This window comes from Heloderma suspectum, chromosome 4 (genome assembly GCF_057233095.1).
Source record: "Heloderma suspectum isolate Gila_16-S chromosome 4, 16-S_ref, whole genome shotgun sequence".
Taxonomy (NCBI): Eukaryota; Metazoa; Chordata; class Lepidosauria; order Squamata; family Helodermatidae; genus Heloderma; species Heloderma suspectum.
Window position 1 is genome coordinate 265579143 of NC_139461.1, and position 288358 is coordinate 265867500.

Here is a 288358-nt window from a genome sequence, read left to right on the forward strand (position 1 = left end):
AGCTTGATGTGTTTATAATCCTATAGTGACGATGGTTTACCTACAGCTGAATTTTCTACCAGTCCTCTGTTACACTGGCAGGTATTCAAACTGCCTCACAAGCCACATGAAATCTCCTTCACACTGAGCTTTTATCCTGCAATTGAGATGGCTCCTTCACGGACGTTTGTGGGCTCTTTACATGACACTGTGATCATTGAAGGCATCTCCTGCACTAAATGCTCTTTCTTCCATTTTTAAATAGATCGCAGATAATGAGCTATCAAATTACCCTGTTGTGTTCTGCTTGAGTTCCCTCCATGAAAAGAGGTGAAAAGAGTAAAAGCGGCAAGAAGAGGAGCTAGATCAATGAAAGATAATGGAAGGCTCAGATATGGGGAGAAGGCGGGGGGGGAGGACGCACGTGAAAAAGGGAGTCGTTGTGATCCTGCATTTAAAACAGAAGCAGAAAGCCCCGTTTTAAATGCAGGATTTTGGGGGAACACTACACCTCAAGTTTATTGTGCATTCATGGTTGCTCACTCACTGAATTGTGCGGGTCCATTACATGACGTTGTTGTTGTCCAGTCATTATTCCACTATTTCCTCCCACCTATCCCGTGTTTTCCTCAAACGGAAAAAAATGGGCATTTTTCCAGATATGCACAAATGGAGCGTCATGTCCTCCCCGTGGATTTCTCCCCTAGTGTGAATGAAGCGCTGAGTGTGGTTGTTGGGGGCGTGGTCATGATATCGAAGGTCTGAGGGGCGTTCAGCCTTCCTGCGCCATTTTGGCTCCTCACCATTTTCAGCCTGCCTGTTCAAAACAGAGCGGCAGAGCATGGTGGCAGAGGGCTGCTGCAACTGCTGCTGCATTTGTCCAAAGCAGCAGGGACTGGCCAAAAGCATGGAAGTGGGCGGAGGGGCCCGGGGAGATCGGGGGGGGGCTGCCCGCATGACAGTCCCCATCCGCCACTAATGTGCAAGGGGAGGGAAAGGGGCAGGAGCCCAGGAGCAAGTATCGCTGAACCTGGAGCAAGTGTAATGCCTCTTCACGGAAACATAACGCTATGGGAATGGCCATCTACAGAGAAGGAAGCCCGTGTAAAGGGAATCAGTTGTGATCCTGCATTTACAACGGAAGCGGAAAGCCCTGTTTTAAATGCAGGATTTTAGGCTGGTGTAGAAATGGTCTTCGTCTGGTGTAGAGATGCCCCTAATGCTGCTTGTTAATCTACCTTGTGACATATGAGAGCATGCACTAACCTGATGCTCAGATGTCTAATATATAAAAGGTAAAGGTGTCCCCAACCAGTCGTGTCCGACTCTAGGGTGCGGTGCTCATCCCTGTTTCTAAGCCGAAGAGCCAGCGCTGTCCAAAGACGCTTCCGTGGTCATGTGGCCGGCATGACTGAACACCGAGGTGCACGGAACGCTGTTGCCTTTCCCGCCGAGGCGGTACCTATTTATCTACTTGCAATTTCTTGCTTTCGAACTGCTAGGTTGGCAGGAGCTGGGACTGAAGACGGGAGCTCACTCCGTCACGCAGCACTCGGGTCTCGAACTGCTGTCCTGCCGACCTTCCGGTCTGCAGTTCAGCGTCTTAACCACTAAGCCACCGCGGCCCTATATCTAATATATATGGATCCATTATTTGCCAGCTTTTAATTCCATCTCAAGACAGTCAGTGGCGGAGGAAAGAGGAAGTTTGCAGCCATGCCTGCCTGCCAGAATGGGTCCAGAGGTAGTCTAGGCAGTAGCAAGAATCACTCGATCCCACTGATGCTGTCCCTGTTAAGCCAGAGTCTGTTCCCAATGCGCTAGCATGGCGATTGGAGCTGGGGTCAGGGGTTGGCATAATCAGAAACCTGCTGAGAGCCATGCCTCAGCAGGTGTGGGGTCGGTGTCCCACCCTGCCATGTGCCTATGTTCCCCGCCCGTTGGCAGAAAGTAGGTGGGTAATGGCAAGGAGAGAGTCAAGGGGGAGACCTGGAGCCTCACTCTGTTCTACAAATGATTGGGGGATGTTGTCCGAAGTTAATGTCAAGTGTGGTAAGGGGTTTTTACCTCGCCAAATTGGTGGAGGAGAGCATGGGCATCAGATGCACATTGTAGCGCAGCCTATATCAGCCTTCCCCAAACTGGTGCCCCCCAGCATGCTGGGAGTTGTAGTTCAACACATTTGGAGGGTGCCAGGTTGAGGAAGGCTGTTTTAATGTTCCTAGAAGGCACCTAAATAAATCTTGATCAATTCTAATTCTCTTATTGATGTTTGGTGTGTGAATGTACACATGGACAGGCATTGCTGAGATCCTCAGAGACCTGGAGTACTTCCAATGCAGACCCCCCGAGGCCCAAAGACAAACTCTGCTTCTTGTGGTTTCCTCAAAAGCTTGCATTTGTTTGGATTTTTTTTAAAAAAGATGGGACTCATCTCTGCCCTGTGGCGAGTGTTCATCCTTGATAGTGAGCTGCCGCCAGTGAGGTCCCTCCAGCCACACTCCCTCTTTTAACACAAAAATGTCAGCCCATGACGGATTGGAACACGTTCGCCTCTTGCACAGACAGTGTTGCCTTTGTGCTGTTGCCATCAGTGGACATCCATCATGGGCTAACCTGACAGCCGGCAGCAGAGCTCTAATCCCGTGGGCCAGTTTGGAATGATGCAGCCACAGAAGCCGCCTCCACCCAGCAGCCTCGTCCTCACGCTGAGGAAGAAGGAAAGAGCTCTCACCCATACGCAGCTCATGAGTTACAGCGTAGGGAAGCTTCACTGGTCCCTCGGCCCTGCTCAGTGCAATCCCTTCCAGACAATATGCGATGATAAGGGCTGGCTAGACTACACCCACAAATGCCTCTTCCCTCTCCCTGGCGGTAAAAATACAACCATAATACATTAAATAACTAGCATTTTGCTTCACTTTCAGCTGCCTGAGAGGGCCACCCCACACTGCCAAATGGTAGGGCAGTTGCTCTGCCCTGTTGCTCTCTATTGTACTTGCCTGTACCATTTTGAATTAGTCATGTAGCAGCAAACCTCCATAGGGGAAATTGTTGCATCATGTAATGTTCAAATAATTTGTTCTTGAAAATCCAAGTAGCTTGTGTAGTCCATACCTGCCCTGATGAGCTCTTCTCTTCTGAGCTTCTTAGCATTCAAGTTAGCAGTATTTAATAAAATGAAAACTAACCTTTCCACAGTAGGACTTACTCTGTGTAAGCATGTATAGCAGGGGTGGGCAACTTGTGACCTTCCAGATGTTTTGGCCTACAACTCCCAACAGCCCTAGCCAACCAATTGTGAGGGATGATGGGAGTTATAGGCTAAAGCATCTGGAAAGCCACAAGCAGCCCACACCTGATGTATAGGATTCCACTTTAAGCCTGCAATCCTAAACACACATGGAGCATTTCCACACAGGGCTGTTAATCCACTGTATCTACTTTTGATGTTGTCACGGAACTGAGATCCCTTTCCTGTTTGTCCACTATATAACCACTAAGTGGCACTGTGGTACAGCAGAACAGTGCAAATATACAAGTGAAAAAAAGCTGTTTCTTTCACTTTCATAATTAAATGCCGCATTTTCCCTGCTCTAAAAAAACTCATAGAAAGTGCTCAATAGACACAGAAGTGAAACTGGAGGGGAATGACAAGCACACAACCTAGTGTAGAAAAGTCCATGGCGGGGCAGGGGTAAAACCCATCTGACATAATGAGACTCATTTCCAATTAAGCATGCATAGGATTACACTGCAAGCTAACCTTGGCTTCTGATTTTACATATTTATATATATTAAAATATTTATCTCCTGCTATCCCACACCAAAGCACACTGAGGTGGTTTATGCTTCAGTAAGAAGAGCAATATCAAAAACATAAATTACTCAAATCACCATAAAACAGCATCAGATGTAAAACATAACAGGTCTGCAGCAGAAAAAAAACATAAATCTCAGCAGCAAAGGGGCCCCCAGTGCTCTCTGAAATAAAAACTTTTCAACTTGCGGCAAGAAAGCTAGCAGCAAGAGAGCAGATCATACTTCTTAAGGGAAGGAATGCCCAACCTTTGGCCTCACCATGGCCTGTTCTTTCTGCAAAAGCACATTGAGTAGATGCTGGCCATGCTTGCTGGGGATGATGGGAGTTGTAGTCCAACATATCTGGCGGTCACTAGGTTGAGGAAAGTTGCCATAGAATCTCATCAATAATTTTCAAAAGAAAGATGGAATTCATTCATAAAAAAAAGTGTTCAGCATCAGCAAATCCTGTACCAAGCCCAGAAAATGCTTAAAAGAGACTGAGAATCTCTGAAATAAGTACTTGTTTATGTGAGAGCCACAAAATCGCCAAGGTTATGTATCTTTTAATGAGCTACAGAAAGAGAGTCCTAAGTGACTTCATGAAGTGGGCAGTAGTCCACAAAAGCTCATGTCTCAATACATCTATGAGTGGACCCCTCTGAGGAAGCTATTCCAAATTTTGGGCGCCAACACCAAGAAGGCCCCATCTCTGCTGTACATCAAACAAAGTGGGTGGAAGGGCGCAGATTTAGGGCCAAATCACACATTACGTCAGATGCATAGTTAGTTGCGGGACTCCTCTTTGTGTTTGTGCTGACAGCCTGCATACATAGCCCTCTGGACTGTAATAAACCTTCGGTGAAAAGCTGGGCAAGTTTTCAAATTCCACAGAGCATTCCTTTTTGACATTTGCCATTCTTTGGGGGCAACATAACAAAGAGGATTTATACCAATCTTCAAACTTGATGAGATTTTAAACTCCTTGATGAATTGTTCTCAACCATAACTTGCTCTCCCTGGTTGGTTTCTGTTGTTGTTGTTGTCATTTTGGGGCAAGGTGATTGAGCGGGTGGTGGCAATGCAGTTCAAGGCACACTTGGAAGAAGCCGATTATCTAGATCCATTTCAATCGGGCTTCAGACCTGGGCATGGGACAGAAACGGCCTTCATCACCTTGGTGGATGATATGAAGAGGGGCAAATGCTCCTTCCTTGTTCTCCTCGACCTCTAAGCGGCTTTTGATACCATTGACCACGGTATCCTCCTGGACCAACTGGAGGGGTTGGGCATTGGAGACACCATATTACAGAGTTCTGGTTCTTCCTCTCTGGCAGTTACCAAAGTGTAGCACTAGGAGAGGAAGTTTCGGACCCGTGGCCGCTCACTTGTGGGGTGCCACAGGGCTCCATCCTCTCCCTGATGCTATTTAACATCTATGTGAAGCCGCTGGGGGCTATCATCAGGAGGTTTGGGGTGTGGTGTCATCAACATGCAGATGACACGCAGCTCTTCCTCTCATTCAAATCTTCACCAAGGTTGGCCGTAGAATCCCTGTCCCAGTGTTTGGCTGGATGGGGAGGAATAAGATGAAGCTGAACCCTGACAAGACCAAGGTACTTTTGGTGGGAGGAGGTTGGGGGATGTTGACCTGGTGCTGAATGGGCTACCCTTGAAAGACCAGGTCCACAGCCTGGGGGTCATTTTGGACTCTCAGCTGTCCATGGAGGCTCAGATGTCAGCTGTGAGCCAGACAGCGCTGTACCAACTCCATCTGATACGGCGGCTGCGCCCCTACCTTCCCGACCGTCTGCTCCCATCGGTAGTACATGCCCTGGTCTCCTCTCATTTAGACTACTGTAATGCGCTCTACGTGGGGTTACCCTTGAAGACGGTTCAGAAGCTGCAGCTGGTACAGAACGCAGCGGCTTGCCTGATAAAAGGCAGCTGCCAGCAAGATCACATCATTCCAGCGCTGAAGGAGTTGCACTGGTTACCAGTTGTTTTCCAGGCCAAATTCAAGGTGTTGGTTTTGACCTTTAAAACCCTATATGGTTCCATCCCAGCCTATCTTAAGGAGCGCCTCCAGCAACACCAGACAGGCCGCTTAACAAGATCAGCCTTGGATGGCCTTCTCTCTGTCCCCTCAGTCAGGACAGCTAGACTGGTGAGGACAAGGGAGAGGGCCTTCTCTGTGGTGGCCCCCACTCTGTGGAACTCCCTCCCTAGGGAACTCCGCCATGCCCCCTTTTTAATGAGCTTCCACCACGCATTAAAAACGTGGTTGTTCAGGCAGGCATTTGGGGTGGGTTAGGGTATTTTGAGAAATATGTTTCAAAGTAGAATTTTATTGTTTTAAAACTGTTTGTATTGCTGTACATCGCCCAGAGTGGCCAGGTGATCAGCCAGATGGGCGATTAAGAAATTCAATACATAAAATAAATTGTCATATTTGTAAATGGAGCTTCTCAAGGATGTGTCTGCACTTGCCAATTTCTGCAGATTGGGGCCACTTGGGACACATTCCAGTGCTGAGCTCACCCAAGGGATAGGCCTGCATGCCAGGCATGTATGCAAATTGCATGGCCCCGTTTTTAAAACAGGAACCATTTGTCCCATTGCCATCCCTTCCTGTTTGTCTGAAGCAGAATTGGGGGAGTGCCACTGTGCACAGGTGTTTGCTAAGTTTTCACAAAAATGAAGAGACCTGGGGCTGAGACACTGTGCTTCATTAGCCTCCCTGGGCACTTTGTGAGGAAGGGCAGGATAGAAATCAAATCAAATCAAATCAAATCAAATAAATAAATAAATAAATAAATGTAGATTAACACAGCTAGTGCTCAAATTATGGCAGAATATGGTGGGGGGGAATTAATGAAACCAACAAGCATCACCCCCTGACTCATCCAACTATTGACAAATCATGCTCCCCATAGGCTTCTAAAACAGTAGCTAAGGGGATAGACTCCTTTCCTCCACCCCATAATTCGACCACTAGAATTGCAATAAACAAACTTTTCCACTCTCCATTTTATATGATTTTCCAGATAGCGGATATGGGTCCTGAGTAACGCCAAAACACAAAAAATAACCTTCTTTTGGATCTTATGTACAATTCAAGGTGTGCTATTTAACCCAACTGTACATACAGCCAGGGCCAGAAATATTGGAACAGGGATAACTGTTTTGGCAGTTGGCCTCTGTACACCACCACATTGAAGTTGGAAGGAAACACACCCAGATGGGAGCAAAGTCAGGACTTTCAGCTGTAATTCAAGGGCTTTGACAAAACTGGGGCGCTAACCATTCAGGAAGTACAGCCAGTGGCATATACACACATCCATCATTGCTGGCTCATAAATAATGGAACGAATGGCTGACAAGCAGCTGCATGACCAGGTGTGGCCTGTTTCCTGGGTATCCCATGACCAATCAAGCAGATAAAAGGCCTGGAGGTGGTTCTGAGTGTTACATTTGCATTTGGTAGCTGTTCATTGGAACTCCCAACATGAGGTCGAAAGAGGTGCCCATGCGAGTGAAGGAGGCCATCATTAGGCTGAGGAAACAAAATAAACCCATCAGAGAGACAGCAAAAACAGTGGGAGTGGCCAATACAACAGTTTGGAACATCCTAACAAAGCAGGCATTAACTGGCAAGCTCAGCAACAGCAAAAGGCCTAGAAGACCATGGAAGACAACTAAAGTGGATGACCACAGAATTCTGCTCCTGGTGAAGAGGAACCCTTTCACAACATCTAGCCAGGTCAAGAATGCTCTTGAGGAGGTAGGCATGTCATTGTCAACATCTACAGTCAAGAGACGGCTTTATGAATGTAAATACAGAGGCTTCACAACAAGATGCAAACCACTGGTAATGCTCAAGAACAGAAAAGCCAGATTAGCCTTTGCCAGCAAACACCTAAAAGAGCCTGCCCAGTTCTGGAATAAGAGTCTTTGGACTGATGAAACCAAGATTAATTTGTACCAGAATGATGGGAAGAGAAAAGTCTGGAGAAGGAAAGGAACAGCTCATGATCCAAAGCATACCACATCATCTGTCAAACATGGTGGAAGCAGTGTTATGGCATGAGCAAGTATGGCTGCCAATGGAACTGGGTCACTGGTGTTTACTGATGACCTGACTGCTGATAAAAGCAGCAGGATGAATTCTGAAGTGTATAGGGCTATACTTTCTGCTCAGATTCAGCCGAATGCTGCCAAACTGATAGGACGCCGCTTCATATTGCAGATGGATAATGACCCAAAACATACAGCAAAAGCTACCCAAGAGTTTCTCAAGGCAAAGAAGTGGGATGTTCTTCACTGGCCAAGTCAGTCACCTGATCTCCACCCAATAGAGCATGCTTTTCGCTTACTGAAGACAAGACTGAAGGCAGAAAGACCCACAAACAAGCAGCAGCTGAAGGCAGCTGCAGCGAAGGGCTGGCAAAGCATCTCGAGGGAGGAAACTCAGCATTGGTCATGTCCATGGGTTCGAGACTTTAGGCAGTCATTGACTGCAAAGGATTTTCAACCAGGTATTAAAGGCGATCCTTCAGTTTGAAATTATGCTGGTTTGTTCCATTACTTATGAGCCATGAACGATAGGTGTGTGTGTAGCCACTGGCTGTCCTTCCTGAATGGTTAGTGCCCCACTTTTGTCAAACCCCTTGAATTACAGCTGAAAGTCCTGACCTCGCTCCCATCTGGGTGTGTTTCCTTTCAACTTCAATGTGGTGGTGTACAGAGGCCAACTGCCCAAACAGTTATCCTTGTTCCAATATTTCTGGCCCTGACTGTATTTTGTACATGTGACAAAGCTTTATCTATAAGCCAATTTTAGAAGCAGATTTATCATCACACACTATAGATACACACCTGAAACCACTCCCTGTGGAATAGTTCCACTGACTTTAGTAGACCTACACAAGAGTTTTGAGTTCTTCCAACCCAGACTGTGGTGCTTGCAGTGGAAGCTGGTAGCTCTGATGTCAGTGGGGCGGTGAATCCAGGTTTTGGTCAGAACTCTAAAGGAGCTATCCAAGGTGCTTCAGCTTGGTTCTGATTGAAACACAGAGCAGATGCATCACCCCATTGACATTGGAGCCAGCAGCCTCCACTGGATGCTTGGACTCTATTCAAAACTTGTATTGCCCTTTCAGTCACCTTGACTGTCTGCCTTGAGATATCAGGTTGTGATGCTCTCTCAGCAGACAAAGGATTTGAGTTTGGAGATTGGGTTACAAAGGCCCTGGGCTAGACAAAGGATTTACATCCATTCTGCAACTAAACTTGAGATTAAACATATTCTTCATATATTGGGTGATACGTGGCTCAACAACACTACAAGCGAGAAGGATCTTGGAATTGTTGTAGATCACACGCTGAATATGAGCTAACAATGTGATGTGGCTGCAAAAAAGGCAAATGCTATTTGGGGCTGCATTAATAGAAGCATAGCTTCCAAATCCCGGGAAGTACTGGTTCCCCTCTACTCAGTACTGGTTAGGCCTTATCTGGAGTACTGTGTCCAGTTCTGGGCACCACATTTTAAGAAGGATGCAGACAAACTGGAGAGGGTTCAGAGGAGGGCAACCAAGATGATCAGGGGACTTTCTTCATAGGGAACAAAGCCCTATGAAGAAAGACTGAAAGAACTGGGCATGTTTAGCCTTGAGAAGAGAAGACTGAGGGGAGATAGGATAGTGCTCTTCAAGTACTTGAAAGGTTGTCACAGAGAGGAAGGCCAGCATCTCTTCTCGATCATGCCAGAGTGCAGGACATGGAATAATGGGCTCAAGTGACAGGAAGCCAGATTCTGGCTGAACATCAGGAAAAACTTCCTGACTGTTAGAGCAATACGACAATGGAACCAATTACCTAGGGAGGTAGTGGGCTCTCCCACACTGGAGGCATTCAAGATGAGGCTGGACAGCCATCTGTCAGGGATGCTCTGACTTGGATTCCTGCATTAAGCAGGGGGTTGGACTTGATGGCCTTGTAGGCCCTTTCCAAACCTACTATTCTATGATTCAGTCCACTGTGATACACAATCCGACTAAGTGGCAGAGACCAGATAGATGCCCCAGTTACATCCTGGAATGGCAAAATGATTGGCAGGCAGAGTAGCCAAAGGGCTTTGGGAGACAATGGAGTAACTCCAAGGTTATGATTCAGATAGGATGATCCAAATGGTGTTTCTTTAATGGGAGGCTGTGATCTGGTTCAGATGATAATCTAAATAATGGTTTAGATTATTAGTTGCAGCATGCCTTGGGCATTGTCGATGAGAGGAGGAGAGTGAAAGCTACTGCTTTCACTTTAAAAACAAACCACAGTTCCACCTTGCATCCAAATTTGGGGAACTATGGTTTGCCCTAACAGCAGTTAGTTAAAACAAACCAGAATCAAATTCAGATCCTGGTTTGTTTTTTAATTGGGTGCAACACAGTCCCCTGTGTTGAGGTGCAATGTGGAATTGTGATTTATGCAGATACTTTCACTTTTCTTCATGCACACACAAAGGAGAGGAGAGGAGGAGTGTGTGAGCCCAAGGCTTGTGATGTCTCACTCCTGATAAACTAAACTACAGTTTAGATCAGCCTTCACCAATCTAGTGCCCTCCAGGTGTCTTTGGACTACAACTCCCATCTCCAGCAAGCATGGCCAGCACTGGGGATGATGAAAGCTGTAGTTCAACACATCTGAAGGGCACCAGGGTTGGGGAAGGCTGGTTTAAATAATTGTCTGAACCAGGCCTGTGTGTTGTGGCAGTATCAGGGGACAGCAAAAGTTATTCAGTTACACACACAAGATGATGTACTACCAGAGTGGACGGGGCTCTTGCATTTTAAGTAACTGTGTAGAAGAGGGGATTTTGATAGGTTGCTCCCCTTCTCACCCTGCAGCACTACAGCATAAGCTGCACTTGCTGAAACTCCGTCTTCTACACAACTATTAGAAGGTGCTGATGCTCTGTCCTCTATTGCGCCTGCTACCAAACATGACCATGTGATATAGTCAGAACACTGACCCAGTCGCATGTAATGGCCAATTCCTGCATTACACAACCGGGTTGTTATTGTGAGGTCCAAACCCAAAAACTCTGGGTTATTTATGGGTCAAAGAACCCAGAGTTAACCCAACTACAGACCTTATTGGTAACTGTTGGGTTAACTAAACAATCCAGAGTTCCAGGTTCAAATGTCACTGAGGACTATTTATGTATTTATACCTCAACTTTCTACCCAAAAATGGCACTCAGGGCAGTTTACAGAACCAGTTAAAAATTGATTAAAACAAAACATTAAAATGCAGTAAAAACATGACAATTAGAGAAAGATATCATTATAAACAGCACCCAACCCACCAGACTCACTTTTAGTTAAAGGTCTTCCTAAATAAAGCAGCCTTCGCCTGCTGGCAGAAGGATATCAAGGAGGGAGCAAACCTCCCTTGGAAGGGAGTTCCTTAGCCTGTGAGTGGCCATCGAAAAGGCCCTCTCTCAAATCACCACCAAATGTGCGTCTGAAGCGGCGCTCTCAAAAGAAGGGCCTCTCCAGAAGATCTTAGCAACTGGGCGGGCTCGTATGGGAGAAGGCAGTCCTCCTAGAATAGGAAGGCTAGAATAATGCACGCTTGCAACTGATCAGGGGTGGCACATTACTTTTCCTGAGTTCAGTGAGTGAGCAACATCTCAGGGTAAAAAGCACAGATGTAAAAAATCTTCCTAGGGGCCATCTACACGGCACTGCTTTCAACCTTCACTCCGTCATAACTGCGCAGCATTGCAGCTGTGAATTAGCTTCTGCTGTGGTACACGCACGATTTACTGCAGACTTCTCCAACGGGAAAATCTGCTGTGCCCTAACACATAGCCATTGAAGCAAAGTAAACTGCGGTAGTCGCACTGCTTTTTTTTTTTACCATTATATTTAAATGCACACTTGCACAGACACGTGAGGGTAGGGGTGTGACGCTTCGGGTTTTAGTGGCTGTTTTTTTATTTTAGGGGTTCTTTTGTGTCTGTCTGTTCCTCGTTAGGGAAAATGTGGGTGGTCTCCTTCTTCGTTACCATGCCAACTATTTGGTAGATCTCCAGCCCAAGACTCTCGCAATGGTTCACACACACCAAAGTGTGTGCCCATGAGAGGTACATGCCTACCCATCATTCCAAAATGGTGGCTGGAGTGAAGTTGGTGCCAAATGTTCTGCTCCCCCCCCCAGACACACACACACACACACACACACACACACACACACACGGCCCATGGCCACTGACTCCAAAACAGCCATTGCGAAGATACGAAGCTGCAAAGATGTGCGAATATGTTTAGGGATATACGAAAGTCACCTACCTTTCCGCGGATTATGTTCATGGGGGGGGGAGGCATTCCATCCCTCCCCCCAGAATCCTCAACCGAGGGGGAGGCGATCCGTTCCTCTCCCCCGGAATCCTCGACGGCCGGCTGTGCTCCGCGGCGGCTCCACAGAGCAGCGAGCCAGGCCCAGGCCAGAGCCGTCCGCAGCCGGATTTCCGGCCGCGGAGGGCTCTGGGTAAAACAAAAAACAAAAAAACCCCGCATACGCAAATGGAGGCGGCTACAGCCGCCACCATTTGCGTTCCTTATTTTTCACCATCTTAGTTTACATAAATATTTACGTAGACTTTATTTACGTAGGCTAAAACAGCGAATCAAAAAGGGACGCAAATAGCGTCCGCTACGCTATTTGCGTTCCCCTTTATTTTCGCCGTAATAGTCTACGTAAATATTTACGTATACTAAGATGGCGAAAAATAAGGAAAGCAAATGGCGGTGGCCATAGCTGCCACCATTTGTGTACGCATTTTTTTTTTAACCCAGCCGTGATAGGCTACGTAAATCTTTACATAGCCTATCATGTCTCTGTAAAAAAAAAAAGACAAGAGTGCAAATGGCGGCGGCAGCAGCTGGTCGGAAGACCAGCCACTGCAGCCGCAGCCGCCGCCGCCAAAGCCGCCACCGGAGCCACCGCCCGGAACATCCGCCCCAGGTAAGTCTCATCCCGGGGTGGATCCGCGGGGGGGTGGCAGGCCGTTCCACCACAGATTTTGGGGGGCCGAACGCACTGGCATTTGGCCTCACCGAGATCTGTGGCGGAATTCTCTGACAACCCTATATGTGGTTGAAGAAATGAGTGTGCTTCTCCGTGCCTCTGTAACTGCGTAGCTGTGAAGGAACGGGGAGGAATGAAGGGGTGTCACGGGGTGACACAAGCACTAGGCAAGCCTATCACATGCCCACCACAGAATGCAAAGACAGTTGGGGAAGGGACAGACAGCTCACAACCACAGGAAAACCACAGCAAACCGAAAACATCGCAGCAAAATGCCTTTGGAAATCTCATGTAGATGGGACCCTAGGTTGAATACAGCCAAAATGTTGGATGAGGGAGACTAATACATTCCCAAACCCATGATATTTGTGCTCTGTTTAAAATTAAACATAAAATGCTGGTCTTGTCTGGCAGCTCAGTTATGAACTTCCCCAGAAAAGCCCCAGAGCTCACTGATGAATCATAGGCTGGTTTGACTTCTAACTGTGCAGGGGCAAACTTGAAACATGCTAGAAATTTGCCCAAAGTTCCTCCCCATTGAGCTTGTGGTCTGAGAAATGTGAATAAAATAGAAAGTCCCTCCTATTGGGAGGGGGATTTTGAAAGGGGAAATATTGTCACCTTTTTTGCTGACATTCTTTCCATTGACCGGTCCCTTAGATGGTATTTGCCCTGGAGGAAGGGTGTACCCAGATGGGGTGGAGAGTTGAATGGTAGATTCTTACAGCCCCATCTTGTGCATGTTGACTCAGGCTTAAGTACCACTGAGCCCAATGGAACTTACTTCCCAGTAAGCAATTTCCATAATCCCTGACCATAGGTCATGCTGGTTGGGGCTTATGTGCATTGTTGTCCAAAGCATCTTGGAGGGCGCCCAGTTGCCTATGCCTGGATACAAATCCCTGCTCAGCCAGGAAGCTCACAGAGCTGCTTAGGCTCTTCCTTGCTTCTTCTGCCTCCACTTTCCTGTCTTTCACGAGCGTGTCAGAATTGTTTGAATCCGCACATCTCCTCTGCACTCCCACTGCTCTGCTTTCGTGGCTTGACAGCCGATGTTGGGTGTCCAGCCGCAAGACCTCGGAGTGCGGGGAGGGGCGGCCAGATGACACATAGGTAGTGTCATACCAGCACTTCTGACCTCCCCGCCCTGCCCCACCCCCAGGAACACCCCGTTTTCTCCTCTCCAAGCACTGAGCACAGGGCTGATCCATGCTGCCTACGCGGTGGCGTGGGAGGGGGTGCAGGTTGATTCTCAGGGAACTGACCTTGGAGCACGGGCTCCGCAGCCCGTTCCCAGGAACTGACCAATCCTATGGCTGTCCAGCCAGTGACTAGCAGCTATAGGATTGTGCCCTTGGTGAATGACAGAGCAAGTAAGGCTGAGTGCAGATAAAAAAAAAAATAAGAGAGAGCAGCAGGGGCCTTGGAGTATAGCCTGTCAACACTTTGCACCTGTACAGCAGACTGAGCTGAAACACAGGTCACCTAGTCACAGTCTTCCTCACTATGGCGGTGAGATGTATTGTATTTCTATTTGTTATAGTTATCATTACTAAAGTTGCATCTATACATCTAAATTAGCATATGCAAATGTCATGCCAATTGGCACTCTCCTGCGGGGGTGATGCATTTCTTCCCCCTTTTGGCAAAGCGGCAGTAGCCACCCTACCCCAAGGCAGAAGACAAAGTGTTGGAAGAGGGATGGCTCTTCCAGTCAGGAGAACAACCAGGCCTGCCTTTGTGTCTGTGCTTGCATTGCTCCTTTCCAGAAAGGCTGGGGAGGGCTTGGGGCTGGCTGGGAGCAGTAACTGAAAGGAGCAGATGAGACAGGAATGCCGCAGAGAGCTGCCAGCTTAGGGAGCCGACCGATCATCAATATCATTGTAGGAAAGCAAGTGAAAATAAATCCAATGGGGCCGTTGTTTGAGAGGCGGCTGGGTTTCTCTGGAGCACATGCCAGCTCCTTCATCCACTCCCCCCCTTAGCCATAGCACTGCCCCAAGCAGCAGGCTAATCCCCACAGGGAGAGTACATGAAATCAGATGGACAAGTTTTGATGCGAAGCAGCAGCTTAGGGGCAAGCTCAGGTTTCCTGGAGGTTGGCTATATTTATCTCTGTGATTTAATGCCCGCACGAGGTTTAAATGCCACCAAGCAGTTGGTGTGAGGGGCCGGCGTTTCACTCCCCAGCACAGGCTCTGCCTTGCCAGACGCTCACCATGGAACTCCTAGAGACCAACCCATACTTTTTCACAGACCAGCGCTTTTACGATGGAGAGAACTACCTGAGCCCACGCTTGCACGGCTACGAGCAGGCGGCCTACCAAGACCGGGCGGCCATGAGCCTGTGCCCCGAGGGCAGGGCTGGGGTAGAGGAGAAGGCCTCAGCCCTGCCAGACCACAGTCCTGGCCAGTGTCTGCCCTGGGCATGCAAAGTATGCAAGGGGAAGAGCGTCTCCATCGACAGGCGTCGTGCCGCCACCCTGAGGGAAAAGCGCCGGCTGAAGAAAGTAAATGAGGCCTTTGAAGCTCTGAAGCGGAGCACTTTACTGAACCCAAACCAGCGGCTTCCCAAGGTGGAGATCCTGCGCAGTGCCATCCAATATATTGAACGCTTACAAGCTCTGCTCAGTACCCTCAATCAACAGGAGCGGGACCAGCGGGAACTGCGCTACTGTAACACCAGCAGCCAGCCTGTGGTAAGTGCCAGGGAGGGGGTAGAAGCGGACAGTGTCCGTGTTGCTACACAGCACACACACCAAGCAAACACAAGAGCCAAAAGCTGCTGCACTAGCCCCCTCTTCCTAAGTGAGTAGTTTGGCCCATGGACATCCAAGATGTTCCAAAGTGGCAAGCAGGTCGTGAATGCCAATTTTTCTAGCTTCAGCTATTAGCTCCCACATCATACCTATCTTGCACAGTAGCCTTCCCCAAAGCTGCAGCTCTATATGCCCAGGGTATAGGATGCACTATGTTTCTCAATTTATTCTGACCACTGATACAAATTAAGGCATCCTGAGCACTTTCAGAGAAGTCAGTGTGGGCTGGAAGATTATTTCCTTGCCACATAATGAGAAGAGAAAGTGATTTTAGCATAATTTGGCCATATACATGATTTTATAGCAGCCTTTCCCCAACCTGGAAACCTCTAGTTGTGCTGACCTACAACTCCCATCATCCCCTGCCAGTGGGGATGATGGGAGTTGCACTACAACACTTGAGGTCACCAGGTTGGGGAAAGGCTGTTCTATCCTCTCAACACGTGTCGTTAGTTACTCGCTATATGTTGCATTTCTGCACTGCTTTTTTTCCATAAATGCTGTTGTGCCCATCCTGGTACCTCACTTGTAAATCCATTGAGCACATAAAGTACCACTCACCTATTGAAAAGAGTGCAGTAGAATTGTGGTAATCAAAGCCTGACAGAGAGGTTTTTCAATATGGGCATGAAGCAGGATAATGACGGGCACAACCCTTATAACCGAAGTGTCCAGTGAACAGAATTCTATTTAACAGGTGGCTCTTCAGAAGCAAGTTCTAGCACAAGTGCCAATGAGAAAGGATGGGTGGAGGGAAACTGGAAGCTGGACACCTGTTGAGTTCAAATGGGCAACTGGATGTCTCCATTTAAAGATTCACAAGGGCATCTAGGTACAAACCTGGACCTTCAGTCCTAAGGGACCAAACAATGAATTAAAGATGAACAAATATGTGAAAAGCCTTCTGGGCACTTCCTATCAGGACTTGCCCAGCAGCTCCAGAGCTCCGCTGTTCAGAATATCTGTCCTGAAATACATTGATCTTGCTATACATTTTGTGATCTTCTTAGCAATAAAATATTTGGAAGACCACAGAAAGGAAAGGAAACCGGAAAAGCAAACTCTTATAAGATTGTTCTTGCAGCCTTGTGCAAACAATTTCACATTAGCTGCTGTCTGAAACTAGAAGATAAGCTTCAGAGCTAGCAGCTGCTTATTCTTCTTATCCTCTTCTCTTCCATTGCCCTGTTCTGTTTCATTGTTGTTCCACTGCAGTATCAAGTGCTTTGGTGTTGTATGATTTTTGATCTATTAAAAATGGGTTTTGGAAGGAGGTATTTTGATATATCTGACAGTTTTGATTAAACATCAGAATTAAGCCTTTTATTTTTCTAGGGAATTTCCCATTTTTGCATTTTGCATGGTCAGTTTTTAGCACAAAAACTGTTACTTAGTTGCATGCAGATCGTAGTTGCACTTCTATTTACCAGCACTGGATGGAGTCATTTCATTCCATACTTGGGAAATTCTCCACATGATAATGCATCCATTCTTATTCTGGACCAACACAGGGAATGTGGTGGCAGACGTATCACAGGCACCAACGAGCTATTGTGTGGGATATTTTGTGATAAATGACATGACTCCCCTTCCTGTACCTGTCCCACTTTGTAAACTTGCTCTCTGGTTCTATTGGAGCAGGTTAAGCACAGCCTGTGCATTCCCAGGAGGGTGGCCACTTATGAATCGTGAAAGAGAGCAACTCCATCATCCCCAAAGAGGACAGTCATTTCTAGGACATTTGCATATGCTAATTTATAGGTATAGATGCAAATTTAGAAATAATTATTGTAACGAGAAATACAGTACATCTCACCACAGCGTGGAAGACTGTGGCCAGGTGACCTGTGTGCCTGCCTGTTCAGTCAGATGTTCAGGTGCTAACTGTTGATGGTCAACAGGTCTTATAGTTCATTTTTTTAAAAACCAGAATTGGACCAAACAGTCCTTCAAATAAATGACACCTTCAAATAGAGGATGGTCCTCTGGCAGCCCTTCAAATAGAGGACCATCCTCTGTAAAAGAGGACACCCGGCCATGCTGAAGCACTCATCCAGCATTAGTAGTTCTTTTCAACTTCAAAGAGCAGCATGCCTCCCCTTCCTCTTTTCTACCTTATCATTTCAGAAGTCTTTACTTTTTGTAGGCTGTGTGCTCCCATACTACATAAAGCCAGCTCTGGAATGCTCATCCAGCCTGATATTAAAAAAGAGAGAGTTATGAACAGCTGCAAGCTATATTCTCATTCTCTCTGTCATTCACTCACTCACACACACACCATGGCTATGCATTATGCACACACACACTGTCACTGAGTGAGGATAGGCTCCTGCACTACTGGCCCTGGATTTACGTTTGCAGGACTTCAATTCTAACATACATTTAGAACACTTTTTCCTGGTTGACAAGAACAAAACAGATCAAGCTAGAAGAGAAAGCCTCACCTGTCTCTGAGTTGTGGACCCCTTTGGATTCAATACAGTAGTAACTCCTTCAAAGATGTCCAACCAAATCAAACCATACATTAAAATACCTGGTTATATGTGCACATTGGTGAAGCAATTGCACAGCCACACATACATACACACACTACCCTGTGCTCAGAATCAGCCTAGCTACATTCAGCTCATGTCACTACAAGCCCAGGGTCACATGAACCAGCCTGTAGTTCCTATCAATCTTGTACCCCCTTATCAGTGGTGTAATGGAGCCAGGCCTCACAGGGACACAGCACCAGCCCTTTTTTATTAGCAGGGATGCTGACATCATTTGCCGCCCCCATCAGACTCCCCTCTTCCCTCTGAGCTTAGCTGCAATCCTCATAGTAGCAAGGAGGAGGGGATGACCTTGCCAGCAACAATATATTGTTCTTTATTGTAACGCAAAGTATTTTGGGGTGGCTTCATCTTGAATGGATAATTACGACCCATTAGCTTTACAAAAGACCCATCCCTGGTGGAGACAAAACTCCTAAATTGGTTTGTTGATATGGATCAACACAGCTGCTTGCAATGTTGGACTGTCCTTGGGAGCGTGGTTATTGGGACTGTCATGATTCAAAATTTACCACTACACCATTGCTCCTAATGAACTACAGTCACTTCTCTACCAAGAGTTGCCTGGCTCACGCAATGATGCTTCCAACCCCAGTTCAGCCTTACCCTGTGCAGGACACAACCATGTCAAGTACTCAAGCCCCCGGTACACATCAACCCCCTCTCCCAGGTTATGCTGGGCTTCAGATCATCGTCCTTCTGTTCCCTCTTGAAGTCCAAGCTGCATTATGACAGAATTACAGTATATATTCTGCTTAACCTACTCCAACAGCACCACCTGCTAGGAAGGAACACAAACAGATGCGTGGCAACTTGTTCTCGGATTCCCCCACCCAATCCAAAACCCAGTCGATGCTCTTTACAGTGTGGTCTCACACTGCCTTTGGGTCATCTTCTTGTCAGTATTTTCCTTAAGGGTCATCTGAAATATCTGTACAGGTGAGACCACATTCTTTGCAAACAATATAATTTCCAGGAGGAGGAAGAGGGGATGCTAGAAAAAAGGACTCGCTTGAGCCAGTGAAGCAGAGAATGTGAGGGTGCAGTCATAGCGGGGAGCCTGAAGATAGCCAGTCCTAAAGGACCCCCCTTTCTGATTCTAGGTGGCCAGCAACCATGGAGCCAGCAGCACCTCATGCAGCCCAGAATGGAGCACCCAGCTAGAGTTCAGCACTCATCCTGGAGGTAAGCAGAAAAACCCAGCAACAACATTGAGTCCCCTCCAGGAACTCAGGTATCTAATCCAATTGCTCTTTGGAGGTCAAGGTCCATCCCATCACCAGCCAGCATCATCACTCCCAATAACTCCTCCTAATCTCTTCTGCTCCCCTCCATCTTGCAAGCATCTGCATGTTCCTGTTGCTTGCTCCCATGGAAAGGCCATGCCCAGTGATGAAGCTTCTGGACTTCATAAGAGCCATGCTGAATCCGACCAAGGGTCCATCTCATCCAGCATTCTGTTCACACAGTGGCCAACCAGGTGCCTGTGGGAGACCCACAAGCAGGATATGAGTGCAACAGCACCCTCCTGCTCGTGTTCCCCAGCAACTGGTTGGGAGGCATACTGCCTTTGATACTGGAGGCAATATATAGCCATCAGGACTAGTAGCCATTGTATCCTCCTTATCATGGAAGACAAGCCTAACTGGGAAGCAACTGCAAGCCTGGTGAAAGCAGACCTGGACTCTAGAAGGCTACTTCCAGCCACAGGACAGAGATAGTAGCCTATTGTCCACTTTTCTAAAATAGAAAACTTAGAGATCTTCCTGAGGATTAGACCTGTGCAACCAGCTCCCTAAAGAGCAACTCCATGTACAGTCCTATATATGCCTACCCAGAAGTAACTCCCACTGAACTTGAACTCAATGGGACTTACTCCCAGCTATGGTGGTATAGGATTGCAGACTAAATGTCATCATTCAGATTCTAAAAGGACTTAAACATAAACCAACTCATTGTTTATTTATTATTACACTTCTATCCTGCCTTTTTCCTCTTGCAAGGAACCCAGGGCAGCTCACATGGTCTCCTCCTCCTCCATTTTATCCTCACAACAACCCTGGGAGGTAGATTAGGCTGAGAGTCAGTGATTGGCCCAAAGTTGCCCAGTGAGCTTCATGACTGAGTGAATCCATATCTCCGAAGTCCCACTCCAACACTCTAACAGCTACATCACACTGTCTTTCTTGTGTAGTTTTCAAGTAAAATAGTTTTATTTCAATTTATTTAGTTTCTGGTACATGGTGAATGTAAATAAGAACTGATTTAACAAGATAATGCATACCTTTACAAGTCAAACCAGCAGAGAATTTCATAGGAACCCTCCAGTAAGTTATACCACTAGCCTTAACAACTATTAATTGGGCCCCAAGTCCCATCACACAGTCATTGCTGCCAATACAATTACCCTTCATGAGTGGTCCAACACCATTACACTCACTCCCATGTCTCCATTTGAACCTGGCTGTTTGGTTTAAAACCAAAGAGGGTTACTCTGCTCCAGATATCATCTACTAGGGTGCCCATGGGTCCGCCATTTGAAGGCGTCCTTTATTTGAACTCGGGGAACAACTCCTAGTTACCAGAAGGAACCTTGGTTTCCTGCTTTCGTCTTACTTCAGAGCACCAAGCAGCCTGTTTGCCAGTGGTTTGGTGAGGTTCCATGTGCTCTGGGTTCCTGGCTGTGTCCTACTTACTTTACAAAGGACAGTCTCCTTGTTGAAGGGCTGTCAGAGGACACTCCTCTTTCTGAAGGAATCCTCTGTTTGAAGGGCTGTCCAGTCCAAGTCCAGTTTAAACATAAAGAATCATGACAATGGACAGCAGGCAGGAGCCATCAACAGCGTCTGGACAGCAGCCTCAGCAGGCATACAGGTCACCTGGTCACAGTCTTTCCCACTATAGTGAGATGCGTTTCTATTTAAATTATAGTAGTTCTTTCTAAATGTACCTTTATCCATCTAAACCAGCAGACAAATTTATGTAAATCTGCATCCTCTTCTGCCCTCTTCTTTGGTTTTTATGGCCACCTTGTCACCTACCCTGACTCATGCAACTGATTGGGAGGACAAAAAGCCTCTTAACGCTGAAGTGCTAATATAGTAGCCAGTCTGTGATGATGCACTCTCAAGTCTAAAAATTACAGGTAAGAAGGAAAGGTTCCTCCATTACGTTTCCTGCCAATTAGAAAAAAACAAAACAAAATCGAGGGATAGCTCACTTATATAGAACCTATTGTGAGGCAGGGGGAGAGGTCTTGGCTTTAAAAGGCCAGCTTGGGTCATGGCACCCCAACTTTGGAATGCTCTCCCCGGTGCAGAGTCTGAAATTTTGTTCAACACCAAGTGAAGACCTCTTTATTCGGCCAAGCCTCTTAAGCGTGTCCAGATTTTAGTGATATTTTATCTGACTTTTAATATCATGGATCCTTTGTTTTAAAATAACGCAAGCCACTTTGGGAGGCTTTGTCTGAAGAAGAGAAAAATGATATATAAGGGTGTTTAGATAGAAAAAAGTCCAAAACTCACAGCATGCTGACTGGGAGATGCTGGGAGTTGTACGACTTTTTCTGTCTAACCATGCATAAGATTGCACCCTTAATGGCGTAAATAAAGCATCATTGTTAAAGGGTTTCTTTCCACGTGGTCTGCCCAGCCAACCATGATTAATGTTTGCCTGTATGTACAACCACTGAAACAGTGTTAATTTTAACCTATCCACTGGTATGCCTATTCTTTAATCATACATACAAGGTCTGATGCCCATATTTTTAGAGATGCAAAAAATGGAGGAACATATAGACAAGACCTTCAACAACCTAGAGCTGGAAAACAAATATTGCTGGGAGAGACCACCAGTACAAACGTACTCTGTTTATTGAACAGATGACTATACTAAATATGTGATTTAAAAAATCAGAATAAAGAGGATATCTGGTTAGGAAGATCCAAGGTTATGCTTGGCTGGAACCTATCAGTATTTCTTATTTATTTAATATATTGTTACATTTGTATCCTGCCCTTTCTCCCAAGGAGCCCAAGGTGGCTTACATGGTCCGCCTCCTCTCCATTTTATCCTCTCACGTTAGGCTGGAAGGCAGTGACTGACCCCACATCACCCCGTGGAGTACATGGCTTAGTGGGGACTTGACCCAGGGTCTCCCCCAGTCCCAGTCCAACATTCTAAGTAGTACACCACACTGGCTCTCACATTCAAATCAATAACACACATTTTACTAGTGAGGGTGATCCAATGAGGGACAGAAGATGGGTGGACTCCTTCTTTCTTGTTGTTGTTCAGTCGTTCAGTCGTGTCCGACTCTTCGTGACCCCGTGGACCACAGCACGCCAGGCCTTCCTGTCCTCCGCTCTCTCCCGGAGCGTGGACTCCTTCCTTACTGTCCTCAAATACAGAACAGGTGGTAACATAAACGATTTCTGAGCCAAACAGATTTTTAACAGCCCTGATCATGTAACAGTTGGGGGAAATGTATCCACTCAGCCCATACAGGAGGACACACTAAGTAAGTTCAGAGGTATGTCAGACATTACATTCTGCTCATTCTTTCCTATTCAGCAGCTCTCAGGTGGAGCACGGGACAGAACTTACTATCCCCCCCCTGCCCTGACTTTGCAGATATTTTTGGAGCCCATCTTTCTCATTTATTATTAATAAAATATCCCATGCATTCCATTCCAAAGAACCTTCAAGGGGGCTACCATTTGTAGCAATACAAAAATTCATGGACACTAAAAATATAATAAAGCTATGCAAAAGTATCAACATACCCTTGAGTAGTACAATAAGACATATTAAAATCATAGCAAAATCATTTTTTAAAAAATCAATAGTGAATGCCAAAAAAGAAAGTGTTGTTTATCCAAGCAGCAGAATGCTATCAAGGAGGGGGCCATCGGGCCCTCTTGGGGTAAGGAATTCCAGAGCCTGGGCATAACAGAGAAAGCTTTTTTTTCACTATCCACTCCTGCCAGCAGTGGGATGCGGAGCTGGGCTTCTTCTCCCAGGATTGGAGTGGATGGGCAGGCTTGCACAGGGCAGTGGTCTATAAGGCAACCTTTATGTACTCTGTCTTGCAAATAGCATTATCTATTATTTTATCTGTGGCAGTGTGAGAATGCTGGGGGAACAAGAAGCAGGTATGGCAGAGGGGAACAGATAACAGCCAAGAGTAGTTTAGTTCATTCTGCATAAACAGTCTATCTTGATGATGTAATGTTTCATCCTAATTTATCTGCCAATGACAAAACTGAAAATGAAATATCTATTTTAAAGGGTTGCGAATCTCCCTGTTTGTAACCATTACTACTTTTATTAACTATTATTCATTTAACAGGGCTGTAAAATAAACCCAATGTTTAAGGACAGAGGATCTTCTCCACATATTAAATGCGTTAACATTGAAGGGGAAATTTTATTTAAAATACCATTTTCAAAATGTCTAAGGTCTTTTACAGTATAAAGCAATTGTTAATAAGCAGTGTTCTTATGTATGCATGTTCAGATTCTCAACCGTACTCAATATCCCCGAAGAATCCAATATAGTACTTCAGGTTACTACCACCACTGTGCAAATGGAGACGAGCCCTCTGCAACTAAACTTCAGAGGAAATAAGTATGATCGGGAACAGAATCCTTCATGCAAAAAAATTGGCAGTAGCCTCAAAGGATTACTGGGAATAGAGAATGAGGTGGAGGTCTTTTAGCCATTAAGGGTGCAATCCTATGCATGTTTAACCAGAAGAAGTCCTACAATTCCCAGCATTCCTCAGCCAGCCTTGGGGTTGTAGGACCTTTTTCAGTGTAAACATGCATAGGATTGTGCCCTAAGTACCATTAATACGTCGGCATGAAGGAGGTGGTAGGACACCTTTCAGACAGACAAGCACTAAGCTAGATTCCAGCCACAAGCAGTTTGTGACTTCTTGTTCAGCAGCAACTGGAATCCCAGAGAAAGCCACTGGCTTAAGGTCTCTCCCTTGTTCTCCACAGATCATTTGCTGAGTGACGATTCTTCTGAAGACCGCAATCTTCACTCTCTGTCTTCAATTGTGGACAGTATCGCTGTGGAGGATGTGGCTGTTGCGTTCCAAGAGGAGAGGGCTCAGAACTGAGGATGCAGAAAACAATGTCCATCTCGCTGTCTTTTTTGAAGTCATCGCCATCAGATTGTAGGGTAGAAGCCACATGATACTAGGACTTTACAATTAGGAAATGTTTTTCTCCTCACTAACTCTGGATGATGTTCCAAATGGAGAAACATTCTCCTTCCCAACTAACAGTGGATGAGGTTTTATTTCCCAAGCCAATCATAGACTTTAACAAGTGAAGTCACTTCTCCAGTTCCATATGCCTGAAAAGTGGTTCTGCTGCCCCCACCCCCATCCTCTACATCAGAAGCAACCTAATGAGAAAGATGCCTAATAATTATTATTTAAATACCTGCCTGGTTTCCAGAAAGGTAGAGTATTGTGAATTCATTGACAACTTATGGATCTCATCTCCTCTGGAAATTGGCTGATCAAAGCATTCGATGTATTATTGGGAACACTAATTAAGGGTGGGAGGTGATACCACTTCTGTGTGTTAAGGAAGGATTCCATTGTGGCTTTCTGTTTTCTTCCCTGTTTTTAGAAAGTTTGTTTCCTTTGGGGGCCAATGGTATTATTATTTTTATTTTTTGTGGGTGTGTGCAAGTGTGTGTATTTTTTTTAAGATGCTATCCGACCAACTTCTTTTGGTAGTTTGCAATTTCCAGGCACAGAAGCCATATAAAAGGCTGCCACTGAAGTCTTTTCTACTGTGTGGAGTTGACATTTTTGTATTTTTGCTAACTTATTGTGAGATTTTTAAAATAAAATAACATAAATGCATTATTTTGTTTGAATTTATTTTGAGATGGCATGAAAAAGAGTTTTGAATTCAGTACTTTGAAAGTACTGAATTGGAATCACTCCTGAGGAAGAATTTTAATCCTCAAAATGGGCATACATTGTCTTCAGGACAAACCCTTTGAGGTCTCCTCCCTTTTCATTCCAACATTTGGCACTTCCCCTTCTTTCCTCTGACAAAACAAAGCAAGGCAAAGTATGACAGGTAGCATCAAAGGGGCAATGTAGATGTATTCTTAAGTCTCAAATACCCAGCCTGACATCAATTACTATCATAGACCCAGGGATGTGCAATAAACTGCTCAAGATCATAACCAGATACTAGAAAGAAGCAAGGCCAAAGCAATCAGGAGGCACACACAAAGCAGGGATCCATGCAGAAATAAGCTATCAGAATTCTGGGGAACAGCTGCCCTAGTCTGTTGTGTATATTGCTCGGGGATCCATGCAAGATCAGCATAATGTGTGTGGCTTGGGAAATTTGATGAATCAGCATATTTGAGATCCCAAAACTTTCTGTACAGACATGCCCTTGAAACACAAGGCAGGACGCCCAATGTGGGTGTTTTTGTGTGTAAGATGTATTTTCTCTGGGCCCCTGTTGGCAGAGTAACAGGTTGCTAAAGGACAATGTTCAGAAGTAATGGGGCTGATCTAGAGGCCAGCATGAGGCAAGGTATCAAGTCATCACACACACATTCATCCTGCTGGGGTACTCCTAGCTAAATGGAGATGAAAGCTGTACGCATCATTCAGATAGGTGGGTGGTACAGCCTCTGTGCTTCTACCCAGCTCTCCCTCCCAGCTAAGAGCAGCTGAATGGGGCTAAAACATTTCAGTTAGCCACTAGAAGGATGTAAGAAGAGCTGTGCTGGATCTGACCAAAGGCCTATCTAGGCCAGCATTCTGCTAATGCAGTGGCCAGCCAGATGCCTCTGGGAATGATGCAAGTGACTAGTGGGCCAATTAGCCATGATCTGCAGGCAAGATGTAGATCACACACCTCCAGTCACCCCAGACATTAGAACCTATCAAAGGGCTGTTCCAAATTATGACCATGTGGCTCAAAGCTAGTTGTGGTTGAGCAGAGAGAATCTGTATCAATGCAGAAGAGAATTATGAATCAATCAGCCTTGCTTTAAAATCTGGTTTATTGGAACACACGTACACCCATTCCTGGCCTGCTTGCAGGGTTTGGAATCCATGCAGTACCAATATGACAAAAGAAAGAGGTTATTGATATAAAGGGATCACTCTTTAAATTAAAAAAATATTTAATACTGTATTAGGCAAGTCGTACACCAAAAAGACATTGCAACTGTACAGTCTCTTGGATATTGCACTTCCAAACAGCACGGTATGAATATAGGGCATTCCAGCCACCAAGAAATACCACGTCAGTAATAGGGGGGGCCACACAAGGCAAAAGGCAGCATGAGGAGACAAACAGATCCTACCCTAGAAGGAGAGAAACAGTCACAGCTAGGAATCTTTTAGATCACAGGCTACCTGTAAATGCAAAGAGAAGAAAGGGGAATTTTTAAGTTTGTCTACAAGGGAAAGATAGGTATTTACTGTGTACCCAACAGAGATGTGTGGGGATACCCCTTGTATTCCCAATATCCAATTTCATTTCATACATGGACCTGGGACCTGGAAGACATACAAACTCCCTTGGCAGCTAATCTCTCTCTCCTTCCTACCCCGCCCTCTTTCCAGCCCTGGCCCTTTCTGATCTGAGGACCAATACTGTCCATGAGTAGAAGCTCCTCATTACCTGGGGCATGGTGGGAAGCCCCAGCAGAAGCCTGTTGTGCCTGAGGGAGAGTTCTGACCTGGGCATTCCCATATTCTCATTGCCTCATCTCCTTGGCGATTGTCTCATTGAGTCCAAGTTGTACGGTGAGAACATTAGCCACTGCTGCTCTCAGGCATATTGGTAAAATGAAGCACATGGTGCAGGAACTGCTGCAGACCAGCATTAAGATGCCTTCAACGTCTTACCAGACCTACATCAACATCACCGCATCACACACAGGACAGACTTGGGGATAGAGAAGCCTGTTCTCTCTCTCTCAGTGAGAGCGTATCTAAAGCCAAGGGAAGGGGGAGGTATAAATGGGAAGCCACAGATATAATTGGGGTTTAAGGACACCAAACAGGAGACCAGGGGGGGTTGTGTACAAGCAGGAGGAAGAGTGTCCTTTTGGCCAAGTGGCCTGAAATGGTTGGCCTGTAGCTTCTGTTCTTTGGAGCTGAGGAGCAAGCATAGTCCCATCTCTGGCCTACTCCCGGAAAGCAGCCAGTGTATAACCATATAAGTAGTGGGAATGTGCTGCAAAACAAACAAACAAACAGGTAGAGAGGCTACATTAAACATGAGAGGATATTGTGCCATGGCAAATCTGCTCTGCACCTGTCCTTTCATTCTCATCTGCCAATCTAACTCTGCTCTACTACAGCAGCTGCGATTGTCCAGGCATGAGCCTGCAAAACATGATAGATATGCTGTTACAATACTGCCTGCTTCACTGACTAGGCAGGGGCAACTGTATCTGGCAACAAAGAGAGGCAAGAGAATGTCTGTAGCATTTCAAATGAGTATTAGGAAGGACTGAGTCAGCTTTTCACTCCTCTATTCACCAGGGCCAGCTCCAAAGGGTGGCAAGATCAGGCATCCAGCAGGGCCCCAACACCAGCAAAGGGCCCACTGCTCCAACAACTGCCATTCTCACTGCGCACGAAGGCAGAGAAAATACGAGAGAATCCTCAGTTTGTACACAGCCCCCCTCTGTCAGGTTAGGAGATCCCACTAGGTTGCTTTGCCCAAAAGCCCCTAGAATCCTGGAGCTGGCACAGTGTCTGCTAGTCACCAGTCTTCAGCAAAAGAGTCAGAGTCCATATTGATCAGCATAGAGGTGGCAGAAGGAGTGCCAGACACAAGTGCAGCAATGGCTGATTCATGGGTTTTGACCCCAGAACCCCCAATAAACAAGGCCAAGTCTGTTCTTGTCACTGGAAGCTTCAGTGGTGATATTGCCTTCGGGAGGAAGCGATAAAGTCTGCTATCTTTATCGAACAGCTGTTATGTGCATTTCCATAGATGCCTCCCCAGCCCCTATTCAGCACATTCCTCCTCCCTCCTCCTCTTTGTTACTAAGACCCATTAAGATTTCTTCAACACTTCAGACACTTGCATCTCTTGGCTAGTGAGCTCACACCCCATAACCAGACTGACTAGTATCTTACTGTGCAGAGAAGAGATTCTGTAATAATCTGGAAAAGGAAAAAGTGCCCAAGTGGCTCAACCAGTGTAGGAATTGCTCTGCCAGTGAATGGGCCCTGATTGCAAACACCTAAGTTAAACCCCTCTTGGAGGACAGGTGTCTGTTTGTTTTAATGAAGCTTCTTTTGAAAGAATGTCTTGATGACCAAGCTGAATACTTTGGCCTAGATCAGGGATGGACAAGTTGTAGCCATCCAGATGTTTTGGCCTACAACTTCCATCAGCCCTAGCCAACATAGCCAATAGTGAGGGCTGATGGGACTTGTAGGCCAAAACATCTGGACAGCCAAAAGTTGCCCATCCCTGGCCTAGACAGCTGATGTATGTGCTAGACTGCTCTTTTTTGTATATAGCCAAGATCCAAGATGATCTGTCATACATCATCAGACTCTTACCATTAGCTCATTTATACCATTTTTATCCTTCCCTTCTTCCAAGAAGCTCAGAATGGCATTTTAGCTTCACAGTATACCTGTAAAATAGATTAGCCTGAGGGAGAGTGACTTGCCCACAGTTATTCAGAGAGTTTCGCAGCTGAGCAGGAATCTGAAGGCAGGTTTGCCCAACACTCTCATTGCTGCACCACACTATCTATAGCTCTTCACTGGCTCAAACACATTTGAAGTGAATCTCCAACATGATGTTATCCTTTCACACTGAATGGAAGACATTTGGAGCTGGAACTGGGGGTGGGGTCAGTTACTTTGTCTACTTGCTGTTCCTGCCTTACTCTATTGTCTAAATATTGGATAACAAGATTTCTGGAAGAAAGTGTGCCTGTGCATTACTCTGTAGATGAGAGAAAGAGGCCACTGAAGGAGGACTAGATGTTCAGTTTATGTTGAAGAATTATATGCTGGAAGTCACTGCTGTGCTGACATCTGTTCCTGCACAGTGATGGTGTAACGGTAGATTTTGAAGCACAGGAGCTCATAATGACATCCCCCATCGCCACGCCCCCAAGGAAAGTCCAAAAATGCAGGCAGCTGTGTTGATCCATCATTATATATAATTATATCTCATCTCTCACAAACAGATGAGATAAAACACCCAACATACATAACATAACATTGATCAACCAAGATGGCAAAGGGTGGAGCTGTGGTTAGCATGTTGGACTTTGGCTGGGGAGATGTGGATTCATGTCCCTGACCAACTATGAAGTTTAATGGGTGACCCTGGTCCAGTTACTGTCTGAGCTTAGCCTACCTCATGGGGCTATGATGAGGATAAAGTGGGGGCAACCCACACCCATGTATGCCATCCTGCGCTCCATGGAGGAAGGGTGGGATACAAACGTGAACAACATTAAAGCACCATGTAGTGTGCAGCCTGCCATTTCAGATGCTTGTGAGGCTCATTTTGTAGGGCAATTGTGTTTTTCTAATGTATTTCATGTAAAGAACAGCCACCTTTGCTTCTTTTAAAAAAGCACAGGAAAGGCTCTTGTCAGATAAATGAATGAATGCAGCACACAGCAGATGGAGTAGAGTATAGACTCAAGGTGGGGGAAGAGGGAAATTCAGACAGGGATCCTTGGAAACAGAACAGGGGCACTGCAGGCAAGTCCCTGTTTTAATCTGTGCAATGTTGGAAGTTATGACATTCTATGTCTGACAGAATAGGCCATGCTGGAAACCCTCTCCACTGTACCCTTTAGCAGCAACTCTCCTCTCCACTCTCCCACCTCCACCCCTCTTTCTGGTTCATTATCTAGCCTGAGGAATCATTCTGTGGAATCTGAAAGGTAGATGGAAGTTCAAAGTTAGTGGAAGGAATAGGGCAATAAATACAAAGAAACAAGAAAAACACTCCCAACACACGCAAACTACAGTCTCTATACATTGCTACTGATGCCTGTTGTGTTCCTGTTACATAATATGACAGGTAACATAGAAAATACTGGAAACTGGGGAAAATGAGGATGAGGGGAAATGGAAACATGTTAAAGCGCAGCCTGGGAAAAAGCCTAGCAGTTTCAGGCCAATCTGGGAGTGCCCTGAACAATGCAACTCTAACACAAGAGATCGTAACAACTGGGTTACAATCAGAAAGCATGAACGAAGGGTGTGCGCATGCAGAGCAAAACAGCTCCAAAAAGTGAGCCAAGAGACAGGTCAAAATTGCATGTATGTGTGTGGTTCAGGAATTAAGTTGTTGAGGAAATTCTAGAATACATTTTCTCCACCATTTTACATATGGGAAACACTGGGACAAGTCCCAAAGGCAGTCTGTAAATCCAAACTCCCCTTTATCACTTCCCCTTTTACACCAGCAGCACACACCAGAGGAAACACATAAATGCACATAGAAACTCTCATTCACACATGATGGCAGAAAAGAGACACAGACTCGCTGCCTCATTCAGGGCATGAGAGGGAGAGACTTGAAGGCACGAAGAGAGAGAGAGACAGAGAGAGTGGAGGTATAATGATATTGCCACCCACCGTCCTACTTTGGGGAAGGAATTGGGCTCAACATAACAAGAGAAAGGAAAAGAGAGGGAGCCTCATCCTACCTTCCCCACCACCACCTTGGAGAGGTAGGGAAATAAGAGCAGGGGATGCAAAGGGAAAGAGAGGCGGGGCAGAGATTGGACTCTACATGCGCGCACGCACCCACACACACACACATCCCTACACCTGTTTGGTCTCAGCTGGCTGCCCATCCTCTTCCTTCCTCTGTCTACACTAGAACCACAGCCAGAACAAATGGAGCTGGCTGAGAGAGCTGGGGAGCTGGAGGGTAAAGTCCCTGTTAAGGTGGGGCCTTTCTCTCTTCCATGTGCTGCCTGCCTGTTGATAAGCTTATTTGGCCCACAGAGGCTAGGTAAGTACCACCCTCAACAGTGAGGGGCAGTGACTCCTCCTGAGTATCTGGGGGATCTGGCAGATGACATCATTACTTCAGTTCTCAAAAAAGTGCCAGTGCTCTCCTGCCTCCACTACACTGCTGCTACAAAGACAGAGCTAATCACAATGGTATCCAAGGCCACATTTTTAAAGAGTTTGGGGTTTTATTATTGTTGAGACTAGGGTTGCTGATGGAATAAAACTGGTTCCCACCAGTCACACGACAACTGTGCTGAATCCTCTGGTCTGATATGGGCTAGAGGAAATAGTGGGATCAATGTGTGTGCTGCAGTTCACATGGGAATCCAGCACAGCCCCCCTTGCGATTTCCTTTGTCCTTATAGTGGTTCCCATAATTCTAGCATATAGGGCTGAACTAGTGCTGCAGGACACTTCCCTGCCAATTAACCAATACAGACAACAAGAGTTGTGTTTAGAAGCATGAAAGAGAAGTCTGTATAGCAAGAGATTTCTGATTTCATTCATTAGTTTCTGGAAGTTCTGTTGACTATTGGGATTGTAGCTGCTCTGTCCTAATTTCTAAACTTACCTGGGGCCTGGACCAAGTCCCATTGGAAACTGAATCTCAGCAGGAGTATGTGCGAACTGTGGATGGCTCCAGTCTTTGGGACCCAGATGCACCAACTGCAAACCATTCAGCAACAACACACAAAAGCATGCAATTAGTAAGGTCACGGCTCTCATGCAAAGCACATAATTAAACCCTGGTTGCTTGTTGACTGCCTAGCTTGGCTTATTATGGACATCAGGATTTAGATGCTTTTCCTTGAGCAATTACAATATTTTAGTTAATGTTTAAATACCTACTATCCAATGCAGTTAAACAGAATGCTAGCATCAGAGATATATGGCTTCAGAGTGCAATAACAGAGGAAAATTTCAGACCAGTCAATGACCACATAGATGAAGTCTAAAGGAGTGAGAGGATAGCATTCATGGACTTGAGCTGGCGTGAGGGGAGTTGCTAAGCTTTGTGAGGATGGGAGATTCCATCCCCTGGAATCGTTAAAATGATTGTGAACCCGTATATTTATAACATGTCCTGTTTGCAAGGGCACAAGTCAGAGCCTTTCTTCCAGATTTCTTAGAAACGAACCAACAGATACAAGATAGTTTGCTCCTTTGTGAACCGCCCAGAGAGCTTCGGCTATTGGGCAGTATAGAAATGAAATAAATAAATAAATACAATTTATCTTTTCCTAACTCCAGCCCCGGGCTAAGGAACTAAGCAAATCCCCTGCACGGAATTAAGACATGGATTATCTCAACAGGAAGAACAAACGTAACGTTAACTGCTCTCAGAACCTTCCTGTCCATATTAAAAAGTCTTCGAGACCAGCAGCAAGCGCAGGGGGACAAGAACCAAAAGGAAGGCCTGTGTGTTTCTAGGCAAGAGATCCATGCAAGAGGTCTGTATAATAGTTGTGACGCAACTCAAGACTGCAGAGCGCTGGGCTTCATATTAGCAGAGAGCACACACCATGCAGCATCCAGACACTTGATGGTGTGGGATGCTCTTATTCATCTCTCATGAATAAGAGCTGATAAAAGTTGGACCTTACCTTCTGGTGGCATCTTCTTCGGTGGTGCTGAAGGAGGGGGCAGAGGCACCAAGGAGGTGACTCGGAACCCTGCTGGGAGCGTCTCTGCTGACCCACTGAGCATGTTGATGCTATGAAATTCTCGGGGGCGGAAACGCTTTCTCCAGGAGGGGGTTCGCCGAAAGGTCTTGTCATCACCCTGTAAGGAAAGGGATGATTGTACCACATACCAAACGGAGCGATCAGGTAGGCCTACACCATAGGGAGGAAAAGCAGGAAGCTCTGCCATTTGTAAAATAGGAAAGGGCCTCAAGCAGGCCTCTTGTTCTACTAGAGAGTCAAGAAAGTCTGTGACACAACAACAAGATTATTTAGTTTACTGTATGTGGCTGAACTGGGAGGTTTTGAGTAGGACTGAACCAAAATCCAAGATTTCTGAGATTATTTCTCTCTTACTCCCCTAGAAAAAGGAAGGGCACATCACATGATTTTTTCCAAGTTCTCTCCACATATTTTTGTGGTGGCTGCCATCTCTCTCTCTCTCTCTCTCTCTCTCACACACACACACACACACACACACACACACAGTGCCCTGGAATTAATCTAGCTTTGTGGCATTGCGGAGGATATAGAATGGTGGCCAGGCTGCCAACCGTTGCGGCAAACAACAAACAAACAAAGAACACACAAGCTGTGAGACTGCCACTGCTAATTATGAGGCCCACCAAAGACATGGTTGGAGAATTTCTCCTCCCAGTAGAAACATTCGGTGAAATGGTCCTCCAATGTTCTCTGCCCACAAATAGGGTGGAGAATTTCAAGAGGCCAGTCAAGCAGCGCTCTAGAAGCAAGTGTATGGTAGGGTGAAAAGGATGAGGCTCTTACTGCAAAGAGGCCAGTGCAGTGAGAACATGCTCAGTCCTTCACAATATTTTATAACATACATATATGAAAAGCTCTATGGAGGAAATATCAGGCTCTTGTGTGCTGGGACAAGCTATTAGGACTTTCTCTCCCCCACCCCCTGCACCTCTGCCCTGACTGGCAGGAAGAGAAGTTGGGTGCCTCAAAACTGGGCTAGAAGATAGTAGAACCTTCTAGGAAGAATCAAGGAGAAGCAGCCATCTAAGAGGTGCAATGGGAAGACTGCAGCCAAACTCCTTTATGTTAAAAAAAAAATCAAGGGGAACCCCTTGTAAAAAAAAAAAACTGACAAAATCATCAAGAAGATTCTTTCTTCCATTAAACATATTGTTTCATTCCCCTTTGCTAGATTTCCCCCTACACACATTGTGCTAGATTCTAAAACCAAATGGCTTCTCTATTGAGAAGAAACAGCCCACTATGAGAGCCTGCAATCCTTCCAACGTGAACTGCCTGTTCAAAATAGTTGTTTTGCAGCTGCGAGTCTATTTCATGCCTGCCAGAACCCTATCCAGGTAGGCAGTCATTGGTCTTGTAACAAGATGTTTGGAAAATCCCATCAAGCTGCTAAAATCATGATATGCATCTTAAAATGATAAATCCTAGTAACTTTGTAAGAGTCAACATTAATCTGCTCTCAGAGGTAATAATAACGTTATAGGGATGGGCAGAGAGTTGTAGATATCCAATTAAAGAAGAGGGAGGAAAATCTATTCTAGTGTGACCGCACTCTGGAGAAATTGTAAAGTCCCATATATTAAAAGTGTATCCATGAGATCCAAACATTACACTGGAAATAATCCTGGCTCCAAGGTGCCATACCACTTTTTTGTTTCAGTAGTTGTTACTTGCTCACTGGCTCTCTGCTGGTCAAGAAAGTAAGTGGTAGCAATGATGAGAAAGAAGATGGGGAACAATAGCAGCTGGTGACAATGGTGAGGAGATAGACTCATTGAGGGAGGGGGGTCATTGAGGGTGTCTTGCCCAAGCGCTCTCCAAAATCATAAAATCATAGAATCATAGAATAGTAGGATTGGAAGGGGCCTACAAGGCCATCGAGTCCAACCCCCTGCTCAGTGCAGGAATCCAAGTCAGAGCATCCCTGACAGATGGCTGTCCAGCCTCGTCTTGAATGCCTCCAGTGTGGGAGAGTCTACAAATCTGGAGCTAGCACTGGCTCTGTTATGTATCTACCTTATAAGAATGTAAGAAAAGGCCTGCTGGATCAGACCAAAGACCTATCTAATCCAGCATTCTGTTCTCAAGGTGACAAACCCTCCTACTCATGTTCCCCAGCAACTGGCATGCATACTACATCTGATACTGGAGGTAATATGTAGCCATCATGACTAGCTGCCATTGATAGCCTTATACTCCATGAATGTGTCTAATCCCCTTTTAAAGCCATTCAAGTTAACGGCCACCACTACATTTTCTGGTAGCAAAGTTTAACTATGCCCTATGTGAGTACTTCCTTTTATCTGTCCTTAATCTCCTACCGTTTAGCTTCATTGGATAACCCTGGGTTCTAGTACTATGAGAAAAATTTCTCCCTATCCACTTTTTCCACACCATGCATATTTTTATACAGCTCTATCATACTCCACCTATTGCTAAGCTAAAGAGCCCCAAATGTTATAACCTTTCCCCATTGGGAACTTGCTCCAGCCCCTTGATAATTTTGGTTGCCTTTTCCTACACCTTTTCCAGCTCTACAATATCCTTTTGAGGTGTGACGATCAGAACTGTACACGGCATTCTAAGTATGGTTGCACAGAAACCTGTATAATTGGTTTCAACTGCTGTTCTTGCTTTCCCCACCAGTCATCTTCTGCTGCTTCTCTTTTTAATAATGATGCTTTTGGTTTTTTTAATTGTAATGTTGTAACTTTGTGAGTATTTATGGTATTTTATTTTTTCACTTTTGCTAGATGCTTATAATATAGCTAACCTAGTATAAATACAATTTAAAAACCAATAAATATTCAATTAAAACCCGAACAATTCCCCACCTCTCTTCCTGTTGTATGACTAAGATAATACTCCATGAGTGAATATTAGAGAAATCTAGGAAATGGGGGATCCTTATTCAGAGCAAAAAGTTTGAACTGGATCATCTCTGAGATTGCCTGAAAGAGCTGTGGTGCATGGGCCTTAACATCTTCCAAAGTAGATGAATATAGGCCTCTGAGATATGGAATCAGAGATGTAACCCATGTCAGACAAAAGTTGAGGAACAAAATGTCAGTGCTGAGCCTTAGGGAGTCACTAGGTTAGTAACTAGGCTTTGAAGACACAATAGAGATTGCTGTTGTCCAAGCAGACTCCTTCCCTGACCTTGAAGCTTTTATATTCATTCTAGGCCTGGGGATGCCAATGGGCAGCTTGGGTGGGTAGAATTGCCCTGGACCTTAAGATCACTTCATAATGAACTGTCCAATCTGCAGCTCCAATGGTTCATCATACACAGAGAAATCCAAGTCATCCTGAGTAAAATTTTGGAGAGGACCTGGATTTTCGGGGGGGGGGGGCAAAGGTAGCCATGTCGACCATAAGAATATTTCCAAAATCCATACTGCGGTAACACCTTTATTGGGATTCTACAATCTATGAGGATTTTATACCACCAGAAGCTGGGACTTTATTCTCTGAGGGTTCAACTCCTGCAATTACTAGGTAATGCTAACCAAATTGACTTCAACTGACTTTTATTACCTAGAACAGCATCTAAATTTTCTCCTGCTTTGTTAACATAAAGACTGCCTAATTTCTCTCCATGATCCAATGGCAAAAGGAGCTTGTGTGCTTTGGTCAGGATGGGAAACACTTCCTCTCCCCACCCTCTATTTTTTTCTTGAAATTATAACAAGAACAAAACACACTAACAGAAAAGGGGGGGGGACAAGAACATTCCCCCCCTTCCCACCCCCTACGCCTCATTTACAGGACATTCCTGGAAGCAGGAACTTCCTGTAACCATCACATGATCTGCTGAGCATAATGTGAATACCTGCAGACTCCTCCTCCCGCACTACACCTTGGGACTAGTCTGAACTTGTAGACACTGGCTGTGTTTCCATGATCACAGGAGAAATAAGCCACAGTGGCTTATTTCCTCTCCCTGCACATGCCTGTCATGTGCCATGGGGGGGGGGGATTAGCATAATTATCCCTGGCAGCAGGGTCTGTTTTGTTGTCCAGACCCAGGGAGGGTGACTTGTTGCTGTAGGTAACACAAGCCACGTAGAACCCATGGCCTGCTGTTCTGTGTTGCTTGTTATCCATAGCAACAAACCACCCTGTCCAGGTTCACATGACACAACAGGCCATGCTGCCAGGGATAATTACTCTGATCCCCCCAGCACGTGACTGGCATGCAAGTGGAGGGGAAATAGGCCATGGTGGCTTATTTCCCCTCCGTGATCATGCAAATCAGGTCAATGTGATTTCACCAGCTAGTCACTTTTTTCACTCCCCTCCCCGCCTTTGATGACATGTTGCTTGATGAAGAGATTTGGGGATCTCGAAAGCTTGCACAATTTTTTTTAGTGATCTTTTTATTGGCCTAATAAAGGTATTATAGCAACATGGATTTTGGATTCTCAGGTGACATTAATCCCCAGTATCAAGTTTATTAATTATGGAGCCTTTAGAATAATGGAGCTTTTAGAAAATCTGGACAATGTGTTACATGATAGAAATATTTCCCAAATCAGAAGAAGTGACAGAAGCTCTCTTATTTTTCTTTAAGTCTTGTGGTACAGACCTGTGGAGTAGAGGAGCAGCAAGAACTATTCAGTGCCAACAGAGTGTCTTAGGGAGGCCCCGGGAGTGTTGAGCAGAGAACAGGCTTAAAACACTGAACTAAATGGGCTCAAACAAGGGTTATATTCTTCCAAAGTAGCACTTGCATCTGTATATTCAGATGAGAGGGAATATCTCTCTTGATTCCTATCCCGCTGCATAGTGGCTGCACCTATGAAGAGAAAGAGCTCAAAATTTCATCACTCTGTGTTCTGCTTATTGTCTGAGGCAGGTACCAGTGCCTCTCTGGCTCATGCATTTGCCGTGACAATTGGAAAAGTCTGAATGCTGAGCATCTAGCATCAGTAATGCACCAGGGTTTTGCTGCTGACAGGATTGCCAGACTGATAACTCCATCTAAGATAGCTGGAATTGGGTGGGTGGAGAGGTCTATGCCGATCAAAGGATATGGGGATCTCTCCCCTTCCCCTCATTCTTCATTTTTACATGCTTATTTCCAACTGTCTATTATCCATCACTGTAACACACCGGGATCCAGTGTAGTGTAGCAGATTAGGCACTGAACTTGGGTTACCCAGACATGGGTTCAAATTCCTGCTCAGCCATGAAAAATCACTGAGTAACTTTAGGCCAATCCTATTCTGCCCATCTAATCTATCCCACAGAGTTTGTTGCAAAGAGAAAATGGGGTAATTCCCATATAGACTATCCCAAGTAGAGATGTGAAAGCCCAGGAAAAAAAACATAAAAATTAGGGGGGGGGGAATCGGTTTTCCCATTTTTTCCCAAGGATCGTTTTTGTTTTTTTCCCAAAAAATCAGAAAAATTGAATAGCTTTGGATTATGAAATATTTTCTTTTAGAATTTAAGGTGTAGTATCTATATATTGTTACTCAGCCTTTACTCCCCCAAAAATGTTTTCTAAAAACTATGTAATAAGAACACTTTTAAAGAAAGACTAGAGGTGTAAAATATCTGGAAATAATGAAGCCATGGGGAAAATATATATTTTTAATCCTCTCTGTAAGGTTCCCAGCATAGATAGTTCTTTCATTTCTTATTAAGAGTATTGATTGAAAGAATATTTTACTGATAGACATTTATGCTCAATTTCCCATCATGTGAGTAGATGCATTCTCCTCACCATTGTGCATTCTTGACAGATTGGGTTTTGTTCTATAAAGTCCTCTGTTTCTGATGCTGTAGCAGTTATTTAATATCGTTCTAATGTATTTGGAAAATAATTACAAATTTACTGAGTTTACTTAAAAGTGTTTAAATATAATTATAATTTTATGAGTAAACTAAGTCATGCATAAAATAACTTTAGAACAGAAAAGCTGCTCTTTGTTCCTAAAACAGCCCTCCCCAACCTGGTGCCTTCTGATGGTTTGGACTACAGTGACCAGCATTCCTGACCACTGGCCATGCTACCTGAGGCTGATAAGAGTTGAAGTCCAAAATACCTGGAGAGCACCAGGTTGGGGAAGCCTGTCTTAAAGCAACAAAGTGGCTTTAGATCTGTAAAGAGCACTAAAAATATAAGTATTATTTTTCATTTTTTCCAAAAATTTCCAATTTTCTTCCCCCCCCATCTTTTTCCACAGCCTCAAAATTTATGTAAATTTTACATCTCTAACCCTGAGTCCCTGGTTTGTTTATTTAAAAGACTTGTACACTGCCCCTTCAGTGACGCTTCCAAGGTGGATTAGAAAAACAAAATAAAATATAGGATTAAAATATTTAAAATAATATTAAAATGTCTGGGAAAATATACATGTTTTCACCTGGCACTGAAAAACAATTAACATTGGTGCCAGACAAACTTCAGGTTGGGATTCATGTATGTCATACAAGCACATGTCCTCCTTTTCTGGGCTAGGGGTGCGTTTGCCTATTTTTCGACAGCCAGTCAGAGCACCTGCTTCCATTCCTGAAGGGGAGGTTATGTTGTCTGCACAGTTACGCACCAGTAACTGTGGCATACATACCAGTACTGCAACTTCCAAGAGATCTCTGTGCTTACCTGTACATCACTTAGCACCTTCCCCCATCTCAAAAGATTTGATGCCACAGAATGCGTTGATAGAACCCTCTCTATATAACGGAAAGCTGGACATGCAAGCTCCTTTGTCCCATCCTCTCCTAGATCATTTTGCTTCCTATCCTCTGTTCTGCTTCACAGCTGCCATGTTTTTTTCAATCTTGTGCAGGAAATACACACATGGCCTGCTACCATAAGGCTGAGTGAAGCGACACACCTTAAGTAGCAAGTTGTAGGGTTTTGTTAAAGGGCAATGAACATTTACTTCATTATGTTTCTTACTACCATGTGTGTGTGTTTATATTTTATCTCTCAGACACCAAAATGCCATGGGCTATCTCTGGAAATGTGTTATGTATACCATCATGTCTGAAAATGGCATGGCTATTTATTTTGCTTGAATTACGTACTTTTGGAAGCTGACCTGGGCACCAGTTTCCAAACATGTGTAACTGTGACAAATTAAGATATTGTTTTTAATTGCTGTATGTGTTTGTTTTTCCCATGTGTGAAATAGCCCTAAGACTAGGCCTCCAGCATTTCCTCACTGTGGTTTGCTCTTTGGCATTAGTGTGGGATTTGATACATCTTCATGACATGTTTGTGCCCCTTTGTGTTTTTGGCATGACAATTTGGCACGACAATATGGGTACTCTAAAAGTATCAGCTATGAGATTACCTCCTTGGGGACATTTCTTATGGATACTCTATGTGATCATTTTAGTGGCAGGATGACTCCACGTAAGAAAGTAGAAGAACATGCTGATATAACCTTTGCTCAACAGGTGGTTTCATGCACTTAGTGTTTCTACTGTAATCTTGATAAATGGCTTTTATGTCACTTAGGGCTCTTCAATTCCATGATTCTGGTTGTAAAAAGTCAAGGGGAAGCTTTGCATGTGCCCTCACTGTTCCAAAATTGCAGCTTTTGTTATGTGTGATGATGATCATGGCTGCTTTTCGGTACCATGTTACTTTAAATATGTTATGAGAAAAAAGGTCTTTGAACTTGAACTTATTTGAATGGTAGGAGAGTACAGTCTTTCAACATGGTAAATCCGTGTGCAAACCTACATTAATAAATCCTCAATACGTTTCTAGGAATGCATCAAATGAAAACCAACTTGTTTTTACTTGATACACTTCCCAAAATGCAGCAGATTGCTGGTGCAATCCTCACCTCATCCTTCGCTCTGTCCCTGACTAATGCTTTCTCACAAATGGGTCATGTCGCACATTATACTGAGGGGCAAACTCTCTCAGGCTTATACTCAACAAGGAGCTGTGGCCAACCACAGTTCCCTGACAAGTGCACCCACGCTTTTCTCCCTGAAATTGCTTCTCTCTACCCATTTTCCTCTTGTTGGGGCTCTGTGATGAGAAATAACCCCTCCCAACAGAAAAATAGCCAGAGGAAAGCTCTTTCAGGGGAGGATGGGAAAAGGGCTCCACTCTCCCTCTGACCTGCCCTTGCAGTGCTTTAAGTTCCCCCACTCCACCCTCTGCCTTATAAGGATTCGCCATGACCTGTGTTGGGTTGGGCTATTGTCAGATATAGTTTGGCACTAGGATTGTTGAGAGGAGTTAGCATCTTCTATAGTTGCCAGGGACTAAACATTCAAGAAGGCACTCTGTCTCCTCCTCTCACAATCCCTCCCTCCACTAGGTTCCACAAGACGTGAGTTGATATGAACATATTAGGTGCATTACAAATGCTCAGACAGAATTGGCATCTATATCAAGACATTCCCAGATTCCCAAGTTTAAAGAAACCGTTCAATATATTTCCAGTCCAGTGTTTATATTTATTGACTGACTAATACAGGCAACTTTGGTACAGCAAGCAGTGTGACACTGATTCACAAAGCATACAGAAGGTTATACTCCACAGAGCAGTTTGCCTGTGGAAACTTGCTTCTGTTACAATAGTAGGATATCATACTGTTGACAAGGAGAGCAGCTCCACACCTCATGGAATTTGGTTTACAGAAGTAAGAAGAAAAGGAGGTCCCAGTTGAAGGCAGGAGTGTTTCCAACATCGCTGGTCTTCAGAGCTTTGTCCAGAGGAGTTTGAAAAATATATGGTTCCTAATACTTCTTAGGGAGTAGATTCCATAGCCCACAGACCGAGGTTTTGTCTACAGACAGACTTGCACCATTTTGACTAGTGGGATGAATTTAAATTTTTGTAAAGCCATGTGGCTGCTCAGATTTTAGTTTAGTCCTGTTCAACTGAAAGAGATCTACAGCTTAACCAAAATAGGGACATCCACACAGGGATGTTATATTAATACTGTATTTCCTAAAGACCAGCAGGTTTGTGGGAGCTAATGCCCAGGTGTATGATGACAAGCAGAATTCCCTTGCAGATTAAAAAGAAAAGCAGACAGTATAGGTTCTGCTAACACATCGATCCTTCCTCCCACAAGAAATGAGGGGGCGGCCTCAGTGCCCATTCTTCCCACCACACTGTTTCATAATGGGGGCCCATGCCTGCTTGCAACCTGGAATCTCCCTAGCTTAGCATACCCACTTCCACTTTTCCTGCACAGAATTTGAGTGCTACGGCATTCCTTCACAGAAGATAATTGCAATGCCAGATCCTATTTCCACTACTCCATTTGCTTCATCAGTTTCTTAGCCAATAGTATGAGCTCCAAATCTCTCAAATTCCCAGCATGATTTAGTCAGAGCATAGTACTTTGTACTCACATCATCAAGCCTCCTATCAGTACCCAAGGCAAGCAGATTGTTGAATTCTCTCTCCATCACCTGTCGTGCCTGGAAACATCAAATAAGCCAACAGTACTTGTCTACCAAAAGGAAACAACTGATGTGAATACTATACTAACACAGCCACCAAACTACTAGTCAGAGGAAATCATCAAGCTGCTTTATCACTATGGAACAACAAAGCGACTTTATATCCCCTTCTAAATCAGGTTGTTAGAATCCCTGATCTGTAGTAACTCAGATGTAGATTTGTACTTGTACATGCAGTTTATTCCAGTGTATGACTCAAACAGTGCAGCATATAAGCCAACTTATTGCATCTGATTCTACCCGCCACCCAGTAAGACTCCCACCTGGCGCTCATTGGTGGATGTCAGGGTTCTAGTAAAAAAACCCCCAACCAATTAGATCTCACAAGCCCAAAGCCTGCCCATACTTGGCCTAGGCCAAGTCACTTGTCTCCCCCTAGTTCAGCATTCTGTTCCTTACAGTGGCCAGACAAATGCCACTGAAAAGCTTATAAGCAGGGCATGAATGCAACAGTGTTCTGGTATTCTGCCTGAGAAACTGGAGGTTCCATTTAGCTATCATGACAGACAGGGAAACCTTCCATCGATGGGGCTGGGGACAGGGCTTGAGGAGGGGCCCTCCGCAGGCCAGATGGAGAGCCTTCGCAGGCCAGATTAAGCCTGCAGGTCAGAGGTTTTCCATCCCTGTTTTAGAGATACCAGCTGGCATTAATAAAAACACATCCAAGTTGATAGGAACTATGCCAGTTTTCAAAACACAGTGGTTTAAACTAACATATTCTTGATTTTTAAATTTCTTTCATGTTCTCAGAACATTAGAACATAAGAAGAGCTATGCTGGATCATACCAAGGGTCCATCTAGTCCAGCATTCTGTTCATACAGTGGCTGCCTAGATGCCCATGGAATACACACAAGCAGAACATGCGTGCAACAATACCCTCCCACCCATGTTGCCCAGCAACTGGGGTACATAGGCATACTGCCTCTGATACTGGAAGTAGCATATAGCCATCAGAACTACTAGCTATTGATAGGCCTCTCCTCCAGGAATTTATCTAACCCCCTTATAAAGTTATCCAAATTGGTGGCATCACTACATCTTGTGGTAGTGAATTCCATAATTTAACTATGCACTGTGTGGAGATATCTGTCTGAATCTCCCACCAATCAGTTTAATGAGATGACCCCGGGTTCTAGTAATATGAGAAATTCCATTACTGTCACATACCAAGACTCAGCCATCTTTAGACAAAAATATACAAACTTCATCTTGAAAACATCAGTGTAAACATTTCTTCCTACCTGAGTGTTCTGAGTGGGTATTTGTAACACAAGTGCCAGACTACTATAATCAAAATTTTCATCCAAAGCTATGAGTGCTCCATGGACTCCACTCTCAATGATGTTGTTGGCATATTCTCTAAGCCCAATGGATTGAATCCAGTGAATTACTTGATCATTGGTCCAGACCAAGACATCTAGAAGACAATGAAGTCACACATTAAGAATAAACACTGAGAATACTGAAGTCCCCATATTTATTATTTTATTTATTTATTGAATTTCTTAATCGCCCATCTGGCTGGTCACCCGGCCACTCTGGGTGATGTACAGCAATACAACAGTTTTAAAACAATAAAATTCTACTTTAAAACATCATATTTCTAAAAATACCCTAACCCACCTCAAATGCCTGCCTGAACAATCACGTTTTAATGCGTGGTGGAAGCTCATTAAAGGGGGGGCATGGCAGAGTTCCCTAGGGAGAGAGTTCCACAGAGTGGGGGCCACCACAGAGAAGGCCTAAGGCCATAAGCTGCCTAAGACAAAAAAAAAAGCATTTTGATGGATATATTGTCTAAAAGTCCACAATACAAGCAACAAGGGTAAGAAATGATAGTCCACCTTGTGTAAACAGTTCATACGGTTTTATTTTCCTGGGAAAATAAACTCCATTGCCCAAAGTCTAGCAGTCTCAGTACATGCTAATATGAATCATACAGCAACCACAGGATGATCAAATCTCTAGAGCTGATGAGAGCAAGGAGAAAGAAAGTGGAAAGCAGAACACAGAAGGGTAGTGCTCCAAACATGTAGTCAAGGTGAACCAATTGATAAATTCATTGAAATTATGAAGAATACAGCAAAAACAAATACAATAAAACTCAATAAAGAGGATGAATTATATGAAATGACAGAAGAAAGAGCCATACTATCAGTGGAATCAAGAAAATACAACAGAAGACATAACAACACAACTAAGACCAGTTATAACATGTCATAATGCCTTGGCAAATAAAAATCTTCACCTGGCACAGATAAGACATCAAAGCTGGTGCCAGGCAAGCTTCTCTGGGGAGGGTATACCATATGTGGAACACCACAACTGAGAAAACCCTCTCCCATGTCACTACCAGCTTAATTTCAGATGGAGGGAAGACAAAGAGGAAGGCTTCTGGTGAAGAACAAAACGTTCAGGTAGGCTCTTGTGGTAAAAGGCACCCCTGTTAGATGGCTAGGTTCCAAGCTGTTCTTTATAGGCAACAACTCAAACTATGAATTGTGCTTTTTATATTCTTCAGTTATGCCCATCCTTCAATACCCTAAAAAGTCACTAATATGGAGATTATAGTAGTATCAACATTTACATGACTTACTAAGATATAAATTATTAACTAGGGTATTGGTCCTAGACAGTGTGGGGGGCATAGGATAGTTCAATTTCCTGGCTCTGAGGTCAGTGACAGGGCTCCCCGCCCAGTCCCCTGCCCCCTTGTAGCAGGTGTGGAGAGAGCTGCAACGGCAACCTCTCCGTGCTCAGAAAAGGAGATGGGGAAAAGGGGCGTCCTGGGGGCAGAGAAGGGAGGAGACAGGGGTGGCTGTAATGCAACATATCCTATGGCTGCTCCAGCCTCCTTCCCTCTCCCTCCAAAGCGCTGCTGCAAGACGAGCAAAATTGCCCTTCTAGCAGAAATGCAGGGTGGCTGGAGCACAGAGGCGAAGATCACCTCCGCTGTCCTCCTTCCCTGCATTGGATACTTGGCAGCCTCTGAGTTCAGAGGCTGCCGATAATCCACATAGGATTGCACCCTAAAAATATTTAACTGGTTGATAACCCTAACAAAAATGGCTACTGTTCTATTTCCTCAAAAACCTAACTCAGCTGGGTTTGGGGGAAGGAACTATCAACCTTAAGGTCAACTCTTTGGTGAAGGAGACTTTGGAGGTTTTCTGAACCCCAAGATACCAATCTTCAAGCAAAAGCCAGAATTCCCTGCAGGTACAAGTGAGCATGATATGACAAACAAGGCAGACATTTGGGAGAATGATGGAGGAAGCAGTTAATCCAGGAAATAAGATACCTGCTGAAAAGTCAATGACTGAAAAGCCTCATAAAGCCTTTCCCAACTTGGTGCCCTCCAAATGGGTTGGCCTAAAGCTCTCATCATTCCCAGCCAGCATGGCCAACGCATCTGTAGTCCAACACATCTGCAGAGCACCAGATTGGGGAAAGCTGCTCTAGAAGTAAGGGAGGTAGATGAGATACCAAGATCCTTGTTATGTAACTGGCAAATACTGACTTGTAAACAGCATCAACCAGACTTCATGGTCCGGGAAGGAAAATGGCATCAAGAGCTTAGTTTCATGGACTGGTTCTTTTGTAGCTTACCATAAGCAGATCTCTGTATTATTACTTGCCTTTGATTTCATGCTGGCTTTCTTCCCGCCTCCTCTCCAGCTCTTTTCTATCATAGTTCAGTCTCTTCAGGCACATAATACCATACTGCAGGCTTGTTCTGTAACAATACAATACAGCACTTACTACAAGCCATTTCAGATCAAAACTCCTCTCAGCATTTGAAACACGACTTGAGCAATGCACTGTAACAATCTCAGAACACTGTATAATTACACAACCCAAAATAAGTTTCTGTTCTCCTAATCACTTGTGCCGAGAGGAAAATCTCTTCAAACCAATTTCCCAATTACCTCCAGTTCCAAGACTGTTGATTTTATTTTGTAACATACAGTACAGTTTGTATTGCAAAAGATAGTTCTGCACTGGCTGGTAGTCAACCTGAGTCCAATTCATCCCTCTTTGGCCTCGGTACACTATAATCTGGAATTTCTAGTACTTATGGAAAACACTGCAAATCAACCCCAATTCTAACAACATGCACCAAGCTTGTCATCAGTGTCCAAAAGAAGAACCCAGCTAGAGGAATTTAAGTGAGATCAATTCAGATTGGGGAGAAAAACCACAGAAAAAGGGGTGTATGAAGCAGCTCTAAGTTGGTTGCAAGGGGGCTTCTGCTCCACTGAGATGAAAGAATGCTACAAATGTCCTAAGGAAATTTGTTCACCGATGGAAACTGTCCACCATCTTCAGGTGCACTCGAAGGTCTTTCTTAGTCAAATGATCCAACATCCGTGCATCCACAAGGCACTCCATGAAGTAGCTGCGATATTGTGGGAGACCTAGACTAGGAAGCCATTCATTCCCTATCCATTCATGGTTCATGTCTCCATAAGCCAGTGTCTGTGAAAGTAAAAATAATAATGTAAAAGAAGCATTGATGGAATCCTATCTGGATGTCTCAGAAACAGAATTTAGAATATTTTAGTAAAGGTGTGGGAGTCTCATGTCTTAGATATAGAAAACACCCTATTATTACCACTAATGATATATACTACCATGTGCAGTAATCATATCACAGTGATACAATGGAGGTAGTATTCTAATGCAGATATTCAATGATCATTTACATGGGTTGGTCCCACTGAAACCAACAACTGTAAGATCTGAGTTATAGTTTGGAAAGTATTTTTCAACTATATGATATAATTGCCAGTTTATGTCAAAATAACAACCCACAAACCTGTTCTCTTCAGTGTTATACAACACTCCATAGTGTGTGTGTGTGTATATTGTAACAAGATAGCTTGTAGAAAGTCTACACGGTAGCTCTTTACTGATATGACAACCACAAAAATGGGCACTTCTGAGCCTTGAAATTTAGAAGTGTTCATTCTCACATTGCTGGTGAATGTAACACTGGCTGCTTGCCTGGATCAAGCATTATCATTTTAAGTACAGCATATTTTGGAAACCTTAATTACGAATAAAATAGAGAGCATTTGTGCTCCATTTTCAGTCCCTTGGGCTGAATACCACACAGTTTTACAAGGAATAATGCTGAAAATTATTGTGTAGGGATCCTTTCATTTCAGTTCATTTGGAGGTAACGGCCAGTGGAACTTACAGTGGAGTCTGTTATACATGCTAAGCACTGCAGTAACGGGTTTAAAATACGCCATGGAGTTCTCATGGAAGGGCTTGGGTACAAAAGTCTTGGTAACTACCCTTGTAGAATCTAGCGCTACCCTGCATCTGCTTTTAGATTTTCCAGTGGCAGAGAATTACTATTTGAAAAGAAAGGAAGCAGTGATCCCGAGTCATACATGCCAGGATTTTATTAAGCCTGCCTTTTAATGGCCAAATAGGGGAAACATATGAAAGGGAAGGTTAAAGAACAGGGCCACAGGTATTTGCTCCCTGTGCATAGGAACAAAGAAGTTTTAGAGGCGTGTAAAATCTTGCTGGGAATGAACAGTGCTAAAATTAAAGTGAGAAACAGCAGCAAATCAATAGAGAAGCTTCGTATGTTACAGTCCTTATGGAACTAGGTGAGGGTTTTTTTAAATGTCTGGGGAGCAAGAAATTAGATATCTCCTTACTAGTACTATTTTTCCTATTTGGAGATAACAGTAAGTTATTAATAACCAGAGAGAAATGAAAAGAAGGTTTAAGAGCATTCTGCATCTGTTTTCATTGATTACCCAGTGATAAATGTTCAGGAACTAGCTTAGAGAAACAAGTGCTCAAAAAAGCAAGGTGATATAATCAGATTCTGAATTTAGTTTTTCTGAGTTCTGCCCACTCACATAGCTTTGTGCACCCAAGTATAGCGAACAAAACATAAGATAATGCAGGAGTCTCACCTGTGCCCAACTGCCCTCCTCAGTGTCCTAAATGTAACAATGCAGCATGTCAACAAAACAACAGGCAAAGTGAGTTATCACCACACAGGGTCTGACAATGTTTCATATACAAGCAGAGACCTTGCATGTAGTCAAACAAAATAATCAGGATACTCTTATGCAGAGACTGCACACAATTGCACAGGCATAAGGATGATTTTATTCTGAGGCTCCCATCCTATACCATTTCTACTTCAGAGGATCTCACTGTGGGTTAGTCTTTTGAGCTTCTCAACAATGAGCAGAAAAAGTCTAGACCACATATGACAGCATCACATGTGAGGTGACAAAAGGAAAGAGGCATATTCAAAACAGACAGATAAGCAGCAGATGCTGCATTGATGGAAGGTAGCAGGTGAAGCTCCCTGGAGATTTGACAATTTCTATCCCTAAATGAGAAACAAAATGGGCAGTGTGAATTTAGTGTTCTTACATTTGGCTTTGCTCAATATGCCAATTGCCACATGGTATATATCTGTTTGTTTGTTTATCTGATAAACTAATGTGTACCCAGCCCTGTCAACTACTAGGGTTCCCAGGGTAGCAAATACAAAACAAGACTATGTTGCAAACATGTGCCAATGAACAACTGCTAGTTGCCTAAGAGTGTGTTCACCATACAAACAGATAAATAGCAAATTGCCATGATCCATCAGACAGGTGAATATATTTTTCACTCTTATCCCAACCCAGGCACAGGCTAAGGAATTTTGACCTTAGTATACAACATATTCGCCTCTCCTTAAATATGAGAAAGAAACCTGCCAACTGACTTGCACTAGTCCCAAATCACAAATGCCAGTTGGGCAAATTGTACATCTGCCAGCCACCCAGTACTTGTTAGATATTAAGAGAGAGCCTTATCCAGAACAAGTCAGTTTTCTGAATAAAGTCGGTCATTTTTATCTGATGGAAAGGGACACAATTGTGTGTATGTGTTTTTAGTCCATAGCTTTACAATGAGAATTCCCAAGGTGGCTTGCAACAATTGTTAAGGCTCCTCAACAACACTAACAGCGCCTCAAACAAAAAGAATTTATTTGTACCACACAAGTCAATCACCAGGCCAAAGTTAAACCAGCCTCTCATCATGGGTAACCTATATTGCAAATATATACAGTGCTTAACACAGTGTATTCTGGAAAAGTCCTTATCTTTTGACCCAATGCAAAATCATTTCCCTGCCAGTTCTGACGAGGGTGAGCTGGCAGGGTCCTCAGACATGGAGGCACACATTACGCAAGGGAAAAGATTACACAGAAAAGACTTGCCGTTTTGGTTGAAGGTGCCATAGTTTCCATCTCCTCATGTGTAACCCAGACATTTCCAGATGACTAGGGCGAAAATATGAAGCAGATGAACAGGACAGGAAGGAAGTGACAGTAAAACATTTCAACCTGACAGCCATTTGAAATTAAGTCACTGCTGATCTGTGGATGGACATAGTTTTCCATGGGTGTGGAAATGACAATGATGCTATGAAAAGTCATGCTCAGTTTACACTAAAGAAAAATTGTATATTACGTTTCTTCAGAAAAAAAGTGAGGCTTTTGAAGTACCATTTTTCCAGATGGTAGACATGGACTGCCTTTGGTACCAAGCCTTTGGTGGAGGTTGTCAAGAATGAGGGTAGTAGAGGCTGAAGCCATGAGGGCCGATTTGGTTGTCACATAAGAAGTAGCCACCTGGAAGCTGATTGTTTTTTGGCCGTTTCTCAGCCCAGCAGCTCAAGGCCAGACTCTGCTCCGGCTAATTGGGAAAGTGATAATAGCCATGTCTGGTGGGAAGATTAAGCCTCCTTGGAGGGTAGAGTGGATTGTCCTGGGACTGGACTATGATTGGGTGTTTCAAATCTGCCTTGAGTTGCTAGGGCTGGACCATAAATAGGGGGGCAAAGAAGGGGTGGGTGTCTCTTCTTTTGCCCTGATGGTACTAGGGTATGTTGCCATTCAGTGGCTATCCTGAGAGGCCCATACTTTGGTATGTATAGAATAGACTAGCTAGCTTTATTATTTTGCTCCTGGGAGTATGTGCCCTGGTGAGTGGCATTTCTGGCTTTTGAGTATTGTAACTTGCTTGTAATTTCCTGTACAACCTACCACCCCTCCCCTTTCTCTTCCTCTTTGTTCCTTTTCCCTAATAAACTTTTATCCAACTCCCAGTTGGTGTGGTGCATCCTGTATAACTTCAGTGCTAAATACAGTGTCTATTGGCCTGGGAGGGAGGCTACTGAGTAATCTTGGGAAGACTTGTGGCCGAGTTGGGCTTGGCCTACCTTGCAAGGCTGTTGGGGTGAGTCCAACAGTCCTTCATAGAGGTGATGGAAGATCCTTTAGAATTTATCATATTAAGAGGCCTGCAATTGTAGGCTGTTTGTTTCCTTGGTGCCTCATTTTTTAGCCTACTGCCTGCTCTGTCCTATGTCCTTCAACCCCCCGGCCTGCCCCACATTCCTGCCTTATCCTGTTGTGGCCCCTGCTCCTTCAGAACAAGGAGAGAGAAAAAGATATTCATACATATTTTTCCATATATTTCTGCCTGCTGATACCTCCCACACAGCAAGCAGGGAACACAAAGCAAGCATGTTTCTGGGAGAATCAAGTATTTTTCAAAGAGAGCTAACCCAGCTAGTGTCCTGGGTATACGTTACTTCCAGTGATACAGAGAAAGCCTGATGTTAGCACTGCTACCAGACAGAGGTACACTTAGCACCTTACATAAGACTGCTCTACAGTGCCTACTCGTGACTACAATAGTGGGGGAAAGATGTAGCAGCCTTGAGCCATTTCACAAGGACATTGTGAAGGAAAGGCCATAGGCACTCACTACAACAGAGCAAACAAGCATGCTAAAATAACTAAGCTACTACTGAGGCAAAGGCTACTGGCCCTCACAATGGTGAAGTAAGGGCTTAGCTTTCTTGGATGCATTTAATAGCTTCTTCCCCTGAGGCATATGACTTATCACACATGAGGACCACAATGCTGATCAGAATGTTATATGCTGGCTAGAACCTGCAACTCTACGTTTCACTGAAAGGCTCTGGATTTGGGTTTCAGCCCTTCAGGTTGCATGTGACGCGAGCAACAGCAGCTTCCTAGCATTAAAGAGGGAAAGGCAACTGGTTTGTTAATCTCAAGAATCAAACATGAAGCACTTACTGTTCTTGAGGTTGGCGGAGCTGAAGGGCTTGTTAGTGACACCATTTCTTGAATTGCCAAACGCAGTTTTAATCGGTGAAGAGCATTACTAATGCCAATCTCCCTCTGTATCTCTGTATCTGACAAAGCAGACATGATGGCACCACTCTTCACATTGGCTCTGCAGGCGGCAACGTACCACGCAGGCATGCCCACCCAAAGCTACAACACAGAAGACCACAGATGAATTTGCATTTACATCTCCAGATACTCAAGCTTTCACACAGAACTCATGTTGTCTATAGTCTCAGGTAAGAGAGAAAAATTGGCTCAAGCCATAATAATTTTATTGTTAAAATGCTCCCAGGCCTTTTGTTATGCAGTGTATAGATGAGTATTGCTAGGGAGCAATGGGAGTGGTTTCCCACTACCATGACAAAAGCCTTGATCAAACATTGGTACCTTAATACATGTTAAAAGAGTTAACAGCAAATTGGGAAGGAGGTAACAGCACAGGGGAAGGGAGAGGAGACCTTTGCTGCAAAAGATAAAAGGCTTTCCCCTCCATCTCTATAACTGCAGCTTCTTTCTGTAGGCCAATGGAAATAAAGTGATAAAATTGACTAGACCAAATAGTAAGCCATTTCTGGTCTAGCCAATTTCACAGACACACTTTTCAGTTTAGCTTTTCCTGTTTTAAAATACTAAGTGAGTGCATGTGGATACACACCTATCTTTTCATCTACTAAAACAAATAAACAAAACTTTAAAAACAATTCAAAACTGCAGGCAATGGAGGAGGGCATTATTTATCATGGGCATTACCCAATAGATGTCCCATGGCTACTACATCAGAACATACACAATCTATTCAGGATTTTCCAGAGTTTACTGAAATACGACTTTAAAACCCCTGCAAAAGCATATTGATCAAGACCAAGGCAACTCACAAGAATGTATGTGTATCACAGGCAATGATGGCTCTACAGTATTATCTCAGAAAAGCTGTACTTTGAACACAGTCTTAATAGAGTCCTGTGGCATGGCAGTATTACATTGTTCACTGATTTTGAAGAACAAATGAGATTAAGGCTGCAATCTTATACCGACTTACCTGGGAGAAAGCCCTATTGAGCTCAACAGGACTTACTTCTGAGTACAAATGTATAGGGATTGTGCAGCAAATCTAATTAATTTTTCTCGGTGGTACACCTGTTGGAACTGAGGGGGGCAAATATTACAACAACAACAACGAAGTTGAGTAATTGGGAGGTGGAAAATGCAATATGATTATTGAAGATGAGGTATAGATGGGAAATTGGGCAAGTGGCTGTGATTTGTCCTCTTGTGCAAAACTGGAAGAAGTCTGCTTTAAATTAACAGTACAATATTCTACTTAGATACTTAGCTCCAAAGATATGTTAAACTAGATGCACAATATTGAAGAAGATGCAAGAAGCAATTTCCATATGTTGTGTATATACCTTGGTTGTTTGAAAACAATATTGAGGTAAATAATTGGAATAACTGAGCAAATCCTGTTAGATTTTCAATGAATTCTGAAGAGTTAACAGCAAATTGGAAAGGAAGTAATAGCATGTCATTGGCAAAGCCCTTCATCTCTGCCCATCAATGAATGGTACAACAAAAATCCAGGAAATCACAAAAATTATGAAATTTACAAGATGTACCAGATTATAAGGCACTGAAAACTCTGAACTGGATTCATTGTACAAATCCTTTGAATTTTCATAATAATGATGTTGTACAAATTTTTCTGTGCTTTAAGATGGCTATTTTTTGTGGCATAAGGAATGTGTTATAGTGAGTTATTTTTGGTATGTTCTTCCTTTGTGCAAGATAGAAATGCTGGGAAAATGTTATATCTATATATAAAGGTTTTACATTTATTTTATATTTATATTTTCAGCATTTCATTTAAACATATTAAAAACTGGCTTTAATTATATACACATTTTTATACATATTTGTCTCCAGACACTCCAAAGTGCTGTACAAATATATCAACAAGGGACTCAACAACATGCACTATGGATGATATAAACTTGTTCTTTATTCTTCTCATTAGTACATTTTAAGCCACATGATGGAAATTCTTGTTCAGTATTGAACATTTGCCATATATTTCAAAATGTAACTCTGAATGGAATAGGGAGACCCAAACGTTCATGTAAATATTTTGTCTGAAACTGGCCAAAATGTCTCCCATTCCCCCTACTCACTTTTGCTGCTGTTCTGGAAACTTATCCCCATGATTTGGGGACCATGCCTGTAGTCAGCATAATGAATTTGCAAAACCACACAGTAAAACGATCTGGCTATGTCATAATGTCACAAAGCCAATTCAGAGTGAGGCAGTGCTTCTTGCTCTAATTTTGAATGAGTAAACATTTTCACCCCTCTTCACAATACTTATCCAAATGTTCCTACATTGGGCTCCACCCTAGATATGAAAGATCTACGGGGAAAGATGGTCAACTAAGAGATGAGGTCACCTGGTAGATACCATTAATCATCTGAAGATCCTGAGGCGGACTTACCTCTAGCCAGGAGACTACAGTTGGGCCATCCCACTGAGCAAAAGGAATGCCCCTTCTTCGAGCATCTTCCAAAAGCTCATGCCTGGAAGGAGAAGCAGTAAGCAGTAATATAACAACTTCCTTGCTAGCTGTACAATCCTACTGAGTTCACAGCTAGTAGTGTAGTATATTTCCAGCCCCATTTGCAAAAAAAGAAAAAGAAAGAAGAGGAAAAAATAAATTGAGGAAAATTTAAACGTTTTGCACACAGCAACATAGGCATAGCAAGCTATCCCACATCACAGTGTGGGTCATGATATTGTGCTATAGGTAATATTTTGGATCTAGTGCGCTTGTCAGCAACTAATTTTTAACAAGGGCCATATTTTGAACTGAGCAAGGGTGGGATAGCCAGCAACATTGATGTCACCTATTCCCACATAAGCCGAGGTTCAGGTAAAGGATTCTTTAACCCCTTTCCAATATGAACACTAGCATTGGCAAAGTCCTTTCTTTAGGAACTTGAAATGCTCAATCCATTTGTGCCTTAGTTTGCAACAGGAATGAACAGCTAAGGTGCATAAAGGCAAAATCACCCTCCACTGCTGTTCATACTGGGGAGAAGGGGGTTAAATAAATCTTTTTTTGTGTCTCAGCTTTGGACAAGGGAGCTCAGGGACAAGATAAAGTGGAAATGGAAAGGGAGTCATTAGGATCAGGCCTATGCTGAGGGTCTGATCATGAGAAGCCTCTGAATATCAGATAGTCTAATGTGAGTATACTGCTTGAGGGGAAAACTCCAGGTTTCTAAACACCTGAAAAGGCTCTTAGAGACTTACTCAAAGAGGCGTGTCTTGACTACCTGCACAGGTAGTGATGGTTAAGACTATTCCTAAGAAATTGTTCTAGTCCTTTTTGAACAGTTTTACTGTGGAGATAGAATGTTACTGAAAAGGTGGGATTTTGAAGCTTTGGAAATTCTTCTCTCTCTTCCTCAGGATGTTCTACTCAAGCTACCACCCTATGAGTATCCCAGCTCTCTAGTCTGTACAACAGTGGTCTTTAACATGGTAAGCCTGATGGCAGGGCCTGTCTCTTTTTTATTGTTGTGAGATGCTTTGGAAGACAATAACTATCTGAAAAGTGGGGTAAAAATCCAGTTAATTAATTAATTAATTAATTAATAATAAATGGATCTCTAATTGCTCTGGAGCTCCTCAGCAGCTTATCAGAGATTCCATGATGAGAATATGAGCAACAGATGAGTTCTATCAAAGATATTTTAAAATTCTTCCCCTGCAATGCGTAGCTGCCAGAAATGAATGGGCAAATTCTAGAGCACTCTTAAGATCATATGGGGAGATAGTTCCAATAGGCGAGACTCTGTGCTCCATATGAACTGAGGATTTGCCCTAGAATACTTGCCAGAATCTTCTACAACCTGCAGAGATTCTGTACTAATGTAGTCAAAACAATGTTCCCCAAGGGAATGAAGTTTAAACATGTCTGTAAGGAATACTGAAGTAGGTATGCTCACTTTTTTTTGAGGCGTCGGTCTTTCTCTGCTTGAGCTCCTAGCTTACCGAGACCAAGAGAATCCTGTATATTGATCTCTGAATCTGTCAGTATAACTGGGAAACACAAGACATAGAGAATTAAGATGAGAGGCCTCTGGGGACCCATAAAAGCTAGGGCCACATAAAAGAAATCTCAAAAACTGAAAATAATCCAATTTATCTACCCAGCATATATTTTGCATCAGATTTTCACAGTTGCTGCATTCCCCTTGATAGCAAGGACTTTAAGTCTCAGAAGCAGGTGAAGCCTACATAGCCTAATACAGTACTGAATATCTGATATTTCAGGGTTTGGAGAATGACAGTTCAGTAGAGAATGCTATAAGAAATTTTCATTCTTTTTAGAGTACTACAGCACTATGTAATCCTACAAATATTTACACTAACCCTTCAATATTGTATATAATACCAAATTTATTTATTTAATTAATGTAGTTATTTATTGCATTTATATCCTGCCTTTTTTCCTCTGTCAAGGAACCCAAGGCAGCTTACATTCATCATCCTCTCCATTTTATCCTCACAGCAACAACCCTGTGAGGTAGGTTGGGCTAAGAGTCTGTGACTGACCCAAAGTCACCCAGTGACTTCCATGGCCAAGGGGGGACTAGAACCTGGATCTTCTGGCTCCCAGTCCAACACTCTCACCACTACACCACACTGGCTCTCAATTTATCCCACAGAATGTCCAGTTTCTTCATGGACCTCAACCACTACCCTTCTACTGATGGTTGCACTTTAACCACTGTCCCTTCCCAGCTAAGCTTCCTACCATCCCAGACCTGTTTCTCTTATCCCACTCCCCAGAATCCCACCACCACCACCACCACACTTTTGGGTCTTCCTATAGCTTCCACTGGGTTATTATTGTCAGGATCCAGACTTATGGCCCCACACCTTCCCTGCATCACTACTGCCCATGTAGACTGTCACCAACCACATCCCCTCCTACCTGACCCACTCATTCTCAGATGGGCATCATATGAAAGTAGCTCCTATGATAGGATGCCATATTTAGCCAATTAAAAAAAAACTACATGCAAAAATAATTTAAAAAATTATCACAGAGGCAGCCTCCCTAATGGCTTTTTTCCTAAATGTGCTGTCTTCTTCAGACAATTCAAAGCGTCCATGCTAAATCCTTTTTCTTCAGTTGCTAGGATCATGCCACCCCTAGGTTTCAGCATTTGCTTCTTGTGACTTTGCACATCTTCAGACTTCCAGTTCTTCCTTTCAAGACTTTCACTCCTCCACCTCTGATCCCATCCCCTCTCTCTTGCTCATTCTGCTCCACACAATGGTATCTGCCACCAGTCCAATTTAGGGACATGAATTGGTAGGTTGTAATTATAAATGAGATTAGACATGCACTGGATGCTCTTCTGACTCTTTCCTGAAGATGCAGTGTCAGTGCAAGACAAAAGGGACCTACTTTTACTGTTTCTGACACTTTACTTTTGGACTAAAGAGCTGAATGAAAGAGCATGCTGATCAGATTCATCTTTTGGCTGGTTCTTCTGCTTCTGTCATTATGTCTTCAGCTATATTGTTCCCTATGCCTCAACTAGTTTAATCATCAAGCTATTTTCTTTATCCTTGGCTCCTCATTTCCATTAAATCCTTCCTCAGCATCTACTTAGGCTGCAATCCTACACACTGTTGGGCTGCTGAAATCTCACTGATGTCAATGTGATATGAGCAGCCTAAATTCTGCTGGACTGTAGTGTTTCATTTGGGGGCCTTCTGTGACCTCAATAACTATTCTGTGCTATCTGCTCCCCATCCTTTCTCATAATTGTCACTAATTCACGAATCTCTGTCCCCTCCTTTCCCCTTTGTAGTATGTTACTTATAATAAACCCTTGTATGGGCACTATATAAACATGTTCAACTATTGTACCAAAAGAGAAAGATGATCTAAATATTCCAAAAACTGAGGGAAACTAATCTAACTGGCATCTTGAGTGCTGATCTTATCACTTCCTTCATCTATATTTTTCCATTCTATTAAGGGTGTTTAGAGAGAGCTCTCTACCCAAAATGGTCACCTGCCCAAGGAACCCATTGAAGAGTAGCCTTCTCTTAGAGGGGATGAAAAGAGTCAAAGACCTTGCCCAGTAGCGCCTTCTCTGCTCAGCTGGATCAAGCGTCCTTTCTCTTTCTTTCCAAACAAGCGCCCAATAGAGGATTTGATGCCTTTCCTCTTGGAGCCTTTGTGCAGAGAATCCTGGCTGCTGTTGCTGCTGCTAGGGTTACTTGCTTGGTCCTCCAAAGAACTAAAGGATGTTAAACAAAGGGCAAGAGGTTTAGACTGTCATCATCTACAATAAAGTGAGGGTGCCTTTCCCCTCTGGTAGTCATCCCCATCTCTGCTTTTCACCAAAACATTCCTAGCACTTCCCACAGTGGACCTATCCAGTCACTCCCTGTTTGGGAGGGAGGGCCACAGCCAGTGCCAACATTGTGCCAAACAACTGGGCAGTCAAAACGGACACATTTCCAGACATCTTCCTATCATTTGATGGGCACTTTACTGATTTGTTCCAACATTCCTATCATGCATCATCAGTCCTTTACTCCACAAAGGAACGGTCAGATCCTTTGTTGAAGAACAGCTTCTGTAGAAGAACTATTGCCACCTATAGCCTCTGGAGTTAGAATGAAACATATGCATGGTCAGGTTTCTAACAGTACACATTTAGTTCCAGTTTCTCTCCCAGTCCTCAGAGTGGTGAGCAAAATCAGCATTAGGCACATTCTCCAGGAAAGGTTTGTAGGCATTGATCATATGTACATGGTTCTACAACCCCCCTTCCCATGCTTCACTCTCTCATTCCAATTGGGAAAGGTCTGGGAACACTTTACTATAACATCTGACCCACCTGTTCACCTAGTGAAGTTGGGTATATCTGCCCCTCTACAGTAGGCAAAGCCCATCCTCTCATCCCTTGCCAGCCCCCTATACCTCTTGCCTTCCTCCTGACTCAGAGCAGGATGTCCAAACTTCTCCAGCCGCAGGGTCCTGGGTGAGGAAGGAGGAGAAGTCTCACATTTTATGGTGGTTTTATCTTCTCGACTCTCATCTCGACCAGCTGGTGACTGAACAGATAAGGTGAGGTCAGCGTGCAGATCCCTGTCCAAACACCTCCCTCCCATCTCTAGCACACTCACCATAGGCATAGCTCACCTGCCAGTTCAATTAAAGGAGAAGGTGGAACAGGGTCACATGCATTCAGAGTGTCACGGGGACTGCTGCTCACTGCATGCCCTAATCCAAAGGCCTGGATGACTGAGTGACAATTATCAGTGTCATTTGGAGTGATGGAGCCCTAATGGGAGGGAATGGAGCCCAATAACAGCAGGAAGGAGGAGACATGTTGCGACCCACCAGCAACAAGTAGTCATGAGGAGAGCAGCCTCTACCTTCCCAAGGCCCATGCTCACATATACAGAGCCACCTTTTGAGTCTGACTATTCAAACTGCACAGATTTCTGAAGACAGGTAAAGAAAGTGTTGGCATCATTTAGATGAGCATCTAACATATTTCCATCTGCTATTATCGGGTCTGAAGTAGCTTCCCACTGTTATAAGGGTCATCCTTGAAGTACCATCCATCCATAATATGTTCTCCACTCTCTGGGTTGAGGGCAGGCAATTTCCTGCCTAAGCCAGGGAACTAGGTCCCAATCAGCGCAATCCAAACGTTGATAGGATGGTGACCATGTACCCTGCTTAAGCCTCCTTTGAAGCAGGAATTGAAGAGGCAGGCTTAAAGAACACTGCATGCGTAAGTCAAGGTGAGAGAAAGTAGCCAACAGAAGCTGAGCATGTGTTGAAATAATATCTTGTTCTCCCAGAGCCTGGTCTGGAGCAAAGCCACCTCAGTTACTGTCTTGTAGAAATAGCTAGCATCTTAAGATTTCCACTTCTGCCCTGATAAACTATCACCAAGAAGTCAATGAGAAACTGTTTTGGCTTCACCTACTGTACAAAGCATTCTCTCTCAAGCAAACAGAATTTGACACTGCAAGCAAGGTTCTCTAAGCACCCAAGCGGAGAGAGAGCAAACATGCTTCCATAAAGGCCATAAGACATGGACATGGAGGAGGAGGAGGAGATACTACTGTTGAAACAGGAATTGTGTCCAAACTCATTTACACTGAGCAAATCACAGGCAGGCATTGGGGCTGAATGCAAAGACAGACAAAAACAAAGAAGCAGGCAGAAGCATGCAGGGGATGGCAGGGGTTCGTTGCACACTACCATAGCCAGCCAGACTGCAGTTATGCTATTAACTGTAGAGAGCGGATGTTGAATGCAAAATTGATAGTTGCTTCTCAAGCCAGGCCAAAAATCCTCCCCCCTTTCCAATTTCACAACCAACTTCACTCCTCCACAAAAGTGTATATGGGATTTTTCAGATGCTTTAGGGAGGGGCAGCATCAAAATTCTAAGATGCTTTTGGGAGTGGGGGTTTCATTTACCTTAGTGATATACAAGGTGACTGAGAGTTTCAGTGTTTTTAAAGGCTTCATTGCTGCCACTCATAGCAGTCAATAAAGCTCTCTGTGCAGCTTCCATCCCATCCCCTTTTCCTGGGGGCTGGGCCAGACAAAAGCTCACATAGCATCCTTCCTAAAGTCATTCTTCTGGCCCAGCCCCCAGAAAATGTTACTAGGATGGATGTTGCACAGAGAGCCTTGCCATCTGCTAGAAGCAGCCATGAATAGGCATTAAAAATATTAAAAAGGGAGGAAAGGAACCCTCAACCACCTCATATAACACTAAAGCCAACCACAACCCTCCCTCCTGAAAATGACCTAGAATTTCATCACACCCAATCTTGGGGGGGTCTTTTTTGCCCTTGTCCCCCCACCTTCCACCCACCCACACACCCCAAATTGCCAAAAGAAGCTGGGACAAAACATTTGACCCAGCTCTAGCTTCTCCAGAATCCTAAAGCTGTGTATGAAGAAAAATTTTGCAAAGGGAGCATCTCCTCCCCATAAGTGCATCTACAGGTTATGTCACAAACCTACACCAATAGTGGGATAACTGGTCAACAAAATGGATGGGGTGAGAGCCACATTGTGGGGAGCAACCCCTTTTTAAAAACTGAAAAACTGGTTGTGCATGCAAAACTGCACATCCTATGAAGGAACAAATATTTGGGCTGTGTTGTTGTTTTTTAAAAGTAGTTTACACCGTGTGGAATTAAAGCAGTATTTCTTGGTTCCCTATTTTTTAAAGGGCTACATAAGTAGCCCTTTTAAAAACAATGCTCAGACAATGCATTGGGGAAGTCCTCACCTGGGAAGAACTGACTTTGTGTCTGACAGACCAAACACTGAAGGCAGGAGAGGGAAGGAGAAAGGCAAGGGAACTAAAGTCAGAAGTAAATCATATTATGCCTTTGGGAAAAGGGATGGGAGGCTGGAATTGTAGCTGCTACCTTGGGACTTACTACTGAGACATCACTGCCTGTGCTCAGGCTCCAGAAGGAAACAGAAGAATACAGCACCAGCCCCTGCAACAGGCATGGTACAGATACTAAAGGCCAGAATTTCTGCCTTTGTCTTTTCAACTTTTCACGTGCTGCACTTTAGGTCTCAGATTCTTATCTTCTAGCTCAGACAATGGATGTCTGGGACTTGAGCTGGAGATCACACTTTCCAGGTCTAGGTTTGGGAATGGACACACACAGTTACAGCCTAAACCTGACATTATCCAATCAGGTGCTCATGACAGTCACACAGCCAGCTTATGCACGGCCATTTCAATAGCGCTGTCTAAAGGATGATCTGAATTTAATCACTGAGTACTGGGAAAGCAGCAGTGAAGGCAGACCTGGTGGGGAATCATTTGTATCCACTGGAACGAAAGGACTACAAGGTCTCCATCTCTCACAAAAGTTGCTGTCTGTATACAGTCCAGGAATTGCAACATTTTCTAGTCTATTGAAATTTAAACATTATTTGTGTTCAGCAGTCGAGGTGTGGCATTTCAACACTCCGTATTTTTCCTGACCTCATGTTTATTGCCCTCCAGAGTCCCAGCCTCACCTCCCAGATCCTGCCTTTCACCCCCACCCCCACTCTCATATTTTACACCTGCAATGCATATATTAATGTATTATACATTTTGTTTTTTAGTTTGGTCACAAAAATTGGGATTTCTGATTTCAGAGTTTGCCTTTTTAGTGAAACATTCTAGACCTCCTGGCTTTACTAGATCCACAGATGCAGGCACTGATACAGCACATGTAAACCTAATCCCAGTGACAGGAGGTGCACTGACTTGAGACAAGGACAATCATCATAGGTTAAGGTCCTCTTTAAAAAGTGTGTTTACTTGAAATAAACCTTTTTTAAAGTTCACAAACTGGCACAGGCATGGTGGGTAGAAGTTGTGCTTGTTATCTATGTCATAACAGGCACTAGCCAATAGGTGCCTGTAATATTTATATGACTATAACTTACACAGCACTACAAGGTACAGTTGATAATGGGGGAGCACATTCACTCAACAGCAATATTCAGAAGCTTTGACTGCAGAGAAAATATGATCTCCCTGCATTAAAACTTATATCTGGATCTCCTGTAGCAACTAATAACTGTGCATTTACTATCAAACAATTATATGTATGTATGTATGTATGTCAAACAAAATAGCACATGTGACTATACCCATAAGGAATTTTTAAAATCTGTAATTGGAATTGTAGTGCAGCCCTGCCCATTCCTTCCCTGATCTTTCTAATTCCTGTTGCAGGGGGGATTTTAGTATTGGTGCACAGGAGGCAAGGGGAGAGGGTAAGCAGAAGGACTGAGGAAGATGTAGCAGATGCACAAGCTCCTCCTGCACCATTAACAAAGGCAAAGTCAAATTCTCTGGGTTGCAACCTGGCAACCCTACAGAAAAGTCTTGGCCAATTCTTTCTTTTTTCCGTGTACACATTTTGTGGAAGCAGTTAAGAGACTGTAAGCAGATTCAGAGTCCCTCCCTAAAATAGCACAATATTTTGCAATGACTGCTGCTACTTTTCTGAGGAGACAGAAGTTTTCCAGAATATGGCCAGCCCAGCTCCACTATGCTAGTGCACTAGAACTGCTCAACATTACTATGACAGGGTTAGCAAGGGAGCAAAACAGCAACTGGGTTACAGAAGAAGAACAAAAGCAGACATCCAACAGGAAAAAAAGAAAAAAAGAAACTGACAGACTCACAAGTAGCTTTCTCCGGTGTTTCCTCAAGTCACTGGGCTATCAAAGTCAAGATGCAAAAGGAGTAGAAGTTAGCTCAAAATGACAGAAGGCAAACTGTTAGCACTTCAAAAGGTTTGCTACAACTTGGACTGAAGAGAGCATAAAAAATGGTGGGCACTAATGATGGTGGATGTGGCCTTCTGAAGAAAAACATCCAGCATGCAATTGTGTCATTAAATGCCTTGACATAATAAATAGAACCCATGTGGCAATGTTAAGGGCCTGAGGTCCTGGGCTGTGCAGCCTGCCCAGACCAGAGCAGGAAGCAATGACAGCAGTCTAAGAGGAAGTCACTGAATAGCCCACCTGTCTTCCTGGCCAAGTGTCTCATCCCTCCTCTCTGTCCCTGCTTACCAGGGTCATACTGCATATTCGATCGAGGTCCTGGGCCGTGCTGCGAGAGGTGAGCTTGGGAGTAGAGCGCCCACTGACAGGGGGAGATGAGCTGGCCAAGGACAGGGCAGTAAGCGAGGTGGGGATGGATGCTCTCTTGCGTAGCTGTGTCAGATTCAGGGCCTCCATACTACCACTGGTGACACGGCTCTCCAGCTGCTCAGCCCGCAGCTCAGTTGATTCTTTCTCCTCCTGGATCATCCTGAAAGGAGAATAGGCATTTCAGCACAACTGGCAATTTTAACATCCCTAGAGGTGCCACTTGGGATCCTTCTTATTTACTACCCCCATTACGCAGGAAGAGGAAGAGGCATTTGAGGATTCCAGGCAAAACATGACTCTGGGTCAAAAACTCAACCCAGAACCATGCATTCATGTGCCACCCAGACGGCACCAATCCCTTCCTCCAGGACTTCCATTGCTCATGCATCTACATAACTAAGCAGGCTGGTCCCACCTTACTCATACAAATACTGAAGTGAGCCTAGAACTCTGCTTCTGGTATGTGACTGATTCTCTCTACTTCTTAACAGCTGTTTTGTCAGGCTCTCAAGCACACGCTTCTGCATTCCTTACTCATGGCTCAGATTTTCAAGACTTTCAACATCTGAAGTGCTAAAAAACCTAACCTTTGTATTAAAAGTTGAGATACTGATGTGGTTCAATGACTGAAGGTGCTGAGCTTCCTTGTGCTTTAATCCAGCCTTTCCCAACCCTGTACCCTCCAGACATTTTGGACTAGAACTCCAATAATTCTTGACCACTGTCCAAGTTGGCTAGGGCTGATACGAGTTGCGGTCCAAAATATCTAGCGGGCACCAGATTGGGGAAGCCTGCAGTTTAATCCATCACCATATTTCTTGCAAGGTAACTTTCATTACACATTAAAACAGGAACTGAAAGCCATCTGGTGTCCTTTTCTGTACCTCATTGTGGACTCCTGCCTAGAAGTCACCTAGCTTTCTTTGCTTCAGATTCCTCATTTATTTAAAAAGAAATTGTCTTGACGGCATCAGAGACACAAAAATTTGCAATGAGCATGCAACTATGAGGCTGAGGTTGGGACAGGAGGGTTACTCATTTGCCTCTAACTGACATAGCAGGAGATCTCAGGGCATGAGTACGCCGGGACAAGATATGTTTCTATTTGGTACAATGTTGGTTCACTACGTAAACATCAGTGCTGAGATAACATCAGTAACTTGTAGCTTAAAAACAGAATAGCATTCTGTGTTCCTACATGGCTTGGTTATTTCCAAGGCAATTGTGCTTGGTCTCTGGTCTCCATCTTCTTCAGGTTCTGCTCCTCCTCCAACCTTTTTTTAGTCTCCAAAGAGAATGTTAAAACTGTGCATGTCTACATCCCTTATTATAGAGAATAATATATTTTGTTTTATGTCATCTATGCTTTGAAATGTTCAGAAGGGACTAGAGATGAATGAAGGGTTTATGTTTTCTGGGAGACAACCTCAAAAACACTGATTATTATAGCTTGGGGCTCCCAGACACTGATTGCATCCCTCAGCATCTATTCCTGACTTTTCATGAAATCTCAATCCTGTGTACTTGTTGCTTTCTTGGGGACCAGTCATATGACTTTCTGATTTTATACATCCATCATTTGCCCCCTGAATACACATAGGTTCAAAAGAAATGTATAGGGTGCATATACCATGAGCTTGACTGGTACATTCCATACCTGATCTCCTCATTGATGGCATCCAGTTGTTCCTGCAGCATCATGGCAAGGGTCTGGGCATCAGAGTGACCGCTGGGAGATAGCAGGTCCATAGAGCTAAAGACTGTCTCCTGATCATCCTCATCAACATCAGAGATCTCTGGGTCACTGTCGAAGGAGTGAGCTGTGGTGGTCAGGCCCCCAGCTGGCTGGGGAAGCTCCCAATCCTGAACACAAACACAAGATAGCCAATGCAAGGCATTACCTTCCATGATCAAAATCAGAATGAAACATCACCACCATGCTGAAATACCAACAGGGCGGGCCCAAAGGGAAGAATGCCATTGCCCATAGCTGTGCCCTGAGATGATGGGCTGGGCTGACAATGCCCTCACTGAAATGAACTTGAAATGACTGTGTGAAGACTGGGCCTCACTGGAGGCTCTCTGAGAGTCTCCTACTTTTGAAAGGAATGCCTGGCGCACAGGGCAGACCATTACATTAGTTCAAAACACAAGTGTGAGTCCTTGGCTCTTTGGCTAAGAGAAATGCCAGGTTTCTTATGTTAAGGTAGTCTGGATATGGCTTAGTATGGGGCTAGAGTGGCCAGATTCAGTACAGAGCAGCACCCCACACCTTTACTAATTGTGTAGAAGAAAGAATGTCAGCAGGTGCTTCACTGACCATCATGGCATCTCACTGTAAGCAAGCAGTGTGTTGCTTTGCCTAGACTAGAGAGTCTAACAACAAAGAATGAAAACGGTCATAGAATCAAACTATAAAACATTCAGATTTTGTTCCTGTAGTCTGCCACAAGTCATGCAAAAATATAGCTGTAAGCATCATCAAGCATGCGCTAAAGAATACTTGGTGGTCTTCACAATAGCCTTCTACAAGTGTATCAAAATTAGTCTGACAGCTTCACTGCTGGAAAGGCATAAGAAACTATTTTTTCTATAGTGCCCGTGTCTCTATTAGCAAGCAGGTACTTTTCTGCTGATTACATCAATGGTCACAATCTTCAAGAAACCAGATTAGATATTTCCATCAGTGCCACAGTGGGGTGAAGCCAAAAGTCTACCTCCCTGTATCCTGCTATTAAAGTCACAGGTGCCCTGTCTTGTACTGGATTTGTCAGGCCTCCACAGAACTGTTAGCTCCTTACGTGAGAGTTTAACAAGGGGTTCCTTGCTCCTCACTCTGCAACCAGTCAGCCCTCTGAACTCTTCCAAGAATATACTTGTTGCCTTGAGTGTTCCATGGGGGAATAAAGGCAGTATAAAAATATACTAAATAAATAAATAAATCACCAACGCAAGCAGCTTCACCAAGGCATTTGCCAGTACCCTTTGACTCTGCTGTTAGCAAGTGGATTGGACTGAGGAATAACTGAAGTCCACTGACATAAAACTTAATCAATTCAAATTGCATTCAGCTTTGAATTTGCCCTTAGGGGGACCATATCTAACACATTCTAATTTTCTCAAAATGTGTAGTTACATCTACACTATCCAAGCAATTCCTGTTTTGAGCAGCTCACTGATGCCTAAACATGTATTTAAAACATGGATACATTGCCAGTCCAAACTGCAACATAGCTTCCAAAAATAATTACGACCATAAAAGTACAATAAAAGTACACCACCACACCCAAACGGAGCAGTAAAATGTAAGGGCTACAACAGGCTTCTTTCTTGCCCAGATTTCACAGCATGGCAAAGATCCTTTGAAACTTCATCTCACCACCCTCTGCACAAGCCCATCACATAAGTACTGTCCTGGCCACCATCCAGTGGCCTTTCTGCGCAACAGGGAGTCTCTTTCCTTCAGAGGGGGTTAGGTCTGCAGCTGTTACTGCCAAGTGAAAGGCCAAAGCCCCTCATTTTAGAGGCACAGGACAGCTGCTGCAGCTGTTGCCATCACAAAGATTTTGTGATCTGCTCCAAGATACAGCCGTAACTGGAGCTGCCTGCTAGAGATTAGCAGGAGCAAGGCGAACATCAGGAGTTTTACCTTGGAGGGTTCTTCCCGCAGAGCTGCAAATCGGCTCTTTGGTGCCCGGTGAAGGCTGGATGGTGTTCCAAAAGGTTCAGCTGATGCATGGACCATAGTGCTCAGGGGATACCTGAGGTCTGGAGTACTTCCAACCAGGGACCTATGAAAAACAGGAAGCGGGACTAATTGTCTTACATAAATAATTCAAATAAGCATCATTTAAAGTCTCATTTTAAAGGGGGAATCCTCAAATTAAATACTCTAAAATATGTTTTTCTCATGTCTTATTGGTCAATAGCTAGAGATGTGAAGGCTTGGAGAAAGACTGGGGGAAAACCCCAGAACAATTAGGGGAGAAACCTTTTCCCCCCCAATTTTTCAAAATTCCCTAGGAAAAAAATGGGTCTTTAATTTTTTTCTGGTCCCTCCCCCCATCACCCATTTTTTTCCAGGGTGGGGGTGGTCCAGACATTCAAATCTCTATCAATATCCTAAAAACAGATATACTGCCAGTGTCTGAAATTCCCGACAGAACATACGCTGAAACACAAAGTACAATATCATTTGTCTAAATGCCCTGAGGAATAACCAAAACATTCAGCTAATTATAAGTCTGTAAAAACAAGAACACCCTTTGTGTAGAAGTAGCTCTTACATTGTCACAGATTACATACGAGGATATATAGTGACTATAGGCTTGGATTATATGTTTTGGATAACTGAGGGACAGACAGTGGCATGTGATCATAACAGGTACCAGGGAAGAGTAGTCCAAATTGCACAGAGCAGCAAGAACAGTGCTGCTCACCACAGCTCCATCACTTGGTACATGAAGCCTCTTGAAGTTAGTTCCATTTAAAAAAAATCTTGGTGGGCCTGCATTAATTTTATATCTTCTCCAGTGAGAACAAGGAAGGGAATGTAGCACCCTGATCTTACCAAGAGGAAACGGGTACTTCATGAGGTTTTTCCAAAGCTGAAAGGAACAATCTAGTAGTTCATTCATTGCTATTATGGGCTGTTCTATGTGAGGCTTTTATTGTGCACTTGTCATGCCTTGCTCAGTTATTTACGGGTGCTTTACACAACGTTGTGACCCTCCAAGTTCGCTTCTGTTTTTCAAGAGCACCTCCGGCGGGGGGGGGGGGAGGGTGGAGCAGGGAAAGTGCAGGGGGGGTTTTCATCCCGAAACAAAGCAAAAGTCCCCACTAGTGTAAGTGCATTATTCTGCTTTGCCACAGCGCCACGTAGAGGTTATGTAGCGGAAAGTACAGAAAGGAAAGAAAGGAAAAGCTCTTTGTATAGAGATCCGATCTTAATTCTGCAATGAAACTGGAAGTAGATACAGCCTCATCTAAAAAACCTCTATTTCTACCCTGCTTTCTGAAACAAAATACGCTCAAGGTGGTCACAAGATTAAAACAATAAAAGCACCACAATAAAATACAACAATCACATGTAAATAGCAGTAGTTATGGTGGAGCTGGAGTATTGCCAATCATCAGTCAGGGAAAGGGGAAGACTCCACTTCCCATAAACAGAGGATCAAGAGCCTGCCCCAGGATCACTCTCAACAGTCCAGAGAAACACAAGCACAGCACCCGTTTTCATGTTGCTTCTTGTTGGATTGAGGCCAAAACATAAAGTTAAACAAGCACTTAAGAGTGCAGCATGTGACAATGCAAACTTTGAAGAACTTGACCCTAAGCGCACCCTTGATTAGCAAGTAATAAGCAGCTCATTATTTGCTACTTTAAGTTTAACAGGTCATCAGAATTGGATATTAAGTTTCAGTTATTTAAAAGCCAGCTTAACATTCAGTGTCTAATATGCATGCATATTTTAAGCAGTGTGTATGTTCGTGCCTCTCTGCCTGAACACGCGCGCGCGCGCGCGCGTGTGTGTGTGTGTGTGTGTGAGAGAGAGAGAGAGCGAGAGAGAGAGAGAGAGAATGTGTTGAAATTCACAGTCATATTCAAATAATATTTTACATGATTATCTGCCTAGCTTGTCACAGAACACATTAGGCTCACATACAGACTACCAGCCCATCTCTCATCGTACCGGCTGAGCTTAAGAGCCCCATTTCAGTCTGGAGAGAAGCAGATCAAAGGAAAAGTGACAGCTGAGATCTCCAGTGGGTGCAAGACTTTCCAGCCCTACCAACTGGCCTCTCAGGGTTCCAGGGGAGGGGGTGATCTCAACACAATTCTCTGTCTAGGCATGACCAGGAAACCTCTCCTGATGTGCAGTAACAAGAGCTGATATCAGCGCCACCCACCCCTGCAATAACCTCCAGACTCAAAAAACAGCAATGCTTTATTATGATGGCACATACCTATATGGGGAGTTCTTCTAGATTGCCATGGTTGCTAGAAGGCATAAAATCTATCTGTTATTAAAATCCTAGGTATTTAGTTCTGAACAAGTTGGGGGGCTGTAAGGAATCACAGAGGTGGTCGTAGAAATTAATCACTGGGAAATCCCCCCCCGCCCCCACAATAGCACAATGTGAGCCTGCTGAGTTCTGGGGCTAGGAGAAATAGTTCACACAGTATATGGAGCCTGAACACTAAGGTAGAGTGTACTTTTTACTTATGAAGTCTATATGACAGTAAGAATGATTCCACTAAATCTCTGTGTAGCACTAGTTGAGGGGAAAAAATTAGATAAGTGCCATTAAGATAAATCCTGGATTCTACACATTAATGAGCCTACCTGAATTTAGAAAGCCACCTTGCTGTAACCCCTCTCTTTTGCTGGGGAGCTTCATACCCCAGAGTGATTATTAACTGAGAAGGTGGAAGGAGTGGTACTTCCCTCTTTCAAATCCAGTGCATTTGCTACCTGCACCCTCTTAGCATTAGGGGGACATAAAGCATCTGCTTTTCCTCCAGCATGGCAGAGGTATCATGTAAAAATCATATCATGTCACCCTTTTGGGTGAAAGCGTTCCTGAGGTTTGAATGGAAAAAGTTACCAAAAGAAATCTGTAGAGCTACAAGAAGAAAAAGGCTGAAGAATTGGAAAAACAGGTATGTGCGCATGCAAAGCTGACCAGGAAACATGGACAACAAGATGCAGTTAAGTCAGTGGAATTTGGAAGAGGAAAACAGTGGACAAAGAGACTTGCAATATAAGCCTAAAGCTTGAGGCAAACGTCGTATGTTGCCAGCAGGTAAAGTGGCCATCAAAACTTCTGAGGGAAAGGTGATGGCCTTTAGCATACACAAGAGGAATCTCCACAAGAGATAAGATGAACCCAATTAATGTACAACCAGGACACATAGTCAAAAACGCGTTTTCCCACATCATGGGAGGGCTTTGGAAGGAAAAGTATTTAAAATACATCAAAATCACCCGAACTCAGAGGAAGACGTGGACACCAGAGAAGTGGCTAGCATGCTAGCACACCTCCTGCTTCACAATATACAATCTGGTGGACCGCCAGGTTCTATTGCTCCAGCATTAGTAACTATTTCAGTGAAGGTGGAAAGTGTGAATGGATTTAATTTAACTGCATTTTAGAACTAAATAAAGGTGTTCTAGACATTGCATTTAGGTTTTAAGTCTCAGGCTGTATCTCACCCCGTAATCCCAGCCATTTGCAACACAGGTGTCCTTAAGTCAGGCATTATTCAGACAATGAGCCTGAGCAGTAATAACCCCATTCAACCCAAAATGGCTGAACAGGGTAGAACATCCGGAGATCTATTCCTTGCTCCTTTACTAGTAGACACAGAAACAATGGCAAATGTACATGGTAAGGAGTGCCTGCTTTCTCTTCTCTTCCAATGAACAGGCTACCACCATTGATGGCTTGGAAGTTATTGCAACAAATGTTAATATTATGGTGGCCAACCACTGATCTCCCACATCGTACTTTGGGTCCAGTATCTTTATTCCTTACCCTCTAATTATATATAAACATAATTTACTGTGTTCATATGCCTCCTATGACCAGAAATTGGAATCAAACAATAGAGTACATAACCGCTTTCCTCTGAAGATTACAGTTTCACAGACTTTGGAGTCTGGACTACAAAGTCTGGGCTACAAAGATCATTGGTGGGACCCAGTATGACAGTTCCTATGTTTCCCTTTTTCTTTAACTTGCTTTTAAATAACTCTCTCTTTATTATCTATTTTCTCTGGCCTCTGAGCTAGTTCACATGAAGAAACAGTCCTGGGTACACACCGCACCCTGTATGTGCTGAAGCATTGGCATACATCTGATAATTCACAATAAAGCTGTAATGTATTTATTCTTTAAAATATAAAAGTGGGCAGAGTTGCAAGATGTGTGCTGAAGCAACTGCCAGACTGCTTCACTGCCAAGCAGAACAAAAATTCCACTCTGCCCCAGTCATAACATGCCTACCAGGTTATATGATAAACAAGGTATACTTTTACTGACTTACTCTCATGGCTCTCTTCAGGTTCTCTGGAAGAGGCCTCTCTCAGCTTTGCTACCAAAAAGCCTTTAACTGGAGATGCCAGGGATCAAAAGAAGCTGTGGACAACCACCACGGAATGTACAGAGGGGACAATGGCACCATCTACTGGGAGCAGGATGTACAGTGTGCAGTATACGCAACATACTAAAGATTGCCTGTATCTACTAAAGCACGGATGGTCAACTTGTGGCCCTCCAGATGTTTTAGCCTATAACTCCCATCAGTCCTCACCACTGGCCATGCTGGCTAAGGTTGATGGCAGCTGTAGGCCAAAACATCTGGAGGGCCACAAGTTCCCCACCCCTGCACTAAAGGCTGCAATCAAGGGAAATGTCTGGGAAAATGCAAGTATTTACTTAGATTTTATCCCAAAGGCCCAGGACAGGTAACATTTAAGACAGCAACGTACTGACTAAATAATATACTGTAATCCACTTATAACATCCAGGGCTAAAAAAGACAATCAGGTACAAAATGAAACACGCACAAGTGCAATAATCGCACGTGACAATCAAGGTGTGGATTTCACCCTATTTTGCACACTGAAGCAAAGTGTCCATGTATTTCCATGGATGAAATACATAATGTGTGAAGAGACCGTCAGATGCTTTGGAGCTCATGATGGAGGTCATCTTTCCTATCCACCAGTGAGGCTGCAAACCAAAAGCAGAGCAACTGGTAGCTGGAGAGCTACAGGTGCATGGCTGACTCATCTGTTTTGCTGGCATGTTATGCAGTTGTGCCCTCTACTGGTTCACAAAGCAATAGCATGCAGCCAGATTTTACTTTCACCAAAATTTTATTAGGCCAGTTGAGCAATTTGAAGAGCTAGGAGAGTGTGGGAAAGCTTCCTGTGGTTTGTTTATGTTAAGTATTTACAAGCAGAACCTGCAACAAAGTGTTGCAGTGCGGAGTGCTCCTGTTCAGGGTTCCAGCCAACCAGCCATGCCCTTTTCCAGGATACTCCATTCCATCCCACCTCACTTCCAGTTTTCTGTTTCTCCCCAACAGTCAGTCAGCATTCTGTGCCCAACAAGTATCACCAACCCTTACTGGGCAGTTTGGGGCTCCCCCACCTTCCCCAAGATGGTTTTTTTTCCTGAAGATTTTTGTACTTCTGCAAACCTTGGGGTTCCCCCAAGCCTGCTGAAAGCTTCCTCTTGTGTGTAGGTGGTGCCATTGGAGAATGAATTCACTGTTCCTATATAGGATAGCCCATCCTTCAAATAAAGTCCGACAGGGTGCTGAAAAACCAAAAGACTCGCACTGGACATGTGTGGCACCTGTGCATGTCTTCCTGGCACCAACCAATATCCCCAGCAGCAGAGGGCAACAAACAGATGTTCACCCTGATCAGTGATAAAGGCTAATTGTATTGGTTTAGGGAAGTCAGAGCAGCAGGTGATACAAGGAGTGAAAAATCTCTTTCCCAACATACCGGTTAGGAACGTGCCTTATACCAAATCGGACCAATGGTCCATCTAGCACAATATTATCAACACTGACTGGCAGTAGCTCTCCCTCCTGGGTTTCAGGCAGGAGCCTCTCCCAGTCTGACCTTAAGTGCTACTAGGTATTGAACCTAAGATTTGTTGCATGTGGTCTACCACTGAGCAACAGCCCTTTTCTGCCAGTTGATCTCGTCCGTATTCTCTAAATAGACTGCGGCTACGGGAAAACCTGTGCCCTTTGGCACCCTGTCTCTGAGCCTAAATCTCTCCCCTTTCTCCACAATGGTCATCTTGGGGGCAAAGGGAAAGTGAGCCTTTCCCTCCCAATCTGAAGCAACCATGCTGAGGAAGAATACAAACTCCAAATTTGTTCTCATGGGTATTTATTTAGGAGTCTGTACCATGATCTAAAAAAAAAAAAAAAAACATTGCAGCTAGAACTTACCAATAAAACCCAATAGAACAAGAGATCACCACAAAACAAGCTGCTGTGATGCAACCTTTTGGTAGGCAGAAGACCTGCATTTTACCTGCCATTAAAGTGAAGACAATTTGTGACTTTCCTACCTGGACCCAGATAGCCCTTCAACCTTAAGATGCTACGATACAGTATGGAGAAAAAAACCTGAGCAGTACCTATCAGATACAGGACAAAACTAATATATTGGCAAGAACATATCCAAAAGTTGGGATGGACACAGTCACTTGATGGCTCCTTCTGTCTTGATATGCAGAACTGAGAGGTATCTGTTTCAATGAAAAGAAACACACACACACACACACACACACACACACACACACACACAGCAAAGCAAAGCATTTTCCCACAGAGGTAAATTTTAGAACTCTTTGAAAGTTTTGCCATGCCATGAAAAAGAAACAAGAGTGGCCTCACCTTGTATGTACACTGTCAAGAAAAGATCCACTTCTTGTCTTTAACTGGTCAATTTCTAACCTCAGTTTTTCAATTTCATCTGACAGCCTTCTCTGTTTAAAACAACAACAAAAAATTGTTTCTCTATAGCTAGTTATCATTCATCATACCAAACTCATTCAGTACATCTCTGAAATCAATCTTCATGCAGGCAATGGTAGAAAATCATGCTGGAGGCAAAGCAGGGGAAAGCAAAGAACTTGGGGCAATGAGGCAGGCAAATGGGTGGAAGGCAGGCACTTCTTGATTCCTGGCTGTTACATAAAGCACAGTGGGTGCCACTTGGACACTAATTCCTGCTGCTTTCAGAGAATGTCTGTGATCATGCTAGCAAAGGACTGTTCAGTGAGGAATCTTCAGCTATAGACAGAATTAACCCGTAAGCCAGGGCTTTTTCAAATGATCATGGAATGAAAGCGTCAACTGCAGTTTCTTTAATGATACTATGCCACATGGAGATAATCGTGCAATTTCTTATCCATGCATTAGCAGTCCATGGTATAGCAGTTCTGCTACAGGAAGATAGCTTTACTGCAGGGCGATAGCCCCATGTTGCTTTTTAACAGCGTGTATTGCTTTGGACTCTTCAAGATTGGAGGTGTGTGTGTGCACGCAGAACATAAAGCAGGGGTAGGCAACTTGTGGCCCTCCAAATATTTTGGCCTACAATTCCCATCATCCCTCAGCACTGGCTATGAGTGGCTAGGGCTGATGTGGGTTTTAGGCCAAAACTTCTAGAGGGCCAGAAGTTGCCTACCCCTGACATAAACGAAGTTCAGAAGAACAATCTGAATTCAGATTCCCCCTTTTTAAAAAAAAATACTGCTGGATGAGCACTCTTATAGTGTGGACAGAAATTGGAGGCAATGGCTCATCAAGCAAATAACTGAAAAGTGAAGTTTGACAAAGCATTCCACATAGACACAAATTTGGGAATTTGACTTCAGTCATTAGAGACAAGTTATCCACAGATGAGCTGTGCAATCAAACAGATCTCTCCTGCTTACAGAAACTGCTGTCAAAGACACCATCCAATGGATGCCTGCAACAGCTGCATCACCACATTCCATGTGACAGTCACATAAGAAATGGCAGTGAGTTAGATGGGAGAATAATGTTATTCATCCAGCAGCAAAATACACTGAGGTTTGAATTCTAGGGAGACACCTCTGAAACAGAAGTGCAACCTTAAAGGAAAAATGAAAACAACTGAGCATTATGTCAAAATGATCATGTGGAAAAGCCTCCAGTCATTCCTGTTGTTAATAAATCACTGGCTTCCCATCATTGGAGATACATGGGCTAGGAGGCCCAATAATATAATTTGATACAATAAACTCTTCAGTTCAGCAGGAGGTCAGTAGAGGTTGGAACAAAGTCAAATTACTACCACGACTACCTGGCAAACTTTGGGCATTAAATAGACACTTCTGTATCTTCGTGTCTTAGCAGTGACTAGATAGGACCACAAAGCAAATTACTTGCAGTTTAACTTTCTGCCTTTTAATCCAGATCCCATCCTTGCTAAGTTTCTACCAAAAATGCAGTATCATGTCATCTAGACAGAGCAGAGCCACCATAGTCCTCTATGAGGACATCCTGCTAACTGTGGAGAAAAATGGAGCTTGGGTTCAGGAGCCATCATGGAAGTGCTTATGGTAAAACATATAATAATTAAATTAATTATAGTGACCTAAAGCAATTACTGCTGAGGAAACTACTGGCCATCATGATACAAACATTTGACATTTTCCGATCATGCTATTTCAAGGCACCAAAAAAAAAAAAAGCAAAAAAGCACTTCACAAACTTGTCTGCCACTCCTTACACAGTGCCCTGGAGTGGCATTTACCTTGTCATGCTGCTGCTCCTCAATCTGTTTTTGGGTATTTTCCAGTTCTTGCAACAATGTGTTCTTAAAAGCAAAGGTGAGTAATTACAAAGAGAGAGAAAGAGACCATTTAGGTTAACCTGAGAAAAGGTGCTCAAGTAGCATTATGGAAAAGCCACACAGGGTCCACCCTGAAAGCTACTTATCAGAAAAGGTCCCCTGCATTGTTTAACGAGTAATGGTAGAAGTGCTCCCTCCACAATAGTTCACAGGTGCCTCTGGGGAGGCTGCCAGAGTACACAGCCACTGACCACCAAAAGAAAAGTTAGGCATAGACCAAGGCGATCTCCAGGGAAATTACTTCTGAGGGCCAAATTACCCTCAAGCAACAGGTTATGTGGTTAGCCCTGGCATGCAAGATTAAAAAAATTAATAGGTGATGCAGGGAGGGGCACGAGCTGGATTGGAATCATGGAATGAAGAGAGAGGGGCTCTCATTCTTTGCCCCTTGCCATGGAACTGATGCTACCTGCAATGGGAAGAAAGCTCCCAATTGAGGCCTACGGGAGCTTTGTTCTCATTGCCAAAAGCAAGCACCAGCGGGACAATTCTGATCAGACTGCAACAAGAGTAAACAGTTAAAAGATCAATTCTCTTCCCATGCCACAGTCCCAATCCAGTCAACCCCCCACCACTAGCACACTGTGTGCGTGTGCGTGCACGCGCGCACACACACACACACACACACACACACACAGGCTTATTTTTTTTAAAAAAAATCTTGCATGCCAGGGCTAATCACATGACAAATGTCACATCTAGTTTGTCCCTAATTGTGAATTCCATCTGCTGTGATAATAGATCAGAAATCCTTACAAAAATCTTGTACAGTAATACCAGCCTACCTTACAATGCTGTGAAAAGCTTAGAATTGTTTTTATGAATTGATTTGTTTTGGAGAAAGCTGTGTGTACGTTCACAAATAAATTAATTGCTTACACAGTATATGTGAAATGCTTTCAACTCCGAAGTATTTGTATTAGCATTATCAAAGGCAAATGGTATGGGGAAAACCACAAAGGTCGCGTAAACTTAGCAGTGTCAAAGCTGAGCCAATAAGAGCTCTTCCTGCCAATTTATTACACTTCACAGTACTAGAGGAGGACTGCTCCCTAGATTGGCAACAATTAGGCTTCTAGCCCAGAACATCACTGCTTAAACTCACACAAATTCCCGTACACCTGAATGTAATGCATGTAAAATGCTATTATTATTCAGCACCAGTATAAATGAGGTAATGCAAGAGGCAATGGCCCATCAGTGCCCTAAATTCTAGGCTCATTAGCTAGAGAGAAAGATTTTGCTATAAATGCCACTAAGCGCCATCCTTGTTGATGAAAGGAAAAGTAGGCTCCCCTGAACCCAAAACTTCATGATTATATAGGTTTTGTTTACCCCCTGTAACTGAGGGAGCAGATGAGCATAACCTGATGATCACTATGTGTGCTACCTGACCATACTGACCATACCCCTGATGCCTACATAGGTGTTCCTTCTGTCTTCATTTCAGTGCTTTAGCAATTAAAAAAGGGAACACCCTGAAAAATGTAGATATGGGTGAAGCCATCCTGTGATCTCATCCCCTGTCATGCTGGCCCCATGCTGGAAGCACAGCAGGACTGGCAGGCCACAGAGCACTGAACATAGGCATGGCATGGCATGGCATGGAAGAAGAGATGTATTCCACCTCCCAAACTGGGACTACCCTGAAGTGTCCTGATGAGTACATTTCAGCCAAACAGTCCTGATTCATGGACTGCCATTCTGGCTGAAACTTCAGTCCTTGGGTCAGACAAGTCCCAAACAACTTTGGTATAGAGGGAACTGGGACAATTAAAGGCAGCATTCAAAACGCAGAGGTGTTCCCATTCAACAGCCTTAACACTAGATGCAGAACGAATAATTTATTATATACCTGTGGCACTAATATTTTAATATTGCAGGGACCCTGCAACCATGAAAAAACCCTGAGGTGAAGGAGGACTGCTTAAAGCAATCAGAACTCTACAGCTATGACCCAATTAGACTTCTTTCTTTATGCTATTTTCTGTATGACAACATTCGTTATTTTTTAACACATGCAAGACAGCTGACAAGTCATCACAGTCTAGTTGTGTGAGGACAATTAAAATAAACAGGATTTATTAATTCTTACTGAGCTGCCTAGTGAAGGTCCATCTTTGAACATGAGGATGTTAAAATAACTATACTCTAATACAGGGGTGGGGAACCTCAGGCCCAGGGACCAAATCCTGCTCTGGTGCTGTAATAATTATACTCCTATAAACATGTATTAGCTTCAGTAGCACAGACTTTTTGATCTCCTTTCTCTTTTGGTGAAAAAGAAACTGAAGGGGGGAAAAGTCCTGAATGCAGTAAAGCAGGGGTGTTGAACCTTAGCCCACGGGCCAAATATGGCTCTCCATGGTCCCCCAGATAGCCATGCCCCCTTCGTCTGACCACTGATCATCTGGTGGTTTTCTGGCTGTTGTGCAGTTTTCCTCTGATTCTAAAAGGCTGAAATGCCTCTCCTAAGACTTAGTTACTGGGAGTAAGAGCTTTACGCTACAATGTGCTTTTATATATTTTTTGTATTTGGGGCTTCAGCCCTTTTGTCTTTGCCCCTGCCCACCACTGGAATGCAGCCCCAAGAGCATCTCTGAAGTTGAATGCAGCCCTTGGTCTGAAAGAAACCCCATCCCTTCTCTAACAGAAAGAAGACAGAGGTAGGGCCATTTAGAAGGTTCAGCTCAGTTACAAGGTAGGAAATGGGTTATTAGATGTGTATGCTATCCAGATTACGAAGAAATATTTATGGCTGCTTTGCTGTTCTACCAATATTTTATTCTACAGACTAGACCAGACCACCCCTTCACAAACATGCATATTTATGTTTTAAATTTTATTTATTATTACATTTATATCCACCTTTTTTCCTCTTGCAAGGAATCCAAGGCAGCTTATATTGTCCTCCTCTCCATTTTATCTTCACAACAACCCTGTGTGGTAGCTTAGGCTGAGAGTCAGTCAGTCCACGATCCTCTACTCTATGGCAACAATATTTTACTAACATTACTTTTACATGAGTCTTGGACCTGCATGGTAGCACCCAGAGTTACCTGACCAAGAACAAATATGATAGAATCCATCAGATACCTCAGCTTCTTTTTAGGGTGGACCTTTTGAAGGCCCCCAACATTCCAGTCTTGTCATAGGAGTTGGCAAAATGATACTTTTTCCACTTGAATACAGAATAGGAAAAAGGCCAATTGTCATACCTTCTCTTCAAGGGCTGCCATCCGCTCTTTCAGGTGAAGCTGAAGCCGCTCATTGGATTCACTCAGCAATCTATCCACAGTATCAGACAGCCGTTTATTATGTTCCTCATTCATTTTCTCCCGCTGACGGGCCTGTGGGGGAAGTCAAGATCAGCCAAGCAACACTAAGCAGATTTGCCTTGAGGCTGCTGTAAAATTAGCTCTAGTAATTAAAGAATCACAGAAATCACTCTTCATTGTATTTAACCCCTTCACAACCATACTAAGATGTGAGACAATCTCACTGATTGAAAGTTTTAAGAGAAAATCCACCCGTGACAGGGAAGGTATGGCCCTCCAGATGTTGTCGGACTGCAGTTCCTATCATCCCTCACCAATGGCTATGCTGCCTAGGGCTGAGGAGACTTGCAATCCAACATCATCTAAAGGGCCACATGTTCCCCACCCCTGCTCTAAGCTGCCACTGGTTCAGCTGTATCAACTTTACAAGTTAGAAGAACCCAAACTCTACGAACACTAATTGCACTGAAAATTAGAGATGAGCTGCCCGTCACTTGAGTATTCATTCAAGTATGTAAGAATGACAAAAACTTTCACTAGCAAGTATTTTATTATCAGCAAACTTCTAATTTAAAGTAGCATTAAAAACCCTTGAAATGACATCTCAGAACAAAAGACAGAACGGTCAGGTTAGGAAACAGAGGCAAGAGCCAACAATGTGATGTGGCTGCAAAAAAGGCAAATGTTCTTTTGGGCTGCATTAATAGAAGTATAGCTTCCAAATAGCTTCCAAATCATGTGAAGTACTAGCTCCCCTCTACTCAGCACTGGTTAGGCCTCATCTGGAGTACTGTGTCCAGTTCTGGGCACCACATTTTAAGAAGGATGTAGACAAACTGGAGAGGGTTCAGAGGAGGGCAACAAAGATGATCAGGGGACTGGAAACAAAGCCCTATGAAGAAAGACTGAAAGAACTGGGCATGTTTAGCCTTGAGAAGAGAAGACTGAGGGGAGATAGGATAGCGTTCTTCAAGTGCTTGAAAGGTTGTCACAGAGAGGAAGGCCAGGATCTCTTTTCAATCATCCCAGAGTGCAGGACATGGAATAATGGGCTCAAGTGACAGGAAGCCAGATTCCAGCTGAACATCAGGAAAAACTTCCTGACTGTTAGAGCAATACAACAATGGAATCAATTACCTAGGGAGGTGGCGGGCTCTCCCACACTGGAGGCATTCAAGATGAAGCTGGACAGCCACTTGTCAGGGATGCTTTGACTTGGATTCCTGTACTAAGCAGGGGGTTGGACTCAATGGTCTTGTAGGCCCCTTCCAACCCTACTATTCCATGATTCTATAAGAGCTGGCAGGGGCAGAGACTGAGATTTAGTGGAGCTCCCTATTTTTTCTCATAACCTGGACTCAATTCACAAGTGCTGCCAACCACGTGGAGCCAAATTATGAAGTCATTTTCTTTGTGGGTGAGTGCTACAGCTTTAACCATGCCATCACAATCCACCCCTAAAAAAGGGGGGTTCAATAGTGTGGTTGAAGGCTTGAGGTAACCATGTGGGAGGCTGCTTTTCACAGTGAGCTTCCACATACTACAACATTTGAGATGCTGACATCCTAGCAACAAATATACAACACAACACCAAACCATCCTTCTGCAACAGCTTCCTGACCTCAACTGTTGTGCTGTAAGGAAGGTGTTAGAAAAGGTAATAAGTCCAGTGCTATCTGCCCCATGGAGCCAACCTACCCTTGATAATTCTTGGTTCTTCTCCTCCAACTGGGTCTCCAGCTGACGCAGTCGCTCTTCAATACTGCCATGTCTTTCCTCTGCCTACACAGAAGACATTCTCCAAGGAGTAAGCAACATTTAATTTTTGTGAACCGCCCAGAGAGCTTTGGCTATTGGGCGGTATAGAAATGAAATAAATAAATAAATAAATAAATAAATTTACAAGCTTAGGGAATTTGTGGGAAGGAGGTGAAGAGAGACATGTTCTTAAATAAGATAGCACTTAACACAGTGGTCAGGCATAAGAATTTTTCATCCCAGCCCCAAATTCAGGGATGTGGCCAAAGTAGATTTGTTTTCATGGGAGATTTGGGTGAGTGGCAAACCTATACCCCGGGGTCTCCAACATGGTGCCCTCTCTTGACACCCACCAGGCAGTGTGCCCCTCCATATTTTAATTTTATTTCTTCAAAAAAAATTTAAAAGTAAATTGGGGGGCTGGCACATTGCAAAGTGAAGTTCTGCCCTCCAGTGCCATCTTTATTTGGGTTCAAGACTGGTTTTGTGTTTTGCAGCTCAGTCCCCACCTCTGCCTTGTACTTAGGTCCTTGGGTAAGTTATTTTTTTTTTTAGTTTCACCATTTCGTCTTCTGAGAAATGAGTTTTTTGTGACTGCCCATGCCTACCGTAGTCGCCATTTTGTGGGAGTGCTCACAACATTATCTTAAAAATGCCAAATATGCCCACTGACCCAAAAGGGTTGAGGACCCCTGAGGGATACTGGGAACAGACTCTTCCAAGCCTGGTGTTCAAGTACAGACAAATGAATACACTGGGTGGATCCTGTTGAGCTCAGATCTAAAATAACCTTGCACCAAGTGAGCATTGAGGGAGTGCAGGAGGAGTCTTCTGAACTTTGCTGTACAGGTTTTCCAGGATCTTCCTGGTTCACATCAACCATCATAGTACCTTTGCCATTAAAGAGGCCCACAACAAGCTCACAGGGTTCTTTGCTCCCACCTCATTTTTTGAATATGTCCACATAAAGATGGCAGACTCTGTGATGATGGCACAGCCACAGTTAAAGGGTCTCTTCCCAAGCCAGCCTACCCTTGAGAAATGCCTGGCTTTTTGGCAGGATATTTATTTATTTTAAAAGCCTATATTCCACCTATTTCCTTGAGAGGAGCTCAAGGCAGAGAGGATAGAATGTGCCCTGTGTCATCCTTGGGGAGCAAATTCTGCCCTCAAATTCTGCATGCATGAAAAACCCAGCATGACCAGCTGAAACAGTTTAAAAAATGTTTGGGGAAGAGGCTACCATCCTAAGAGGTAGCTCATTCACCTAGCCAATGCAGAGGAGAAAGGGAAAAAGTCATCCCTTGCAACATGGATAAATGGGTCCTTATCTTCTTCAATTTTCTTTCCCATCGCAGGAAAGCCCTGCGATGCATGCTAATCACATTCAGCACCCTAGGCTTTGCTGCCACCTCCTAGTTAAGTACTTGCCTTGGTGAGCGCTGCTATCCTTTGGGCCAGCTCAGCCTCCACCTCAGGCAGTGTCTCAGCTTTTCGCATTGTCTGCTGCAGTTTCTGCTCTGCCAGCTCTAGAAGCTCCTGGAGGTGCCGTGCCTTTTCCTCACACTGCGGAATGACACGGAATGACAGCGATGAACATAGGGAACTGGGACTGTGAAACACAGCTTCAGCTTGCACCACAGCCCATACGCGCCAATGCACATATTCAAGATATTCAAGGAAGAGTCAAAGAAGAATTTTGGACTTACCAGTTTCTGTGGTTGCACGTGCCTTCAACTCTGAGGAAACTGTGCACCAGCTGTTATTGTTTCTGCTGCATACCCGTTTATATTGTTTTAATTTTATGCACTGTGATGTTACTTTGTAATTATTTAATTTTTTATCTATTAGCCACTCTGGAAGTTTTGCAAACTGAAGAATGGCATAAAAATTCTTAAACAAAATGATGGCCTGTGACTGCAAATCTCCACAACTGCTTTATAACATTATAATCTTCTCCAGCTTTGGATATTAATGGACAGGTATCAGGATTCTAGGCCCATATTCTCCACAATATCCAGATCAGTACTACATATTGCTTGGGTCCTGAGCATTTTAAGGACCGCCTGCTTCCAGATGAATCTGCTTGGTTGTTAGGATCAGCATCTGAGGCCCTTCTCTGGGTTCTCCTACTGTCAGAGGTTAGGCCTTTTCAGTTGTGGCACCCTATGTGTGTGGAACACTCTCCCAAAGGAAGCTCACCAGGTGTAAAATATAGTGACTTAGGTAATGGGAAAAGACCTCTTACCTTTTTAACCCCCTTGACAATGTGTACTATTTTAAATTCCTTTGCTGTTTTAAAGATTGCTGTATTTTTATGATAGTTTTATTATTGTGGTGGTGGTCATTGTAGGTTATTCAAACAAACACTCCAAGTGTAAGAAACCTGACAACACTGCACTCGACCAGTTAATTATTTTTTTGGAAAGTTTAGAATACTTGATGGTACAGTTATGCTAAATTGTTTTTCAAAACAGCCATAATTGATATGGCTGCTTTGAATAACCATTTAGCATAATTGCAGCATCAAGTATTATAAACTTTGCAAAAAAAAATTAACTGGTCCAGTGCGGTGTTGTCAGGTTTCTTACGCTTGGAGTGTTTGTTTGAATTTGTTACTGGGAACCTTGTCTTTTCTGTTCTGTACAGGTCAGAATGACTGCTGTGGCTGCAACTGGTCATGGGAATATCTACACATCGGGAAGGGTGAACTGGAAAAATCAGAGGGATTATCTCACTCTTAACCCATGAATTTAATGAGCTATTTTGCCTTTACCGACTGGTAGACTGCTGACAGAATTCAGTCACTCGGGAAAGTTAAACTGCTTCACAACATTATCAGTCTCTGTAAACTATTATTAGAATGTGTTATGTCCACAGGAGCCCCTAAGGAAGACTTAGTCGAAACAGAATCACGTCAGTGGTCCATAGACTGTTAGATATAGCTTTTCTGTAAAACTGACTGCCAGATATAACTGATATTGTGTTTGGAAAGTAAGGCTGTCTATAATTGATATGGCTGTATTGGAAGTTGCCATGGAAATAACTTTCAATGGAATGGCAGGGTATATCATAAAAAAATGCATAAATAAGGATAGCTGAGCCCAATTGCCCAGGTGAATAGTGGGTACCAGTAGTGAAGCAAAAAAGGCAGTGCTTCTAGGAAATAACTCTCTGGATGAGAAGGGAGAAATGTACAGGCATGATGTTCTTCTGAGGAGACCAAATGGGCATTTAAAGACAATTCCAATCTCTCAAGTTCCTCTCAGCCAGATTGTCACTGGTATTTCAGATGGCATGGCATCAAAGATCCATTACCTGGCGATGGAGAGACTCTTTATTGGCCAGCTCATTCTCCAGTTTGTCATTGAGGTCATGAATGGAAGTAGCTTCTCTCTGGGCTGCCAGATAGCGCTTCTCCAGGGTGGTGATCCTCTCCTCCATGTCATCTTTCTGTGCCAAAGCCTGGGAGGATAAGGCATGAACAAAAAGTCACTCACTTTGTCATTGCATGGCCCTCAAGCAGACAGAATTCTCTGCCTGACCCACAGCATTAGAGGGAAAGTCCTAGACTACTAGAAGCCAGTTCCAGTAATATAGTGCTTCACAGCAAGAGAAGGCCCTCATTATGACTAAGCAGGCTAGGCCAAAAGTGGGGGAGCTCAAAATACAACCCCCCTCCTGCCTTAATGGGCTGGTCCCATTCTGAGTCAGGTCCAACCCCTTTCAAATTGGGCCCACTCAAATAGGGCTCATGCCTTGCCTCCACCACTCCCTTGTCCTCCCTGACAGCCTATCCTATCTTTGCCAAGAAATAAAGTCTTACCTTGGGGAAGAGTATCAAGTGGCAGAGGACTGCATCCCAGTCAAACCCTGCAAAACCTAGCAAAAAATGATACTCTGCACACAAGCTGAAGGTGCAGAACCTCTCCTGTGTTGAAGGAAGCCCTCTACTGCCTGTCTCCTCCTCCTCCTTCCCCAGTGTATAGCTTTTGGGGCTTGAGGAGGCAAGGAAGGGCAGGACTGGCAGGGAAGGAAGGATGGCACCAAAATGGCAATTAGGTTCTTCGAGTGTTCATGTCAAATACTCAAAAAACCCTTTGAGGATTTTTCAAGCATCCTACTAGAAAACTCAAAGCCCAGTTACATTTTCTGGGCATGTTGGAGGGGCTCACACATCTCTACCCATGACACATTTTTTAATTTTGTCGCTGAATAACTAAACCGATTGCTATAGCTACAGCAATAACATATTGCAAGCAGAAGCTGAGGCTGCTATTTTGACTTCACCACCCCTGGAAAAACTAAGATGGGCTTTCAAATTGATTGAGAGTTCCTCTCACTTGCATAACATACGCTGCTGTATCAGAGCTCTCTAACCTCTCGTAGGTCCCTCTGGTACTTGCTACTCATTTCTTCTGATTTGATTAGGTCTCTCCTGGCTGTGCTTAGATCTTCTTCCAGCTCAGCAACACTGGCAGCCAGAGTGGCTATTCGTTCTTTTGCTTGAGCTAGCTCAAAGTTTTGCTTCTCTAGAAGTTCCTGCAGTTCCACAGCCCGACTTGCCTCATCATCTGGGTGTATAGAGCCATTAGGGAGTCTCTGTCAAGTCACATATCAAAAAGGTAAGTCTGCAAGGGATATACAATACTCAGTGCAACACAGCAGCAGATCAGTGAATGCATTTTTCATAACTCTAACAATATGACAAGAGATGTGGAGTTAGTACTGGTGCCTCTCGGAAACAAGATATTTTAATCAGCTGCAGTCTACTATTTAAAACAATCACATACTCGTTCAACTTGCCTATACCATAGAATAGACGAACATACTCTGCAGACACACGGGTCCCATGGAATACCTTTTGTTCAGTGACTGGCAGCTGTAGGCACATAGTATTTCAGTATTAACTTAGATACCCTCTACTTCCCAGAAAGATGGACCTCACCTTCCAAAGTATCTTCGTCCCAGGTTCTTTGCCCTCAGTCCTTTTTTCATCTTCTCCCACAGGTGCTTCCCTCTGGGAGGGGACTTGCTGAAGAGCACTTACCTGCAAGATACATCTTTAATAGATACTTGTACTTAAAAGTTTCCATAAGCATGAAAACCAAGAGTACAAGACAGATGGACGCAGGGAGCTACCTGCCTTGTCCATTTGCTGTCATGAAATACTTCTAAGAGTAGCCAGTTATTAAGAATCCCTCATTATACATGTCTCTGAAGAGGAGATCTGTTAGAGCCAACATTTTGAACTATGTAAAGTGATTCAACAATGTAGTGCAGCTGGATAGGAAAATTCACTCTCTGAAGGGTCATTTGACGTCTAAGATCAGCCTGGAATATAAAGGCCAAACTACCTGATATGGTAAAAGGGTGCATGGATTGAAAGGTTTGTTATTTAAATAGAAACCAGGGAGGGGGGGATTGGGGCTAAAGCATGTGGAGAGAAGAGTTTAATCCTTTTCTCCCCTGACACAAATTTCTCTCACCCTCAAGCTTCTCTTTGCCACAGGAGGAAAGATGCCACTGGGATCAATAACAGCTGGGGGGGGGGGTTCATTGGGACTCCAATGCAGGGGGAAAGGGTTGACCCACCCCTTCCCAAGTGCCATGGTCCCAATCCTGATCAGACCCTCCCTACAGCTACTTAAATAACAAACAAAATCACAGATGTTAATTGCATTTAACAGATATTTTTGTTAGGTCCTAAGACATACCTGTCCACCCATATGGGATTGAAAAGGCTACTTTGTCTTTGTTGTGAGGGGATGTGGTAGAGACCTGGACACCTTATGAAATAAACAAAGAATCTAACATGTGAATAGGGTGTCTACCTGGGAAAAATGCCACACTCCTAAAATAATGACAGAATTCGTAGTTTATATGTTAAGACACATTTCTAGACAAACTTACATTGCTTCGTAACAGTATGTAGCTGAATTCAAACAAAAGTATTTTGGTAGGGCACACTGAGAGTGTCTGAAATGGTGTCAGATTTCACATTTTTATGTGACAGGACATATTCCTACACCTACACAAAATGGCAAAGGTTTTAAAGATTAACATTATGACATAAATAAAACGTGCTTCGGGTGTTCTTTGTGGAGCCCTACAGTCTACTAAATGCCCCAAACTTGCTTTATAAAGTGTGTGTGTGTGTGTGTGTGTGTATGTGTATGTATACACTCATGTATCTGTTACAATAACTGGAATGTGTGTGCTTATCAGATAAGCAAAATAGTCACAGTGCTCTTAGACTAGAAGCCCCATATCATTTTTGTTAAAACTGGAAGTAACTATTGAGTTCAGCTAGCCAGTGGCTGAGATGTATCATTTGCCTTCCTTTCACCCTTTATCTTTAACTTTCCTTTCTGCTACCTTTAATATCCACACTACTAACTGAACTGTGTTCTGATCTTTTGCCTTCTTAATATCCAATTTAGAGACTCTCATGCTGCTGCAATGGGCAGAATCCAACAGGGTGCTTATGCCCCTGCCGATTCCTTTCTGCCCCACTGACTGCCTTCTGCAAGCAGTTGGTCCCGCCAATTCCGTTGCGCAAGTGGGAACCACTGCTTATGCAAGGGAGATTTAGTTCTTCCTAGGGGAAGCTCTGAAACCAGCAGAAATGCTTGTTTCTAGAAGGAGCCAGGTTGGTGGAGCTCCTTTATGCAAGTTCTGATGACTTGCATCCTTACAGAAACAAGCATTTCCACTCGTTTTGGGTTGCCCCAGAAGCGTTAAATCACCATTGCACAAGCGGTAAGAAAATTGGCGGGGGGGGGGGAGCACTCTGCCCATTGCATTCTGCCCATAATATTCATATTAGCAACTTCCCCCTCTTCCTGAAGGCTTACTTTTTTGTTGGTTGGTTGGTTTCAGAACACTAGATAGCCAGGATGGTCTTCTGCAATTCCCTGTTATCACAATGACTCTAAGTTTATTTTTCTTGATACCAATATTACTTATAGTAGGGTATAAACTCCTAGTTGTTTTAGAAGTGCTATTCACCTCTTGCACTGTTCCCATTTACCCTGTCAGGTCCCTCCTTTTCTTTACCTCCCTGTGATAGGACCTGCTCAAAATATGACAATGACAACGTTAGATTACACTTCACTGTCATATCAGGTCTTGCTGCTCCATGACATATGGTGCAGCAGACACAGGACATATGCTTGCTTCAATCAATCATCTCAAATTACTTGAGAAGCACCTCTATGAAATCTGCAGTGGGATCTAAAACTTAATATTTACCTGCTGGTGGGCACTGGATAGCTGTTCTTCTAGTGTAGCCACTCGTTCTAGTGCTGCCCGTAGGCGCTCTCTCACCTGAAAGCATGCAAGAGAGAAAAAATGTTTATTATTCAAAAGCAGAGTTGATGCATAGCTATCAGGGATGCTTCAGGCAGGTCATTAAAGTTAAAAGTCCCACATTTAACAACATCAAGAATCAGGAAGCCCAGTTCATAACATTCATAACACAGATAATTCAGTGAAGTCACACTCCCCATGTCACGTGCCAGAAAGGTGCAGAAGGACTGCACTCAGCTCCAGGAGCCTGGTATTCCAGCTGGGTGTGAAGCTGAAGTGGAGCTTCTTTTCAAAGAAGCATCTGCTGAAATTCAATCCTGGCAGCAGCTTCCTGGAATGTAAAGCTCTAATATTTGAAAATTCTCTTCAAAAGGTAAACCACTAGCTCAGGCTGGAGATCACTCATTAAAAGAATCAGTAGGCTGATGAGAGATCTGCAGGAAAATACTGAGCAAAGGCAAGACTTTGGACCACTGTAGCCCTGTGACTTAAAATTCCTGGGTTGTACATAGCTAGTTTTGATTATGCCAGGGATGGAGAATATCCTGCCCATGGGCCAATTTGGCCTGCCAGGCCAGTCCATCTGGCCACTGGGGTCTTAGGTGAAGCCCTACCTCCTGAAGGCTAGCAGAGAAGGGAATCCCCGTGTTTTTTTCTGATCAATGATTTGAAATAACAGCAGGGATTCCCCTTGTTGCTAGCTTCATCTGGTCCACATCCCCCCCACCCCAATAGCAGAAGGTGTGGGGCAGACAAAGCCTTCTTGAATGAAGTGCTAGCTGGAGAAGAGCTCATTTAGCCAGCATCTTGGTCAGGGCAGCTTGGCTGTGTGCAGGCTTTCCCCAACTAGGGGAAGCCCATGCACCCCTTTCCCCAACTAGGGGAAGCCCATGCATTCACTATCAGCAGTTACCACAAGCCTCACCTTCTCATCCAGGGCTTTATGATGTTCAAACAAAGATTTCAGTGCTTTTAGAACTTCAACTTCACTGGAGACACCAGATGGAGATTGAGCTTGCCGCTTTACCACAGTCATCCTCAGAGAGCGTTCGTGTCTTGAGACCAGGCACTCCAGGTGCTCCAACAAAAGCTGCAAGGCAAGGAGTATCTCCAACTATTCCTCAATCAGTGCCAATGTAAGGTAGTGAAAGGCCATCTCTGTTTTCTACTTGATTTCATGGCTTAACCAAGAAGTGGCCAGGTTTTACCACCAGACCATTCCTGCACCAGCAGGTAAAGATCACAGTTTATTACTACTTACCTAGCATAGTTATTATGCTAGTAACCAGTTTATCCAACACAGACCAAGGCTTTTATCTCAGAACTGAATGAATGAGGAATATGACATTACATATTGAATAGACAAAGAGAAAGATGGGAATTGTTCAGAGGAAACATAGCACAAGGAGAAGAGATAGCTGAGCATTCTCAATCTCTCCTCAGATTAACTTGGACATTGCCCAAGCTTTAAAAACAAACACATGGACTGATTGGTGCCCATTACATTCAATAGAGGGAAACTGAAAGGCCAGGCAAGCTGACAATTCTTCTCCTGCTCAGATTTTAATCTGAGAGGGAGAAGACTTCTAGGGCTTGTAAAACTTGCCTATCTTTTGAGGCAGCTTTTAAAAAACCTGGTGTTCTTTTCTGAGCCTGGCTCAGGAGATCTTTGCCAGCATCTTTAATGAAAAGCATACACAAACAAGTTGCTCCAAAAAACAGAAAGAAGGAAAACTATGGCTGGAGACAATTTTTTCAGTGTTTAATGCAATTTGAAAGAGGGATTACGGACATGTTTGCTACAGATAATCAGGTTTTTCTAAAAACCTATTTGACCACAGGTCAGAATGGAAGAAAATAAATGTGTGTGCACACAGCACAGGAAGCAATGCTTTTCTCAAATCACCCTCATTTCTCTTAAAAACAACTGTCTATCTCCAGCCAACATCAGCAGCAACCCTTGGCTGTGTTAAACTATCCTAATAACATTGTGCACTCAAAGCAAGTGTGATGGATACCACTGAGGAAGTTCAGCATGAAAAACATAAGCAAATAACTTGGTAAATCACAGAACAGTATTTCTGCCTGTGTCCCATGGGTAACACTGAATATCTTTGATTGTTGCAACTAAATGCAATATGGGTGGAGAACTACATCTGGATGAGGGGCCAAATGACCCCTCACCTCCACCCAGCTCTCCATGGGCCAGATGATGTCAGGGGCTCCAGCTGCTGCTTCAGCCAGGGCTGCTTGGCCCATGCTGTGCCTTCCCCCAGTGGGGAGGACGGGGCCTGGGAGAAGTACTGAGTGCACCATTCTCCTTTCCAACTGTGAGAGTGAGCAGTGCTCTAAGTCAGGGGAATCCCTCTGTTATCTCTGATCAATGATGGGAGATAATAGGGGGATTCCCCTCCCACCCCAAGTCCCCGGTAGTCTCCAGGGGATGAGGCTAGGAGAAGGGCCTGTAGAGGGAGCCAGATCCTCCACAGGCCTGATAGGGAACCTCTGGAGATTCCCTATCCCTGCTGTATGTTGTAGATACATTTACTATTTATTCACTTTTGACTTACACATAACTAGTTCTTCCTTCAAGAACCTGATCAGTGACCTTCACATTTGCTCCAAAAACTGGTGTAATGATATAGGGATACAGCAGACAAACACAGACCAACAAAGTGATCAGCAAAGAGGTTGTGCCCCATGAGCATTTGCCCTTGCTTCATACTTCGACAGTCCCAGACCTAGAGCCATCACAAAGAAATTAGAAACCTCAACTTGATTTCTGCTGCACTTTGAGGGCATGCCATCAAAAAGGCACCAGCACAGCTGTGGGGTAGACAAAAACCTGCTTTGAAGCAATAGCCCAGCAACATCCAAACATGACAGTAAGTGGCAAATTCTAGAAACATCCACAGAACTATTTTGACTGTAAGCCTGAGGGCAGAGACTGTCTTATTACTGATCTTTGTAAGCCACTCTCAGAGCCTTGAACAGCAGGGTAAAAATGCTTTGAATAAATACATTCCCCAGAAGGGCCACATTGCTAATGAGGATGCTGCAGACTGAGGTTCCTTAGAAAACTTGGAGGTTCGGGATTGTTCAGATCCAGGGCAAAGATGGTTGGGACACAAGCCTGAACTGACTTTGCAGGCATGAAAACAAGCTGTACTGTAATAAGAATGAAAAACAACAGCAACGTTCTATAGAAATTAAATTGGATTTCACAGAGATTATGCTAAACCCTGCCCATACAATCAAGAATACTAGTCTCCTATCAAATTCTAGTGACTGGGTGGGAAATGCCACAGAAAGCTTTCTATCCTGTTAAACTTTATCACGAGAGAAAACAGCAGGCACTCTGTGGAATTGTCTGGTAGATGGAGCTAGGGGAGTTTGTATGATGCTGGCCTACATTGTGCCTAGGTCAAACTAGGTCTTTTACTGCCTATGAACGGTTGTGTGTGTGTGTTGTTTTGTTTTGTTTGGATCAGACTACCAACAGGGCTGGGTGTCTCCAATACCACAACTCATTCTCTACTCACCCTTGTGTTATTGCGCTCTGCCTTTAACTCGGAGATCTCCTCTTCCCTCTCCAACAACTGCTCTCGACATGCATTGAGTTCCCTGGTCAGCGTTGCAAATTCCTGCAAAGCAATCATAATTCAACAGTTGAAAGCTACCTGGAGCCCGTATTTACCCTGACCCCCTTTAGTTTTCCTTCTTATGAAAAGATGGAAGTAGCAGTACCCCCCCACCAAAAAAGTGGTTGCATTGCAGATACCTTCCTAAGAGGGTCACAACACATTCCAATTGCCAAAGCAGGGCTGTTCATTATACATAAGATTATGAAAGTCACCAGAATAATAATGTCAGATAAATAAGGGAACACACACACTCTGCGCCAGATGGAAAAATAGTGTGGCTTTTCATTCTGGGACTCCTCAGTGGGCTTTTGTGACACTTCAGAAGGTAACCAAGGGCCCTATTATTTAGCTACTTACTTTGATGTATAATGAAATGGTCTTGAGAATAATCTGTCAGCTGGGGGATTCTGATGTAAGCAAAGCCAAGTTCTGAAACTGCCACTCCAGTGCATGCCCATCAGTTCCACCAGAACTTCTCCCCTGGGTAAGAGTTTGTCACCTGCTCCACTTTGTACCAATTATAGACAGCAGAGAAACAGCGGGTAAAGAATGCCAGTCCGCTCACTTAAGGCCATGCTACATGCCAGAAGTCAAATGCATCTTCTGCATATAAAACAGCTTGAGGCTCACATGCCAGCTGCTACTGCCATACACGTTTCACTGTAGAATAGATATACAGTTATTTTCTTGTTCTCCCATATCCAGCAAGATCTGGAACACCGTTAAAAAAATTAGCAACATGGATGCCTGCTTTTCCAGCAGCAGTATCGAGACACTATAAAACTGAGCATGAAGAAAGGCATATTTACATTTATATTTTAACTTAAGATGAGCTTCTGCTTTCATTTTGAAGCATTCATAACAAAATTTCAGCTTCCAAGAGTTCCAAGCTAGGGTAAACATAGTTTTAATAATAATAACTTCGCAAGTTCGGCCATGGAGATGGCTATGCATTTGAGAGCCTGGTATACTAACAGAATTCCACGACTGTCTTGGTCCTCTGACTCCAAGGTATCTATATCGAGATTATTAATACTTCCTAAACACACACACTCCCCACACACTAGTTCCTTAGCGATGCTGTAAAGAGTACCAGCTGGAATTATCAAAGCAGGCACAGGTCCAGATAGCTTACAAAGACAGATTTATGTAATACATACATGGGCATCCTCCTCCTCCTAGATGGTATCATGTCTGGCTGACGTACCATGAGCCTTGCATTAAATGAAGCAATAAAAGGCTGCTGCACCATTGCCCTCTACCTCAAAACATTCTAAGACAGGATGAAGTAGGACAGTGACACACATTATCACCTGCCTGCTGCTATGCTCAATACATTTTCCCCACCTTTCCTGCCATAATCAATACCTAGTGGAAGAGGCTGTACCAAATGGAAGTATTTTGATGGGTATGTGCATTTTAAATGGGGCAGGGTATAAATCTGAATGAATCAATAAATGTAACTCAGAGTAGGGCCTCCAGAGAGCAATGCCAAAGGTGTCTCTCGATGCACTCTTCACAATAATTTCACACAAAATTATTGTTCAACAGCTTTTGCCTTTTTTTAGAAGAACAAGGACTGCTATTGTTGCTGTCTGTGCTGGGGTGCAGAATATCCCTGGTAACACAGGGATATGTACACCAAAGCAGGGGTAAGGAAGACGGCAAAGGAAATTACAATGATGGCAGAAACATGTCAACCATCCCTCCCACATTTTTCCTCCTAGAAAACAGAAGCCTTACAAAAGTAAATGCCAACTGGGAAATTTCTAACAGCTGCAGGGATTACCTCAGAAAGGGCAGGGATGAACCAAGTGGAGTTGGGAACAGGGAACCAAAATAGGAACTGTGCCAACAGCCCACCCATCTAAGACACTTGATGAAGTTTCCTCGGCAGCCAGTGCGGAATTGAGGTTTTAACACTGGCAGAGCATTTGATATAGCTCAAAAGGAACTGAGTGGAGGCCTGTCTCTATGATTCCTGAGCTTCAGAATACAACCAAGGGGACACATCTACATAGTCAGTTTGTGTTATTCTGCTTGAGAGTTCAGAATAAGGATCAAGATACTGCAGTGGGGGCGGGGAATCCTACTGTGCATGTCTGTTTCTCACTGAGACATAAAGGGCATAGGCTGGATATATGTACATTAGATGCACTCTGTAAGAAGACTCAGGCAAGATTATGGCAAAGGTAAATGCCTGCTCTAGTTAGATCTACATAGAAATTAATAAGCCCCAGCTTATTTTTTAATATTCCAGCCTCTCCATAGTAGAAATTAGCTTAAGATTTCATCATCTACATATATAGAGAATATATACAGTTCCATTTTTGTGCACTCATTTCATCACATTTTTAGATTGACAAAGAAAGAGAATCCAGGAGGGAGCTATGTAAATCAAGGAGCTGGACTATGGACACAGGAGGAGGCTTGATTCTCAATGCTGGGGTCAGCAGGGGCAAGGCATAGTTTTAGCCCCTACCCCACTGGTGTCTGTGTGCATCCCTTATGGTTCCCACTGGTTCCCACTGACTCTGGGTCACCCAGCTCTGGCATATCCCGCGGGGCAAGGCCACACAACTGATCTCCGTGTACAGAGTACACAAAAAGTGGAGTACACAGGCACACACAGTTGCAATATATAAGCAGACATTATGCTGATTATTAACAAGAGGAATGGTGCTTTACACAAGAATTTCCATAGCAAGATCCATTTGCAGAAATAGTAATTTTTCTGGTAGCCACTTGCCATACCTCATTAGGTGGGGGCACCCTAAAAAGAGCCTCTGAGGAAGATCTTAGGGCTTGGTTAGCTAAATATAGGAGGATATCCTTTGGGTAACATGGCCCCAAGCCATTTAGGGCTTTAAAGCTTAAAACCAGCACTTTAAGTTGGGCTTGGAAATGGACTGGCGGCCAGTGCAAGTGAAAAAGTACTGGTGTGATATGATCAGAATGACCAGTCCCTGTTAGTAATCTTGCTGTCCTATTTTGGACCAGCCGAATTTTCTGGACCGTTTTCAACAGCAACCCACATATAATTCACTGCAGTAATCCAAATGGGAGGTTACCAAAGCATTGTAGCAAGGCTATCTCTGTCAAGATAGGGTTGCATTTGGTATATCAACTTAATCTGATAAAGGGCTCTCCATGTCACTGAAGCCACCTGCACCTCCAGTGACAATGATGGATCTAGGAGCACCTCCTAAACTGCACACCTGATCTTTTAGGGGGAATGCAACCCTCTTCAAAACAGGTTGAAATCTCTCAGCTGGGCAGATGACCCACCTACAAACAGGACCCCCATCTTATCTGGACTGAGCCTCAGTTAATTGATGCTCATCCAGTCCATTATGACACCCAACCACTGATTCAGAACATCCACTGCCTCATCTTAATTAGATGAAAAGGAGAGATAGAACTGAGTGTCATCTGCATACTGAAGGCACATCAGCCCACATCTCCAAATTGTTTCTCCCAGTAGTTTCATGTAAATGTTGAATAGCATGAGGGTAAAATAACGCCCTGTGGAACCCCATTGCATAACCCCATAGCATAACTGCCTTCTGGAATCACCCATCCAAGCAGGAGTGGAACCACTGCAATGCAGTACCTCCAACCCTCAACTCAGACAATCTATCCAGAAGGATACCATGGTTGATGGTATCAAAAGCCACTGAGAGGTCCAACAGAATCAACAGGGTTGCACTCCCTCCTGTTCCTTCCCCAGCACAGGTAATCCCACAGGTTGACCAGAGGAGTTTCTGTTCTAAAACCAGGTCTAAAGGCCAGCTGAAATGCATCTAGAAAATCAGTTTCATCCAAAATTGGCTATCAACTACCTGCTCAGATACCTTGCTCAGGAAGGGGATGTTTGCAACCAACCTATAGATGATCACATGTTCAGAGTTCAGGTTAGGTTTTTTCAGGAGCTGCCAAATCACCACCTCTTTTAAATATTGATTAGTCCATTCTTGGAAACTGGTGTATCTGGATAGTTTTCTGATTTCCCTGGAGGAATTTCCAGGTCTGAAATTTAGAGATGGCCCAGGCTGAAGACACAATCATCCTAAATAGCATATCTCACTGGCTAGAGCCAGGTTAGCTCCTTGATATTTTGTGCAGATGGCAATGATGAGGCAGCTGGCAAGTCAGAGAAAAACTCAAGAAAAATCCATCCAAATGCAGGCCTAGTTGAAGGCCTATTTTGTAGTGGTGATAGAGGCAAATGAGAAACATTTCTCTGCCACCATTGCATCTGCTCAATGCTGTCCAGTGAGCTTTTTCTCATGGTTAACCCCCCCCCCCAAAAAAAAAAAACCAGGGCCTAAACTGTATATACTTTAAAGGCAATGCTGAGCATTCTGAATTGCATCCGGGAATGAACTGGGAGGGAACCAATGCAGATTGAACATCAATGGAGTAATATGATCCATATAAAGGGCAACCAAAAATAGTTTGCTTTCAGGATTTTGGGCCATCTGTAGTTTCTGAATGCTTTTCAAAAGCAGCTCCAGGTACAGCACATAATAGTAATCCAGCCTAGATGTGACCAAAGCATGGGTGATAGCAGCCGGATCTGCCTCTTCCAGAAAAGGATGCAGCTGGTGCACTAGCCAAAGGTGTGCAAAGGCACTTCTTAGCCATAGTCACTAGCTGGCCAAACAGGAGCAAGGCTGGGTCCAGAAGCATCGGGGGAGTGCAACGCAACTCCACTGAAACCAGGCTGTACACCTAATTCCAGATCAACTTCCCTACTGGCCAAAAGCATTTCTATTTTGTCTGGATTACGTTTCAGTTTCTTAGCCCATATCCAGTACATCACTGATTCAGGACTTCTACAACCTGTTCAAAACAAGAATAAAGCATGTTAAAGCAAAGACCAAACAACACATTAAGCTTGGAGATCCTGATTGACTTCCCAAGGGTGGTGGTGGTTGTTTTTTTAATGCAGCCAAGAGGGGCGGGGGGGGTGATTTGATTAGTGAAGTGGCACAGGGGGTGAGGTCATTACCTCCCCCCCATGATATTTTCCAAATTGAAATCACCCCCTCTCAAATGCTAATCACTTCACAAGGACAGAAACATACAGACATCTGTATTGTGCCCATATCCCCTGGAACATTCTGATTAGGGAAATGATGCTAGAGAAAAGGTTAAGTGTCTCCAAGCCTTTGTGTTATACAAAAATGTTGGGATATGTATCACATGTTACCTGACATAATGTTTACTTTGGCCCAAAAACATTGCATGTTGCCTACTAAGTGATCTTCAAGGTGTGCCCACCTATTTATGATGGGATACACTGGTCCAGTAAATAAATATTTTCATTCTGTCAAGAGATTAAAAATAAATAAATCTGTAGAATAACTCCCATCTGGTGAAATTAACAAATGCACACACTGAGCTCTCAGTGAGTTCTGAAACCAGGTTTAAAACAAATATAATGAGAAACTGGTTAAAATTATTATTACATTTATTAACATGATCTATACAGGGTGAAACTTGAGGAGGAATAGTATTTCTTATTCAAGTCTAATTTTGCTAGTACTTTTCCTCCCAAGAGAGCATCAAAGAATAGTCACACTTCTCCTTTTTGTTAACAAATATATTTGGAAATATACAGCTGGCTTTATCTATGTGAAAAGGTCCAGGAAATGACACTGCAGAGATGCACACCTCCTGTTGCAAATTTTTGTTTACTCTAAAATCAAGACAATAATTCTTCAAAGAATATTAAAGTTGGAGCTTTCAAAGGCTAAAATAGCATAATTTTAATCTGGTGTTTTAATCTTTTTATCCTTTTACAGTTTTATCTCTTGTGTTCACCGCTCCAAAATCTGTTCTAGATATGGAGCAGCATATAAATATTGTAAGTTAAGTAAGTAAATAAATAAATAAATAAAGTACACTGACAGGGAAGACAGACAGACAGACTGACTGACTTATGGCACTGTAAAGACTAACACGTTATGGCATAAGCTTCCAATGAAGTACATGATGAAGTGGACTCCAGTTCACAAAACTTATGTTTTTCCGTCTTTAAGGTGACTTTGTTTTTTTTGGCAACAGACTAACATAGCTACCTGTGAGAACTTGCCCCAGTTCAGGAGGAACTACAGCCTCTGACACTGATTCTGAGTCAGAAGGGGCGCTACAGAGTCATGCCCAGCCATGGAAAGCCAGGCACCCAAGAACTCCGTTCTACTAGACCTGCTACTGGCTTACGAGCTGGGAGGGGGTGAGATGCGAGACACTGATATGGCCTATCCTCCACAGTTGGAAGATATGATGTTGATGGAGGCCCCTGCTTCTTAACCAGAGACATCTTCCATGGAATCAGGGCAGCAGGAGGAGGTCTCTGTGGGAGAAGGAGTTTCGGGGGTATCTTCCTCAGTCTGGTGTCAACTAAAGAGGGTGGAGCATAGGCACCCCATGAGGCATAGCAACCATCTAAGAGCCAGGTTGCCATGCCAAAATCAAATGTCCAACATTGATCTTTAGTGGCCATTCCTTTGTATTTAAACCAGAGCAACCAGAAGTAGACTTTGTTGGAAGTAAGGCTTTGATCACCTGAAAAGCTTCCCGCTTTCACTGAAATTCTGGATCTGTGTGGTTTTATTTTGTGAGCTGTACCCAGGGCTGTCTAGCTGTTTAGTAGTGGAGCTCAAGGACTGCTGCAGCTCAAAGACTTGTTGTAAACTGTTCAATGTGGATTTTTATCAGGACTGTAAAAGGTGATAGCTAATTACTGGAATTACTGCAATAAAAGGGTCACCTGTGACTTGTGCCTCATCTCAGGGTCTGACAATACCACTACGGAGCTCTGGATATTGGGCAGTATAGAAATGTAATAAATAAATACATTTTAAAAATCCGTTTCTCTTCTACCCATTCATAATCCTATTAGCATGCAGGAAGATGATTTTATTTCTCCTAACTTATATAGCATTTTTAATTTGCAAAGTACTTTACAGTCTTGGTTATATCACCCTTCCCAGCAACACTGAGAGGCAAGGCCACCAGTATTCCCAATTTACAGCTGATGAATTGAAACAGATCATGTCTTGTCTTTCCAAGGGTGTGCAAGGAATGCATGGCAGAGGAAAGGCTTGCATCCAGGTGGAAAAATCTAAGAACTGCATATATTTTGAAAGACTTTCCAGGATCCCTTTGAAATGCTAAATCTCTTTTCTTGTTTTCTCATAAAAGCTACCACAGGGACATCCCTATGGTAACTGCTAATGCAGCCAGATCTATGATGCTATATTTTATAATCAACAAGCAAGAGGCCTATAAATTTCATGGGTGGTAGGGAAGAGTGGGATGAAGACTCTAGCTCCTTCCCCATCATTTCCCCCTCCCCATCGCTTCACCCCAGTTCTGTCTCCCCTACCTAGAAATAGTTCCTGGCTCTCTTTCTTGCCCACATCCTAACATCCCTCTGGCATTTCCAACTCCATCCTTGGCTTTCTTCCCCCATACCCATACATGGTGCTGGATTTCTCCCCTCCAGCATCCCTTGGCTTTCTCTCCACCCCCATGTAGTACTTTGCATTTCCTCCCTCGTAACCCCGGACATAAATGAACCCTGCTTCTGCTTACATAACCCCATCCTGGTTTCTGTTTGTTTACCCTAACAGTATGATGGAATGCTGGGAACTGGCTTTTATGAATAGAGAAATAGACATGTCCCCTAACTGATCAATATCCCATTTTATATGATCTTAACTTCTGGGGCTGTGAAATGGGAACAGGGAGGAGGAAACAAGAAAGAATTAATTTGTTCATACCTTTTATCTGAAGTTCAGACTTACTGAAGGAATATACCAGGGATGGGCAACCTGTGACCATCCAGATGTCTTTGCCTACAACTTGCATGATCTCTCACCATTGGCTATGCTAACTAGGGCTGATGCAAATTGTAGGCTAAAACATCTGTAGGGCCACAAGTTGCCCACCCCTGGAATATACAAATGGATTTAAGGCAAAAGGCAATTTTTACATCAAACACCTTGCCAGGTATTTCTTGGGGAGAGAGCCTGTGCAACTTGTCATATGCTCAAACTGCCTTGCTGATTGCTTGGTTCTCAGAAAGTTCTTGTTCATGAAAAATTATTTCCCATAATTCTGGAAGTAAATGTGCTCTAATCTATTATTTGTTGTTCAGTCGTGTCCGACTCTTCGTGACCCCATGGACCATAGCACGCCAGGCCTTCCTGTCCTCCGCTCTCTCCCGGAGTGTGCTCAAGTTCATCTAAACTATTATACCAACTCCAGAAGCAGGGAATAGCACATATAGAGTATTTTACTTCATACTTTATTTTCTACACTAAAAACTATGCTGTTTCTTTTAAAACAAACATTTAACTTCAGCTGTATTTTGCCTTGGGATTCAAGAAACTACACTTATGCCTTTAGGAAGGATGCTCACAACTGCTTGCTTTCATGCTTTTAAAAGGAGCTTCATGTTCAAAAGGGGCAGCTGGGAATCTATGAACCAGAGATTCAGAGGCTCGGAAATGCTCAGCTCAATGTACATTTACAAGGACTCCCTGATAATTTGAGTATAACTATTAGATGGTATCAGGTCAACACTTACTCAGCTCAATAGACTGGTGCTGGTTGTTGTTGTTGTTGTTATCCTGCCTTTTCCCCAATACTGGGACTCAAGGCAGCTTTACAACATTAAAACCTATACAGTTAAAACATATAGATAGAAATATACAAACGTTAAAAATATAATTAAATCATCAATAATATTAAAATTGTATAAAATATCAGAATTTTAAAAACAATATAAATGATAGTATCAATCCATCATATTCTCACAGGTCCAGACTATCTATCTCCAAAGGCCTGCCAAAACAAAAAGGGTTTTGCCTGCCTATGGAAACATACCAAGGCGGATGCCGCTCTCGCCTCCCTGGGAAGGAAATTCCAGAGCCTTGGGACAGCCACCAAGGAGGCCTTCTCCCGCGTTCCCATCAGGCGAGCCTGTGATAGTGGCGGGACCACGAGAAGGGCCTCCCCTGAAGATCTCAGGGCATGAGCAGGCTCATAGGGGAGAATGCAGTCTTTCAGATAACCTGGACCCGAGCCGTATAGGGCTTTATAGGTCATGACCAGCACTTTGAATTGTGCCCAGAAACAGACTGGAAGGCAGTGCTGCTGCTTTAGCAGGGGAGTTGTATGCTCCTTGTAGCCAGCCCCAGTCAACAGTCTGGCAGCAGCTCTCTGAACCAGCCGAAGTTTCCAAATACTCTTCAGAGGCAGCCCCATATAGAGCACGTTACAGTAATCCAAATGGGATGTAACTAAGGCATGTGTCACTGTGGCCAAGTCAGACATCTTAAGGAACGGGCGCAGCTGGCACACTAGCTTTAACTGTGCAAATGCACTCCTGGCCACCACTGAAACCTGGGCATCCAGGCTCAGGGCTGAATCCAGAAATACACCCAAGATGCGAGCCTGTGTCCCCATCCAGCACAAGCTGAACCCCTATTTTCTGATCTACCTTTCAACTGACCAGGAGCACCTCTGTCTTGTCTGGATGAAGCTTCAATTTGTTTGTCCTCATCCAGTCCATTACTGCCGACAGACACCGGTTTAGCATGGCAACAGCTTCCTTGGAATTAGATGGAAAGGAAAAGCAGAGTTGGTTGTCATCAGTATACTGGTGACACTGAACCCAAAAAATCCGGACAACCTCTCCCAATGGTTTCATGTATATGTTAAACAGCATGGGGGACAAAATGGAACCCTGAGGATCTCCACAGGCCAATGGCCAGGGAGTCGAATAGAAGTCCCCCAGCACCACCTTCTGAGCCTGCCACCCCAAGAAGGAATGGAGCCACTGTAAAACAGTGCCTCCAAGTCCCATCCCAGCAAGGCAGTCCAGAAGGATACCATAGTCGATGGTATTGAAAGCCACTGAGAGGTCCAGCAGAACCAACAGCAACACACTCTCCCTGTCTAGTTCCCGGCATAGGTCATCCACCAAGGCAACCAAAGCTGTTTCTCTCCCATAACTTGGTCTGAAGCCAGCTTGAAATGGATCTTGATAATCTGTCTCATCCGGGAATTCCTGGAGTTGGGAGGCCACCACATGCTCCAATATCTTGCCCAGAAATGGAATATTAGAGACTGGCTGATAATTATAAATATGGTGGGGTTCGGGGGGGGGGGGGCTTTTTTAACAAAGGTCTCACCACCACCTCCTTCAGGCAGGCTGAAACTCTGCCTTGACCAAGGGAGGCATTAACCACTCCACTTACCCACTCGGCCAGTCCACCTCGGGCCGCTTTTATGAGCCAGGAAGGGCAAGGACCTAGAACACACATGGTAGCTCTCACCTCTCCCAGGATCCTGTCCACATCCTCAGGCTGTGAGGATTGAAAAGTATCCAATAACACTGGACAAGCAGGGGCCAAAGTTACATCCATTGGGTCTGTATCAACTATAGCATCCAAGTCAGAGCAAATCCAAGCAATTTTGTCTGCAAAGTGCTGAGCAAATTGTTCACAGCGGGCTGTCAAGAGGTTTAAATTCTCCTCTTGCAGGCTGGTGTGGAAAAGACAAGTTCATGTGACTTGTGAGAGAAGCTCTCCTGATATATGATGACAGCTTCAGGGACTAATAATCTAGACCACACTGGTTCATAAAGTACACTAAGGGCGAGAGGGTCCTCCTGCTGCCTGAAAGCAAGATATTTCTTATATCCCATTCTTCCTTGAAAATCTCAGATGTTTACATGGGGCTTCTTGTGATCTCCCATCTAAACACTGATCAGGATACCTTGAACCTAAATGATATAACTTGCCTTGGAAGAAGAAGGCATCTATGATCTCCCTAGGCAGCATGTTCCAATCACCTAACTTAGGAACAAGATAACAAAAAGGCTATTGCACTTTAGAAATTAACTGGTTTATTATGGTATGAGCTTTCATTCAATCAAATGCAGATCTGGGAGATTTCCTCTAATATTTAAGATAAATATCACCTTGCAATAAATTTAAAATCATCTGAAACCTCTTTTCTGGTCACATTGGAACCATGTTAGAAGAGGGTTGTCTTGTGGACATGTTTAACAAGTTCTTCCTCCTTAAGTTACTGAAATCCTTTATAAGCTTATACTCTTTCCAACAGACATTTTAGATTAGACCTTGCCAGACCTTGCTCTCTCAGCCTTTAAATGGTAAACTGCCCAGCCATAAACTTTAGGCAGGGACACCTATAAATGGATTAGAAAGGGAAACAGGGATTGCTGATCTTGGCTCAGTTAAGAACCCTAAAAAATCTAGACTATTGAGAAATGTCAGATGGTGCAGAATGAGGCTATTCAATTATGGGGAAACCCATTCTTGGGAACATTTCATATCTGAGCTCTACAATCTATATTTGATTCTAGTTTGCTTCCCAGTGCAATTGAAAGTACCAAGTTTACTTTATAAAACCCTCTATGGAGTTGGAACAAGTTTCCTTAAGTGGTGCCTTCTCCCATCTCAGAATGATATAACTTGTAATTTATAAGCTTAAGTGTTAAATGTTAAGACAGTATCAGTTATGTTCCCTTCACATCCAGGAACCACTTATTCCTTAAATAAGGAAAAATATCTTAAATGGTAAACAAATTCAAGGAATGAATTGAACCCATCTGGTATATTAGTCTCATTTTAGGAGTCTAATTGGAATGACTGTTTGCGCCAGGCTTATTTTATGAATCAAAATAGATGCAGAACCAATCAGTGCTATTGACTTGTCATCACAAAGTCTAATTAGCCCAATTACACTCAAGACAACTTTTAACAAGTAAAAAAGCATATCCAAGTGAATGGGAATTGTGGTTTCCAAACTTCTCATAACTGTAAAGATGCCTCTAAGGCATGGATAGGCAAGCTGGTACCCTCCAGATGTTGTTTGGACTACAACTCCTAGTAGTCCCTAGCCAACATGGCCAATGGTCAGGGATTACAGGAGCTGTAGCCCAAAACATCTGGAAGGAAGCTGGTTGCCTATACCTGCCTTATGGTGTTGTTCCTACTCTGCCCTTCAGTACATAGGAACAGATCAATAAGCTAAAATGAACCAACTTGTTATCAACAGGAATCCAAGTAGTGGACTCCTCCTGGGCCAGATATCTGTGTTGGCTCCCCCGGGTCTCATCATGAGCATAGCCAGAATTCTTTGGGATTTGTTTCTGTGGCCATACTTAAGAACATAAGAACTCCCCTGCTGGATCAAACCAAAGGTCTATCTAATCCAGCATCCTGTTTCTCACAGTGGTCAATCAGAAGCATCTGGGAAGTCCACAAGCAGATAGGAGGACAAATAGCTTTCTTCCACTGCTGTTCCCTAGCAACTGGTATTCAGAGATATGCTACCTCTAACCTTGGAGGTAGCATATACCATCTGGGCTACTAGCCACTGATAGCCTTATTCCCCATGAATATGTTTAATTCCCTTTAAAAGTTTAGTTTTTCCAGAACCCCATGACAATAGCCTATCATGTCAAGAACAAAGCCCCTAGATCCACCTAGGAAAAGAGGAGATGCAAGGTAGATAATTATGTGAACACTTTCCTGTGTGATGTCCAGCCAGAAGAAAAATGACACTGTCAGATGAAATCTATGTTGCTTATCACAGCTCAGTTCTAAAATTATTCAGGCATATAGAGAGGGAGATGGGAACATATTACTCTTCATGGACAGTACTGGGTAGATGTCCAGGATGGTGGCAGCAAAATATACAAACATATTGCAGCACCACCAACCATGGTTCTGAGGGCTAAATTTAGCTTTTTAAAAAGGTCTGGCTTAAAATACTGCGAATTGATTTGACCAGAGACCACAGGAGGACATAAAAAATGAACATATCTACCAATGGGCAAGGACAGCTCTCTTTCCAAGTCTCTGAAAAGGTATCGTCTGTTCATAGCTTGCCTGACAGGTATGTATACACAAAAGGAAGGGAAAGAGTGGGTGGACTTGGGGAGAAAGTTGAATTTCACACATTTTTGGAAGGTTTGAATTCTTAGATGTATGTCAGCCCTACGTATGGGCCAGGTGTATGTATGTTTGTTTCTAATTCTGCAGCACTAGCCATCAAATTTCTAGGACCCTGAGTGACCACTCAGTCTTTGGCTTTGATAAAGTACTTGCAAGAAAGGAGATCACTCCAAGGTCTACCACTATGGCAACTTCAGCCCTGAAGGTATAACCCAAGTTCACATGGACCCTGCAATGTACAGTAAAGGTCTGGCCATTTTACCAGCAAGTGTAACAGCTGGGTCATTAAGCAGTTTCAAACAACAGGGGAGAACGAAGAGGCTCCATGGTCATACTTAATCAGCTGTTTCCCACTTTCAGTTTCCTATATGAGGCTCTCTCTTTTCATTCCAATGAGGTAAGGCAAATAACACCCCTCCTGAAACAACTCTAAATCAAGTGCCCTCTTGCTTGAGCACAAGGAAGTTATCATGTAAGGACAAGCTTGGTAGGCATGATCTGCTCCCAGCAAGCGCTCTAGGAAATATTCCCTCTTAACCATTGGTGGCATAATGGATAGCACTAACTGTGCCCAATACTCTATTGCCCCCATGAGACCTTTGCAGCAGCCAATAGCCCTGCTCTTTCCTGTTCTTAACAGAAACAAAGACAAGTAGGATTTCATGCTCTCAGAAAGTATTGAAAGAAGGCAGTAGAGCTGGCAGAAAAGTGATTGCTATGGAGGTGCAGAAGCCTAAACGCTTGCTGCAGGAGGCTGGAGCATTTCTGTCTACCTAGAAAGGTGATTGCTATGGTGGACAGGCACTGAAAGAGGTATCCTGCTTACCTGGAACATGAACATGCTGAAATTAATGCCATTGGACAGATGAATGGTTATGGACTTGTTCCCTATATTCTTGCTGGGGAATCATAGCCAGCTTGATCTATAAATCCATGGCTCTGCCAGGCCAAACAGAGAGCAGCAACTAAATCCAGAGATGAAGGTTAGAGGCAACCTGGGTTCCATGTCCCACTGAAGACCCTGGTGAGGTTCAAACCAGCAGGAAGTTGCTTCTTGCAGAGTCTGTCTGCCTGGGAGGACTGGGCACTGGAATAGTGTCTGCAAAGCACTTGTCAGGAGGCGGCATTTGGAGCGCACAGAAATTCCCCATCTGCTGCCTGTGCTAATCACATCCCTTTTCAAGATCCCGGGGAGACAACAGTGCGACTTGGTACAGGAGGCAAAAGAGCTACAAGCAGGAGCTGGGAGCCAGAAGAGCCAGCGGCCTCCCCCGGAGGATCTCACAGATGCACGAAGTCCCTTTGCAATGACCTAGTTTGCTCTGCATTGCTTGCATGTTCCCTATACAGAACGTCTGAGGGAGAGGAATTGAAGCAGGAGCAGAGAGTAAATCCGCATAGTCCCTTAATCCAAGCGGCTGCAGAGCCCAAGGGGCGTAACCCTCCCTTGGCTGACCTGGCATGCTGTCTGCCCAGCTGCTCAGCATGGATGTGTACAGACACCAGAGCTGGGGCACTCGATCCAAGAGGTGGGTGTTGAGCACGGGAGGCCACGAAGGGGTGTGTTCTCTCAAAATTAGCTTAGACATAGACCATCTAGGGCCAGGGCACCTTTCAGCCAGCTTGGAATGTACTGGGAGACTGGAGCTGGCTGACTTAGCTGGGGATTTGCCAAGGGGCAGAAAGTCAGCTCAGTGAGGAAGAAGCAAGATCAAAATGTGACAGGGCCAGGAGGGGCTTGTACTGGCCTTGTAAGCAGCCTGTCTGGCTGAGGGCTTAGCTATCCTCCCCTGCCCCGCCCCCCAAGCAATTGCAGGATTCTGTTGCTGCTCAGCTGAGCATAAGGCACCCTGGGGTTGATAACACCATAAAACAGGAAAGATTTCTAGAGGGGGGTTTCCCCCCTCCCAAGAATACAGGCCCTCCCCTCTCACTATGAGCCAGCTAGTGAGCTGCCACTCCCTTGGCCAGGCTCTCTAGCAAGCTGTGGAGCCTAGCCTCTCAATTTTGGATTCACGGCTGACCTGCTAAATTATCTCCTCAGAGCATCACTGCCAAGGTTAATCCAAACCCTGGGCTCTTTACTGTTCTGAGGGAGATGTATATGAGGCTCAGAGCCTTGGTCACAGTGCTGGCAAGAGCCACTTGCACTGTTGCAGAGAACCTTGCCTGTGCTTCACCACTGAAGGGTCTCTTGCCAATCATTTAATCACATCTCTCTGAAGAAAAGCTTCTCACCCTGACTCCGCCCTCACACCAGTAGAGTTAAATGCATAGTGTTAATCTCCACCCCCGGAGATTAATGGATTCCGATGGATTCCAGAGGGCTCTGGGGGATTTTCCTGCTGGTATGGCTGGTGCTCCTGTCGAAGCCCAGGTCGCTCTGTGGAATACAGAGATGACTCGGGCGGTTGACACGATCGCGCCCAAGCGCCCTCTCCCTCTGAGCAGAGCCCGGCCAGCTCCTTGGTATACACCTGAGCTGAGGGCAATGAAGCAAGAGGGGAGATGGCTAGAATGCAGGTGGAGGAAAACTCATGCTGAGTCTGACCGAACACAGGTAAGAGCCCACTATCAAGCCTACTCTGTGGCGGTGAGGGTGGCAAAGAGACAGTTCTTTTCCACCAGCATTGCATCTTCTCAGTGTCGTCCAGCGGAGATTTTCCAAGTGGTTCGCGGCCTGTTACATTCTGGGCCAGGGAGAGAGATGGTGGAACCCTCGGTAGCACGCTGTGACGAGTTTGCACGGCACTTTGAGGATAAAGTCGCTCAGATTCGTCATGAATTGGACACCACCATTAATGCAGTTCCATTGGTAGAGGCGTTCAGAGCAATGTCTGGTCCAGTTTTATTGGATGAGTTTCAGTTACTGAGGCCTGAGGATGCGGACAAGGTGCTTGGCCAAGTCCGATCGACCAACTGTGTGCTTGACCCTTGCCCTTCATGGCTTATTAAATCAAACAAGGAGGGGATGTCTGGCTGGGTCCAGGAGGTTGTAAATTCCTCCTTGAGAGAGTGAGTGGTGCCTGCCACTTTAAAAGAGGCGGTAATTAGACCACTCCTGAAAAAGCCTAACCTGGACCCAGAGGATGTTAACAATTATAGGCCAGTGGCCAACTTCCCCTTCCTGGGCAAGGTGCTTGAGCGGGTAGTTGTAGGACAGCTCCAGGCACTGTTGAATGAAACGGATTATCTAGATCCATTTCAATCGGGCTTCAGGCCTGGTTTTGGAACAGAAACTGCCTTGGTTGCCCTGTGGGATGACCTCTGCCGGGAGAGGGATAGGGGGAGTGTGACCCTGTTGATTCTCCTGGACCTCTCAGCGGCTTTCGATACCATCGACCATGGTATCCTTCTGGATAGGTTGTCTGGGTTAGGAGTTGGAGGCACTGCACTACAGTGGTTCCGCTCCTACTTGGATGGCCGATTCCAGAAGGTGGTGCTGGGGGATTATTGCTCTGTGCCATGGCAATTGTGTCATGGGGTTCCACAGGGCTCTATTTTATCCCCCATGCTGTTTAACATCTACATGAAACCGCTGGGGGAGGTTATCTGGAGGTGTGGGCTGAGATGCCATCAATATGCAGATGACACCCAGCTCTACCTCTCTTTCTCATCAAAACCACGTGAGGCAGTGGCTGTTCTGAATCAGTGCCTGGGCATGGTAATGGACTGGATGAGGGCCAATAAACTGAAACTCAATCCAGACAAGACGGAGGTACTGTTAGTGGGTGGTTCGTCTGCCCAGCTAGGTGATATTCAACCTGTTCTGGATGGGGTTGCACTCCCCCTAAAGGATCAGGTTCGTAGTTTGGGGGTGCTCTTGGATCCAGAACTGTCATTTGAGGCACAGGTGAACTCAGTGGCACGGAGCACTTTCTATCAGCTTAGGCTGGTATACCAACTACGCCCTTAACTGGACAGAGATAGCCTAGCTACAGTTATCCATCCTCTGATAACTTCTCATCTGGATTACTGCAATGCGTTATACGTGGGGCTGCCTTTGAAAATGGTCCGGAAACTTCAGCTTGTCCAAAATAGGGCAGCAATTTTGTTAACAGGGACTGGCCTGCGAGCTCATATTACGCCACTACTTTTTCAGCTGCACTGGCTGCCAGTCCATTTCCAAGCCCGATTCAAAGTGCTGGTGTTAACATTCAAAGCCCTTAACGGCTTGGGGCCAGGTTACCTGAAGGATTGCCTCCTCCCATATGTGCCTGCCCGGACCTTAAGATCATCGTCAGCAGCCCTTCTCCGTGAGCCCCTGCCAAAGGAAGTGAGGCGGGTGGCTACTAGGAGGAAGGCTTTTTCTGCTGTGGCACCCCAGCTCTGGAATGAGCTCCCTAGTAAGGTTCGCCTGGCACCTACATTGTATTCCTTTCGGCACCAGGTGAAGAACTTTTTATTTTCCCAGGCATTTTAGCATTTTAGCTTTCTAAATTTTTAGCTTTGCTGTTTTAAATCTGTATTTTAAACTCCTGCACTGCTGCTAGGTTTTATTGTGGTTGTATTGTTATATTGTGGTTTTAATGTTCTATATATTTTAAATTGTTTTATTGTGTGTTGTTTGGTTTTAATTTTTGTGAACCGCCCAGAGAGCTTCGGCTATTGGATGGTATAGAAATGAAATGAATGAATGAATGAATGAACAAATAAATAAATAAGAATAAATAAAGAAATAAAGAAATAAATAGGACATAGTGGCTACTACGCTTTAGGACAGGGTTATCTCTATGCCCATAAGCTACAGCAGTGCTGCGCCATGCCAGGTATGCTCGATCAACAGAATTACATCTCTACTAATATTGGACCAATACCATAGGAAGCCTCTGTAACCATTAAAAACTATAACTGTTCCTGGTGGTAAATAGCCTAAGAATGTTGGATAACTTCTGAATCAATCCAATATCAGGCTTCTAGGGCCTCTATGTTACCATTTTTACTCAGCTTATGAGTAAAATTATAATAGGGAAGCAAGAAGGATTTGATTAGAGGAAGCTGCCTTAAACAGTCAGACTATTGGTCCACCTAGTTCAGTATTGTCTACATTAACTGGCAGTGGATCACCAGGGTTTTAGACAAAAGTCTTCCCTAGCCCTACCTGCAGAAGCCAGGGATTGAACTTGGGACCTGCTGCAAGTAAAAAATGTGCTCTACTACTGAGCTACAGCCCCATCTTCTTGCAATACAGATAGTCGAGTGCCAAGAATTCACACTTGTAAAAAAATATGTTTTTTTATTTTACAACAGTGACTTCCAAATGCAGCACCAGAAGTAAAACTGTGATATATGAAGAAGCCCCTTCCCACTTCTAACCAGTGCTGCAGAGTTTTCATAACCTCTTCTTTCAATAAAATGAGAGATGTTCATCCTAGTTGATCTACAGTAGGATGAACGTCCCCCATTTTATTGTGCCTGGATTCCTATCAAAAGCTAACAGGGTGGTTGAAGAGGGAAAGGCTATGGCCCTGTGTAGAGAGAGACCAGTCTTTCAGTGGGATGAATAACACAACCCCCACTCAGTTGTCAGTACACCAAGTTAGGTGCTTCTAACTTTACCATGGCTGGCTGGGGAATGCTGGGAGTTGTAGGCCTTTTCTCTGTCTAAACATGCATAGGACTTTGCCCTTAGAGTGTTAGAGAGACAGGAGGCCCACTACAAGCAACATAACCTTGTTTCCTCTTGATTTTGCAGACTCCTAGGATGCTGAAGAATTCCGGTGATGGGTATATTTTATGCCATCATGACACATAGATCATCTGGCCTGGACATTTTCTGTTGTGACTGGCAGCAGCTCTCCAAAGCCTCAAGCAGAGGCCTCCCCTAACCAGCTGAAGATGCTAGGGACTGAACGTTGCACATGGAAAGCATGTGCTCATCATTATGGAGTGATGGGGGAAGGAAGCACGATATAACAAGAGGGCTTGTTGGTCTTTCCTAGCACAACTGAATGCTTCCTTTATCTATACAGCCTTGGGCTGAATATCTCTTAATATCAATGGTTTACAGGAAATCCACAGGGCATCTGCCACCAGCCTAAGGGCTCTGTGTAGCCCAAGAACATTCCTTCCTCTTATAGCGTCCTAAGGAAGCCACCCACTACACTATCACCATTGCCTTGATGAGCTAAAACTGGCCCATAAACCCTGTTTGTAAGCACTAGCAGTGCTGTGGGTGGATTAGCATAAAATCAGCAAAAGGCTCTTTATCCATTATCTGTCAGGGATGGAACACTTTGGGAGGAGTTAAATGGACAAAGGCATGATAAAGTACTTCTTACTGCACTGCAAATGAACAGCTGAGATTCCAGCTGAATGGGTAGGGGTGGGGAGGAAGAGGTGGAGAAAGTGCAAGCATAATGGGAACTTTACATCAGGCAGACAGGCACCAGCTATGCGTCTACCCGAGATTCGAGCACCACCTGCAGGCACTACCACTCCATAACAATGTACCAGAACCTTCATCATCAGGGATTTTCATGACAGTAATCACCTTATAATAGCACAGTGTTTGTGTAAGGATACATGCATTTGTAAACTATCCGTTATAAATTTCTATAGAATAAGTTTATTAGGACAAAGAAACCATAATCTTTTATGGGTTTACATATTTATGCTAAGCAAAAAAACACCCTCTATATTCATAGCAGTTGTTTGCGTGTGCTCTGTGCCTGAACAAACTGCAAATACCTGGTACATTCTTCATATCCTACAGGATTATATGCTAGTTCATAACTTGACACTTGGCTCTCAAACAAAAGGTAGTATCCGTCATTAATGTGTTACCAGCCATCCTGCAATAACCTTCATTATATGTATATACACATTGTTCCCATCCATCAAGCAACACACTGCTGCATCAACCACAGGAAACTTTAGTCAGGAGTAAGCACAGCAGCACACTGCCACGCCAACTCACATAGCTTAACTTGCGTGCAACTTAAGAGCACAAATGAGGGGCAACTCAAAATTAAAAGAGCTACAGAGGCACTCTGCTGTAAGCATACTAATGGTTGTTAGAATTCTTTTTTACAATAACTCTGTATGATTAAAAAGGTGAACAATTATGACTAAACAGTTATTTTCCTTGGATTCTACCCTGGGCCACCTAGACTGTCTCTGGTTCTAGTAAACGGCTACAAGAAAGAGACATAGGACAAAACTCAGTTTCTCATTCTTCATATGGTAGCAGGCCAATTCCTCAAGACTCTAGATTTTCTGCTCCCCTCAGAAGCTTCACAGAACAGCCTGCCAGAGCATTTGGAGGAGGTAATCTCCACAGCAATCACAGTCAGGGGCTCAGTTCCAGCCATTTGTGACCCATGCCTGTGATTCTTGAGGATTTCGAATCCTGCTTGGAGATTCCTGCAGTTATAATAGATAGATGCATTTGGTGTAGTTACTACTGCATGTCTAACAATGGCTAGTTTTTCGCCAGCAAGTGATCAGCTGGGCAAGTTGTACTGAGTACTCCTAAACTGCAAATCTGCTCCTTCAGCACTGTGACTCCCTCCAGAACAGTCAATCCACCTACTCCTAGGGTGACTGGCTCACTCATCATCATCAGCTCCATCCCATCTGGATTAAAGTTTATTCTCCCTTATCTAGCCCAGTATCAACTTCAGACATCTGTTCAGAGAATCCACTGCCACATCTGGGTCAGATGACACCTCACCATAATTTCCTTTACGTTCCCATCCAGAAGTTTCATGTAGTTGTTAAAACTGCAGGGGAGACAAGACTGGACTCCATGGCATCCTGCAAGATAATTCCCATAGAACCAACTGTCAGTCTTCCAGCACTATGTTCCAGCCAGATCAGAACTGGATGTCTAGGGCACTGTGCCAGACAGCCCAGCAAGATTCTATGGTCGAAGTTACTGAAGGTCACTGAGAGGTACTCAAGTCAGAGCAGTGATACCTGAAAAACCTATCTAGAATGCAGAAGTTCCCAAGCAATGTGTTGTAGGCAGCAAATGTGAGATGAATTCCCAAAGCACAACCCAACAGGAGATTGTTTAGCCTTTCCCCAAACAGATACAGGCATCTCAGTTGTAACTGACTATCTATATACACATGCAACAATATTTCCCCTTAAACAAAACAAACCAGACAAGCAACAGTCTGTTCCCTTGGGGACTAGAAGAGGTATCATGGAGCAGAATCACAAAAAGCTCATAATGTAGTGTCCCAATAGAGGAGTGTGGAACTCGGACTACAAGAACCCTATTTGCTGTAGTTACAAGGATTAGGCAATTGCTACATGTACAGGCTGCACATACAGGCTGAATGGCCAATGTATCTGCAGCAGAAAACACACTCATACATTATGGAGTATATTTTCCCCCCACATAACAATTTATCACAGTAGGAAAACTGCATAAAGCAGTCATCAGTTCTAGGATCACAGTATTAAACTCCTTGGGCATGGTTTTCAAGTATGGCCAGCACCAGTTATAATCAGTGGGAAGAGCAAATGATTGTGCTTCTGAAGATCAAACCATGATGTCTATAAGTGAATTAAGAACTTAGTATCAGAGAACACTTTGAAAAAGGTTGCTAAATATGACTCATTGAAGAGTTTGGAAGAAAGCTAATAAATAGCACATTCTGTCATCTTTAGCTAGCTGTTGGATGAGTCTATTTTATTTCTTTTAAAACAATTATAACCCCACCTTTCCTCCTGGGAGCTCAAGGAGGCTAACAAAATATAAATATAACAATTTAAAACATCCTTACAATTTAAAACAAAAAAGCACTAAACATTAAAACACAAAACCAGCAGAAGACAAAAGTACAACAGCAGTCAAATATTTAAAGTATTCAAGAAAACCCAGAGATTAAAACAGCATGTTAACATTATATATTAAATGCCTTCCTAAAAGGAAGGTTTTCACCAGCTTCTGGAAGGTCATTAATGGGGGCTACATGTAAACCAGACTTGGTAGCCAGGCCCTACTGTGTGGCACATATTAATATTCCTACAAACTGGCGGAGCTGAACTGTCAGGAGATGATAATGAGGAATCTTGTCAGTTAAGTCTTTATTAGAGGAATGAAGGCACAGGCTATCACATAACTGACCTCAACATAAAATTTACTAACTTGCACAATTAACATGAATGCCCTCAACAACAGACAACATAACAAGAGGAATTTTTGCACAGCGATTAACCAACAGTTACGAATACTCCTCATTTTCAGAAATGCGTTAAGTTGCCCTGATAAGGTAGTACAGGAAAACAAATGGGGAAGATCCCCATCACCTTGTGCTTTTAAACACCAGATTCCATGATGATTTTGAACTTTTGAATATCTTATACTGCAAATAGAAAATGCCTGTTATAAACCTCCTTGGAAATTGGAGGCTGGTATAAAAATATTTTGAATACATCTATATGGAAAGGAAAGGACACTGAATAAAGATAATGATAGCACCTCTTTAAGATGAGCTCTGTATTTTGGGAGACTCTCAGTACAAAGAATGAGGATGCAAAGCTGGTAACATTAATGAAGAACATAATCCTACTGGTTAGACACTAATGGGACCTCCATCTATCCTAAGCCCTGCTGGCAAGAACTTGGTGGGGCGGGAGGAACAACAGAGGCCGTTTCCTCTACCAGTCCTCCTAAAGAGCATTTAGAGTTCGGTGGGCCTCTGAGCCTGTCTAATTCAACTAACTTGCTGGGGGTGGGAGTGGAGAGGCTTGTGAATCTGGCAGATCCACAGCAGTCCTTTGCTCACCCTACCCACCACATGATCCCTCCTTCTCTGTCCTCCTCCTGAGGTCAGAGCTCAGACCTCAGGAGAGAAGCTGCTGAGCACCTTTCTGCAGTAGCTGTGTGAAGGTTTGAGGCCTACAGAGGCAAAGGGGGAAAAGGTCATGCTTAGAGGCCTGGAGTTTTCATTTTGGAGAGGGTAACCCTGAAAGGAATAGTTTCATTGCTCCGGTTAAGTGTCAGTTTCATTTCTTCTCTTATGTTTCATCAGGGTTGACGCAGTGCTTTTGGTTTTGAGGGAGGAGGGTATATAAAGAGAGCAAGGGTACTAGTAAGCGCAGAGACAGCCAGAGCCTGAAGCAAGAGCACAGTCAGAAGACCAGAGCAGGAAGAAGCAGCCTAAAGGAGTCTAAGGACAGCTAGGGTAAAGGAACTTGCATTTTGCAACTTTTATTTTCTTTTAAGGCCTTTTGTATCACTCAGCTCTATTGTGTAAATATCTTTAGTTGTAATTTGTTTGCTTTAAATATACTAGTAAAACTGTTATGATTAAACCCTGTGTTTAGAGTGTCAGTCACCCCAAATCTACAGCCTAAACCCCACGTTACTGGGAAGGGGAAGTTTTAAAGAAGGAAGGTGGGACTCTTAAGGAGGCAAGAGATCCTAAAGGCATTGCTCAGGGGGTCCAGGTCATAACGGGAACCTTGACAAACTGGGTAGGGGGTGGGGGGGGGAGAACCACAAATGGATCTCCTCCTCCAAGGTCAGTGCTTTGTCTCCAGCCTCAAAGGAGAAAATCTGCAGCATCCTATTGGACTCTAAGATGCTGTCTAGGGGCCATAGGATTACTCTCTAAAGGCAGTTTTCCCCCCTAACATATTTATCAATTACTCTTCATTTTAAAATTCCAAAAGTTCTTTGTTTTATGACGTTGTTCCACTGAGGCAGAGATCAAGAGAAGCACAGGAAGTGAAAGCCCTATTTAGTAAAAGGCAATCATTAGACCTGCAAGCTTTAGTTATGTAGTTATTAACAACATATTCCAGTAATAAGTATTGTCTGCCTCCTATTAGTTTAACTAGTTTAGCTTGTTCTGCTTAACAAAGAAAAGGTAACCTGTAATGGCAGACCAGACCATGTATTTGTGGCTTCATACTGACAGCATTTCAAATTCAGCTCTCTAAAAGCTACCTGGCATAGATTCTGGCAAAAAAGCTCTTCTGTAAAAGCAATTAAGTTGCTTACTTGCTGGTATTGCCCTAGATACAAGACATCTAAATCATACACACCCACACTTTTGTGTCCTTTAGACATTAAACCATAGGAGGTGATTATCTGAAGATTCATCCTACAAAACTTCTGTGATATTTAAAAGCCTATAACAAAATGGGCATACCCATTTGCATTGGTTTCTCTCAGAAAATCAAGGTACCCTGATTCTTTGAGAAAGACCCAAACAATTGCTTCTGCCAATGTGGCTTGAGGCGTTTCAAGAGTTACAGGAGTGCCATGGGATAAACCCACAAAAAATCACTTCCCATAGTACTCCTGTAATGTTTAAAAGGTACCTCTGTTCCCATCTACAGTGCACATTTGGAAGGGAATACCTGGACAGATAACATTTGGGAAACAGCATTACTATCAAGAGACCATTTAAAGTTTGGATTATTCCTCCATTTCAAAAATTAAGAGTCCTATTCAGAGGTTTTAAAAATAAGCAATTCTGCTTATTGTGTACATCTCAAGGTTTCTAGACACAGGTAATCATCCTCCAATATAGGGGGTGAGAAGTTATTCTTCCTGAAAAAGTCAACACTAATTTAGAAACAAATTAGAATAGGTGACAACACTACATCCCCATCAGGCGCTCTTGGTGACAAGTAAGAGACAGTGCATTCTCCATTAAATCTATGCCAAGGTGACCTCAGCCACAGCAGCTTGATGTCTTATTACCTTGGGTTAGGGAGTAAGAACGCTATTTCCTCCAACTTAAATCCCACCATACCAACACCTGGTCCATGACTATTCCTGCTGTTGTTGCCCTCATATCCTTTAGCTGCCAAAAAGCCTGCATATTTATATTCTTACCTGAGGTAGAGCAGAGTTCAGTTGCCTCTGCAACTGGTCTCGCTCATGCAAGGTCTCCTGTAGCCGGCCCTGAGTCACAGACAAAGTCTCACGTGTTTCCCGAAGCGTCTCTAGTAGCTTGTCTCTCTCATCGAGCATGTTCACCATCAGCTGTTCAAAGTTGGCATCAGAATCAGAGCCTGGCTGTGACCCCAAAGGGTCACTCTCACTGATGGTAGGCATTACTTCACACATCATGGCAATACTTGGCAAATGCCCTGTGTTGCAGAAAGCTCAGGAGTTGGCAGGGAATTCCTCCTCAGGATGCCTCTTAAGGTTGTACAAACAGAAAGCTTAGGTCACATGGTTATTGTAGACCACTGCAGGTTGTGGCAACTGTCAAATGCAGGCTGCTTGGTAAGGTCCGTAAACCCTCCATTTCCCTCTGCAAACAGCTGAAGCTTACATTAGACTTAGAAAAGAGCATCACAGCATTATTAACATCAAATACATAAAGTAATTGAGACCAGCAAGGTCTCTGAATTGAACTGACAGTGTGATCCTGTGAGGGTCATTGCAAGCACCTTTGACAAATATTCCTTAGATCCCTCCCATGATGAGCACCAGCCATGGCATAGAACTCTTATGTTGTTCAAAAAAAATACATGGTCTCCTTTCAGCACACACACACCCTTGCTGTCTTGAGAGATTCAGCGGTATTAGGAACGATGTGAAACATTCGACTTTTCTTGATATTGTTACTAAAATGTCAGCTTCGGCAGATCACCCAATGGCATATGAAGTCTACAGTAGCACTGGAACAGACTGGTCACTCTCCAAGCAAGGTTATGCTTTTGCCAAAGACTCATCTTTCATTCTGGATCCAGGATCTGTTGGGAAAGAACATATTACACATTAGAATGGTTTCTACCTACTGCTTTGCAAATTTCTCTCTCTCTCAAGAACTTAGAACAGTATATAGTCTTTGAGCCATGGGGTAATTCATAAGGGGAGGGTGCTTTTACAGAGAATTCTGAACCACAGGTTTCTATTAGTTTGTTTACCATCTATTCCCTATTGCCACCCTTAATTTAGATATGATATTTCTATCCATAGAAATAGATGCCATGAACCATTTCCCCTCAGTTCAAAAGTTTAATCTTGCTTAAGGTTACTTTTCCCACAGTTCATTTTGCTTTGTCACTTTTATAATGTTAAGTCTCAAATTAAGTGTCATCTCAAGTTAGCATTACTCCACTATATTACTATAGCAGAATATTAGTTTATTTTTGTATCAGTTATTCCTGTTTGCTAATCTCTGTTATTGGATTTCTTGCATGCTCAGATAATGGCCACAATCTATATATTTTAACAGCACAGCTACTGATGAGGTTGGAAGCTGAAACATTTAGCTTAAGTATCTTTATTGAATACTCTGTTGTTAGTCTTTCTGTCTTTCTGAACACATAGGCTAAGGCAACCCAGAAGCTAGGTAGAGCAACTCAGAAAGCCCTACTGTGAATTTCTGCCAGCTGGGCCACATATATTAGCACAATACACAACAGGGGCTTCTCTGGATGATTATATATGGTAGCAGGCTTTTAGATATCCTTGTCTTAGTTGTTCAGGGCATTTAAGATGCTTCAGGTCCACTTCGGGGGGAGGGCAAAGCACACCCATTTATATCTGTATGTGCATGTGAATTAGGCAGATTTATGACATTTCTAACTTTGATTTAATAATTCCTTACTCAAGCATTGCTACAAGAGATCAATGAACTGCTTTAGCACCAAACAAGTCAGTCATCAAGTCAGGAATTAGTTGTCTGTTAAAGTCTACACACACACACACACACACAGTTACAATGACAATCTAGCCATAAATCTGATGAAAACTACACTCAAGGGGAAAATTTACCACACTGTAAAAGTCACTGAAGCAGTTTTGCTACTAACACATGAAGATATATGCCAAGCATTTCTGGAAAAAGGCTCTTCAGTATCATTTTGCCTGAAAAGAGGATATCAGATGCCACCAGCAGAAGACAATAATACACATTCACGAGAAAACCAGCCTGCAATTAAATAGTATGTAAATATAGCTTCAAAAGCCCAGCTGTACCGAAGGAGATGCTACTGAATGCTAGAACTGCAAGAACACCCTACTCAACTCAAGTTCTTCTGGTCAGTCCCAAAATATAGAATATTTGACATCGTAGCATCACACCACAGCATTCCTGTGAGGACCAAGGTCACCAGGCTACAATGACTAACATTTCTGTTGAAGTACAGAAAACATTGGCTAGGAAAGGGGCAATATGTGTTATCAAGCAGAGGAACCACAGCTACTTATATGGAACAGTGTTCTCCAAGTGTCTATTGTGCAGTCAGCTGCCCAGCAGGCCATATGCTAACGCAAGATATAAATATGAAAAACAAAAGAAACAAATCACAAATTTGGGAATGTACACATGATGTTGTTTTATTTATTTACAATATTTACACACTCCACATCTAAACACATTCTGGAGCGGTGAACAATAAAAGATAAAAGTAAAAGACCATATTAATAAAACACTGAATATCAATAAAAACCACAGCTGGTCAATCAAGGAAGGCTTCTTGAAATAAAGATGTTTTCAGCAGGTGCCAAAAACAACACAAGGTTGGTGCCTGCCTGACATCCAGAGACAGGGAGTTCCACAGAAAGGGAGCCACCACACAGAAGGCTCTTCTTTGGGTGGACTCCAGTCAGGCAACAGGTCCTTGTGGAAGCACCAGAAGCATCCCATCTGATGACCTCAGTGACCAGGCAAATTGATAAGGGAGAAGGTGGTCTCCCAAGTGTCCTGGTCCCAAGTTGTTTAGGGCTTTATACACTAATAGCAAAACCTTAAATCTGGCCCAGTAACAAATAGGCAGCCAGTGCAGTTCCCTCAGCAAAGGAGTTGTCATAAGCTGCCCCTTTTCAGCATACAACAGCCAAGCTGCTGCATTCCGCACTACTAGCTCCAGCTGCCAGACCAGCCTTGAGGGCAGCTCCACATAGAGCACACTGCAGTAATCCAGTCTTGATTTATTTATTTATTTATTTATTTATTTATTTATTTCTATACCGCCCAATAGCCGAAGCTCTCTGGGCGGTTCACAAAAACTAAAACCTTGATGTTACTAGTGCTTATACCACTGCGGCCAAGCTATCCCTGTCCAGGAGAAGGCTGTAGCTGGTGAACCACTCAAAGTTGGTAAAAGGCACTCCAAGCCACCATGGCCACTTGGGACTCCAGCAACAGTGGTGGATCTAGGAGTACCCCCAGATGATCAACCTGATCTTTCAAAGGGAGTGCAGCTCCACCAAGAACAGGCAATCAGCCTATCTCCCAGACTCAGGAACTGCTCACCCACAGGTCTTCCGTCTTGCAGGATTCAGCTTCAGTTTATTGGCCCTCATACAGCCCATCACTGAGTCTAGGCACTGATCCAGGACTTGCATAGCCTCACCTGATTCATCTGAATGCCTGAATATTGGCAGTTTCTAGAGCTTTGTCAGAAGCCAACTTGCTCACAAGCCCAGGACTCTAGCAGACAGTCCAGCACCGATATACATGCGCCAAAGAGGCAAGCAGATTTGCACTCATTTCTTTCCACCCATCCTAAAGACTAGACTAAGGAAGGAAAGTGGGCAGGATGTATAGCTGCAACATAGACATTCATAACAGTTTCACCAGTCGTGGATCAGCCTTCCACTTCTAAGTTAATTGCTCAGTGGGGGGTAATAGCCAGACCTCAGAAGCAGCATGGACTCTGCCTTCTCACTCACTAAAGAGGTGTGGAATGGAAGACAGCATTTCAGTCTGTTTGGCCACCATGTTTTCCAAAGGAGTGGCCAAATAACACTGGTTAGTTTTTAAGTGCTCTACCCAAAAAGGAAGTAGAAACAACTGCTGTTACTCAGGTCCCTTGGGGAGGGGGTTCAGATGTTGGAGACAGAGGGCCTATAAGGGAGCCATGGAATAGAATGGGAGTAAAACTTTGGTTCACAAGCAGGCCTGTCTTTTCTTGAGGGTAGAAAGTTTTTGCTGCCTGGAGTCTGACATGCAGACAGTTATTCTGACAAAGCTGTGGTCAAGCCCATGGAACAATGGACCACCAAGATTTGTTGCTTCCTGTGACTAGCAGTTCCATGAGTCCAGAGTGTTCCCCTGTATCCTGATAAAACCTAGGATAACATCAGCTGCCTAAAACAATGGAAAATTGTATTTGCAGGTTTCTGCACACCCAACATGTCATTCCCCAGGCCAGAACCAAATTTCTAGTTAGCAATGGAAAAGAAAAAAGGCCAATCAGAAGGCGGGAAAGTTTAAGGGAGTCAGTGGATCAAAAAGTGACTGCAGAGGGACTTCTTTCATTTGTTTTATTGAATTTCTTATTTTTGTATAGCTTCAGTTTTTGCTAACAGATTTTTGCTTGCTTGAGGCCATTTGGGCCATAGTTTGCATGTTTGCCTTCTTATTTTGAAGGTCTTATTTTGAAGGAAAAATTCTTATTTTGACCATGTCCTTCATTCAGTTTTTAGGATGCTGCTGGCATTCTTTTCTGAGCTAACCTTTTCAGGCTAGATGCCTAGCTCCTGAGCAACTTGGTTCAGTTTTTCCTCACTATTTTATTTTATTCACTACTCTTTTCCATTTTAAAATATTTTCTCCACTTCCTACCTGGATTAATTTTCCAATCTGGACTTTGTTGAGTCCTACACCGTACATGGATTCCTGCATTGAGCAGGGGGTTGGATTCGATGGTCTTATAAGCCTCTTCCAACCCCACTATTCTATGATTCTATGACCCTGGGAGAGGTCTCCTCTAGTCTTCCTCTGGGTTCAGAGGAGCTTGTTCCTCAGGTCTCTGCTTGAGATAGTATATTTTTGCTATATTTTTCTCCCCCCCCCTGTTTTCCCTGAAGGTTTGGACTACACTGCTATATAGCTGGAAGCTTTAAGCATTGTATTTAACTAATCTGGACTGGTGGGAATTTGTGGAGCTAACTATTCAAACTACCAAAGCTTTTGTATGCCATAGCATTTTCATCTGATGCTCTAATATAGTTTTCTAATGTTGCTTTTTGATAGGTCTTAGCAAAAGTTAAACTGTAGTTTACTTTGCCTGGTGTAATCTTTGCATGGAAAATGTCACATGGTTACAATTGTATTTTCTCTATAATGATTACATATTTCACCTTTTACTTCTGCATGTGATGTTCTTTTGCATTTACTCTTTTCTACAAATCATGTATATCTTAATATTTCCTGTGTGGCATGTTTTTTGTTTTAAAAGTTGAAGGGCATTTACTGTTTTCCTGCTTAAGTTTTAAGCTATATTTTCAAGTACACTGAACTTTTAAAAAGCCTTAAGTCAACTCTGGTTTCACTCTTTTGCCCTCTGGGGCAAAATCATAACCTAATTTTCAACTGCATCCCTATTAAACCAAATCATTAAAAAGGCACCATACTTCTCGTAGAATTCATCTTGCTTTAGGGAAAGCCTGCCTAGTCTTTCCTGGGACCCATTTACACAGGGTATTTACTCTGGTGCTACTGCGCCTCACAGATTATCGTGGCACCTGACATTCCCCCCTCCCTGCAGCAACTGCATGTTTTCATGCTGTAAAACCTGCATTTTTGCAAAGACATTTTGTGACGGATTTCCCCATCACGTTGGCTTCAGAGCAATTTGGGAGTCTGTGACCTCAACTAGTGCTCCTACCTTTGGCGCCAGCTGGGAGGTGAGGCACTGATTAGAGGAGGGAAAAGTTGCATCATATCCAGAGGAAAGGACCTGTGCATGTTCGTGCTTTGTTTTTCCCCAAATGAGCCTTAAAATCAGCAGGTTGCTATGGGATGACTTTTGTTCTTTTGAAATCTCCACTTCTGCTCTGAAAACAGCCTGCTAAACATATATATTCAGAAGTAATTCCCATTGACTTCCACTGCACTTACTCAGCATGGAGCTGAGAGAGGGGTGGGGAAGCCTGTTGTTTTAAATCTGTGATTTTTCCAGAGGCGCAGACCTTCACATAAGTTTAATGACTTTAAAAGGTGGCCATGCTTTCAAAGGTTTCATCCCTTCACAGCTACAAAGGTGTGGAGGTGAGGGGGGGGCCTTTGGAGAAGAGGGGTGGATATAGAACCATCTCCCTTCTCACAAGCCAGAGGAGAACTCAGGGCTGCACTCCCTCAGACTGCTTGCCTTGAAGTCAGCATGTTGCTTTGGGTTGACTTCCACGGCATTTACTCAGCACCGAGCTGAGAGAGGGGTGGCTTTTTCCCCAGAGGAGCGCACCTTTGTATAATGTTAATGACTTTAACGTGCTTCCCCCCACCCCAAATGAGCCTTGAAGTTAGCACATGCCTTTGGGATGACTTTTGTTCTTTTGAAATTTCTACTTAGAATCACAGAATAGTAGGGTTGGAAGGGGCCTACAAGGCCATCGAGTCCAACCCCCTGCTCAATGCAGGAATCCAAGTCAGAGCATCCCCGACAGATGGCTGTCCAGCCTCGTCTTGAACGCCTCCAGTGTGGGAGAGCCCACCACCTCCCTAGGGAATTTGTGCCATTGTCGTATTGCTCTAACAGTCAGGAAGTTTCTCCTGATGTTCAGCCGGAATCTGGCTTCCTGTCACTTGAGCCCATTATTCCATGTCCTGCACTCTGGGATGATCAAGAAGAGATCCTGGCCTTCCTCTCTGTGACAACCTTTCAAGTACTTGAACAGCGCTATCATATCTCCCCTCAGTCTTCTCTTCTCAAGGCTAAACATGCCCAGTTCTTTCAGTCTCTCTTCATAGGGCTTTGTTTCCAGTCCCCTGATCATCTTTGTTGCCCTCCTCTGAATCCTCTCCAGTTTGTCTGCATCCTTCTTAAAGTGTGGTGCCCAGAACTGGACACAGTACTCCAGATGAGGCCTAACCAGTGCTGAGTAGAGGGGAACTAGTACTTCCCGGGATTTGGAAGCTATGCTTCTATGAATGCAGCCCCAAATGGCATTTGCCTTTTTTGCAGCCACATCACATTGTTGGCTCATATTCAGCTTGTGATCGACAACAATTCCAAGATCCTTCTCGCTTGATACTTCTGCCCTGAAAACAGCCCGCTAAACATGATTTCCACTGGACTTACTCAGCTTGGAGCTGAGGTTTTCTTTAGGAAGCTTATTGATGCTGTGAGACTCTGCCCACATATGCCCGAACTAATGCCATTTCTCATGCAGTCTGCCATGCAAAAGGCAGACTTTTCTTTTCTTTTGTATATGCCACTTTAATTGGCTGCATGTGCCATGAGCAAATACGAATTTATGAAAATGTGGTTTTAAGTGAATCATGTTGGAAACCGTCTCCGTGTAGATGGGCCCCTGATAATTAGTTGCAAGCAATCAAAATTCTTTAGAATTAACAGGCATATTTACATGAGCAATACCTCCTGTTTCATTCTCGGCCAAGTGAGCCACTCATTAACTGAGTGAGCCACACATTAACAGTAGCTTAAAGTGGCATCCTCACAAAGACTGAGCACTATATGATGGCCCTTCCTGTAATCTCCATGCATGAACCCTCCATCTAAGAGGATGGTGTTGCAATTTGTGGTGCAATATTATGAAATTTGGCACAATGCAGATGGGCTTTTTCACTTATCAGACTATAGGCAATATCTGTGACAAAAAACTACACAGTTATGGGTACTGCCAAAAGTATTTTCAGCCTTACCAACTTGGATAAAGTGGTCCAAGCATACACAACATTCAGAGCATTTCTCTAATGACCTTATAGGCATTTCAGTTATGAGCTACACATCTTGTAACCACCAAGAGATGAAAATCAAGAAGCTGACTTCATTTTATTATCTTCGTATGAATCCCACATTCAGAATGTGGAATTAGGAGCATAACAGACCAAGAATGCAAACCTCAAGACTTGTCATGCTGTCCTGGAATAGCAACCAGAGCCAGCTTGCATTTTTGGGTACTTAGGACACAGCAGGCCTTTTGCTTTATGTAAAGCTCCAACACCAAAGGACAAGAACAGAGCACTTATGAAGTGCCATAAACTCAACAGTTTCAAAGGTGCTGGTGAAAATAACACACACGCGCACACATTTCCATAAGTGGTTTCCTCTCTTGCTGTTCAACACTGGAGAAATTGACATTCTAGCACATTATGAGTTGGAACACACTGAGGATGAAAGAAGAGAAAGTCATGACAATGTCAGATGACTTGTAGTGGATCTAGCACAGTCTTCCCCAATCAGGTGCCTTCTAGATGTTTTGAACTAAAATTCCCAGCATTCCTGACCATTGGCTATGCTGTTTGATGGGAGCTGAAGTCCAAAACATCTGGAGGGTACCAGGTTTGGGAGGCTGATCTAGCATGTCCAAGTGCATGTGGTCTGCTTTCTAGCTGTGTGAGCAACTGAAGCAGAATCAATTATCAATTATTTCTAGCTGTGTGAGCAACTGGAGTAGAATCAATTATCAGGCATTTCCCTCAACTCCAATATGCTACACAAAAAGGTTCTCACAAGCTTGCCAGGTTCCCCAGAATAAGCTTTTATCCAAGAACAACGCTTAGAATAGCTGTAACACAAGGCTATAAGGTTGCGACCGCATTTGGAGATCCTATATAATACTTTCAATTGGCACAGCATACCCAATGCCATTCTTCACTTAAGCACTTATGTCAACAATCCAGCAATGAAAAGTATTAATGAAAGTGCTCAATAAGAGATTATGATCTACCATGAAAACAGAAACCCAAGATTTTCTTCTGATTGTCTGCTCTGTACTTCACAGCTTGCATGAAAGTATAAAAGAGCTGTGAAAAGAAACAAATAGACTTAGGCAGGCCTAATTGATCATCTAGGCATCCACCCAGACCTATAAAGGGAAGAACCTATCTATTGGCATAAATGGCTCCTCTCATTATTATTTTAACACTTTTCTATTACTATAACATAGTACATTTCACTATAGATTTATATTCATAAATATATAATATGAAACTAATCAAGCCAATACCATTTAAAATAATACAGAGGAACAACTGTGTTAACAATTAATTTTGGACCATCATCTTCATAATATCAACCATTGCCATATATTTTAATACTTTATAAAATTGCTAAATAAATTCAAAACATAATAGCAGCCATCTATTGTTCTCTTTCATTACAATTGCAGTAATCTCACAAGGCAATGCTATGCATGTCTACTCAGATGTAAACCTCATTGAGTTCAGTGGGGCTTACTCCCACGTAAATGTGCATAAGATTGCAGCCTAAATGAACTATAATGATTAATCATGCCATATTTTAGTCATCCACTGTTTTACGGAAGGTGTTTCACTGTCTTGCCATTATGGGAATATGAGAATTCTGTCCATTGTTAATGAATTCCAAGTTAGTTTATAAAGTTCAGTTCATACCATCTCTTAAATAACTGAACATTACTTTTGGATTTAGAGAACTGTACCCCAGCATTAAAATTATTACATATTTAATTTTTCCCCAAGACATGATTATCATTGGACATGCTCTCTGAGCGTGAGGAGCTCCAGTGACGAAGCGTCTCAGCCCCAGTGACAAAGCGTCAGCAAACAAGTGAGTTAAGCAACAGAGCAAGGAAGCCAGAGCAGTGAACTCTCCCCTCCTTACTCCATACTCACAGTAAGTAATTGTAAATAAATAATTATAAATATTTTCCCTACCTTCTTGTAGTAAACAACTAAGTTTTCCAGAAACAGTTACAGAGGTAGAAAGCCAGCACTGGGGAGGGGGCCAGTGTATTGCACTGAGTGCCACATGTACGACTATCTACCTGCGGGATGGAAGTCGTGGGTGTGTGCTCAGTGTAATGAGCTCCTGACTCTCAGGGAACAAGTGCGTTCCCTTGAGCCAAGGTTGCTGACCTGGAGAAGCTAAGAGAGGCAGAGAGGTTGGTGGATGAGACCTTCAGGGACCTGTTAGCTGTGTCCCACTCCCAGGGTGACAGCTCCTCTGCTGTCATGGAGAATGCAGGTCTTGGGGAAGGAGGGTGTCATTCTGAGGATGAGGGAAATTATCCCTTAGAAGGGATCCATTCCTCAGAAGGCGAACAAATATATTTTTGCAATGAGGATGTGACTCTGGGGGGAGGAGGGCTTGTGGTAGTGGGATACTTGATCATTAGACACATAGGCAGCTGGGTTTGTGATGGGCGTGTAGACCGCATGGTGAATTGCCTGCCTGGTACGAAGGTTGCCGATATCACGTGCCATCTAGATAGCCTAGTAGATAGTGCTGGGGTGGAGTCAGTGGTCGTGGTCCATGTGGGTACCAACAATGTGGGGAAATGTAGTCGTGAGGTCCTAGAAGCCAAATTTAGGTTGCTAGGTAGGAGGTTGAAATCCAGGACCACCAAAGTGGCTTTCTCGGAAATGCTACCTGTTCCACATGCAGGGCCAGTCCGACAGGCGAAGCTGAGTAGTCTCAATGTGTGAATGAGATGGTGGTGCTGGGAGGAGGGATTCAGATTTGTTAGGCACTGGGGAATGTTTTGGGACAAGCCAGGCCTGTACAAGAGGGACAGGCTCCACTTGAACTAAAGTGGAACCAGACTGCTGGCGCTAAACATAAAAAGGGTGGCAGAGCAGCTTTTAAACTAAACCTGGGGGAAAGCCAACAGGAGCTGGGAAGCATCCGATTTGGGTTAAATCATCCCAAAGGGATGAAGATGAAAATGTTTTTGATTGCCCTAATGTAGAAGGGGAGGAAATAGGCCAAGAGCACATGGTAGAACATAATAGCCAATCAAAGGGGCCAATATCCCATAGCAAAAGTTGCATATGCCGGAGGCATCTGGGGAAGGATACCACATACAGGTGTTTCTATGCAAATGCTAGAAGCCTCCATGCCAAAATGGGAGAGTTGGAGTGCTTGATTTTAAAGGAACACCTGGATATAGCGAGCATTACAGAAACCCAGTGGAACGGAGAGAACCAGTGGAATATGGTCATCTCTGGATATCAACTCTATAGGAAGGACAGGGAAGGGCATACTGGGGGAGGTGTTGCCCTGTACATCAAAGAGGGCATAGTGTCAAGCAGACTAGAACACCTAAAAGGGATAGGCTCTTCCACAGAAGCTCTGTGGGTGACAATACCAGGCTCCAAAACTAATTTAGTGCTAGGAACATGCTATCATCCCCCAGACCAGAATGCTCAGAGTGACCTTGAGATGGAAAACAAAATCAGGGAGGCCTCCAAACAAGGAAGTGTTATAATAATGGGCGACTTCAATTACCCTCACATTAATTGGATAAATACATGTTCCAGCCACAAGAAAGAGGTTAAATTTCTACATGCCCTAAATGATTATGCCCTAGAACAGTTGGTCATGGAACCGACCAGAGGGGAGGTGACCTTGGATTTAATCCTAAATAGCGCCGCCCAGGACCTAGTACGAGATGTAAACGTTGTTGAACCAACTGAATAGTGATCACAGTGCTATCAGATGTAATATATATTTAAATGGAAAATTTCCCAGGAAGTCTAACACAGTCACAACTGACTTCAAAAGAGGAAACTCCTCTAAAATGAGGGAACTGGTGAAACAGAAGCTAAAAGGGGGAGTCAAAAGGATTAAATCACTTCAAATGCTTGGGGATTACTCAAAACCACAATAATAGAAGCCCAACTAAAATGCATACCACAGGTTAGGAAAGATAGCACCAAGTCCAAGAGGTCGCCAGCATGGTTAACGAGCAGTATTAAGGGAACTATTAGAGAAAAGACAGCTTCCTTCAGAAAATGGAAGTCTTGCCCAAGTGAGGAAAACAAAAGGGCACACAAGATTGCACAAAGGCGACGCAAGCAGACAATAAGAGATGCAAAAAAGCATTTTGAAGAGCATATCGCTAACAAACTCAAGGCCAACAATAAAGAATGCTGGACTAGATGGACCCTTGATCTGATCCAGCATGGCTCTTCTTATGTTCTTATGACATGTCCACAAAATATGATCAAAAATATCACCACTTTACAGACATCTCCAAAACGCGTTGCAGACATCGACAATTAGCATCGCTTTGCACACATCTCCAAGACATTTGAGTTCTACAGATGTCATGTAATTGTGATGGCATCAGATATCAACGATATACTATTTTGTAATTATTTTCCTTAACATCAAGACAAGGAGATAGTACTGGACCTCTAGTCAGTATAAATTACTAAATCTCATCAGATACTGACTGATCAATCCCATTTACTTTTCAGTCCATTACCATATGTCTTGTTGCATAATATAGCAGGATTATTGTCATGACCCCCAGCCCTTAGGCCTTCCAGTGTGCAGGAGAGGATGAGGACAAGGCACAGGCTACTTCCTCAGGCATAGGTCAGTGCCTTATTCAGGCCCTCCCAAGCCCTGCCATCTTCCTCTGGCTCAGAGGTTGACCCCCTGGCAGCCACCTCCCCCGCCTTGCAGAAGCCTCAGGCTACAAAATCAAGACCCTTTAACAATTCAGTCAGCTTCTCCAGGAAGGGCAGAGCTGACCACATCCTGGTCTTGTCAGCTTACATAAGGTTTCAGTTGGTTTTAGCCATCTGCTGAGACAATATTCGCCTATTGTCCAAGTAGGCAAGAGTTCTAGCCAGCAGGATCCACTTGGAGCTATCCAAGTTCCTACTTTCTTCCTGCCTTGATCTTGCTAACAGCTTCTCTGTGAGCCTCAAGGGACAACAGAGCAGGACAATTTATCTTTTGCTGTTCGTAATTCCTGCATTTCTACTTTTTGTTATATAACTTGATAGTTTTAAATATTGATACCAATGTAGGGATGGGTTTCCCCTTCATGGATCACTGCCTTGTTGTGGCGAAGGGGCTTGCGTAACTCAGTGAAGCCATAAGCTATGCCGTGCAGGGCCACCCGAGACGGACAGGTCATGGTGGAGAGTTCTGACAAAATGTGGTCCACTGGAGAAGGAAATGGCAACCCACTCCAGTATTCTTGCCAAGAAAACCCCATGGAACGTATCACAAGGCTAAAAGAGATGATGCTGGAAGATGAGCCCCTCAGGTCGGAAGGTGTCCAATATACTACTGGGGAAGAGCAGAGGGAATTTCCAAGTAGCGCCAGATAGAGGGAAACGGCTGGGCCAAAGCCGAAAGGACACTCAACTGTGGATGTGTCTGGTGGTGAAAAGAAAATCCGATGCTGTAAAGAACAATATTGTTTAGGAACCTGGAATGTCAGATCAATGAATCAAGGTAAGCTGGAGCTGGTCAAACATGAGATGGCAAATTTGAACATCGACATCTTGGGAATCAGCAAACTAAAATGGACAGGCATGGGCAAATTTAATTCTACTACTGTGGGCAAGAATCCCTTAGAAGAAATGGAATAGCACTCATAGTCAACAAAAGGGTGGGAAAAGCAGTACTGGGGTACAATCTTAAAAACGATAGAATGATCTCAGTACGAATCCAAGGCAAACCATTCAACATCACAGTAATTCAAGTCTATGCCCCAACCACTGAGGCCAAAGAAGTTGAGGCTGAGCGGTTCTATGAAGACCTACAACACCTTCTAGAACTAATACCAAAAAAAATGTCCTTTTTATCATAGGGGATTGGAATGCTAAAGTAGGAAGTCAAGAAATCACCGGGATAACAGGCAAGCATGGCCTTGGTGTACAAAATGAAGCAGGTCAAATGCTAATAGAGTTTTGCCAAGAGAACACACTGATCATAGCAAACGCTCTTTTCCAACAGCACAAGAGGCGACTCTACACATGGACATCACCAGATGGTCAATATCGAAATCAGATTGATTATGTCCTTTGCAGCCAAAGATGGAGAAGCTCTATACAGTCAGTAAAAAAAAGAGCTGGAACTGACTGTGGCTCAGATCATGAGCTTCTTATCGCAAAATTTAGGCTTAAATGGAAGAATGTAGGGAAAACCACTAAACCATTCAGGTATGACCTAAATCATATCACTTATGAATATACAGTGGAGGTGAGAAATAGATTTAAGGGATTAGACTTGATAGAGTCCCTGAGGAACTATGGACGGAGGTCCGTAACATTGTGCAGGAGGCAGCAACGAAATCCATCCCAAAGAAAAAGAAATGCAAGTAAGCAAAGTGGCTGTCTGAGGAGGCTTTACAAGTAGCTGAGGAAAGAAGGCAAGCAAAAAGCAAGGGAGAAAGGGGAAGATATATCGAACTGAGTGCAGAGTTCCAGCAAATAGTAAGGAGAGACAAGAAGGCCTTCTTAAATGAACAATGCAAAGAAATCGAGGAAAACGATAAAATGGGAAAGACTAGAGATCTTTTCAAGAAAATCGGAGATCTCAAGGGAACGTTTTGTGCAAAGACGGGCATGACGGACAAAGAAGGCAGGGACCTAACAGAAGTAGATGAGATTAAGAAGAGGTGGGAAGAATACACAGAAGAACTATACAGGAAAGATCTTAATGTCCCTGATAGCCATGATGGTGCTGTCACTGAACTTGAGCCGGATATCCTAGAGAGTGAAGTCAAGTGGGCCTTAGGAAGCATTACTAACAACAAAGCTAGCGGAGATGACAATATTCTAGCTGAGCTATTTAAAATCCTAAAAGATGATGCTGTTCAAGTGCTGCACTCAATATGCCAACAAATTTGGAACACTCAACAGTGGCCACAAGACTGGAAAAGGTCAGTTTACATTCCAATTCCAAAGAAGGGCAATGCCAAAGAGTGTTCAAACTACCGTACAATTGCGCTCATTTCACATGCCAGTAAGGTTATGCTCAAAATCCTACAAGCTAGGCTTCAGCAGCATGTGAACCGAGAATTACCGGAAGTACAGGCTGGGTTTCGAAGAGGTAGAGGAACTAGAGATCAAATCGCCAACATTCACTGCATCATGGAGAAAGCAAGAGAATTCCAGAAAAACGTCTATTTCTGCTTCATTGACTACGCTAAAGCCTTTGATTGTGTGGATCACAACAAACTGTGGCAAATTCTGAAAGAGATGGGAGTACCAGACCACCTTACCTGTCTCCTGAGAAACCTGTACGAGGGACAAGAAGCAACAGTAAGAACAGGACATGGAACAACCGACTGGTTCAAAATTGGGAAAGGAGTACGACAAGGCTGCATATTGTCACCCTGCTTATTTAATTTATATGCAGAGTACATCATGAGAAACGCCGGGTTGGATGAATCACAGGTCAGAATTAAGATTGCCGGGAGAATTATCAACAACCTCAAAGACGCAGACAATACCACCCTAATGGCAGAAAGCAAAGAGTATCTAAAGAGCCTCTTGTTGAGGGTGAAAGTGGAGAGTGCAAAAGCTGGTTTGAAACTCAACATTAAAAAAACGAAGATCATGCCACCTGTCCTCATCACTTCCTGGCATATAGAAGGGGAAGAAATGGAAGCAGTGACAGATTTTACTTTCTTGGGCTCCAAGATCACCGCAGACGGTGTCTGTAGCCATGAAATTAAAAGACACTTGCTCCTTGGGAGGAAAGCTATGGCAAACCTAGACAGCATAGTAAGAAGCAGAGACATCACCTTGCCGACAAAGGTCCATCTAATCAAAGCTATTGTTTTCCCAGTAGCAATGTATGGCTGTGAGAGCTGGACTATACGGAAGGCTGAGCGCCGAAGAATTGATGCTTTGTGGTGCTGGAGAAGACTCTTACGAGTCCCCTGGACTGCAAGGAGGTCAGATCAGTCCATCCTAAAGGAAATCAACCCTGACTGCTCATTGGAAGGACAGATACTGAAGCTGAAGCTCAAATATTTTGGCCACCTAATGCGAAGAGAAAACTCTCTGGAAAAGACCCTGATGCTGGGAAAGACTGAAGGCAAAAGGAGAAGGGGACGGCAGAGGATGAGATGGCTAGACAGCATCACCGATGCAATGTATATGAACTTGAGCACACTCCGGGAGAGAGCGGAGGACAGGAAGGCCTGGCGTGCTATGGTCCATGGGGTCACGAAGAGTCGGACATGACTTAACGACTGAACAACAACAACAACAACAACGATGGGTTATTTATTTATTTTTCAACTGTTCCTACTATATTCAAGCATACTCCATCCTTTATGATGTCCTTAAATCTTATAACACTATACTTCTTTCAATTTTCAGTGACAAGTGCACAAAGCATTCCCCAGAAAGGAAAGGAAGTAAGCAGGGCAGGGCAGTTGGAGGCTGGACCACAGCTGCTTTCCAGCTGGCCTGCCTAAACTGAAATGAAAGAAAAAATCTGATTGGTAAGCTTGGGGGAATGGGAAGGGCAGTGGGGAACAACCTGGGGGAAAGGCAGTTAGGAAAGGCAACGAGGTGAGTGGGGGAGAGGGCTGGGAAAGGTTTGAGAAAGCCAATCCGGAGCTATCACAGGGGGGAAACCAGGATAGGGAGGAATGTGATGGATGCATGGTGTGCATGTGTGTGTACACACATGTGTGCAAGGCAGAGAAAATATTTAGGAATGATCCAGACACTTACAAAAAAGCCAGTGTGTGTTGGGGGGATAGTGATCCTGAGAAAGAATGATCAAGAATATGAGTGAATGTTGGCGGTGTGACTGTGAATTTGGGGGAATATGATTTGGGAGTAATCTTACTATTTGGATGGAAATATATTTGGGGGAAATAATTTAGAAGAATTTATTTAGAGGTGACTTTGGAAAACTGGCTTCTCCTTCTGTGAAATAGGTAATTTGTTGGAGCAGAAAACTGTGGGTTCAAAGGTGTTTGTTTGTTGTCATCTTCTAGCCCCGACAGTTTATCTTTCCATAAGGTTGATATTTTGTTGCAGCAGTAAATTTTGTGACTGTCAATAACACATGGTAGCCATTTTGTGATGATGACTATATACTTCCTCAAAAATCCAAATCTACCAACAAGCTCAGAAAGGTTGGAGACCCCTGCACGAAGCCATTTAACTAACAATTTCAGGCAAACAACACAGTAGTCATAAAATCTCCACCATCATAGGGTTTTTATATCATTGCCATTGCTACCCTTGGCTTTTTTTCTTTCCATATAAAATCCATTAACACTGTGCCAGCTCAAGTTCTTCATTTAATATTAATATATTAACATTTTCTATTATATATAGCAATCTTTGGTTCACATTCATCTTTAAAACTGAAATTCTTCTAATCCTAACCATGATATGCATAATAGCTCCCATGCATTTAAATCTTTTAATCATAGCTATTAATGTTGGAAAGTCAGACAAAAACCAATTCCTGATGTTATGATCAAGATATATTCCTTTTCTGATCAACATATATATCTGTTCTGTTTGTTGCTTCATTTTTGTCCAAATTGATATACATAAGATTAATTTTATAACATCTATTTTGTAGCCAGAAATTTTGCCAAATAGATCCATACATCTAAACACGTGATGGCATAGGTTAGCTAAAGTTAAAGGTATGTCATTCACATATAAAACCATTTCATATTTATATCATTCTATTATCATACCAAAAATTATTTTATTAGAGCTAATCATTATTGCTAAGAATTCAATAAATATAGCAAACAGTAATAATGAAAGTGGGCAATTCTGTCTGGTTTCTTACTGAAGATAAGTTAGATCTACATCCATTAATTACTAATTATGTTACTGACTTTTCATATTGCTTTTATATTTTGTACCAATATGACTCATTCCAAATTCCTTCAGTACTCCGAACAGAAATTTCCTCTCAACTCAATCAAATGCTTTTTCTACATCAAAACATGTGAACACCTGCATAGATTGATTATCACATTGATTTAATAAATGCATCAACCTTCTAGTATTATCCGTTAATATTCTCCCACAAATAATGACCCTGGTTTGATCATCATTGATATAATTCAAAATAGTTTTAATCTTCTAGCATATAATACTTTATCTAGTATTTTTATCATCCTGATTAAATAAGGAAATTGGTCTATATGATGATGTTAGTGTGGGATTTTTGTCTTTTTATGAATTACAAATTAGCTTCATCCCATCTATTAATTAAAATAGAACATTCACAGCAGTACAGTAGCTCAGTCAATGGTACTAATAACTATGAAATAAAAGTTTTTTACAGTCATCAGGTCATCTACCACTTACTGTAACTTCTAAAGAGAATGATGCATTTAACATTTCTCTATCCACATTTGCAATTTTAGATATATTCAGCTTCTGCAAAATGTCATCTATTAACTCTGTATCGGAATTTCTGTTTTATATATACATTACATACCTTCAAAATACCAACAATTTAATCTTCTGAATGGGATGTTACATGTTCCATATAAATTGCTAGGAATATTATTCCTTTTAAAAAATAACCTATATAACTATTAGATGGAATGATAGCAAATGTATAAACTGCTAACTCTGTGATCTGAAATCCAGAAGTGCCATTGGCATCAATGAAGCTATTAATTTGGGCTCCATCAAAGCCAAACTAGATGAAACACCACTCATGCAATTGCTAATTGCATGAATGGCTTTTTAAAAGGAGAAAGAGGCACAAAGGGGTGTAATCCAGAGTTGAGACCCCAAAATTGGGGATGGGGTGGGGGTTAACTCTTTGTCCCACAGTGTGGTCCCAATCTAGATCAGTCAGCCACATCTGCTATTTGCATTGGAAGAGAAGCTTCCACCGGTGTGAATGGGAGCTTTTATTCCGATGCAAATATTAGGTCCAGATTGGGACTACAACAGGGGGCAAATGATTAAAGCTCCCCTACTCCCAAGCTTGAGCCCCAGTCCAGACCAGGGGGTTCACAGCTGCTAATAACATTAATGGCATCTCATCTAGTGTGGCCCTCAGTGGCTCCTACACTACACTATTCCTTTGTACAGGTGCTGTGCAAACGTACCTTCAGAACTCAGTATGAATTTTCTCTCCACCCTCACCTGAAAAGAGTGCAAACTCTAGAAAATACTTCAGTCTGTTAATAAGCTGTAGCATAATTTTCTATGAGATAATAATTTTCTGTATGAGAGAGCTTTTCAATAATGGGAAGGGCAACAGCAGCTGGTATGTTGTGTCCAATGTTCTCCAGTACAGAAGAGTCCACATGGAGACAGACAAGAAGACAATGCTAGCCTGATGGGTACTTCTCATCTGAGCTATCACTTTTTCTGAAGGAAGAACAATAGCATAGGATGATATCAGTAGTAATGGAAAGAGCAGATGGACTCAGTTGTACAGCAAGAAAGGAGGGAAAGAATAGCTCAGATCATTTTGCATCCAGACCACTTTGAATTCTTCAGCAAACCCATGTTCTTTAGTCTCCCAACAATGGTGCAGCCAGCTAAGCAATAGCAAAATTAAACCACACAATGCATGCCTCCCCAGCACTGCCTCAAAACTGAGGGCTTATCATTCCATGGTGCCAGAATGGATACTCAAGAGCACAGCCACTTGCATGAGCCAAAGCATATCCATATAACCAATTTGTACTTAAGTCAGTAAAAAATTACAATTGGAGGATGTTTAAGGACACATATCAGTACAAAGGCAGAACCTGAGGGTTTCCAGGAGCTTCACACATTATAATTTCAGTGCAGCAGCCCAGAAACATAAGCATGGGAGCAAGGTAGATTCCCTCTCCCCCATGCTGAAAGCTGTATACAGATTGAGTGGTCCACTACTATTCTGCAATCGCTCCTCAATGCATTGTGGCAGGTAAAGAAAGACAGACAAGCAACCAGTAAGCAAAAGCTAAATGAATGGCCACCCAAGCCACTTCAGTATGTCATACTGACATGCCCTATTAAACAACTCCATACCCATCAGCTCAGTGAAAAAACAATTCAGTGACACAAGCAGCATCAGAAAAAGGAAACAACATATTTCCACTTCTTTTTCAGAAAGCCATATGCTTCAAGTAATCTTGCAGAAATACTATTTCCCAACCAAAACAAAGAGACTAATCATAACAGTACTTTCATAGCCAAGTAACTCCAAAAATATAGAACTGTATATACAATTGGGTGTTAAACATTTAAATACACACATAATTAGATATTAAACAATTCTATTTCACTGAATACAACTAACTATAATGTAAATAGTTACCTTTTTAAAATTCTGCAAATCATCAAAAATGAACCAAAAACAAAGAATACAAGTGGCTTAGTGTTATGTACCAACCAGGTCAGAGTCTCAACAAGGAGGATAATTACAACTCACTCCTTAAACTACAAAAACAGGGAATAGGAGAAACCAGCAAGAGACATACTACTGCTTAATTTAAAGTAGAGTCATTAAGGTACAACATTCCCTAGGTTCAGAAAGACCTGTAACCATGCAGAGCAGAATGCAAACTATGGAGCGCACAGAGGAAAAGAGGGGTCATCAGAGAATGGGTTAAGAAAACAATTGAAATGTTTAATAACAATGATTTTCTGCTGTTAACATAGCAGTGTGGCCCCTCAAGATCAACAACCTAATTAAAACTCAAAATTCTGTCACAGATTCTGGAGAGGAAGCTACAAGCCACACCTCAGAGACTACAAAGCAAATACACAGCCTTAAAGCTCAGCTTGAAATGGGGGGGGAGAGTCTTCCTTGTTCCAGAAATGAGAAGTGCTGACACACATCTGCCATTCACCTTTATGACTTCAAGGCAGAAGGAGCTCCTAGTGTCATACAAGTGCCAATGTATTAATGAGTAATTATCAGTATCTCTGTGGAAATGGCACAGCCATGCAGTTAGGGCAGCCCCTGCTTTCTGACCGCTGGTACACACAATTCCTCCTCTGCATTACTCAGATCATGACAACAAGTGCTAATTTATTCAGAGTCACCAGCACCGAGCAGCAGCACTGCCAAAGTCTATGCTATAATGCACTAAAGCTTTGATGAGACAAATAATTATGCCTTGCTCCTCGTCAGTTGCAAGCTTTAATACATCACGCCCCCTGCCTTAGCACCCAAGTCATAGTGGGAAGTGATTTCACCCCCTGGAACAAAGACAAGAAAACTGTTTCTTGAGAAGGAGGTGCCCAGCCGCCCATTCTATTTGGAAAATGAACAAACCAGCATCAGAAAGAGCATTTACCACCAGCTGCCTCTCTATGCATCAGCAGAACACATTGGTCTGCACTGACTACAACAATCTGGCAGCTTTGTGCTCCTCCACCTCAAAAAAGAAAAGAAAATAAGAACCTACTTTCCATAGAACCCACAAGGTATTCATCTAAAATAAGCCAGAAAAACCAAATATAGGGCTCAAGACTCAGAACGTAATTACAAAAGCTTGCCGATAATATCCCATTCTGAGTCAGAATACATACATTATTTCTATCATCCACTTACATGCAGTGTCAATTACATTACTTTTGTTGCATGCTGGTATATTTGAGCTATGAAGTTGCACTTGTGCAGACACAGGCTAGGAACGGGATTTTCAGAAAGGCTGCCAAATTTGGCCTCTATTACCAGCCATCAAGGCTGAAGTGAAATTGAACCAAAAAGACAGTTCAAATATAGCTTTCAGTTATAGTAAAAGTGTTCTAGAGAGGGCAAGACATAGAATCTGTCTCTGCAGGCCTTTCCCAGAATCGGAGCAAGTACAGGAGGGAGATGGAGGCGTGCCCCAGCTGCACTGAAAGACAAGCAAAAGTGTCTTTATTGTGTCAATTTACATAAATGTCTCAATGTGTCAGCAGGCTTCACAGACAGGAAGGAAAGCCTTGCCAGCTGGATGCCAGTAGTTAACATGTGACAAAACACTGAGACACAAAGAGTAGCACTGCAGGCACATCATACTTCAGAGATGACAATATTCAAAAGAAACAAAGAGTCTTGTCGCACCTTAAATTCTAAGAAGATTGCTTATGGCATAAGCCTTCATGGACAATGTGCATTTGCATACACATAAAAAATTTAAAAAACATACAAATTAAGCACCAATTTGCATAATGTGTTCTCTTTACAGTATTCATTCATTTAGTTGGAAGATGAAAAGAAGAGCAAGCCACCTCCCATCCTTATATGTAAGCTGGTGAATGTTCTGATGCGAGAGGGAAAGCTCCCCCTTGAGTCCAACAGAAAAGGCTTCCCAAACAATTCTGAAAAATGTTTTGCCAGAAGTATGTGGAACTATATATGACCAGCCAAAGCACAGAAGTTACGGCAGTTGAGCAAGGGAGACGACAAGCAACATTACAAGAGATGAAAAGGAATGTTGCTGAGATTTGGCATCATTTTATAGCTCTAAAAAGACCTTGCCCTCTGCATGGACACTGCTTCTCTTTCAAAGTTCTGTCATTTCATTTCTTAAAAGGCTTAAAGTGAAAGACACTAAGAAAAACTAAACTATAACACACTGGCACTGGGCTGCTGACCATGTAGGCATTTGAAAGGAGCCCCTTTCTTTCCTAGAAGCAAAATATGAGTCACATACTTTATTAGCACAGCACTGGGCATTACTTCAGCTCAATTCCCATTAAGCGTGCTTTGAAAATGTCAAACATACCAATCTTAATTAATCTGGTGAGCTCTGCCTCTTTAGTACAATTGCTATCTCCCAGCACATTCTTGTTTTTGCTTTGAATGGGAGTGTTGTACTTTTATTCCAAATTCCAGCCATTGTCCCCTCCATCCCACTGCTTCTTATTCTTTAAAGTTAATTCTGTAGGGCTGTACTCATCTTTGCATCTCTGGGATGTTGCCCTATATCACCCCATTGCCCCTCTCCCAATTCTCAACTTGAACCTTGATGCTTGGCTTGTCATCTTCCTCTCTGACAACATCAGCAAGGAGCCTTGCTCTTTGATGATTTTTATATTAATGTTGAGAATATTTCTGACAAAGCTGCTTCCATTGTCTCTCCCTAACTTCCTCCTCCTCCTCTTCCTAATGTACTCTGATTTTGGACTGAGTCCTCCATGATCCTTTAAGAAGGATCTTGTCTTTACCAACAACTGCTCTATTTCTGACCTCTCTATTATAGAATTTCATCTGTCTGATCATCCTCTGCCTCCTTTTATATTGCACACACTCAACCCCACCTCACCCCGCCACCTAGGCCTCTTCCTCTTTCCGTGAGCTGTATTCCATCGATGCAATGGCTTTCTTGTAAGCTTTGTCCACTCCACTTTTCATTTCTACCCACTCCTTAGATGTGGTTTCCACCTTCAACACACCAATAATTTTCTCCACTCTCCAAACTATTTGCCACTCTAACCAACAGCCCAGATTCATTTCATCCATTCAGTATCTTCATTTGTGTTTTAGTGCAGTGAATGCCTTTTGGAGAACAACAACAAAAAGTTTGCTAATGCTAATTTTATCCATTACAAATTCATTCTTCTCTATAGTTTCCCTTGTTATGCAAAACTACTACACCACCCTGATTGCACTGCTAAAAATCCTTAGAACTTTTTCTCTTCCTTTGATGCCTTAATGAAAATTGTTCCATCTCCAAGCAAAGGGCTGGATGTGCCTGATCTCGTCTGATCTCAGAGAAGCTAAGCAGGGTCAGCCCTGGTTAGTACTAGGATGGGATACCGCCTGGGAATCAGGCTTCCTGCACTGAGCAGGGGGTTGGACTTGATGGTCTTGTAGGCCCCTTCCAACCCTATGATTCTATGAATCTTCCCACACCTTGCTCTGAAGATTAACCTTCTTAAAATCAAGACATTGAAACTAATCACTCTGAACCCAGTATCTCCTTCCCTCAACCCTTCTTTTTTCCTCTTCTTGCTTAACAAATTTGACTACCCTATTGTCCTTGTTCAACTCTTCCATATGTCCTTCTTGATCCCAGCCCCACCTGTGTCCTGGTTGCCATCTCCCCCTATCATCATTCCTCCTACCCACCACATAATCAACTTATCATTCTTCTCCAGCTTTTTCTCTATAACAAAATGCCATTGTTGTTGTTTTCTGAAGAACCACCCCCTAATCCACCTTGCCCTCTATTATCCAATTTTTGTTCTGCCCTTTACCTCCAGATACCATCCATCCTGATCAGGCACAAGGCCATAGTTTTATCTTTGATACCTTCCTCTCCTTTTCCTGCCATAGTCAATTTGTCACCAAGTCATATTGCTACCTCTGGTATAACACTGCAACATACTGCTCTTCTTTTCCACTTCCTCCAAAAAAACCCTTTTCTTTATGTTCTAGTCATCTCCCACATTACCTACTGCAAACTTCCCCTCTTTGACCTACTGTTCTCATACCTTGACTGAAGCCTAAGTATGTGTAACTGAACTCAATGCAGTTTTCCACTGTCTGCCTCCATCTTTCTCTCCTTCTTTCTCTTTCCACCCCATCTTAACTTTTAGTGTATGCTCATTATGACAGGGACTTATCTTTTTATCATCACTCTGTAAAGTGCAAAGTGTCATGCACATTAATTGTACTGAATCAATAATGATAAATATAATTATAATCAAAGTTCCATACCACATTCTGCAAAGGAACTTTTGAGGCCAAGTTTAGCTAAAAGCAACCAAAGCATTACATAGTATCTCTTTAGAGACCATACTGTGGAGCTGTTATTTCAAACAGTATACTCTTAATTTTGGGTGATCTTGCAGTGATCTCAGGGAAAATCAGTTTTGCGGGTTTTTCTTGTTTTTAAACTTAGTTGTTGTTTTTAAGTATGTGAAAGGACAGGTCCTCATTCATGTGTGTGTTCATGTGGCCCCTTGAGAACATAAAATAGTGCAAAGCTCCCCTTGAGAAATTGATAAGATGAGAAGCACCTTGTGCCCATCCTAGTACTAACCAGGGCTGACCCTGCTTAGCTCCTCTGAGATCAGTCGAGATCAGGCACATCCAGCCCTTTGCTTGGAGATGGAACAATTTTCATTAAGGCATCAAAGGAAGAAAAAAAGTTCTAAGGATTTTTAGCAGTGCGATCAGGGTGGTGGTGCAGTTTTGCATAGCAAGGGAAACTGTAGAGAAGAATGAATTTGTAATGGATAAAGAAGCACCTTATCACCCTGATTTCATTAGTTAGTTCCCATTAATTTGGGGACACAGCTACAATCAGGAAAATTGAGTGCATTGATTTCTACCAACTCCACCACTGTATTTGTAGTTAATCAAGCTGCTAATGCTGGATCAGGACTAGTGACAAGTGTAGTTCCTGTTGCACTACAAAAATAATTATTTCTAGTCAGCCTGGGTATCTAGATCAGGGATGGGGAACTTGTAGGCCAAAACATCTAGAGGGCCACAACTCCCATCAACCCTCACCATTGACTATGCTGGCTAGAGCTGATGGGAGTTGTAGGCCAAAACATCTGGAGAGCCACAAGTTGTCTACCCCTGATCTAGACCATGCAAATATATTCTTCCAATTCAGCTCTTCCTTTACCATGTCTTTCCTGTTTATACATGTTCAGTATGACCTGCTGAACATACCTGATCCCTCTCACACATCTCATTCATTTCAATGGTATCTGCCAAGGCAAATGCCCAGCACAAAATGTACTGTTTGTCAGAGCCCAGCTTTAGCACTGTAGTGGGCCTTGTAGTTTATAGCTAGAATCTGATGATAAATAGTCTGGAAGGGTCTGGTCCTATTCAGCCTGTAGAATGTCAGATTATGTGTGAATCTGACATTCACAGATTCTATCAGAGTTCTCAGAGCAGAGCCGGAGGGAGTCACCCTACTCCCCATCCAGCTGTAGGTTTGGCCTTGGCAAGGAGGGAGGCTGAAAGCTCTCTGTGAGAACCAGATAGAAGTGTGGGGGGGGAGGGGTGCAGAAGGGTCACCCAGGTTGAAGCATTAACATTGGAGGGCCGAACAGAGATGCCCTGTTTGGACAGGGCCCTCGCTGAAAGGCCAAAAGCCCTTGTTTGTCAAGCGATCCAGAGGAGATATCTTACAGTCACGATTTCCCCTTTTAAGCCAATGCAAAGGCGAGCAGCCTTTGCTAGGAACATTCTTGTCTTCCATTTGGATCTACCATTACCTGAGCCTCTGGGGGCACTCTGCACAGGGACTCTCCTTCGAATTAGAACTCTGGATTGCTAAGGACTTGCCATGAAAAGTACCATGATGCTTTTCATAGGCTTTGAACCCTCATTTGCTGTGGACTGTGTGTCTTCCTTGTCATCAGCCCAGTGTACTGGCAGGCTGGGTCCGATCCTGACTCTTGGACTTTTCTCTGCCTGGACTCATGCAGCATGGAATTACCAAGGCAAAAGCTATGGCTGTCAAACTCTGCTTGGGTTTACTCTTTGATTTGATAGGCCTCAACCATATAGCCCAGAGTTTTCAATGAAAGATTCAGAGTTGGACAAACTGTGTGTGGTTCTGTTTAGGCCCTGTCTAGAATCCAGCCTTTTGATTGCCTGGGAGGGATCACATCAGGAATCATTCCAGTTTCTTGTCCAGGGTCTGGAACCCTGCGTATGAATTGCCTGGGAAGGTTTATGCCAGGAATCCCAAGTCCCTTTCCCTGAAGCCCTTGTTTGGATTGCCTGGGAAGGTTTATGGCAAGAATCCTGAGTCCTTTTCCCTGTATTCCGAGCCATAGAGATTGCAACAGGGAAACCAAGTTCTGAAGATCTCAGTCATGGTTGTAGTTATTAGCTCTTGACTGTTCTGGAATTACATAGCGCCTATAGCAACTGACCATCAGTTACATGATTTCTGAAGAGTGTAACCACTAAGCTTTTGCCTTGGGATTTGCTACAATAGTCTCGCTGTTTTGGGTATCCTGTGTCAGATTGCTTGAGTGTGTGTGGAAGGGACCAAGCCCTCGACACTGTTTACAGTTTGCTGCTGTTCTTCGGTAGTTTTTCTTGATGCAGCTTTCTCACTTACAATGATAGCTAGAAAAAAACTTTTTGGTTAACATTAACCTATGTATCTTCATGTATACTCATCACCAACTTTGAGCTAGTTTCAAAGCCACTTGCTCATTGCAGTCTTATTGCCCACCCAAAATGGGGAATAAAATAAATGCTCTCATGTATATGAATCAAGCTGTCCCATTCTGTGGTCCCTTGATGACTGCATGGGAAGTGTGTAGCATCTGATGGCAGTCAGAACAAGGCAAGAAGAAAACAGTGGGTCCTGTTGACTGAAACTCTCTCCTACTAGGACAATGTTGTCTCAGCAAAGTGCTAAAGCCAAGTGGAGCCTTATGTAGGCTGACAAGACCTGTGGTGTGGTCAGCTCCAACTTTTCTGGAGGAGCTGACTGGATTGTTAAAGGTACCACACTTGATTTTGTAGTTTAAGACTTCTGCAAGGCTGGGGAAATGGAGGTTATACCAGGGACTCAGCCTCTTAGCCAAAGGACAATAGCAAGGCTGTGTCCTCTGGCTGGGAGGGCCCTATATAAGGCACTCACTGTTCTACCCCTGAGGAAGTAGCCTATGCTTTGTCCTCATCAGAATTCTCTGCTCCACACTGGAAGGTTCAACGGCTGGGGGTCATGGCATTGGCATTACTTATATGCATCTTTGTTGGCATTGAGCTTTCTGGCAGAACACTATGTGAGTTCTGCTCATTCACTGATGCAGTTACTTTTTTTAGTGTTTTTACCTGCACTAGAAGGTTAGCGCTTTGCCCAACAGTTCAAGAGATTCCAAACTCCAGGAATTATGAGATAAGACTTTTTATACTACTTTGAAAAGGCTCTAGTTACTTCCAATATCTGATTATTTGAGGGAAGAAAAGAAATAAGTAGCAAGGCAGTTTAGATGCAATATCAGAGAACCAATTAGTATTTCATGGCCAGGCTCAGACACTGGCAGGCAATTATGAAATTGCCTCCTAAGCGAGTTCTGACTGAGTTTTAGTCCTCCTGGGTCTGCATTTAAAGAAACTCCACTTGGGGTTTCTTAAACCAACTCTAATTAAGTAATCTTCAATTTAACGATTTCCCTGCTGGCTTACTCAGCTGGGATTTTAATTTTTTGCTACCAAAGAAGTGTTCTCTCTCTCTCTCTCTCTCTCTCTCTCTCTCACACACACACACACACACTCACTCACTCACTCACTCCTTGGTCTGGAATTCTAGAAACGTTGGTGGGAGAAAAACAGGTTGCTTAGTTTAACTGGTGTTCTTCAAGTGGCCATCTGTGCAGCCACACATACAGGATCAGCATCTGTGCACAGCCAACTCAGGAACCCAACAGAACTTTAACTAGGGATTTAATGCTCCCTCTTGCCCCTTCCCTCAGGAAGAGCATTTGGACTCTGAGCGTCCCTTGAAGAACTTTGACATTGTTTCTTCACTACTGCCACAACCATGTGTCCCTTCTAAGAGCAAATACAATCTGAGGTACCCAGAAAAAGGGTGGAATGAAATCTAGATTACTCTTCCTAACACATCAAAAGGAAGAATGGAAGAGCTTTATGAACCTCTGTATTAGGCCACCCTGTGAAGCCTTTACTGAATCTTTTGTCCATCAATGCACTGTGAATACATACTCTTGTAACGTCAGTGACAGTGCTTGCAAAACAAAGACAAGGGGAAAACATAGCTTTTCATGAGGATAGAGACCTCCAGCAACACAATTAGAAATGGCCACATTGTGTGTCAGAGTAGATGCAGGAGAACAGCAGCACTATCATCACTACATTTCAATACAAGAGTTTGAGTGTCATTTCCTTAAAGCCTAGGTTCTAGGTTCCATGTGATCCTCAGATTTTGCATTTTGTTTTCAAGATATCTAATCCTCATGTTTGCAAGCATCTTGAATTTGAGTTAATAAAATATTTTTTAAAACACCAGGAGACAGTACAGAACATTTAGGGTAGTATGAAACAATTATTTCTCCACCCTTGCCAGTGTTCATGTGAATTTGCACTTTTGATGTCATGCCTCTGGAGTGCTTTCCTTATAGACCTTCTAAATGCTGCTACCTGGATTATAACTTCAAGTTTATATAACACTGCATGCTTAATGTGGTGCATAAATTTGATAAACAGTAGGTCCCAAAATTCACCTTTATTCTTCGAAGTGCAAATTCACACGCATAACTTTGCCTTAGGACTGCAAAACCAAAGCTCTTAGACAATAATCCTGCAGTTGAGCAAAGTATCTATAGCCATTACAATATGAATTGAGAGAGATACTGAAAAGAAATGGTTCCCCTCTTATACCAACTCTCCCAAAGGCTACAGTGTGTTTTGGGATTTCATGTTTGCCTTAGTCCAACATAAACAATGTTTCCTATAAGCAACACTGAGTCACAAGGCCTTGAGTTCTAAATCCCTGCAGAAATGAGCCCTACAATTCACATCAGTAGAGCTACATATTTTTTTTAAAAAAAAAAACAGACACCAAGATTCAAACTGTCACACCGAATCACATTTATTACTTTTAGTATTCTGTTAAACAGAATACTTGGCTGCCTGAAAACCATCAGGTCTTTGAAACAGAATGACTAATTTTTTTTAGAAGTGAGAAATCTCAGCTTAACTAGCAGAAAGATGAAGTTTGAGAGCCATTAGTGACGGTTATTACTACTTTTGATTAAAAAAATACTAGCCTTGAGAATAGAGGTGGTCCGCACCCCTCCACACTACCACTGCAATTGCCACCATCAGACTGCCGATTTTGCCACAGAAATTCGGTGGTGCCATGCCAGAAAAAAAGCAGCAATTTAGCTTTGAAATAAGGCATGTGGGGAGCGCATACTTTGTTGGGAAGCAAAAATGCACTCCCAGAAGCCTCTCAGGTCCACTGTTGTGCTTCCCAACAAGGTGCACACTCCCCACACACCTTGTTTTAAAGGAAAAATGTGTGTGTGTTGCTGCTGCTGTGGAAAATTCAATGGTGGTGGGGACTGCAAAAATGGCAGATGTCATGCATGTGGCCCATGGGCCACATGTTTCCCAACCCTGTTTAAGAACAAGACGAGAACTGTACTGGATCAGACCAAAGGCCTATCTAGTCCAGTATTCTGTTCACACAGTGGCCAACCTGCTGTCTGTGGGAAGCCCACAAGTAGGACATGAGTACAATATCACCCTCCTGCTCATGTTCCCCAACAACTGATACAAAGAGGCATACTGCTTCCATACAGAAGGCATTATATAGCCATCATGATTAGTAGCCATTGATAACTTTATCCTCCATGAGTTTGTCTAACTCCCTTTTAAAGCCATCCAAATCAGTGGGCATCATTACATCTTATGGTAGCATATTTTGTAGTTTAACTATGCACTGTGTGAAGAAGTACTTTCTTTTGTCTGCCCTGAATCTCACACTATTTAGTTTCATTGGATGACCCCAGGTTCTAATATTATGAAAAGGGGAGCAAAATATCTCCCTATCCACTTTTCACACACCATGTATACTTTCCCATATTTTAAGTTCTGGCCTGGTTATGGGACAGAAGCCTGCTTATGGAGCAGAGGCTACTTTGTTTGCCTTAGTAGACAATCTATGCCAGGACCTAGACAGGGGGAGTTTGGCCCTGTTGGTTCTGCTTGAGCTCTCAGCAGCTTTTGATACCATCAACCATAGTATGCTTCTAGACCGCCTGGCTGGGCTGAGACCTGAAGGCACCATTTTATAGTGACTCCAGTGCTTCTTGGGGTGCAATTTCAGAAGGCAGCACTGGAGGACTCCTGCTCGATGCTGTGGCAATTAGTCTATGAGTGTCCTTCAGGGTTCCATGCTATTTCACATATACATATCCCCCATGCTATTTAACATATACATGAAATGATTTGGAGCAGTCGTTCTGAGTTTTAGGGTTCAATGCTACCAGTATGCTGGTGACACCTGGCTCTATCTCTCCTTTTCATGTAAATTCAAGGAAGCTGTTCAAGTTCTAAATCAGTGTCTGTTAGTAATGGACTGAATGAGGGCAAACAAAGTGAAGCTTAATCCATATGACAGAGGTCAGTCAAAAGGCAGATCAGGGAATAGGGATTCAATTATCATTTTGTATTTTATCTGTATTTTTATTGTTAGTTGATGAGCACTATTTTTAGTGGAAAGGCAGGATAAAAATTTAATAAATGAATAACATTTCAACCAAGAAAGGGGCAGTGGGTACTAGAAGAGTCAGCACTGAGGAAGCTGAAAATTTTCAGGTCACATGTAGCCAGCAGCAAACACATAGCAGGATGTGGCTAGCCTAGACATGAAAAGGCATGACCCAAATGAAAGGATCAGACTACATTTATCTACCCATATACACTATTAAAGTAAGTACATTTAACTACCCAATACTGGCTTTAGGCTTCTCTCTCTCTCTCTCTCTCTCTCTCTCACACACACACACAGACACACCCTTCTCTATTACTATAAAGGTATTCCTACTTTCCTAGAGATTGTGGAAACTGATCTGCAAGTTACAGGGAATGTGTTCCAAGGTAAACTGAAAAGAAAAAGTTTACAAAAATGAATTCTGTTCTAGGTAGCATGATATGCTTCTCAGCAAAAAAAAAAAAAAGGGGGGGGGAGAATAAGGCTTTGATGGCTTATAGTTACCACTTTAGGCAATCGGGGTCCATTTCAAAAACAGTATTCACACTCCTAGAAATCATGTGGCTCCTTTGAATCCATTAGATCCAAGCATGTGCATGGATTAGCAAAAAGAAAAGTAGGATTTCCAATCTGAAAGAGCCAAAAGGTCCTTCCATATAAAGGAAATGGCTTCCATGGCTACAAAAAGAATCTCCCCCCACCACATATGTTAGATTTTTTTAGCCTGTGTAAAGTGTTTATTCTCTTCAGATAGCGACATAACAGATTTTGCTGTTTGCCTCCTAGCAACACAAACTGATTTAGCTGCTACATTCCTAAATGTAGTTTATATTTTTAACATGCTTGAGCACAAACATGGATTAACAAACTAAGGTATATGCACTGAAACAGTATATATGTCATGGCCTTTGGCCCTGTTGTTTACATTTTTTCTATAACTGATCTATTTGCTAACTGATTTATTTGCTGATTCATAGACTAAAGCCCCCTTCAGCATTTTGATAAAGGGGGCTCTAGTCTACGAATCTTGCACCATAATGTATCTATTACTCATTAAGGTACAAGATTCCTTTTTGTCTTTGCTGTAACCAAAGCAACGCTGCTATCCCTCACTTACCATTTTTAACTCACAGACATTAGTACCTGATCTAGACATGGTATGTTGATATAGTAAGAGCATTGTATGAAGCAGTAAAAAATCAACATATGAAATGCTCTTCTGGATAGAGAAACATTCCTCACTCAGATAATTCACAAGGTGTCACAGCTGCACATCTGTGCTTAACCAGTTTGCTATGAAGACTCACGTACACAACATTTGCTTTCTTCAGAGTGTGATACATACAGCCTACAAGAAGATGCACAAGAGCATCCATTGTAAAGCTCTTACCACCAGAGGATGCTTTCATTTCTTCTTATATTTTTTAGATCACCCAATAATTGATGTTCTCTGAGTGGTGCACAGATAAATTAAAAACATAAAATACAAGATAATAAAACAATGATAATAAGAGAGCACATGACAAAACCAAGATAAAATAAACAGCACGGATAAGAACACAGCACATAATTAAACTGTCTAGTGTATAATTTATATTTTTTAAGCCGTTAAACCTCCCTAATGGACTCTCTTTAATGAAAACAATTAATTTAGGTGCAAATGGATGGATCAGTAGCTTCCTTGTAAGTAGTCAGATAAATCTATCCATTATGTTTATTATTTAATTGTTGTGAACCGTCCAGAGAGCTTCAGCTATTAGGCAGTATAGAAATGTAATAAATAAATCAGGGGACTGGAAACAAAGCCTTATGAGGAGAGACTGAAAGAAATGGGCATGTTTAGCCTTGAGAAGAGAAGACTGAGGGGAGATATGATAGCGCTCTTCAAGTACTTGAAAGGTTGTCACAGAGAGGAAGGCCAGCATCTCTTCTCGATCATCCCAGAATGCAGGAACGGAATAATGGGCTCAAGTTACAGGAAGCCAGATTCTGGCTGAACATCAGGAAAAACTTCCTGGCCTGTTAGAGCAATACGACAATGGAACCAATGACCTAGGGAGGTAGTGGGCTCTCCCACACTGAAGGCATTCAAGATGAGGCTGGACAGCCATCTGTCGGGGATGCTCTAATTTGGATTCCTGCATTGAGCAGGGGGTTGGACTCGATGGTCTTGTAGACCCCTTCCAACCCTACTATTCTATGATTCTAAGAAATAATAAAATCAAAAGTAAAGCCAGCAGCAAGGATAAAACAGTGCAGAGGTCTATAAGTACTAAATTAGTTCCCAAGTGCTGAGGAAAATAAAAAGATCTTCACCTGGTGCCGAAAATATCATACTGCAGGAATTAAGTGAGCATCTCTGGGGAAAGCATCCCAGAGATAGGGCACCTCTACTGAAAAGGCTCTCCCCACAATAGCCTCATTTAGCAGAGGCACCCAGAGGAGGATCTCAGACAACTCCAGGGTCCAGGGAAGTAAATATAGGAGGACATGCTCCCCCCAGACAACCCAGCCCCAAGCTGTTAAGGCTTTGAATTGGGCCCAGAAATGGACCAGCAGCCAGTGCAAATGGCAACACACTAGCACAATGTGATCACATCAGCCAGTCCCCATTAACTATTTAGCCACCCTGTTTTGGACCAGGTGAGACTTCTGGATAGGCCCCAAAGGCAGCTCCTCCTACAATGCAGTGCAATAACCCAAATGGGAAGCTTTCCAGATGAAGTAGCCAATTGCAAAAATAAAGTTAGAAAATAGGCCTGTTCAGAGTCATGGGGGACACGAATCTCAGAGCTGAATAGCAGAGGCATTGCTTCAGCAAAGATGTGGAGGCAAGTGAGCTCTTTTTAGGAAGGTAGCCTTTTTTGACAATTTGCTGGTTGGCTTGGGCTTCTATAACCAGGAAGGAGCATCTAGCCTGCTTCTTTATCATATGCAGCTGGGCCATCCTGAACTTCAGATTGATGAGAGGAGGCTTGAAGGCCTAATTTATTCCCCTTGCTGGTTCAAGACCTAGAGTATTGCTTCCAATCTTACTTATTACCCCAAGTCCTATTGAGAAGCACATATTCAGTTTAAGAAGTCAATCTTGATCAAGACATTATAGTTACCAAATAAACAAGTATGCTTATCCCAAGGAAGGTCCTTCAGATAAATTCAGAAGAAATTACCACAGAATAATTTCTCTACTTTTTACTGGAACATAACATACGCTATGTTTTCCAGCCAAAACCAAACCTTGGATTTAACACCTTCTTATGGCTAATATTTGAAGAAGTAAATTAATGAACTTCTAAAGTTTATTTTATTTATACCACCCATATCTATACCACCCAATAGCCAAAGCTCTCTGAGCAGTTCACAACAATTAAAACCATAAAATACAACATAAAATACAATATAAAATAAAAGTTATAACAAAATAAAACCTAGCAACAGTGCAAAGATTTAAAACACAGGAACAGATTTAAAACAACAAAATTTGAAAGATAAAAAGCCTAGGAAAATAAGAAGGTCTCCACCTGACACCAAAAAGAGCACAACATAGACTCCAGGCAAGCCTCTCTGGGAAGCTCATTCAACAATCAGGGTGCCACAACAGAGAAGGCCCTCTTCTTAGTAGCCACCCACCTTACTTCCTTTGGTGGGAGCTCCCAGAGAAAGGCCACTGAGGATGATCTTAGGGTCTAGGCAGGTATAAGCCAGATGAGACAATCCATCAGGTAACCTGGCCCCAAGCCATTTATTGCTCTGAATGTTAATACCAGCACTTTGAATCGGGCCCAGACATGGACTGGCAGTCAGTGCAGATGGAAAAGTATTGGCATAACATAATTACATTGGCCAGTCCCTGTTAACAATCTCCTGTCCTATTTTGGACCAGCTGAAGCTTCCAGTCCATTTTCAAAGGCAGCCCCATGTGTAACGCATTGCAGTAATCCAGATGAGAGGTTACTACAGCATGGATAACTGTAGCTAGGCTATCTCCTATCTTAACAGAATTAAGTTCAATTGTTTTATGTCTGCAGGGGTCACTAGAGCTCCACATCTTACAGGTTTTTGATATGGGGTGTTTCCAGATGGAGGGCTCCTAGAGTTACCAATAAAAAGACATTGAGCAACTGTTCTGTCTTTTCCCCATTAAGAGATTTTTTTTCTGGTAAGAAAAAGACAGAAGCAATAGTAGGAAAACATTGGAAGGCTACACATTTGAAGACAATGACATCTGGAATTCCTGTAAAATTTTGTGAACAAGGCAGGGTGATTGTACAATAAAAGCCTACTTCTTCTCCTTTGAGACCTGTTTTTTTTTTTTAAGTAGTTGCACAATTCTTATACACATTTATATTTAAGTTCAAGATTACAGACTGTCCTCAGAATCCGTCTTCTCAGGAATAGCATCTATTCTATAGGTCAAATGTCCTCTGCCTTTTTTTCTTGTCTCAGATGCAAAAACCACTCATAGGATCCACCATTTTCCTTGCCTGAATCAACAGTTTGGGTGTGTTCCCACTTCACACTAACCCATGATGGGTCGCAAGCTATGCTGGGTTGATGATTATGCAAACGAACAACCATGCTCCCAACAGACATTCAGGCAAACAACACTGCATAGCTTGTTTATCTCCCCTCCCCTTGCCCCCCCCATGTAGTCCTCCTGCCCAGGCAGGTATCCCAGCTTCCTTTGCGGTGGAAACCATATCCTGCCATCCCTCGGGCTGCTACATCAGCGACCTGTCTCCAACTGGTCCACTTTGTGCTAGGGGCGTCTCCTTCTGTCTCTGTCAGCTCTCCCTATTCTCAGCCCGATGTCGATGCTTACCCACTGCCCCTGCACTGCCACCCTGATCCCAAAGCCCGTCTTCCAAACCTCTGCTGGCTCCTATTCTTGGCTGCTGTCTTCCCTTCCCTTCCGCTCACAATTACTCCTCCAGAATGCCAATTCCTTCCCTGCACCTTGCTTTTCAAAGCCAGGATTAACTGGGTAAAAAGGTCTTTGTCTCTACATCTTTCACCTTCTTTCCCATAAAGCAAAGCTTACACAGAGATACTAAGCAAGCGAAACTAATGTAATATCTGGCCTAGCCAACAGAATTTCAAAGGTTATGTCCCATTGTTTGAAGGGAGCTGGGTGGGCTTGGCCTGCAAAGAGTCAGGTAAAGACATTGGGAAAGAGGAGGTTTCTCATGCTGATCCACTTTGGGATCCAGACACAGTGGGAGACCGTTTTTAAGCATTATCACTACCAACTTTCCCAAAATGCAAAGGGCACTACAACATACATTTTAACACAACTCAAGGACACAACAATTCCCTCAGAGGGGGCTATATGCTACAGTAAGAGTAACGGCCTACATGGCTTCTAAACACAATGTTCAGCAAAGGAACTGCACTGTTTATATTCCCTAGAGCTCCTAGCAAAAGGCATAGTTTAGCAAGATACTGGTATTGGCCTCATGATTGCAGATTGTGCTCCTGTAACAGCTAGAAATACCAGATCAACTCCCACCACTATCGCATACATACTTAATATTCACAGTTCTTCAATTACATACCAGGTAGCACTTCTGTTTCCAGTCCAATTCTGCTGATGCAGTTCAACTATTAGATTTCCATCGATCAGCAGGATTGAATGCCAACAATTCCTAACACACCCTCTCAAACCCAGGTATCATAAGAGCAGTTAATGGGCAACATGCATTCAGCTTATAAAGCCATTTTCAATAACGCATCCCGAAAGGTTGCTGTATCGGTAAGCAGCAAGTAACAGGACTGGTTTGCAACTTTACAAAGTACTTCATGCAGCACCCTGCACATTAGACAACCAAGTGAGTTGAAGAATGGGCAGCTATGCTAGCTTCAGGATCATTAGCCATATTACTTAGGCATGCACAGCTGTGCCTTTTCTATGTCTAAACATACTTTAATATTTACACTGGAGGGCAACAAGTATATTTCACAGAGTGAGAGACATGTTTTTCAGTAACTGAACCAACAATAAGCATCTTTTTTTGGAAAAAGATATAAAGTATAAATGTACCTCTTCAAGATAAAATGGGGAAAGCACTCCTAAGAATATGGAGATTGTGTCAAGGGAGCGCAAGCCAGCTCAAGAAGACAAAAGCACACAGAATCAAGAAAGCCATGTGGTATTTATAAATCAGATAGTATTAAAGTATCAGATGTTCCGAACACACACCTGCAGCATTCTATAAAATGGAACTCAAATGTTTGCATCACAGAGAGGTATAGAAGACATATTTTCAGCTTTTGGGAACTGATCATGCATAAAAGAGGGTGCAATGACATTCAAATATGCAAGGTACTGGCTCCTCAAAGAGTCCTTCAACCCTTCACATTTCTTTTTATTTATATACCAACCTTCCTCCAGGAGTTCAGAACAGAGAATTTGGAGTTCTAAAATAATCTATGTCCCAGCACTGGCCAGGCTTCAATTTGCTTATCTCCAGAACCTGAGCTACACTAGGTGCCATCAGGTCATCTGGGGGGCTATGAGGCCATTTAGCTGTTTGAATACAGCATAGTTCCTCTCATTATTTAACAGCACTTCTCATAGTATTTTTAGTTTTCAATTCTAGTGACAGATGATGAATCTGGATTAAAAAATGATTTGGCCACTGTATTGACAGACCAGATTGGAATCTTCTGTTACCCACACTAAGGGAACAGATGATGTACAACAGTGGTCTGTTCACATGGAGCTGTGCCCAGATTATCGCAGGAAGAACCCTGTACTATCTGCAAGTCACCAGAACCACTATAGTGGATTCAGGCATGCACATTTCCTCAGAGGGGGAAAAAATACCTTGATCATGCAAGGGAAATGGGTCACTAAGGTCAGGTGAGCAAAATGAGTATACTGCTACTGTAGCCTACTCTTGCTACAAAGAATCTGAGGGAGTCTGCACAGACTGAAAAAAAGTTTAGAGTGTAAAAAACAAATATGAAGCACAATGATGCTCCATGCCAGAAACACTGGGGAGAATCTCAACAGTATGCCATTTTCAAATACATAACATGCAGATGAGAACTCTGAAATGAGCTGCTGGGAAGAAGCAGCAGTGAGGGCCCTGTCTATATTAGGAAAGTACACTGTGTTACTAACACAGATCAGCATTCTCAGTCAAAATGTATTTGTTAACACACATTTTTCTTGAGGACTGATAAGAATAGAGGGTTACTGCTCACTTAAATAAATTTCTGAATGGACCAAATGATGTATTAACCATGCTTTTAATACCTGGACTCAAGACAGATATTATGGGCCATGAGTAATGTTCGTAAACCATGGTTTATGGAGCCAGGAATAAGCAGAACGCTTGCATGCTGCTCCCCTCCCTCCTCGTTTTGTGCACCAGCTGCAGCACAGGGATCCTACTTTGTTTAGACCAGAGATCCCTATTTGGGACATAATGGGGGACTCTGGTCTAAACAAAACCAGGATCTCTGCACAAAAGCCAGCACACAAGTGGAGGCAAAGTGAGAGAGAGGAGAGTGTGCACGCAATGTTTCTTCCTGGCTTCATATATCAAGGTTTATAAAGCTGGGAAGATTATGGCTAAATCAGCTCATTGGCAACCATTTGATCTTTTAAAACATTATTATCTGTTGTATTTCACTTGTGATACTGAAGCACATTTGACACCAACTGGTGACACTAATATGCTGGCATTTAACGTTCCAGAAACTAAAAAGGAAAGCAAAGATAACTGCAGTACAGCTTCTCAGAGGGGAGGGAAAGTTGTCAGTCTGAGTAGATTTTAAAACCTCAGACTGGGGCAGGCTGAAGACAGGAAAGAGGACTTGGGTCATAGGTAAACTGACAGGGAGCCCAGAGGCAAGCAAGGTGAAAGAAGAGTGCAGAGTAAGCAACAGATTGAAGTTTGAAAGAAGGATTGAAGGAAGTGTAATTAGAGAAGGATGCTTGAGAATAAAGGACAGAGATGACAGTGAAATTGAGGCAAAAAGGACTAATCAAGGAGGAGATTCATTCTGATGGAACTTCAGGGGGCTTAAGATGAGGATGGGTTGTATGCTAAGGAGGGAGGGAAATGGAAGTGCTAGGGTGGTTAATGATGTGAAACATGTGAGCAGTGGCTTGGAAAGAAGGAACCTTAGAAGTCAATGGTTAGTGGAGACATGGAGTTGAAGAAAGGATAAGCCAAAGAGATTTTTTTTAACATGTAAATTCCATACTCTAGTCTGAAGTGACAACACGCACATCTGAAAAGTACCTCCTCTTAGCTATAGGCAGGATCAACTTACTGGAATACGAAGGCAGAGTTACCCACATCAAGTTCAAAAAGTTACAGCCTCTCAACCTTACTAAACTTACTAAAAATGATATATCTCTGGAACAAAATTCAGGAGGAAATATTGAAGCAAACAGAAGGACATCCTTGGAAGTTGAAACTTCCTAATTTTTCATATCTCAGAGTTGATCTGCACAGCTTCAGTTAAGTAGGGTGCAGCGTCTACCCCCCATGCCATCTCAGAGGACTAGAATTTACAGGTAAGGGGTCAGAAAACATGCCTGCAATTTTGCACCAATTGCACTAGCTACCAGTAAACTTCCAGTCCAAATTCAATATGCTGGTCTTCACTGTTAATGCCCTAAATGGCTTATGACCAGGATATCTGAAGGATCACCTTCATCCATATAATCCTGCCTGTACCCTAAGATCTATGTCAGAGGTCCTTCTCAAGTGCCTGCCATTAAGATTTGTTAAGTTGGCATACACTAGAGATAGGGCCTTCTTGGTGGTGGTCCCAACACTGTAGTATTCCCTTCCTACTGATGTGTGTCTAGCCCCTTCTATGCAGATCTTTAGGTGAGCAGTAAAAACCTTTCTGTTTAAAGCTGCCTTCAACTGAATTCATAATTCGCTTGCATGTTCAAAGCAGCTTCACAAACTATTCTGCATGCTTGCTACTGTGGCTATTATGTCTGACCATAATAGCCACAGTACACTGTTTGTACACTGCTTTGTGAAGGTGTAGCCTAAATACTGGCTTTAAAAGACTGTAAATGTATGAATTAATTAAAAGGCAACCAAGAGTTTGACTATCTATCCAGAAAGAACCTTAGGGCTCTATAAGGCACTCAAAAAACCCCATCCAGGCAGTATGTGACATTGTTTTTACCCCAAGATGAAGTGGGTTAGGTGAGAATATGAGGAAAAACACCTCCTGTAACCTGTGGAACAAGCTTACTTTGGATACAAAGGAAAAACCAAGCCTCAACAGCTGTTGGTCAAGAAATATAGGCTCTTGTTTGTGGTCCAAGCCCTAGGCTCTAACAATCTAACTACTATTTACTTGAATACTAGGGATGTAGCATCCATTCAGACTGGCTTAAGGACTGGACTGCATGCAGAATCACTTTTTTCCAGTATGCTGATAGCTCAAAAGGTGGCTAAATGCATTTCTTTCTAATCTACAATTTTGTTGGCCTTTTGCAAAAGCTCTCATGCCCATTGATTCAGGCCTTTGCAGACAAGTTGTCCAAATGGATAACTATTCGTCCCATGAAAGACCTGACAAGAGCATGATATTTTCTTTCGATGCCAGCTAGCTGATAATTTTTTGGCTCTACTTATAGGTCAGGTCCTTGGAAGAACCCATGCCAAATGGTGGGTTCCTCACCTAAAAAGGCTGACATTGAGACGAAGCAGGAATCTGAGGTTCTCCATGGATATTCCTATGCTGAATCTGATTGCAGACACTCACAAGTAGGGATACCCAAATATCCTCCATGAACCTCCTCAGCAGGTACTGAAACAGCTATATGGAATGTTAACCAGTAACTTCTTATCAGGAGACTATCATGCTTTGCAGCTTACCTACCTAGCACAATAAAATCTACCTGTGCCCAAAGGATGGTCCTGGTCAGTGTCCTGATCTTACACTGTGTTATCAACATCACCTTGTCATAAGTCCATCACCTCTAGTCTCTACATTGGAGAAGAAAAAAACCCAGTTCTCTCCAAAATGACCATTCCAGCTTCCAAAGTTCCCATGCTCATCTACTTCCTTCATGCAAACAGCACACTGCCCCTTCCTACCTCTAGGCCCTAGAGACTGCTCCCCAGCCCTCACTTCCCTGTCGTCCCTTCACCATGTCTCTGCCTTCTCTTCTCTGTCTCATATTTCAGGCTCCTGCTTCTCAGTTCATTGCCATCCTTCCCGCATTCCTCTGTCTATATTCTAGCCCCATACTTCCTGAACTCTCTGCTTATTCAGTCTTCTATTTGTTCAGAATCCCTGCCCACACTTTTCCTTCCTGACAACAGTACACAGCTGCCTCCTGTTTCTGTCTCTGTGTAAAGCTTTTCTCCCAGCCAAACTCACCTCTCACTTCCCTCACAGAAGCTGTGGTGTTTGTCAACATTCTCTTGCTGACACCTCACCCTTAACAATTAGAAATACTCCATAGCATCACAGCTGCTCAGCAAGTGGTTATGGAAGCTCACACAACCACCAGTTTTCAGTCTTACATATTATATGTTTGAGTTTCAGATATTATACATCTTGATTTTCACCTACCATAAAAGTCTTAAAAGGGTGCATTCATTAACAATCTAACTTTCCAGAAAAGAAAGCCACAGGCCATCTTCTTTGATCAGCTCTAAGCTTTGCTCCCTGTAGATTCTGGTCTATAAATTTGTTGCTGCACTGCTCCCCAAAATGACACATACAAAATAGCTACCTTCCCTTCATTACAATTCCCACCAATCTGAACAACTGGTGTAACGTGCACAGCATGTTGAACAGTCCTTTATCTTGTGACTGAAACAAACGTAAAGTGGGTGTACTTTGAAGAAAGAGAAAATTACATCAGGAGTCCAATCACTAAACTCCCACATCACTTGTTTTGGCCCTTATCCAGATAGAAAAAGAAAGGCATGTTGTTAGGCTGAAAATCTACATTGGAATCTCAAGTACCAAAGTAACCCAGACCCCATTACAGTAGATGAAAAGTATCCACTACACTATACAAGCATGCCTGAGGTACCCACAATATAAGAACTGTCTGCAGGAAAGTGATAGAATAATCTTTTAGACTTATGGTTATGAAGATATAGGAAGTTAAATCAGCAGGGCATTTAAAGATTCACTTTGACAGCACAGGTCAAAGTGTATAAACAGGACATACCCTACTAAATTGATTGAAGACTTACAGAAGCATCCACAGCTTCAATCAGCTTTAAAAAAATTCAGTTCTCACCAGTGTCCTTTATTGCATTGTTTAACTTAGGAGTTAACTCAATATTTATTTCAGATATCAGAAATTATAAGGAGAACATTCCTTATTCCAGAGCAACAGAAGAAAGCAGATTTTGCTGATCCCTTTGATTTACTTCACCACATAGATATGGCTTTTGAGGAAAGGGAGAATATGGGCAGGTAATCATATTTTTCTCCTTGGTCAAATATTCCCATGTCCTTAGGAAAATCTAGCCTTGGGTGGGTGAAAGCTCCCTATCATGGCACAGTGTCTGGACTCAGCAACCTTTGCATTGGAAGAGGACTGAGATGATGGAGACACTTTCCTGGGATCCTCTCAGGAAGCCACCATTCAGAAATGCTCTCCTGGATCTACAGTGAGTTCCATCAAAGATGAGAGGTTGCAGAGGTCGTGCTTTCTTGATCATTTGCCCTTGAGCATATCTCCCTGCCAAAGTTTTCCTATTCAATTACTCCTCCTCATAAATTCCCTCAACTCCTAACATCTGCCTTCATCAACATGGCAGTCATCAGAAGATTTACCAGTACCATATTTCAGAAATAAAGTGGTATTCCTTTAACTGGAAGCTTAATTTTCTCCAGGGAGTGGGGCCAAGAATAGCTCACTGCAGCACTGCCATAGCCATCAGTATGCTTCAAATAAATGCTGGAGCAATACTTGAGGCTACCTTCTTACTGGCATAAGCCTTCTTGTTAAGCTTACCTTTGCCTCAAGCTCCTACAGCAGCCTTCCCCAACCGGGTGCCCTCCAGATGTGTTGGACTCAGTGGTGAACCAGGAAAACTTTGAAGTGCAGACACTCATTTTATTATTTATTTATTCAAAGAATTTTTACTCCACTCTTCAGCCAAAAAAGGCTCCCACAGTGGCTTACAAAGGTTAATATTAAGACAGTCCCTGCCCCCAGGCTTACAATCTAAAAGACACAACACAAAAGGAAAAGGGATTGGGAGGGAGGAGGGGAAGGAAAGCAAATACATCGCTGACTGATGTATTGGGCTAGGTTGGCCTCCCCTTGCCATAATGCTCTTTCTGGGAGACAGGGAGTGCAGCCTCCCAGTGGCCCTTGGTTCTCCAGCCAATGGATGAGGCCAGAGTCTGCAAACCCAGGGAATTGTCAGTTGGAGCTGTGTGTTCTTTCTAGCAGGGACGGGTAGACACAGCTCCCTGCAGCTCTTCCCTCTCTGGCTGATGTATAGGACCAGGTTGGTTTCCCCCTTGTAATGATGTTCTTCCTGGGAGGCAGGAGGTGCAGCCTCCCAGTGGCCCTTGGTTCTCTGGCGAGAGTCTTTAGTCCCAGGGAACGAAACTCATCATGACAGTTCCCATAAGCACACCCCCAAGGGGAGTCCAAAATGCAGGCAGCTCTGTTGATCTATATATGTGTGTCCATGTGCATGTATACACACAACAAAGAGTAGCATTGCATAGCTTAATACCCAGTTTATTAGGATCAGCTGGTAGTCATAGAATAGCGAGCCGGCAAAGAGCATTATAGTGGTTAGCACACTGAACTTTGGTGGGAGAGACCAGAGATGGTATGAGAAAGGGAAAGCAAGCTATGCAGCTGGGTTCAGACAACACAATAACCCACACTCAAGGATTGAATGTGGGTTGTCGTTGAACTGTGGGTTGTAGTTGAATTGTGTGTTATCATGTTGTCTGAACCCAGCTGCAATAAAAACCATGGTTTGTTAACCATGAAAAACCCATAGTTCACAACCAAACAACAAACTATGGATTCTCTTCATGGGTTGTTTGTGGTTAATAAACCCTGGTTTGTTAGCGTGGCTGGGTTCAAACAACATAACAACCCACGCTTCAACAACCCACACTCAACCCCTGAGTATGGGTTATCATGTTGTGCGTCTCCAAATAGCACACAGCCACCAGCTCAAGATCTTTCAGAAGTTTCTTTTCCCAGAACAAGGAAGAAAATAAATTCCCTGCCCCGCATCCCCAGCTACTCTGAAGATTGCAGCTAAGCTGAGAGAGAACAGAGAAGTCTGAAGGGGGTGGAAGATGATGTTATCATCCCTGCTACTCTAAAGGACCTGGCTCCACTACACCAGTGCTTGGACTACACCAGTAGTTCAACACATCTGGAAGGCACCACGTTGGGAAAGGCTATCCTACAGCATTCTGACTAGAATTCCAATGTTTCATATGTCATCCTAGATGCCTGACTGACTTGTTATGGTCAATATGCATAATATCTGCAAATTACTAAACACATCTATCGCTGGGATTTCAGATACTCCCAACATCCCTGCCCCTGCCATTGGACAGCAATCTCTCTACAGATTTCAGTATTAAACAAGAGAGTTCATTTTAGAGACTGGGGCACCATGAACTGTAAAAGTCATCTTCTAAAGCACAAATAAACTCTCTTCTGAAGGGAACAGCACTCTGTTTATGCTCAAAGCACCTTAATCTTCATAATGAAAATGCTGTCTCTCTGCAAGGAAAGCCATTCTGCCTTCAAAGTCAGAATGCTTATAAACAAGAGGGCAACAATCCTTATGCAACAGCAACCTACCTTCACATCTCCATTCAATACCTTCTCTCTCCCCAAGCACAGCTAAGCTCCCCCAGATGCTTTGAGCTGCATTTGCAGATAAAATCCTCAACCCTGTGATGCTTGGAGAAATATTGTGCACACAAACTGCTCCTTCCCTTCTTCCATTGCTGTCATGCTCAGAATGGGAAAGCTGAGACATACTTTCAGTTGTCTCTCACTTAATAGGCACCGATTACGTGCCTAGGCTTTAAATGGTGTCATTTTGCATCTGACAACATTAACATTTATTTAAAAGATACCTGCAAGAACAAGACTGAAGAAAACCACAGGAGCTATAAAGACATGTAAGCATGTTAAGCAGGGAGGCTCTTTCTAAAGTGAGGCTTATTTCAAAAAGAAAAACCTTAGAAAAGCTACAGCAATATCCTGCATCTCCATCTCCTCAGCACAGACTTGCTGGAACTGTCTCAAGAGACAATAGCTCAAACTGCCAAATTGAAGCCATCCCAGGCAGATTATCAACTAACATCCCCAGCTTGAATCTCTTCTGTCCCTCCCTCCCCAGTGATTAGCTCATTTCCCCCTGCCTGCCTCCTTCCCTATACTGGAGATTAGCCAGATCCTGGAAAAATAACTCCTCTGCACCCAAACTGAGCATCACCCACACTGTTAACCATTTGTCAGATGCAGAGATGTGAAGGCCTGGGGGAAAAAGTTGGAAAAATTCAGGGAAAACTTTTTTTCTGAAAAATTGGAAACACTGAACAGCTCTGGATTATGAGCTATTTTGCTTTAGAATTTAAGACAAAGTGTTTATATATGGTTACTTCCCAAAAATGATTTCTATGTAATAAGAACGCTTGTATAGAAAGAGATATAAAATGTCTGGAAATAATGAAGCCATGGGGGAAAATGTTTTTTAATCCTCTCTGTAAAATTCCCAGCATAGTTATTTCATTCCTTATTAAAATTATTGATCTAATGTATCTTTTATTGATAGACATTTATACTTAGTTTCCCAATATGTGAGTAGAGTCACCATAGCATAATGGAAGTAAATGTGCATTACTGACAATTTGGGTTTTGTTCTATAGAGTCCTGTGTTTGGGGGCTTGTTCTGGTTAGATGCTGCAGCAATCAATTAATGTAGTTCTAATCTAAAATCTTCATGTGACAAAAACACTGTAGGTTATCCAGCTACTGTCACCAGATGCGAAGGAACAGCATGTGGGTTATCCCACTTGTTTCTTTTTTTTAATTAACTCTGAGGCTTGGGTCTATAGAACTTACTGCCAGAGTTTTTAATAAAGTTCTCAATTAGACCTCACCACTAGGAAATGCTGCTTTAGCTATAAAACATTTTAACTGCTGCCACTAAACCCTCTCAACCTAAAAGAAACTCAGTAGCCTGGTTCCTATGGTGTAGACATGGGGTTGACACTACCACTAGAGACAACTTTTCAATATGAACAAAAAATAAGATGTTCAACAAAAAAATAAGATGTTCATTAATGAATATTATTTACAAAACTGAATGAAATGGTACTCTTCAAATAATAGGCTGAGATTGCTTAAAGGTTCTTAGATTAAATATGATGGCTTACTATTCCTAAACTGACTCTTTCCTGGCTAAATAAAATCTCAATAGCTTTTCCTTCGGATCAGATTTCCTAAAGTTTCACTCCACAAACAGGAACAAGATAAGGAATTTCCCTAAACTTCCTTACAAATATGAACAGATGCTGTACACCAGTCTTCCTCTGCCTCCAATTCTTCCTGCTTCTAGGATGATTCAGATGTTTCAGACACTACTTGCTGATGTTCCGTCTGGTCAGACCTAAATAGGAACCTAAAATATGTTATGTATAACTTGGTTTGCTCATAAAATTATTATGTTTGGTACATTAAATATAAAAGTATAGTTTATGCAGACAATAATTACAGATTTACTAACTTTACTTTTTAAAGTTTTAAAATATAATTATAATTGTATGAGCAAAGCAAGTTATACATAAAATAACTTCAGGAAGAGAAAGGTTGCTAAAGCAGCCTTCCCACAACCTGGTGCCCTCCACATGTTTTGGACTACAATGCCCAGCATTCCTGACCATTGGGCATGCTGCGTGAGGCTGATGGAAGCTCAAGTCCAACATATCTGGAGGGTGCTAGGTTGGGAAGGGCTGGCCTAAGGCAACAGAGCAACTTTAAATCTGTAAAACGCGCTAAAAACAAAGTACTGCTTATTTTTATTTTTCCCAAATTTTCAGAAAAAAATGGGGAAAATGTATTTTTCCCCCCATGACCTCAAAATTTCTGGAAATTTTACATCTCTAGTCAGATCTCTGTAGTCTACCAGCTCCTTCCCCATTTTCCAAAATCAAAAGGGCTTGGAGTTAATTGTCATATAGCAGCATCTTTGTCCTTATCGAGGGTTTTCATGCCTACGTCAAAACCTGGCTTCAAGACTCTGAGGGGAGCCCTATTAAGTTAGCACCAGTGCACATGTAATCCTATACCCTGCACAGCTTTAAGGGCTTTTAAAAAGCTGAAAAGGCAAAACAAAAAAAGTGTAATACAAAAAAGGTGAAATTAAAATAAACCCATGGTTTTCAAACTATGTTCCAGGAAAGCCTAGGGCTTCTCAGAAGCTTATTAGGACTCTTCAATGAGAAGATCAATGAGATGGATAGATAACATTCCCTAAGTCAACTTGTTCCCCTTCATGAATCGTCCTCTGCAATACGCAGTCACAGGGCTACTGGATGTGTTTTAATACACTCTTCATGCAGGCAATGAAGAGTCCTGTATGAACTGGGTGTAATACTAATCCCTACAGTTTGCTCAGAAACTTCTCCAGTATGCAAGGATTTCATGGCAAACAAGCAATGTTCCTCAGCACATAAATTAATGTGGTGGAAGTTCCCTGAAGGTTGAAAGCATGAAAACTACTTCATTAACCACAACAAAGGCAAACAAAGGAAGAGAGAGGAAAATTTGCACTGGAGAGGGGGCAGATGAGGGGGCATGCAGTCTTGAGGCTGGTTTCTGATGTGCAAACAATGGTTCGCAGGAAGCTATCATGACATCTGTGCTGGAGCTGTGAGTAGACTCCCGAGTGAAGCAGCAGAAGCATTCTTCAAGGAAGAGCTGATTTCCTTTTCGTGTGAACTGAAATATTACCTGCTGAGTCTACATGGTACAGGCCCCATGGAAAAATCTGGCTGTGCTACCCCAGCTGAAATCTCTACAGGACAAGATTTTCAGTCTATGGTCTCCCTGGGAGAAGCAGTACTGGAGATTTTGTAGCAGTAGTTCCCACAGGAATTGCAAATAAGGGGTACAAAAATATTGTTCCTGGATTTCTGACGTTCCTGGAAACATCAGAAAAACATTCCTGGATTACTTGACTAATATCCAACATAATTCTTTTAAAGAAAGGAATTCCATGTTACTGGTCATCTACAATATTTGAATAAAAGCATTTGCTTTAACATTATAGTTCAAAGGTGTAAGTGAGCAAGTATGTACCCTGTTCGATATCCAGGCATATAACTGTAACCCAGGTTCTCTGTGTGAAGCCAGTGATGTGCTGGATGAGATACCTACTGCTGGACATAACAGCCAGCCTTTGTTTTGTCTATGGAGAAAGAGGATATCTGTAAAATGTTTATTAAAAAATGTAAGTAATTTGCAGTAAGGTGAGATTAGCAAAGAGCCTCGTGTGGCGCAGAGTGGTAGGCAGCAGTATCGCAACCGAAACTCTCCCCACGACCTGAGTTCGATCCCAGAGGAAACTGGTTTTCAGGTAGCCAGCTCAGGTCGACTCAGCCTTCCATCCTTCCGAGGTCGGTAAAAGGAGTACCCAGCTTGCTGGGGGAAAGGCAGTCACGACTGGGGAAGGCAATGGCAACCCCCTCCGCTATAGTCTGCCATGAAAACGCCAGCGAAAGCGGCGTCCCTCTAGGAGTCAGCAGTGACTCGGTGCTTGCACGGGAGGAACTTTTCCTTTCCTCGAGATTAGCAAATCAAAGTCATAACACAGGTTAAAAAAAAGCGACTTCACTGCCCTAACTTTCACTTCTTATGCCCTAATAGTACATTCTCACTAGCACACACTTATTTTGGAAAGCCTCTTTCACAAACAAAACTCCTGCTGAAGAAGCTGTGAAAATGTTCAAAGCCTTATGTACCCTATAATCAATTTGACAGACCAAGATTTAGCTGTGTGAATACAGCATTCAGTATTTGCAAACCTCAAGTATCTAATTTATACACAATCCTCTTTCCTTTTCTTTTGTTTTTCCTTATAGCAAGACAGAAACAGAAAATCTCTTAATGCAGGCAGGTCTTGGAAATCCCAGATGATAATCAAGGAGGGACCCTTCCAGCCAAGAGGTCAATTAATAGCATTCTTTTTTGCTCATATCCAAAGAAGTGCACAACATATGTAGGTCTAGAACAATTCTAGGCACTTGGTGAGATGCCTAATATGATGCTGGAACCAGGGATCCAAAGTACTTTCCTCAACAGAACATAGACATTTCAAAATCCTGGTGGCTACTTAAGTGATTCAAGACTGGCTTTAGGGAGGGAGATATGTTTTGATCTGAAGCCAAAAGTAAAAAAGCAGATTCACATAAGATTGCATTTGTGCAGAGCCTGTACACACCAAATTTAGGACTATGCCCACTGGCCTCGGGCCCAGGTGACATCTACCAATTTGACTTAAAACTATAATATGGTCTATGCACAGAGGCCCAATACACATTATTGTTACGCCACAAAATCAAGGTGCATTGTTAACAGTGGCATGTATCTGGCCTATGCACATTGAACTATGAGCATAGGCCCTTCTCCAACATTATGTTCAATATGTGCATGTCAGGCTGACCCAGTAGGTAGGGCTAGCAGGTACAATTCCAGTCTCCCACTCTGTATGGGCTCTATACAATTCAAGCTTGCCATTAACCAGTCCAGCAAATACAGAAATGGAGATCAGGGCTCTGGAAAAAGATCTGAAACAATGGCAACAGAACAAGAGAACCAAAGAAGAGGAGCCAAGGTATTTTATGATCATTTTCTCAAAATACTATTAAGATACATATGAGCAGCAACCTAAATTTCAGAGGAGTGTAATATAATGGGACATTCATAATCCTGAAAGAGAAACTGTTATTGTCAAGAAAAGAAGCTGCTCACTGCAGTTATTACCATCAATCTTGTCTCCCTAGTCATGCTTGCTTGCTCTACCAGAGCTATTTTTGGCTGCTGAACAATGCCTGAATGATCTAGCATTCTAGACAATCCCTACCTGATAACAGATTTCACAGCTGTCAATTTTCAATATTATTTATCTTTCAAATTTGACATTAACTGGAGTCTGAGGCACTAGCTGCAGTCTGATGCATACCTTTGTCCAATATTGCTGATGCATTCTAAGTGGGATGCAGCCAACCTTTACTCTTCAGCTGACTGGCCCATCCAACAACTCACCATCACCTGATCTTTCAGCCACCTAAATCAGAATACTTGGGTTTAGGAATAATTTAGTCCCATGGAAGTGTGTCAAATTCCTTCTTGTCATCAGTCTTCCAACCAACCTCAGTGCCAAAGACCCTACCATTGCCACATTGCAGAATTTAATTTCTTCCTTGTGAAGTGCTGGGCTCAAGAACATGGAAACCATAATAAAAACATCCCTGTAGCAACAATTTGACCATGTCTTGGTTACAGATCTTACTCAGAAAAGTACAAAAAAAAATTCTCAAGTTGTTAACTTCTCTATTATGGGAATGGTATAAGAAAAATGTATTATTTCCTACTTTGCCTGTGAAGTTGGGTACAATTTAGGATATCAAACACTATGCTTTTATTTTTAATCAGATAGCCTGAAAAAGCTCTATGATTCAGCAGCTTGTGCAGAGTAATGGAGATATGAAGATTTTTATGGAACAGAAGTTTCATAATACATTGTATTAACTGCGCTAGAGAAGGAACTCGTACCTGTCAAACTTGGGGATTTGGCATTTATGAAAACCACCATAAGAAATGGTAGAAATTTTTTTAGCTTAAATATTACTATAAACAGATGATTTTAAAAGTAGGAAGTAATAAGAGACCATGGAGGAGGCTTCTTGCTAACTGTGTCCAATGTGAGGAACTTACCTTTTAGTGAAGGCCATTGAATTTATCAGAGCTATAAATGGTTCTCAGCTTGAAGAGATGGAAGTTATGCAGTATGAAGAAAAATCTACATTTCCATCAAGACAGGTACACTTATGACCCATTAACAGAGTTCTGTACTACCAGGACAATCCCTTGAATAATTCTCCTCGAAACAAGACTACCAAGGTCATAAAAACCTAGAAGTATACAACAGTTAGGTTATATTCAAGAATCAGCAGATTCTTCACTTTCCCCTCCACTTACAGTTTGAATGCTGACTGCCTGACTGGCATTGGCCCCAAAACTAGGACTGCAATGAATGCACGCAAGAGAGACGTGAAATGGCAAAACCATAGTGCAAATGTGTCCCAAGAAATACATCAAAAGTACCTACATAAAGGAACTTGAAAGAGAATTGGGAAGGTAAGGGACAAGGGCTGCAAACAGAGCTATAAAAGTTCCTATACAGGATTAAGCAGGAGGTTGGGCACAAAAAAGCAGGAACACAGTTTGGAGAGAACCATGGTGGTAGGTTTTAGAAGAGAAGATAGATACCGAGATTGGTGTAATGCTTCGACAAGGAACAGAGATCTCAAGACTGGACATGTATCAGGGCATATGACAACATGGGGCTGGATGCGCCCAATCTCGTCTGATCTCAGAAGCTAAGCAGGGTCAGCCCTGGTTAGTACTTGAATGGGGGACTGTCTGGGAATCAGGCTTCCTGTACTGAGCAAGGGGTTGGACTTGATGGTCATGTAGGCCCCTTCCAACCCTATGATTCTATGATCTGGAAATGGCAGGCTACTAGGTTTGAAGGGAACCTCATGTCTCCCTATGAATTTACCTGGATATTAAGATCTGCAAGAGAGGCCCTTTTGAGGGTGCCACTGCCCACAGAGGCCCGTTTGCTGGGTATATGTGAAAGGGCTTTCTCCTGCATTGCCCCTAACCTATGGAATGCACTCCCTACAATTGGCCCCCATACTATTGCCCTTTAGAAAGGGTGTGAAGGTACATATCTTAAATTTAGCCTTTAAAATATGTAGTTTTAATTTTTTTTACTGTTTTTACTGTTCTTGTTTTTATTGTTTTAAGGTCTTATTGTTTTAAGTTGTTGTACACCACCTTGATGGCTTCTTAGCAGATAGAGCAGTATAAAAATGTTAATTAATTAACTAATACTGCGTGGACATATGAGTAACAGTGCAGATCAAGACACAGAGAAGTAGAGGGACATTCTCCCAGTTTTAATGGTGTGACTGGAAAAAAGAAGAAAAAACTTGGGGAGGGGGGAGATGGCTGGAGAAGGAAAATGAAGGAAGAGACACAGAGAATGAAAGGGTAGACAGAATCATCTCATTAGTTGCATAAGTTGTTCCCTACTTCAAACTGAGAAACTATTTTTAAATTTCCCCAGGGATGGAAGCTTTCCATAGAAAGTAATGCAGAAATCCAAGGATTTGATGTAGCTGGTATTGGGCACAAGTGTGTCCACCCCACCCACAAAGCCGAGTGAGGACTGAGTGTGCTCAGAGGTCACAGAATGCTGACTGACCGCTGGAAGGAGGAAAGGGAAATTGGGGAAGAGGGATGGAATGGATCAGTTGGAACCCCGAAAAGAAGCACCACACATTGCACTGTTTTGTTGCAGGGCCCCAAGGATTCCTTCTATTTCAAATTCAAGCCTTCCCATGTTCACAGACTTGTAACCAAAACAGCACCCACCACACACAAAAGGGAGGTATCGGCAGACTCAAGGTAATACCAGGATTTGCAGATGCCCAAAAAATCTTTACAAAAGTCTCGGGGGGGGGGGGGGGGGCTCCAAAACACCCTCACAAGGATTCAGTTGCCTGGAACATTGACTGAATGAGTGAAAAACAACTGACAACTTGGTGAAGGGGGAATGGAGTAGCGTGGGTAGAAAAGAGACTCAGATATAAGAAGGGTAAAATGAACCATCTTATTCTTTGGATAAGTAATTTCCTCATTCATGCTGAAAGGCTATTTTTAAATATCCCCAGGGATGGAAGTGAGAGCTAGCTATAGACTCAATAATCAAAGAATATGATGTAGCTGGGACTGGGAGCAAGTGTGTCTACCCAACCCATACCAAAATGGATGGTGTGGGGGGAACCAAACCGTCCAATGAGAACTGAGCATATTCAATGGGCATAGAATGCTGACTGACTTTTGGAGAAAAGAAATAGGAAAACAGGGTGGAGATATGGAATGGAGTAGAAGGAACCTTCAGCTGAAGCACTCCATACTGACACAGCCTTGCCCTGCAGGGCTCTACTTATTCTCTCTAATTTAGAACTTTGGCTGTCATATGTCTTTCAGTTTTAAAGCAAAATGGGATACCCAACTTTCTCCTACCACGCTGAACTGTGCTGCAAGGCTCCTGTTCTAGGGTGGCTGGAGCCCTGAGAAGCACTCCTGTTGAGGCTGGGGATACATTGAGTTGGATTTAGCCCTTGCGAAACAGAACTTCCCTGTCTTCTCCCCACCGTGCAGACCTCTGCATGTGCCCCAAAACTGCTTTAGGAGGTCCCCCAAACTTGGAGCAGATTTGAGGGAGGAGGAAATCTATTTCACCAACAGTTCCCTCCCGCTGGCAAAACAGCACAATTCGATACAAGCCACTGCAATGCTGTTGTTTCTTTTTGCAAATCCTTGCTTGTATGCTTCTAAATTCTAAACTTTTAATTCTGACAACCAACCTCTTCTAAAGTGTTTTTCAGGTTCTAGAGCTCAATTTCGTGCAGGTTCATCTAGAAATAAAACAAAATAGCTAGTCAAGTATTATCAGAACATCAAGCTTGCAGACTTACTCTGCTCTGCTTGTAAATTCTAACAATTTAATTCATGTTAAACAGAGCCAACTGTTGCAAAGCCCAATTCTATGTGCACTTGCTCACCTCCTCCTTTCCTGGAATGATCTGTGTGACCTCATAATGACATTTGCTCTAATTTCTGTCTACCCTAAGTTTAGTATCCCTCTCCACCTATCTTCCATCTATCAATTTCCGCAGACACACGCGCGCACACACTACTAACATATGTCATTTTCTCCAACCAACCCAAATAGGAAAAGCAGAGATATAGTGTGCACTTAGGCAGCCAATGCCCCCATATAGTGTCCTGAGCTTCAATGTTGCCCCCATTCTTCAAAGGACAATGACTAAAAGACTGTGAAAATGTGCATGGATGAAGGCTAAGTTGTAAGAGAGCACAGCATAAAAGACTACAGAATGTGTTTACAGTGCAGAATCTAATCTGGTTCCAGTACACCTACCATAGATTACAAAACTGGGACACATCATACTACCAATGAAGTGGAAATGGGCTCTTTTCAGTCATTCCTCCATGCTCAACCTCAGACTTTAGACTAATTCAACAAGAGGTGTTACTGCAAGTCCATTAATCCTCTTCTGTCCTGTTAAACTATTAAACTCAAGTTAAACTATTCTGATAGTTATGCTTGTCAGAAATGTGGAGAATTAGAGTCTGCTCTTATACACATGTATTGGAGCTGTGAGATAACTTGCAGTTTTTAAAAAGAAGTCAAACTTAGAAGAAAGTTGCAGAAACAGGAAACTAAAACGATCAAGGGGTTGGAGCAACTTTCCTATGAGGAAAGACTGTAACATCTGGGATTGTTTTGCTTAGAAAAAAGGCATGTAAAGGGAGACATGATAGAGGTGTACAAAATTATGCATGGTGTGGAGAAAGTGAATAGGGAGACTTTTTTCTTCCTCTCATAATACTAGAACCCAGTGGGTCATCCCATGAAGCTGATTGGTGGGAGATTCAGGACAGATAAAAGGAAGTACTTCTTCACACAGCATGTAGTTAAACTACTGATTTCGCTACCACAAGATGTAGCAATGACCACCAATTTGGAAGGCTTTAAAAAGCGATTCCACAAATTCCTGGAGGAGAAGGCTATCAATCTCTCCAGTCTCAGAGGCACTATGCCTATGTACACCAGTTGCTGGAGAACATGGGCAAGAGGGTGCCGTTGCACTCATGTCCTACTTATGGGTTTCCCATGGGCAGCTGGCTGGCCACTGTGTGAACAGAATGCTGGATTATATGAACCTTGGTCTGATACGGCATGGCTCTTTTTATGTTCTTAATCCATTTTACATTAGGCACAATCTGAATATATTTATTCACTTGGTGACTGGTTACATTCCAGCCCAGTGGGCTCTAAGTAAGATGCATGTGGCTTGGATTCGATGTTCTGCCTTAGTTGCTAAATGACCAGTTTGGCTTGGAAACTCTACTTTCCACTGAGACCAAGGAGAACTCCTAGAATTGGCATCACAAGTGACTATACACATATACATATAGGAATACCTTACACAAATGTAATGACATATGGAATGTCTTTCTGGATCGCTTTGACTACAACAATATTGTCCAAATCCATCAATGTTGAAAGAGGTGGTGATGCGACCACTCCTGAAAAAGCCCTCCCTGGCCCCAGAGGTTCATCATAACTATTGTCTTGTTACAAATACACCCTTTTTGTGTGAGGCTCTTGAGAGAGTGGTGGCATCTCAGCTGTAGGAGCTCTTGGATGAAACTGATTATCTGGATCCATTCCAGTCCGAGTTCAGGCCTGTTTTGGGGACTGAATTGGCCTTGGGAGAGGGACAGTGGGAGTGCAACCCTGCTACTTCTTCTCGATCTCTCAGCAGCTTTTGATACCTTTATTTACCTGACTTGTACCCTGCCTTTCTATCAAAAATGGTACTCAAGGTGGCACTGACCACAGTATCCTCCTGAACCACCTCTGTGAGTTGAGGACACCATTTTATGGCAAGTTCAATTCTAAGGTGCAGAATTGGTTCAAGAGAATAACATTGGGTAACTGTGCCTTGGACTCTTGGCAGCTCAATTGTGTGGTGCCACAGGGCACTATTTTGTCCCCAAGGTTGTTTAACATCTATATGAAGCTGTAGGGAGTGATCATTAGCAGATTTGGGGCAAGGTGTCACCAGTATGCTCATAATACCCTGCTCTGTTTCCTTGTGGTATCTTAATCAGGAGAGGTCATGCACGTTCTGAACCAGTGCCTGGGTGTAGTTATGGGCTGGATGAAGGCTAATAGACTGAAGCTGAATCCTGATAAGACAGAGACCTTATGGGTGCATGGTTCCCAAGTCCAGAAAATTGTTTACCTGTTGTGGATCAAGTTGCACTCCAGAAAGAGTAGGTATGTAGTTTGGGGGTATTCCTACATCCATCTTTGTCACTGGAGGCTTAGGTGACTTCAGTGGCTAGGAGCACCCATTACCAGCTTAGACTGGTGAGACAACTATGCCTGTTCCTGGATAAGGGCAGCCTAGCCACTGTGACCCATGCACTGGTAACCTCATGGTTAGACTACTGCAATGCGCTCTATGGGGGGACTGCCCTTCCACCTGGTTCAAAAGCTGCAGCTAGTGCAGAATGCAGCAGCTAGGACGCTCAGTGGAGCACTGAGCTATACACATATTACACCTGTGTTAAAAGAACTGCACTGGCTGCCTATTAGCTACTCAGCCATGTTCAAGGTTTTGTTGTTGGTATACAAAGCCCTAAACAACTCAGGACCTAGATACCTAGCTGACCGCCTTTCCCTGTATATACCCAGTTGACCCCCAAACGCTTCTGAGGAGGCCTTATTTGTCATTCCATGACCAATAGTGTGTCGTCAAGTAGCAGCTTATCAGTGGGCCTTCTCAGTAGTGGCACCCACCTCTGGACCATCCTCCCATGCATTGTTCAAGAGGCAGAAACTGTACTGACCTTGAAATGCCTTTTGAAGACATATTTGTTTACGAAGGCTTCCCAGACTTGTAATGGATTATGACACTGCGACATTTTTTTTATTTTCTTGTTGTAATTTTTTTTATGTATTTATTGTTCTTGTTCTTTCATTGTTTGCATATTGGTTTTATACTACATTTTATATATTGTGAACCGCTTAGAGTTCTTAGGATATTAAGCAGTATAAAGGTAATATAAAAAATAAGCTGTTGTTATGTGATAATCTGACTCCTTGTCCAGATGAACACACACAAAATTACCCATATGTCATCCTTTCTATCTCTTTTCCCCCCTTTTATCTTCTCTCTTGTTCTTATCTTCCTACTTACCTCATTTAAAATGGAAGACTAGATAATTAGAAGACTAATTCCACAGCGACCGAAAACTGAAACAGGAATGTAAATTATTGGAGGTCTCTTTTGTTCCTGAATTTTGTACCATGCAAATGGACATCTCTCTTTCAGATTTAAGGTTTTGCTGTAGTTCAGTTATAATTCTTTCATTGTTTATTTATACTGTTGTAACAAAATATTAATAAAGTACTGATTTTAAAAATACATGGTGCTGCAGTTAAAGCAGATGTGTTAACTTACTGTTCCCATACTTTTTGGTGTATTAGGACTATAACACATCCCTATATTATAGAGAGAGCAAACATATTGCAGGTCATGACCGTCTGTCCATAAAGATAATTGAGTCATGATCACTTGCACCTTAGCAATGACTAATTCAGAGTTCAGTGATACTGACGACAGTTATTATTAAACAAATAAAACACCTAGAATTTCAAAGTAATTCTTCCACAATGCAATATTTCATGACTGAAGTATTCAGGCACAGTGATATTTGCAAAGCTTCAGGCACAGTGGTATTTGCTTAGCTTGACTGCCACACATTCTTTGGGGGCCTAGACTTATATAACCCTAACCCCCACCAAGACAGCAATTTCACTGCAGTCTAAACTTGTCTTATATTTCCATTATAGTCATACCATTACAATCCACAAACACACTATTTGTGACCTCAAATTGTTATAGAGCACAAGCCCATGGTGATATTGCAACTGTTCACCTTCTAGCTATGTAAAGATCATCTAACTATATAAATATTGTTCCACCACTCCACAGTAAGTCACCTCAACAGAACATGGTTTCGACAGATCTTGAAATAATGCAAAACCTCTTACTATTACCAAAAGAATTACTAGTTTCATTTATAAAATGTCTTCTACAGATTGCAGAGCGGAGGGCACATCTCAAACTGGGATTAACAAGTAAATCAGTTTTAAAAGCTTCTGATGTTGAAATTCAAGTATGTCCTGAACAAGTATTGGAACATACTGATTTACAACTAAATACAGCAGAGGTGGGCAACTTATGGCCCTCCATATGTTGCTGGACTGCAGCTCCCATCAGACCTCCATCGCTAGCATAGCCAATGGAGAGGGAAGATGGAATTTGCAGTCCAACAACAGCTGGAGGCCCACAAGTTGCCCACCTGATTTAAGCCTTTATATAGCCTATAAGAGTAATCACAAGTCTATGGTCATGCATTCCACGTGTCTTTCGCGCTGCAAAATTATGTCAGCTTAGAGATTAAACAAATTTCTGTTTGGCTTTCTCTGTACATATGCAAGAATATTAAGCAAGACCATTTATTTAATGCAGAGATGAGGAACCTCTGGACCACAGGGCAATATGGCCCACCAGGCCAGCCCATCTGACTCATGGGGCTTCAGGCAAGGCTCTACCCCATACACAAAAGTCCCATCCCTGGCTTGGGATGGGGGTGGGAGAGATTACAGCAGGGATTCCCCTTACTCAGTGTGCCACTCACCCCCCCCCGCCCCCAATTGGGAGGATGAGTGGTGCGCTAAATGCTTTCCCTATCCTCCTCAATGGGGAAACGTTTAAGGCAGCAAAGCTTCAAGCTGCTTTGCTGCATGCTGGCTTTCCCTGGCTGAGTTGGGGAGGCTTCACTGCAAATTTGTGCACTTGGACAGTGCTTCCAGAAGCTGACTGAGTCCTGAGGTCAGGGCTCAGCTGGCACCTACAAGCACCAGCAGAGTGCACTTCAGGGAAAGTGAAGCAGAAGCAAAGCCAACACTGCACTCAGACAGCACTTGCAGGGGCTTCTGCAAGCACCAACCAGGTGTGCTTCACTCATTCTTCACTTTCCCTGTTTGGGAAAGACAAAGGACAAGTGAAACTGGCTCCTCGGCCTGAGTGCCAACTGGAAGAACTCCAGCCTACACTTCAGGAAGATCGGGGGATCAATTCAGCCCCCATACTGAATATGGTTCCCCACCCCTGACTTAACAGTTAGGGGCAGTATCCAATTGGTGTCCCCCTGCTGATGGAAGGCATCCATTAGGAGAAGGGGCAATTTTTGGCAATTTCCCCTCCCCTCTGCAGCCCCCGCCCCATTCTGCTCCAGAGTGTTGGGGAACCCTTCACTACAGCATGAGAGGTAGCACTGGAGGGGACTTGCTGAATGATGTCCCCTTCCCCATTCTGCTAATGGAAGCATTCTATCAGTAGAGTGACATCAACTGGATACCACCCTAGGGCTGCACTGATATGCACCCTTGTATGGAAGTATGTGCCGATAAACAAAGCTGGATTTGCTTCTGTGTAAATATACATAAGATCAGGCTGCAATTGCTCAGAACTTTTCAGAAGAAAGATGTTAATTAGTAGATAAAATGGTGTTTGTCCATGAAACTGAAAATGTCCATAGTGTGTAGTTAACAGAGTCATGAATATTCAAATAATTTAAAACTGAACCTAATGTGGAGCTCAGACAGTTCGATGGCATAAAACAGGAGTACTAAATCACCCATGGTGTCATACTCTCTGACTTCAATCCCCCCTCTAGTTCAGAGGAATACTCAGACAGGGAGGCAGCACCACCCATGGAACCATCATCTCCCACTCCAGGACCTTCCTGGCCAGGGGAGATGTCTTTATCAGACACCTTAGACTCAGAAGGCACCTTTCCAAATGTAGTCCTCACTGCCTCCATAACATAGGAACTAGCAGCTGCAGGATTGGGAATGGACTGTTAAGAAAAACAGACAGCTCCTCAAGAGTGGGCAGGGTTAAGAGCAGGTCTAAAGCAGCCAGACTTCATAAGGCCTCAGAAGGTCTCAGCAGCATGCAGAGGCAAGAGTTCTCCTTGGATGAGTTCTAGTCAGTGCCTGCCACAGTGATCTGTCCATGATCATGACAGACCCCCTACCTTGCCTGTTTTGATCCTCCATAGTCTTATCACAACATTACCCAACCTGGTGCCCACCTGGCTAAGGGATTCTGGGAGGTGTAAACCAACACATTATGCAAGTTGTAATCCAATACATCTGGAGGGCACCAGGTTGCGGAAGGCTGGCCTATCCTGACTCCACTCTATTGGAAGTGACCCTGTCCTGCCAATAAGTGTCACTGCTTCAAATCAGCCTCCCTTAGGAGCCTTGAGCCAAACTAGGACAGGACACATATGAGCTCAAAGGATAATGCTGATGAGGTAATAGGATAACATGCAATGATTCTGAAGACCCTCGGTTCAGTAGGAAACCCAAAATAATTCAGTACCGAATGTAACGTATAAATTTACTTAATTTAATAAATAAAATAAAATTTTCCCCATGGTTACAAACAGAAAAGTAGCCCAACTCAATGTGTTTAACAGATGGCCATGCTTCAGTTTTAAGGGGTTATGTGTTTGCTTTAATGTGTTTGTATTCAATTCAGAATTCTTTTTAAACCAAATTGTTGTGTGTGTGTTTTAAAAAAAGGGGAAATATTATTTACATCTCTTTTTAGAATGTTTAACAATCATAATAGATCAAAAATAGAGAAATTGACTTCTTATACTAAACAGCGAACAGGCTTCATCTTCAGACAGAAAAAAGTCTTACAATTCCCAACATGTCCCAGCCAACTGGGTGAAGGGATGCTAGGAGTTGTAGGAGGCTGCTTTTGGTTTTGGTTTTGTCTAAACATGCATAGGATTGTGCCACTGGAGTATTTTAATCTATAATCTGTTCAATACAATACAATACTAACTGCCAGAAGCTTAATTTTATCACAGCTACAAAATACATGCAAATAATCTGCATGAGACCTTTCACACCTCCAACAATTGTCCTAAGATAAATTATAAATCACCTTTAATTTAAAAAAAAAAATTCCCACTGGGATCAACTTAATGTTCCAGTAATGTTAAAATGATATGCTTTCTTATTAGCAGAGAGAACGGATGTAGATCAGGGGCTCACAAATATACTTGCCAGCTTGCTACTGGCAACCACACTTTAAAATTTCTGTTGAGAGCCCCTGTTTTTAAAGCCTGAATGAGGAAGTATACTCCTATATACTTATAGGAAGCCATGAAAAGTGGACATGCATGTTACTGTTTTCCAGTCCCCTCAGACACAGCGCAACAGGGAGTTGAGGAGAAAGATGAGGGCTCACTCTCACCTCACTGGGCCTTGGAGGCATTGGGAGTGCCTTCAAAACTCAAGCAAGATATTGGATGTAATGCCCATGTGGGGGTGAGGCAGGGTTGGTGGTTAGCACAGGTTTGGACTGGCTCAAGCCAAGCCAAATGTTGTGGACTTCTGTGAAGATATTTCTGTAGAACAATGCTCCTCTTGGCACTACTACAGCACTAAGCTTTGATCCAGGATCACTAAGTTGATACTGTAAAACTCTCCACATTCCAAAGACTGCTCCAAGCAGGGTGGAGTAATCTTGACACTAGCACTATCCAATAGGCATCTGTAAGAAATCACAACAAAACCTAGACATCTACCATAGCATTACCAGTTATGCTTCCGGGGGCGGGGGGACACTTTTTTCCAGAGTTCTGCAAAACCAGTTTGATCAGAGATCACCATAGCAGGACAAACAGTCAGCACGGACACAATGGGCAACAGCTTTACAACACTGACTCGAGTTCCATAGACGTTATGTACATAGTCAACAAAACAGACATGTTTTCATACAGCAAGACCATCTGCAAATGAAATGGGAAAACAACACTGACTGCCTCATATACATCATCCAACCTATAATCACCCAACTTCCCTATTGCAAAGTCTGCTGGTAAAAAATGCTGTACAGTCTACTATGGCTGTTCGGATTCCATGCATAGTCTCTGAGGATAGAAAATTTACATTGGTGGCACCCAAGCAACACCACCTGCATTAGGCACTCTCTCAACTATTTTCTACCTTTCTTGTCACATGCCAGGCGGTGGTAATGGGGGGGGGGGAATTCCTAATCACAAAGCCTCAGTGGTCACTAAAGCATCAAGGAACAGCACATTATCTCATGAGGGCAAAGCCAGAGTCAACACCATGATGGCAACACCAGTAGACACAGCACTTGTGCTCTGCAAACTGGAACAACACCAGTGGGAAGTTTCAGTTGGGAAAAATGCTAGCATAAATACAGCTGCAGAGCTGTACATGTGTGACTCAATGCTTCATTAACACTCCCTATCAGAAAGCATTAGAAGTGAGAGGTGGGAACTGCTCACTAAAGATGGTACTAAAGAAAACCTTCACAGCACAACACGCTGGGGAAATCAAATGGTGACAAAATATTCAGCATCAGCATAACTATATCATCCCATAAGAGAGCTGAAAAAGCAATGGCAACCCCTTCCTTAAGCCACTTAAATGAGGCCAGGATCAAAGGTTAATGAGGGCAAATAAGATTGTTCCAGTACTACAGCAAAGCACCAATACTGCTCAAATGCTGGCAGCTGGGGAAAATCAGGGACTGTTTTTTTAAGTGTCTAGCACACATAAAAATCTATGGTTGACACAGGGACCACTGAAACATAAGTGGAAAGTGGTGCTTTGAGGCAAGGCATTCATATAGAACATAGGCACTGGCATATTTGAACTGTACTATGAGCTATTGGGGGCCACAAGACTCAGTTTCACAGTTACTCATTGTGCTTTACAAGCAGCATGTACTGTGTTCTTCAAGAGAATGGATTTTCACCCTAAGCAACTGTCTGAAAAACCTGCCCTGAGTTGTTTATTACTTATAAAGCCTCTAATTTTGTGCTAGGTGCCAAGTTCTCACTTCAATACTGTTATCCCAGTATGGATGACTATAGGAAAACTATTTGATCTGGTAAGGAAATCTCACATTTATAGTCTTAAAAATTATCTTTAAATCTGAAACAATGCATAAAAGCCAGGACTCCATGTATTGTGCCATTCTATACTCACACCAACCCAACTCTGAACGTTGTACTGGGCAAAGAACTCAGCATCCTAAGTCTCTCAATGTTTACATTAGAAAAGCAAGTTTCTAGCCATTATAGATACAATGATGGTCTGAGGGAGTATAAGCATTGCCCAATCAAATCTCAGAAGCTGCGGCGAAAGGGCAAAAGCCAGGGCTTCAGTGGCCTGCAAGCTCCTTCCCCAAGAATAGTAGAGGAAGAATAAATGATGGAAAATAAGCAGGTATATGTCATTTTAAAAGAAAGTATAACTTGTTCTGGTTGCAGTTTTTCTTTCCTTTGCACAAAATGGTGAACAGTGTAACATTGTTCAGGAGGCAGCAACTAAATCCATCCCAAAGAAAAAGAAATGCAAGTAAGCAAAGTGGCTGTCTGATGAGGCTTTACAAGTAGCTGAGGAAAGAAGGGAAGCAAAAAGCAAGGGAGAAAGGGGAAGATATACCCAACTGAATGCAAAGTTCCAGAAAATAGCAAGGAGGGACAAGAAGGCCTTCTTCAAGGAACAATGCAAAGAAATCGAGCAAAACAATAGAATGGGAAAGACTAGAGATCTCTTCAAGAAAATCAGAGATCTCAAGGGAATGTTTTGTGCAAAGACGGGCATGATAAAGGACAAAGAAGGCAGGGACCTAACAGAAGCAGATGAGATTAAGAAGAGGTGGAAAGAATACACAGCAGAACTATACAAGAAAGATCTGAATGTCCCTGATAGCCATGATAGTGTGCTCACTGAACTTGAGCCAGACATCCTAGAGAGTGAAATCAAGTGGGCCTTAGGAAGCATTACTAACAACAAAGCTAGCGGAGATGACAGTATTCCAGCTGAGCTATTTAAAATCCTAAAAGATGATGCTGTTAAAGTGCTGCACTCAATATGCCAACAAATTTGGAACACTCAACAGTGGCCACAAGACTGGAAAAGGTCAGTTTACATTCCAATTCCAAAGAAGGGCAACGCCAAAGAGTGTTCAAGCTACCGCACAATTGTGCTCATTTCACACGCCAGCAAGGTGATGCTCAAAATCCTACAAGCTAGGCTTCAGCAGCATGTGAACCAAGCACTACTGGAAGTACAAGCTAGGTTTCAAAGAGGCAGAGGAACTAGAGAACAAATCGCCAACATTCGCTGCATCATGGAGAAAGCAAGAGAATGCCAGAAAAATGTCTATTTCTGCTTCATTGACTCCGCTGAAGCCTTTGATTGTGTGGATCACAACAAACTCCGGCAAATTCTTAAAGAGATGGGAGTACTAGACCACCTTCCTTGTCTCCTGAGAAACCTGTACGAGGGTCAAGAAGCAATAGTAAGAACCAGACATGGAACAACCAATTGGTTCAAAATTGGGAAAGCAGTACAACAAGGCTGTATATTGTCGCGCTGCTTATTTAATTTATATGCTGAGTACATCATGAGAAACACCGGGTTGGATGAATCACAGGTCGGAATTAAGATTGCCGGGAGAATTATCAACAACCTCAGAGATGCAGACGATACCACCCTAATGGCAGAAAGCAAAGAGGATCTAAAGAGCCTCTTGTTGAGGGTGAAAGAGGAGAGTGCAAAAGCTGGTTTGAAACTCAACATTAAAAAAAACTAAGATCGTGGCATCTGGCCCCATCACTTCCTGGCATATGGAAGGGGAAGAAATGGAAGCAGTGACAGATTTTATTTTCTTGGGCTCCAAGATCACCGCAGACGGTGACTGTAGCCATGAAATTCAAAGACGCTTGCTCCTTGGGAGAAAAGCTATGGCAAACCTAGACAGCATAGTAAGAAGCAGAGACATCACCTTGCACACAAAGATTCATATAATCAAAGCTATGGTTTTCCTACCCCTTCATGGATCACTGCCTTGTTGTGGCGAAGGGGCTTGCGTAACTCAGTGAAGCCATAAGCTATGCCGTGCAGGGCCACCCAAGACGGACAGGTCATGGCAGAGAGTTCTGACAAAATGTGGTCCACTGGAGAAGGAAATGGCAACCCACTCCAGTATTCTTGCCAAGAAAACCCCATGGAACGTATCACAAGGCTAAAAGATATGACGCCGGAAGATGAGCCCCTCAGGTCGGAAGGTGTCCAATATGCTACTGGGGAAGAGCAGAGGGTATTTCCAAGTAGCGCCAGAAAGAGTGAAGCGGCTGGGCCAAAGCCGAAAGGACACTCAGCTGTGGATGTGTCTGGTGGTGAAAAGAAAATCCGATGCTGTAAAGAACAATATTGTTTAGGAACCTGGAATGTCAGATCAATGAATCAAGGTAAGCTGGAGGTGGTCAAACATGAGATGGCAAGATTGAACATCGACATCTTGGGAATCAGCGAACTCAAATGGACAGCCATGGGCGAATTTAATTCAGGTGACCATCATATCTACTATTGTGGGCAAGAATCCCTTAGAAGAAATGGAGTAGCACTCATAGTCAACAAAAGGGTGGGAAAAGCAGTACTGGGGTACAATCTGAAAAATGATAGAATGATCTCAGTACGAATCCAAGGCAAACCATTCAACATCACAGTAATTCAAGTCTATGCCCCAACCACTGAGGCCGAAGAAGCTGAGGTTGATCGGTTCTATGAAGACCTACAACACCTTCTAGAACTAACACCAAAAAAAGATGTCCTCTTCATCATAGGGGATTGGAATGCTAAAGTAGGAAGTCAAGAAATCACCAGGATAACAGGCAGGCATGGCCTTGGTGTACAAAATGAAGCAGGACAAAAGCTAATAGAGTTTTGCCAAGAGAACATGCTGATCATAGCAAACACTCTTTTCCAGCAGCACAAGAGGCGACTCTACACATGGACGTCACCAGATGGTCAATATCGAAATCAGATTGATTATGTCCTTTGCAGCCAAAGATGGAGAAGCTCCATACAGTCAGTAAAAACAAGACCTGGAGCTGACTGTGGCTCAGATCATGAGCTGCTTCTTGCAAAATTTCGGCTTAAATTGAAGAACGTCGGGAAAACCACTAAACCGTTCAGGTATGACCTAAATCATATCCCTGATGAATATACAGTGGAGGTGAGGAATAGATTTCAGGGATTAGACCTGATAGACAGAGTGCCTGAGGAACTATGGACGGAGGTCCGTAACATTGTTCAGGAGGCAGCAACGAAATCCATCCCAAAGAAAAAGAAATGCAAGAAAGCCAAGTGGCTGTCTGATGAGGCTTTACAAGTAGCTCACGAAAGAAGGGAAGCGAAAAGTAAGGGAGAAAGGGGAAGATATAGCCAACTGAATGCAGAGTTCCAGAGAATAGCAAGGAGAGACAAGAAGGCCTTCTTAAATGAACAATGCAAAGAAATCGAGGAAAACAACAGAATGGGAAAGACTAGAGATCTCTTCAAGAAAATTGGAGATCTCAAGGGAACGTTTTGTGCAAAGACGGGCATGATAAAGGACAAAGAAGGCAGGGACCTAACAGAAGCAGATGAGATTAAGAAGAGGTGGCAAGAATACACAGAAGAACTATACAGGAAAGATCTGAATGTCCCTGATAACCATGATAGTGCGGTCACTGAACTTGAGCCGGACATCCTCGAGAGTGAAGTCAAGTGGGCCTTAGGAAGCATTAGTAACAACAAAGCTAGCGGAGATGACAGTATTCCAGCCGAGCTATTTAAAATCCTAAAAGATGATGCTGTTAAAGTGCTGCATTCAATATGCCAACAAATCTGGAACACTCAACAGTGGCCACAAGACTGGAAAAGGTCAGTTTACATTCCAATTCCAAAGAAGGGCAACGCCAAAGAGTGTTCAAACTACCGCACAATTGCGCTCATTTCACATGCCAGCAAGGTGATGCTCAAAATCCTACAAGCTAGGCTTCAGCAGTATGTGAACCGAGAACTACCGGAAGTACAAGCTGGGTTTAGAAGAGGCAGAGGAACTAGAGATCAAATCGCCAACATTCGCTGCATCATGGAGAAAGCAAGAGAATTCCAGAAAAACGTCTATTTCTGCTTCATTGACTCCGCTGAAGCCTTTGATTGTGTGGATCACAACAAACTGTGGCAAATTCTGAAAGTGATGGGAGTACCAGACCACCTTACCTGTCTCCTGAGAAACCTGTATGAGGGTCAAGAAGCAACAGTCAGAACCAGACATGGAACAACCGATTGGTTCAAATTGGGAAAGGAGTACGACAAGGCTGCATATTGTCACCCTGCTTATTTAACTTATATGCAGAGTACATCATGAGAAATGCCGGGTTGGATGAATCAGAGGTCGGAATTAAGATTGCTGGGAGAATTATCAACAACCTCCGATATGCAGACGATACCACCCTAATGGCAGAAAGCGAAGAGGATCTAAAGAGCCTCTTGTTGAGGGTGAAAGAGGAGAGTGCAAAAGCTGGTTTGAAACTCAACATTAAAAAAACTAAGATCATGGCATCTGGCCCCATCACTTCCTGGCATATAGAAGGGGAAGAAATGGAAGCAGTGACAGATTTTACTTTCTTGGGCTCCAAGATCACCGCAGACGGTGACTGTAGCCATGAAATTAAAAGACGCTTGCTCCTTGGGAGGAAAGCTATGGCCAACCTAGACAGCATAGTAAGAAGCAGAGACATCACCTTGCCGACAAAGGTCCGTCTAATCAAAGCTATGGTTTTCCCAGTAGTAATGTATGGCTGTGAGAGCTGGACGATAAGGAAGGCTGAGCGCCGAAGAATTGATGCTTTCGAACTGTGGTGCTGGAGAAGACTCTTACGAGTGCCCTGGACTGCAAGGAGGTCAAATCAGTCCATCCTAAAGGAAATCAACCCTGAGTGCTCATTGGAAGGACAGATACTGAAGCTGAAGCTCCAATATTTTGGCCACCTAATGCGAAGAGAAAACTCCCTGGAAAAGACCCTGATGCTGGGAAAGACTGAAGGCAAAAGGAGAAGGGGACGGCAGAGGATGAGATGGCTAGATAGCATCACGGATGCAATGAATATGAACTTGAGCACGCTCCGGGAGAGAGCGCAGGACAGGAAGGCCTGGCGTGCTATGGTCCATGGGGTCACGAAGAGTCGGACACGACTGAACGACTGAACAGCAACAGCATGGTTTTCCTAATAGCAACGTATGGCTGTGAGAGCTGGACTATAAGGAAGGCTAAGCATCGAAGAATTGATGCCTTCGAACTGTGGTGCTGGAGAAGACTCTTACAAGTCCCCTGGACTGCAAGGAGGTCAAATCAGTCCATCCTAAAGGAAATCAACCCTGAGTGCTCATTGGAAGGACAGATACTGAAGCTGAAGCTCAAATATTTTGGCCACCTAATGTGAAGAGAAAAGTCACTGGAAAAGACCCTGATGCTGGGAAAGATTGAAGGCAAAAGGAGAAGGGGACAGCAGAGGATGAGATGGCTAGATAGCATCACCGATGCAATGAATATGGATTTGTGCACACTCCAGGAAAGAGCGGAGGACAGGAAGGCCTAGCGTGCTATGGTCCATGGGGTCACGAAGAGTTGGACACGACTTAATGACTGAACAACAAATACACACCACTAATTATGTAAGAGGAATTAAACTTACTAAAACCTCCTTTCAACCATATTCTGTTGCAATTAGTGCCATAATCCAACTGCTTTGTCACGTTTTAGTTTATTGAATTCTTCCATTGTATTTTGAAACATTCAGAACACTGACACCTCATAAATGCCAATCCTTAGCATATTTATTGGAATGGAATATACTGCAAAGTATGTGCAATCAGCAGATTTAAGTGGGGGTAGCATGGATACAAATACTTGGCTTGTTTTCTTGATTACCACCTGTGGGTAACTTTACCAAAAGCCTTTTCAATATCTAAATTAATTACATCTATCAGTTTGGTTTTCAATTCGTTTATGAACAAAGAATTCTAAATATAGTGGTAAATAGGGATGTCAGAGAATTCTGCCACGGATCTCGGTGAGGCTGAATGCCAGTGCATTCAGCCCCCCAAACTCCGTGGCGGAATGGCCTGCCACCCCCCGCCCCCCCGCGGATCCCCCCTGAGACAAGACTTACCTGGGGCGGATCTTCCAGGCAGTGGCGGCTCCGGCGGCGGCTCCGGCGAAGGCAGAGGCCGGTCTTCCGACCGGCTGCCGCCGCCGCCATTTCCAGGCTTGTGGGGGGGAGGGGGGAGACGTGATAGGCTACGTAAAGATTTACGTAGCCTATCATGGCTAGGTTTAAAAAAAAAAGAAAAAAAAGACATGATAGGCTATGTAAATCTTTACATAGCCTATCATGGTTGGGGGTGGGTTTAAAAAAAAAAAAAACGCGTACGCAAATGGTTTTTGAGTTTTGTTTTGTTTTTTACCCAGAGCCCTCCGCGGCCGGAAATCCGGCTGCGGATGGCTCTGGCCTGGCCGGCTGCTCCGTGAAGCTGCCGCGGAGCACAGCCGGCCATTCGAGGATTCCGGGGGGGAGGAACGGAGCGCCTCCCCCCCCCCGGCCAGGATTCCAGGTGGAGGGACGGAACGCCTCCCCCCCCACCATCAACATAATCCGCGAAAGGTAAGTGACTTTCGTACATCCCTAGTGTTAAAACACTTCTACTCGTTTCAGTCATCTTTGTTCTCTTGTCTAATCATTCTGATGAGAGGTGCCAACCTAGTACTAGGTCAGATGCACCTAGTAGCACTGAGTGGATGCATATGCTCATTCCCCTCAGTCAAAAGACCCATCCAGCCAGTTCAGTGAGCTGCGTGTCCAGATTCGCATCTGCATGCATATCAGCTACATGCACAAAGCCCTACTTCTGCAACCTATTTATTTTAAGAATTTCTAAAGAGCCCTTTATCCTGACAGTTTCCAGAGTGGTGCACAATAATAAAAACACACTATAATAAACACAGCAAAACATATCACATCATCTTTCCTTCATATCATAACAAAACTGAGAGGGAACAAAACTATAACACTAATGCAGACAGAGACAATCAAATCAATTTAAAATGCATGGGCAAATAAAATTGTCTTGACCTGGTGCAGAGAAGATTGTAAAGTCAGCACAATTCAAACTTCCTTAAGAAGGGTGTTCCAAAATTGGGCACCACCATAGAAAGGGCCTCTAATCTGTACAAGCATAACACATTTAGGATGCAGTCCTATGCATGTTTAGACAGAAAAAACTGGATGGGGAATGCTGGGGGTTGTAGGAATTTTTCTGTCTAAACATGCATAGGCTGGTGCCCTTAATTAACTGACAGTACTTGGAGAAAGGCTCATCTGAAGATCTTAATACACAGTCAGGATGGTATGGGAGGTATATATCCTTCAGATATATAGGTCCCAAGCTATAAAGGCTTTAAAGATAAGCACCACCCCCTTTAATTGGGCTTGTAGGCAAATAGACAGCCTGATCTCCCTTGCTGGGTCAGGGTGAGAACACTGAATTACTCTATTGCAATTTGTATTACTACAGTATACATTCAACAAAAATGGTGCATTGTCTTGACCAAGCTTTAAGACCACAAGAGAGTGTTTAATCTCCACTAGTTCTCCAACACAGTAATTTCACCTTAACTGGAATAAGAAAGTGCCTTAAGGAAGCACTCTAAGGCTTGAACATCAGACCTTCTCTTTGCTTCACATGCTTCTTAGAACATGTAGTTTCAAGACTGTCCTATCTAGCTTTTAAAAATCTGCCACATAAAGATGGCATACTGACAGAAACCCTTGCCCTGTGCCAAAGAAGGAAACTAGCAATACACAATGTTTCATAATTCTGCAAGGTGTCCTATACTGCTCCTCTAATTCAGCAAAGATTTGATTCAGAAATATCTGCTGCCTAACAGAATTAAATGATTCCTTGGCACTAATAAGAATGAACGATTTCTTGGCACTAATAAGAGGGGGCTGTTTAGTGTAGCGGAACCTATGGAATTAAATCTCTATATGCTCATCTGGAATTTCATCACAAAGGAGACTGAATAATGAATTTGGATAAGCAGGTCCAAGCTTCTGAACTCTACCTTCTGCAATAAATATCAAACCACACTGGTAAATTATATGAAATCCCACTATTCTACATTGCAACATAGGATAAGCCAGCACCCTTCGCAACCACAAGATGTAGTGATGGACACCAATTTGGATAGCTTTAAAAGGGGGTTAGATAAATTCCTAGCGGAGAAGGCTATCAGTGGATGCTAGTCCTGATGGCTGTGTGCTACCTCCCATATCAGAGTCCGTATGCCTATGTATACCAGTTGCTGGGGAACATGAGCAGGAGGGTGCTGTTGCACTCCTGTCCTGCTTGTGGATTCCTGGTCAACAGCTGGCTGGCCACTGTGTGAACAGAATGCTGGACTAGATGGACCTTGATCTGATCCAGCATGGCTCTTCTTATGTTCTTTGTTATTGCTCAGAACCAAATTTAAGAACAGCTATTTGACATTCCAAACCATGCATGCAAGAAAATAATTTTAAAGGCAAAATTTCAACACCACTACCACCCAATATTACTGATAATGGAGCAGGGTTCTCATACCAGAAAAGCTCCAAGATTCAAACAAGCTGCTGAGGTTTTATAACTAGGTAGTGAGGATATTATAGAATTATGATCCAAGAATATTACACTCATTACAATTCTTGAAGAACAACACACACGCTTGCTTTCTGATAAAACAGGTATCAGAAACAAAGTAAACTGTTCAGCTATTAATTCAAAATGAAAGCTCATCTAAACTTTTACTGATGGTTAACATTTTTCATGTTAGTGGCTGAAAACCAGAAAAGCTACAGATGCCTTTTACAGATGGTTTTTTTGAACAATGGAAGCTAATTTATTTTAAAATGTATATTCAGCCAACTATTATACTCAAGGATGCTCACAAAAGCAAGCATATGGAATATCACTAGAACAGCTAAAAGCCAGTAAAAAAACAAACAAAAAAAGCATTTAAACCATCAATGTATTATCAGTGGTTCAGTGGAAAAGCCTACTGGAACAAATAGGCTTTCCCATATCTACAAAAGTACCACATTAGGGATGAGGAGGAGAGACGTTTTGCTGCAGGGTAACAGACTTGCTACAAAAAAAACCTGTTGCCCACCCTAACAACAACTGTAAACCAATGTCCACCAGGAAACGTACTCCTTAGTGCTGGAAAAAAGAGCCATACATTGAAAAACAAAACAAAAAGACTACTGAAATGCTGTGTCGGCAGGGATAGCAATTCCCCTTTCCCCCACTTGCTGATGTGGTACAGAAGCAAATGCTGATCCAGTAAAAAAAGTTTTAAAAGTTAGCCTTAAGTATAGGTTTCTAACATGATAGGCAGCTCTATGACACGTGATTATGTGTACGCACTGACTTAAGTCTGCTGCACTGAAAATGTTAAACATCAACACAGTGTCTCAGTGGAAGCAATGTCTAATTCCTAGAACCCCAATAATACTTAACATTAATTAGGAATAGGCAAGGAAGATTCTTAAAGAAATATTGCAAAGTGCTACTTCATAACGCAGCAAATCATATTACACACATTTTGGTTTCTATGCCTGCACAACAGATAGAAATTAACTAGAAAACCAAACATTTCCTGCACATTTCTGCAAACTAAGTGTTGCTATAAAAAGACAAATTGTGAAAAAGACAAAAAATGAAGCAAATTGGCTACATTTTCCCAGGAGTACAAGCAGAAGGGTGCTAGTTCACACACATCCTCCTTGTGGGTTCCCACAGGCAGCTGGTTGGTCACTGTGCAAACAGAATGCTGGACTAGATGGACCCTCGGTCTGATCTAACATGTCTGTTTTTATGTTCTTATGACGTAATAATTTATGGGTTGGTCTCTCGTGAGAAAGCCATCTTCTGTTAGTCAGGCATTCAGGTTTAACACTCCAGGTAGTTGCTATCTGAATTATTATTTCATAAACTAATAAAAACATTTGACTTCTTTAACAACCAGCTTGAAAGAACCACCCTAAAGCAAAAGCTACCCATCAAGCTGATAGCCTATGTCTTGGAAGAGATAATATAATATCCCACCGGTGCCGCTAACTCACCCTTGCTTTTACTATACTTTAGTGCTTAATTTCTCAAGAAATTGATGAGAATTGTTTTTCTCAAGACAATTGAACTATGGGTTGGATCAACACTAAGTTAATTGAACTTAGTTCCCATTGACTTCAGTGGGGATTACGTTCAGCTACCTTAGTCTGAAGACATCCAAATGAGTTCAAGTTTCCAGGATAAAGTCCTAAAGCTGGAATACTACATACATTTACTAGGTAGGTTCCATGAATTCTGTTCATATAGAAATGAAATAAATAAAATAAACCTGATGCCATCAGCTCCAGCCAGCATGGCCAACAGTCAGTAATGCTGGCAGTTGTAGTCCAAACCATCTGGAGGGCATCCAGTTAGGGAAGACTAATCTAGGCCATACTGAACCCTGTTCGGGCATCTAGCCTGAATAGAGTAGGCTAAATGCATGAGTACAATGTGGGTCCATGCACATAGGCCCCGCCCCTATATCCCAGTGTGCACCAATCCCACCCCCTTAGTCCAGACCTGCTGTGTCGAGCAGCAAGCTCTGAACAGGAATCTTGCTCACATTCACTTGAATGTGAGCAGATCTCTCTAGCAGGATCTGGGACCCTGACAAGAGTACAGTCATAGGAATATAGGAAGCTGTTTTATACCAAATCAGAACATTAGCCCTTCTAGCTCAGTATGTCAACACTGACAGCAGCTTGCCAAGGTTTCAGGCAGGAATCTTTCCTGGTCCTACCTGGAGATGCTGGAAGCTGAACCTGGGACCATGTACATACAAAGCATGTGCTCTGCTACTAAGCCATCGCCCTGCATGTTTTCTGTCAGAACCCCACTTCTTCCTAGGTTCCTAAAAAAAGGACAACCAGACATTTTTTCCTTTATAAATGTGAAGGAAAGCAAACTAATATCTTCACCCAGAAAGGAAGAGAGGCACGTAAGTCAGGAGGCTGGACTTCCAGAAAAGCTTGGCAAGTATTTAGAAACATGGATGCTTGAACAACACACATTTAACAGTGAAGACAATATTGTAAGGCACACATACAGGCAGGGCCTTATTTACTCAAGAATAAGCATGCTTAGTATTATATTGTAAACAGAGCATCAGCAAAAATTCAAAACAAAAATATGTTTCTTGGTATACATTATATTACTTTAGAGCAACATTTGGATTTTTGGAGCCACAGTACATACAGCCCTGCTTAAAGAATTGCCTCTATTTCCTTCTTTTTCTATTTAATACTTCTAGAGTGCCTACATTAACAGCATATGTGGGCACTCTAGAAATAACTACATTATTTCTAGAATGCTTGTATATAAATAGGTGCTACACATAAATCAAACTAAAGACATAAGCCTTTCCTTCAGAGTCACAATCTAAAAGAGGAGACACACCAGGAAGGGAAGTAGAAGATGAGAGAGATCAGTTTGGCAATAGCAGAGCAAGGAGTAAGTTGTTAACAAGCATTTATGTCCCGTTGAGGCTAAATTAATCTCTTGCTGATGTTCCTGCTGGGATCAAGGTGGTGAAACTACCCAGAGGCCCTTGGTCCTTTGACAAGGGCCAAAGTGTCCTTCCCCTTCACCTCTGCAAGCATGAGACAACTGATATTTCAAGTGGTATTCTTGCTGGGATGGAGGTGGGAAGCAAGCTTCGTGCAGCTGCTTATTCTCTGGCTGATGACTGGAAGGTAAGAACTATAATCTTCCAGAGGCCTACAGGCTTCTCTCCAGTGACAAGGACCAGAGCATTCTTCCTCTTACCTCAATGATTTTCCAAATTCCATGCCGAGAATCAAAGCACTGCTAGTCAAGTCATATTTCCTCTGCTCATATTGCTTGTTTCTTGACTTGGGGAAGCCAACAGCTTGTCCAAAAGACATCTTCTCCCATGGCTTCAGCACTAACCTGGAAGTATGAGATACACCAAGCCAACTTTCCCCAGACTGGTGCCTTCCAGATGTTTTTGACTTCAACAATAAGTCCAATCAGCATGGCAAATGGTCAGGAATTCTGAGAGTTTTAATCCAAAACATCTGGAGGGCACCGGGCTGCATCAGGCAGTGCAAAATATTGCTGCAACAGTCATTCATTTGACTTTTGCCAGAAGGGTAGCCATGTTAGTCTGTGTTAACTTATTCCTATAAGGGCACAATCTTATGCATGTTTAGACAGAAAAAAGTCAGGTCTGGGACTTTTTTCTGTCTAAACATGCATAGGATTGGACCCTTAGTCAATTTATACTAGGCTACAATGATGTGCATGGGGACCATCAGACCTCAAATGGCCTGCAAGTATTAGGAGCACAGAAACGTCACCTTTGATGGTTTAAACAAGACTCAGAGCTTCTGGATTAAAGTGATGCAGCAAGAGGATGCAAAACTGTCATATTTTTAAGTGTAAGACACAACCCTACTAGTCAACACTAAAAGCAAGGGGATAGTTTTATAGGACTGATTCAAGGCGTTCATTTGAGACCTTTAAATCTTGTACACAAACCTACTCATGCTGTCTTATTCTGGGTATATACATATTCACAGTTATAAATGCAGCCATGATGCTTATAGGGCACTCAAGAGTGGTTTAGCAGCTGGTGTGCTATGACAGCTGTTTCTCTTGTTCTGTACTGTCATGCTGTCCCCTTACGTTTCTTTCAAACATTTGTCACATCCATCTGTTCCTTCTTATTTCAGGCTAGCTTTCAAAATCTTCTGGACTGGTGGGGGTTTTTCCCCAAGCTTGTATATCACCTTTGGAAATAGATTCCTCCCATTTTAACATAAGCATAATCAATTAAGGTTTTCCCATAGTAAGCAGCTACTTCATGTCATGATACAGTGTTCGTATTTCACACGAAGTACATATACAATTATTAGGCATGTTATTCATTTTCAGGAAGGAACTGAACCCTGCAACATCATATATGCCCATGATAACCACCTAACCCACCACAAAATGCAACAGTATCACATCCATTGAAAAGATAATTAGTCCCAGTTTGGTTGGATCCAGACTTAGCCATGTTTAGAGTAGACAACTGAAATAAATGGGACTTCAGTTAGTAACTAATAATTTCAATGGATCTTCTCTAAGTATAAGTGAGTCTGCTTTCAACCCGGTAATGTGAACTGCAAAACTGTACCAGAGCCTCAAGTCACAAAACTACAAGAACCAACCTGTGACAGCCACACACTTTTTTTAATGTAAGCTAAAGAGATTATTAGAAGAATCCATCTTTCAAGTGTCGGATATAACTACTCAGTGAACAGCACAAAAGCAGTTGCAATTGAATATCAAAGGAGGTTAGGGTAAGACATTTCATATTCCTAGGGACAAATGCTATGGTTAAAAAAAAGGAAGAAAGAGTGGCTTGTGTGGGTTTTGTTTTTTACTTTGCCCCGATGAGCGCCACAAGCCATTCTCACACATACAAACATGGCTCAAGGCCCGCATGTTCCTCTTCAGCATCTCAGTCAGCATCAAAGCATCGGGCGGAGCTGGCAAGGACAGGCCAGGCTTACCACACGTCTTCTTCAGAGCACCTGAGCATCGCGGTCCCATACTGACCATGCCTACGCCCATCGCCTTCGTTGCCGCGACTCTCAATCGAAGCGGCTTTAATAGGAGAGCGACTCCAGGCAGGCTACGAAGCTCAAAAGGCTCCCCCAAGGGCTTAGACTATAACAGCTACCGGGAGCAGCAGGGCGACCTGCAGTTCACACCGCTGGTGGACCGCAGGGGCAAGCCACCCTGCCCGGCTTCCGAGGCTCAGCATCCCTCCGGGGACGGGAGGCCGAAGGCCGGGGATGCATGTACGTGCAGCCACTCGGGCCACCTGCTCGCGGCCTCAGTTGCCCCCCGCAGCCGCGGCGGAAGCAAGGGAGGGGGCCTGACGTGCTGCGGCAAGGACGGGAAGACGGAGGCCTGGAGAGCAAGCGGCGCGATCGCTTCGCCCGGCCAAGCCACGAAGGCGCCCGCCACCCGAGCCGCCTCATCCATTCATCCACCCCTGTCTAGCCGCAGCACCTCGCAATGGCACGGCAAAGCCGGCACCGCTCAACAGCAACGTTACTCCTTCCCCGCTAAATTCGCGGTCACGTAAAGCCCCCTCAGCGGGGCAGCAGTTCCCTCGCCCGCTCCCATTCCATCCGGGCACGTCGCCCGCGGAAAGGTGGCGGGAGGGGGACCAACCTGAAGGCACAGCCCCGTCTTGCCCCCCTCAGAAACAAACCGCCACTCACCGGCTTCCGAAACGGGCTTCTCATCGCAGCGGCGACCAGAGTCCCGGCCCGCGCCAGGCCACGCCCCTAAACCGGCCCCCTTTCCCTCTCGCGCGTATGCGACCACGCCCCCTGCCCTATCCCACCCCGCCCTCCTGAATATTAATCCGCTCCGTTTCAAGCGGAGGAAGCCGCGCCTTTTCGCGCGCAAGCCTCCTTCTGGCTCCTCCCCGCCCCATGCGGATAAGGGGAGCGCAGCAGTAGCGCCGGGTGCTCACGTCTAGCCCGAGCGTGGTTTCTCGGGCGGGAGCCCCGTTGGGTTCAGCAGAACAGGTTTCCAGCGATAAGCGTGCGGAGGATCAGGGCCTTTGAGTGGCAGGCTTCCTTTCTTCTCCCCACGGCAAGAGAAGCTACAGGGAATGATCCTTGCCCCTCGGCTAGGGGGCGCGTATGCTCAGGGTCAGAGAACAATGCAAACTCACCTACTTGCATTTACTAGCCCGACCGTATGCATGTTTACTCAGAAGTTAAGCTTCGTTGTGCTCAATGGGGCTTACTTCCAAGTAACTGAGGGATGGCAGCCCAGCGGGCTTCCACTTGTAAACACGCATAGATCGGGCTGCATTGCTTTGCCATGTACGCACTTACCCCGCCAATCCTATACATAGGATCGGGAGACGAGTCGCTTTGGCTGCAATCCAGCACACACTAGTCCTACTGAACTTAACAGGAATGAGTAGATACTTATAGGATTGCAGTTAGTGTCGCTATGTCATATACTGGGTGGGGAGATATACAAGTATTCTAGGGGCAATGCATTTCTGTAAATAACATTAGCTTAGAAGCCAAGTCAAAAAAACTCAAAGCTCACTAATGCTAATGGAGTACTAAATGAGAGCCTGGCTAAGGACCTGCTGCTAGGAAATTGGCCTCTATTTCGAGTTTTGTCTATTCTGCCTGTGAGATATGACTTCTAGCTGTACTTGAGAGAGGGAGGAGGGCTCTGAATTATTAGCCAGTGCCAACTTCCATAAATACACATTTAATTCATGATGCTGTATGAAATATTAGGCTATTATTTAGCATCAAGGCTGAGCTGGCACAGAGAAAGATGAATTAGAAGCAGCCAATTAATATCAGGAAAAATACTATCAATTCATAAGCAGGGAGGGGCGGTGCCTCATAGGCCAGGGGTCTTCCCCCCCCCCCTGCTCTATAATGTCCCCACATCTTTCTAAACCAAAAAGCATCAAAGTCAAATACTTTTAACCTTTCTCACTAGGAAGATGCTCCTCCCCTTTGATCATATTGGCTACTCGTTTCTGTACTTTTTCCAGGTACAGAATGGTGTGATTACAGTACGAAATGTGGAAATCAGGGCAGTATACAGTATTCTAAATGTGATCACACCACAGACTTATATTGCAGCATTATGATGCCGGCAGGGTTTTTCTTCCCTGTTCCTTTTCCTAATTATTCCCAACACTTGTGTTTGCCTTGTTCAGAGCAATTGCACACTGAGTTGACATTTAGTCAAATGTCCACCCCAACCTTAAAATCTCTTTCGTGGGTAGTCATAGCCACTTCAGATCCAATCAGCATATATATGCCTTACATGTTTATAAGGAACTCAGGTTCCTAAGGGATCACCTCCCATACAGGCCTGCTGATGCTCAAAAAACTCTCCTCCCAACACCCTCGACACAATCTCAGATGAAGCAGATGTGAATAGAGAGAGGGTTTTCTTGTTTAGGGGGTTACACTGTTCTGTCTTTGCTGGTTTGCTTTTTACACTGCCTCTAATTTGCTGTTTTAATTCTATGTTTCCATTCTTGTAAACCATCCTGAGAATTTCTTTTTGATTGCAGTGTGGTATAGGTTTTTTAAAATATGTATGAAAATAGAAATATATATATAATATACAAAGCAAGGTTTACCCTGCCCCACCCCTCCTTTACAACATGCATCTAGCCAAACTAGATGAGATGGCAGCAGTTCTGGGTGTTTAAACAGAATCCCACTGCTTGTTTCCTTTCTTTGTGAAAAAAAGTGCCCTGTCCTCCAAGACTGCTAAGTTTACACAGGAGCCTTTGATGATGGGCTTAAGCTATAATCCTTTACACACTTACCTGGGACAAAACCCCTTTGAACTCAAGGGACTTACTTCTGAGTAAACATGTATAGAATTGTCAGTCAAAAGCTTTTTGGATGTCCAAGTGTATAGTATCTACTGGACTGATGACACACAGAAAGGATTCTAGTGATTATTTTATTGTACTTTATTGTTATATTTTATGGTTCTATTATTGTTTACCACTTTGATAGTTCATTGGGAAGTGAATCTGTAATAAATAAAGCTTAGCAAGGTACATACTAACACATACCAATAGCAAAGAAGCCTAAAACAAACTATGAACACATATTCTCTTCTGTCTTTGTATTTCCTGTTCCAACAACAGTCCAAAAGAATTATATTTTAGCCAGGCCAGTAATTTTCTAACATTTAGATAGGATTGCCCCCTTTTTCTGGCAGGGCTTATATGCCTTTAACAGATACATGGCAGGTACAAATACAGTCATTAAAACCTTTCTCAGCATGGATATGCAGAGCCAGGAATGCTTTACCTGTTGAATTTCTGCCTGTCATTGTTAAAAGTATTGGAGTCTTACTAGGAAAATGGTGGCAGACTTACTCCTACACCAAAGAAATCTAATAGACTACAACCCTGTGTAAACCTACATGGGATTAAGTCCCACTGAACGCTACATTCAATAGGTTTTTTCCCCCGGTTTCTGTATTGTACTCTTCTGTAGGGCCAGAAAGCAGCAATCAGGATGAAGATCTGTTGGTTTAAGTTTGTAACCCACTTCAGTACATGTAGACTGTAATCTAGGGAAAAGGAGAATTATTTATTATTTTATAGTATTTATATGTACTGTAAGCACATGATGTAGTGCTCAGACAGCCTTTGTAGATGTTCAAGCTGTTGCTAAAATCCTTTTGACAGAAAAGCCAATTTTAAAAAAATGGAGTTCCCATACAGCCTGAACACTTTGGGTAGGCCTTAAGATCCCAGATAATGCAGCGGACTCCTAGTATCTAAGCACTGGTGCAGGCAATTTTTAAGAAATTAGACCAATGAACTTGCTCCACCATAGATTACAAATCAGCATTATACGAATATTTGAATCTCCCCATGTGAAATAGGTGGAGGCGTGTCAAACTGGTAACTGAAAATTACAGTACAATCCTATGCATGTTTAAGTTCAGTGGGACTTACTCCATAGTGAGTTTAGGACTGCAGCCCTAATTGATCTAAACCAGAACAGCTTCATTCACAGCTAAAGGCAAAACAGAATCTAATTTTAACAATGTTGTTCTTAAACCATGCAAATCTCACTGTGTACACATTTTACACAGAATAGTATTGAACCAAAGTGAGCTTTTTTCACTTGTTTCACTAGGTCCTCTGAGATGGTACCACCTCTATGGATAAAATTGCCAATTTCAATCAGCCACTACAGCTATGCCTTTAACAGCAGCTTGATCTGCAGGTAAGCAGCTGATAATGTGAAAAGCTCTACCTAATTTTTGGAAGATCAAGCATCTGTTAAAGTCACAAGAGAGAGTCAGGCCATTTTTTCCTGATCAGTTGGGTACCCTATTTATGGTCATTATAGGACCATATAAAGTAGTTTGCATCACACAAGAAATCCTAATCGGTCTTGTTTGAGCCTTTGCAAAGTATTTTGTCAATCTATATAAAGTGTTCTTTCTTCCATTGTGTAACTAGAATCTTTCACCCAATAACTCTCTGAATGAAAAAACTTAGCTAGGCTGAAGTTTTGTCAGTAGTAGCTGTTTAAGAAAATGGAAGGGAGAAACTGCAAATGTAGTATGAAAAAAGAGATAAGTGAAGAAACTGGTATGGATTCCTCTTGCCAAGAAAAACCTGAGGGTAAGTTAGCTAGGGCAATGAATCAGAAGAACCTGTTCTGATGTTTCTGCAAGGATGTGGGACTTTGATAAGGTACACTGAACTTGTGAGTCTTGGAGAAAAGGGGACTTGGACTGAGATGTCTTTTAAGGCTGACTGGATTATTTGAAAGGGAAAGTATTCTAGAAAGACAAGAATAGAACTTGGCTGGAGAAGGTGTATAAAAAATTGAAGGTAAATATAAGAAGATGCAAGCCAGGGCAAAAGCTGACCATTCCCCAGCCATGGAAGAGGCTATTTTGAAAACCCCTTCACCAGTTGATGGGGACCTATTTTGAGTTGTTGAGGTGTGACCAGCACCCCAGTGGCCCTTCCACCCATGTTTAAGGTTGTTGTCATGTTTGGTAGAATGTCGCATGCTCCTGTGGGTAATGGTAAAGATGGAATATACCAAAAAGCCCACAGGGAAGTAATCACTACGAGATTTAATCCCACTGAAAACAAAAAAATTAAAAATTAAATTCTCAAGTCACCCTTCCACTCCATCAATTCTCTCTCTTATTATGACACCGATACCACATGGGGTCTGATTGGGGCCCTCAGTTTGCTTTTCACTGATTGTTGTCGCAGCTTGAGTTTCTTGTCACATCCAAAATCTGTCCTTCCCATTGCAGGGAGGACGATTTTCATTGTACGAAGAGACTTGTACAACATCCTTGTGGCCCTTAAAGGAACTCTGTCCACCTGCAGCTTTAACTTTCTCCAGTGGAAAATAAAAGCGTACATGTGTATTTCCTATTCTGGCTACCATGCTGCAGAAAACTGTTAAGCAGGCGCTGCTTAGTAAAGCCAAGGCAAGTTGCAGTAAGTTCTGGATCAAAGTTTTTGTTGATCACTTTGTGGTAGATGGCTATCGGGAGGGGAAAGCGTCTAGAAAAGAATTTACAGCATTAACATTCCATCTTTCTTCCAAGGACCTCGGAGCTGTGTAAAGGATATCTCACTCTGTCCTCGCAACAACTGTGTTAAATAGGATAGGATGAGAGCGACTTACTCAAACTATGACCTGAGCGGGCTTTTCATTCTAAAGTCCTCCCCAGACTCTGGATGGGGAAGACTCAAAACACAGAACGTACTTTCCGTTCGTGAGGAAGAGGGGATTTAAATGGGGCCACTGCAGCGGCGCAGCGCACGCAATTAGAACAGCCCCTACTGTCGCAAGTTGATGACGTTACGGCCCGACCGCGCCGGCCGATTGCATCCATCATGCGCGCAGAGATGTTTCTGGTTGTCGCGAGAACTGCCTTGACGTCGGGTCACGGTGCCGGCAAGAGCGGGATGGCTAAGGAGCTACGCCGAGCCGACGAGCGAGGCTCCGCGGCTCGGCCACCGCTGAGGGAATGGCGCCCCGAGACCGACCGGTAGTGGCACCCCCTTCCGCCATGCGCAAGCGCGGGGCCCGCAAGCGTCTCAAGTTTCGGGCCGACGACGTCTGCTTGGAGCGCAGTAAGTAGTCGGGCCCAGCTGTCGTGGCTGGTGGCAGCCATTGCCCCCTGACGCGGCTACTGAGCTCTCTCGCTTTCTCTCCGCAGTGACCGTGGCGGACTACGCCAACTCGGATCCCGCCGTGGTAAAATCTGGGCGCGTGAAGAAGGCGGTGGCCAACGCGGTGCAGAAGGAAGGTGAGTTCGGGCACGAAGAGCCCACATGGGTTTCGTTTGACCCGAAGAGTCGCTCCAGAGGGGCAGCTGGTGTCGGACTAGCAGCAAAAACAACCGAGTCTTGAGGCACATTTTTAAAACGCTTGTGGCGTTAAGAGTTGTTGTTGTTGTTCAGTCGTGTCCGACTCTTCGTGACCTCATGGACCATAGCACGCCAGGACTTCCTGTCCTCCGCTCTCTCCCGGATTGTGCTCAAGTTCATATTCATTGCATCGGTGATGCTATCTAGCCATCTCATCCTCTGTCGTCCCCTTCTCCTTTTGCCTTCAGTCTTTCCCAGCATCAGGGTCTTTTCCAGAGAGTTTTCTCTTCGCATTAGGTGGCCAAAATATTTGAGCTTCAGCTTCAGTATCTGTCCTTCCAGTGAGCACTCAGGGTTGATTGCCTTTAGGAGTGACTGATTTGACCTCCTTGCAGTCCAGGGGACTTGTAAGAGTCTTCTCCAGCACCACAGTTCAAAAGCATCAATTCGGCGCTCAGCCTTCCTTATAGTCCAGCTCTCACAGCCATACATTACTACTGGGAAAACCGTAGCTTTGATTAGACGGACCTTTGTCGGCAAGGTGATGTCTCTGCTTCTTACTATGCTGTCTAGGTTTGCCATAGCTTTCCTCCCAAGGAGCAAGCGTCTTTGAATTTCATGGCTACAGTCACCATCTGCGGTGATCTTGGAGCCCAAGAAAGTAAAATCTGTCACTGCTTCCATTTCTTCCCCTTCTGTATGCCAGGAAGTGATGGGGACAGATGCCATGATCTTCGTTTTTTTAATGTTGAGTTTCAAACCAGCTTTTGCACTCTCCTCTTTCACCCTCAACAAGAGGCTCTTGAGATCCTCTTCGCTTTCTGCCATTAGGGTGGTATCGTCTGCATATTGGAGGTTGTTGATAATTCTCCTGGCAATCTTAATTCCGACCTGTGATTCATCCAACCCGGCGTTTCTCATGATGTACTCTGCATATAAGTTAAATAAGCAGGGTGACAATATGCAGCCTTGTCGTACTCCTTTCCCAATTTTGAACCACTCGGTTGTTCCGTGTCCGGTTCTTACTGTTGCTTCTTGACCCTTGTACAGGTTTCTCAGGAGACAGGGAAGGTGGTCTGGTACTCCCATCACTTTAAGAATTTGCCACAGTTTGTTGTGATCCACACAATCAAAGGCTTTAGCGTAGTCAATGAAGCAGAAATAGACGTTTTTCTGGCATTCTCTTGCTTTCTCCATGATGCAGCGAATGTTGGCGATTTGATCCCTAGTTCGTCTGCCTCTTCGAAACCCAGCTTGTACTTCCGGTAGTTCTCGGTTCGCATACTGCTGAAGCCTAGCTTGTAGGATTTTGAGCATCACCTTGCTGGCGTGTGAAATGAGTGCAATTGTGCGGTAGTTTGAACACTCTTTGGCGTTGCCCTTCTTTGGAACTGGAATGTAAACTGACCTTTTCCAGTCTTGCGGCCATTGTTGAGCGTTCCAAATTTGTTGGCATATTGAATGCAGCACTTTAACAGCATCATCTTTTAGGATTTTAAATAGCTCAGCTGGAAGACTGTCATCTCCGCTAGCTTTGTTGTTAGTAATGCTTCCTAAGGCCCACTTGACTTCACTCTCGAGGATGTCCGGCTCAAGTTCAGTGGCCGCACTATCATGGCTATCAGGGACATTAAGATCTTTCCTGTATAGTTCTTCTGTGTATTCTTGCCACCTCTTCTTATTTATTTATTTATTATTAAATTTATTAATCGCCCATCTGGCTGGTCACCCAGCCACTCTGGGCGATGTACAACATACAATAAAAACAGTTTAAAACAATAAAATTCTACAATAAAAACATTTTCTAAAATACCCTAACCCACCCCAAATGCCTGCCTGAACAACAACGTTTTTAATACACGACGGAAGCTCATTAAAGAGGGGGCATGACGGAGTTCCCTAGGGAGGGAGTTCCACAGAGTGGGAGCCACCACAGAAAAGGCCCTCTCCCTCGTCCCCACCAGTCTAGCTGTCCTGGCTGATGGGACAGACAGAAGGCCATCTGAGGCTGATCTTGTTAAGCGGCCTGTCTGGTGCTGCTGGAGGCGCTCCTTCTTAATCTCATCTGCTTCTGTTAGGTCCCTGCCTTCTTTGTCCTTTATCATGCCCGTCTTTGCACAAAACGTTCCCTTGAGATCTCCAATTTTCTTGAAGAGATCTCTAGTCTTTCCCATTCTGTTGTTTTCCTCGATTTCTTTGCATTGTTCATTTAAGAAGGCCTTCTTGTCTCTCCTTGCTATTCTCTGGAACCCTGTATTCAGTTGGATATATCTTCCCCTTTCTCCTTTGCTTTTCACTTCCCTTCTTTCCTCAGCTACTTGTAAAGTCTCATCAGACAGCCACTTGGCTTTCTTGCATTTCTTTTTCTTTGGGATGGATTTCGTTGCTGCCTCCTGAACAATGTTACGGACCTCCGTCCATAGTTCCTCAGACACTCTGTCTATCAGGTCTAATCCCTGAAATCTATTCCTCACCTCCACTGTATATTCATAAGAGATATGATTTAGGTCATACCTGAATGGTTTAGTGGTTTTCCCTACGTTCTTCAATTTAAGCTGACATTTTGCAACAAGAAGCTCATGATCTGAGCCACAGTCAGCTCCAGGTCTTGTTTTTACTGACTGTATAGAGCTTCTCCATCTTTGATTGCAAAGTACATAATCAATCTGATTTCGATATTGACCATCTGGTGATGTCCATGTGTAGAGTCGCCTCTTGTGCTGTTGGAAAAGAGTGTTTGCTATGATCAGCGTGTTCTCTTGGCAAAACTCTATTAGCTTTTGTCCTGCTTCATTTTGTACACCAAGGCCATGCCTGCCTGTTATCCCAGTGATTTCTTGACTTCCTACTTTAGCATTCCAATCCCCTATGATGAAGAGGACATCTTTTTTTGGTGTTAGTTCTAGAAGGTGTTGTAGGTCTTCACAGAACCGATCAACCTCAGCTTCTTCGGCATCAGTGGTTGGGGCATAGACTTGAATTACTGTGAGGTTGAATGGTTTGCCTTGGATTCGTACTGAGATCATTCTATCGTTTTTAAGATTGTACCCCAGTACTGCTTTTCCCACCCTTTTGTTGACTATGAGTGCTACTCCATTTCTTCTAAGGGATTCTTGCCCACAGTAGTAGATATGATGGTCACCTGAATTAAATTCGCCCATGCTTGTCCATTTTAGTTCGCTGATTCCCAAGATGTCGATGTTCAATCTTGCCATCTCATGTTTGACCACCTCCAGCTTACCTTGATTCATTGATCTGACATTCCAGGTTCCTAAACAATATTGTTCTTTACAGCATCGGATTTTCTTTTCACCACCAGACACATCCACAGCTGAGTGTCCTTTCGGCTTTGGCCCAGCCGCTTCACTCTTTCTGGCGCTACTTGGAAATTCCCTCTGCTCTTCCCCAGTAGTACATTGGACACCTTCCAACCTGAGGGTCTCATCTTCCGGCATCATATCTTTTAGCCTTGTGATACGTTCCATGGGGTTTTCTTGGCACGGATACTGGAGTGGGTTGCCATTTCCTTCTCCAGTGGACCACATTTTGTCAGAACTCTCTGCCATGACCTGTCCGTCTTGGGTGGCCCTGCACGGCGTAGCTTATGGCTTCACTGAGTTATGCAAGCCCCTTCGCCACAACAAGGCAGTCATCCATGAAGGGGGGCGTTAAGAGTACCAACTCTTAATGCTGTGCGTTACAGCAAGATGTGTCTTGTCTCATTTTTCCTACCAAAGTGTAATGCTGGGACTTGTGTATCAAAAACACCCACTAAGCTACTATGTTGGATATGTCCATCATTGTAGACAAGTTGGAGCAGGAATGCCCCATGCAAAATTGACCACAACTGTCTGCAGATATGTAGGCAATGACATTCTGAGGAAGGACATACCAAACTTCCTTATTGCAGACAGAACCTGTCAAATACAGAGAGTCCCAGAAACATCACCATTGCCCAGAAACCACTCTCTTACCCCTGTCTGACAGGGCAAATAGAGGGCAGAATGCTAAGCAGCAATATTGGGCTATCCTGGAGCTACAAGGAGGATGCCTACCCATTGTCCTGGAAGCTGATGAAAAAAAAAAAAAAAATATATATATATATATATATATATGGGTCTCTGAATAGGAGAGTGAAAGTGTGCCTGCAGTCTTAACCCAGAAAAAAATGTACCCTAGATAACAAAAGTTTAAGAAGTACTGTTATAGGCAACAATAAGCTATCAGAACCCTGTAGCCAAATAAATGGCGGTTATTTATTTATTTATTTATTTATTAAATTTATTAATCGCCCATCTGACTGGTCACCCAGCCACTCTGGGCGATGTACAACCCACCATAAAACAATTTTATGGTTAGTACAAATCAATATGTGACATGCAGGTGCTTGCCTCCCTCCTTCCTGTGTTTTGTCCATTACAGTTGCTAGGTCACAGTGCTAACAGTGGAAGGCATAACTGGCAGAATCCCCATGTGGACGCTAGACTCAGCAATGCTATGCCCTCTCTGTTGAGAGCAATGCCCCTTTGGAGCCTGAGTCTCCAGTCCTCCAAGTCTCCCTTCTTCCCAGTAGTGCACAGCCTTCCTGTCTCTAGGACATACATATAGCTTTGTCTGGCTTTCCTCTGGGCAACTTCTTTTTTCAGCTCAATGTCTCCACTACCCATTGATTCAAGCTTCCTGCTGTTCAGCTCACTGTCCTCTTTCTTACCTCCTCTAGCGAGAGTGTCTATTGACCAGCCTTCCTAATGCGCGCTCTGGCACACACCCCATTCTAAGCAGCCCTTCTCTAATTAGCCCCTTCTTGCATCAAAGTCCTGTTACCCCTATTCTTCTCCTCAAGCCTACCTTTCCTTCAAATTTCTCCACCTTAGTCCATTGCCTAGTCTTTCCTTCAATACCCTGTCTCTGGACTCTTTCTCTTAGTTTGCCTATTTCCCAGAATATCTTTCCAGTCCTTGGCCTGCTGCTGTGTGGGGTTTTAATCCCAGCCAACTGACAAGTTCCCTTCCTTAAAGAATCTGAACTGCACTTTGTTTGGTTCCATGCACAACTGAACATTCCATGGCACCACAAGCACAGTGCAATAGCAGTGTAGAATGAAGTACATATATTTGGAACCACCACTTTTCCAATTCTTTCTGTGCTGGCAGTTGAATTACAAAAGCAAATTTTATCATGGACATTACCAGTTCTTGTATCTCAACATATTCTGTGTATGTGTGTTTCTAGTAAAATCGCTCTGTGGTTTGGAAGCATCTTGTGTACCTACTGATGAAGTATTATCAGTGGCGGAGTCCTGTGGTAGTAGTGATGAAATGGATTCTAAGGATTTCACCAATGATACAATATTGTCTAGAAAAAAGAAAAGCAAGAGGCATAAAGGTAAGAACTGTGATTAATTTGATCACTGTTCACAGTGGTTTCTCCTGAGATCATTCCCATTTCTCAAACAAATTGCTTCTTGTATATGACCTATGTGTGAACCATATAACCGCCCCATAACATGTTTTACATTTAGTTATTGGTGTGCACACTTCCTTTTTCTTACCACTATCAGTTAAGAAAACAAAGTCCTACCTAAAGCCCATGTGGACTTGTTCTAGAAAGATCTGCTTTCAAATCCCTGCTCAGCCATGAAGCTTACTGTGTGAACTTGGGCCAGTTACTTGCCTACCTCATGTGGTGTTGTAAGGATAAAATGGGGTAATCCTATATATTCTACCATGAGCTGATTACCATGAGCTGATTTATTGCAATAAAAGGAAACTTGCACCTTCTAAGAATTCCGCTAAAGTCATGTCAGTTTATAGTTAGCCTTGAAGACATGATGATGGTCAGTAATGCTCTTTCTTTATCACCTTCAGAAAATTCTGATGGGGTAGTAGGCAAAGAATATCCTATCGATATTTGGTTGATGCTGGCATCCTACATACGTCCAGAAGACACTGTGAATTTTTCTCTCATTTGTAAAAGAGCCTGGACTGTCACTTGTACTGCTGCCTTTTGGACCAGACTTTATAGAAGGTATGTCAGTTTGTAAATGCTCTCTTGAATAGATCACAGTGATTTGGAGGCCTCTGCTGTACAGATTGAAGGGGCCTGCCCAGTGAACAGTGTGTATAGAAATTAGTTGCAATATTTATGCCAACTTTGAATTCTGAAAAATGCAGTTATGATAAAGTGGGAATTGCAGTGTCTCCAGAATCTCCAAGTGCCTGTCCATGATAAACCTAATTTGATTAGAACAATAATACTGAATACATATCAAAATATGCATGACATAACTAAACCATGGTATGCAAAATATACAAGAAATCTGATAAAGACACAACACTGTCAAAGACCACTTGAAAGTGATATTAAAGAAGGCTGTTAAGGTCATATAGCTAGGCTCTTTGATTATACTTTTCTTTGTGACTCTGAAATCATCCCACGTTGCATAATCTAGTCTGTAAGGCTGCACACTTCATGTATCTAGATTGCCGCTCTTGAATCTGAGGGAATGGAGAATTGAACTGCAACTGATTTAGGCTGATTAACATCCCATGGTGGAGGATGGGGCCTGCAGCCTCCCATACACATAACATATGACATCGCCGCACTGCATAGGGCTCACTTCATGCAGTTCTTCTCCTCTGGACGTGGGGAGATGATCACAGACAGTGAACTTTGACACAAAGCACCAGTGCCATGTTAGCTAAATTGTGGTGGCAGGGAAGAACACACCCAAGGGATCGCTGACCAGATCAGCATGTTAACCAGCTTTGTATTTGGTGTAGTATTAGCTCCTTTCAATGCTTTTTGCTTCTGTTAAATTATAATAGGTTGTATCTATAAAAATATTAGGTATTCTCTTTGGACTTACATGTGATGACACTGTACTTACGTTTAAGCTATGGGGTGACCAAACCTAATGTAGCTGGCTGTAAGAAGAGTGTAGTGTGTGATAAGAAACGGATGAATGGGGAAAGAGGCATCATCAACTGTCAGAACATCTAGCTAAAATCCCTTCTGAATTCTTTTTCCTGTGTTGAGTCTTACTGACAGGCTTTTAATCAGCATTCTTAGTGTCAGGGTGGAAACTGAGCCCAGAGAGCCTCAGAGCAGTTCGGATTCTGAGGAGGAACAGCTATCCGTGAGAGAGGGACCAGCTCATCCGTCACAGGCTCAGCACCTGGCAGAGATTCCTCCTGCCAGCATTCCAGAGATAGATAGCGACCCAGGTGGTGAGGGAATGCGGGAGGGGGGCTTCTTAGACGCTCAACGCAGACGCAAAGAGCGACGAGCAATGGAGGGCGTGGAAAGGAGGTGTAGCGCCCATTTGGCGCGCAAGCAACGGCCGCCTCCCATGGACTCAAGGGAAAGAGGGAGGATCTCTCCCTAGCCCATAAGTTCAGGGTCTTCAAGTGTCTCTCTTTCAAACAGGGATCAACTGACTACTTGAAACTTAGGCTACCCTGCTGTTCCTTGCTTTAGTCGCTGGTGATTAGCATCTGAAAGAGTCATTAAGTTGTAAAAGGATTAAAGCTTTGAAAAGAAATCCTTTCGTCTGTGTCTTGAGTTGGCTATTGGGATCTACTGGGAGAAGCCGCCAGAGCGCTCCTGACACTTAGGTTGCTGAACTGCTTGCATGTTGGCTACGCATTTGTTGATCCATACTACTGCAAGTGAAGCCTTCCTCACTTTACTAGCCAGGGCACACGGGTGGGCTATATACTCTCTAGCAGAGAAACATAATTGATTCACATCGGATTTGTGAGGATAACTGCTCTTGCACTTGCCCCATTACCCTATTGTAATTTTGGGAAGAGCTGCTGCTTTGTTCTAAGGGAGATTCCCTGAATATAGTTTTTGTTCCCTTTCTAATATTAGTGTTGGTTTAGTGCCTCGATCCACAGATATTTTGACACAAGATCAGGCTACATGCACATAACTATACAAGAATCCATGCCTGCCGTGCTGTGGAACAGACAGTTGTGCTGGGAGTGGTGGTGTGTGCAGAAGATAGGATATGTTTTGAGGTTGGGCCCTCCAAGTCTGAAACACTAGTTTAGATAATGTTTAGATGAAATTTGGTATTTCTGTCTTAAAATTATTTTTTTATTGAATTTCTTTTAGGCATTACAACAGGAATGCATACCTCCCAATCCGTTTACAGCCAGGGTCAATAGAAAAGATGTACTGCCTCCGTGCATGTGTAATTCGCTCTTTATACCATATGTATAGACCTTTTGTTTCCCAAATAGCCAGAAATCCAGCTATTCCAGAGACTACTCCAAGCACTCTAAAAAATTCAAAAGTAAGTGTTTGAAGAGAAGCGCTCCTATCCAGTTGTGTGTTAATGTATTTTATTGGCAGTGAAATTCATGTGAATTAGTTCATTTGTCAAGTCTACATTTTAGACAGATGTTGTCTTTACTAGTAGCACTCTTGTATATTTCTATTTGTGGCTTATAAATGCCTTAGCGAATAGAAGGCAAAACGTTTAGTCTTAAATAAAGGATTTGCATTTTTCTTCTGTGTATAAATACCAACTTGTGACACCATTGTTTCTTTCTGGAAACTCCATTAGCAGTGTGTTGCATGACTAATATCTGCGTCAAAGCAGCTTACAGTCACCTGTCAAATTTTTCCAGTTCCAGGAGGTGGTGGGGTTAGCAAGTTCCCAATCCAATGAAAGTAGAAGAATTAGCATCTTGGATTCTTCATGTTCACATCACAACGGCTTTGGTGTCCATAGCTAATGTTGCTATGTACTAATAGTTTGTACATCCCTTGTGTGTAAAAAGTAATAGTAACTTACAAAAGGAAATTAAATGTCAGAAGTCTGTATTGCAGTAACAGTTACGGTTTGGCTTAAATTCTAAAAGCATAGAAATTTGCCATCACTCTGATTACACTGCATCTTGATATTACTGAAATGCAAGTCATGCAAATGCAATTTGTATGTACAGCAGTGTCTTTGCACACTGTGCAGCCAGAGACCCTTTACACTTAGATTTTTGTTTTCCCTCTCTAGAGTCTCCTCTCGCTAATGGGAGACGACTGCATACATTGAGCATGCAAGGCAGAGAGACTTGGTCTTTTGGTTACTGAATCCAGCTCTTCCTATTTAATTTCCCTTTCTCTTTCCCAGTGTAGCTTCTGTGGGACACTGGAGCCGTTGTGGTGTCAGCAGAAGTTTGCCCTTAAAGACACCCTCACTGTTTGGAGCAGCAGGCCACATGGTACACATCTGAAGGGTAGGACAGCTGGCATGTGGATGACATCCTCTGCCCCTTAGGAGGTACTCATGTGCTTAACTACCTTCCTCCTTGTAACTAATATTCAGTGCTGCTCTGAGGAGTGGGATTCTGTTCGGGGAGCATGCTTCTGTTAAGCCATGAAGAGAAGCAAGTTTGCATGAAAGCTCCTTCTTGCTGTATGCTTCTGAACTTAATTATAGTTTGGGGTGTGCATGTCCCCTTTATAAAGACTGAAGGCTTACTGCTTACAGTAACTATACTACTACTGTAAGTACTTGTCTGCACAATACATAAGACTGAGGGTAAGGCTCTCCTATAGCTGTTGACTTGAATAGCAGGGTGGCTGCCTCTACCCATAAAGAGGATTGCATTGATATTTTCACAGTAGAGCAGTTGTTCCCTTGGGTCCTAATATGTTTTTCAGTTCAGTGGGGTGGGGGTTAATAAAGTTTGTGGATGACTAGCACGTTAATAGAATGGCAACACTGGTGACAGATTGTCAATGTAAGTGTAACCTGCACCACAGTAGTATAAGCTTCTCCATGAGCATCGGGCTTGTGGGAGGGGCTGTAGGTCAGTGATGGAACACATGCTTTGCATGCAGAATATCCCAGGTTCAATCCCCAGCATATACAGTGAGGACTGGGAGAGAATCCTGCCTGAAACTCTGGAGAGCTAATACCAGTCAATGTGGAGAATACTAGGCTAGAACAGAATGCTGGACTAAATGGACCCTTGGTCTGATCCAGCATGGCTGTTCTTATGTTCATGTCAAGCCATGCTCACTTAAAAATATAATAGATTCTGATTCATGGGCAATTCCAAGTATATTAATCAGACTTTATTTGTATGAGCTGCATCATGTCTACATAGTTTAAGTCTGCATGTCACAAGTCTTTCTCTTTTCTGCATCAGTGCCTGCTTTTCTGGTCTAAAAGGGTTGACCGACAATCTTCACTGTGGGAATTCAGCTTCAAATTCCAAAGGCAGGTATGAATGCTAAATACTTACCAGTATCAGAATAGCAACATATAAGAATGGTTGGTTGGTGTTTATATCCCACTCTTCTACCAGTAGGTACCCAGAGCAGCTTACAGAGAAGGAAAAAACATATTAAGGGAATAAACCTACAGTATTAAACCTCAGTTAAAAACAGCCATGAAATGCAGCAATTTAAAATAATTGAAACAGCTGCTAATGGCTGCTTGAGGTATTTCATTAGTTTGAAAAAGTACTGAAAGTCACTTGGCAAATGAGAATAGTTATATACCAAAGAGAACCTCCTTGTGTGATTATGCATATCAAGGCAAGAGCAAGAGACCATTAGTCTACTTTCAGTACTGATTGTCTAAAGCCTTAATTTTTGTACAACTGATGCCTTCTTTCCTATCTTGAAATGGTAGAGCAATGGTGGCTAACTTCTGCATTTGTGGTGTTCATTCTAGTCTCCAGTTAGTGGCTCATGGGTTGAAGGTGTGTTGCTGCACAACCTGCCCCATGGAGGTGGACTACCCTAGCAGAAAGAGCTTTCTGCACATGCCTCTCCCAAAAGGTCCCCCTTAAGAAGCAGACTGGCAGTATATCTTTGCCTTTCCAGAACATGAAAGAGCATTGCAACGAAACGGATCTGAATTGCATATAGTATATCATTTTGAGGACAGGCATTGTATATGAAACTTGATATAACAAGTCTGTAATATCTTGGAAATATTATCTATAATATTGTTATTATTATGAAATGTAACTTTATTTCCTTCATAAATAAAATTGGTAGGCAAAAACTTTATCAAGTTTGCTTAAAACTTGGTAGGACTGTCGAGGATTAAATTGATCTGCTTTTGGCGTACTCACCACCAGTTGACCGTTGTTGAATTAGAAAATGCTTATACTTCTGAAATCATACCATGGCAAAAACAAATGCTCAAAATCTCAAATATTAGAATAAAACATTTCCCTTTAGCATCTGCAGATTATTACAGAAAGCTTCAAAACAATATCAGACCTTTTCTACAGAAAAGGGAATAAATGAAGCGAATCTGAGACCAGTCCTAAGCCTTTAAAGACAGTTCTACAAATTCTCCTGCCATGGCATATGTCTCCCTTCTTACCCAAATTTAAGTCTGCAGGAACAGTTCGCAGTTGTGAAAGTTTGCAGACATGGAATCAATTTCTGGTAAACTGAATGAACATATTTCTTTTGAGTCTCCCAAGTTCAAGAATAACTGTTTGAAACGTCTTCAACCACCCATCCGGTACGAAGATGTCCACGTGAACCCTGACCAAGACTGCTGCCTTTTGCAGATCACTACGCTCGACTTTATATATATACCTATAGTCATGGGCATGACAATTACCTTGGTAAGTGCTAGAATTTCTGTGCTTGTTATCACATCTTGATGCATAGAACAACCTTTGTACCAATCTTGCTAGACTAGAAATTATGCCCATAGTGTATAATGAGGCCAGCAAATTCTAAGCTCCATGGATGGTGTATAGATAGTCACTGCATCTACTCCTGAAGTTTAAATAATGGAGGTTCTTATAGCTGCTCAAAACTGACTTGGCAAGAAAATTTCCTCAAGGATTAAGCTGAAAACATTTACAATCTCGAATCCTATAGAAAACTCGCTTGTGTACAATACTGTTCACTTTTAGTAGGACTAAAAGAGAGGATGCGAATGATGCATGCTACTGAATTAGTGTCTAGATCTTAAGGAGATTTCCGATTTTGTTTCCTTTGCAGTTCACAATAAATGTGAGCACAGACATGAGGCATCACAGAGTGAAAATGGTTTTCCATGATTCTCCAGTTTGGAATGGCAAGAAACCAAAATTTGACCATGGAGTGCAAGTTGTAATGGACCCTGTGCACAGTGTGCGTCTTTTTGATTGGTGGCACCCACAGTTTCCCTCCTCACACATTTGAAGACTCCCAAGTAGTTTACATGAACTGGAAAAACTTCAGGAAGTCTAATTTTATTTGTAGACTATATTCTATACAATCTCCATAAATGACTAAACTTGATATGCCAGTCTCTGTAAATATTGGGTCACTATTTTGGGAGGGGGGATATTCTGTGGTAATAAGTTTCCATAAACACATAAGACATTTTCTGATCTGGAAAAAGCATCAGCTAAAATTCTTCTAACTTACCTCTTAAAGGAGAATACAGGACAAGTGTATTGCTTCTGTATTGTATGTCTAAAAGCATTAACAGTTCAGGTATTAATGATATGAGAAAGTGAAATTGATAGCCAAGTGTTTCCACTATTCCTCTTTAAAATGTGCTCAGACTCTGCAATGCTAGATCCATATAAGGAAACTATGAGGACTGTAGGCTTAATTTCCACATCAGCCATATACTTATAGCAGGAAACATTCACCCTTGTCTGTGACATGGCATACATGTTCACAGACTATGTCTGTAAGAAAAATGTGAAGTAGTCCTCAGACCCCAATCCCTTAAACGTGTATTTTTAAAATATATTAGATTGGATCCAGATTTAGTCATGCTTAAAGTAAGGCCCACTGAAATCAGTAGGACAAGTTGTGCCTAACTTAATTCCCATCGGTTTTAGTGTATCTTATTTATTTATTTATTTAATTTCTATACCGCCCAATAGCCAAAGCTCTCTGGGCGGTTCACAAAAATTAAAACCAAACACACAATAAAACAATTTAAAATATATAGAATATTAAAACCACAATATAACAATACAACCACGATATAATCTAGCAGCAGTGCAGGAGTTTAAAATACAGATTTAAAACAGCAAAGATAAAAATTTAGAAAGCTAAAATGCCTGGGAAAATAAAAAGGTCTTCACCTGGTGCCGAAAGGAGTACAATGTAGGCTCCAGGCGAACCTCACTAGGGAGCTCATTCCAGAGCCGGGGTGCCACAGCAGAAAAAGCCCTCCTCCTAGTAGCCACCCGCCTCACTTCCTTTGGCAGGGGCTCACGGAGAAGGGCCACTGATGATGATCTTAAGGTCTGGGCAGGCATATATGGGAGGAGGCGATCCTTCAGGTAACCTGGCCCCAAGCCGTTAAGGGCTTTGAATGTTAACACCAGCACTTTGAATCAGGCCCGGAAATGGACTGGCAGCCAGTGCAGCTGGAAAAGTACTGGCGTAATATGAGCTCGCAAGCCAGTCCCTGTTAACAATCTTGCTGCCCTATTTTGGGCCAGCTGAAGTTTCCGGACCGTTTTCAAAGGCAGCCCCACATATAACGCATTGCAGTAATCCAGACAAGAAGTTATCAGAGCATGGATAACTGTAGCTAGGCTATCTCTGTCCAGATAAGGGCGTAGTTGGTATACCAGCCTAAGCTGATAAAAAGTGCTCCGTGCCACTGAGTTCACCTGTGCCTCAAGTGACAGTTGTGGATCCAAGAGCACCCCCAAATTACGAACCTGATCCTTTAGGGGGAGTGCAACCCCCTCCAGAACAGGTTGAATATCACCTAGCCGGGCAGACGAACCACCCACTAACACTACCTCTGTCTTGTCTGGATTGAGTTTCAGTTTATTGGCCCTCATCCAGTCCATTACCATGCCCAGGCACTGATTCAGAACAGCCACTGCCTCACCTGGTTTTGATGAGAAAGAGAGGTAGAGCTGGGTGTCATCTGCATATTGATGGCACCTCAGCCCACACCTCCAGATAACCTCCTCCAGCGGTTTCATGTAGATGTTAAACAGCATGGGGGATAAAATAGAGCCCTGTGGAACCCCATGGCACAATTGCCATGGCACAGAGCAATAATCCCCCAGCACCACCTTCTGGAATCGGCCATCCAAGTAGGAGCGGAACCACTGTAGTGCAGTGCCTCCAACTCCTAACCCAGACAACCTATCCAAAAGGATACCATGGTCGATGGTATCGAAAGCCGCTGAGAGGTCCAGAAGAATCAACAGGGTCACCCTCCCCCTGTCCCTCTCCCGGCAGAGGTCATCCCACAGGGCGACCAAGGCAGTTTCCGTTCCAAAACCAGGCCTGAAGCCCAATTGAAATGGATCTAGATAATCCGTTTCATTCAACAGTACCTGGAGCTGTCCTACAACCACCCGCTCAAGCACCTTGCCCAGGAAGGGGAAGTTGGCCACTGGCCTATAATTGTTAACATCCTCTGGGTCCAGGTTAGGCTTTTTCAGGAGTGGTCTAAAAGAGTGCCGCTCTTTTAAAGCGGCAGGCACCACTCCCTCTCTCAAGGAGGATCTACTTTGGATCTGACCTACTCACTGCAATTGTAAGTTTCAGATTACCCTGTTCATTTTTGTTGGGTCTGCTTGCACATGCTTCATAACTACTTCAGAGGTTGTAACTAGTAACTTCCCAACACTGGGCAACAATACCAGTTTCCATATGCAGTAATTGGAGAAATGGTTACTACCTTACTAACACTCTAGAGAATTTCTAAATGGTCATATAACAGGGGGAAGCCCCCAAGGCTTTGATATTAGCCAATACTGGAAAGTTCAGCATCTAGCTTGGCCATAAGTCATCATTTTACATAGCTATAGAAAGACAAATGGGTAAAAGATGGTCACCCAATATGGTGCTATAGTGGAGAACTGCCAAAAAGGATCTAAAATAAAAAACATCAATTTTAAAGCTACTAAATATTTTAATACAAAATCCAACACATAAGCAAATATCTCTTCCTGAGCCACTTTGGCAGCACAGGTTGGAGGGAGACCATTTGAAATATGCATAGGAAATCTCCAACCTTTCATGTGGGAAATGACACCTCCCCCTGCTTATGCTTCGTTTGCCAAATCCTTTGACTCGAACAAATAGCACTGCTGACCCTGCTTAAGGGAGGTATCAGTGCCTTTTCATATTTGCAGTCTCTGTATCGTACCTGATTTCCATTAACAAGACTCAGGGCAAAGGGTCAAGAACTGAATGTGAGCATGTCGAAGTGGTGATTGGAAACAGCACTGAGTGACAGTGCATAAGTGGAGGAAGCAAACAGGAAGCGAGGCTTGAGGAAACTGGGTGTCCTGCTTAACATGGCTGCAAGAATGCATTATATCTGCATAGGAGACAGTTGAGGCAAGGGTGCACCTGATGCAGTATGCCAGTGAAGGAACCAAGAGGGAGAAAGTAGGCTAAACAGCGTAAGAAGACTGGGCGGGAGCTTGTCAGAAAGGTAAGCTGAAGATGGCACTGTAACTCTCATTCCGCTACAGCCCACCTTTAGGGCCGTATTTCCATGCATATGCCACCTTTTTGGTGGGTATCTTGTTGGTGTATAACAATACCCCAAATACTGAGTATCTTATGACAAAGATTTGAATACAGATTACGCACATGATATGGGTTCAGATGGAACCAATAATTTTGGCAGAAAACATACCTCATTTGCTATGTGTCAAGGCTTTTTCTTCAGTTTTTTTAACTTCTTCCTGAAACTTGTGCATTTATATGGTCCTGCCCAGATTTTTGGGTATTTTGCAATGGCAGACCTTTCTTTAAAGCTTCTCTCACATTCAGTACACCTATTTCACTCTTGGTAGGACTCTTGTCTTATTGGGGGCTTTCTACTTGGTGTATAATTATATATTGGTGGTTTTGGCTTTCCAAAGGTTTTCCTCCAATCAGAAGGCTTCATAGGGTGGTGGTGTTGTCCAGTGGCATATCGAGTTTTCTGCATTATATTTTTCTTCCTTGTTAGTCATAATTCTGAAATATGGGCAGCATGAGCACTTCTGCTCATTCCGTTATGCCAGCAGGACCCACCGTTAGCACAAGAGGGAGCTAGCACTTCCTGAAGCAACCCCAGGTCCGAGGGGAAACGCTTTCCCGGATCGAAACAGGTCAGCGGAGCTCACTTCTGTGAGCTCCACTGAGCTGCGCTGTTCTGGAAACTAGTGTTTCCACTTGTTTTCAGTTGCTTTAAGAACCACTAGCTCCAAGCTGCACTAGCGGTGGGTCCCCCTGTTGCAGAGACAGCATAGGATATGCTCTAGGATTCCTTACAGACATTTTTTGGGGTAAATTTTATGTTCTGGGTAAACTGAGGTTTTATCAGGCTTGAGTAAATATGAACTTTGGGGGGGGGGGACAGAAATGCAGGTGTAGTGCTAATATTTCTACTACACCGATGCATAAGAGTCATGGTCCTTAAGGACAAAAGCAAAGCTGGAAACATCACTGTCAATTATATTTTTTTAGCCTTCTCAGATGTTTGGTTTTCCCACCCACCACAGCTAGCATGAGGCTTCTTGTACTGACTATTAAAGGGACTATCTTGGATACTGCAATGATTGTTAGCCAATAAAACTTTCTGCTGAAAAGACTAACGTAGCAACAAGCCTGTTGGAGCACAATTAGAGGCAAGTCAAGCACTTAAAAAGCAGTGCACAAAATTATTCATACAAGAAAGCCAATTCTTTGTGCCATGATTTTCTCAACCTAAAGCAAGATCCATCCTTCCTGCTATCATTACATAATTTGTGCATACATCCATAACCCTGTTCTACATTTTTAATTACTCAAGTTTAACTTCGTGCTGACTAATAACTGCCTCATTGCATAATGTCAACTTTAATAATTAACCAGAGATTTGTAGGTGCTAGTGTAAATTAAATACAGTAATTGCTTATTTAAACAGACAGTATAAGGAAGATAACCAGAGAACAATCCTGTGATAAGAAAAAACAGGACTGCTGCCATTCATAGTACTGGGAACCAAGACATTTGCAAAAGAAAACGATTTCAAAATGGAGGAACACTGGATGATAACCCTAAAAAAAGTATTCTACCCACTCCTAGCAATAATTGGGATCCCATGTGAGTATGATACACAGCAGAACTTAGAGGAGAGCTGCTGAGGGAGACAGACAGCAAAAGGAGCAAGCACGTACAGGATAAATGTTTGGGACAGCAGCAGCCAGCAGTGGGGGACAGGTAACAAAACTTGCAGAAAAAGGGGGGTGGGAGACAAAAATACTACTGTGAACTATGGGAGAGAGAGAGAAAACCCTAAAGCTAGGAAGTGTCTCTTTCTGCTCTAGGAGATGTTGTCCCTCCTGTTCTATGTCCTTGGATTTCTGTCAGCCAGAACAATGTTGATTATAAGTGATGTTAATGAACAGTCTTTTCCGGTGCTGCCAACCATTACAGATGGAAGCCTACAACTTCCAAATGGGAATTTCAGCTAAGGCTGCTCTGAACCTGTCTCTCTCTGTTCTTCAACTGGGACATCACAACTGGCTCTTGAAATTTACCTCAAATGAGCTTACAGTGGTAGTATCACAGCCATCTTTTGGAGAGAGGTTAGAGGCAAAGAAACAATCCTGGATGTTCTAGGATTCTGAGAAATAGGTAGCAAAAAGTCTAGATTACCCCATCCCACTCTCCTGTGGCTGGGGTGGGATAGGAGTGACTATTCTGCTCCTGAAGGGGACCATTATAGACCCGAGAGAATGTTATTGTTTCCATTTTTTTTATATTTTAGTACTATATCTAGTATTTTAGTATATTTCATTTTTCTATATTTTTATGTGCATTGATAGAAAAGCAGTCTATAAATGCAGTAAATAGAAAGTCTGTGTATTCCAACTATATAATTGTAGGGAGCTTGGTGAAGAGTTGTTTCTATATTGCTCTATGCAGTTAGTTGCCAGAGCCTGGATTTATCTCCCAGTGTGGTGCAATGAAAGAGGGAGCTCTTTTTGCATCATGTTCTCCTGCAACTTGATCTTGGGGTGGGGATTGGGGCAAACTACTGCTGTGCCCAGCTAGTATATGAAGTCATCTGCAGTATTCGTTATTATATTGTGCTTGTGATCGTGATGCCTTTGACATTCCAGCTACCTAGAAATAAGCAGCAACAAAATGTTTGTGGTCCAGCATCTATGACGGAGGGGAATTTATTTATTATATTTCTATACCACCCAATAGCCAAAGCTCTCTGAGCAGTTCATAAAAATTAAAAATCTAAAATAAAACACGATAAAACAATATAAAACCTTTACAAGTTTAAAACAGGATGAAACCAGAGTAAAAACCAGCAGCATGGAAAGGTCTAAAAACAAAGTAATGTGTTTAAAAACAAACTGAAGAACTAAGAAGCCTGGGAAATAAAAAGGACTTTAGCTGGGGCAGAAAAGTCCAGGTGAAATGTAGAGATGTAGGCTTGCCTGGTGCCTACAAAAGAAATGTAGATGACAGACAAGCCTATCTTGGGAGGGCTTTCCACAGCCAGGGTGCCAGGAATGTTGTACATTTGGCTAGGATTAATACTTCACACAGATTTTAGCAATGCAGAGGCGGGGGGGAGATGGAGGGCTGTAAAACTAAAAAGAGATTATTAAGGGTGAAGCAGCTAAGAGCAGAGATACAGGATCCCACATTCTATATAACCATATATAGTACATGTGGGCTTCTGTGATTGGTACATTTCTTGTGGAGAATCCCATTTTTAATACTGCAGTTTAAAAAAAGCCAAAAGAAAAAGACCTATTTTATTTCTAGACCTGGACCTTTACCTGGTCCTTCTTTTTCATTGCAGCAAACATTATGACATTAGTGATCTTCTGCCAAAAAGACTGCCTTATTTCCACCTCCAGTCGCTACCACCTCATGGCCATGTCCTTGGCAGACACAGTGGTCCTTGTTCTTCTTGTCATTGTTGAGATGACCACAAAGTACTTCAGCATAAGGCCATTCTGGTACAAAGATCCCTGGTGCACCTTGCGGGATGTGTTCAGCTATGGTGCAGTCAACACCTCTGTCTGGCTGATTGTGTCCTTCACTGTTGAGCGCTTCATCGCTATCAACACCATCAGGCTAAAGGTGAGAATCTGTTCCCCCAGGAACACACTTTATGCTATTGCTGTGATCCTTGTCTGCAGCTACACTATGGCCATCCCCCATTACTGGTCTAACTATTCAGAGGTAGAAAATGGCACGGGACATGCTATTTGCAAGTATAACCCTAAGCTCTCCACTGCATATGTTGAAGGGCTTGTGTGGTTCCAGACTTCTCTCATGTATATTATCCCATACGTTATCATCTTCACCTTGAACAGCCTTACTCTACGGCAGATAATCCACTGTAACAAAGTGCACTGTGTCACTGGGGGAATGTTGCATAGAGTCCCATCTCGAACCCATTTGGGGAATTGGAAGAAGAAGTCAGTCATCCTCCTGGTGACAGTTTCCATGACATTTGCCTGTCTTTGCACCACGAGGTTGGTCACCCAGATCATCATCAAGACCTGCTACTATGACATAGAGAGGCAAGATTACTCCAAGAGCATTAACATTGTGGCAGATCTTGGCACCATGCTGGAAATGACTAACACTGCTATCAACATGTATCTCTATGCTTGCACCCAGTCTGCCTTCCGAAGGGAGCTTATCCACTACTTGAAAGCTATCCTACACCCTTGGCAAGCAAAAAGAACGAATCTGCCACAAGTTTTCAAGGCAGAACAGCATACCACCTAGCTGAGATGCTCATAATCCATTTTATATTACAAATGAGAGACAGAGACCTTTCATGCTGTAGTTCCTCACAAAAGACTTCTGTTTTGAAAGAGAGATAGATAAGAAAACTACATAAGGCATGAACTCAATATAAATTAGCAGTGGCATCTCAAGGGTGGGTGCCTTTTGAAGCCAAATGTGAAAATAAAAGCTGCATTAGGTGCAGACACTAATGGCACAATCCTACACATGTTTAGTCAGAAAAAAGGTCCTACAATTCCCAGCATGCCCCAGCCAGCATGGCTGGCTGGAGGGATGCTGGGAGTTGTAGGACTTTTTTCTGTCTAAACATGCGTAGGATTGCACCCTAAGTATTCTGCAGTTACACTCGATTGATTGAGACACTGGCAATTTGAATTCTACTGAAACCTTATAGTTTTTTGGCACATTCAGATTTTATTAGACTGAGAAGGGGCTGGAGCTTAACGGAAGAGCATATGGTTTGAAATGCAAGAGGTCCTTTCTTCAACCTCCTTATATCTGGCTCTCAGGTAACAGGGCTGGGAACCTGAAACCTTGGTGAGCTGCTCCCATCAAAAGTAGACAGTACTAATCTAGGTGGTCTTGTAAAAGATCAATATATTGAAATTGTCCAAAATTTGGCTTAACCAAAATTAGGGGCCTTTAAAAATAAAGAGCTAAAAGGCTCAAATAAAAACAGGCTAATTAAAAAGAGGAAGTAGTGACCGAAGACAAGCAATACCGAAAAGAGGAACCTAAGAAAATACAAGAGCAAAACATTTGCAAACTTAGCTGCAAGGAAGTGTCATCTTCTGGTTAAGACTGGAGAACATAAACACAGACAAAGCGCAGTTCTCTTGGTGCGGAAACCTTGGATGTCTTTCAGTGAGCAAAGGTCACTAGGAGAAAGTGATAAACAAGTGACGTAAAGGGGAGATATGAAGAGGTGGGATTAGAAGAGTACAGTAACTCATCACATATCATGTTCCAAGTGTAAAGCTATAAAAGTAAAGGGAAGGTGCTGGGTGAGGTTGCTCCCAACAGGGGGTAACCCCTGCTGGCAGAAAACTGTATTGGGAATGTATGCACTATGCTTTGCCATGTTTTCTTTTCCTGTTTTAAACGTTGTCAACAAGTACCATGGTATCATTTTCTTTCCATAATTATCTTAAATATATTTGTTATTGTTCACAAATGTTTTAAAATATATGAGCATCTATTTTAAAGTAACTGTGTTGTCTGTGGAACTCAGTGCATCTATAGCCCCAAAGCAATCCACATCTCTGAACCTGAGCCAAAATTTAACAGACAAGTGGAAAGACGTGCCACTGGAAAGCCAGGCGCGTACACTACCTGGATCAGTGGTGTTTTTAAATCCTTCAGTCTGACCCTGTATAACACTGGTTCATGTATATTGTTCCAGATAGGCACTTCCATTTCCAAGACTGGAAAAGTTCAAGGATAGTGCCACATAGTTGAATGACAGAGCACTGGAGACTTATGATGTCTTTGCAAATACCTCTTTTATTTAATCCAGCATCAAATTCCCAAAAGCAACAGCATGGAACCCCTCAGCTTCACAGGCTTCTTCCAATCTAGCTAATTCTAGCAAAACACTTTCAGCTCTGACTCCTAATCTGAACCCAAATTCCAGCTGATTCGTTGCTCTGTCCCCTTTCCTGCTCTGATTGTTCTATGCACATTGCCAGGGAAAGACTCTGGGTTATTAAGAAATTCCAAAATCCACAATTAGGCAATACCCTTATTGGGACCAACAGAAAATGCACAAAGTTGTGAGGAAGCTTTCTTTATCTCTGGATCTTTTAATCAGACCAGACGTTACACAAACTGGGGGGGGGGGGGCTGGCCAGCCGTGTTGAGAATAAAGTGCATGCAGTTAAAGTCTTAAGATGGAAAGTAGGAAGAGATGCAGACTTAGTTGGAATAGGCTCTACTAGGTGTTACACAGGTTTCAGTTTACACCTAAGACTGCTGTGATCAAGAAACATGTAATGACTGATTCCCTCATTTTAAACAATATAAAATCCAGTTGTTACTCAGATTTGTTTCCAACCTTAGGCAAAACACATAGGTTTCTTGGTAAACAAGGAGCAAATGTAAAGACAAACCTAGAATCTTCAGTCCCTTATAAAAATGGCTATGTTTCTCTTTACTTCTGTTCTCTGCCTACCAAAGAACATGTGCATTTCACCCATGGATAGAAACAAATCTGAGTAACAACAGTTTTTAATAGGCTATTAAGGACCACTAGAATCCTTGTTATGTCCCTAATCACCCTTCAAGTTTGCTAGAAAAACCACAGCACAGGCCCATTCATGAAAGACAGGTAACTCATAATGGTATTATGACAAGATTGATTCAGAAATCTTCAGAAGCATGAGTCAGCTGCCCTCTGTTTCAGAATTTTGCCATAACAGTTAAACACGTAATGAGCTAATAGTACTGATTTTGCTGTGCATAGAGAAGTAATATGCCCCTTTCTGAATGTAACAGAATTGTACTATCTACAGTACATCTGATTTTCCTTGGTGCTGGAAGATGTGCAGTATAATCCTCCTTACAACTTGGCAGGCTGTCTTTTCCAAGGTTTCTCATCCTGACGTTGTTTGGTCATCTTTATGGGCTTGGAGCCACAGTAAAGATTTATATAACTCAGCCCTGGCACTGGAAGCATAAATTGTGAATTAGATGGATTTCTGAAGGCACTTGTACCTGGCCACTGTAAGATCTAACAACTCTCTTCACCAGACCACACCCACATGTTTTATTTAATCCTTGGCAAACTTACATCAGAGGGGAAAATATGTTTGTGCTACCAGTTCCCCATACATTTAATTTCCTGTGAGACTGTATTTCATTACCTGGTTTCCAAGAATATACTTGTTAGCAGATGGGGTAGGGTGGACATTTCTCCTCCTTTACAGAGGATAGTCCTCTATTTGAAAGTGTTTTGTATTTGAAAGGCTGTTCAGCCTAACTTTGATTTAATCTTATGGTTCTTTAAGGAGGGAGAGCCCAGGGGTCTTGAAGTGGCCCATCAACAGTTAGCACCTGGGCAGCAGATTTAGCAGGAACTCTAAATCTAAGAGTTAGCACCTGGCCACAGTCTTCTCCACTATGGAGACATGTAATGTGTTCTTGTTTAAGTTAAGAGTAATTCAAAATTTACATCTATGCATGTAAATTAATATGTGCAAATTTTATGCAAATTTGAGTCCTCTTTGGGGTGGGGAGGCTGATGCATTTCCTCTTTTTTATCAATACTTAAGTGGCCACCCTAGCAAGGGAGCTTACTACAATAATTTAACATCTCCCAAAATACTAGGAAACAATTAAAATCCCCATCAATGAAATAATTTTTATAAAACCATTGTAACTACCACCATCAAAGCTGCAGATATCAAGAAGTGGTATTAATACAGTTTTCACTCCCAAATGTCTGCTTAAACAGATGAGCTTTAGAGAGGCAAAAAACAGCAAGAGGGGAAGGCACTAATATATCACAAAGCAGAAGAGAAAAGACATTCTCAGGTGTTTGAATTAATTATGTTATTCTGCCAGATGCATTTTGGAAGAAAGTTCCTTCCTCGGGTGCTTTCTTTACATATATCGAAAAGAATCCTTCCTATGTATCTGCTATCTTGAAATGCTCTATGTCAAAATAGAAGACACATAGGAAGGATTCTTTTCAATATTTTCTTTCTCAGGGGCTTTCTTTAGATATTTCTTCCAAAATGCATCAGGCAGAATAAAATCATTCAAGCCCTTTAGAGAGACAAGCCAATCCTTCTGTTCTTTTTTTTAAAGTTGGGGGTGTGAATAAGCACCCCTATCCCCTTATCTATGTATTGCATGTGGATACTGTATATGGTCATTGGAACGGAGGCTGCAGTAATACTGCACAATGAATACGGCACAAAGGATGCCTTGTTCCTACTGAAAGGTCCTTATTGTGATGCAGTAACAGAGTCTGTCACCAGATGGTGCCCTATTCCATACAGAATATTGTTTTCTGCCCCTAGGGATGTGTGAGAGATTCACTCCGTCCAGGTCTCTTTTTTACAGGTTTAGGGAGCAATCCTATGGCCACTGGACACTGTCTAGAGGGCCATAGGATATGCTGTTTTCCAGGAACTGACCTCGGAGCCAGTGCTCCGAGGGCAGTTCCCGGAAAACTGACCTCTCTCCACGTCCGACTGAAAAGGGGTGTTCCGGGGGGCGTTCCGGGGCAGGGAGAGCGGAGCTGCATGTACAACTCATCCAATGTGTCGTACAGCAGCCTGCTCTCCTGGTCACACCCCCCTTCCCGCAGCTAGACAGCTGAAAATGACTATCAGCGGAAAATAGCAGGGCAGGAGAGGTGCGGAGGGAATGATTCCCCCGTGCCTCTCCTGCCTTGCTTTGGATAGGCAGTCGCCTCCGAGTTTGGAGGCAGCCACCTATCTTGACAGGATTGTGCCCTTACCCAACTTGCATACACCAGACCCAAGCACAGACCGGAATGCAATTTACGGTCAGAAATCCATGCAGTTTCCAAGCTTGTGATGCATTACGCAAAACCAAACAAAATGCTTTCAACAACATGCTTTTTAGCCCTTCAGTTTTAAAAATTGTATTGGGGTGGTTTTAGATCTTTGCACTGCTGCTGGCTTTTATCTTGGTTCCTACTTGGTTTTATTCTGTTTTAAACTTACAGTTTTATACTATGCTTTACTATGTTATTGTATTTTATGGTTTTAAGTTTTGTTTTGTGAACTGCCCATAGAGCTTTGGCAGATGGGTGGTATAGAAATATAATAAATAAAATAATAAAATAAACATACACATTTGAAAACTGCACCAAGAACAATATGTTTGTTGTTTATTTGTTCAGTCGCTTCTGATTCTTCGTGACTTCATGGACCAGCCCACGCCACAGCTTCCTGTCAGCCGTCGCCACCCCCAGCTCCCCCAAGGTCGAGTCCGTCACCTCCAGAATATCATCCAGCCATCTTGCCCTTGGTCGGCCCCTCTTCCTTTTGCCTTCCACTTTCCCTAGCATCAGCATCTTCTCCAGGGTATCCTGTCTTCTCATGATGTGGCCAAAGTACTTCAGTTTTGCCTTTAATATCATTCCATCAAGTGAGCAGTCTGGCTTTAAAATGTGCACAAACTCGCTTTGGTCAACAGGTGCATGCATCCAAAAATGTGTAGATTACAAAAAACGTGTATGAAATTCTGTACTGATATTTTTTTTAATTGCAAGCTCACGTGGAAAGGGGATGGAATGAGCTTGACCTCAAAAAACTGACAGTCTCTGTGAGATGGAGACTGACAGATCCCTACCTGCTCTTCACTATCCCAGGCAGATCCTGAGCAGCCTTCTGTAGGATTGTGTTTAGTACCCAACAACTACAGTTGTGAATGCATACATCCTGTATGCATCTAAGCTTTACACAGAATAAGTCACAGGCTGTACCTCTTGCAAAGCACAACCATCTAGACCCATTGCTTAAATTGTCTCACTCCTTCTATACCAGTGGTAGGCAACCTTTTTGGTTTATGGGCACATCTGGCAATTTGAGAAACTGCCCTGGGCACCACCCCAAAATTGCTGCAGTGGCAGGCATGGCTAGTCACAGAGGACAAATAACTGGCCCAAAAGAGTACAGGGCAGATGTAGGGTCTGAGCCCCAACACACTAAACAACTCCTCTGAATCCAGAGTTTTCAGTACCAACGGAAACCTATTTCACAGCAATCTCCACTGTCAGTAATTTAAACAAAAAAAGAGGGGTACTTCTGCAGCTGATAAGGTGGGCTCTGGTTGAAGAAAGCTGATGCCACGATTAGGGAGGGGAAATCCCCCAACATCTGGTCCAGAAGAGGTGTGTCAAGGGGAAAACTGGGCCACTTGGGGCCCCGCAAATTTCTCCGGAGCCCTGGTGCATCTGCCAGATTTTGTGCGGCGGCTCTCTGGCTTTATAAAAGGCAAGATAGGCTAATGGCAGCTGCCATTAGCATATCGTGGGAAAATTGCAGCCATAATTGGTTATTTTAGGCCATTTGCAGCCGTAAAGCACTTCTAGCTAAATTGTGGCCATTCACAGCTGCAATTTAGGTAGAAGTAAGTGCTTTATGGCTGCAAATGGCTTAACATATGCCAATTACAGCATAATTTTCCTACGATAGACAACTGGCAGCTGCCATTAGCCTATCTCTCCTTTTCTAACGCTGGAGAGCTGCCCCACGCAAAATCTGGCGGATATACAGGTAAGGGGGATTGGTCCGCTGCAGACTGTGCAGGTCAGATTCTTGGGAATCTGGCCTCATTGGAGTCCACAGCAGATTTCTCCAACGTCCCTACCCACAATACATCTGTTGGTTTTTAAGGTATGAATACACTCTAGGTACTTCCAGACGAGGCTTTTATTCTGCAATAGCCTTGCTGCATTAATGGAATTTTACAGGGGGTCCAGATATTGTCATCTTCTGTTTGGAATCCTCTCATGTTTCATCCCTCTTTTTTCTTACAGAAAATAGACAATCAAGGAGAGAAAGATGGAATCGTTGTACAATATTTTTTGACTGGTAGCGCTATGACATGAGCTGTCTCCATCTGAAGCACCCTTTGTTGTTTTTGCTGTAATGTACATAGCTACACTTTTGGACAGGGCTGGCTTCAAGGGTAGGCATGGGCCCACATCTCAGCAAGGGGGGGCTTTAGTTGGCCATGTGTATTACTTCAGTTGTGAAGCATACAACTAACATTTATCTTTCCCCTCCCCTCAACCTCCACTTCATGCTTTGAAACTGTTTCTACATGCCTGATATGTTAGAACAACAACAAAACTGTTTTCCAGCCCTGATATTAAAAAAAATACTCTGCGCATTTACAGTTCTGCATCTTAAACTCACTGAAATCATAGCACCCTCATGACTACAGGAATAAATGAAGTTTGCTTTAGCCAACCTGATACCCTTATCTGCCACTCTCTGAGTGGCCATTTGGAAGGGGCTTGGCTATGGCCCCCTGGCCTTTGGCCCCAAGATTCGGTTTTAGCTGAACCACTGTGTCTGTCTGTCTTTGCTCTCTCTTGGTGCTTCCAGACAGAGGGCTCCTAGCACTACCAATCGGAAGGTATCGTGCACCTATTCTGCCTTTTCCTCCTTAATGGATTTTTTTCTGGTAAGGATGAAGTGGTGGGGAGACATGAGAAGGTTGCAAAGGGAAGACAACATTGGACCCCCTGTAAAATTATGTGTTTGAGGTAGAGCAATTACATGACAACAGCCTTGTCTGGAAGTACCCTCTTTCTCATTTGGCACAACTACCATATAACAAATATGGTCAAGAAAGGAGCTTAACTTGACAAGAGAAGGTTTTGCAAAGCAACCTGGACCAGAAAACAACCACAATCCTGAACCTACCCATCTAGAAAGGACACAGAAATCACCTTGTATCCCTAACACTACCTCCTCCTGGACGTCAGGGCTATGGAGGTGAGGAGGACCCTAAAACCCTAAAATTTGCCCCCTAGTCTTGACTAAATCTAACTGGATTGAAGCCAATATGAAGTCCAGGATTTAAAAGTCTTCTGTCTTTCTCTCTTATGTTCTCTCATTTTACTCTCTTGTCTGTGCTCCTGGGCCAGATGAGGCATTTGAATAATGGAGAGGGGTGAGGTCAGCTGTAACCTGATTCAAGGATGCTGCAGGGTTCTGTGGCTCCTTCCAGCATTCATGTTATCAGCTCCTCTGCTCTTATCCTCGCTTCTATGAGATCAGGTTGGTTTATTTACTTTGTTAGTGGAAAGAACAGAGCGGGTGAGGCTGCAACATGATACTGCCTCAAACTGGTCATTCAGGAAGCTCCCACAATGCACAGCCTAAGAGCTCATGAGGCTATAGAGCTCCTGGCTGAGCCACCTTTGTTAGCATTCCCAGAACTCCCCAGACCTCCCAGAGATGTTCTCCTTTGCTTGGGCTTGTAAGTGTGTCTACTTTTCTCCTTTGAAGCTTTACTTGGTGGAATCAGACCAGGAAGGGACGGGCAAGTTCTGAACTGGGTGCTGGAATGCTCTAGAAAATGTACGCTGAGGTGGAAAGGCAGTGCCCACGTATGGCACCAATGCCGCTTGAGTCAATTTTTCCTCTGTGGAGTTGAGGACCACCCAGTGCCTATAGAGAAGTGGCAAGGCTCCTCTGGGCTTCTGAGTTCCATTTTCTCTCCAGGACTTTAACCATTTCAGGGATCATTTGGGAGAATGAGAAAAGAAACAAAGTTTCTTTTCAGTGGCATTATGAGCAGGGCTTGCACTATGCAGCTGTTCTCTCTGGCCACAGTGAGTGGAATGATTAATGACTATTAATTTAAAATTTTCATGCAAAGTGCTTTACTGTCCTTACTGAATTCAGTCTCACACCTATTCTGTGGGGATACATCATTTTCATTTCTCTCCATAGTGGCATCCGGGTGATAGTGATGTAATAAAATGGAATTGATAAAAACACATTTTCATACACAGCTATGTAATCAAAACTATGGCATTTGTGGAAGTACTTTGTATCACTGAGCATCAGTCCCAGTGCCAGGTTTTTGAGGGCCCTTGGGCCAGACACCCTCAATGGGTCCTCTCCATCAGTGAGTCTGCCTTCTCACAGCCATTGTCTCCAGCTGCTGTTGCTCCTTTTTTCATCATTGCTACCACTTGCTTGCTTGACCAGCAGAAAGCCAGTGACCAAATAGGCAATGGCATCTACTGCCCCTCTTACATACCACTACCATTGTCCAGGCAGATGAACAAGCCAGTTGCAATAGTGAAGACGAGGAGTAACTTGGGGAGGGGGGGAGGGGTTGTGGTCCCTTGGCAGTTACCCAACTATGCCTACCCTTGACACCAGCCCTGGTGGGCATGCAGGAGGATGAATAGAATAAAAATAGAATAGGGTTGGAAGGGGCCTACAAGACCATTGAGTCCAACCCCCTGCTCAATGCAGGAATCCCAAGTCAGAGTATCCCTGACAAGTGGCTGTCCAGCCTCGTCTTGAATGCCTCCAGTGTGGGAGAGCCCACTACCTCCCTAAGTAATTGGTTCCATTGTCGTATTGCTCTAACAGTTAGGAGGTTTTTCCTGATGTTCAGCCGGAATCTGGCGACTTGTAACTTGAGCCTATTATTCTGTGTCCTGCACTCTGGGATGATCGAGAAGAGATCCTGGCCTTCTTCTCTGTGACAACCTTTCAAGTACTTGAAGAGTGCTATCCTATCTCCCCTCAGCCTTCTCTTCCCAAGGCTAAACATGCCCAGTTCTTTCAGACTCTCCTCATAAGGCTTTGTTTCCTGATCATCTTTGTTGCCCTCCTCTGAACCCTCTCTAGCTTGTCTGCATCCTTCGTAAAGTGTGGTGCCCAGAACTGGATGCAGTACTCAAGAGGAGGCCTAACCAGTGCTGAATAGAGGGGAACTAGTACTTCCCGGAATTTAGAAGCTATGCTTCTATTAATGCAGCCCAAAAGAGCATTTGCCTCAAGGGCATTGTTCATTTAAGAAGGAATTCTTGTCTCTCCTTGCTATTCTCTGGAACTCTGCATTCAGTTGGATATATCTTCCCCTTTCTCCCTTGCTTTTCGCTTCCCTTCCTTCCTCAGCTACTTGTAAAGCCTCATCAGACAGCCACTTTGCTTTCTTGTATTTCTTTTTCTTTGGGATGGATTGAGTTGCTGCCTCCTGAACAATGTTACGGACCTCCGTCCATAGTTCCTCAGGCACTCTGTCTATCAGGTCTAATCCCTTAAATCTATTCATCACCTCCACTGTATATTCATAAGGGATATGATTTAGGTCATATCTGAATGGTTTAGTGGTTTTCCCTACATTCTTTTGAGATTGTATCCCAGTACTGCTTTTCCCACCCTTTTGTTGACTATGAGTGCTACTCCATTTCTTCTAAGGTATTCTTGCCCACAGTAGTAGATATGATGGTCACCTGAATTAAATTCGCCCATGCTTGTCCATTTTAGTTCGCTGATTCCCAAGATGTCGATGTTCAATCTTGCCATCTCATGTTTGACCACCTCCAGCTTACCTTGTTTCACTGATCTTACATTCCAGGTTCCTAAACAATATTGTTCATTACAGCATCGGATGGGCAGACCATTTTAATAGGTCCCCCACCCTTGCAGAGGGGAAAGGCTGCCAAGAGTCTAAACCTCAGCAAGAAGTGATCTGACCATGACAAAGGGACAGAAGTTAATTCGTTCACTTTCAGATCACCATCCTCCTGCCCAGTCAAGAAAACCAGATCAAGTGTGTGTCCTTTTACATGTGTTGGGCTGATGACTTGTTGGGTCAGCCCCATGGTTGTCATGGTGGCCATGAAGTCCTGAGCCGCCCTGGATACAGCCACCTCGGCATGGAAGTTGAGATCCCCCAGGACCATCACCCTAGGGGTCCTCAACACCAGGTCTGAGACCACCTCTGTCAGCTCAGGCAGGGAGTCTGATGGGCAGCGGGGTGGGTGGTACACCAGCACAATGCCTAATCTGTCCCGGGTACCCAACACAAGGTACAAACACTCAAGATCTGCACTCGAATGAGCAGGAAGCCTAGAAAGAGGAATCGAATTCCTATAGACCACGGCAACCCCCCTCCCTGACCTTCAAGTCGATGTAGGTGCTTCATCAAGTGCCCAGGAGGGCACAGCTGGGAGAAAGTAACCCCTCCCAGTTCCCCCGCCCAGGTTTAGTAATACCTACCAGGTCAGCCCCCTCATCCACAATCAAATAATGGATGAGGGAGATTTTATTTTGGACCGACCTGGTATTCAGCAGCAGCAGCACCAGACCCGAAGGCAAGCTGGTAAGGGTGCCAGGAACCATCAGGTTGGGGGAAGAACCAGAAGAGGGGATAGCCATAAGGTGTCTAGCCCCTCTTCTCCTCAGCTGGCCTGTTAATCCCCCAACGCCATACCTCCCCTTACCCGTGACCACAGTTATGGTGGCACCTCCCCAACCCCCTGAGTTGCTCAATCGACTTCCCAGGCACATATTAAAATGTTAAAATGCAGAATATAAAACAATATAAAAGAGAGCAACTGCTAAGAAGGGGCAGATAAGATCTGCATTTGCCCCTTTCTTCCTGGTCTTTAAAGCTGCTGCCCTCTGCTGCCGCTATTTACTGCTGGTAACTGGTTGCTGGTATCTCTGGAGAAGCGGCAGGTGGGTCTTCATGTGCTCCTCCGTGCGTCTCCAAGTGCAGCACTAATCCTTCCTTTGTAGCTTGGCCTTCCTTCCACTTCCTAATGTGTTGCTTTGTTTTCAGGTCATCTCTGAGCTTTTTGTGAAGCCACATTGGCTTCTGTTGTCTTCCACCTTTTTTTTCTTGTTGGAATTGTTTGTAATTTGTGCCTTTAGAATTTCCTTTTTTAAAAACTCCCACCCATCTTGGACTCCTTTTCTCATTAGAGTCACTTGCCATGGGACCTTACTGATCATTGGTCTGAGTTTATTAAAATTGGCTTTCCTAAAATCCAGGGTACGCGTTTGGCTACACTCGGCTTTTGCTTCCTTTAGAACCAAGAACAAGTATAACAGGGTCACTTTCCCCCAGAGTTCCCGTAACTGCTACTTTATCCACAGGGGGAGCAATCTTATGGCTGCTAGTCAGAGGCTAGAAAGCCACAGGATATCTGGTTTTCCGGGAACCAACCTCAGAGCCCATGCCCTGAGATCGGTTCCCAGAAAACTGACCCTCCCCCCTTCTGCGCTGCCTCGCAGACAGTGCGGAACGGCCCCGAGCTCCGCACTCGGAAGAGGAGTACAGAGAAGGCAAAACAGGGTGTTCTGGGGCGGGGAAGGCGGAAATGCCAGTTCGACACATCCTATGTGTTGTTTCGCAGCCTCCCACAGCTAGACAGCCGCAAATGCAGGGCAGGAGAAGCACAGAGGGAACGATCCCCTCCGTGCTTCTCCTGCCCTGCACTGGATGGGTGGTTGCCTCCGCGTTTGGAGGCAGCCGCCTATGCCCACAGGATTGCACCCTAAGTCGTCTCTGTTGGTTAGGATCAAGTCAAGGATAGCAGATCCCCACTTCTGCTTAGGGTGCTTGTAGGGCCATGGACTTCTGCCCTAAAGTCCTGCCCTAATGGCACCACTGTATGCAGTCCATACATTGACTGTGCAGTACAAGTGGCTTTTTGTGTTTGCACCAGCATGTCCAAGTCCCTTTGTACACATGGCTCTATACATATCTGCTCTGCAATCATAGGTGAGATTTTCAAGCTTCTCTCTGCAAGAAAGAAGAAAAACCTGTTGAAGTTCTCAAAAGCCAACACAGGAGTGGGACAGCTGAGTTTTCCAGGGAGTAAACCGAGTCTGTTTTATATCTCTGAAGCCTTTTGGACCCTTTATTCTAGTCTGAGGATCACGGAGCACATCCATTGTTTTTCCTGGAGCTACTGACGTAATTTGATCCCTCCAATCTGGGTTTATAGGGACTCTGTTCGAATAAAAGTAAGTTCTCTCTCTCAATTGCCCTGGCAACTGGGTCATGTGAAGCAGACATGGGCACTTCCATTAGGCAACAGCAAACCACAAGCTAGAAATATTTATGAATAAGCCAGACTCCCAGATACATATGACACTGCCTTTGTAATCAAGGCCCCATTTGTGTGCATATTTAATGCATTGTTTATTTCTATGTATTTTGGTCTTAGATTTGTATTTTGGTTTTTAAACCACTCCAGTGGAAGACAGTAGTCACATTTATGGTTTTTTTTTTAAATATTTTTGCATAATTATAAACGCTAAATATGTTGAGGGATTCCATTCTTCCTATGGTTTTGTGAGTACAATTATGGAGACTGGAAAATGGAATAAGAATGACAGACTGACTATATTTCACTGATATTTTGACCTTCATGCCTCACCAAGGGTGCTTTCCAAGCAGAGGGCACTGTTAGATAAAAAGTTCTTGCTTTCGGTTGAAAGAAAGGATGCCAGGCAGGCAGCAGTGGATCCAGCACTATTTTATTAGTCGTTTTGCAAAACGGGTTCAGAGCAGTCTGGACCCCGAGCTAAGCATGCACAAATCTTTTATACCCCCCCTTTACAATTTTCTGTTAGCCACAAGACATGTCAACTGACTGAGCCGTTAGCTGACTCATTAGAGCACAACTGTGTCAACATGTTTATTTTTGATTATGCTTATGTGACTGTCTCGCTAGACTTCCCCTTTTTCTAACAATTCCCTCCTTTAAGTCTTTACTCATGTCTTAAAGTGGAGTTTCTTTGTGCAGTAAAGCAAAAGCATTTGTTTTGACAGGGCAGTTTCAATTAACTGCTGGGATTTATAAACAAGAGGTGATTGTGGCTCCTGGATGGCTTCTTCGCCTGTGTCCCTGGCAGCTTCCGGGGGGGGGGGGGGTGCCAGGGAGGAGAGGACTGTTGCCTTTGTCCTCCTGTTCTTTCCGGGTGACAGGAGGAGGCAGGGGTCATCTAAATGGCTTTAACCAGCTGCAATGTGTCCATTTGCTAGAACCTACAAGTTTCACACATGAATGGCTGGTTGGTCCCACCAGGTAGGCCCTTCTCACCCTTCTTTTAGAGCTTCTTTATTCTACTTTTTCAACAACACTTTGTCTCTCGGCTGGAAGAGATGGATGGGAGCATCTAGCGGCAACCTCTGGAATGGGACGGAGTAAGCTCGTAGCTGTGAAAGAACGGACTATAGGGAAGTCAACTGGCCCCTCAACATTTGATCCCCCATTTCCCACTTGACCTCTTCCCTCTTTCTGCAGTGTACCTGGGGCTGGAATCCAAACATTAGCTTAAAGGGGGACAACTTTATGTCCTTTTTTTTTTTTTTTGGCATTCTTCGAAGCTTTGTTAGGGCTATTGGCAAAGCCTTAACCCAAGTAAGCTTTACCCCTTGCTGGAGCTTGGTTAGGGTCTCCTTGAGACTCCGATTAGTTCTTTCAACCTGTCCACTCGCCTGGGGTCTCCAGGGGCAATATAAGTGCCACTCTACCCCCAGAGCTCGTGCCAGTCCCTGTGTAACAGCTGAGGTGAAATGTGACCCCTGGTCGGACTCTACAACCTCAGGCAGGGAGAACCGGGGCGCCACCTCCTGTAACAACTTAGCAACTACAGTTTTTGCTTGACAGTTTCTGCATGGGAATGCTTCTACCCACCCCATCATTTGACACACTATTACAAGCAGATATCTGTAACCCCTACACGGTGGCATTTCAGCAAAATCAATCTGCACCCTCTGGAAGGGATAATACGCCCATGATCGCCCTCCCCTTGGTGGAGGGGGTGCCCTGGGGGAATTAATTTTCTGGCAAACCTCACATGTTGCTGCTAATCGATGGGCGCATACAGTTAGGCCAGGAGAGACGAACAGCCTCCTGCAATAGTCAATCATAGCTGATGCCCCAGGATGTCTAAGAGAGTGATGCACTTGTTCTAAGATAGCTCCCTGCAGGGTCTGCGGTAGGAGCAGTCTCCCATCTGTCATCTGGATCCATCTGTCGCCGCGGGGACTTACTCTGTGTTCTTGCGCCATCTGTAACTTGGAAGGGGAGTATGTGGGGGCTCCTCTCTTCTGGGTAAGACAAGAAATGTCTCTTGGATTCTTTCTTTGGCTGCCCTCTTTGCAGCCTCATTTGCCCTTAAGCAACTCGGCCAGCCTCTTGCCACGACATCAAGGACCTTGGAGTAATATCCCACCGGCCTCCAGGAGGGGCCCTTTCGCTGGCAAAGTACTCCCAAGGCTATGCCTTTATTCTCATGCACATAGAGTCTAAATGGTCGACTGGGATTTGGTATGGCTAGGGCAGGTGGCGACACAAGGGCAGCTTTGAGACTGAGGAAAGACTTATTTATTTCTTTAGTCCATTTCCATTTATCTAATTTATCTTTTTGCAGCACCTCATACAGCGGTCGCGCTGTCTCCCCATCTATGTAGACAAGAGGGTGGGCAGCTGGCTGGGGTTGAGGCACATGGAGATTCACCTAGGAGGAGATTTTACATCCCACAGAGTTGCGTCAGGGCAGGGCCCCTAGAGATCTTCATCACCAATGCCCTCAAAGGCGTAGTTGCCATGGAAGTTGTTGGCCCCAATATCAGCAGAAGAGCTGGAATGGCTGATGGCACACAGACTGACGGAGCCCAGTTTGCTTGAGACCTTTGCAATAGACTCCCTGCTTGCATCGGGAGAATCCAAAAGAGGGGGAGCCGTACTTCTATCCTTCCGTCAGAAGTGAAAGCAATCTCAATTTGGAGCTTAGTCAATAAGTCCCTTCTTAACAATGCCACCGGACAGGAGGGGTTACAGACAAAGGCATGTTCTAGGTGTGTTTTCCCAACCTTGGTGAGCAAGGGACAAGAAAGGGGCACTCAGGTTGCCCTTCCCTCAACCCCCATTATGGTGGTAGATCCCCCACTTCCCGTTGGTGGTTGGCTAAGGGGGGAGGATGGACAGGGTGGCCCCTGTATCTACAAGGGCATTGTAGGAGCAGCCCCCAACTTTTAATTTTGACTATGGGGTCCCGTCTTGCCTCAGAGACGGCTAAGAGGGGGCCGGGCCCCGGTCTGTCTTAGTCTCTTTCTTGTTCGTGCAAAATCCTTTCTGCCCCCCCCCCCTCGCACCCTCCTCTCTCTCTTTTTGCTTTAAGGCTTCACAGTCACGCTTCTAGTGCCTAATTTTCTTACAGAAGGCACACTGGTCTCTTCTCAGGGAGGACCCCTTCCTCCCTCCTTTTCTTCTCTTTTTAGCTCCTCCTTTGTCAGGTCTGAGAACCACAGCGAGGAGCTTTGCTTGCCTCTTGTCTTTCATAAACTTTCTGAGCTACCTCTACTAAAACACCTAGGTCAGCCGCCAATCCTCTCAACTTTCTGCAACTTCTTTCTGATGTCTTGGCAACTATTTCCCACGAACTGAGTCAAGAGAATCTTTAAATTATTTGGGTCATTCAAGTCAATATCAGTACACTTGGCGAAGGCTTCCCTTAGCCTTTGGAGGAACACGGCAGGAGGTTTGTTTTTGTCTTGTTTTAAAGTCAGGACTTTTTGCAAATTGTAGCTAGGCCCCCTTTTGTCTCTCCGCCCTTTTCGGGGGCCCTTTCCTGTGATGAGGGTCCCCATGTGTCCTCTAGTATTTCTAACTTTTTTCAAGGGAATTTAGACGATCTTGCAAAGTGTCCTGGAACTCAGCTAGAGGGACGGGGTCCTCTGGCACCACTTCGCGAGAGGTGTCCTCCTCGAGGGCATTTGGCCGCCGAGTGGGCTCCTCAGGAGATGGTGGTGCATGTAATGGGTGCGGTCGTCTGGTGACGGCCGTCCCATAGAGAGGAGGAAGCAGTGGGTCCTCCGGTGCCATGGCCATGACCCTAGGTGGCCCTTTCTTTGTTGGTTTCTTATTGACCACCACGGGAAGGGCTAGAGACATGCATTTGACAACTCACAGAGCGGGCTTGCCACCAAGGGGTACGCAGGTTGCCCATGAATCGATATAGGAGAACTGGTCTCAACTTCCCCTTTGTGTTACTATTATATGCACAACAAATACCAGGGTTGGGTCAAAAGACCCCTTGGGTGGCCATTTGGGTTCTAATACCGGCCATTCCCGGGCACAAAGAAGGACAAGGTGATCCTTTGTCATCTTAGTTCCATAATCTTGCTTAAAATGTGACCAATTGCGCAAACAACACTCTAAGGGCATAGGGGACTCTTCTTCAGGCTTGGATTGGGACCCGCCCATGACGGTGGTAATTTCAATCAACAAGTCTCACGCTTCGCCCTCCTCTGACCCAGCCCGTCGCCGGGGTAGGGAAATGCAGATCGGGGCTCCTCACTCGCTTCGCCTGTAGGCGTCTCACACAATCACAAACACACCACCGTCCCGCGTTTATCTCCTAATATAAGCTGTTTCACTTACCCCAAAAGCCTCTTCTGTCCCGCCCGCAGCTGTGTCCAGCTGCTTTATTGATCCACTGCCGGTGCCTAAAAGGAGTGATCACGTCTCCCTCTTCCTCTGGCGTTGGTCCCCAAGCGCCTTCACTGCTGCTGACGTGAGGAGAAGGCAGTGTAAAACAACTGCCTGTGGCCACTTCTCCTCCATGGCCCCTCGGTTCAGCACGAAGGGGACGCGCCCCGAAGCAGGATCCGAGTCACGGCACCAAATTGTTAGATAAAAAGTTCTTGCTTTCAGTTGAAAGAAAGGATGCCAGGCAGGCAGCAGTGGATCCAACACTATTTTATTAGTCGTTTTGCAAAACGGGTGCAGAGCAGTCTGGACCCCGAGCTAAGCATGCACAAATCTTTTATACCCCCCCCTCTTTACAATTTTCTGTTAGCCACAAGACATGAGCCGTTAGCTGACTCATTAGAGCACGACTGTGTCAACATGTTTATTTTTGATTATGCTTATGTGACTGTCTCGCTAGACTTCCCCTTTTTCTAACAGCACCTAGCACTACAAATCAAAAGGCGCTGTGCACCAATTTTATATATTCCTCCTTTCAGATTTTTTTTCTGGTAAGAAAAAAGAGGGAAGAAGCTGCAGGGAAAACACAGGAGGGTTACAAATGGAAGATTTGTCTGGACCCACCGTAATACTCTGTGGGTGCTTCCAGACGTGGCTTGTATTGTGAAATTACACCATCTCAGTCAAAGAAAGGCAGCTGCAAGATAACAGCCTTATCTGGAAGCATCACCAGTTTGAGGGCAGTTTATTTCAAGTAGAGTTTCAAGGCAGGAAATATCTGTAAACCACCCAACCCCACCCAGTCATTGAAAACCCTCCTATGCTCCTTTACAGTAAAAGGAAGGAAGTCCCATTCCTCTGGGATTATATGTGACACTCCTACTCAGCACTGTAATGCCACAAAAAGGAGGGGCGGAACCCTAATAGAAGAACCCAATTCAGGAAGTTTGAGACAACACACAGACACAGCAAGAGGCTAACTGCATGCACACCATTCAGGGCCAGCTGCTGGCAAGTCCTTTCCAGGCGAGTCACAATTCCATTCCAGAAAAAGGAACATGCTGTACACAAATAAGATGAACACTCTACTACGCTACTTTTTATTTCTGGGAGGAGGAAGGGCCCTTTGTTAGCATACAAACCAGCAACAAGAAGGCTGGTTCTTTGTAGCATGGGTCACACTTCTTAAAGAAGTCACAAAAAAAGAGAACTAAAAGCTGATAGGGTCCCTTGCTCAACAGAAGGGTGACAGGCATCACTGGCTTACAAAGGGTTCTGTTTTTCTGTGGTTCTGGGTTAGGAAGGATGTATGATTCTGTCATGCAACCAATGAAGTACAGGCTAGTTCATGAATGCTTGTGCTACAATAAATCTATTAGGCTTCAATCATATAGCCAGTTACGTTGGAGGAAGCCCCATTAAACTCAATGGGTCTTACTTCTGAGTAGATATGTCTAGGATTGCACTGTGAGTCTTAAAGGTGCCACAAAACTCTTTGTTTTTGCTGCAAGACACACGGCTATGCTTCTGGAAACTGGTTCTGTTATATTGCTTTGGAATGGTGAGCATTTTATTCATCTAGCATTAAGAGTTGTTCAGAATAAAGGGCTAAAAACTGAATGCCAAAGTGCCTGACAAAACCTCTTCGGCAGTGGTGGCACAAGATGCCCCGCTGCCTGAGGAAGAAGGATGTGCGCCCCCTCCACCCCCCCCCCCCGAGGCACTCTCTCAGGTTCACGATGCTGCACAATGCTGTTGTTAGGGGAGGGCCCACCTGGCCACAGGCCCCGGATCTTTTTGAGCTGTCCTAATTGCCATTTTTTTTGCATGTTCCCATTGGCTTGCGTTGGAAAACAGAAATGGCCATACCTTTTTTAGTTTGAATGATAAATACATGAAATTCGGAGACTTGGAGCCCCCATAGAGCTGACTGAGCCTGCCAAATTTCAGACAGTTAGGCCTAGTGGCTATTGTGCTAGCCACAGGTAAAATTTGCTTTTTTCAAGAAAATGTGTCAAAGCAAAGAGCTATAATTTCTTTGTTCTTCCACATAAGACAAGCTGGAGAGGGTTCAGAGGAGGGCAACAAGGATGATCAGATCAGGACACTGGAAACAAAGCCCTATGAAGAGAGACTGAAAGAACTGGGCATGTTTAGCCTTGAGAAGAGAAGGCTGAGGGGAGATAGGATAGCGCTCTTCAAGGACTTGAAAGGTTGTCACAGAGAGGAAGGCCAGCATCTCTTCTCGATCGTCCCAGAATGCAGGACACAGAATAATGGGCTCAAGTTACAGGAAGCCAGATTCCAGCTGAACATCAGGAAAAACTTCCTGACTGTTAGAGCAATACGACAATGGAACCAATTACCTAGGGAGGTGGTGGACTCTCCCACACTGGAGGCATTCAAGATGAGGCTGGACAGCCATCTGTCAGGGATGCTCTGACTTGGATTCCTGCATTGAGCAGGGGTTGGACTTGATGGACTTGTAGGCCCCTTCCAACCATACCATTCTATGATTCTATGATTCTATGATTAGTGTATAGAATCTGGAAACCTGGCAGCCCCCATGGAGCTGATGGAACCTGCCAAATTTCAGGCAGTTAGGTCCAGTGGCTTTTGTGCTAGTCACAGGTAAAGCTTGCTATTTTCAAGAAAAAGTGTCAAAGCAAAGAGCTATGATTTTCTTATGCTTCCACATACGTGCATGGTATTTGTGGACCTGGCAGCCCCTATAGAGGTGACTGAGACTGCCAAAGTTCAGACAGTTGGGTCCAGTGGCTTTTGTGGCTACAGGTAAAATTTTGTGGCTACAGGTAAAATGTGCTTTTTCCAAGAAAATCTGTCAAAGCAAGGAGCTATAATTTTTTTTGTGTTTCCACATACGTGCATGGAATTTGGGAACCTGGCAGGCCCTATGAAGCTGACTGAACCTACCAAATTTCAGACGGTTAGGTCCAGTGGCTTTTGTGCTAGCCATGCATAAAGTTTCCTTTTCTCAAAGTCTAAAACAAAAAGTAAAAACTGTCAAGCCACCCAGGGGATTAGAGGTCCTAATCAAAAGGTGTTTAAGGTGACCATTAGGAGGTCACTGTCCCTAATATCTGATGTAGGGTTTTTTTCAGATGCAAAAAACCTCTCTCCCCCTACTTTTCTTTTCTACTCTCACATGCCCACTATGGGGAGCTTGTCTGCAATTAAATTTTGAAGAGGGAGAAGGAAGGGAAGAAAGAGCCCCATGTGAAATACTGGTATACTGGTATTTCACACAGCATGTGATTTTACTGCCCCAAACTGGAAACTTTGGCTTTTGCAGAAGTTTAGTAGCTTCAGTACAGCAAAGGATCCAATCAGCCTCCACAAACTTCTTTCTCCCACTCCACTTTAATTTGTCCTAAATAACTGTAGGACACAAATAATCTCAAAGGGAGGGTTAGGACTATGTGGTGTCATGATCAAAACACTGCTGGGGCTTTTAAATAGGTTCTACAGTTTTAAAAAAGCTAGAAAAAGCCCTCAGCCACCTCACCTCATAAAGTTCATTTAAGTACATGCAATCCTTACAAACCCTGCACAGCCTCCTAAATTCCTCTGAAGTACTACCTCTCTGAAAGGAGCCACTTGGCTTAGGCAAATCTCTCTACCCCCCACCCCCACACACATTTCCAGTCACAATTCTTCTTTTCTTCTTTCCTCCCCTATCTTGTTCTTTCTTTCTCGCTCTCGCTCTCTTTATTCCACCTAGGGCATATGTTGGGGAATTCATAAAGAGAATTCTCTACAGCAGGCAAGAGAAGTTCTGAACTGTATTTGACTTTATACAAACAGACAAGAGGGTTGGTTTTTGTCCTTCTCACTCAAGTCTTTGAGAAGAATGGGTTCACCTAGTTGCAGAGAAACAAATCTGGGGCTGTTTTGTTTGTCAGTTGCCATTATCCAGCAATAGGAAGGGCTGTAGCTCAGTGGTAGAGCACCTGCTTGGCATGCGGAAGGTACCATGTTCAATCCCCAGCATCTCTAGGTAGGGCTAGGAAAGAATCCTGCCTGAACCTTTGGAGAGCTGCTGCTGCCAGTCAGTGTCAACAATTCTGGCCTAGATGGACCCAGAGTCTGACTCCGTATAAGGCAGCTTCCTACGTTCCTCTGAACAGAAAGCTTTAATTAAAAAAATAGGAATTTTTGGTTTGTTTTTTAAGTGGAGGGGAGATAAATATTGCTAATTTATGCAATCCTATGTATGCCTACTGAGAAGTCCCATTATATTTAATGAGGGTTACCTTCAGGGAAGTGTGCATAGGATTCCAGCACAAGTTAGTTTTTCAGGGAGGGCTGCACCTTGATGTTCTGCATGTTTACTCAGAAATAAGTCCTGAGTTGTGAGCATGGTACTGCAAGCTTAATACAGTGCCTACCCAATTCCGTCTAATTAATTGACTAGCCTTTCAGCTCAGTCCTATGCATGTTTTGTCATTTGTGGTTTTGGGGTTTTTTTTTGCATGAACTCTAGCTTCAGTGGTGAGGGAAAGGCACTTAGTACATGCTCAGAGTTTCTCCATAACTTAGTCCTAGTTTTGAAAACAGACTCATTGGCTGAATCCTGGTGAAGTCTTGGTACAAATGAAGTTATGGGGAGGAAGATGCAGTGGGAGCTTGTGCATAAGAAGGAGGTAGAGAAGACTTGCACAAGACAAGACATCTGTTTTTATGAAGAGTTGCTGGAGGATGGTAGGAGGAGGAGGGATGGTTTCATGGAGGGGAATAGAATTGGTAGGGGGAGAATGTAAGTGCCTGGTGGTGAAAGAAAAACATTCTGCAAATGCTCAGAGGCTTTCTATATTTAAGACCATAAGAAGAGCCGTGCTGCATCAGACCAAGGTCCATCTAGTCCAGCATTCTGTTCACACAGTGGCCAACCAGATGCCCACAGGAAACCCACAAGCAGGACATGAGTGCAATAGCACCTTCCCACCCATGTTCCCCTGGTGCTAACACCGGTGAAATGTAAATAAATTCTAGTGATTCTAAATGTGCAAGCATGTATATCCTTCCGAAACTTTGCAGGTTTCTTGCCTGGGGGACACCTCTAATGACCTGTGCATTTTCATACAAATTTACCCTAACACTATTGGGGAAGGGGTGAATGGAAAGGAAAGCAAATCACTCACTCCCCCAAATTGGAGAACTCCCCCTCCACATGAACTGCTGCACCTATACTTCTGAAACTTTGCTAGTTCCTTACTTAGGGACAACTCTGGGCTGTCTGTAATTTTCAAAACAATGGGCCACAAGGAACATAGGGAGATAAGTATGTCCTCTTTTGGAGACCTCAAAATGTTAAGGCCACCCTTGCACAAAAACCCTTGTGGCTGAAATTTGGCAGACACATGATCTTCTCTGATGGCGCAGTGAATCCTGAATTTTTTTCCAATTCTTCCAAGGAATAAAAATGTTATTGGCAGTTCCCTTTAAAAGAAAATCAAAATATAAACCATGCACCTATTTTTCTGACATTGGGCAGGTGTAATCCCCTTCTAGGGGGCTACTATGCCTGAAATTATCATCCAGTTCTGACCAAGAGAAAAAAGTTAGTTTTTTTTCTAATTTCCCATGGTAGTCAACAGGAAGCATAAACACTCATTTTTCCAAACATTGATTCAGGTTTGGTGCTGAACTGAAGTGATCCAACTACAAATTGGCCAGAGCAGAAGCAGGATGTTTTCCAAAACACTGAATCAGGGTCTGAGTTGAAGTGGGGGGGGGGGTCAGTGCACACTTCTTATGTATGTATGTATGTATGCATATATGTATTAATCTATATGCACACGCAAGGACACTGCATGCACACACCACACACACACACATATTAGACGTGCACTTAGACTTGTATACACACACGTGTGTGTGTGTGCGCGCGCGCGCACGTGTATATATATATATATATGCAGATTTGTGCTATGGGCCTGTGCCCTGGATCTTTTAAGAACCTAGCAATGCCCCTGATGCTGCACTTTGAGAACGGACCCCTCAAGCTCTGGGCGCCTCTCTGGAGTGTCCTCCCAACCAATCTCTCATCCAGGAGGCTCCCCCAGAGCAACAGACTCTCTTGAGTGGGCTCTGTGGAGAGCCCGCTTGCCCACCCAATCTCTCACTCCCATGATGGATGGGGCCAGCTTGGTCTCCCCCTACCATGATGTTCTTCTTGGGAGAAAATGGGTACAACTTCCCAGTGAGCCTTGGTCCCCTGGACACTGGCAGAGGCCAGAGTCTTCTTCTCGTCAGCTCTGCAGTTCCAAGACAACTGGCCATTGGAGCAAAGTGTGGCTTTGCTCAACTACACCTGAAAATGATATGGAAAGAGCAGGGCTGGCCTTACCATGTGGCAGGGTGAATCCCCTGCGTAGGCGACAGATTTAAATCTGTATTTTAAATCTCTGCATTGCTGATAGGTTTTTATTCTGGTTGTACTGTTATATTGTGGTTTTAAAATTTCATATTTTATATTGTTTTATGCTGCACTCAGTGGTTTCAGTTTTTGTGAACTGCCAAGGGAGCTTATTCCAGATCCACCAGTGGGTCTTACTGTTCTCTGTTCTGATCTGCAGGCGACTTCTAACATTAGCTCTTTCATTTTTAAATCATTTTAAGAGCAGAGCCTGAAATCGTTAAAGCTTTGAGTAAACCTAAAATGCCCTCTACACTAAGCCTTTTATCTTGCTTTTTTCACTCACTTTTAACAGAGCATCAAAATGACTAAGGGTGCAATCCTATGAATGTTTAGGCAGAAAAACTCCCAGTTGTAGGGCTTTTTTCTGTCTAAATGTGCTAGGATTGTGCTCTTAGTTGTTGACCTGTTGCATTGCAGTGCTTTTTTTGTTGTCCTTTCAACACTTGGGAGCCAGGGGAATTGCATAAAACACAATTATAGCACTTGCCTATGGTGTGTGGACAAAGCCCCTTTGTTCTCCTTAAACTTGTTCTTTTAAGATGGCTTTATTCCAGCAAGCACTTTTTAGTCAGACCTTCTGATAGATTTTCAGTCTGGTATGATGCTGTTTTAATTGCTGTTTATTTTATTGATAGGATTGTTTTTCAATTTTCATGATTTATTTTCTTATTTGTAAGCCACTTTGAGTTTGATTTTATCATAGAAAGATGGGATTGTTGTTGTTGTTGTTCAGTCATTCAGTCGTGTCCGACTCTTCGTGACTCCATGGACCATAGCACGCCAGGCCTTCCTGTCCTGTGCTCTCTCCCGGAGTGTGCTCAGGTCCATATTCATTGCATCGGTGATGCTATCTAGCCATCTCATCCTCTGCCGTCCCCTTCTCCTTTTGCCTTCAATGTTTCCCAGCATCAGGGTCTTTTTCAGGTGGCCAAAATATTTTGTCTTCGCATTAGGTGGCCAAAATATTTGAGCGAAAGGTGGGATAGGAATGGTCAATAAATACATACAAATAAGGAGGCTTTTAAGGGTTTTTAATTAAACACATCCTGTTTGTAGGTTCAGCCCATTTTATTGCTTTCTGATGAGCGTAAATGGAGGATGAGTGAAGAATAACCTATTAATTATCCCAATATCAGTTTCTGTTCCAGTGGGAGGTCTGTCTTGAATCAGTGCTTGGGCATGGTGATGGACTGGACTGGATGAGGGCAAATAATCTGAGACTCAGTCCAGACAAGATGGAAGTACTGTTGGTCGATAGCTCATCCACTTGGGTGAATAGTGTTTGCCTATTTTAGATGGGGCTGCATTCCCCCTAAGCGATCAGGTTCGCAACTGGGGGTGCATCCTCTTTTCTCCCCATCTCCTTTTCCTCATGAGTCCTGTCTTTTTAGAATCTAAGCCTGTGGGCAGGAGCTGTCTTATTTTACTGACTGATTGTAGCTACTCTGGGAGCTTTTTTTGGGTAATAGGATAAAAATACTTGACATAAATAAAGGCATAATTGATCCAGCATTGGCATTGGAGGCCAGAGTGACCTCTGTGGCTCAGAGCCCCTTTTATCAGCTTTGGCTGATACGCCAGGTGCAACTTTACCTGGATAGAGACAGCTTGGCCAATATTATCCATGTTTTAGACTACTGCAATGCATTGTACATGAAGCTGCCTTTAAAAACAGTTTGGAAACTACAGTTGGTCCAAAATAGGGCCACAAGATTATTAGCCTGGACTGTACATTTTGACCACGTTACGTGAGTGCTTTGTCAGCTGCACTGGCTTATAGTCTCTTTCCAGGCCCAATTCTGGAAAGTGCTGAAAACCCATCTTTTCCCATATAGGAGGCTCCTTGGGAGGCTCCTTGTTCTCTAGAAAGGCTGTTCCTGGCTAGGGAACAGGCTTCCCAGAGACACTCATCCAGAGCCATACTTACTGTCTTTTTGGCACCAGATGAAGATCTTTTTATTTACCCAAGCCTTTAAAATAATTTATGGCTTTTTGCCTGGCTCTCTCAGTGTTTCCAGACAGACGGCTCCTAGCTCTACAAAAAGACATTGTGCAGCTATTCTGTCATTCTCTCCTTAACAGATCTTCTCTGGTAAGAAAAAAGGTGGAAGCAGTTGGAAAACATGGGAATGTTACAAGTGGAAGGTGATGACGTCTACACCTCTGATAACACTCTTTCAATGAGGCAGGATGATTGCACAATAAAAGACTCATCTAGAAGCACCCTAAGTTTAAAATCCTTGGTTAGTTTTTATAGTTTTATCCTGTGTTTTGATATTGTATTTGTTTGTGAGCCATCCTGAAAACTTCTGTTATTGGGCAGCTATATAAATACACTAATAAATTTTAAAATGCTGATTCCCTCTTTTTCCTCCTTTCCATTTTTTATAGCAAGAATAACGTTACTTTGCTATAGAAAAATAAAAATATTACAGTAATTAACCCACCCATCCCCAAGAAACAAGAACTGGCATTGGGACTGTTACAAGAGGCTACTTAAGGGGCAATTAATTGGCTGTTCATTATGAATCCCCCACCCAGAAAGAAGCAATTAAATGCACTGAACCTGTAAGGAAGAAACTTCTAATTAACATTGTGATATAATGGGCCTGACTTATGGATAAGCAATATACAAGGTTCTTGGCCACATGCAAGGGCATTACTCAATAATATTGCTTGTGTGAAACCGCCATTTTAATTCCACTTCTAGCTAATTGTGGAAAAGCAATGCCTTAGCCATGCTAAAGGGCTCTAGTGTGGAAGCAACCTAGGGGAATATCTAATCTCCTCCAGATATGTATGTAGCTGCAATTGAAGGCCAGGACAGGGGTGGGGGAACACCCTATGTATTTTTTCAGCATCTACTCCCCTACAATTCATACAGAGCTGGGGTGCTTCCAGATGGGCAGATCCTAGTGCTATCAGTCAAAAGGTATTGTGCAGGTATTCCGTTCTTTCCTTCTTAATGGATTTTTTGTGGAAAGAAAAAAAGATGGAAGAAATGTGGGAAACCACAGCTTTATACATGGAACATGATGGGTGCTTCCAGGCAAGACCATAGCCATGCCTCATTCACTCACATTAACAAGTTGTCCACATGATGTCATCACCCTCCTGTAAGCCTCCCATGTTTTCTTAGTGTTCCATTTTGTTTTTCCTAATAAAATCCATTAAGGAGGGAAAGAGCAGGGTAGCATTCCAATCTCTTTGAAGGCATGGCCAGGAAAACACAGGACGGGAGGAGCGGTTCCTGGGGAAAGTGGATGACCTGTCATGGATTCTCCTTCTTTCTCTACTGTTCTCCCTACATTTCCTGCTGCAGAACCATTTAATGTCCTGCAACTCCTTACCAACTGAGCTATGTCCCATTTGTGTAGACCAGGGGTGGGTAGCTTGTGGGCCTCCCGATGTTTTGGCTTATAACCCCCATCATCCGTCACTAATGGCTATGCTGGCTAGAGCTGGTGGAAGTTGTGGCCCTCCAGATATTTTGGCCTACAAGTTGCTCTTCCCTGTTATAGACAGAACATAGCAAGATGTGCTCATACAAAACCCGCTAAAGCCCTTGCTGTGTAGAAAGTCCATTGCAGTTCCACTTGTACCTTACACTGGAACAGTAATGAGTTTGCATGGCTAGGAGCCTTCTGTCTAGAAGTCCCCTGTAAAATTCTGTGAACAAGGCAGGGCAATTGTACAATAAAAGACTCATCTGGAAGCACCCCGGTGTTTTGGCTCACACTACTCCTCTGCTTGTGCTACCAAGTGGGACATGTACTGAGTTTCCGTTTGTCATGCAACTGTTAAAAGTACAGGAGCCCTTGCTGAAAAAAAATATGGGCAGCCCTAGGGCCTTCTCCCCCTTCATGGATCACTGCCTTGTTGTGGCGAAGGGGCTTGCGTAACTCAGTGAAGCCATAAGCTATGCCGTGCAGGGCCACCCAAGACGGACAGGTCATGGCAGAGAGTTCTGACAAAATGTGGTCCACTGGAGAAGGAAATGGCAACCCACTCCAGTATTCTTGCCAAGAAAACCCCATGGAACGTATCACAAGGCTAAAAGAGATGACTCCGGAAGATGAGCCCCTCAGGTTGGAAGGTGTCCAATATACTACTGGGGAAGAGCAGAGGGTATTTCCAAGTAGCGCCAGAAAGAGTGAAGCGGCTGGGCCAAAGCCGAAAGGACACTCAGCTGTGGATGTGTCTGGTGGTGAAAAGAAAATCCGATGCTGTAAAGAACAATATTGTTTAGGAACCTGGAATGTCAGATCAATGAATCAAGGTAAGCTGGAGGTGGTCAAACATGAGATGGCAAGATTGAACATCGACATCTTGGGAATCAGCGAACTAAAATGGACAGGCATGGGCAAATTTAATTCAGGTGACCATCATATCTACTATTGTGGGCAAGAATCCCTTAGAAGAAATGGAGTAGCACTCATAGTCAACAAAAGGGTGGGAAAAGCAGTACTGGGGTACAATCTTAAAAATGATAGAATGATCTCAGTACGAATCCAAGGCAAACCATTCAACATCACAGTAATTCCAGTCTATGCCCCAAGCACTGATGCCGAAGAAGCTGAGGTTGATCGGTTCTGTGAAGACCTACAACACCTTCTAGAACTAACACCAAAAAAAGATGTCCTCTTCATCATAGGGGATTGGAATGCTAAAGTAGGAAGTCAAGAAATCACTGGGATAACAGGCAGGCATGGCCTTGGTGTACAAAATGAAGCAGGACAAAAGCTGATAGAGTTTTGCCAAGAGAACACGCTGATCATAGCAAACACTCTTTTCCAACAGCACAAGAGGTGACTCTACACATGGACATCACCAGATGGTCAATATCAAAATCAGATTGATTATGTCCTTTGCAGCCAAAGATGGAGAAGCTCTATACAGTCAGTAAAAACAAGACCAGGAGCTGACTGTGGCTCAGATCATGAGCTTCTTGTTGCAAAATTTCAGCTTAAATTGAAGAACGTAGGGAAAACCACTAAACCATTCAGGTATGACCTCAATCATATCTCTTATGAATATACAGTGGAGGTGAGGAATAGATTTCAGGGATTAGACCTGATAGACAGAGTGCCTGAGGAACTATGGACGGAGGTCCGTAACATTGTTCAGGAGGCAGCAACTCAATCCATCCCAAAGAAAAAGAAATGCAAGAAAGCCAAGTGGCTGTCTGATGAGGCTTTACAAGTAGCTGAGGAAAGAAGGGAAGCGAAAAGCAAGGGAGAAAGGGGAAGATATAGCCAACTGAATGCAGATTTCCAGAGAATAGCAAGGAGAGACAAGAAGGCCTTCTTAAATGAACAATGCAAAGAAATCGAGGAAAACAACAGAATGGGAAAGACTAGAGATCTCTTCAAGAAAATCGGAGATCTCAAGGGAACGTTTTGTGCAAAGACGGGCATGATAAAGGACAAAGAAGGCAGGGACCTAACAGAAGTAGATGAGATTAAGAAGAGGTGGAAAGAATACACAGAAGAACTATACAGGAAAGATCTGAATGTCCCTGATAGCCATGATAGTGCGGTCACTGAACTTGAGCCGGACATCCTAGAGAGTGAAGTCAAGTGGGCCTTAGGAAGCATTACTAACAACAAAGCTAGCGGAGATGACAGTATTCCAGCTGAGCTATTTAAAATCCTAAAAGATGATGCTGTTAAAGTGCTGTATTCAATATGCCAACAAATTTGGAACACTCAACAATGGCCGCAAGACTGGAAAAGGTCAGTTTACATTCCAATTCCAAAGAAGGGCAATGCCAAAGAGTGTTCAAACTACCGCACAATTGCACTCATTTCACATGCCAGCAAGGTGATGCTCAAAATCCTACAAGCTAGGCTTCAGCAGTATGCGAACCGAGAACTACCGGAAGTACAAGCTGGGTTTCGAAGAGGCAGAGGAACTAGAGATCAAATCGCCAACATTCACTGCATCATGGAGAAAGCAAGAGAATTCCAGAAAAACGTCTATTTCTGCTTCATTGACTACGCTAAAGCCTTTGATTGTGTGGATCACAACAAAATGTGGCAAATTCTGAAAGAGATGGGGGTACCAGACCACCTTCCCTGTCTCCTGAGAAACCTGTACGAGGGTCAAGAAGCAACAGTAAGAACCAGACATGGAACAACCGATTGGTTCAAAATTGGGAAAGGAGTACGACAAGGCTGCATATTGTCACCCTGCTTATTTAACTTATATGCAGAGTACATCATGAGAAATGCCGGGTTGGATGAATCAGAGGTCGGAATTAAGATTGCTGGGAGAATTATCAACAACCTCCGATATGCAGACGATACCACCCTAATGGCAGAAAGCGAGGAGGATCTAAAGAACCTCTTGTTGAGGGTGAAAGAGGAGAGTGCAAAAGCTGGTGTGAAACTCAACATTAAAAAAACTAAGATCATGGCATCTGGCCCCATCACTTCCTGGCATATAGAAGGGGAAGAAATGGAAGCAGTGACAGATTTTACTTTCTTGGGCTCCAAGATCACCGCAGACGGTGACTGTAGCCATGAAATTAAAAGACGCTTGCTCCTTGGGAGGAAAGCTATGGCAAACCTAGACAGCATAGTAAGAAGCAGAGACATCACCTTGCCGACAAAGGTCCGTCTAATCAAAGCTATGGTTTTCCCAGTAGTAATGTATGGCTGTGAGAGCTGGACTATAAGGAAGGCTGAGCGCCGAAGAATTGATGCTTTCGAACTGTGGTGCTGGAGAAGACTCTTACGAGTCCCCTGGACTGCAAGGAGGTCAAATCAGTCCATCCTAAAGGAAATCAACCCTGAGTGCTCATTGGAAGGACAGATACTGAAGCTGAAGCTCCAATATTTTGGCCACCTAATGCGAAGAGAAAACTCTCTGGAAAAGACCCTGATGCTGGGAAAGACTGAAGGCAAAAGGAGAAGGGGACGGCAGAGGATGAGATGGCTAGATAGCATCACCGATGCAATGAGTATGGACTTGCGCATGCTCCGGGAGAGAGCGCAGGACAGGAAGGCCTGGCGTGCTATGGGCCATGGGGTCACGAAGAGTCGGACACGACTGAACGACTGAACAACAAAGGGCCTTCTCCCAATATTCCCATCTTACAATAGGAGGAAACTCCACGAATCTAAAAACTCACACTAATTCTGGGCCAAACAAAAAAAGCATTGTTAAAAACTACTGTTATAAAATTAGTTCATGTGAACAGTTCAATCTTTCTGTTGGCAAAAGATTATGCAAATGTTTGAGTTATAAAGAACTGTTGGTCAGAACAAAAATCAGAACCCTAATTTTGTTCCAGGATCAAAGCTAAATTTTAGAATGGATCGCAGATTGAAAAAGTCAATAGCCTTTAGCCATGAGCTGAAAGGCCTTCCAGTAATAACATTTCTGATCTCCCCTTTCACTGTCTTTCCATTGAGTTACTATTCATTTCAATGAAGTTGTGTGACTCACCTTCTCTGTTAGCTCATATTTTCCATCCATGCTTCTTTATCTTTTTTCATGTGAGACAACTACTATCCCTACCTCATTTACAAAATGCATGGAAGGAATATCCTTTAAACTTTCCTCAGGCCACATCAAAGGTATACAGAGTATAGGAGAAAAGAGCTACCTTCTCCACTTACAGAAGCATACCACCAGAATGCAAGCACTTTTGTGATGGTTCCTTGCAAAATGTAATCCAGAGTAATTAAATGCATCTTGTGTGAAATTCTGCCATATGTTGGGTCTCCAATATTCTCTTCTCAATATTCTCAATTTTCTCTTCCGTGCAGGTAACACCCACTAGCCTAAATGAGCTCAGAAACCAGCTGTGACTTCAGAAACCACTGGTACATCTGAGGAACTTTTCCCCCAGAGTGGAGCTCTAGTGCTGGACCTAGTGTGTGTTACACCACAAATAGCTGCACAAGTCAGCCAAGTTTATGTTTCCCTGACTAGGGAAACACCCAGTGGGTAACTTTTGGGTTGGAGCAAGTGTGGTCCAGCTGGACCTAGAGCTGGGATGCTACACATTGTCTACTCTGAGGTAAGCCCCATTGAGTTCAGTGAGGCTTACTCCCAGGTAAGAGAGTATACACACTTCAGAGTACGTCCCATTGAAGTGAGTAGACACGTATAGAATTCATAATCATAGACTAGTAGGGTTGGAAGGGGCCTATAAGACCATCGAGTCCAACCCCCTGCTCAGTGCAGGAATTCAAGTCAGAGCATCCCTGACAGGTGGCTGTCCAGCCTCATCTTCAATGCCTCCAGCGTGGGAGAGCCCACCACCTCCCTAGGTCATGGGTTCCATTGTCGTATTGGATTGTACTGCTAGAGTCCAACCCCTGCTCAGCCAGACACTCCGGTGGCCCCTGTAAACTTGATGTTTCACCATTTTACAGCTATGTAATTTCCATCCTTGCCCCACAGATTCATCTGAGAAGTTCTTTTTTATGGGAACACCTTCAAAGCACCTTTTCAAAAAGGTTAGGATGGTTTTCATTGGCTTCAGTTAATCAGATAAATTTGATTTGCTTTATTTTCTGTATTTTATATATTAATGCAGCCTTCCCCAAATATGTTGAACGACAACTCTCAGCATCCTCCAGTCAGCATGAGAGGTGTAGTCCAATACATCTGGAAGGCATCAGGTTGGGGAAGGCTGTTTTAATGGGCATTCTGTCCCGGAAACTTGAATTGTGCCCAGAGGAGCCAAGAACATCTCTACACCAGCCTAAAATCCCACATTTAAAATGCGGCTTTCTGCTTCCGTTTTAAATGCAGGATCACACGGACACCCTTTACATGTGCTTCCTCCCTACCCACCCCTTTCCCCCTTATCTGAGTCTTCCATATCTTTCATTATACAGGCACTAGATGGTGCTGTGGTCTAGCTCCTCTTATTGGGACTTTTCCTTTTTTACTTGAGGGAACTGCTCATTATCTCCGATCTTTTAAAAAATTGAATAAAGGTCATTTAGTGCGGGAGATGCCCTGGTGGTTAATAACATTACCAAAAGGACCCGCAAACTTCCATGAGTAACCAGTCTCAATAGCAGGATAAAAGCTCTGTGTGAAGAAGCCCCTTGTCATACTTCAGAGCACCTACTTGCTCCAAAGTAATCCATGGCCATTAGGGGGCAGTCCAGCCACTTCATTCTGTACCAGCTGATGCTTCCCCTCCACCCATTCCCCTCTTCCCACATCAGTTCCCCACCCACTGACCACTGCCTCCATTAAAGCTCTTTCAATTCAACATACAAATTCTATTCCAGGGGCTAACAAAGTACTTTATCGACTTGTAAGCCAGACAGGCCTACGGTGGGGATTCTAGTGCCAGATACTAAGTGAATGGAAAATAGCATCTGCTGCCAATACACACACACAGTTATTCTTGCCTGAAGCTCCTAGGCTCTCTCTGTCACAGGGGAAAAGGTGACTTGTGTCTCATTCTGACACAGAATATCCACATATCCTTTACTCTGGCTTGAATAATTCCACCAAACGCTCAAAGTAGGGAGAGTCCTGTTGTGCATCTTTAATCATCAGGGTCAACAAAGAACAACAGAAATGAATTTTTGCCCTCCTCCTTTTTATAATTCTGTTTGGGGGGTTTTCCCCATTAGAAATCAAGGAAATGAATAATCCTTGCCTTATCATGTTCCTGGAAGAATTGTTCATTGACCCAGAAATATGGCTTGAGAGCTATCCTACAAACAAAAGCACACAAATGAACAAACCACCACTCAAACCACTGCTGTCACCCTGCTCAGATTTCACTACCTTACTACCTACAGTTTATTAAGTTTTGTTTGCTCTTTAGTCACTTGTAAAAGAGAATTTCTTACCCTTACACAGTGCAGTCACCCACAAAATTAACCATTCCCATCCTTTTGTTTTCTTTATCAGAAATAGTATAGGCAAAAAACCTAACTTTTCAAAGGACACCTTCACCAGTATTTATGAAAGATGCAATCCTCTGTACACTTAGGGTCATATCCAGTGGTGTCTGTCTGCCAGCAGAATAGACACCTCTGGAAGAATTGATTCCCCCTCCTCCTGCAGCCCCCAGCATGCCCCCCCACCTATGCCCTAAGCATCTGGAATTCTGATCTACTGCCTATGAACTTGGAGGCTCTCTTCATCTATCATGGCTAATATTAATTAAGGGTGCAATCCTATGCATGTTTAGACTGAAAAAAGTCCCACAACTCCCTGCATTCCTCCAGCCAGCCAGCCATGCTGCTTAGACAGAAAAATGTCCTTCAGCTGGCTGGGGAATGCTAGGAACTGTAAAACTTTTTTCTTCCTAAACATGCATAGGATTGCACCCTAATGCTCCCATCCTCCATGAATGCGTTTAATTCCCTTCTAAAGCCATCTGAGCCCATGGGTAACACAACTGCTGGTAACAAATTGCAATTAAGTGAACATATCATATGTGAAGAAGGCCTTTCTTTTTGTCTGTCCTCAGCCTGCTGTGCTTCCCATTAGATTTACTGGGTGACCCCAAGTTTCAGTCAGAAATCCCTTCATAAGAAGGCACGAACGAAGCATAATCAGGGTCCACTGGCAAAAGAAGGCCACAACAATGTAGCTTTCAGTGAAACACCCAAGGATGTGTAGAGAATCCCTAGCCTAACCCTATCAGCTGCACCATGCTGGAGATTAAGGCCCCAACCATTAGGGATGGCGGAGAATTCTGTCACAGACTCCAATGAGGCCGGATTCTAAAGAATCCAGCCCCATGGAGTCCGTGGCAGAACGGAACACTTACTTCCACCTCCCCGCAGAATCCTCTTCGGCCGGATCCTCCGGCTCCAGATTGCCAGCGATACGGCCGCCATGTCATATTGCTGGCTGAAGGGGATTGACTGCAGACGCAAATGGCATCAGGATGCCATTTGCGGCCCTGCTTTTCATTCACGTGATAGCCTACGCAAATATTTGCATGGCCTATCATGTAAAACAGAGACACAAATGGCGTCCAGGACACCATTTGCGGCCATAAAGGTCTTAGTTTAAGCTAAATGCAGCCATTTGCATCCCTGTTTTATGTGATAGGCCATGCAAATATTTGTGTAGCCTATCGTGTCAGTGAAAAGCGGGGATGCAAATAGTGTCCAGGACGCCATTTGCAGCCGTAAAGGTCTTAGTTTAAGCGAAATGCAGCCATTTACAGCTGCATTTACCTTAAATTAAGACCTTTATGGTTGCAAACGGCATCCTGGATGCCATTTGCATCTGCAGTCAATGCTCCTCAGCCAGCCGTATGGCATGGCAGCCGTAGTGCGGGCAATTCGGAGCTGGCCGGCAGCTCTGCAGAATCACCGTGGAGCAGAGCCGGCCAAAGAAGATTCTGGGGGGAGGAACAGATCGCCTCCCCCAGCGGGCGGATTCCCCGCGGACCAGCAGGTAGGGAATCCACCCATCCCTACCAACCATATACCCGCTTACCTAGAAGCCCTGTTGCCTGCAGTAGGACTTACTTCTGAGTAGAATGCTGTAAAACTATAACTTGCTCACCAAAGAGTTTCAAAACTGGTCCCATTGCTTTGTGTCTTCCCTCCGCTTGTCCTCCTCCCTTGGGATGTCTCATTTTGATTAATTCTCTCCCTCCTACCCCTCCCTCCCTCTTTCTGAGCTCTACACCAGCCTAAAATCCCACATTTAAAAGGGGGCTTTCTGCTTCCATTTTAAATGCAGGATCACAACGGGGTCCCTTTACATGTACTTCCTTTCCCCCTCCCCGCCCTTTCCCCTTCCTTCTCTCCCTTCTCTGAGTCTTCCATATGTTTCATTGGTCTAGCTCCTCTTTTTGCGGCTTTTCCTTTTTCACGGAGGGAACTCAAGAGGAACACAAGCGGGGCAATTTGATAGCTCATTATCTCCAATCTATTTAAAAATGGAACGAAGGTCATTTAGCGCAGGAGACACCCTGGAAGTTCGCAACCTCATCTAAAGGGCCCACAAACTTCCATGAGTGAGCAATCTCAACGGTAAAAGCTTCATGTGAAGAAGCCCTGTCTCTCACACACAGGCAAGCATGCACTCCTTCTTTCTGTTCTCTTTTCTCTGCCAAACCTTTTTGTCTGTCTTTTTGTCTTTCCTTTGGGGGCAGGCACGGCTCAGTAGTTGCACACCTGCTTTGCATGCAGAAGGTCGCAGGGTTCAATCCTGGCATCTCCAGGAAGAGCTGGAAAAAACCCTGTCTGAACCCCTGCATAGCCACTGCCAGTCAGTGTCAACCATACTGGGCTAGAGGGACAGTGGGTCTGAGCCAGTATAAGGCAACTTCCTATGTTCCTATGGAATTCTGCTTCCGCCCCACCTCTTTTCCTCTCACTCGCTCTTTCAGGCTGCAATCCTACCCACACTTTCCTGAGAGTGAGGTCCAAAGAATACTATGCCCCGTTCATCTGAGTAAACATGCCTAGGCCTCAATTGTCAGTTATTACGCAAATATTCAAACAGCAGGGCTGGGCACCCTTGGCAAATTTACAGGGAAGTAGACCCCGCCGGCCCGCCCTTGACTTCACAGGAGCCTGAAGCAACACGTTTGGGGCTGGAGAGGGAGGGTGTGTGTCGCGTGTGCGATTGCAGATCACGTCTCCCCAGTGATGCGGCGGGAGAGGAGAAAAGAGGGGCGGCGGGAGACAAAGTTTGAGCGAACGCGCAGGCAGCGCGGAGATCGGCGGCGGCAAGCTGCGGAGCTGGCGAAGAGCGGGAGGAGACGCGACACGGGGACGGCGGGGACGAGAGGAGGAGGCCCGCAGCACGGACTTGGGAGTCTTGGACCAAACTTGCTGAGCACGTGAGAGGAGGAGGAGCAGCAGCAGACGGGAGCCGTTGAACGAAGCCCGTGGAAAGCACGCCGGGCTCGGCCGCTGGGCGAGGCAGGAGAGGGGGAGGCGGCGAGTGGGTGGGGGAGAACCGCGCAGCTTTCCCATTCCTCCCCGCTTCCCTTCCGGGAAGGCTCTGGGCTGTCGCCCGCGAACGTTCCTCCTGCTCTGGGCGTCAGTGTCTCAGAGCGAAAGAGGCGCCCCCCCCGGCCCCCTCGCATTTGCTGGCTTTTCTGTAACGCACAGCAAGGGCCTTACTGGCTCTGCCTTTGGCCAACGGGGAAGCCTCGGACCGGGTCCCTTCCTTGAGTGCCGCGCTTCGCGATGGAGGAGCGCGGCCGCACCCACCGGGCAGCGCCCCGCGCTGAGAGCTACGGAGAAGGGGCGACTGCTTACTCAGAGCGTCAGCAGCACAGGAAGAGCGCCGCGGGGGGCTTTTAGCCCCGCGAGGCGGGGGCGGAGGGCGCCTCCCTCTCCGACAGCAGAGGCTTGAGAGCTCCTGCGCCTTGCGCAGCAACCCGCGGAGAGGGTGGTCTCGGCAGTCCTAGCGCAACACGCGGCTCTTGGAAGAGCCTGCCCGCCTGCGTCCTGAATCCTGCCTGCCCGCCTGCGTCCTGAATCCTGCCTGCCCGCCTGCGTCCTGAATCCTGCCTGCCCTTGGCTGGGGTGTGGCCTCCTCCTTGACCGAGGGAGCTGGGAGACTTTAAAAGCTGGTCTTCTGTGGAAGGCCTGACCTCAAAATGGAACGTGCGTCTCGGGATCCTGTCCGCGCTCCCCCTCCAGCCTTCAGTGTACTCTGGCGCCGTTGGAAGGAAATCCACGGGACCAGAGAGTAGAGAGGTAGGCTCGGCTGTGTATTGCTGGGACAAAGGCCAGTTTGAGACACCAAAGTCTGACTCCCAAATGCACGGAGCAATGGATTTTCGGTAACGGCTGTGCCAATGCTGTTTCTTTGGCACTGGGAGGTTGTAGAAAATGAAGTACAAGGACTGGCCGTGTGTTCACTGCACAGAGCCGCTCTGGTCCTGTTGGCAGATGTGCAGCCCAATCCTATGCATGCTTGCTCTGAAAGGCTGCGATCTTACAGATTTCCCAGCACCACTACTTTGAGAGAGAGGATGCAGCTGTTATGGCTACTCGCGTGCCTTCTTTTGAGCCTTACCTATTTTGCTGCTGTTCTGGTCTCTTTCGGGGACCATTTGTTTTCTTCGCTGCAGTTTCTTAAATAGTAAGAGAAACTTTGCAAGAACTGAGTTACTAATTTGAACTGGCTCCTTGCACAAGCTGCAGAATGAATCTAAAAAGGGTATTTTTTTTCTGCCATGTGGCAGTTCAGATTGATGTTTATAAATGAAAGTGGACAAAAGAGCCTTGTGTTCAGTCTTAGAATGTGGTAAAGTGTCTTTTTAAAAAGTGCAATCCTAAGTGTGTCTACTCAGAAGTAAGTCCCACTTAGTTCAATGGAACGTACTCCCACATAAATATTCATAGGATTCACTTCAGTCTGGCTTCAGGCCTGGTTTTGGAACAGAAACTCACCTTGGTCATGCTGTGGGGTGACCTGTGCTGGGAGAAGGACAGGAAGAATCCAACCCTGTTGATTCTCTTAGACCTCTCAGCGGTTTTCAGTGCCATCAACCCTAGTATCTTCTGGATAGGCTGCTGCCTCTGAGAAGTGGGAGCGTTGTATTGCAGTGGTTCTACTCCTACTTGGATGGCCAGGGCCACAAAGTCATGCTGGGGAATTATTGTTCTGCCCCATGTTAGTTGTGCTACAGGACTGTGTTTTTGATCCCCTCCTCCCTTCCCGGTATCTGTGTGAAACTGCTGGGAGAGGTTATCTGGAGATGTGGGCTGAGGAGTTGCTAATCCAAACAGGTGACTTCCTATTTGGATTGTTACAACTGGCACATTCACATGATCATGGGGGGAGGGTGGATAGCAGAACTATGCTGTGGGAAGAGGTAAGGGAACCACAACACGCACACCCAGCACATGAGTGTGGAACCATGTAGGGCAGTGTGGTTCCCTCACCCACCCACTCCATGGTCTCCTCATCGTCCTTCCGCCACTACAGCCGCATATCCCAGTGGCCACCGCGGTGGGAACAGGGTCTCCCGGCCACTCCAGCCATCACCATGTGACTGCAATCATAGAGTTTGGCTGCGTGGGCTAGAGCGTCACTGGAAGCTCTGGACACGCTAGGCAGCCATCTCTATGGTCACCCAGATTTATTACCCATAGAATGCCTGACAGATGACATGGTAAGCCACCCGGGGGCCCTGTACCAACTCTGCAGAGGTTGGGTGTTGAGGGTGGCTAATTTACCGATCGTAGTCGGGCAAAACACCCCACACATGACACACTAGCCCACTGTGGTTCCCTCCCAAATGCGACCCACAATGGGTTAGCATGTTGTCTGAACCCGGTCAATGTGTTATATGTGGGTCTACTGTTGTCAATGGTCTGTAAACATCAGTTAGTCGAAACAGGGCAGCTAGACTGTTAAGTGGTACTGGCCAACATGATCCTATCATCCCAGTACGTTGTGTAACAGAGTGCTTCCCCTCTCTAGCTGTAGAAAAGGGAGTGCTTACCAGGCAAGGTAAAAATAATTCCAAACAAATTTAGCTGCTGTTGGCTTGGGCAGCCACTGCCCAAAACTGCTGTTACAATTACAGATGGCGCAACTGAGCAATTTAGGCAGAACCCAGGGAAAAGAGTGGGGTTACTTGAAATGATGATCCATAGAAAGGTGGCTTCCTCCAACAGATGGGGGCAGAGAACCCCGAGACAGATACAGAGTACTTCTCCATGCAGCACATAGTCAAACTGTGGATTTCACTTCCACAAGTTGTAGTGATGGCCACCAATTTGGACAGGATTGGACAAATTCATGGAGGATAAGGCTATCAATGGCTGCTAGTCCTGATGGCCATATGCTACCTCCAATATCAGAGGCACTATCCCTATGTACACCAGTTGCTGGGGAACATGGGCGGAAGAGTGCTTCTGCTTGTGGGTTTCCCACTGGACTAGATGGACCCTTGGTCTGATCCAGCATGGCTTTTCTTATGTTCTTACCCCTTCTTCCTGATTTTCTTATGTGATGTTTTATTATCATTGTTTTATTGTTGTTTGAGCGCTGCAGCCTAAAATTGTAATAAATAAGTAAACATAAATAAGTTTAGGAAAGTGATTTAAACAAATGTACCAGGTTTGCATATCTGGTCTAATTTTATTAGTGTTCAAGGTTTGTCACAGGGAGGTGAATGAAAGTGCAGAAAAGGCTTTTCACCCTTCCTTTTGTATTCTGAAATTTGACAGGTACAGGGTCAGGCAGGCTTTTATATATTTGCAGAAAATCCAAAAGTGAACATGTTTTCAGTGCTGAGAAATGTTGGCTGATGGCTTAAAAAAAAAAACCATGAGGAAAAATAGTGTGGCTTCACTCATCTGTCCAGTTCCAAACTGCCAAAGAGTTCATTTAGTGTTGATGGACGCCTGGCTCCTAAGGCTAAATTGAGATTAAGTGGACTTGTTCCTAATAGATGCTTTGTTGCACAGCATTTTATATGTTGGCTTGGCAGATGATCTAGGAAAATATGAAGCTCTTAGTAGCTGTTTAGAGTGGGGGCATGCAAGCAAGCCAAACTATATGCTACCTCAGGGATGCAGAACCCCTGGCTCACAGGCCTAATCTGGCCCGCAGAGTTTCCTCATCCGGCCCATGCAGCCTCCTTGGGGATTCCTCCAGGGGATGTTATCTCCCAGTACCGGCCACTTGCTGCCTGCATCCCCAGTGTAATCTCTGATCTCAGATTAGAGATAATTTGGAATATCTGAGTATATAAAGTAATACCAGTATGGGGAACGTCTGGCCTGTGGGCCTAATCCAGTTTGCGGAAGCTTGGTCTCCCTCTGGTTACCCCACCCCCAGAAGCTTGCTGGAGCTTGGGCAGGCTAGCATGGCTAAGAATCTCCACTGTTATTTCCAATAACTGATTGGAAATAATGGTGGGCATTCCCCTTACTTAGCGTGCTGCTTACCCTTCCAATTTAAAACCCTGTTTTAAAGCCATCCAAGTTAGATGGCTACATCACTACATCTCGTGGTAGCAAATTCCATAGTTGAACCATGTGGTGTGTGAAGAAGTACTTCCTTTTATCTGTTCTGAATCTCCCACCATTCAGCTTCAATGGATAACCCCAGGTTCTAATATTATGAGAGAGGGAGACCGTCCCCGCTCCTTGTCCGCTTTCTCCACACCATGTATAATTGATTACATTTCTATCATGTCCCCCGTTACTCATCTTTTTTTTCTAAGCCAAAGAGTCTCAAAAGTTGTTACCTGTTGTCATAAGGAATAGCTCCATCCCCTTAATCATTTTGGTCACCCTCGTCTACACTCTTTCCAGCTCTACAATAGGTTATTTGCGGTGAAGTGGCCAGAAATGTACATAGTATTCCAAGTGTGGTTGCTCCATAGATTGTGTAATTGTAGTCATTTTTTATTGGAGTGCTTAAGGTTGGGGACATTCCCGTCTACCTCATGGACTTACCAATAATTATGCGACACCTGGAGGGAAATCACTCTGGCTCTGGGGTGTATGTATATCTAAGTTCCTGATTGCTGGGGCTGATCTCATTATGAGGCACTCAATCTAGTTCTGCTTGATTAGGTGGTTTGCTAAATCTGGACCTGGCTGTTGATGCTCTCATGGTAAAATTACTTGCTAAATACCTTGCTGTTCAGCTGGTCCCGTAAGTTCTTCACACATTGACTTGCTCTATGCTAGGGTCAGTTATACACATTCTGGTAACCTCTTAAATCATATGCCTGTGATGTGGGCAAAAGTGGACTTTGAGAGCCCTTGCAGTTGCAAAGAGACTCATGCTTCAAGCTTAGAAAGGTAAACATCTATCACTTAATCATTCAGTGCTCTGAAGATCTTACTGTTCTTACTGCATTTGAACAGTTGACTATCTTACAGTCGTCAATTTCATCTGGATACTTATTTAGATGTATGGACTGCTTATATTAACGTATATATTCGAAATAGAAGTGTTGAATCTTTTCCCTCTTTACTTTTTATTAATGGTGTTGTGAACAGTTATTGTGAATCGATTTGCTTTTTTTGTTATGTTCTTTTTGTTTTTCCCTCTTTTTCTTTTTTGTCTCTGTTGTAAATGGAAATTAAAAAATTAGGGGGAAAAAACATTCCAGTAACCTCTTGTTTGGATGACTGCAGTGCATTATACTTGAAGCTGCCTTTGAAAACAGTCCAGAAACTTCAGCAGGTCCAAACTAGGGCAGCAAGATTGCTATCAGTGACTGGACAATACAATCATATTAGGCCAGTGTTTTGTGATCGGCACTTCCTTCCAGTCTATTTCCAGGCCTAATTCAGAGTGGTGATACTAGCCTTTTAAACCTAGACGGCTTGGTCCCAGATTACCTGAAAGACTGTCCCCTGCCACTTGGACTGGCTTGGACACTTGTACTTGTACTGGCGTGGACGCTTAAAATAATCTTCAGCGACCCTCCTCTGGGTACTCCCACCAAATGAGGTAAGGAAGGAGGCTACTAAGGAGAGGGACTTTTTAGTAGTGGTGCACTGGTTGTAGAATACCCTCCCAGGGGAAGCTTGCTTCATGGATATATTATGGTCATTTTGGTGCCAGGTGAAGATCTGTTTATTCTTCCAGTCTTTTTAATCCTTCTGTTTTTAAAAATGGTGTTGTGCTTTTTATATCTTAGTGCTGCTGTTGGTTTTACTTTTTTCTTAGTGTGTAGCTGTTTTTATGTTTATTTGTACATTTTTATTCTGCTTTATGCTCTTATATTTTATGGTTTTCATTGTTTTGTGAACTGCCCATTTCTATACTACCTTTTGGGTGGTGTAGGCATGTAATAAATAACATTAATTTTTATTTATTACTGTTGGTTTTTATTTTTTTAGTTCCTTTTATAGTACCTATAAAAGTAATGTGCATTCGTATGTGTTTTGGGAAGGCAATGTTTCTGTACACAAGTAGCTGGTTACTAGGCCCTGACACAGCCCTAAGTTAATGCAAGATTTCCTGAGTACACAACCCAGCGTCATGGCTGAAGCTTCACTACTGTGCATTTCTGATACGGCTCTTCATATTTTTCCCCCAGCTGACAGGGTGCAGCCAGAGTGTCTATGTTGTCTCTAGCCTCCAGCAGAAAGCATTCCTTTCCAGGGTGCCAGTTGCCATGCGGTGTTTCCTGAGGCGTTCACTTACAGCAGCCATTTCCCTGCTTGTGTTCCTGCTCATCATAAATCTGACTCCTTGGACCCAAGAGGATTCTGCAGTGGTGAGTGTAGCATAACACATTTGTTCTGGGTGCAAAAAGAGAAAGCAGAAACCTAGCAGACCCTGCCATACCCGTGCCTTTGATCTCTTGTCCCATGAGAAGTCCCAGACTCTCTTGAGGTGGTTTTCCCAAAATATCTTCAAGAAAATGTGTTTCCAGGGAGCTACTTTAATGTAAGCACTTAGGCACCACCCATTTGGATCCAGGTTCTTTTCCTTTAGGCTCAGAAATCCCCCCCCCCCCATGGGGCAGGGAGGCAGCAGAGACAGGCTAAACCATTTTGGTTGACCGAGGCAGAAAAACCAAAAGAAACTTCAGTGGTGGTCAGTATCTCTAATAATAAAACAGGATTTGTGTCTGTTGTATGCCCACCTGTCACAGCCATAGCTCCAAGACTGTAAAATCTGGACACCTGAAACTTGGTATGCATACTAGGCGAACCCTGGAGGTGTGTGCCTCAGGGTTATTTTGTTTTTTAAATGTATTATTTATTTGGACACATTTAAATTGATTACAATGTGTCTAAGTCTGCCACTAGGGGCACGCTGCCCAAACCAGCACATAGCTTTGCAGTTTATACAGTTTGAAGCCAGGGGAGATTAGGAGGCCCAGGGACAGAGTTATAGGCCTGCCCCCTCCCCTTGCTGTGGGGCAGCCCCCCTCCCTCAGGGAAATGGAGTAGACAGACCCCTCCAAGATTTTCAGTCAATAAGGGCACACGTTCCTAACCAGTGCATAGTTTTGCTGTCAATTCAGTTTGAAGCCAGGGAAGATTAGTAGGCCAAGGGACAGAGTTATAGGCCTGTTCCTCCCTCTGCTGTGGCACAGGCCCATCCTTGGCAATGGACCAGACAAAGCTCCCTCCTGAGGGACTACAGGGGTGCACCTGGCAGGGGTCATGCCTAGGGGTGCCAGCGGGTGTGGCTTTATTCAGACAGGGCGGGTGCAATGTGTCCACTTCTGACAGCTCCAAAAGTTTGCGTGTATCAACATAAGGGCTATTCCCACCTGCATGAAGGCTGGTCTGTTCACTACTATAATAATAAATTATAAATTGACAATTTGCTGTCTTTTAATGGTAGCCCCAAATTTGCTGTCTGAGGTAGAGACAGCATAGTATAGAGCCCTACTTCTTTGTTGAGGAACCAGTCTTATATCCACCTTCCCACTAGGGATGGATGGAGCACTCTATTTCAGGTCCATGTCAGTTTCTCATGTGTTTATTCATGATTCTGTTCCATCCTGTTTCTGCATCAATTGGCAATATTTTTTTTTTAAAAAACATGAAAATTCACATTATTTTTATACACATCTTTCCTAAAATACTGGTTTTTGTACACATTGTGGTACAGTTCTTGAGCTGAGAAATGCTTCCCAAAATCTGGACAAGTGTGAAAATTGAAGGATAACTCTGTTGAGATACTCACATCCAGGAAGTGTGAATCCGATTGGCTTAAAAATGCAGGTTGAACAAAATCCTCAAGCATCCCTACTTCCCACTCCTCAGTGGCAGAAGAAACAGTTTAGAATCAAGTAGAGAGGGAGCAGTGAAGAGATCAAGTCAGCATACATCTAGGCTGCTGATTGCTCATTATAATCCTGACAAGTGGGGACCTACAACAAAACGTTGCAGTGTATCCCCAACCCCCTGAGAGGAGTGCTCTTATTCCTGGGACAGGAACCTTATTGTGCCATTCAGGCCCCTTGGGAGGTGGGGAGGTGTTTCGAAGGCGGAAGGGGAAATGGATGCCTTTTTTCTTTTCCACCCCCTTGAGGCCTTCTTCTGCTGTGCTATATAGCTCTAGAGGGCTCAGTTTTGGAGACAGCTGCCAACCTTAAACTTCACATTTTATTGCTAATAGCGGTGGGGAGGGAAATTGGCTGTGGAGAGTAGGAAAGGTGAACAGTTCCTTTCCCATTTCCTGCTCCTGAAAGAGCCCTGTATAGTGCAGGGAAAGAAGTTCCCCCAACTCCAGGATTCTTTCCAAGCTGCTAGCAGGTTGAGTGGATTATTCCCTCTGCCCTCCATTTTCCTCTTCTCTTCATTAATATTCTAATGACGTATTACTCATTAGAGTATTCATTAATACTCTAATATGCCAAGAACCATAGACTGAAGTGATAGACTCACATAATCTGTCCATTTTGTGATTCCTTTCCTGTGGCTTAATTTTCTTCCCTCCCCCCAGCCTAATTTCAAAAGCCTTCTGCAAGCAATCAGTTAAATCTCTGGTCAGAGTGATCTGTCCATCCTCTGGCAGGCCACTGGGAAGGAGAACAGGGGAAGAAGAATGGGGTATCAGAAAGGAAGAGAAAAGGGAGTGGCAGAAAGAAAGAGTGGATGAATGGAGAAATCCAGGTTTTTGTGTACCTGTGACTGAGCAGTGTGCGCGTGCGCGTGGACGCGTGCACGCGAACAGAAGGTAGAAGCAAAGATGAGAGTTCCTGTCTTTGATGTTCCATGTGAATTCAGGACTTCCCACTCCAATCAGAGGAGCTACTCCATACTTTTCTTATCTCTATGCTCTTAATATTCCATTGGGGTCCTGGAAGCTCAGAGCGCTGTTCTGCTTGTTGGGGTTTTGATTTTGTTTTTTACAACTTACATCCTTCTGCATACTTCAGGAGTCCCCTGAGTATGTAGAAATGACTACTTTGCTTTTGGGTGGCCTTGTTTCATTTCCAGACAGATAGGTTCTTGACTGCACAAGTTCCCTATTAAAAGGAGTGATGGCAATGCAGACAGGAGATTGCAGAGAGTCTCATTATCTAGAGATGTAGAGCCCACTGTGTTGGGCCACCGATGTTCTCTGGAATATGGTGAACATTTATAGCTATTTCTGTCTTGTTTCTTCACAGAAGGAGGTACGGCGATGGGCTCAGAGCGTGGGGCTAACCCAGCTTCACGCTGACTGGAACAGACAAAACTTTCAAAAACTAGGCAATGCCACCAACTTCCTGAATGTCTCTTATCACTATCTTGCTGGCATCCCCTCACTCCAGAAAAGTGAGTACCACAGACTCCCAGCAGGCAGATCAAATACAGTCAAAGCATTGGCAGAGTAGGGCCTTAGACACCAAAAGAGTTTGCAGTTCAGGTTGTTGTAACAGAATGCACAGTATGGTCTGTGTAGCCACAGAGGCAACTGGAAGCCAAATTTGGGATGCCCAAGCATGCAGGCCTTTGCAGAGCAGAATGACTCACTGCTAGGATCTCATCATTTCCTGAACACAGATCTCTGCTGGAGCCATGTTTTTACCATTAATCCTAGCAGTGATCTGTGTGTAAAATAACAGAAACACTTGTGGCTGCTTGGGCCACAGCTGCAGGGATATTGGTAGGTAGGGATGTGTGAATTAGCAAAACCTGAGCTCACCGAAGTTCTCCAAATTCCATCTTGAAGCTTGTTCCGACTTGACTTGGTATAGATTGCTAGGTTTCTTTTTTCTTGTCACATGGAGATCCGTGCGTATTTTTCCAAATGCACAGATCAGTTGCACACATCTTTGAAATGTATGCATTCTTCTCCCGTTGATTAAACCGTATTTGTATGCATTTTTCAAAAAAATGCAGTTTTTCGTGTGCATTTTTCAAATGGTGTTGAGTACATTTTTTTGGTCCAGAAATTACATTGCAAGCTTGGAAATGTACAGACTTCAACTGCAGATTGCATCCAAGTCCATGTTCAGTCAGGAAGGTGCAAACTGATAAAAAAACAAACTGAAACTACTTTCTCATACATCCCTACTGGTAGGGCTCTTCTGCCCATTGCTGGCCTCACACTGCCACCCAGTGGGGGAATGGAGCTTGAGGCATACAGCATATGACCCCCATATCTTTCCTCCTCTGTTGTACTTCTTGGCAGGGAAAGAATGGGGCTACTGCTGTTGCTCTTTCTATCCATGTTCTTACTTCCTGTAGCTCTAAGGCAGAGGATGTGCCTGGTATCATGGTAAATTTTGAAGTGCAGGCACTCATCATGACAGTCCCCATAGGCGCACGCACACGCACACACACCCCTCCAAAGGAGAGTGTAAAATGCAGGCAGCTTGCAAATTAAGGTGCAATTACAGGGTCTAGAAACGCTGCACTCTGTGTGTGCATGCACATCTACACACATTCATGTATCCCAGCCACATATGCTCAGGATGGAGCCATGGCGATAGTACACCTGCCTGATGGAAATGATAGCAAAGTAAGGAAGGGCTGCCTATCAGCTTGGTCCTCATTCATGCTTCATTCAACCTTCATTTGAGGGTGACTTCCCTGGTTGATGTTTGTTTCTGATTTGCTGCTGAGCCAGATACAGAATCAGAATCAGAATTATTGCACAATTTAGAATCAGACTAAAGAGAATAGGGAAGACCCACAGATCAGTTAGATATGAGCTCACTAATATTCCTAATGAATATGCAGTGGAGGTGAAGAATAGATTTAAGGGACTAGATTGAGTAGATAGGGTCCCGGAAGAACTGTGGACAGAAGTTCGCAACATTGTTCAGGAGGCGGCAACAAAAAACGTCCCAAAGAAAAAGAAAACCAAGAAGGCAAGATGGCTGTCTGCTGAGACACTGGAAGCAGCCCAAGAAAGAAGGAAAGCAAAAGGCAACAGTGATAGGGGGAGATATGCCCAATTAAATGCAAAATTCCAGAGGTTAGCCAGAAGAGATAAGGAATTATTTTTAAACAAGCAATGCGTGGAAGCGGAAGAAGATAATAGAATAGGAAGGACAAGAGATCTCTTCCAGAAAATTAGAAACATCGGAGGTAAATTCCAGGCAAAAATGGGTATGATCAAAAGCAAAGATGGCAAGGACCTAACAAAAGCAGAAGAGATCAAGAAAAGGTGGCAAGAATATACGGAAGATCTGTATAGGAAGGATAATAATATCGGGGATAGATTTGACGGTGTGGTCACTGAGCTAGAGCCAGACATCCTGAAGAGTGAGGTTGAATGCGCCTTAAGAAGCATTGCTAATAACAAGGCAGCAGGAGATGACGGTATCCCAGCTGAACTATTTAAAATCTTGCAAGATGATGCTGTCAAGGTGATGCATGCCATATGCCAGCAAATTTGGAAAACACAAGAATGGCCAACAGATTGGAAAAGATCAACTTATATCCCCATACCAAAAAAGGGAAGCACCAAAGAATGTTCAAACTATCAAACAGTGGCACTTCTTTCACATGCCAGTAAGGTAATGCTCAAGATCTTGCAAGGTAGACTCCAGCAATTCATGGAATGAGAATTGCCAGATGTACAAGCTGGGTTTCGAAAAGGCAGAGGAACTAGAGACCAAATTGCCAATATCCGCTGGATAATGGAGAAAGCCAAGGAGTTTCAGAAAAACATCTATTTCTGTTTTATGGACTATTCTAAAGCCTTTGACTGTGTGGATCATAACAAATTGTGGCAAGTTCTTGGTGGGATGGGGATACCAAGTCATCTTGTCTGCCTCCTGAGGAATCTGTATAACAACCAAGTAGCAACGGTAAGAACAGACCACGGAACAACGGACTGGTTTAAGATTGGGAAAGGAGCACGGCAGGGTTGTATACTCTCACCCTACCTATTCAACCTGTACGCAGAACACATGCGACGTGCTGGGCTTGATGAAGCCAAGGCTGGAGTTAAAATCACTGGAAGAAACATTAACAATCTCAGATATGCAGATGATACCACTTTGATGGCTGAAAGCCAGGAGGAGCTGAGGAACCTTCTGACGAAGGTGAAAGAAGAAAGTGCAAAAGCTGGGTTGCAGTTAAACCTCAAAAAAACTAAGATTATGGCCACGAGCTTGATTGATAACTGGCAAATAGAGGGAGAAAACATGGAGGCGGTGACAGACTTTGTCTTTCTAGGTGCAAAGATTACTGCAGACGCTGACTGCAGCCAGAAGATGTTTACTTCTTGGGAGGACAGCAATGACAAATCTTGATAAAATAGTGAAGAGCAGAGACATCACATTGACAACAAAGGTCCGCATAGTTAAAGCAATGGTATTCCTCATAGTAACCTATGGCTGCGAGAGCTGGACCATAAGGAAGGCTGAGCGAAGGAAGATAGATGCTTTTGAACTGTGGTGCTGGAGGAAAATTCTGAGAGTGCCTTGGACTGCAAGAAGATCAAACCAGCCCATACTCCAGGAAGTAAAGCCAGACTGCTCACTTGAGCGAATGATATTAAAGGCAAAACTGAAGTACTTTGGCCACATCATGAGAAGACAGGATACTCTGGAGAAGATGCTGATGCTAGGGAAAGTGAAAGGCAAAAGGAAGAGGGGCCGACCAAGGGCAAGATGGATGGGTGATATTCTGGAGGTGACGGACTCAACCTTGGGGGAGCTGGGGGTGGCGACGGCCGACAGGAAGCTCTGGCGTGGGCTGGTCCATGAAGTCACGAAGAGTCGGAAGCGACTGACCGAATAAACAACAACAACAACAGATACAGAAGTCTCCATGTCACAGCACCCTACATGAAATTCCCGGGGGCTCTTAAGAAGTACAGATCCCAGGCTCATCCTTTTCATGTTGAATCCAGCTGCACAGACCTTCCAGACAGCTGGTTTTATTGCCAGGTTTCTTAGAATTGCCCAGAGCAGAGGAAGGCAAAACATGCCGGAGCACTTTCCTGCTTAACGAGTTTATTGTAGCCCAGGGTGGTAGTGGTGGGTTTTTTGAGTAGGCAATAAACTTTCATCATCAGATGCATGCAGTGAATATAAGTACATAACCAGCACATAGGAACCCTGCTGAGTAAGACAAAAGGTCCAACTCGTCTAGCCTTCCACAATCTGTTGTCCTTCAGATGTTTGGCACTCCAAGCAGGCTGTATGGAGGGAGATGCGAGGGAGAGCAGGGCCATTCCAGCAGCTCTGCCGAAGGCCTCCCTCATGAAGGCTCCTCCCCCTCAACTGTCACCACCAGCAGCCATTCCAGCAGACTGAGGGAGAAGAGAGGAAGAGCAGGGCCCCTTCACTAGCCATGCTTAAAGAATTATTTTTCCCCTCTACCCTCCCATCCCTTTTTCTTTGCGAGCCCTGTCTTTTTAGACTGTAAGCCTGGGGACAGGGACTGCCTTGTGTGATTATATGTAAGCCCTCCAAGAACCTTTCTGGCTGGCGATTTGCATAAAAGTGCTTCACATATATATATGGCTCATCAGCCCCAGCCAGCATGGCCAATGTTCAGGAATGCTGGGAATGGAAGGCACCAGCTTAGGGAAGGCTGATCTGGTCCATTATCCTGTTCACTGCAGTAACCAGCCAAATGCTTCTGGGAAGCAGCCCTCTCTGACCGTTTGGCCCCCCTACCCAGCATATTGCCTCTGAACATGGACGGCACCAGCTTAGGGAAGGCTGCTCTGGTCCATTATCCTGTTCACTGGAGTAACCAGCCAGATGCTTCTGGGAAGCAGCCCTCCCTGACCGTTTGGCCCCCCTACCCAACATATTGCCTCTGAACATGGACGGCACCAGCTTAGGGAAGGCTGCTCTGGTCCATTATCCTGTTCACTGGAGTAACCAGCCAGATGCTTCTGGGAAGCAGCCCTCCCTGACCGTTTGGCCCCCCTACCCAGCATACTGCCTCTGAACATGGGACAGTCCATTAAGCTATCATGTCTAATAGCCATTGATAGACCCGTCGTCTTTGAATTCGTGTAATCTTTTAAAGTCTCCTGGGCCTGGAGTCATCCTCACATCATGTCACAGCAAATTCCTTCAGTTGGTTATACACTGTGTGAAAAAGTATTCCACTTTGTCTGCTCCGTCACTTTGCTTTAGTGGCCCTGCCAGTCGCTCTCCTGAACTTGTGAAGCCGCCAGGAACTGCATTTGGCACTGATGAGAGAAACGACATGACCACTGTAGCCATTGCAAGTACGTCTCGAATTTATGAGGTGTATCCCTTTGCTCTTTATTGCAGAGTTTCTGACAGTCGGGCTGTGTTCCGTCAAGCGGAAGCGGGAGAACTATCTCCTGGAAACCCTGAGGTCCGTCTTTGAACAATCATCACAAGAAGAGCTGAGGGAGATGGTGGTGGTGGTGCATTTAGCTGATCCGGACCAGGAGTGGAACGCTCACGTGGTGGAGAAGGTTGCCAAGCAGTTTGCTCCTCAGCTCCTGATGGGCCGCCTGCTAGTCATCCATGCCCCGTCTGAATACTACCCTCCCCTGGAAGGCCTGAAAAGGAACTTCAATGATGCTGAAGACCGTGTGCATTTCCGGTCAAAGCAGAACGTGGATTATGCCTTCCTCATGAACTTCTCAGCCAACCTCTCCACCTACTACCTCATGATTGAGGATGATGTCCGCTGCTCCAAGTCCTTCTTCTCAGCCATCCGAAAGAGGCTGGCATCCCAGGGGGACTCCTACTGGGTCACCCTGGAGTTCTCCAAGCTCGGTTATATCGGCAAGCTCTACCACTCCAGTGATCTGCCCCGGCTTGCTCGATTCCTCTTGCTCTTTTACCAAGAGATGCCATGTGACTGGCTTTTTGTGCACTTCCGCCTCCTCCTTACCCAGAAGGAGGTGATTCGTTTCAAGCCATCCCTCTTCCAGCACATTGGCCACTACTCTTCCTTCCAGGGCACGGCAAACAAGCTGAAAGACGAAGACTTTGAAGAGGACCTCTCCACCCTTCCTGACAATCCCCCTGCAGATATGGTTACAGATATTGCAACATTTGAGAATTATCTACCCTATAAGGCTTACAGCAGCATGGAGGACTACTTTTGGGGCAAGGCCCCCTCTGCCGGCAACACATTCACTATCGTGTTTAAGCAGGCTGCCCGCATCTTCCGCATCCAGATCCGTACAGGCTCTAAGCAGCGCCCGGAGGACTATCTCCGGGCAGGGCTTGTGGAGCTGGGCACCGGGAAGAACTGGTGTGACCTGCATTGCGCCAGCTACACCCCCATTGGGCTCTTTAAGCATGGAAACTTTGACAGACAGAGTCTGGAGAGCAGCACAGCCTCTGCCCCCGAGTGTGTGCGCATTACGGCGACTAAGAATCAGAGTGAATGGCTGGTCATAAACAGCATAAGCATCTGGACAAAGTCTGGGCCCTGAATGAACCCCATGCTGTACAATCAGATTCATTCACCGTGTAGGAACACTACAGCTTGTGGTTGTAGCCATTCCCTATTAGTGCCAGAATCCAATAGGCAGAGGACAAAGCGGATTCTGCATTCTCTGTCGTGATGGGTGGCTGTAACATTTACAACTTATATGCTTTTGATCTAGACATCATCCCAGAGCATCAGATGCCCCCAACAGTGTTCTCTGGTAATGTTGGCCACTTGCAGTGTCTTTGGCTGCACATATCAGGGGAGGCCCCCTGACTGAGGTCTCCCGGTCCCCAGACGGGGCTACCTTGTGCCCATCTTCCTTCCAGTGCTCCCATTGACTGTACAGTTTTTGACAGCAGGGGTGGAGAAACAATGGTAAGATTGGATGCTGAAACAGAGTGGCAAGCCCAGCTTGTAATCCCAGGACTTCCCTTATTTATTTGATTTGATTTGATTGATTTGATTTGATTTGTAATACACCTTTCTACCAGAAAATGGCATTCAAGGCAGCTTGCAGGCACCATTAAAAGCAAATAAGGACAGCAGGGAGGGAGCGAACCTAGCCTCCCTTAGGGAGGACTTCCACAACCTGGGAGCGGCCACCAAAAAGGCCCTCTCTCTGTCCAAAACCAAACACGCCTCTGAAGGCAATGGTCTCGTAAGAAGGGCCTCTCCAGTAGTTCTTAAGAAGCGGGCAGGCTTATATGGGAGAAGATGGTCTTTCAGGTGGCCTGGCCCCAAGCCATATAGGACTTTATAGATCATGACCAGTACTTTGAATTCTCCTGGAAACAGAGTGGTAGCCAGTGAAGCTGCTGTAATGTCAGAGTCACACGCTCCCTGTAACTGGTCCTGGTCGACAGTCTGGCTGCAGCATTCTGGATCAGCTGAAGTTCCTCAGCAGTTTTCAAAGGCAACCCTACATAGAATGTGTTACAGTAGTCCAAACAGCATGTAGCTAAGGCACGGGTGACCGTGGCAGATCAGACAACTGTAGGAATAGGTGTGGTTGGTGCTCTAGCTTCAGCCATGCAAACACACGCCCGTTCACTGCCGAGACCTGGGCATCCAGGTTCAGGGACAAATTCAAGAGTACACCCAACTGTGAGCCTGAGTCTTCAGAGGGAGTGTAACCCCATCCAGCTCAGATTGAATCCCTACTGCCTGATCTGCCTTTCAGTTGACCAATCTATCTTGTCTAGATTAAGCTTCCGTTTGTCTGCCCTCATCCAGTCCATTACCGACATCAGGTATGGATTTAGAACAGAACAGCCTCCTTGGATTTAGATGGAAAGGAGAGATAGAGTTGGGTGTCATCAGCATACTGGTGGCACCAAACCCCCAAACACTGGACAATCTCTCCCAGTGGTTTCATGTATCTGTTAAATAGCATGGAGGATAAGATGGAACCCTGAGGGCCATCACAGGCCAATCGCCATGGCATCGAACAGGAATCCCCCAGCATCACCTCCTGAGATCACCCCTCCAAGAAGGACCGGGGCCACTGTGTAACAGTGCCTCCCATCCCACCTCAGGCAGACACCTCAGAGGCATACCGTGGTCAATGGTGTCAAAAGCCTCTGAAAGGCCCAGCAGAACTAACAGGGACACACTTCCCCTGTCCAGTTCCTGGTGTAGATTGTCCATCAAGGTGACCAAAGCAGTCTCTGTCCCATAACCAGGTCTGAAGCCAGATTGAAATGGATCTAGATAATCCATCTCATCCAGAAATCCTCAGAGTTGAGAAGCCACCACACGCTCCAGCACCTTGCCCAAGAACGGAATGTTGAAGACCGGCCGGATATTATCTGGTACAGTGGGGTTCAGGGCGGGTTTTTTTAAGCAGAGGTCTTACACTGCCTCCTTTAGGTAAGGCAGAATCAGACCTTGCTGTAAAGAGGCGTTTACCACCACCCTTACCCACTCAGCCAGTCCCCCACCTGCTGCTTTTATTAGCCAGGAAGGGCAAGGAAGCACACAAGTGATAGGCTTCCCCTCTCCAAGGAACCTGTCCACATTCTCGGGCTGTACAAATGGAAAAGGATCTGTTGTAACTGGATAAGCAGAAGCCAAAGTTACATCTGCCAGACCTGTGTCAACAATGGCATTCAAGTGAGCCCTTGGCTTTGTGCCATCGCTATATACTGCCTCTGGATGAGAGGTGAGCAATCACTTTGCATTCCTGCAGATGGGTTATCTAGGGAGCAAAGGGATGGAGGAAGGACATCATCCATCAGTTCTCTAGCTCTAGCACTCCCAACCAAATCAACTGTCACCTATACCTCTGAAGTGCAGGGCAGTAGCCCTACAAGTGACTCTGTAACACGAGATCACAGAATAGTAGGGTTGGAAGGGGCCTATAAGACTATCGAGTCCATCCCCCTGCTCAATGTAGGAATCCAAGTCAGAGCATCCCTGACAGATGGCTGTCCAGCCTCGTCTTGAATGCTTCCAGTGTGGGAGAGCCCACTACCTCCCTAGCAGTGAGTGGCATCTAACTGTTCACCAAAATTACATGGAGCATTTTAAGAAAAGCTCCATCTTTTAAGACTTCTCCTGTCTTTTAACTAAAGCCAAAGGACCAGCTTCTTGCATTTTAGTGTTGTACTGAATGATTTAGAAGTTTTCTTTTTAGATTTTTTATCTTAAACGGAAAAAAATATGTGATCAGCATACACACAAATTGTTCTTTGCTTGGAATTTTAATTTGCATAATATATACAAAGTTTGCACACTTAAATGTGATCAGAGTAACTTCTGGTATTTTCAGGAGCTGCCAGATTATCTAAAGTAGTTCCAGATGGGCAGCCTTCCCCAGCCTGGCGCCCTTCGGATGGGATGGACTATAACTCCCACAATCCCCAGCTGGCATGGCCTTAGGGCTGAAAATCATTGTCTGGAACAGAAGCTTATTCTCTGGGCCAAATTCAAAGCAAGACAGGTGCATCCGCGTCCTTGGAGATGAGGAATTTTGTTTCCTCATCTCCAAGGATGCAGATAATTTAGAAGTTTTCTTTTTAGATATTTATCTTTAACCAAAAAAATGTGACCAGCATACACACAAACAAAATTTTCTTTGCTTGGAGATTTAATTTGCGTAACACATAGATAAAGCTTGCACAGACTCAGCCAGCCAGCCCAGTCTTGGCTCACAGCCATTTCATTGAGCTTTTCCAATCTCCACTTTATTCAACTTTTCCAATTTCCTCAGAAGAGAATCTAAGCAAATGAGAAAGCTTCTCCTGCACTTCTGATCTTTCCAGAAAGGGGCTACAGAGTTCTCAAGAATAGGGTTTACATTACATCAGTGTTGTCTTACAAGGAAATTAAATGATTGGTCAGGTACTGGACCTCCATTTGGATGTTTGGTGTGAATATTGATGCTGGTATACCTCTTTGCCTATAAAGCAGCTCAGCTGTCCGTACTCAAAGCCATATTTAAATGTAAAGATGCTCATGGTCAGCTAGTTAAGCTTCTAGATTCTGCTGGTTTCCATTTCAGCCAAGTGTGTTGTCACCTGCTGACCTGGTTGGCATGAAATAGCAACCCATCAGTTTTGAAACCTTTGGTTTGTCGTTACATATGAACAGGGCCATTGTCACACTTCTCTCACCCAAAACTACCCATTCTTTAATTAGATAGGCTTTTTTTTTAGTGCGGCAGCTAGATCTCACCTTTAACGTTTTATCATATTGTCTGCTGCTGACTATTCTGCTTAACTACTGTTCAGAATTCAATCTTCAGCCAAAACTCACTATTGTTTCTAATCACTATTGGAATTAGATGTCATTGGGTAGTATCCAGTGCGCGCCTTGCACGGGTGGCCCAGAGCCACTGCCGCAAGCTGCAGTATAGCACTTCCAGGGGGAAATGCTCATTTCCAGAAGGGGCACGACTTCCCCCTTCCCCCAGAAGTGCTACATTGCAGCCACCAGCAATAGGGGCTGCACATGCCACCACCAGCAAGGACACTCCTGTGCACACGGAGGACCATGCACGGCACACGTTGCATACTCCCCAATGTGCCCTAAATCTCAGAGTCCCTTCCATAATAGGTGTGCATCTTACCTACCTAATCAGCAGTTGCAGTCCTCTTCCTTTCTTAGGAAGATTGCATGTTAAAGGCCCTTAATTATTGGTAGAGCAAAAAGCTTTCCTTTTTGGAAGTTAACAAGTAGGACCTGCAAGAAAATGAGTGGCTCTGATCAGGGTGCCAGCCAGAAAGCCATTCCCTTTTCCACAATACCTCATTCACTTTCCTACCCCAACAAGCTTTTGCTCCTTCCCCAGCATTCAGTCAGCATACTGTAAGTGCTGAGCAAGTGCCTTCCCCAGTGGGTTGCTTTGGGTCCCCCCTTCCCTTTAGGGTTTTTTAATACAGAGTTTTTGTACTTATGCAAACCCTGGGGTTTCCCCAAGCCTGCTGAAAGCTCCCTCTTGTGTGCAGGTGGTGTCTTTTGGCTACACAAAGATCCATGCTTGGAGAATGAGTTTGCTTGGAGTAACAGTTGAACCTTAGGCCACCGCTGGCAATGGGACAGCATCCTCCACTTACCTGTGGGCAGCAGGCTAGCTTAGGAGGCACATGGCAGGCTGAGTGGGACACACAGCTGTGTCCTCCACAAAACCTCCCCCAGCTCCCTGCCCTCCCCACCACCACCACTAGCATGTGCCGCCTGAGGCAAGTGCCTCACTCTGCCCAATGGGACGGTTGGCCGTAATGTGTGTGAAATAACAGTAGAAATGGTTTGAAACTAGCAGAGGCAGTGGGGCTGTTTGCAGGACATGTCTGCCCATCGTGGGTTCTTTATCCCATGGTGAGGCTGTGGTGTGTGCGGGGCATATGATGCTGCCATTTTGAATCTACAACCCCCGCTTGGGGGTTATTGTGTTGTCTGACCCGGTGAGCATGGGTTATGCAAGGGTTGTTTAACCCTTGCATAACCCACGCTTGCCGGGTTCACAGAACATGAGCACCCCTGGGCGGGGGTTGCATATGTAACTTGGCACCCATGGGCACTGTGGCTTGGCTTGGGCTGAATAACCCACAACGAGCTCATCCAAATCCGATCAGTGGATTAGCAAGGAGGTAGTGGATCTGCTGCTTGATAGGACCAATGCAGTTCTGCTTGTCTCCAGCTGTACTCTACGTCCATAGATTTGTAAATGAACCAAGGATTACAAAAGCGCAGAAAGTTTCCCGGGTTCTCTCTTGCAAAGGAAACCACAACCTGAGTAGCGCTGCCCCTGGAAGTTACCACTGCTTGGGAACGTGGGAACTGCATAAGACAACTATTGCTGTGGACTCAAGATGCCTTTCTGTGTGTGCGCGCATGTGTTTGCACTTTAGAACAGCCTCAGTCTGTCTGTCTGTCTCTCTCTCTCTCTCCCTCTGAAGAAATAAAAGAATTTTCCAACGTGCATTGACAACCCTCTGTGTTTCTGTAATGTCCAAGTAATCTACCCTGATCTGGCAGTTCCTGCCTTCAGAGTTAAATCTGTGTATAAGCTACAAAGCATCTTTGTTTCTCTTACTTCATACTACTGAGAACGAATGTAGCATAGTTTCCAAGAGTGCACGCTGTGAGCCTCGAAGTCCGTGGTTCAAATTTCACCACAACACTTATCTGATGGGGGATAATAATACTTCCACACCACACAAAGCTTCTCATAGTAATGGAGGCTTAGCACTGTATTATTATTATTATATATAATAATACTAAATGTATTGATGTGGCGTTTGTCTTGTGTTTTCCATTAATAAGCCCTTTCGTGTTTAAGGATATTTGAGCTTTGCCTTAAAGATCTGGGGCCCTGGAGCTAATCCAACAAGAATCCCTATCTGCTTGACAGGGCCAGGCCCAAGACATCCTGTTGCTTGGGGCAAAGGCTGAGCTTGCATCCCCACCCCCAAATCCACGCTTAAAAGCTGACCGCACTGGCAGTTGTCTCTTCCGGCAACACTGGCAACGGGACAGAGTCCTTCACCGCCTCTGAGAGCAGCAGGCCAGCTTAGGGGGCACAGGGCAGGTTGTCTGCAAAACCCAGCTGAGCTCTGTCCTCCAACCACTCTGCGTGGCACCTGCTCACTGCCCGCTCACATGCTGCAGTGCAGTGGTGGCACCAAAATGCATCATGCAAACAGCGATGCATGTAATGCCTGCTAGAGTGCTTAGCCTGGGTTCTCTGTCTGCTTGTTTAAGGACTATTTCCAGTGGCGCTATCTGTGATTTATTGGGAGAAGGCAACTAGGCCAGCTGGCAAGTTCAGGCTAGCAACAAGCATGCATGGGTGTTGTAGGGAATTCCGAGGTGTGCCCTGGATCTTCTGAGCAGCCCCCATTGGTGTTATCTGCCTTAATACAAGTCTGCTCTGAGTTCAGTAGCCTTGCAATTACTTAGGGGGCTTTAGGACTTGCTTCCTTAGAAGACCAATAGGGACCGTGGTATGAATGTACCAGCCTTTTAAACTAGAGGGGAGACTGCCACCTTTCCTTCCACTTGTTGTTTTTTCTCTTGCCCTCTTCTGTTCTTCCATGTCCACTGCTGGGAGCTTGATTGCAATGACTTTTTGAAGAGGGAAGGGCAGGAAGTCTGCCATGTGAAATAATGGTGTTTCACACAGCATCTGAATTTACTATCCCAAACGGGAACATTTGTCTTCTGCAGAAATTTAGTAGCTTCAGCACAGCAAAAGGTTCAATCAGCCTCCACAAATGGCTTTGTCCCCCTACACTTTAAGTTCTTCTAAATAGCTGCAGGTCTAAAGATTATTCCAAAAGGAGGGTTAGGACTATGTGACATCATGATCAAGGAATTGCTGGGGCTTTTAAATAGGTTTTACAGTTTTAAAAAAGCATATAGTTAATTTGTGCAATCCTTACAAACCTTCCACAGCATCCTCTGAAATGCTAATTCTCTGAAAGGGACACTTGGGGAATTCTCTCCCCTCTCCATTTCCAATCACCATTCTTATTCTCTCCCCTATCCTGGTCTTTCTATCCCTTCTTTATTCCACACAGAGCATATCTTGGGAAATTCACAAATAGAATTCTCTTTGGTAGGCAAGAGATGTTCTGAACTGTATTTGATTTTATACAGACAAGAGGGTTGGTTTTTCTCCTTGTCTTCCAGAAAACTGGATTCACGTAGTTGCTGAGGAACAAATCTGGGGTTCTTTTGTCTATCAGTTTCATTAACCAGCAATAGGAAGGGCTGTAGCTCAGTGGCAGAGCACTTGCTTGGCATGCAGAAGGTCTCAGGTTCAGTCCCCGTTATCTTCAGGTAGGACTGGGGAAGAATTCTGCCTGAAAGCCTGGAGACATGCTGTCAGACAGTGTTGACAATACTGGGCTCGATGGACCAACATTCTGACTCCATATAAGGCAGCTTGCTAATGAACAGAAAGCTTTAATAAAAATAGAAGGGGGGGGAAATGAATACTGCTCACCCATACAATCGCATGTATGCCTACGGAGAAGTACCCCCAGGAAAGTGTGCATAAGATTCCAGCACAAGTTACTTTTGCAGGGAGGTTTACAGCCTGATCTCCTGTGTTCTAATACACTATACCCAGTTCCAGTCTAATGAATTGACTACCCTTTGAGCCCAGTCCTATGCATGTTTTGTCATTTGTGTTTTTTTCATTTGGCATCAACTCTAGCTTCAGTGGTGAGGGAAATGCACTTAGTACATGCTCAGAGTTTCTCCATAATTTAGACCTAGATTTGAAAACAGACTCCTTGGCTAAGTTCTAGTGAAGTCTTGGCACAAATGAAGTTATGGGGAGGAAGATACAATAAGAGCTTTTGCATAACAAGGAACAGGTAGAGGAGACATCTGTTTTTATGAAGACATTTGTTTTTATGAAGAGTTGCTGGAGGATGGTTGAATGAGGAGGGATGGTTGTATGGAGTGGAATGGAATTAGGGGGAGAATGCAAGAGTTCAATAACATTCCGCATATGCTCAGAGGCACTCTATATTTAAGAACATAAGAAGAGCCATGCTACATCAGACCAAAGTCCATCTAGTCCAACATCTTGTTCACGCAGTGGCCAACCAGCTGCCCATGGGAAACCCACAAGCAGGACATGAGTGCAAGAGCACACAGACACCCATGTTGCCCTGCTGTTAACATTGGTGCAATGTAAATAAATTCTAGTAATTCATGCAATTATAGATATACTTGGAATAACTATTGTGTGATATATATGTGTGTGTGTGTGTGTGTGTGTGTGTGTTCATTGAGTTCCAACCAAGTCTACTCCCCGCAGCCAACCTGGGAGGATGTTCCTTTCAAGCACTGTGTGACCTGTGAAAACCAGCTTTTAAAGGTGCAGTCCATTCAGCTGTTCTTGCTTTGTCTGTCCCTAACAGGCCAAAGCCAATTGTATGAAAATCCGGATAATATTCCAACGTACTTCTCATCCCATTGTCGTGAAGATTCCCCCCCGCCCAGTATCGGTTCTGCTCCTGATTATGTTAATCAGGCATTACTGCCTGCCTGATTATTAATACATGGTAAAGTGATGGCAGCCATTCTGGATTAAGCACCAGCATTAAATTTATTATCGTCTCAGTAGTCAACTAAGACAGATTCTGAGAGTGAGTAACGTGTTGGCTCAACTAGATCAACACCCAGATCAATGACAAGTATTCTGGGCCTTGTTTCTTTCCCAGATGGGCCCAGTTCAGAGCATTTGGCATTGAACTGTACAGAAGCCGTTGCACTACATGTAACACTGTGACATAGATAGCATGAAATCAGAACCGGTTATCTTCATTTCAAGTACCAAAGCAAGTCGAGTTGCCCCTAAAGGCTTGTGAGGGTGGTCGAGTTACAAGTGTCTAATTCTCTTTCCTTCAAGAGACTCATGAATCTTCCGCAGTTGGGTCCATACTTGGAGGTTGCATTTAAGTGAGAAGCCAGTGTTCCTGGTTTGATTAAATGAGATGCTGTAGCCAGAGTTTATCTGTTTCTGATATTATCCATTTTCTCCAGGGCCAGCCAGCTGGCTCAGTAAATCTGGCAGCAGAAGCAACATGTAAACAATATGATTGCTACCTGAAACAAAAAGCAACACAGGCACATTAGACCAGCTTCAACATCAGACCTTTCTGGAGGCAAGCAGCTTGGTTTCCCCTCCCTCTCTCCCTGGCCCCGACTTGGAGGCTTCCATTTAGGCTAGATCATGGCATCCATTTGGGAGGCAACAACACAATGGCTGGATCCAAATATGGATCAACTACACTGGATCAATTGCACTGATGGATACTGGATCAACTGCACTGACGGAAGTGGACTTCCCTGTCCCCTCCTTCCCATGGCAGTCTGTCCAGCCCCCTGAAAATGCTTCACAGGGCATCAGGAGACCCTGCTGAATGGGATGAGCTGTTGTGCTGGAGGGACCAGGTTATCCCCAAGATTCAGGTGGAGGACCTTCGGTGAGCCCTTCCTCTCGGTGAGCCCTTCCTCTCGCGGAAGCCAGAACCTGTATCCAACCTGTAGCCGCTCTCAAAGAGAAGTGTCCCGCTTTCATGTTGTCTTGAGGTGGGCAAGGAGATAAGGAGCAAACAATGAGACCAGTCTGGAAAAGAGGATGCCTTCCCCTCTTTAATGCTTTGACTTCAGCCGAATGCATACTTTAGCACACGCACATGGGTGCTGCTTCTTCCTGGCTTCTTACTATGCCACTCCAGTCCTGTGTGTGTTGAGTGGAGCCAGCTACATGCTGCTTCCCCACATCATTGTTTCTTCTCACATGGTTCTGATATACCAATGGGAAGTGGCTTCTGAGCGTCGGGGAAACCTGGAACAGCCTAGACGTTTTGCCAAAAGCACGATTTATTTATATAATTAATGTATATGCCATCTTTTAGGGAGAACTGTTGCAAGATGGCTTACAGCAAATGAAACACCACTGTATCAAATCCCTGTTGCTGGGCACATGAAACTATGGTATGCATTAGCCATGGTGCACAACGAATAGGGGACAGAGTTACCTACTTCCAGGAGGGAAGTATTAGGCTCCCTCCTGATATTGACTCACGACTGCCTTACCTCAACGCTTATTACTCCTAAACAAGCGACCTCAATACTGCTGACATATTTCTCAACTATCCTCACAATTGCAGCAAAACATCCCTAGAGTGAATAGAAGAAATCCTAATGGAAATTGCTCCAAGGGTAGTGACAACCCCATTAAACTTGCACGGTATTTACTTCTGTTGAAAGGACCAGCTATGCTGTATGGGACTGTCTTCAGCCAATGGCTTTCAGAAGGTCTTGCCTATACTACACCCCAGACTAAAAGAAAAATACTGTTGTTCTAGTCAAGCAAACAACATGCTAGACAAAGATGTCCAAGAGCTTGGTAGTGACATTCGGTGTTCACAGCAGACAACCACCATACAGCGATGAATGCAGCAATTGATTCATGGCAGGACTACACATGTCTATATAGCAGAGATTAATGGCCACAGTGAAATATGGATAGCATATAAGCAAGACCTGCTTGGAGAACCTTTTATCTATCTGAAGCCCATGTCTGGCATGCATTACACTGCAAACCTTCACATGCCCAAAACAACATTCTATTTCTCACACTGGAGCAACCAACTACAGGAAACCTTTCCATTGGAACTGGTTTTGAGGAACCTTTTCCATCCACTACTCTTCTGAAAGATGTTTTTTTCTCCATGCCCCAATTGTTTCTTCAGAAGAAAAGCAGAGCCCCACTTAGGCAACATATTTGGCCTGGGTCTAGAAAGGGGTTTCTTGAGCTGCCTGGCATTTGGAAGCTGTGAGTAAGGATGGCGAGGGCGCCTGTTTCAGTCTGCAAATCCATCGGACCGCTGGCACCCACACCCGCCGAGCTGTGCCCGCTGAGCCCTCCCTCCCACTCCCCAGTCCCCAGACCGCCCTCCTGCACTTGGTGAGCGGCCTGCAACTTACCTGGGCCCATCCGCCTCTACCATGATCGCCATGTTTTTAAAAAACATGGTGATCAGCAGCGTGTGTCCATAAATGTATACGCAAAAAAGAGCCGTGAATCTTGAGTATATGGGTGATTCACAGTGATTTTTGCTTATAAGTCTATGTGCACACAGAAACCTATATGCAAAAAGTGCTGTGAATTGCCCATATATGCAAGATTCACAGCTCTTTTTTGTGTATATGTCTATGGACACAGAATGCCCATCAACACTGTGCAAGATTTTTTTAAGATGGTGGTGCATGGCTCAGCGGGGTGGGGGAAGCAATCCTTTCTCTCCCCCTCATCCCAGCTACACGAAGGCAGCAGCTTGACGGGAGGAGGGAGGCAAGAGGGAAGCCGCAAGGATGGGACAGGGAGATAGGAGCAATCCTTTCTCTCCCCCTCATCCCAGCTACGTGAAGGCAGTGGCTTGATGGGAGGAGAGAGACAAGAGGGAGCTCCTCTCGCCGCCCTCCTCTCGTCAAGCCGTTGTCCCTGCATAGCTGGCCCTGGATGAGAGAGGGAGACTGGAGCAGTCCTTCCCTCACCCCCCAGTACAACTATAGAGCTTCTTTTACGCAAGATGGGGCTCTATATTTTCATAGATTTGCGAAAATAGAGACCTCTTAATAATGTGGAAATTGCTCTTTTCAGCCACTGTTGTGCACAACAATAATTCTACGAAAAAATAGATCCCCATCTTGTGGAAAAGACGGCGGCTCGCTTAGAGAAGCAGGCAACTGTGGCATGCTCCTGGAAACTTGCCGAGCACCCACCGAGCTCAGACTGCAATGAGTTTGTCCAACCCTACCTGTGAGTGATAGGTGAAGCTCCAGGACAGAACTGGGCAGGTAAGCTGAAAAAACACAGGCATAGGCTTTTATAGAGCTGGTGCGCGCACGCACGCACACACACACGCACACTCAAGACTACTGTGGCACCTGAAAGACTAACATGTTTAGGGTGCAATGGCTGGCTGGGGCATGCTGGGACTCTTTCTGTAGGACTTTTTCTGTTGAAACATGCATAGGATTGCACCTTTATTGTAGTATAAGCTTTCGTCAGACACATGAAGTCACACACATACGCAAGCAGCTGCCAATGGAGGACTTCATGCAAGTAGTTCTAGTCCCTAAACATTTATACTACAATAAATTTGTTCATCTTTCAGGTGTCCCAGAAGGCAGGGGAAAATGGTAAATTGTAAACATTGGCATATACATTGACTGGGTTCAGACAATCAACAGGGGAAACAACACACCATTGGTTGTTTCCCCTGCTCCTATGCAACTGGGATTATCCTAATCATAAAACCAGGATTCCCCTAATTACCTACACTGCGTCATGGGTTGCCATGTCTTCCAAACCTGGTGTGTGGCGTGGGCAAAGTGACTTTTCATCTACTCTACAACCTATGGCTTGCAGTAGGAGTTGTAGGGTGGCTGAAAAGTCACTATGCCCACGCAGCGTTCAGACAACAGGGCAACCCACAACATGGCGCAGGTAATTGGGGTAATTCTGGTTGTGTGACCAGCACATGCAGGGGTGGGAGAAACAACAAACGCTGCATTGTTTCCTCCGCTGATCATCTGAACACCCCCATTGACTGGCTTCTGCTGGGGTCTGTTGGCAGGAGCTCTAGTTATGTCAATTAATGGCCTGTTTGACTTCAGATTATTCTGCCCAGTAAGTGAAAACATAAGGGGATTTGTACAGGGCCGGATCTACATGGCAACAAATGTGAAGCGCTTTCATGTTTAATGTGGATTTTCATGAAATCGGATTGGGTCCATCAAGGGCACGTGACGCAAAAAATGTGGAGTAAACGCAACCTTGAAACCCGCTTTTCACAGGTCAAACTGCACTGTAATCTGCCTTACTTTCTGGCTGGATGGGCGGAGTCCCGCTAGTAGAAATGAACATCATCAACCCCATAGATGCTGCTCAGCCAATGAGAGAGGCTTGTTCCCTGCCCCTCTCCATGCTCCGCTGCCCAGGGAAGTTTAATGGAAGAGATGAGTCATGTCGGATAGTTTACCCAACACCTCTCCCCCTCACATCCACTGCTGTGAACCAGCAATACTGAAGCCTGGGGACAGACCGACGGGTGGGCAGACAGGAGGCGCCTAGGTCCTGCACGGAGGGAAAGGGCTGGAATTGCCTCCCCCTGCTACCGCTCCAGAGTGGCAGCTACTGCTGCTGCTGCCTCCGCTTCCCTGACTGGAATTATGCCTCCTCCTTCTCCTCCTCCTCCCCACAAACATGCAGGAAAATCACACACACATGGGACTGTTCTGAAGGGGAAACATGAATGAATCAGAGGCTGCTGTTTGTGAATGGAAAAAGCAAACTGCTGCCTTACTCTGGAGGGATGACTCAGCATGATTCTGTGATTGGGGAGGCTTGTTCCCAGCCCTGTCCATGCGTCCTTGATGTACTGGTTGCCCTTTCTCTTTCCCGCCTGTGATTTCTATGTGGTAGGTGTATCACGTGACTGCAAAATTGCAGGTGTATCACCACTGCAAAATGGCAGCTGGCTGCCCTTCTTCCTCCCCCCTCTGGGTATTCCTTAGATGTAGGTATATCGCACAACTGCAAAGTTGCAGGTGTATCACCACTGTGAAATAGTGGCTGGCTGTTCTTTCTCCTTCTGCTCTGTGTACTCTTTATTGTGCATGACATATAAACTGGCTACTCCACTGTTGTGAATGAAACAGGGCTACTGAAATTATAAAAGGGAAAAGGTGGCTAGTTATTGTGAAAGCAGCCCTATTGCAAGTGAGGGAAAAGAGGGAATGGGGGGGAGGGAGTGGCCCCACCCCTGGACCACCTCATTGTCAGGTCACAGCCACATCACAGAGGCACACCCAAGATTTAATGCGGAGGGACAGGGCATAATGCAGGGGAACCACCTGGGAGCCACTTTAAGTAAAAAATATGGAGTGAAAAGATTTTCAGAAAATGTGGCTTTTCAAGAGGGATGCAGCTGGCCACAAATTCATATGTCTCTAATGACTTTGATGGGCCCCAGGAGGGAGGGAGGCAAATACTTTTACCTGCCTATTGAGATACTTAGGATCTCCATTTTTACAGAGCTTCAAGTTCAGAATATCAGCCTTCTTTTCAGCAGTCTCCCGAGTGCAGCAAGCATGAGGCCATGGGTCATTTGGTTGGTTTTGCAGGAAAGAGAAGCAACTCTCAAAATCATCAGGCCCCAAAATGCCACAACATTCAAACTAAAAGAGAATGTAAACAATACAATCAAAAACTAGTTCCAACCTGTTATTTAATCAAGGGAACTGAGGTGAGGTTCTCTCTGTGTGCATTTTGGTATCTAGGTTTCTAAGAATCACTGCAACCATAAATTCCAGCTTCTTTCTCCATCTACAATGCCTGGGATTTATGTATTTATTACATGATTAAAAACTGACATGATTCTGTATTCACAAGAGGGCCAGATTATAAGAACTTCCAGTAAACTTTACTGTGAGCTCAGCATTGAGAGAGAACAGTATAAAAGTGGCAATGCAATGGCATTTAACATTCTGAAACTATACCAGATCTATAAAGGGAGAAATAGTAAATGCAGGTTGCTTATCTGTAACTGTAATTCTTCAAGTGGTCATCTGTGCATTCACACATATGGGCTCTGAGCCTGTGCTGAGCCTCATTTGGGGAACTTCTAAAGCTGAGAAACATTTTGGAGGGAACCCTCCCCCACCATCCACTGCACAAGTCCCAATGGATTCCTACCTGTTCCCTCAGTTCCTTAAGAACGCCTAGTGTGGCCTTGAATCTGAGGGAAACATTCATACCTCGGAACCAACATCGAATTCAACATTGACACCAAAGTGGGGATGGTGGGTGGGTTGTGTGAATGCACAGATGACCACTTGAAGAACTACCATTACAAGTAAGCAACCTACATTTCTTTTTCATGGTTTTTGTGCATCACACATATGGGCGATTAACAAGCTCACTTACCGGTGGTGGGTAGGTGTCTCACAACAAGACTGATGACAGCACAGCTCACCCAAAAGCACATTCCGAATGTGCCTTGACATCCAGTTTGTAATGTTCTACAAACGTCAAGGATTTTGACCACATCGCTGCTTTACCCAAGTTCAACAATGGCACACCTTTGCCAAAGGCAGTAGACATGGGAACTCCTTGCGTGGAATGCGCCTGGATGTGAGATGGACACTCCAAGTCTGACAGGTCTTAGGCTAAGCCAGTAATTTGCATAATCCAGGAGGCTAGCCTTTGGGAAGAAACAAGAAGACCTTTTTTAGGACCACCGTAGCAAACGAAAAGTCATTGGGTCTTACGGAAAGATGCCGACCTCGACTTATTAAAAGCTAGTGCCCTCTTTATATCAAGGATATGCAACTTCCTTTCCAGGTCAGAAGACAGATCTAGGAAAAAATGTCAGCAGTGAGATGGATTAGTTAACATGGAAATCAGAGACCACCTTTGTAGGAAATCGATGCGCAGTCTCAGGTCAACCTTGTCCTTATGAAAGATCAGGTAGGGATGATCCACATGCAAGGCACAAATTTCACTAACCTGTCTAGAAGATGTGATAGCAAACAAAAATGCCACTTTCCATGATAACAACTGAAGATCCGTGGTGGCCAAAGGTTCAAAGTGGTTCAAAAGAAGGGCATGCAAGACAACAGAGAGACTCCACTGAGGTACTAAGGTTCTTACTGGAGGTGCCAAATTCTTTAAGCCCCATAAGAACTGACGAGTAGTAGGGTGAGTTAATTATTTATCTATTTGTTGCATTTATATCCCACCTTTTTTCCTCCAAGGAACCCATGGCATACATAATCCTCCTCCTCTCCATTTTTTCCTCACAGCAACAACCCCCTGAGGTAGGTTGGGCTGAGAGTCTGTGACTGGCCCAAAGTCACCCAGTGAGCTTCCATGGCCGAGTGGGGACTAGAACTCCAGTCTCCCAGCTCCCAGTCCAGCACCCAAGCCACTACACCACACTGGCTCTGAGTGAAGAGGGAAAAACCTTGAATTTGCCCTCTATAAAAAGAGAGAGCTGCCAGGTAAACTCTTATGGATGAAAGTTTTAAACCTTTTTGAAACAAGTCATGCAAAATCAAAATAACATTTTGAATCAATCTCTGAAGAGGATCAAAACCATGGAGATTCGCAAACTTCAGAAACAATGACCACTTGGCAGCATAGGACCAACAAGCAGCTGGCTTCCTAGATGCGTCCAGAACTGCCTGAACTTCCAATGGAAGCCAAGTACCCGTACTCACTGCTGAATCCTCCACCATAAGAGGGACTTTGCTATGTCCCCTGGAACTTTTAGAGGACAACATCAAGCATCGGAGGTGGAATCGAAGTTTTGGAGCAATCAGTTCTTCTGTGGTTGCATCCGAAGCCTCGCCCAATGAACAACTGTGACTGTCACCGCCATGTGCCCGAGTATGGCTGAATAGTGTGCGCGGTGACCTGTCAGCGGTGACCAAAAATGGTCTCCATGACAGCAATCAGCTGGTCTTGCCACTTTCGAGGAAGATAACCGCATGCAACTGTCGAATCCAGCAGCACCGCTATGAATTGCGTTGACTTCAAAGTTGCGTTGACTTCAAAGTTGACTTCTCCCTGGTGATGTATATAGGCCCAATGTTCCTGGAAGGTTCAAAACAGTCTCAATGGAACAACAAAGGCATCTTTGGAGTCCGAGATGAGGAGCCAGTCGTCCAGGTAAGGCAAACCTTCAATGTTCTGAAGTCACAGGTAGTCACACACAACTGCCATGCAATTTGTAAAAACTCTCAGGGCAGTTGCTACATGGAAGGGCAGATCCTGAAACTGGAACATGTCAGAACCAATGATGAAATATAGGAACCGCTGGTGAGCCTCTGCGATTGCTATATGGAAATATGTGTTCTTCAGGTCTATGGCAGTAAACCAAACATTTTTCCAAAGGAGAGGGAGGATCGTAGCCATCCTGGGAGTGATAAACTTGTTCAAGTTCTTCAAATCCATGATGGGATGGAGGCCACTTTCCCATTTCGGTATGGTGAAATAAATGAAAAAGGAACAGTCCTCTGGTTGGTATGGAAGAGTTCTTTGGGTTGCTCCCTTTTGGAGCAAGGTGGTCATCTCCAAGAGGAGGGCCTGTGGTGGAGGAGTAACCTGAACAACATCCAGTTAGGCGAGTGTGTGAAACTCTATCATGTAACCCCCACTGATTATACTTAACACCCAGCTGTCTGTTGTTGTTATCTTCCAGGTTGGCAAGAAACAAGCCAGGATGGACCCAAAGAAGGGTTGGCTGGGGCAGCCAGGGGTGGCAAACATAGGAAAGCCAAAGTCGCCGCTTAGAGGACAACTCAGGCCTACTACGACCCTGACGGTACTTTGAAGGAGGAGCGCGGGGAGGTTGGCATTGTTGGTAATGATTAAACTGCTGCTTGGTCGTGTACAGTTAGTGACAGAACCATCTGCATGGCTTCTGTTGGTGCTGTGGAGGTGAGGACGAGGACCTAAACCTATTTTTTGAGTGGTCATCT

At 43.9% G+C, this 288358-nt stretch overlaps 5 protein-coding genes and 1 long non-coding RNA gene across 14 annotated transcripts; 4 read left to right on the plus strand and 2 right to left on the minus strand.

The window, feature by feature from the left end:
* Window positions 1-15020: 15020 nt before the first annotated feature.
* On the plus strand, window positions 15021-24381 carry MYOG (myogenin). The gene is made up of 3 exons (XM_084848361.1): window positions 15021-15575; window positions 19354-19435; window positions 24260-24381. Exons 1-3 carry the CDS (start codon window positions 15021-15023, stop codon window positions 24379-24381), a joined length of 759 nt encoding a protein of 252 aa, XP_084704487.1.
* A 1911-nt stretch (window positions 24382-26292) lies between these two features.
* On the minus strand, window positions 26293-193847 carry PPFIA4 (PPFI scaffold protein A4). 2 transcript variants are annotated; one of them, XM_084853671.1, is made up of 30 exons: window positions 193793-193847; window positions 116584-117452; window positions 91669-91770; window positions 89052-89216; window positions 88070-88144; window positions 85764-85865; window positions 85196-85417; window positions 84134-84280; window positions 82243-82381; window positions 80756-80835; window positions 78998-79129; window positions 75681-75743; window positions 73790-73881; window positions 67005-67146; window positions 65013-65218; window positions 63275-63515; window positions 62882-62917; window positions 58620-58753; window positions 57764-57930; window positions 55615-55708; window positions 54099-54180; window positions 51559-51759; window positions 49669-49731; window positions 46720-46895; window positions 46055-46152; window positions 43658-43833; window positions 42304-42372; window positions 32880-33057; window positions 31847-31941; window positions 26293-27493 (listed from the first exon to the last, which is right to left on the minus strand). In XM_084853671.1, the coding sequence occupies exons 2-29, from the start codon at window positions 116818-116820 to the stop codon at window positions 31883-31885; spliced, it is 3678 nt and encodes a 1225-aa protein (XP_084709797.1). In that variant the 5' UTR covers window positions 116821-117452; window positions 193793-193847; the 3' UTR covers window positions 26293-27493; window positions 31847-31882. The 2 variants fall into 2 exon arrangements, with proteins under 2 accessions (XP_084709797.1, XP_084709798.1); XM_084853672.1 differs by lacking the exon at window positions 31847-31941 and having other exon boundaries at window positions 27357-27493; window positions 193793-193838.
* A 5166-nt stretch (window positions 193848-199013) lies between these two features.
* On the plus strand, window positions 199014-224029 carry TMEM183A (transmembrane protein 183A). 6 transcript variants are annotated; one of them, XR_014790689.1, is made up of 10 exons: window positions 199014-199215; window positions 199302-199391; window positions 204685-204837; window positions 205320-205479; window positions 207574-207754; window positions 209616-209690; window positions 210903-211058; window positions 211444-214858; window positions 216323-216986; window positions 218225-224029. XR_014790689.1 is itself a non-coding variant. In XM_084853675.1 (8 exons), exons 1-8 carry the CDS (start codon window positions 199110-199112, stop codon window positions 211624-211626), a joined length of 1104 nt encoding a protein of 367 aa, XP_084709801.1. In that variant the 5' UTR covers window positions 199014-199109; the 3' UTR covers window positions 211627-218218. The 6 variants fall into 6 exon arrangements, 2 of the variants coding, with proteins under 2 accessions (XP_084709801.1, XP_084709803.1); XR_014790687.1 differs by having other exon boundaries at window positions 211444-216986; XR_014790688.1 differs by having other exon boundaries at window positions 211444-216501.
* On the plus strand, window positions 218233-219165 carry LOC146348643 (putative G-protein coupled receptor 139). The gene has a single exon (XM_084851678.1). The coding sequence runs from the start codon at window positions 218233-218235 to the stop codon at window positions 219163-219165; it is 933 nt and encodes a 310-aa protein (XP_084707804.1).
* A 7881-nt stretch (window positions 224030-231910) lies between the features above and the next one.
* LOC146348644 (uncharacterized) lies at window positions 231911-237615 on the minus strand. 2 transcript variants are annotated; one of them, XR_014790692.1, is made up of 2 exons: window positions 236108-237615; window positions 231911-232875 (listed from the first exon to the last, which is right to left on the minus strand). It is a non-coding gene; the product is annotated as an uncharacterized LOC146348644 (long non-coding RNA). The 2 variants fall into 2 exon arrangements; XR_014790691.1 differs by having other exon boundaries at window positions 231911-232890.
* Window positions 237616-254369: 16754 nt separating this feature from the next.
* Window positions 254370-282464, plus strand: LOC146348645 (alpha-1,6-mannosyl-glycoprotein 4-beta-N-acetylglucosaminyltransferase-like). 2 transcript variants are annotated; one of them, XM_084853673.1, is made up of 4 exons: window positions 254370-260996; window positions 261589-261768; window positions 264628-264775; window positions 269695-282464. In XM_084853673.1, exons 2-4 carry the CDS (start codon window positions 261667-261669, stop codon window positions 270837-270839), a joined length of 1395 nt encoding a protein of 464 aa, XP_084709799.1. In that variant the 5' UTR covers window positions 254370-260996; window positions 261589-261666; the 3' UTR covers window positions 270840-282464. The 2 variants fall into 2 exon arrangements, with proteins under 2 accessions (XP_084709799.1, XP_084709800.1); XM_084853674.1 differs by having other exon boundaries at window positions 254370-256264.
* The last annotated feature ends 5894 nt before the right edge of the window (window positions 282465-288358 follow it).

Coding starts and splice junctions, on each gene's coding strand:
- MYOG (XM_084848361.1), top strand. CDS start 15,021: ATGCCACCAAGCAGTTGGTGTGAGGGGCCGGCGTTTCACTCCCCAGCA. Junction 15,576..19,353: donor ACACCAGCAGCCAGCCTGTG/GTAAGTGCCAGG, acceptor TTCTGATTCTAG/GTGGCCAGCAACCATGGAGC. Junction 19,436..24,259: donor GTTCAGCACTCATCCTGGAG/GTAAGCAGAAAA, acceptor TGTTCTCCACAG/ATCATTTGCTGAGTGACGAT.
- PPFIA4 (XM_084853671.1), bottom strand. CDS start 116,820: ATGATGTGTGAAGTAATGCCTACCATCAGTGAGAGTGACCCTTTGGGG. Junction 85,866..88,069: donor TATCCAGTGCCCACCAGCAG/GTAAATATTAAG, acceptor TGTATCTTGCAG/GTAAGTGCTCTTCAGCAAGT. Junction 62,918..63,274: donor GAATATGCAGTATGACCCTG/GTAAGCAGGGAC, acceptor TGACTTTGATAG/CCCAGTGACTTGAGGAAACA.
- TMEM183A (XM_084853675.1), top strand. CDS start 199,110: ATGGCGCCCCGAGACCGACCGGTAGTGGCACCCCCTTCCGCCATGCGC. Junction 199,392..204,684: donor CAACGCGGTGCAGAAGGAAG/GTGAGTTCGGGC, acceptor GTGTGTTTCTAG/TAAAATCGCTCTGTGGTTTG. Junction 205,480..207,573: donor TGGACCAGACTTTATAGAAG/GTATGTCAGTTT, acceptor AATTTCTTTTAG/GCATTACAACAGGAATGCAT.
- LOC146348643 (XM_084851678.1), top strand. CDS start 218,233: ATGACATTAGTGATCTTCTGCCAAAAAGACTGCCTTATTTCCACCTCC.
- LOC146348645 (XM_084853673.1), top strand. CDS start 261,667: ATGCGGTGTTTCCTGAGGCGTTCACTTACAGCAGCCATTTCCCTGCTT. Junction 261,769..264,627: donor CCCAAGAGGATTCTGCAGTG/GTGAGTGTAGCA, acceptor GTTTCTTCACAG/AAGGAGGTACGGCGATGGGC. Junction 264,776..269,694: donor CATCCCCTCACTCCAGAAAA/GTGAGTACCACA, acceptor TCTTTATTGCAG/AGTTTCTGACAGTCGGGCTG.